This window comes from Hypanus sabinus, chromosome 12, assembly GCF_030144855.1.
Source record: "Hypanus sabinus isolate sHypSab1 chromosome 12, sHypSab1.hap1, whole genome shotgun sequence".
Taxonomy (NCBI): domain Eukaryota; kingdom Metazoa; phylum Chordata; class Chondrichthyes; order Myliobatiformes; family Dasyatidae; genus Hypanus; species Hypanus sabinus.
The window spans coordinates 69,163,545-69,451,902 of NC_082717.1; the positions used below are offsets into that span (position 1 = coordinate 69,163,545).

Consider the following 288,358-nt stretch of genomic DNA (forward strand, 5'->3'; position numbering starts at 1 on the left):
AGGGTCATAAAAGATAGCATATTGGATTCACTGGGACAGCGACCTCAAGTTGTTCACTCCAGTCTACTATTTTAAAGCACAGCTCTTTCTAGAGAACATTTTTAAAAGATTTTCATATCAAATGGAGGTTGCAAGTAGCAACAGGGATTTAAAACACTCAAAGTGATGTAAAATATGAAAAACACCAACAAACCCAGTAGAAATGGCAGCTTCAGTCTCATAAAATGGTTAAGTATTCTTTCCAAACACTTGCAATCCCTTTGATTCCATGCACTCTGATTTGAGAAGAAGGAGAAGGTCGGGGAAGTGGCAAAGATGTCTGAGGAACCTGATATGGTTCCAACCAGATTGAGTCCAATCAAAGAATCACAAGCTGAGTGACTTTGGTCATTTAACATATACAATTCCTGAAGCCTGCTCTTTCCAAGCTCAGAAAATAGTGCTGGTTTGACTCTGATGGCCTCAGAATGTTCTTTTTATACTCTTGCCTGTTTTCCTAGTCTGTTAGCTTTATGTAACCCTCACAGTCATTACTTTGTACAGCCCCTTTCAGAAGGAATCACAGTCTGTATTATGCTGTATTTACTGCTTCCTTGTTCCTCCCTTGACATAGCAATGAACATTGGACTTCAACTGACCTCACTTTCATTGCACTGCAAGGTCTGTTAATGGCATTGACTTGTCTTTCTTCACAAGATCTAAACGAGTAATTTGGTTTCTTGGCATCTTCAGATTCACATATCTTAAAAACCAGATGTGGAAATGCGGATGCCCTTTTCATTACATTACGTTGAGTTGGTTTGATAATGTACCTGACACAACAGACAAGTGACAAAAATTGTGCAGGATGTCAACTCCTGTTTGTAATTGTAAAATGCTTTCTTCAAAGACAGATACTTTGCTGCCATAAAATATCACGATCTGTTGACCAGGCTTTGTGAACATTTTGTGTTACTGTAGCCAGGTATAATTTCCCTGCAAATCAAATTATTTAACAAGTTAACACGAGGAAATCTGCAGATGCTGGAAATTGAAGCAACACACACAAAATGCTGGTGGAACACAGCAGGCCAGGCAGCATCTATAGGGAGAAGCGCTGTCGACGTTTCCGGCCGAGATGACTGTGAGTCCTGACGAAGGGTCTCGGCCCGAAACATCGACGGTGCTTCTCCCTATAGATGCTGCCTGGTCTGCTGTGTTCCACCAGCATTTTGTGTGTGTTATTTAACAAGTTACTTCTTTTTGCCTTTGTCTCTTAGTCCTGTGCTATGGAGAAAGCATCCATTTCTTAATTTTTATCACCACATAAGTGAGAATGTAGCCACTTTTAAAGAATCTTTATACAGTATCTCCATAATATCTGTAAGGGAGCTCATACTTGTAATTAAACTTCAGAATTTGTGGCTTTGACAGTTACTTAAATAAATATGGCATTATATCAGACACCTAGTGTCTCCAAGACACAATTCATGAGGTTAATAGTCACCTTCTCAACACTTGACCTTTCTTCTTATACAACCTTTTAAACTTCCATGTACACATCATTATCCTGCAGTTCGGGAGAGTGAAATTACTTCTGTAAATTCTGACTAATTTTTCTACGGCTCAGTTTTCTTCAGAAAATGCAATTTGTGTGTATTTTAACCTGTTTAATCCTTATCATCTGTACCTTTGCCTTATTTGATGTGGTTTTATAAGGGTCGCCTTTGCATTCTCCAATACGAAAACAACATCATTTTAAGAATCGGACACATCTACAGGTTAATACTGCACAATTAGCCATTTCCCCTCCCACACTGCATCCAATCCTATTTGCATTATTAGCATCTCTTTAGATGTTTCTTTGCCATTCAACTCAAGTGTTCTCTTGGTAACCATATTCAATATTTTCTCAGTGAAAACTTATCTTCTGGAGGAACTCAACAGGTCAAACAGTATCTGTGGAGGCAAAGAGATAGTTGATGTTTGGGGCTGAGATCCTGAATTAGGACCTGACACCAGCTATCCATTTGTGTCTCCAAAACCTCACTTCTGTCTTTCTTACTGGCATTATCACTAATGATCTTACATTTACAACTTCTGGTTTTAATATCTCTCTATTTTCTCAACTCCATTTGATTCTTAGCAATATCACGCCTGAAGTACTGACTACCTTATTTAAAAAATAAAATTAATGCACTGGAAGCTGTTCAGAGAAGGATGATCTTACTTATCCCTAGAATGGGAAGGATCTTATGAAGAACAAGTGGACAGACGAGGTTTGTGCTTGCTGGGGTTTAGACAAGAGTTTCTTGACAGGATATATGTGAAGAAGATGTTTCCTGTTACTGGGAAACCTAGAACTAGGGGTCATTTTTAAAAAATAATAGCTTGCCTTTTTTCAGGGAGAAATTGGATAATTTTCTTCTCCCAAAAATTTTCAGAGATTGTTTAGATCTCTTTCTAAAAAGGCAGTGGAAGGAGAATCCTTCAGTATTTTTAAGATTGAGGGAGGTGGATATTTGTTAAGCAAGGGGATGGGTTAAAATTTATGAGGGAACACAAAAATGCTGGCCTAATGTTATGATCAGACCTACCATGATCTTATTAAATTGCAGAGTGGCTTCATGTGCTTCATTTGCATTCATTCATAGTTTGAAAGACCTTAATGATGGATATGTTTAAGCTGAAAAGGTTACAGAAAAAATTTACATGGATATATTGAGGACTGTAGAGCTTGAGTTATAAGGAGAAGGGCTCCTGAGAACAGTTGGCACTGTATTCGCTGGAGCCAAAGAGGTGACTTTATAAAGATATATAAAATTATGAGAGGCATAGATAAGGTAAATGGTCAGTCTTTGTCCAGGGATAAGGGAGTCTAAAACAAAAGAATATAAGCTTAGGGTGAGAGGGGAAAGACTTAAAGGGGACCCAAGGGGCAACATTTTTCAGAGAGGTATTAAGTATAAGGAACGATCTTCGGGAGAAAACTGTAGAGTTAGGTACAAATATGTTTAAAGGAAAGACATTTTGAAAGGTCCATGGATGGATAATATTTAGAGTGATAGGCGAAATGCATGCAAATAGGACAAGCTCATGATCGATGTGGATAATTGATGCTGAAGGAGCTGTTTCATGTGGTATGATTCTATGACACTATGCCCACTATCATGTCAAACCCATGATTCAATTTCCTAGGGCAAAATCCCTCAATTTGTTCAGATATTGCTGACCATTATGATTCTGTAATATCGATGTCCTATTAAATGGCATCTACTTTGTTCTTCAAGGGTCTTTGGATACAGCATAGGACTGCTATCCACACTGTATAGTGATGACAAGGCCACATACAACTGACATTCAGAAAATCAAAACCTTAATCCTAAACCCTTGTCTTTTGAACTAAGAGATATATAAATAAAATAACTTATTAACCCAGTCCTTATATTTCTATTAGGTCTCATCAGTGTCTTCATCGGTACTACTTTGTTATAGTATAGCTTTTTCTCAGCATTGAACATCATACATCCTATACAGGTGCCCATAGAATACCAGTCTTAATCCACTGAAGATAAAAGTGGTTGATGCCAAGGGTAATATACTGCTTGTTGGCAATTTTACACTCTGCTTTAATCTTACCTCATTCCTCTTCCTCATTAAGTAATGCAATTATTTTCTCCATTCAATTCAAGGCTTTTCTAGTAGACCAAGAGCTGACATTTCCCAATATACTTTACAGAATATCCAGCCAAAAGGTCATACCTTAATCATGTACTCCTACTCTCCTTGGTATATTTAGATCTAATTCTCTTCACTTGAATTTTTCCTCAATTTCTCCATTGCACTATTGCCAAAACTTACGTCTTAAAATGTTCTTGAATAATCGCTTCCTACTTCTATTACACTTTATAGCTGGATTAACAACTGCCTTGACAGTTAAGTGGCTAATTCATTATTTGAATTGTTTTAAACTTTATTTATAGCAGGTACATTTCTTTAGCACTGACAAAACCAAATTCTCAGCAATCGTATATTTTATTAATTTCAACAAAATATGCATTCTGTCATTTGTAGTGCGTCATGAATTCATTCAACTTACAAATATTAATTCTCCTTATTACTGAATTATTCTCAAGCCTTTATAGGCAATGTGCTATCAATAAAGTTTAAAGAATTAGATCCAACAGCTGATGTCACTACCGAGGAGCTATTAGCCTAATTTAATGGCTCCATTATAGTATTTGGCTGTTTGACTCTGACAGTAGAAATATTTTAAAGTTCATTCCATCTTTCTTTCCCCGGTGATATATATCTGGCTTTCAGTGTTAATTAGCAAAGGAAAACTTTGGTTGCTATGAGTTGTACTGCTGACTTAGTTACATCGAAATCCCTCGCATTGCATTACTGCTACGGTGAAGGCTTTTTGCGTAAAGTAAAAGTAGAATTATTACAATGCCCAAGGAAGTGCTTCAGTCAATCAAGTCTATGCCAGCTCCTTGTCCATGCCACTCGATGCCCCTTTAGTCCCATGCCCCTGCTCTATTTCTTTTCCCCATAACCCTACAAAACTTTTAACTTCAAATTCCCTTTTGATTGTGGAAGCACTCCACCGATGCTTTGTGGAAACTGGGCTTTCTAGCACTGAAAATCAGCAGTACCTCGGTCACTGAACTTACCTTTTTTTCTACCTATTCTGACCTCAGCAAACAAGGGGGCAATGTCCTTTATACTTTTCCACTCAGGAACGTATCAAAGTCATTCTAAGCTCCCTGCTAATCAAAACTACATGATCAGAATTGTCCATTTCAGCATTTATTTATTAGGCCATCAATGGGAAAATACCTATTAAAATACTTCTGTAGTTCAGTAAAAATGTAAATATGGTGGCCTAAGATTTCATATTAGCTGCATGGGAATGTATTGAATGTACAATATACACAAACCCAAAAAATATTGGAGATACAAGAACCTGAAAAAAAGCAGAAAATGCTGGAAATAATCAGCAGGTCAGGCAGCATCTACGAAGAGAGAAACATAGTTAGTTGTTCAGATGCATGACCTTTCAGCAGAACTTCCTGTCTCATTACTCATTCTATCTGTTAAATCTAACAACTGTCCCTCATAAGAAACTCCTCCCATTCCCATTCATACCTATCCTGCTTCCACTTAAACGGGTATGCTCTATTCACCCAAAGTGTCTCACATCCCAGTTTCTACATTCTCCCTGTATGGTGGGTAAAGAAAGAGCACCTGAATTCATTAATGGGTTTATTAATGATTAACTTAAGCATATTTATAGACCATACTTTCACCTGCATGTACAGATGGAAGCATCTTCTGTATAATTTTCATCACCTTTGAGGAATTGAACTGGCCAAACCCTTATAGAATTTAACATAATATAAACCAAAAGAATATGGCATGACTGAAAATATGGGCAATGATGATGAGAAGAATAGATGCTCTGGGAAGAGTGAAATAATCAGAATATGTGTCGAGAGATCTGAGTGAGCAAGGCCAAAATGGCAGCAAGTGAGGTCTGATACAGGGCAAAACTCAAAAGTAAATGGCATGATTTCCTGGAATCCAAAGCAGGATCAATTGATGAAGAAACAGACTGAAAGATTCTGAGACCCCCCTCATAGAAATATTCCATTCTATTAATTTGCTGTACACTCTTTCAAAGGTTCTGTGTAATGCTGCTGTGTGATAGAAATCAGGTTTACCTCTGTCTAACATAGCCCTCATGCATCTTGTGACTTGTTTTGATTTCTTTTGCTTCCCCTCCCCCCAAATTCAAAAGGATTGAGTGAGATTTGAGCTGTGAAGAATCCAAAGGTCTCGCACTGACCCTTGTCTCTGTTGCATATGCATGCTCAAGCATTTGATGTTCATCTCTTGCATGACGGAACTGTGAGAGAGTTAACCAAACCCTCTCTATTCTGGTATCTGCACCTGCTGGAGACGAAACCTCAGACACTGAGGACTCTCACTGTAAGGTGGGCAAGAAGCAGAGGATTGTGTAAACAACTTGTCTGCTTGAATGAAGTCCTTTGACAGGTCCCATGCAGTCAAACGGCAATTGTGATCCCTCACATTTCAAAAGTCACGGCTGAATTGTTTCATCTGAAACCCTCTGGCTAATAGTAGCTTTTTCAGATGATGATATCTCTGCATGGAATTCAATAAAGAAACTTCTTTTGAATTGAAGTATTGGAATGTTGCCAGGCATGTTACAATGCAATCAGCTCAGAGAGAAAAAAAAATTGAACATCCTGTTGCTTCTAAGCTGTTTTCAAATCAACATTTTTTCACCCTGTGTGTTTCTGATCTTAGACCTTTTAATAAAATATTGCACATACAGAAGGAGCAGGGCCAAAATATTAAAATAGTGCTCAGCGTTACTGGCTACAGTATGTACCCAGAATGCAGCAGTAGCAAATGTTATAGAGCTCTGTGGCCCTGCATTAGAAACTGGTTTAGTATTGGTTGGTTTTGATGGTTTATTATTATTGTCACACGTAACTAGAAAAAAATTGTTTTGCATGCCATCCGTGTAAATCATTTCCTCACATCAGCGCATTGAGGTCGGACAAGGGGTAAACAATGACAGAATTGTTTGATCTGGAGATCTTTTGTAAGTCAAGAATGAGGCTTAAAACTTGGTGGCAATGGCCATTTTATTAACTGTTACAAGAACAAAGAAAAGACAGGAGAAACTGCAGTTTCTCATACTCAAACCAGAGATAACAACGTTCTTATGATAACAATTAATAGCCAGATTCAGGTGCTGACACCTGCTGCAAGAAAACTGAGAAGCTTCCAGAAAAATAAATAATACTGGAAATTTTACTGAATATAGGTGATTCTATAAAAAATTATAAGCAATCATAGAAAAATTAAACTGCAAGGAAAATACTCAAAAATAACAATTCTACACCCTATTCCAAAAGAATGCAAAAAAATATGATGTAGCATCATTGAATTTAGATTTAAAAGAGCGGAACATTTATAAGTAATGAGCAAATCAGCAGAAAACAGCATGCAGCAAATCATCATGTTCTGGCACCATCTTGCAGTCAATGCTTTATGATTTCTGGGTTCCCATTTACTTTTGACAAGGTTTCATTGAGAGAAAGATCAGATTAAGTAAATTTAAGAAGCAGTTAAATATGTACTTCAATCATTAAAGCATAGAGGACCACAGACTTAACATGGTAAATGGGACTAGGAATGTACAATAGGCAGCATGTAAGTGGTGTGCCAAGGAGCATGTTTCTATGCTGCAGAACTCTATGATAAAACACAGCTGGGTGTAAAAGAAAAGCCGAGAAGAAAAAAAGTGCAGTCGTGGTCAACGTCTGTTTTTTATCATCACCTCTTCCAATTCTTATTGCTAAAAGGGATTTACATTAATAATGTGTAAAGACATGAAAACATTCCAACGCTCTTCAAAGCCTGTGATGTAGCCTGTGTGGTCAATGTTGCAAGAAATGTGAATATGACCAAATAATCTGTTTTGGTCGTGTTGATTCAGGATCACTAGTGACAACCCACCTGTTCTTTTTATACATGCAATGGGATAGTTTAGACCCACCTATGAGCTGACAGGGTTTTGACAAAGTTACACCTGAAAGACAGCATCTCTGACAGAAAGGCACTCTTTCAGGACTCCACTCAGACTGTAAGATTAATGCTCAGCCTTAGAATATCCTTTATTTTGTTTGAATCGTCCACACAGATGTGGTGACACAGATCAAGATGCAATTATTCATATTTTTTCACTTTGTGGTTATTTGTTTTTTCAATATTTGACTTATACCATAATTTCATGAGATAACACTCCTGTTAGTCGAGTATATTAAGGGTTATGAAACCAAAATACAAATATGCGGGTAAAAGACCACCAGCCATGATTGATCAGATGGCAGAGCAGCCTTAAAGGGCTGAATGGTCAGCTCTTCTTTCTATATTCCACATTGTTTTGGCCATCAGCAAAGTAAAATGGTGTAATAGCATTCAAGATTTACTTTGTTAAATTGTATAAGAAAATAAACTAATTTAAACTGACATATGTGAAAATGAATTAATGGGGTTAACAATACATGATTAGCAAGTCACTGATGTTGAAAATAAGTTTTCAGTTTCAGACTTTATATACAGCAGAATATTGCTCAGGGCTAGTGGACACTGCATTAGTTCCAAAGCCATGCATTGACGTTTGCTGGAAGCTTGGCCTGCTGTGAGTTTGCAAATGTCACTGAGTGGGAGTTGAATATACTCATTCTAGTTTAAAGATATGATTCTTGTTGACATATGCCAGTCTTGAAAAAAAACATTCTTTCATAAATCCCTTTTTTCCTTGTGGTTTACTCGCCTCTCCTTCAAAAATCCTGATGAATTATTGCTTCAGAAACACACACACACACCTCATCAAAGAGCCATCCTGTTATAAAGACAGTGAATGTTGTCTCGTTTTCACACCAAACACAATCGTGTACAGCATACTTTTTTATGGAGTAAGTGACCAGATAACCATCAAGGATTGTTTCACATTTGTCCCTTAGTTGACATTGATTAGATTAATTTGTTTTAGCATATCTCCTGTAATTCCTAGATTTGCAAACAGTCTACTGTATTGTAAGTTTTTATCATGATACCATTCTGATTCTGATTGACTCTTTGAATGCATGTCTTCATTTTATGAAAGCTTTTATTTCAATCTACATACATCATTGTCTGCCCATAGAAAGATATTGTACACAAGTATTCAATAGGAAATTGCATCAGCCTTTCTCTATTTAAAATGGTTTACTTAAAGATATTTCAAGAACGATCCAAGAACACTTGAATCAAGGGATATCTGTAACTTTGCACATGATCGAATAGGGAGACCAGTGAATTTACCAACTCAGCGTTTAATAGCTCCGCTAGGCAAATACATGCTTCCTTCAAAGAATTTTGCTTGCTTAGCACCTATATAGAGAAATGTTCAATACACAAATCAACAGGTCCTGCAGTAACTGCCATCCATTAAGAATTCCATGAAACTTCCCTGAAGATGTCCAGGCTTTTTCATCTGTCCTGTGATAACATGCACTTTCTGGGATGTGCAGAGGCAACAGAGTTGGGAGAGGAAAATACGTGCTTTGACCAAGACTCTGCTGCTGAAAATTCTATTGTGCACGCGGCCAAGGCAATCACGTGCAAAAGAACAAGCCTTGTGCTGGGAACAAGGTGGAAGGTGCAGCAAGCAGAGGAAAACAGGTAAAACAGGTGACCGCAGGCAGTGGCTTGACGTTGCTGTGGAGAAGATTGTAAGATGTTGGCAAGTAGAGCTTTTGCAATGTGGGAGCAGGGCAAAGATTCATTCAAGACATTGATGAATGGTGTAGGTGTGACAGGACATCACAATTGGTTGTTGGGTGGGTAGGGTAGTGTTGCAGGGTCACCAATGCAAATTCAAGACTGAAATGAGGGGATGGATGTGTGCAAGGTAGCTTTACCTTTGAAATAAAAGAAGCATATCTGATTTCTAGTGTGGTATTCTATGCTTAGGAACCTGCATGCTTTGATCCCCTTTAATTCTCACTATAACAGACCTTATATTTGCCATGAAAGCACCAGCATAGAGTATGTCCTAGAGTGGATATATGCTACACTGTGCATAACTGAATGAAGAGACTGCGTGAAATTGGAAATAACTAAGTTCTCAGTTTTCCAATTATATTTTATAATTTTTAGACCCTGCATTGTGATTCACATAGTGTCACCATTGGTCTCTCTTTCCCACAAGCCTATAAACAGATTCACAGTTTAGCTCCATGTAGTCTGTAGCTTTCAATAATTTTCCAACCTGCATTTTCCTTGCTTGCTAAGTTTCTCTATGTTGACAGCTTGATTTGAATTTTTGGATGGTGGCCCAGTTTCTTATCCAGACTGATGAAAGGGAGCTGGACCTGAAGTAGGAGTTTCTAAAATGAAAAGTTTCAGAACTCAATTGGAAAAGTTGGCTGAACGGAAAGAATAATTTGTCAGGTTAAAGGCTAAGAGCTCAGGAAGCAGGATTGATTGGAATTGCCTTTTCAACAATAAAGATTAGCATAATGGACCAAATAAGCTCTTTCAGAATTGTATCATGTACAATTGTATGAGAGGGAGTTTAATCACAACAATGCTCGTTTCAGGATGCGGAGAGGTTTAATTGATAACTAACTCCTACTTTCCTGTTAGCAGGGATGGTTCAAGGAGTAGGATGCCAACTGACCCTCAAATGGCAGCTCAGGCGGCAAGAGCAGTTAAAAAACATTCATGCCTTCATTTTAATTGGAGTTTGATTTCTCACATGAATGAAAACTAGCCTTCTCCAGGCTACATTTTCCCTAGGAGTACAGAGCAAGCATAGAGGCCTAAGTACGTAGTGTATATACATAAGCTAAGCATACTTGCAGGACAATTTTCAGGATAGAAAAATATTTTCTTCCAGTACAAGCAGCTTACCTTCTTCTAAGTCAAAACCCACATTTATATAGAGCCCAGTAATCTTAACTTCCCCAATCCATCTACATCTTCATGCTCAGTTTCTGACTCTATCCCCTCCCACACACTGCTGCCGTCCCAATCACCCAAACCCTGCTTCTCTGACTATCCATTCTCATTTCTCAGCTCTCTCAAAATAGCTGCATTGGAGAGTGTTTCTGTGTCTGGTTTCACCTAGCATTGTAGAAAATGGGTAAAACTGGCAATTCAAGATAAAGACAGGGGTATAGGAGACTAGAGGTGTACACTCAACGTTTTAGGAATAGCTACTTCCCCTCTGCTGTCAGATTTATGAGCAGTCCTTGACCAATGAAAAGTCCCTCACTATTTTGTTCTCTTTTTGCACTATTTATCTTTAATATATTTCTCATTGTCGCCTACAGTAACTTTTTATGACTTGCACTGTTCTACTGACACAAAGCAACAAATTTCACAACATATACCAGTGAAAATAAACCTGATTCTGATTCTGTTTTTGATTCTGGTTAGTTAGTATTATAAAGCCTTGTTAAATATCCGCTGTAAGTACATGGTTATATTGAATTCAGTGCAGAAATAGGCCACTTCAATTGGTTCACACTTTGTTTATTCTCCACATAAGTTTCTGCTCATCTCCAACCCAACTTTTTTGATTTATCTTTCCAGCATAGTCTTCTGATTGCACAAAACACACACAGAATGCTGGAGGAACTCAGCATGTCAGGCAGCACCTACAGAAATGAATATTCAGTTGATGTTTCAGCCAAAAGCATCGACTGTTTATTTATTTCCGTAGATACTGCCTGACATGTCGAGTTGCTCCAACATTTTGTGTGTGCTGCTCTGGGTTTTCACCATCTGCAGGATCTCATTGTGATTGTGTTCCTTCTTGTATAATTTTGGATAACTTAAGTTTAATGCGTTTTTCCTGTAAATGTTGTGTTTCTGATGTTGCTGCAAATTAAGTATTTCATTCCACTTGTGCATACAACAATAAATTTGACTTTTGACTTCCTATTCCTTTCTCATCTCATGTGTTTGCCCAGATTCTCTACCTGTTGTCATTGTTTCCTGTGTTGGAGCATATTCTGGAATTAGGGTATATAGCAACCAATCTTTAGACCTGATTGTGGATTAAATTTGAAATGTTGTCATGTTTCCTGGAGCTGTGGACAGCAGTTAGTTGAAAAACCAGACAATGCTGATTAATTCATGCTGATGAATGCTGATATTCATTTTGGGTGTCTGGAGTGTGGGTGAGATGTGAATTTTTTATATAATTCAAAGGCAGCATTGCAGATGCATTGTAAATACAGAAATGTCCTTTGAACTTTACCATATAAAATGTCACGTAATATTGGGTCAAGCAGGCCTTGTCCTCCAGAGAGTGTCTCATTTTGTTGAATAAACCAGTTCTGTATCCACTATCTTCAGTCTCCCCAGTGATTTTGTTCACATTATAACACCTGCGCCATGGTGAGATTGTCAATTCAATCAGCTTTTCCTGCAACTTCCACACCGCCCTCAATTTACTTGACCCATCTCATACACCTCTCTCCCCTTCCTCGATTTCTATCTCCATCTCTGGAGTCAGACTGTCTACTAATATCTTTTATAAAGCTACAGACTATCATAGTTATCTTGACTATCCCTCTTTCCACCCTGGCACTTGTAAAAATGCTATTCCTTTCTCTCAATTCCTCTGCCTCTACTGCATTTGTTCTCAGAATGAGGCTTTCCATTCCAGAACATCTGAGGTGTCCTCCTTCTTTGAAGAATGGGGGTTTGCCTTCCTCTGCCATCACCCTCATCACTTCCATTTCTTTAACCCCATAACAGAGACAGAGTTCCCATTTCCCTACCTACCACCCCATGACATTTGCATCTGGCACATACATTCTTTGTAACTTCCAAAATCTTCATCAAGATCCTACCACTAAACAAAACTTTTCCAACCATGCCCTTGCCCTGTTTTCCACAGGGATCGCTCTCGACATGATCCCTTGTCCACTCATCCCTTCCACTGATGTCCCTCCTAGCTGCTCTTACTCCTGAAAGTAGCAGAAGTGCTGCACCCCGTCCTCCCTCACCTCCATTCCAGGCACCAAACAGTCCTTCCAGATGAAGTGATAATTAACCTACGATACTGTAGACATCACCTATTCTATCTGGTTCTCCTAGTGTGGCCTCCTCTACATCAGTAAGACTCAGCGTAATTTGGGTGACCATTTCTTTGAGCACCTGTGCTCTGTCCACCACAAATGGTGACCACCCATTTTAATTCTACTTCCCATTTTCATTCCATCATGTTATTCCTTTGCCTCTCTACTGTCATGAAGAGGCAACTTTCAGACCAGAGGAGCAACACTTCATACTCCGTCTGGATAGCCTCCAACCTGATGCATGAACGCTGATTTCTCCAACTTCCAGTGACTTCTACTCCCTCTCCCTTTTTCCATCCCATTTTCTGGCTCCCCTCTCACCTCTTCTCTTCTCCTCACCTCCCTCTGTTGCCCCTCTTCCTTCGCTTTTTTCTACCTATTCCACAAGGATCGCTGTCGACATGATCCCTTCTCCACTCATCCCTTCCCACTAATCTCCCTCCTGGCTCTTCTATTGTTTCTTCCACCTATCACCTCCCACCTTCTCACTTCATCACCACTCCTCCATACACTCATCTTCCCCTCACCTGGCTTCACTTACCACCTGCCATATCCCTCTCCTTTTCCTCCCTCCATCTTCTTATTCTGGCATCTTTCATCTTTCTTTATGGTCCTGATGAAGGGTCTTAGCCCAAAACCATCAACTGTTTATTCCTCTCCCTACAGGCAGCCTGACCCATTGAGTTCCTCCAGCATTTTGTGTGTATTTCTTTATCAACTTTCCATCAATGCCAGGGAATTTGGTACTGAGCCAGGTGGTGCTCGGGTCTGCATTGATATGACTGGAGTATTCGTATAACTAGTTTAGGCATTCCCAGAGACTCCAGTAACTTCTGATAAGAAGCACACATATAAAGAGAAGCAAAATATAAAGATGAAAATTTTCTAAAACTATCTCCAAATGGTGAATTGGGGTTGATCTTGGAATGGAAAATATTCCTATTGATGTTTTTTTCAGTTGAATAGATTTGGGAATTTAACCTGTATTTGAAATCTGATTATTAAGTAGTTCTATTATAACCATCAATGAGGAGGTACAGGAGTGACCATTTGAGGAACAGCTACTTCAAAGTTCAAAGTAAATTTATTATCAAAGTACATACATTATATATCGCCAAATACAACCCCGAGAATCATTTTCTGGCAGGCAAACTCAGTAAATCCAAGAATCATGATAGAATCAATGAAACACTGCATCCAACAGGACCAGAAAAAAAACAATTTGCAAAAACAACAAACTGTGGAAATATAAAAAAGAATTAATTAATTAATTGATTGATTGATTAATGAGTAGGCAAATAAATAAATAAATAGATAAATGGATAGATAGATAGATAGACAGACAGACAAATAGGTAGATAGATAGATAGATAGATAGATAGATAGATAGATAGATAGATAGATAGATAGATAGATAGATAGATAGATAGATAGATAGATAGATAGATAGATAGATAGATAGATAGATAGATAGATAGATAGATAGATAAATAAATAAATGGATGGATGAATGAATGAATGAATAAATGGGTGGGTGGGCAGATGAATAAATAGATAGATAGATAAATAAATAAATACATAAGCAAAAGGTAATAATTTTGAGAACGTGAGATGAAGAGTCCTTGGAAGTGAGTCCATAGGCTGTGGAAACAGTTCAGTAATGGAGTAAGTGAAGTTGAATGAAGCTATCCCCACCGGTTTAAAAGCCTGAAGTTTGAGGGGTAATAACTTTTCCTGAACCTGGTGGTGTGAGTCCTGAGGCTCCTGTACCACCTTCCTGGTGTCAGCAGCGAGAAGAGAGTATGACTGGGTGGTCATGGTCTCCGATAACAGCTGCTGCTTTCTTGCAACAACACTCTGTGTAGATGTGCTCATGGAGGGGAGGGCTTTACCTGTGATGGACTGGGTCATATCCACTACCTTTGGTAGGATTCTCCATTCATGGAGATGGGCGTTTCCATACCAGGCTGTAATGTAACCAGTCAATGTACTCTCCACCATACATCTATAGAAGTTTGCAAAGTTTTAGATGACATGCCAAACCTTCAAAAGTTTCTAAGGAAATAGAGGCGCTGCCCTGCTTTTTTCATAATTGCGCTTACATGCTGGGCCCAGAACAGGTCCTCTGAAATGATAACACTGAGGAATTTAAAGTTCTCCACCTCTGATTCCCCCAATGAGATCTGGCTCACGAAGTCCGATTTCCTCCTCCTGTAGTCAATAATCAGCTCCTTGGTTGAGCTGACATTGAGTGAGAGGTTGTTGTGGGTAATTCCTCTGTCATTTCTTTACGCATGTCTCTGTCTGTAAGGGGCCTCACAGGTCTTTTCCTTTTTACATGCCAATAAAATCTCTTACAGTTTTTTATAGCTCTCACCAGTCCACTCCTTTATTCTGTCATGCGTATCTTTATTAATATCTTTTCCTTCCTCTCTGAGTTCTAAAATGCATCCAATTCTCAAGTCTATTTTTATTTCTACTAACATTATAATCCACTTTCTTGGGTTTAATACTATTTTTAAAAATTTATTTAGCCCCTAATAATTTTCCATAATTTTTTATGAATTAGATAATAACTTTATACAGTAGAGATAATCTTCCTAAGATCTACCTCTGATAAGAAAATATGGGAAAAAAGTTAAATGGAGCATAAATGCTTGCAAGGGTCGATTGGGACAAATGGTCGATTTCAGTGTTGTGCACTCCACACAGTATTATGCAGTCTTGGGACTTCAGCTTATGATCAAGGCTGGGATTACTGTGCAGCACTGAGGCATCATAACACAGTTAAATAAAATGCTGATCTCAGGCCCCCTTTGCCCTCTTAAAAAAGTTCCCAAAGTACTAATCAAGAAGCGCAGGGCATTTCCCATGAGGTCAAGGCTAACATTTATCTCTCAAATAATATCCTTGCTGTTGTACGGGGATTGACTAGCTTTAAGCACAACAAGCAAGATCTTGGAATTTCACTCAACTAATATATTTCTTTAATTCTGACCTTAGTCCAGGAGTATCGATAGATGACCAAATCATCAACAACGTTATACCCAACCCTCCTCTGCCCTCACTTGTGCTTAATTTCCCAGCAGGCCTCACTGAAAATCAGTTGAGGAGCAGTGACCTTGGCTAATTTTTTTTCCATTCATTAGCCTGTAGGAATCTGGTTAATTGGGTGCTCTGCCGTCATCCAGTTGAGATCAGGCAGCTCAGCACAACTACGGACAGTAACGGAACTGTGGGGTGCATTCACCAAACAACCTATTATAAAAAGCAGTCTTTGCCAATCAAGCACTCACCAGCACATTTTGACAATAGGGATACTTGTGAAAGATAAACAGAAATTAAATTTGAAACATCTTAAGAACATGAAAGATTGCTCTAGTACAAACAAGTCGCAGTCCCTTTCTGGATAAGGATTGATGGGTGGTTACTTGATCTGAATTAATCCATTTACTTATTTTCAGAATCAGAATCAGGTTTATTATCACCAGCATGTAACGTGAAATTTGTTAACTTAAAGCTGCTGAAACAAACTGCATCAATTGTCAATATTTAGTCATGAAAATATTTCAGCCCTGCACTATTGTTTATGTATGATATTTTGCAGGTAGATAGAATCAAGAGCTGTGTAAAGTGGGGCCTGAGACAACATTGTTCCTTTCAATCGGATAGCCCAATTTGTTGACTGTAAGAAGAAATATATCAGTCCAAATTTAAACATAAGTGCATCAGTTTGAAAGATATGGCAGCAAACCTTTTCAGAGATGGAACTGATAAAGTCAGAAGTTTTCACTTCAAGGTAGTTAACTTGTCAAACTGGTATTGTAGTTACTACACACACCCACTCTGAACGTATTCATGGAATTCTACACAGTGCAAAGAAAGAAAGTAATTTATTAACGCATTCAATTAATTTTAAGTTGCACTTTGCCTTCGTCTGGTAAATCAGATCATTCTCACACAGATCCCAACCTCACAATAGATTTCCCATTGTTTACTGAGGATTAAAGGATAGGTTTTCGAATCAGCAAGATGTTTAAGGATAACTTCAGTTTCTCATACATTTAATTGTAACCTACTTGCAAGCCTTTACTATTAATCATAACCTGAAAGTCTTTTTTATTGCTGAACATGTTTATTATAAGAATAATATTTTAGAAAGAAAAGGCTCTTTAAGTCCTTTTGAAATATTTCATATCCACCACATGACTTTATATTCATTAAAGAAATGTTAATATTGTATGATGTGAAAGAAGCTAATACAATTCAAAATATTTTTCATGTTTATGAGCACTTGGGACACTCTGACATCATGGAATTTGCTTTTTCTCTCCATTCTCTTTCTTCTATCACACAAAAAATTTCCAAATATTTCCAGAAGTAAGTCATTTTTCACATTCATCAGTCATTTTAGAACTCAGAGAGTAGGAAAAAGAAACTAATGAAGATACACATGACAGAATAAAGAAGTGGACTGGTGAGAGCTATAAAAAACTGTAAAAACACATCTGCCTCCTCCTTGATTATCATTTTGGTATTGTCCACTGCCTTCTTATATGCTGCAGCATATACCCTACATCTACCCTCTGAAAATTCAGATCAGAAATATCCACAAATATTCAAAAAAATAATTACAAATTAATCAAGCTATTTAAAGGATAAAACACTATTTGAAAAATAGTTTAAAATAAATACCTAAAATATACAAAGTAACTAATGCAATTCAAAAAATCTCAAAGTATTAAGACTTCCCCTTCATCCCATTCCTCTTTCAGAGGGATCAATGAAAGAAGACACTCCGCTCCCAATCTAACCTGGTGCAGGTTGTTTGAGCAGAATCCTTCTAATCGTGCTGGGGAATTTTCGCAACTTGATCTATGTTTGAGGAGTACAGGGGCAGAGTATTCAAATCAAAGGCACCAGATACAGACAGCACTCACACACTTTTGAATCAAATAATCTAATCTTCCTGCCCCTCTCATGGGGAAATTGCAAGCAGTTAAGTGTCAAACTGTGAATATCTCTTCATAAAATCCAGACCATAGTAAGACAATAAATGGAGGACCAGTGAACTTGTTGTTACTTCCCTGCTCCCCTTGCTACAGGGAAATAAAGGTGTAAAATTACTGCTAATGCTATACATGTGGTTGTACGGATCAGACAAAATTAGCAAAGCATGGTCGGCATATTCAAAAAGAGTTTGTTTTTCTTAAAGGGACACACTACATGAATGATCAATCAATTGATAACAACCTCAGTTTTTGACTGAGTTGGGAATTTATATATATTAGCATTTGTTCTTTGTATCGCCAAAGATCTCACATGCTCATCATTCTCACTTAATAACATATTAACGTTGCACAGGACAAGTCGTGTCTTAATAACTTGACTGAGTTTTTTGAGGAGGTGATAAAGGTGATTGATTGAGGTAGAGTTGTCTACATGAATTAGTGAAGGTCCCTCTTGGAAGGCTCATCCAGAGAAGAAACATGGTCATTTGCAGTCAGAATTGGTTTGCCCACAGAAGATAAAGGGTAAAGACAGTATATATATGACCAAGATGAAAAAAACAGATAGGCAGGTAAGTAAATTTGCAGATAATAGATGATACAGATGGGTGGTAATGTGAACAGCATAGAAGGCTGGCAAAGGATACAGAGGAATATCAATCACTTGCAGATATTGGCGGATAAATGGAAGTTGGAATTTAACCTAGCCATATGTGAAGTGTTGCATTTTGGAGGATCAACAGTGTTGATGTGCAGAGTAATCCTGAGGTCCAAGTCTATATCCCTGAAAGTGGCTACACGGGTTGATAGGGTGGTTAAGAAGACATTGGCATGCTCACCTTTATTAGTCGAGGCATTAAGTTCAAGAGTCAGGAAGTCACATTGGAGTGTTATAAAACTCTAATTAGGCCATATCTGGGTGTATTGCATTCAGTTAGGGTTACCCAATTAAAGGAAGCATCCCGAGGCTTTGGAGAGAGTGCAGAAGAGGTGCTATAAGGAGAGGTTAGGCAAACATAGGTTGTTTTCTCTGTAGCAGCAGAGATTCAGGGGAGACCTAATCAAGGTTTATAAGATTATAAGGGACATGGATGAGTAGATAGCCATTATCTTTTCCCTAGGGTTAAAATGTCTAATACCAAAGCCGTGCATTTAAGATGAGAAGGGGCAAGTTCAAAGGAGATATGCAGGGCAAGTTTTTTTACGCACAGAGTGATGGGTGTCTGGAATATACTGCCTGGGGTAGTGGTGAAGATAAATATGATAAAGACATTAAAGAGGCTCTCAGGCACATGAATATGCATGACACGGAAGGATACGCACATTCTGTAGCCAGAAAGGATTATGTTAGTTGGCCATTTGATTGCTAATTTAATTGGTTCACACAACGTTGTGGTCTGAAGGGCTTGTACTGTTCTAAGTTCTATATTTTTGTACATTAAATTTATTTATCTCTGAAGCAAAATAAAACTCGTTATCTGCAGCAGGTTGAGGGATAGATAATGCACCAAATAAGCAACTTCTGCAGATGAGTGTGAGTTTGAGTATACTGAGTTTTAAAGTATCAGAGATTACAAAATGAGTATCCAAGGGATCTAGGAGCACTGGACGCAGTGAAGACACAAGGAAACATTTCTTCGCCTTGTGAATCATGATCAGGTATGCACTCCCGAAAAGAGAGTGGAAGCAGATTTAACAGGGTTGCTTAAATGATTTTTGTTCTAATTCACCTGTGGCATGTGCATCAGCAAACATTTATGATGCTATGCAGGAATGAAATCAATGAAGGAGCACCTTTGAGAAACCAGCTCAAGCATGATGGGCCAAATGGCCTTCTACTGTGCTGTAGCAGCCAGTAATTATTCTGTGCTGATACTTGTGATTTGGCTCCAGTCTGTAACATACTGAGGGATTACAAACCACACTACAAAAACTGAGAGAACGGTCAGCACTTTTCTTTGGCGTCACTTGAGCTTCATGGTGCAGCTTTGAAAATTGACACAGAGGCACACAAAGATAGAATGGAGAAGATGAGTAAAAGCTTGGCAAAGAGAAAATATTAAAAAGTGTCCTAAGGACAGAAAGAGAAGGAGCAAGAAAAGTTTAGGGAGGAAATTACAGGATCTTGGCATCATTGGTGGAATGATTAAAACCAGGAAAACTCAGGAAGCCAGAATTGGAGGAATAACCATTTATTAGTAGTTGTCAAAAACCTTATGTCATTAATCAAGGAAGAGCAGGATCATTCTCTGAACATCTTGGCTGATACTCATGCCTCAAGAATCACATCCAAAAAGCAATTGGCCCACAAAATAAAGGTGACTTTTGAATGTCCTTCAGGCTGGGGGCAAATCAACTACAATGAGCTCCCAGAAGGTTTCCATTCAATCTGCTTTTCCAAGCAGTAAGCTGGCCCTACTCACCACTTCCCAATGTGAACGTAGCTGTGGCCAATATTTAGCCTCGGCAACCAGCTTCTGATCAGTCAGCGCAGCATCAAGCCTTCCCACTAACCTCATCACCAGTGTGCATTGACTACTGACTATGCTATACTCCCATACTGGTTGTCAATGACTTTGACTATCCATCATTGTCTCTGACATTCAAAAGCATTCAAAAAACAATAAAAATCTACTAAAATAGAATAGTTTTCACACTGTTAAATAACTTAAAGGTATTACTTTTTAAGCTAAAGAGTAATTCTCTAGAAAACACTTGAAGTAGTCACATCTATATGAAAACATTTATTAACTAATAGATATACACTCAGTGGCCAGGAGTTATTAGGTATAGGAGTGGAACCCAGTGTGGTCTTCCGTTACTGTAGCCCATCCATTTCAACATTCAATATGTTGTGCATTCAGAGATACTCTTCTGCACACCACCGTTATAATGCATGGTTATTTAAGTTACAGTCATCTTCCTGATAGTTTGAGCCAGTCTGGCCATTCTCCTCTGACTTTTATCATTAACAAGGTGTTTTTGCGCACATAACTGCTGTTCACTGGATGTATTTTTTCCTGTTTTTCTCCACATTTTCTGTCAACTCTTCAACCTGTTGTGCATGAAAATCCCAGGAGATCAGTTTTTGAGATACTCAAACCACCTGTCTGGCACCAACAACTACTGCATAGTCAAAGACAGGTAAATAACATTTCTTTCTCCCACTCTGATGTTTGGCCTGAACAGCATCTGAACCTCTTGACTCTTGCTTTTATGCATTGAGTTGCTGCATTAACAATCAGGCATACAGGTGTACCCAACAAAGTACATTGAGTGTATTTAACCTAATTAATTAAAAATTCCAGTTATTTGTCTCCCTCAAAGTCATTCCTCTGCATTGAAATGGATTCACTCTTTTTGATTTCAATGTGGATAAAGACCTTTCAGCCTACTGCGTCCAAGCTGGTTGCCAACGAGCAATCTGCACCATCTTACTACCCCGGGTGAGTGAGGAATTGCTGAACCTTATCAACCATAACACTGGTAAACTACAGGAGATTATTGTTTTGATGATGAGCTCCATGAGGAGCCTAGTATCGAGGACAGTGGCAAGAACATCGAAGGAAGTTCAAGATTTTTATGTACTTGCACCGTTCTCAGGATTGCCTCTCTGCCTCCTCCTTGCAAAGGAAGCTGCAGACAGAGAGTTTAAGATATAAAAGTTTCTGTAGAAATTCCTCATCATAGAATTAACCAAAGCTCAGAGATGAAAACAATTCAAATACTGGATATTAGCCAGGAGATGACTAATGTATTTAAATGACATTCTTCAAACTAATGCTAAATAATATCACATCTTCACTTTCTGGTATGTGAAATAACTGTCTTAATTCTTCCTGTCTTAAAATTATTATATAATTTGTTACTATAACAGGATTTATTGCATCTTGAGGAGTTTTAGCATCATGAGGGTTTTGTTATTATAGCACCTCAAGGATTTTTATTTAAACATGTTCATCTGAAGCACTTAAATTATTAATGGAGAGCATTTGCACTTTATTAGAAAATGAAACAAATTAAGTGTTCAAGGTTCACAGGAAGGGTTTATGTGGAATTGAAAGGGTTAAGTTTGAAACAGCCGGCTATGGAGTCAGGGTATCGGGGACAGGAGTCAGGTTTGCTCTGGCAATGAACTGTGGAGAGCCCTGTGCAAAATGCAGGCGTGTATGACTCATTGATAACAGCCTTTCCATAAAAAATAAGTGACCAGATGCTTCATGGCTTTGGGAGGGAGTGGGGGGGAAGGCTGTGTGCCTTTCTTCATTTATAAGGAATTCAAAGATGAGGTCATAATTTCACGATTTCTTTGGTTTATCTGTTTGATGTTTGAAATAAAGCAGACAATGTGATCACAGGTTTTTCATTAGAAAACATATGACGAAATGAATGCTATATCTGTAGGAGCTTTTGACTAATTCATGATACTACTAACATTCTAGTAAAAAAACTAAATTACCTTGGATTATGACATGTCTAATAGAAAGCGTAAATGAGAAGAAGTTTCAAGCTGGGCTAGCATTCCACTGAGCAATCTCAACTCCACAATGGCAAACTTAAAATAAACATAAGCCTATTTGTACCTCAGACACATTATGGAGAATGCTGAATTAATTAATCTGGAGAAGAGGAAAAAAATCCCTAGTATAGCCATATGAGCTTCAGTGAAGCAGCAAATTATTGAAGTTATTGGAAATAAATATCAGACTAGATATAAAATGGATTGCTGATTCTTAAAAACTACCACCATGTATTTCTTCTAGCAGAACTCATGGCACGTTGAAAGATCTGCTTCAGCATTATCTTCACCACAGCGTTCTCTGTGGTGTCCATGTTGCTGAGGCCTTTTGTCTATGTGTGTTATTCTTTTCCATCTCTTTAGTTATATATCAGTACGGGCCCTCAATGCCTATTGCTTATTCCATTCTTTAAAGCCTATCTGGCCACACCTCTGTCCACCTTTCTTTTTGTCTCACTGTCATAAAATATTTGATAATCATCCATTAAGATGTTTCATTACATTGAACGACATAAATCCTGTCTTAATCTATACGACTTTAAGATCATGAGACACAGGAGCCTATTAGGCTATTTGGCCCATCAAGTCTGCCCCACCATTCTATCATGACTCATTTTATCCCTCTCAACCCTATTCTCATGCCTTCTCCCCTAACCTTTGACTCCTTACCCATTTTTATTGTCGTTTCCGAGCCTGATTAGTTTTCGGTATTTAAATTTTTGAATGTAAATCCTTTGCACTAATGAAAAAAGGTAGGACTTCATGGCACCTTTTACAACCTGAGGACATTTTTAAGTGTTTTACCACCAATGAAGTGGTTCTGAAGTCACTTCTACAGCACAAAGCAACAAGCAGCCAATTTGCACACAGCTAGATCACATGAAGACCAGTCATGTCAGTTGAAAGTAAATGTTGGTTTGGAAACTAGGAAGAACGCACTAAATGATTGAATGTACTTACAGTAGTGATTGAATGATTGATTATATTCTTGGCAGACACTGACAAACATTTAAACAAGGGAGAAAAGGGATGTGGGGATGGAACAGGGGTTTGGTGTTGAAGCAACGATGAATCGCGTCAAGGAGTCACTCCTGCTTCTGTTCCTTATGTTTGAACTCCTAAGCATAACTTTGGGTGGTGCACAGACCTGAGAGGGTAGATAGGACCTTGGTTTAACAGTTCGTACAAACTCAGGGCCCTGACTATGAGACACTTCCCCAGTTTCATACTTGACTCAGCCACAACCTTCTGACTCAGAGTGCAACCCACTGAACCTCAACAGTAAAGATGGTAATACAAGTCTGTAAGTTCCATGGAAGCCTTCAAAATTTGTTCTGAACATAATAAAAACAAGCATTATTCATTGCAATACACCACAATCCTTGACAGTTTCTGCATTCAAAACTCACTCAATACAAGTTTGTTGTTTTAAGAGCCACCAATTAAAAAATACAGTGCATTTATAGATAATCTTTTTCTGCTTATTTATCAGAAATCCATTTGCAGAGTCATTTAGGTACATCAAGAAATGCCAAAAGACCCTTTCTCAATCATCAGCAAAGAAAAAAATAATCCCAGCCATGTTTACTTAAGATAACTTAATGCAGGCTGGTTTAATCATGTTTTTTTTCCTTTCCAGAGGTCTTGCTTTATCAAATAGGCTACAAAGAAAATTGCATGCAAGAGAATCTAAGATCTCTTCAACCTCAATGAAGTCAACAAACATTTTTTGTTTCGGGTTTAATTTTCAGCAAACTCTGCCACTGGAGTGGAACTCGCTGATTGCGGACTTGAGCTTTCCAAAATCACAAAAAGAAGCTCATTGATCTGCCGAATAAAGCCCGCAATCGTTTCCCAAACTCCTGCAAGTTATTTCTTACTTGTCCAGTTTTCTTTAGGAAGTAAGAGTAAAATTTACTTTCCACCAATGTTCCCAACAATGCATTAGAAATCATTAGAATTTACTGCATAAAAACATTTAAGCTGATGTTCCCTCCAGTTATTTTGCCCATAATCTTTAAACAATGCCGTCTGGTTATTATCTTTCTCCCCGTGGAAGTACAGAAGTTCATCATTATTTACTCTAATAGAACCCCTCAATATTTTTGAATACATATGCTGATTCAATGAGTGGCTAGAAGAAGATAGAATTTAATACTCAGAAATGTGAAGTTTTACATATTGATAGGAAAAATGGGAAAAAGCATCATTTAGAATAATATAGAAACATAGAAAACCTACAGCACAATACAGGCCCTTCGGCCCAAACTGTTGTGCCAAACATGTACTTAATTCAGAAATTACCTAGAGTTACCCATAGCCCACTATTTTTCTAAGCTTCATGTACCTATCCAGGAGTCTCTTAAAATACCCTACCACCACCATTTCTGGTAGCCCATTCCATGCACTCACCACTCTCTGTGTAAAAAACTTACCCCTGACATCTCCTCTGTTCCTACTTCCAAGCACCTTAAAACTGTGTCCTCTTATGATAGCTATTTCAGCCCTGGGAAAAAGCCTCTGACTATCCACATGATCAATGCCTCTCATCATCTTAAACACCTCTATTAGGTTACCTCTATCCTCCGTTGCTCAAAGAAGAAAAGGCGGAGTTCACTCAACCAATCCTCTTCAGACATGCTCCCCAATCCAGGCAACATCCTTGTAAATCTCCTTTGCACCTTTTCTATAGTTTCCACATCCTTCCTGTAGTGAGGTGACCAGAACTGAGCACAGTACTCCAAGTGGGGTCTGACCAGGGCCATATATAGCTGTAACATTATCTCTCGGCTCTTAAGCTCAATCCCATGGTTGATGAAGGCCAATGCACCATATGCCTTCTTAACCACAGAGTCCACAGCAGCTTTGTGTGTCCTATGGACTCAGACCCCAAGATCCTCCTGATCCTCCAAACTGCCAAGTTTCTTACCATTTATATTATATTCTGCCATCATATTTGACCTACCAAAATGAACCATCTCACACTTATCTGGGTTGAACTCCATCTGCCACTTCTCGGCCCAGTTTTGCATCCTATCGATGTCCCACTGTAACCTCTGACACTATCCACAACACCCCCAAACCTTCGTGTCATCAGCAAATTTACTAACCCATCCCTCCACTTCCTCATCCAAGTCATTTATAAAAATCACAAAAAGAAGGGGTCCCAGAACAGATCCCTGAGGCACACCATGGGTCACCAACCTGCATGCAGAATATGACCCGTCTATAACCACTCTTTGTCTTCTGTGGACAAGCCAGTTCTGGATCTACAAAGCAATGTCCCCTTGGATCCCATGCCTCCTTACTTTCTCAATAAGCCTTGCATGGGGTACCTTATCAAAAGCCTTGCTGAAATCTATATACACTACATTTACTGCTCTACCATCATCAACATGTTTAGTCACATCCTCAAAAAATTCAATTAGGCTCGTAAAGCATGACCTGCCTTTGACAAAGCCATGCTGTCTATTCCTAATCATATTATGCCTCTCCAAATGTTCATAAATCATGTCTCTCAGGATCCTTTCCACCAACTTACCAACCACTGAAGTAAGCTCACTTGTCTATAATTTCCTGGGCTATCTCTGTTCACTTTCTTGAATAAGGGAACAGTATCTGCAACCCTCCAATTCTCCAGTACCTCTCCCATCCCCAATGATGATGCAAAGATCATTGCGAGAGGCTCAGCAATCTCCTCCCTCACCTTCCACATTAGCGTGGGGTACATATCTTCCGGTCCCAGAGACTTATCCAACTTCATGCTTTCCAAAAGCTCCAGCACATCCTCTTTCATAATGTTTATATGCTCAAGCTATTCAATCACCAGTGAATACTGAAGCAAAGTATTCATTAAGTACTTCAGCTATCTCCTCTGGTTCCATACACACCTTTCCACTGTCACACTTGATTGGTCCTATTCTCTCACATCTTATCTTCTTGCTCTTCACATACTGGTAGAATGCCTTAGGGTTTCCTTTAATCCTGCTCGCCAAGGCCTTCTCATGGCCTTTTCTCGCTCTCCTAATTTCCTTCTTAAGCTCCTTCCTACTAGCCTTATAATCTTCTGGATCTCTATCATTACCCAGTTTTTTCTACCTTTCGTAAGCTCTTCTTCTTGACTAGATTTTCAACAACCTTTGTATACTATGGTTCCTGTATCCTACTATCCTTTCCCTGTCTCATTGGAACATACCTATGCAGAACACCACGCAAATATCCCCTGAACATTTGCCCCATTTCTGCCATACATTTCCCTGAGAACATCTGTTCCCAATTTATGTTTCCAAGTTCTTGCCTGATAGCCTCGTATTTCCCCTTACTCCAATTAAACGTCATCCTAACTTGTCTGTTCCTATCCCTCTCCAATGCTATGGTAAAGGAGATAGAATTGTGATCACTATCTCCAAAATGCTCTCCCACTGAGAGGTCTGACACCTGTCCAGGTTCATTTCCCAATACCAGATCAAAAACAGCCTCTCCTCTTGCAGGCTTATCTACATATTATGTCAGGAAACATTCCTGAACACACCTAACAAACTCCCGCCCATCTAAACCACTTGCTCTAGGGAGGTGCCAATCAATATTTGGGAAATTAATATCTCTCACCACAACCATGTTATTATTACTCTTTTCCAGAACCTGTCTCCTTATCTGCTCCTCGATGTCCCTGTTACTATTGGGTAGTCTATAAAACACACCCAGTAGTGTTATTGACCCTGACCTGTTCCTAACTTCCACCCACAGAGTTTCAGTAGACAATCCCACCATGACCTCCTTCTTTTCTGCAGCCGTGACCCTATCTCTGATCGGCAGTGCCACGCCCCCACCTCTTTTGCCTCCCTCCCTGTCCGTTCTGAAACATCTAAAGCCTGGCACTCTAAGTAACCATTCCTGCCCCTGAGCCACAACATCATAGCTCAAAGTACTGATCTAAGCTCATCCACTTCGTTCATGACGCTTCTTGCATTAAGATAGACATATCTCAAACCACTGGTCTGAGTGTATCCTTTCTCTGTCACCTGCCTATCCTCCCTCTTGCACAGTCTCCAAGCTTTCTCTATTTGTGAGCCAACCGCCCCTTCCTCCTTCTCTTCAGTTCAGTTCCCACCCCCCAGCAATTCTAGTTTAAACTCTCCCCAAAAGCCAGGATGTTGGCTCCCTCGGATTCAAGTGCAACCTTTCCTTTTTGTACATGTCACGCCTGCCCCAAAAGAGATTCCAATGATCCAGAAATCTGAATCCCTGTCCACTGCTCCAATCTCTCAGCCACGCATTTATCCTCCGCCTCTATTCCTACACACACTGTCGCATGACACAGGCAGTAATCCCGAGATTACTACCTTTGAGGTCCTGCTTCTCAACTTCCTTCCTAACTCCCTGTAGTCTATTTTCAGGAACCTCCTCCCTTTTCCTACCTTTGTCGTTGGGACCAACACAGACCACGACCTCTGGCTGTTCACCTTCCCACTTCAGGATCTCATGGACACAGCCAGAAACATCCCAGACCCTGGCACCATCCGTGTTTCTTTCCTGCGTCCACAGAATCGCCTGTCTGACCCCCCTAACTATAGAGTCCCCCATTACTGCTGCTATCCTCTTCCTTTCCCTACCCTTCTGAGCCACAGGGCCAGATTGTGCCAGAGGCACGGCCACTGTTGCTTCCCACAGGTAGGCCATCCCCCCCAACAGTACTCAAACAGGAGTACTTATTGTTAAGGAGGACAGCCACAGGTGTACTTTATAGTATCTGACTCCTGCCCTTCCCTCTCCTGACTGTTACCTACTTATCTGTCTCCCCGGGCCCCGATGACTACTTACCTACAGCTCCTCTCTATCACCTCCTCACTCTCCCTGACCAGACACACATCTGAGTGCACATCTCTCGAGAAAGGAGCAAAATAACAGTGAGATCTGGAAATATTTTATGCGCAGTTAGTTGAAACCAACTTGTAAAATGAAGAAAATGATAAAAATACCTTAGAGGATCCTGGGCTTTATAAATAGAGGCATAGCATATATAAGAGCAAGGAAGTTGTGTTTGTTCTTCGTAAAACAGTTGCTTTGCCACAACTGCAGTGTTATGACCAATCTGTCAGTAACATGGATAGACTAGGGAAATTGGGGTTGCTGCCCTTGGAGTGGGGGAAAATGCCAGGGGATCAAAAAGAAGTAATTAAAATGATAAGGAACATAGGCAAAGTAGATGTAGAGAAACTGTTCTGTTTGGTGGAGGGGTCAAGAATTGAGGGATATAGAATAAAGTGATTGTCAAAAGAGGTAGAAGTGAGGGATAGGTCTTTAGCAGAGTGAGTAGTTCGTGTATGGAATGTAATGGTAGGAATAGAAATGGAGAGAGATTTAGATGTAAATTTCAAAGGTACCTGGATAAGCATTTGAAGAAAAGAAATTACAGGGCAATGGGGTGAGAGTATTTACATTTTTGAGAGGATTTTTCTTTGCTTGTCAAGGCAAGAGATATCAATTCTCCAAACACAAGCTCCTGTCATTTCCATTTGCGTGACAACCATTATTACACTGTATATAATGGGTCCTACCTTTTAATAACATCAGCCAAGAGTGATGGGCATATATATTGTGTAAAACTGAAGCTGCACTGTTCATAAAAAAGTACAATCCTAGAATAGCAGTTCTAATGGGGAACACGCTCCATATTCACATTATTCATTGGTTAAGTATTTCTTCCAAGCATGAGTCCTTCTACATTAGTGAACTAGATTCAGTAACCTCATCTTTTCTTCCAATCCCAAGATTTTGCCTTGCAACACTGGCTTCAGGTAGTTTGTAGGGGCTAGGCTTTCCATTTAGTTAGAACCCCTCAGTGAAGAAATCTGGTTGGTACAAAATACATGGATCTTGTGCATTCTAGCTAAAATAGGATGGAGAGTGATTAAATCTCCCAGTGATAGGTTATTCTGATCTCAGTACGTCAGCTGTGGGTCAACGAGTTGTACACTTACTCCTGGATGAAAGTTTTAAGGGCTTGAGACCTCTTTAGGACATGAGCTTAGAACTGCCAGAGTACCACAGGGGTGGACTGCCTTTATGTGAGACAATAAACTGATACTTCTGTCTTGCGTCAGTCTCAAAGATTCCTTAGCACTACTTGAAGAACTTTCCAACAGGGATAACTTGCCTTTACTTACCATCTGAGCCAACGTCACTAAAAGTACATCAGCTAGTCCAAGTGGCTGACTGTGGGCTAGCCACACACCCAGAGTGTTGGAACTATTAAAGAACATCAATTAGAAGAAAGGGGAATGAAATAGAGAAGAAAAGACAAGAAAATGCTCTACAACTGTTGGTCAAAAATCACTGGCATGAGCCTACCTACCATCAGGGACATAAATATAGAAACATGCCAGAAAGGGGCCAGAAATATCATGAAGGATCCCACCCACCCTGGTCATGGACTGTTTGTCCCACTTCCATTAGGGAGTAGGCTACGTGACATCCATGCCAAGTCCACCAGACTGAAAAAACTATTACTTTTCCAAGCAATAAAGCTGCTCAGCACCATCAAACACCAACCTCCCCTCCACCCTCCTAACCACCACTTTGTAATTTCCTGTCAGTCACCTTATGCACAGACACCAAAGCCTAACACAATCAATCAATGTGTGTAAGCTGTCTTATGTATTTATACATATCATGTCTTTTTATTATTGTGTTCTTTATCTCATTGTGCTTTTTATGTTGCATCAGAGCCAGAGTGACAATTGTTTTGTTCTCCTTTACGCTTGAGTACTGGAAATGACATTACACAATCTTGAATCTTGAACCTTACTTAAACAGCACTACTGTGACCAGCTGTAGGTAGGGATACCACAAACACAAGAGATTCTGCAGACACTTGGAAATCCAGAGCAACAGACGCAAAATGCTGGAGGAACTCAGCAGGTAAGGTAGCATCTATAGAGGGGGATAAACAGTAGACATTTTAAGCTAGATTTAATGGATAAACTAGGTGACCAACAGTTCCAATATTTCCCTGCTCCTCTCCACTGCCCCCACCACAAGTAGCTTGTGTTAGAATCCAGCCTGCACGAGTAAGTATGGGCTCAAAGAAACAGGTCTAGAATCAGCAGCTTCATTTGAACAAGCCCAATGGGTAAAAGCAAATGCCATAGAGAAGTTTATTATCTGAGATTAGGGTAGAAGCCAAACTGGGTCAGAAAGTGCTGACTAGGAGCTAGAAAATGTGATTAATATAAGGTACTTGATGGCAAGCTCAGACATGATGGGCCAAAAGGCCTGCTTCTATACTTTATGTTTCCGCGACAATGATTCTGTGGGAAGTGTGGTCACCCAGTAAGGACAGACACATTTGTTACACTGGATCGAGCTCTTTGTGCATCCAGTAAGGAAAGTTTGCTGGTAACAACAGGAAACAATGATAGTATCCAGTTTCTTCTTTGGTAGATGTGCTGAACTACTCAAAAAAGTTTAAAAGCGCAACTAATATGGACTGGAATAATCACTTTGATATGGCTGCCAATTTGAATCATGCATTCTTCAAATATTTTCTTGTTATTTTAACCAAAAAGGTTTTCCCACCTCTCTCTCAATTTCAGGTCATTGAACAGATTGCCATCGAACACCTGGAGCATGAGAAATATGTGTCCTTGCCACTAGAAGAGTCACAATGCAAAGCTCCGAGTTTATCTTGGCCAGTATTATGTGGCATGGAACTTTCGGAGCATTCTCTGTCACTGCACTCTTCTGTGTTGGGTCATTTTTCACAGCTTCCCTACACTGATCATCGATGATGTTTACCCATAGCTCTGTTGATATAACTTAAGACTCCAAACTGAACTTGCAGACTTGACACAAGGACGGTAAACAGGCTTATCCCGAGGGCACACTGAAGCAAATTTGAGTGCAAATTTCTTCAAAACATTTAGAGTATATCCTCGCTATGGAGAATGATAAAGTGTTTGGTAATAGGTCCAGGCCAGTATTGATGCAATTCATCAGCCTTTTTCTACCTTATTTTACCCCAACAAAAGCAACCACCCTGGACTTATTCTGCCATATCTTAAGGAACATTATTAAATAAAATTTAAAGCAGAGCTGGATGAGGAGATATTAGGTCAGTTGACATAAATGTGGATTTAAAAATGTCAATTTTAGCATCTTAAAGGAGCAAAGAGAGACTGAAATTCAAACAAGTTCAGGGCCTTGGTGGACCGACGCAATGTTTCTGGAGGAATTTAAAAAGATAGAGAACAGCAAGACTAGGGAAAGGTTTGAACATGTGAACAATTGTTAAACATGGGGCAAATAATTTGAGAATGGTCAAGACACCTGAATTGGTGGAGATCAGATAGTTTGGAGCTTTTACACTTTATTCAAAGTTGTTATTGTTTCAGCTTATTCTAATCCAATGTACTTTGTAATGATATGATCTCTATGAACAATATGCAAGACGAGTTTTTCACTGTATCTTGTTACATGTGACAATAATAAACCAATACCAATGGAAACCCTGTTAACGAAGGATGTTAAAGCTTAATCATGGAAAAGGAGGAAGCACATATGAGGTATAGGAAAGTTATATTGAATAAGTTTTAAGAGACGCATTGGTTAGACTCCCAATAGAATATTTTACACATTTCTGGTCATCAATCTACAGGAAGAATATGGCAGCGAGACAGACAGTGCTGAAGAGATTCAGCAGCATTTTGCCTGGAATGAAAGACTGTAGTCATAAGGGCAGATTGGAAAAACTGCGGTTATTCTCAGTGGAACATAAAAGGCACACAAGTGCCCTTCTAGAGGTTTATAAAATTATGATAGGTTTGGGTGGGATAGATGGTCAGAATTTTTTCTCAGGTCAAGGAAGTGTGGAACATGACGGTACAGGTTTAAAGTAAGAGGGGAGAAAAATAAAATATATCTAAGGGGTAAAGTTTGCATAGAGTAAGTGGTGAATATCCAGAACATGGTACCAGAGGAGGGAATGGAGGCAGATACAACATTTAAAAGGTGTTCAGACAGGTACTTGAATACAGAATGTTGTGTACCTAATGCAGACAAATAAGTTTGGCACAGATAGTCATCACTGTCAGTATGGTCGAGGTTGACTGAGGGATCCGATTCGATGCTTCTGTTCTTTGATGTTTCACAATGAAAAGATAGACTTGTATTTACATCATATGATTCAGTATCAACCTGTTCCCTACAGCCAAAGTGGCACATATAGTCATGTGGAAAAACAGCACTCAATTTGCATACTTGGAACTCCCATATATACCTATGTGGTAATGTGAGATTATCCTCTTTTTGTGGGATAAATGTTGGTTAGGATATCAACAATAATTCTTCAGAGTTTCTTTGAAATAGTACCATGAAATATTTTACATCCGCCTGAGGGAGGGGCCTTCGATTAGCATCTCATCCAGCTGACACCACTGATGATAATACAGTATTGATTACCGAGGGGTCTAGAATAGAAATGCTGATATTTATGCCCATGTCTCAAACTTAGGATGAATACAAAGCTATCAGACATAGGTACTTCTTTCATATTACCAGTACAGACATAAGTGGCTAAGTAACCCCTGTTCTTAATAATGTGGCCGCTGAATGTATATTCATGATCTTCTGCTGCTGTAGTGTATCCACTTTAAGGTTTGACATGGTGTGCGTTCAGAGATGCACTTCCACTCACAAATGTAACTCATGATTATTTGAGTTTCTGTTGCCTTCCTGTCAGCTTGAACCAATCTGGTCATTCTCCTCTGACCTCTCTCATTAATATGGCGTTTCTTTCTCACAGACCTGCACTCAGTGGATGTTGGTGTTTTTTTTTTTGATTTTGATACCATTCTCTGAACTCTAGCAAATGTTACGTGTGAAAATCCCAGGAGATCAGCAGTTTCTAAGATACTCAAACCACCCCATCTGGCACCAACAATCATTCCAGAGTCAAAGTCATTCAGATCACATTTATTTCCCTTGCTGATGCTTTGGCTGAACAACAACTGAACCTCTTGACCATGACTGCGTGCTTTCGTGCATTGAATTGCTGCCACATGATTTGCTTAATAGATATTTGCATTAATGAACAGATGTACAGGTGTACCTAATAAAGTGGATGAATGATCAAAAGGAATGTCCTAAATAATCAGGAGGAATTGATAATATTTTAAGAGAAAGTCCTCTTCCCAACAGTAACTTTGAAGATGTATTTTCCATCTACAAAAAGATCTAGCAGGCACAGAATTGGAGACAAGTTCTGAGGCAGATCAGCCATGATCACATTGAATGACAGGCCATATTTGGAGGACCTAGTCCTCTTCCTATTTTCTTTCATTCTCATGGAATTCAACATGTGATAAATGAAATAAATACAGTATCTGAACCATTTTTGATGCAAAGATAAATGACTTAATTTACAGGTAAAGATCTTCCAAATTCTGCCCATAGATTTTGCCATCCATTAAATTCAAGAGAAGGAAATTCTAATATAGCTTCTTTTCCCCAAGTTTTATGAACCTCAGTAAAGACACTTCTTAATTTTGCTTGATTTCAATAAATAAGCAAAAATTGAAGGTGTCTTACCTCAAGTTCATAAAATTGTGAATCCCAGAGGGCTCAGTTTTCCAGTTTCCACAGAATGTGTACGTGCAGGAAAACGAGAGTACTGGCACCACTGACTGTCTGGTAAGAATGTCCTGCCATTTTAATTGGAACAGTAATTCAATTAAGATTTAAAATAATGGTAAACAGACTAATGTAGTTTGTTCATGGACCGGTGAACAATTTGAACATGTTAAGGAGACAGTGCCAGCTGATAGTGCCAGAGATCTTATAAGTAAATTATGTAAATTTCAGACAGGAAAAGGTGATTGTGAGGTATGAGAGTGGTGCATGGTATTTTTTTTTTGGACTTGGAGTTCAGCCAGATGAAATACAATGCTCTCTCTGTCCTACAAAATCTTTCTTTTTAAACAAACTGATTGCGTTGATATGATGCCTTTCATGTGGAAGTGGTTTTAACTCCCACCTTAGATTTGCATTATCAGGTCCTTTAAAGCATTAGAATGATCGTTAAGACATGTGAAACTCAAAAAGACTGTAGGCAGTAAAAAGCTAAAATAAAAGCAGATAATGGTGGAAATACTCAACAGGTCAGGCAGCATCTGCATGAAGAGAAACAGAGTTCACATTTGAAGTTGTGGACCCTTCGACACTTGTGACCTGACCTGCTCTGCTGAGTGCCTTCAGCATTTTCCGATTTCATTGTCATATTACATGATGCTATGTTGAATGTTTTATTCAGCTAATAGCTGGCAAGGGTGAGGAGGTAACATTAGCAACAGAAACAGAATGTACCTTCATTTCATAAAATAGTTCCTAATTGTACTTAGATTGTTTTCCTTTTTCAGAGAGCATTGAGAACAAAAGGTTGTATATGTAAAGCATGCCTAAATTACCAAAGCATCTCATCATAATATCATCAAGCAAAGCAAAATTAGGACAGATAACCGAAAGCTTAGTCAGAGTAGTAGATTTTGGAATCTTAAAGGAGTATGTGTTGAGAGGCAGAGAACCTTAGGAAAGGAATTACACAACTTATCTTCTTAGCAGCTGGAGGTTCAAGTGGAGGAGTCGAGCAAACCCAAGGCAATCAGAAGATATATTCAAATTCCCTTCCGTGGAAATTAATGATGACGAAATATATGGGCAGAATTTGGAAAACCTTCACTTGTCAATTAGTTCATTTATCTTTGCAACAAAAAAAAGTTCACAGAAGAATCTATTTGTTGTATTTAGCTGCTTTGTCATATTGTGCCACTGAAATGTATTTTGAAAGTCATACAAGTGGAAGAAAATAGGATTAGGTCCCCCAAAAATCACTGTTAGGAAGAGAAATTTCTCTTGAGATGTTATCAAATCCTTTCGATTATTCAGGGATAATTAAATCTGAGATGATCAAAAGTCCAGAACTGAAGGAGATGCTTAACATTTACGAGGAATAAGATGCTTAACATTTATGAGGGTAAGGCAGTGGATGTAGTCTATATGGACTTCAGCAAGGCCTTTGACAAAGTTCCACATGGAAGGATAGTTAAGAAGGTTCAGTCGTTAGGTATTAATGCTGGAGTAATAAAATAGATTCAACAGTGGCTAGATGGGAGATGCCAGAGAGTAGTGGTGGATAGTTGTTTATCAGGATGGAGGCCGGTGACTAGCGGGGTGCCTCAGGGATCTGTTTTGGGCCCAATGTTGTTTGTAATATACATAAATGATCTGGATGATGGGGTGGTAAATTGGATTAGTAAATATGCCAATGATACTAAGGTAGGAGGTGTTGTGGATAATGAGGTGGGTTTTCAAAGCTTGCAGGGAGATTTATGCCGGTGAGAAGAATGGGCTGAACGTTGGCAGATGGAGTTTAATGCTGAGAAGTGTGAGGTTCTACATTTTGGCAGGAATAATCCAAATAGAACATACAGGGTAAATGGTAGGGCATTGAGGAATGCAGTGGAACAGAGAGATCTAGGAATAACAGTGCATAGTTCCCTGAAGGTGGTCTCATGTAGATAGGGTGGTGAAGAAAGCTTTTGGAACGCTGGCCTTTATAAATCAGAGCATTGAGTATAGAAGTTGGGATGTAATGTTAAAATTGTACAAGGCATTGGTAAGGCCAAATTTGGAACATTGTGTACAGTTCTGGTCACCGAATTATAGGAAAGATATCAATAAATTAGAGAGAGTGCAGAGACGATTTACTAGGATGTTACCTGGGTTTCAGCACTTAAGTTACAGAGAAAGGTTGAATAAGTTAGGTCTCTATTCATTGGAGCGTAGAAGGTTGAGGGGGGATTTGATCGAGGTATTTAAAATTTTGAGAGGGATAGATAGAGTTGACGTGAATAGGCTGTTTCCATTGGGAGTAGGGGAGATTCAAACGAGAGGACATGATTTGAGAGTTAGCGGGGGAAAGTTTAAGGGAAACACGAGGGGGTATTTCTTTACTCAGAGAATGATAGCTGTGTGGAATGAGCTTCCTGTAGAAGTAGTAGAGGCCAGTTCAGTTGTGTCATTTAAGATAAAATAGGTATATGGACAGGAAAGGAGTGAAGGGTTATGGGCTGTGCGGGTAGGTGGGACTAGGTGAGATTAAGAGTTCGGCACGGACTAGGAGGGCCGAGATGGCCTGTTTCCGTGCTGTGATTGTTATATGGTTAACATCAGCATATCAACCTCCTCCTACGCTACAGTCTCCCTTGATCCCTATTTGGGCCTCCACTATTGCTCCACCCTGCTTTCAGCTCTAATATCCCCTCCCTAACCATAGCTGTTTCCATATCAGTTTTTTGAAGAAAACAACAAATTTAATGCTACTTTGGAGATTATTTCCTCATTCCTTCCCCCTTTCTCTTTGCAAATGTATGTCAACTGATGCCAGTTATGAAAGTCAGGTTGGAGAATGAATTGACAACTTGTACAACAATAGCAACAGTTAATAGAGTGAATACATGATTCAGTGAGTGCATAGTTAGGATTTAAAGCGGCTGAGTCACATACAATCGCATATTGTACTTATTCAATCTCCCCGTCAAGTTTAAGAAATTTTTGACCGAAGTGGAATTGGCTGCAAAAGGGTGCCACATATATTCCACCTTACATTTTTTCTCTGCAAATTAAATTCAGGATAAACTCTGAAAAGTACCTCCTTAGCATCTAATTTTAAAACAAGCAAAGCATTTTTCCTGTAATTTAATCTGATATACTTTTACTTCAAGAACTTCAGTTTTTCTTTAAAGAGAGACAATTTTAAATGTGGCTTATCTGCTAGATGTCAGAGAAACCTGAACACACGCTGATTTTTACATTTTAAATGTGTATATTTGGATGTGTCAGTGTATGTCGTGGCTGCTTGCCAAGCCCTAGGGGGGTGGTTTAATGGCAAGGTCTATCTGCAGATGTCAGCCTCAGGTGGCAGGGCTCCCAAGGTCCTATCACCTGCAGATAATGCTGGTATGCCCTACTTTGCAAAACCCATGGGAAGGTAAACTACTATTCCCCAAAGGTCACTGCTCCCATCACAATTTGACAGGCTGGTAGAAACTACAAAAGTATGCATGCATTTTGCCAAAAAAACAAAGCTGAAATTAATCTTGTAGAAATGTTCTGAATACAAGGAGTGAATAGACTTTGTGGCAATGTAGTATATTCCTTTCACAGCACCTTTGCAGAGTCTCACTGCAGGAAGAATCACTGAAGTTGACTCTGAGGCCTCCTGCAAGTACTACAGTGATCCTGAGGTCTCATTCTGTCCTCTTGTGGATCATTTTAATTCCTTTGTTCTCCAACAGCAGATGTGCTTTCAAAAGCCTGTACCCTCAAGCTCTGGAATTCCCTCCCTAAATTTTTCTCTCTGTCTCCTCTTTGTCCTCACGTATCTGTTTGTGGCCAGGTGTCAAATTTGTTTGAGGCACATTGGAATGTTCTACTTCATTTGGTTAATAGTAAAATGCAAGTCATTGATGTACATTGTGCTCTATAAGAAAGGAGTAAGTGAACATTAGTGGCTGTGAAAGAAAATGAATTACTTTGCTGGTATTTCCTTGCAAATTAATAAACACCATTGATTTTTATGAGATCCCGAAACTCCAGAAATTTAGTGAGAGCGTTATCCTTTGCTGCCATCTAGTGCCCTAGAAAGTAATTGCAATTAAATTTTGGTTTTGTCTTCCATCAGTTAGTTCTGCTTCAATGTTTCTGAATTTCCCGAAGTTAAAAATACTTAAATTTCTTTTTAAGTTAATACAAACACAACACAAATGCAACTTTCCTTATTCCTATTGTACTTCCTGACAGCTGTAAGATCCCCATGAAATGAATCCTGTGTCAGGTCTAGAGATTAGCAAGCAAAGTACTCAGCATAAATCATGGCAGTTAAATAGTTTGTGTTTCATGCTAGGTTCAGGGAAGGGAGAGAACTGGATAATCTACAAATGGATCTCAGCCAGGAAGCTTGAGGCTTCCATTTTGTGTTAAGTCCCAAACTTACCGCCACTTCTGCTGAGAAACTGCAGTAATTCTGCTCTGGAATGCCTGCATTCCTCAGCATGTTCTGGTCCACTGTTCTTCCCATATGCACAAAAAAATGTAACAACGAGAGTCATACAACTTGTGTTCCCTTTCAATTGGCTGATATTCCAAGTTAATTCTACTTTCCCATGTCATACTTGCATTTATTATGGTGTTCAAAAATTTAGAGTTGTCAGTTTTGAAACTATTCATGACTGAGCATCCAAAATACAACAGGGAGTAAAACTTTTTTAAAAAAAAGATTCACAAGTCTTTGAGCAAGAAAATTTCGTCTCATCCCAAATCATTGAGATTCATTTTTGTAATACTTTTTAAAGTTTGAAGCTCGTAGTAAATTTCATGATAAAAGTACATACATGTCACTGTATGCAATCCTGAGATTCATTTTCTTGTGGGCATACTGAGCAAATCTTTAGAATAACAACTATTACAGAATCAATGAGAGACCATCCAGCTACAGCGTTCAACCAGGGTGCAGAAGACAAACTACGCAAATGCATAAAGAAGAAACAATACTATAAATAAATAATAAATATTGTGAACATGGGATGAAGAGTCCTTGAAGGTGAGTCCTTTGGTTGTGGGAACATTTCAATGTTGGGGCAAATGAAGTTGAGTGAAATTATCCACTTTTGTTCAAGAGCCTGATGGTTGAGGGGTAATAACTGTTCCTGAACCTGGTGGTGTGAGTCCTAAGGCTCATATACCTTCATCCTGATAGCACCAGCAAGAAGAGAGCATGGACTAGGTGGTGGAGTCCCTGGAGATGGATGCTGCTTTCCTGTGACAGCATTTCAATGGTTGGGAGGGCTTTACCCGCGAAGGACTGGGCTGTATCCATTACTTTTGTAGGATTTTCTATTCAAGGGCATTAGTGTTTCTATACTGGGCTGTGATACAGCCAGTCAATATATTCTCCATTACACATTTATAGGAGTTTGTCGAAGTTTAAGATGTCATGCCGAATCTCCACAAAGTCCTAAGGAAGTGAAGTCACTGTCCTGCCTTCTTCACGATTGCACTTACACACTGTGCCCAGGACAGGACCTCTGAAATAATAACTCCAAGGAATTTAAAGTTTCTAACCCACTCTCCGATCCTCTGATGAGGACTGGCTCATGAAACTCTGGTTTCTTTCTCCTGGTCTATAATCAGTTCCTCGGTCTTGCTGACATTGAGTGAGAAGTTATGACACTACTCAGCCAGCTTTTTAATCTCCTTGATATATGCTGACTCATCACCATCTTTGATTTGGCCTGCAACAGTGGTATCATCAGCAAACTTGAATATAGCATTGGGGCTGTGCTTAGCCACAGGCCAAGGTCTTGGATTAGCTCTGAGCTGTAGTCGATGTAGTGTGTGCATCTTTACTTCCAGATGTCCCAGGTTTGAATGAAGAGTCAATGAGATGGCATCTGCTGTGGACCTGTTGCTCTGGAAGACAAATTGGAGCAGATCTAAGTTGTTTCTCATCAGGAGTTGATATGTTTCATCACCAACCTCTCAAAATACATCATCCCTGTTGATGTAAACGCTACTGGGCAATAGTCATCGAGGTAAGTTACCACATTCTTCTTAGGCACCGGTATAATTGAAGCAGGTGGATACCACTGCCAAAGTGAGAGGTTAAAGATTTCATAACCTGAACTCATCATCACGTATTTTGCAGATACTAGTCACAGTTGGAACATAGGAAATACATCAGCTAATTAATGCAGAGCAAGCTCCAACATACAATAAAGAGCAGGTCATCAGTTTAACAAACTGAAATAAAATCCATCAGTTATGTAATTGTGTAATAATGCTTTGTGTTTTAGTACATAAGTACTACAGTAGAGAGCCTTCAACTTCATTTTTGGCATCAGAGGCAAGGTCAGCATTCATTTCCCCATCTCAAAGTGGCTTTGAGAAGTTGGTTGAATTGCTAACCAATCCTTCTAGTAAAGGTACTCCCATGTGCAGATGGGGAGGAAGCTCCAGGAGTTAGACCCAGCAACACTGAAGGACAAGCGATCCGTTTCATGTGCCTTGGAAAGGAACCCAAAGATGATGCTGTTCCCAGGTACCTGCTGCTGCCCTTGTTCTTCTTACTGATAGAGGTTGCAAGTTTGGCAGATGCTGTTGGAGTTACCTAATTAAAACTTGCAAAAGTTTTTACAGGTGATTCACAATACAGCCACAGTGTGCTGCTAATGGAGGATTGAATGTTTAGAGTCAGAGATGCAAATCTCATAAACCAGGATTCTTGGTATTTGGACAGGCTGGATTTTCCTGTGAGTTGTTGGCGCCACACACACCCAGGTATGTGAAGAGCACTCCATCAAACTCTGCCTTGGGGTGTCAAATGTGAATTATTCCCACAGAATACCCATCCCCTAACCTGTTCTTACAGCTGGTGCAGTTCTGTTTCTGGTCAGTGGAACCCCAAAATATTGATGATGTGGGACTTCCTGATGGTGATGCTATTGAATATCACAATTAACATGAAGGTCAGAATGGTACTGCAAATGCCAGGAAAACTGTTTGGTATAAATACTGGTGATTTTCAGAATATTTATGTGAACCTGGAAATCATAATCTTATCAGCTTAGTTTCACTGGCCACTTGACCATAAGACATACTGTATGTGGACTTGGCCTATCGAGTCTTCTCTGCCATTCCATCATGGCTGATTTATTATCCTCTTAACTCCATTTTTCTGCCTTCTGCCCCAACCTTTGACTCCTAACCTGTTTTTGTTGCTTTGAAATCCTAACTAGTCAAGACTTGGCCTCCACAGCTACCAGTAGTAATTAATTTCACAAATTAACTGCCCTTTGGCTAAAGAAATTTCTCCTTATCTTTGTTCTAAGTGGTATCCCTCCCTTCTGAAATCGTACCCTCTGGTAATTAGACTGCCCTACTATAGGAAACATCCTCTCCACATCCATTCTATCTAGGCATATCAATGAGATCCCCTCCTCATTCTGCTAAACTCCAGCAACTACAGACTCAGAGCCATCAAACACAACTCATATGTTAACTATTTCATTACTGGAATCATTTTTGTGAACCTCTTCTGGATCCTCTCCAATGCTGTACATCTGTTCTTAGATAAGGGGACCAACACTGCTGATAATACTACAAGTGTGGCCTTACCAAAACCTCATAAAGTTTCAATATTACATCCTTGCTTTTATATGCTAGTTCTCTTGAAATGAATGCAAAAATTGCATTTACTTTCCTTACCACCAAATTAACCTAGAAGTGAACCTCACAGCCTCACATTTCTGAATTTTCTCCGTGTTTAAAAAATAGTTGACATCTTGATTCCTTCTACAAAAATGAATGACCATACACTTCCCTACACTATATTAGAGCTGAATCTTCTTTGCCCAGTCTCCCAGTCTGTCCAAGTCCTTCTGCAGACTCCCTGCTTCCTCAACACTTCCTGGCCCTTCACCTATCTTCTTATCATCCACAAATTTGGTCACAAATCCATTAATTCCATCATCCAAATCATTGACAAATAACAGGAAAAGAAGTGGTCCCAACACTGATCCCAGCAGAACACCACTAGTCACCAGTAGCCAAACAGAAAGGGATCCCTTTATTCCCACTCATGATGCCCTGCCAGTCAGCCAGTATTCTGTCCATGCTAATATCTTTACCATAATACCTTGGGATCTTCTTCTCTTCAGCTGTCCATCAATCTTTAATGATGACTGAGGCCTGGGCAAGGTTGAATGGAAGACTGGCAGTGGCCTATGCTGCAAGTCTCCCCTCTCCATACCACCAATGTTGTCCAAGGGAAGGGCATTAGGACCCATACAGCTTGGCACCAGTGTCGTCGCAGAGCAATGTGTGGTTAAGTGCCTTGCTCAAGGACACAACACACTGCCTCAGCTGAGGCTTGAACTAGCGACCTTCAGATCACTAGACCGACACTTTAACCACTTGGCCACGTGCCATGGGATCTTACCTTGTCAGTAGCCTCATACGCAAGCACCTTGTCAAAGGACTTTTGAAAATACAAGTAAACAACATCCATTGACTTTCCTTCTGTCCTGCTTGTTATTTTTCAGCTATCGATTTCAATTGGGATTGAAGGACTGTGGGACAAAAAAAAATGAAAGATATAAATATGGAAGCTGTTCTCTTTAATTATGATTGAATTAGTTTTTTAAAGTTATCAGATTTATTTTAATAATATTAATAAAGAATTTTAATATACTTCAATTTTAATAATTTTAAACCATTTTGTACATCAGACATTTTAAAATATAATAAAGCTTTGGCAGCCAGTAAATTTGGAGGCAGGTTTCTGCAATCATGACCAACTTCTTTTGGTGTACCCACAGCGCCTATCAGATTATTTGAAATTCTGCAATCTTAGGACCTTGCTATTTTATTCTGGCAACACAAACAAAACTGGTAGGGGAGTGGAGATTGCAACCAGGGTGCATCATTTTTGGATTACAGTACAATTGAAGCCTGCTTGAAGTAGGTGGGTACCTCAGACTGCCAGAGCGAGGGGTTAAAGATCTCAGTGAACAGCTCAGCCAGGTACACCACCTGGGCTGGATGCTTTGTATGGGTTCTCCCTCCTGAAGGATGCTCAGACATTGGCCTCTGAGACTGAAATCATAGAATCATCAAGGGCTGATGGATCCTCCATGATTTGACAGTCAAAGTGAACATAGAAGGTATCGAACTGATCTGGAAGCAAAGCCCTTTTGTCACCTGTTTTGCTTGATTTTACTTTGTAAGAGATGATAGCTTCCAAGCCCTGGCACAACTGTCAAGCATCCTTCATTGATTCAAGTTTAGTCTACATTTACCACTCGGCCTGTGAGATGCCTTTCCAGAGATCATACATGTACCCCTTCTAACTTACCTGGTTGCCAGACTTGAATGCCTCTGATCTGGCCTTCAGCAGATCACGAATCTCATCACTCAACTGGGGCTTCGGATTGGGGAAGACTCTGAATGATTTTCTGGGGATACACCAACATTTTCCTTCATTACATTTTTGTTTAACAAACATTGAACTCAGCTGCTACAGTGAAACCTGAATGCATATTGGAAAGGATTGCCCAGGGTCTCTGGGTTTATATGCTACTTAATTACCACACCCATTTTTCTCTGAATAAAGCAGAGAATGCTTATAAAAGTGATTTAATATTTCTTCAACTTGAAATGTTTTGCAATGTGAAATGTGTTGAATGATGTTTCATAGAAGTTTTATCAACTAAAATGTGATAATGTGTCATGTAAGAAGATATCAGGGCAGATGAGTAAGAGCACTCTAACTGTTTTTCTAAGTAACTGTATCCATTAGAAGTCCTTCAGTTTTATAGTTTGTTTGCACTTCATTAAATCACAGTATAATCTTGTCATGAAAGGCCTAGGAAAGTCACATTAATAAACTGATTACAAAAACAAGTGTTCAGTGGACCAATACCCTTGTGAGAGAAACAAGGTTAAGGTTCACATCAATGACCTTTCTAGGAACTGCAAAGAAGTTGGAAATAAACAAGTTGTAGAGGAGAGAATTAAGTAGAGAACTAAAAGGAAAGAACTGGGATTAGGTGAAACACAGAGGAGTGGTAAGCCAGGGAGGAAATTGCATGGGCCCTGTCAGAAATATTTGTATTATAGTTAGCCACATGTGAGGCACTGGAATGCTGGAGGAAATCTAATGCTGTGCCTTTATTTAAGAAGTTCTGCAACAATATGATAGGGAACTACAGGCTTTTGCCTTCCAATCTCAGCATCGAAACTGGCCCTTCAGCCCAACTTGTCCTTGCAGTCCAAGTTACCTACCTGAGCTAGCTTCATTTGCCCAAGTATGGGCAATATCCCTTTAAAGTTTTCCTATCCTTGTATAAATCTAAATGCATTTCTAAAGTTGTACTCAACTCTCCCACTTTTTTCAGGTAGTGTATCCCATATAGCCACCATCATGCCAATTATATTCTCCTTCACATTGCTAATATAGATGACAATTAACAGAAAACTCAATCCCCTGTCTCTGTGGAATACCACCAGTCACAAAGCTTTCAATCTGAAAAATATGCCAAACCACCCTCCGACTCCTTCCACAAAGCCATTTCTGTATCCTTTTGGCTAGATCGTTCTAGATCCTATGTGATCTAACCTTCTGGATCAGTCTATCATGCTGGACTATGCTCTAAAGTTCCCTTACTAAAGTTCATGTAAGCCCTTGCCTTGTCACCTCTTGGTTACCTCATCAAAGAACTCAAAATTCTGAGATATGATTTCCCCCACACAAAAATATGCTAACTATCCCTAATTAGTCCTTGCCTTTCCAAATGAAGTTTAATCCCGTCTCTCAGAACCCCTTCCAGCAACCTTCCCCATAGGTGTGTGGAAAGGAGGGCATAATGAAAAAATGGGTATTAGTAAGGGTTCATGTTTTAAGAATACCTTGCATTTATATAAAGATCTCAGGATGTAGTACAGGTAACACTACTTGTTACCAAAACACGAGGACTCGACAGGACAGATGAGAAAAAGAAGTAGGTTTTAAAGTGCATCTTCATGGAGAAATTACTTTGTCAACATTTGGGAGGATACTACTTGGGGTGCCACTTCAATGTAAGACTATTACTTACCTTTTCGTGTATTTCTCAAATGTGAATAAAAGCATGTTATAAGGTTTTAAATCAGTGTTACAAACTGAATAACAGAAATCCCACAAGTTACACATTGATTGTAAAGTTATTGGATTAGTTTTCTGTGGGCTCTTTAATCACAGTAAGGTCCCACTGAATAATGGTCACATGGGTCATATACCCTGGTGGACCAACTGGTGGTCAGTGGGTGAAAAAAAAACAGGTAGTCTGTCTAGCCCTAATATATCTACATACCAGAATTGATGATTACAGTACTCATCATTGCAATTTCTAATCACAATAACTGCTGTCCTTTGATAAGTGAGCTTGTGTATCCACAACCTTGAATAAGAGGTCATACAGTCACCAACAAGAGAAAATCTGCAGATGCTGGAAATCCAGGCAAAACACACAAAATGCTGGAGGAACTCAGCAGGGTAGGCAACATCAATGTAAAATAGTACAGTTGAAGTTTTGGGCCAATAACCTTCAGCAGGACTGGAGAAAAAAAAGATGAGTAGATTTAAAAGGTAGGGAGAGAGGAAGGAGAAACACAAGTCGGTAAGTGAAACTGGGAGGTGTGTGGAGTGTGTGAAGTAAAGAATTGGAAAGTTGATTAGTGAAAGAGATACAGGGCAGGATAAGGGCAAATCTAATAGGAAAGAACAGGTCATGGAAGAAAGAAAAGGGGGAGGGGTGGAGCACCAGAGGGAGGTAAAAACCAGGTAATGAGACAGGGTGAGGGAAAAGGGATGGGGAAATGGTGAAGGGGGGTGCATTAACAGAATTTTGAGAGATCAATGTTCACGCCATCAGGTTGGAGGCAGAATTTAAGGTGTTGTTCCTCCAACGAAAGTGTGGCCTCATCGTGGCAGTAGAGGCAGCCATGGATAGACATATTGCAATGGGAAGTGGAATTAAGATGGGTAGCCACTGGGAGATCCCACATTTTCTGGCAGTAGGTGATTGGTGAAGCGGTGTCCCAATCTACATTGGGTTTCATTTATATACAGGAGGCCACACTGGGAGTATATGACCCCAACCGACTCATAGGTGAAGTGTCACCTCACCTGGAAGGACTGCTTGGGGAACTGAATGATACTGAGGGAGAAGGTGCAGGGGCAGGTATAGCACTTGTTCCATCTGCGAAGGAAAGTGCCAGGAGGGAGATCAATGGGGAGGGACGAATGAACAAGGGAGTCACATAGGGTTCAATCCCTGTAGAAGGCAGAAAATTAGGGGGTGGGGAGGAAGATGTGAATGGTGGTGGGTTTCTGTTGGATATTGCAGAAGTTACGGAAAATTATGTGCTAGATGTGGAGGCTAGTGGGGTGATAGGTGAAGACAAGAGGAACTGTATCCCTCTTCGCACTTATTGCAACAAGTGTCACACCTCCTCCCATTCCAATATGTGCATCCATTGCCTCTAGTGTTGCAATGAAACTACACTCAGGTTGGAGGAACAACAACTGATATTCCGTCTGGATAGCCTCAAACCCGATGACATAAACATCAATTGCTCCAACCTCTGATAACGTTCCCCTTCATCCTTTCTCATTCCCTTTTCCCCCTCACCTTATCTCCTTGCCTGCCCATTGCCCCCCTCTGGTGCTCCGCCCCACCTCTTTGCTTTCTGTCCTCATCAGTACCCCCTTCTCCAAGCCTGCATCTCTTTCACCAATTACTTCCCAACTCTACTTCACCCCTACCCCCAGTTTCACCTATCACCTTGTATTTCTCCTCCCCCCCCCCAACCTTTTAAATCTACCCCCAGTCTTGCTGAAAGGTCTTGGCTGAAACGGCGATTTTACTCTTTCCCACAGATGCTGCCTAGCCTGCTGCATTCCTCCAGCATTTTGTGCATCTTAATAAGAGTGTGATATACTGAAGATGAAAAGTTGACAGGAACAGAGACAAAAACTTGCAATATGTTGTCTGTTCCATCAACTAAGATCATTCTGATCCATATCCTAACATTATCCACCTCTGTAAGGTCAAGATAAATTTGAGAACGTCTAAGTGAGTCTTAAGCAGTTCTTATGGAAAGGATATTATTTCAGAAAGGCATAATTAAAAAATGGGTGGTTTCAAGATTATGAGGGATATTGACAGAAATCTCTACCAAAGTGAGCTGTATGATCTGATAGAATCACCACAGTGTAAGAGCAGTAAGGGGACCAGAAATAATTAGGGCAAGATCTAAAGGGAAAAGGCAATTTTAATTTCAAACACAACAAGCTGTCACCATGTGGAATGCATTGCCTAAAAGGGCAATGAAAGTCAATTCAATAGCAAAACAGAACTGAATGAATACTCGATCAGGAAAAAAAAATGAAATGCAGAATCTTAGCACACAAGATTATTGGTGTATACTGATTGTGGCAGCATCAGCCAAAAAACTTACTTCAGTTGTTTGTTTCTATAATGCTCTAGTACAAAGAAACTTTTTTCAGTAATTTTTGGTCACTTATTTGCATTGATGAAGTCATTACGATATTGCAATTGATTCAGTACAATACAAATATACATTTCAAATCCCTCCAGATAATACATTTGATTTTAAGAAGAAAACAGCAGGCAAGACACCATATTTCACAGAGCCCACATTTTTCAGGTTTCTACAGTGAACAGCCCTCTCTGATAGACAATTGTCAAAATACAGAAAGTGACAGGCAATTGTAGAAGCAATAGATCTGAAAATAATTTAAGTTAGGAGTACAGAAATTGTTTGCAGCTATGCACCAGACTAGATCTCAACTATGTGATCTCATTCCTAGTTCCTCTTGTTCATTAGCCTACTACTGGGGAAGGTGCTTTACATTTTTCTTCCCTTTCCAAAGATACTGTTTCATTGTTATGGTTCTGTGGCAGTAAGCTATGCTCCTCTGGCACTCATTGTGGCCTCTGTGCATGCAGGAGGCATTGCAAACTGAATGACTCCATTCAGCACAAGCCACATCATGTCCAAATAGCCAGCCACTCTAGCGAAAAATGCTCAGTGCTAAGCATGTGATTTGTTACCTGAATTCATCTGCTTCATTTGAAGGAACACAAGCTAATCACTTTGCCTTTTGGTATCAAGACAATTCATACAATGCCCCAGGCAATGCAACCAACAAAGATTCTCTCCAAATTACAGCAAAAAAAAATTGAAAGTTCAAATTGGCTGCCAAATTTTTCTGCATCATGACTATTTAGTGCTCTAAAACACCATGAGGGAAAGGGACTACAGAAGATTCAAAATTCAAGATAATTTATTGCATTTCCAGTACACAAGTGTAAAGGAGAATGAAGTAATTGTTATTCTGAATCCAATACAGCGCAAAAAAAACACATAAGAACGCAATAATAAATACATGATAGCTTATATACGTTGATTGTATATCCATAACGTGTTGCTAGGCACGTATGATGTGCACACAAGGTGACTGTAAGGAGGAAGTTAAATGCAATTCCCCCTTGGTATATGCAAAAATAATATGGAAGTCTGTAAGGCAAATTGGCATTAACTTGTGGAGTGCGATTGTTTTGAGAAAGTACAAAACCACCAGTCCACAGTAATGTTTTGAGAAAGTTAAGGGAATTCAAGTCTACAGTCATAACAGTGGAAGATGGTGAAAAACATGTTTTTTATGGGAAGGCAAGGTCATTGTGTAGGGGTATAAAAGAGCACCTTCTTGTTACAAGAGGAGAGTGGTTTGTTCTAGGCTAGGTCACAGCTGGAGGCTAGTGCTAAGTTAGGAAACTGTACGCCAGTAAAGTCATAGTATGTCAAGAGAGACTGTGAAAGTCTGTCAGCATTCCACACATCAGCTCATTTAGATGATAAATATTACTTTGATTTCTGTACTGCCACAGTTTACAGCTGAGCTGAACTAGGAAAGAAAACATAACAAATTTTTAAATGTTTGTTTACAGTGACTGACAGAAAATGATAGAGTAATGGTGGTAGGGGAGGAGATGTGGGGGTGTGGTTTTGTGGTACTTTGGAGGTATTGATCAGCCTTACTGCTTGGGGTAAATAACTGTTTTTGGATCCAGTGGTCCTGGTGTTAATGCTACGTTGCATACTCCACAATGAGAGTGGGACAAACAGTCCATGAGCAGGATGGGTGGGATCCCTGTTGATACTAATGGCTCTCTCCACCTCCTTTCTGCATATATATCCTTGATGGTAGGTAAGCTGGTGAAGTGACGTATTGAGCAGTTTTGACTACCCATTGTAGAGACTTCCTGTTTACTGTTGTCTAATTGTGTTGTTATACCAGTAAAGCTGTAGAATGACATGAGTATAGATATACATAGTCCAGCTCTCTACAGCTTCCTGAAAATAGCTTTCCCAATTGTCTGCAATATGATCTTGGATCATGAGGTTGGGTGAGATATGCATCCGAGTCTTAACTTCTCAGCTTCCACTGCTGCGCTACTGAAGTAAAGAGGGCATGAATGGTGCAAGAAATCGATAACCCATTGTCCTGTTGACATTGAGGAAGAGGATATTTGCCTGGCACCAGGCCTCAAGCTCATCCTTCTCCTCGCAATAAACATCGTAGAGGTGCTGTGTCATCAGTGAACTTGACGTTGTGATGTTGTATTCATTACATTTTGTTAGCATCAGTATGATCTGTGTATGAATACAGATTTGACAGCTTTGGCTTCTCCAAGATCTCCCCCAACTAGCTCATCCAGTATTAATAGCAATGAGGTGGTCTGCCTGATCAGGTTTCCATTCCTTATTAGCTCACATTGTACCAAAGATCTAAAAATGGCAATATCCGTTTCAAGAATAGGCCCACTGTTACCTTTTATCTCACATTATTCTTGTTTAATTAATGTAAATAGATTTTATTCATCTGATATTGACATTTTTAAGACTAACCTTCCAGTGTGTGATCCAATTTCTTCCGATATCTATATGACAGCACGGGTAGGTGAGTTGGCTACTTTAAATTGCCTACAACTGCAGATAAGTGGCAAACAAATCAAAGGGGAGTTCACAAGCAGAACTGATTGCAGGGTTATAGGGAAGAGGAACAAACTTCTGTATCAAAATAAAGTAGGAGGGCATGGGGTAGACAGTTACATTCATTGCTAATAAAGAATATTTATAAAAGTTTTGCTTTAATAATTCAAGACTACTTAATAAGAATTCAATCATTATGACACTAAAAATTTGTGCAATTATCTTAGATTCTCAACTTCATTTTTTGCTGAGCAATTACCTACTTGTCCTGAGCTATGTGTCTTTAGTGGGGATAGTACAGATTTCAAAGACATTATCCCATAGCTTAAGGAACCAATACTAAGCTTGGAGATATTACCATGGTGATAATGGAACTTCGTGAATTTCACAAGAACAAAGGGGTTATATCTTGGATTTGGGTGCAGCATGTGTTGCCTTTTGCTTTTTAAAGGACATGTTCTTTCCACATTCTTTAAACATTGTCGTCATTCATCTTATCACAGAGTTTACTTTAGACCACAGTGTGTTTCCATCACTATCACTGAAAGCACCCCTATTGATCACACACAGGCTATAAAAGGGTCACTGAGTGCCATGTGCATTTCCAAAGTAGTCACCTTATCTGCAGAAAGGAAATGGTGTATGACAAGATATCATTAACATGCCCCAGCAAATACACTTGATTTATGTGAATTTTCTTTCTAACCACCTTTTCCTCCCCTGCTATTACTTTCTTCTCTACTCCTCAAATTATTAGTGCAAGTCTTGTATGTGAAAACCCCATGCAATACATTCCAATTGAAATTGCACACAAGTAACAGCAATGCTAAAATGCTCCACACACAATGTAATTGTACAAACCTTCACTTCACAAGGCAATTCAACTTCTCAGTACTAAATTCTGATTTGGGGTGTTTAGCATTGAACACAATGTATTGATGATAGCTGTACACTGACCACTACTGCTGGAAGTGTGGCATAATTCATGCACATAATAAGAGCGTTCAACACAAGGACATGCAAATAAGCATTGGAAAATATTCAAATATTCTCAAGTCTACAGGAATTTAGATTCCCAACTACATGCTGTAACTCATACCTACAAAGAGACCGTGTTCAGTAAAATAACAGATTCCTCTGCAATCTCCCACCAGAGATCATGGAGGAACTGACCATGGAAGGATGGTATAGCAGATGGGAAAAAAGACCAGGAGAGCAAGAAAGTGGGATTACTGTAGAGGGTTTAAGCAAATGATTGAGGGTAATATGAGAATTCAGCATAAAAGGTATCCATCTGAAGAAAGAGGGATTCAGAATTCAGAAAAGCTTACATACTTTGTGCAATTGTGCTCAAGTGACACTGAGCAACAACAAATGCAGCTTGACATCATAGCAACTATCTTGCTGACAAACGCAAGGACAGAAGTGCCAGCAATTATAGCAGCTCAATCTTCTATCTCAACATGAAAAGGCCCACCCAAGCCCAAAGACTGGACAGCCTATTTGCTGATTAAACCTGAATGAACAGTTACATTTCACTCTGTAGATTTAAGAACAAAAAGCTGGGTCCACAAGGATTAGAGTCACCCCTTCAGCCAATTTCTTCCATGCCAACCAGCTAAGCTCATCCCATTTAACTGCATTTGGGTCCTATCCCTCTTAACTTTCCTATCTATATACCCGTCCAAATATTATTTAAATGTAAACACCTCTACATTCCAAATACCCATCTGTGACTCTTCATGTCTCCTTTAAACCTTTGCTCTCTCAGCTCAACACTGTGCTCTCCAGTTTTAGACTCTGCTACATAATAAGACATCATTCACCTTATCCAGTGCCCCATGTGTTAACATGGTACTGCTCTTCTAACTTCACTCAATCCTTGAGGTACAATGCTCAGAAAAAGTAGGAATATGATGGCTGACCGCCTGTAACGCTATGATCTCTTCGCGTAAAGTCCACAATCAAAGAAATTGGTTTTGCCCACAGAACTGCCACTCATTGGATTTTTTTTGTTTGTTTTTTGCTCCATCCTCTGTAAACTCTAGAGACCGTTGTGCGTGAAAAATCTCAGGAGATAAGCAGTTTCTGATGTACTCAAACCACACTGTCATTCCAAAGTCAATCATTCCAAAGTCACCTTGAACATATTTCTTCCCCATTATGAAATCTGGTCTGAGCAATTTGACTGGTCTTTTGAATACTGTTTTGCGCGTTTTTATATTTGTGTGCATAATTGCCTACATCTCATTAGAGAAATTACTCATCTTATAACCTGGTTAATCTAATTTGTACATCAGGTCATGGCAAATCACATTTTCATCTCTTTCCTTCTTAGACACATCTAGGACTGTATTGCAAGTTTACACTAAATCTTATCCTTGATAGGGAGCTGCACGTAATTACTTCTATATTTAAAGGACTATGAGGACCATAATTTTACAAAAAAAAACACTTGAAACTCTTGAGACTCTATACAGCAGCATCTCTTGGTTATTTAAAAAATGTCTGTTCTTTTTCCACACTCCTCTCCAAATGAAATATCAACTGAAGTGAATAAGAAAGCATTGGGTAAAATGATGCTAGAATGTACATTTATATAAAGAAAATATTCCCCCCAATAAAAAGCTTAGAATGAGGAACAAATGTCTGTACAATTGCTTTTATATCTACAAAAAGGAGCCAGTTAATGAATGTTACACTATTCGTTCATGCAATTTTTCTTCTTGTGAGATTAGCAAGATATGTGAACCATGTGCAGATTTTTCTCCATCCAGTGACATGTCAAAGAAAGTTCTTGTCAAAGTCACTGCAGTTTCCTCTTGGAACTCAGATCTGGCATTTCAATGCGAAGATTGCGATTTTGTTTTCGACTTTCCTTCAGATTTTGCTTCCCACAATGCATTTCGGACAATTCGGGATGCCACACCTTTATCCAGCCTTGCTGCCTTCTTACGGTCAGTTATTTCTTTCACTTTATTCATATAAGTTCTTATCCGCTCCTGCAACACAAAAAAGGCACCTTCATCAATTGAAGACACTTTCTCCAAATAGTTCAAAGCAGCAAAAAGTGACAGTAATCTCAGAACATGCTTTCTACACAAAATATACTAAGATCTATGCTCTTCTTTCATCCATATGCAGATACAAATTAAACATCAATAATCTAATACTCTTAATTTTTTAAATTTCAGAATCCATCTTTGTATATAAACCACTTATGCCTTATTCACATGTACAATCAATTTTTAAATTAAATTAACTTCAATAATGCGAGGATCCAGAAAACCTGATCCAGCAGTTTTAGAAGCACACTACTCAAAATACAATGATGGAGAATGAAATAACTGGAGAACATTTTGCATGTTTTGAGGTTTGAATTTTTTGGGTCAACATTCACATAAAAAAATAAGGCTTAACAAAAACATATGGGCCAGACTAATTTTAAGAAACAAGTCAAACAAACTTGAGCTTTAGTTTTTCTATACTAGTCTTCCTAACCCTCATTTAGATTGCTGTGTAATCATTCCCTTCTGTCCATTACACTTCATACAATAAGTACAAGCAACCTTCATGAAGAATTTTAGGCATAGCAAAAACACATGGGCTACAATGATTTCTGAAAATTTTAAGATTCAAATAATAAATCAAGCTTCATTTCCACTGCTGTATTCCAAGTGTATGTTACAAAGATTATGTAATCATTCCCATTACTAAGCATATAACAAAATAAACTTTTAGCAGGAAGAAATTCAGTAAAAATAAAAGGATTTCAGATATTTTCTTCAATTTAGAATTGCTGTTGCATACCAAGTTTTTTTTTAAAAATCTGTACCATTCATTATCCACTACCAGCAGGCAAACTTAAATTCCAATAATAATAGCAAAGAAGCTCATGATTATATAGGTTCCTGTTCCAAGACTGAAAAGACACTGAAGCCAATAAACACCAGCAACCAATGAGACATTCTTCTGAATTACGTCCTAGTGATCAGTAAAACTCAAATGTTTGCAAAAAACCCTCACTATCTAAACCATTCTGAAATCTCTCCAAAGGAAAAGCATTACAATTTTGATCAGCTAATGCAACTTGCAAAACTTTCTTCCATTTTCAGCCCAGCACCTCAAATATCACAACTTATGCAAACCACACTACCAACGCCAACCAGTTCCAAAACATTCTAGTCCAGAAAAGGACATTCACTATGAAAATGACTATTGAATATAAAGCAATATGTGATAAAATTAAAACCTTATCAGTCATTTGGAAGGAAACTGATGGCTTAGGTGCACCTCTGATTTCTTCCAGATTTGTTGTTTATTGTTGACTAGATTTAAAGATTAAGTTTTGAGTGGGTAGCTGCCAATGGACTTAAACAGCTGAACAATCTACAAGTAATTTATCATTGTTGTAACTAGTTATACTCAACCCACTCCAACAAGAATGACCGACTCAATCCCACTGCAGAGAAATTTAACCATAGTAAAAGTACTTTTCCAACAGCAAAGGTTTGTTGAAACCCAAGCAGACTGTATGCAGTTGGATTTCACCCCCCCCCCCCCCCAAAAGTGCATTTTGAAATATTCATCAAGAGACATGTTGACTTGAAGTGATGAAAACCAGATGAAAATGTCATTTGGACAGGTCAGGACAGGCATAATGAATGCCAAAAAAGCTTTCAGCTTAAGTGCTGAACTAGATATTTTGCAGCAAAGGAAATAAATATACGAGGGAGTGAGAAAGTCGCATCTGGAATAAGTAGTGGTAATTATAGTTCTGTTATACTAGTAAATCATTCACAACATGGTTTTCATCTTACGAAAAGCAAAAAAGAACAAGTTAACTTGGGATGAACAAACTATTCTAAAGTTTCACTTCAAAATTAAATGACTGCATAGTTAGAACTTCGGCATTTTGTCCACTTCATAAGCTTTTATAATTTTCTTATCTCCTTTAGCCCCAGGGAGTACTTTCACAATGAAAAACCAGCTGGAACTCTGAAACACCTGGCCAGCTTAAATTGCACAGTCATTATCAAAATGAAAAAGAATGCAAGTCAATATCCTAATTTATGAGGTCAAACAACCCATAAGAGTTGATTTTCCACTATTAAACCAAAAGAAAACAATATTTCTAATCAGCCCCTGTGCATTCTATCATAAACTAAGTAAATTTTTTTGTAATTTCATCGTCATTTATAAATCAGTGTGATGTTAATTAAGTGATAATTAAAGTAATGGTCAAATTCTGCCATTACCACAAAAGTGTATGTGATAATTTCCTTTCAGAGCTCCAGGGCTATGTCAGTTCTGAATCTTTCAACGATTGTCCACAACCTTCCAAAGAAAATTTCTTACCATCCAACTCAAGAATTATGACTCTATCAGAAAATGTTGATCTGTGGTTTATGTTAAAGGTATCATTTATCTGAACTATTAAATGCAGCAAATTAAATTTCCTATCAGAATATTTGCATGAATTAGAGGATATGCCAACTACTTTTAACAAAAGCAATTAACACAAATCTATCTACAGGTATGTAGCTATGTACATTAGCAATCAAAGAACTGATTAATGGTCTCAACTCAAAATATTGAGACTTCTTCAACTCTCCACCTCCAGCAAGCTGCTCAACAGGTTGAGTTAATCAAGCAGTTTTTTTGCTCCAGATTCTAGCATCCACTGTCTTGTCTCCATTTTTTTCCAAAAAAAAAGCTTGATTACAGTATCACTGCATTGTCTGTACATGTGCAATTCCCCTGTTCAAATTTCCACTTCTAATAATGCCAATGAGTATCATCTGTTTTGATAAGGGTAAAAGTTATTTCACTGTGAACAATCTCACTTATCAAAATAACTTTCATAGATTGTTACCCATCACCCAGGACATGCCCTCTTCGCATTACTACCATCAAGGCAGTGGTACAGGAGCCTGAAGTCACACACTCAACATTTTAGAAACAGCTTCTCCCACTCTGCCAACAGTTTTCTGAATGGACAATGAACCCATGTATATTTCCTCATTTTTTGTTTTATTTTGTTGCTCAATTTCTTATTGCAATTTATATTTTTATTATGTATTACAATGTACTGGTGTTGTCACAATATATGCCAATGATATTAAAACTGATTCTGAAATTCATCCATTCCAAAACCACTAAAATTTCTTTATTACATCTTCCAGTTTTTGCCGTGCCATTTGCACCCTTAATCTGAGATCTCTTCGCAATATTTGCAATAAACATTACAATCTCACTGAACCTTATTCCTTTGTCATACACTTAGCCATTGGTTCTAAGTTAACTCATTCCCTACTGCTCATCTTTTATGAAAGATCACCTCAGGAAAGCCCTTCAAGTCCAAAATCTAATGAGACTTCTCACATATTAGTCAAAAGTGGAATAAGACCCATGACCCTTCTCTGCACCATCTCAAATGTTTAAATACCAAGCGCTTCAACCATTTCAATGCTCATAATATTCAAGGTAGACAATAAAATTGCTCATGACTTTTTTTTTTACTCCCCCTTTTCTGAAATCCAGTGGTAAACTGTTTGCTTTGTTAGAGTGTCAAGCCAATATTCCCTGTCTCCTAGTGTCGAGGAAGCAATGCAATTGCAGTAGGACAAATTGGAAGAATGGTCAAAAAGTGGCAGATGGAATACAGTGTAGGGGAATGTATGATAAAGCATTTTGGTAAAAGGAACAATAGTGCAGACTATTACCTAAATGGGGAGATGGTTCAAGAGTCCTCGTTCAAGAATCCCAGAAGGTTAGTTTGTGGTAAAGGCGGCAAATGCAGGGTTGCCATTTATTTCAAGGGGAATAGAATAGAAAAACAAGGTGTTAGTGCTGAGCCTTTATAAAACACTAGTCAAGCTGCATTTAGAATACTGTCAACAGTTTTGGACTCTATATCTCAGAAAGGATGTTTTGTCATTGGAGAGAGTCCAGAGAATATTCATGAGGATGATTCTGGGAATGAAGGGGTTAACACGAGGAACGTTTGGCAGCTTTGGGCCTGTACTCATTGGAACTTAGAAGAATGCGGGGGATCTCAATGTACCGAATGTTGAAAGGACTAGATAGGGAGGATGAGGAGATGTTTCCCATGGTGGAGGTATCCAAAACCAGAGGGCACAGCCTCAAAATTGACGGCCGACCTTTTAAAACAGATGTGAGGAATTTTTTTTTAGCTAGAGAATAAATTTAGCTAAGATCCGTGGAATGCTCTGTCATTGACTACAGTGGAGGCCAAGTCAGTGGGTATATTTAAAGTGGAAGTTGATAGTTTCCTGACTGATCATGGCAAAGGATATGGCAAGAAAGCAGGTATATGGGGTTGAGCAGGATTTGGGATCAGCCATGATGGAATGGCAGAGCAGACTCAATAGGCTGAATGTCTTACATCTAATGAGAAAATCATCAGAAATGAGAGGGAGATAAGAGAAGAATTTCTCCTCTTGCAGGATAATGTCCCTTTGGAATTCATTACCACAAAGTTAGAAGCAAAAACCATTAAACATATGCGGAGGTGGAGAACAAAAAAGTGAAAAGTAGTGCAATACTTAAGACTGGATCAGCCATGATCACTGAGTGGCAGAATAAGCTTATTACTTGTGTTGTATACCATCCTGTTTACCTTACTAAACAAAGACATCAAAAAACTATATTAAATTAATAAAATGTTAAATTCAAAACTGATCAGATCATCTGATATGGGTGCGGCTATAATAAACGTCCCTGAAAAAAAAAGTTCTTTCAAATTTTACTGCAACCTTTTTAAAAAGATTTAACAGTTCAGCATTAGCCAACTGCACGAGTTCTCATCATGGTTGTATTAAAAATTTTAAACAGCATCTTCATCTGATATAATATAAAAAGCACAGATTTATTATGAACTTTTAAAATACAAAGATAAAGACTGATAACCTTAATAATGTCATACCATGTTGAATGACCACTCTGGATTTTATTAAAGGCTTGAGATTTTGTAGGTAATACCTCTCGAATACATTTTATTTAGAGATAAAGTACTGAGAACGCCCTTCCAGCCAAACAAGCCACGCCACCCAGCAACTCACTTCACCTACTTAACCCTGGCTTAATCACAGGACAATATACAATGACTAATTAAACTTCAAACTGATACGCCTTTGGAATGTGAGAGGAAACCTCAGAGGAAGCTCATACATTAACAGAGAGGAATGAATAAACTCCTTACAGATGGTGTCAGAATTGAATTGCTATACCTTCAGCTGTAATAGTACAGCGCTAACCACTACAATACTGTGACACTCCTCTCATATCATTCTAATTATAAATGTTTAACACTGGTTTAAAAAAGTAAAAACCAAAGACCAAAATATCAGGCAACCATGTATGTCTATTCAGAGCCTTTTGTACACATACAGAATCTGAAACAATCCGATTCTCTATCTATCAAATTTGATCCAATTAGTAATATTAAATGCTTAATAAAAACAAATTTAAAATATTCCCAATAAATTAAGTGTTTCTGAACACTTTAAAATAAAAACAACAGAAGTCATATCTTCTAATAGAGAAGACATTTGTTGGTAGTATTCAAAATTTAGACCTGGATCAAGTGTTCCTGGCACTTCACTCAAGTACAATTGTTGTTAAATTAGGTGTGACCTCCCTTCCTAAGCCCACTTACTTCAACTTGAAAATAGTTTTTCATAATTTCTAGCTTGAACATTTAAATTCCCCTACAACCCCCAATCCCTGCCTTCCATGTAAACTGCCCTACTTTCTAATTAGGTGCAACATAGATTTAAGTCTACAATATCTACACACATTCAGATCACTCCTACAATAACATTTGTCATATGTAAATAAAAGGCCACAAATTATAAAATTATTCCTGCCTTCAGATTTGTATTCATGGATCTTGCATTGTAGCAATTGTACAAAATTACAAGACAACACCTAGATCATTCTGAACAATTTACTTTTTCTACAACCTTTAGAATACGGAAAAAGACATCACTGTATATTAATAGTATTTGGTGGGCATGGTTAAACATATTTTATTAACTAAAACCCAGCCACGTTAAAACCACTATCATGCATAATTTGCAGACTTCTTACCAATTCTTGTTTGACAGCATGTTCTTTGGGATTGATTCCTTGTGTGACAAGGTATACTAAAAGAAAATGATATTGTTTCTATTAATGAAAGCAAAATGCAGTAGATAATGTAATTTCATACAGCAATGTACAAAAGGTAACTAAACACTTACTCCAAAACAAAGAATTCAAGGCATAAGCAGAGGCTAAATCCAGCTTGGCTTGCTCAAGAGGATCCAACTGAAAGAGAATTTAAAAAAAAATCATGCAATCTTATCTCAGATTGGAACACAATATTTAAATGTTTAAAGGCTAGTCATGGCACACATAACTCCAGCCTCCTAATCAACCTTGACAATGCAATTTATCTACCACCAATACAATCTTATAACAGAAGGCATCTCCCTGGCCCCACACTGACTCTGCAACATCTGGACAGTAAAAACATTTATATTGGATTGTTGTTTATTGACTACAGTTCTATCTTCAGTGCTGTTAATTCCATGCACTCTAATCTCCAATCTCCTATACCTAGGACTCAAAATCTCCCTTTGCAACTCAACTTCTTGACAACCAGACCACAATCAGTAAGGGCAGGCAACTGCATCTCTGTCATGATTATTTTCAATGCTGGAGCCACAAGGCTGCATTCTCAACCTAATACTCTACTCTCCGTATACTCACGACTGCATAGCCAGATTCTGCTCTAACTCCACTCTCTAAAAGCTTGCAGGAGACACCAGTGTTGTGGGCAATAAGCAGCAGTACATTGACACCATTTCAATAGGCTCTCCATCTCCCTTCTATATTAAAACAGCATTATTTGAGAAATGTTGTTGTCAAGAGTACAGAACTTCTCCAGAAGATTGAAGAGAGCTTAGTGATTTGGCGTCAATGTACTGCTTAATGAATTAAATTCCCTCAATAATCAGCAAAGGAGCTAGTCATTGACTTTAGGAAGGGCTGTTGAGTTCTGTTCATTAGGAACATGCAAATATTTGTATGCATGCGCACTCTTCACTGTTACGCAACTACACACAGGAGGAGAAAGGGGAAATCGAGAGCTGTAAAGGTGGCAGGACCCAGGTATTGAAGGGAGGCATTGAAAGTAAAGTTGTTTAAACAAAAGAAAAATGCATCCATGTTGTTTGGACAATAACAGTGGTAGCAGAGGATGGCTATGATCCATCGACCTCTGGGTTATGGGCCTAGCATGCTTCCGCTGCGCCAAGTAAGAATGAACCAAGATAATGGTTTTGCATCACTGGAATATGCAGAGGAGGCTAAAAAGTAACAGAAAGACATGGAGTTCTCAATTCAGCACTTAGAAGAGAAAGCATCAGCCCATGGTTCTTGGTCTTTTCCAATTTATCGTCTGCAACAGGAGTTGGATGATGTAGTTAGGGGCCTGGACAACCAACGGCAGATTGTTTCCAATCTTGAAAAGAAACAGAAGAAATTTGATCAGTTGCTGGCTGAGGGAAAGAACATTTCCTTAAGGAATGCAGGATCATGTACAGGCTGAAGCATGTGAGAGAGAGACTTAAGACCCTGTCACTGACCCATGCCTTAGAGGAGGCAATGGAGCACAACAGATGGAGAAAATGAATAAGCTGCTGCATGCAGAGATGGAAGACCTTGTTAATTCCCTGAATGATGAAGGAAAGAGTGCACATGAGGTGGAAAAGTCAGAATATGCTCTGGAGCAACAGGTGGAAGAGAAGACTCAGTTGGAAGAGCTGGAGGATGAGCTCCAGGACACTGAAGATGCTAAGCTACACCTGGAAGTCAGTCCCCAAGCCATGAAAGCTCAGTTTAATAGGGACCTACTGTGCAAAGATAAACAAAGTGAGGAAAACACACATCTGATTAAGTGGGCTCATGAAATGGAGGCAGAGCTGGAAGATGAGTGAAAGCAACAGTCTTTGGCTGTTAGTGCCAGGAAAAAGTTGGAGACAGATTTCAAGGATTTTGAGTGACAAATTGAAGCTTCAAACAAGGCCTTGATGAAGCCGTAAAGCAGTTTCGCAAGTTGTAGACTCAACCAAAAAATTACCTCCATGATGAAGTGCTCTGAGACGTTCATAATTAACTCCTGCCTCAGCAAGGATCTGGTCCAACTGCAATTTGTCTATCACCTTAATGGGGGGGGGTTTCTGCACAGGATCAAAATAAGCTACAGGGACCTATAAACCCAGTCACCACCATTATGAGCACAAGTCTACTTGGTATCCAGGTCATCTTCAAGGTGTGATGCATCAAAATGCAGCATCCATCACTAAGGATTACCCATCCATTACCCAGGTCATGCCTTATTCTCATTGTTACCATCAGGAAGGAGGTGCAGAGGTGTGAAGGCACACACACTCAATGATTCATGAACCGCTTCTTCCCCTCCGCCATCCAATTTCTGAATGGACATTGAACCCATGAACACTACCTCAATACTCTTTTTTAAAATTTCTATTAACTACTTAATATATACGTACTGTAATTCACAATTTCTTCTATCATTATATATTTCACTATCACAAAGACAACAAATTTCATGGCATATGCCAGAGATGTTAAACCGGATTCAGGTATAATCTCTTGACTCATTGAAGCACCTTGGGTTGATTTAGCACCAGTCAGGTGTATACACTCACCAAGCAAGGCAGAAGATTATGGGGAGATAGAAGAAAAATTATGAAAGCAGATTTTTAAAGTTTGAGTATTTTTTTATAGGAAGTGGGAGGTTAGAGGGAAGACTGGACATGGTAAGACTAATGATTGAGGTAAGGGTTAAGCAGATGATTGGTGCAAGTGAGCATGGTTGAGCCAGAGAACGATGGAAATAATAAACTATTAAATAAAATGTACTGGTAGGGGAACAACAAGCAAATAGTAAATGTGGAAGAATGTGCTATGAAATCTGTTTTATTACGTTAAGGGGCTTTCGTAAATACATGCTGATGTTACAGGAAGATTTTAGATGTTACATGGTTTTCTATAGAGCAGAAGATGGAAGCAAACTTGAGAGACATCAATAAATAAAGTAAACAGTCTTTTCCCAGGGTGGAAATGTGAGAGAAAATAGGGTTAAGTGAAGGTGGGGGGGGGGGAGAGAGAGAAGAAGTTTAAAGATGCATCAAGCAGGCTCTAGTCAACATTCAAGCAGCTGTAAGTTGAAACTGGTATCATTGTCAACACTGACATTGTGAGCTAAATGGCATGTTCTGTTGTTGTACTGTTCAACATTCTTTTTTCTAAAGTTTCAATTTCTAGCACTGTCAAGTGCTTTAACATGATTCTACCAGTTCAGGCAGCAATTCATCATTATTTCTCTTGGTTAATTACAGATGCACAATAAACATTTCCCAGGAAACCCCTCCACAACCCATGCCCCCCCAACACCACTACTTTATCATTTCCCGATGAAGGGTCTCAGCCTGAAACATCAACACCACTACTTTATCATTTCCCGATGAAGGGTCTCAGCCTGAAACATCAACTCTATATTACTCTTCTCTATAGATATTGTCTGGCCTGCTGAGTTCCTCTAGCATTTTGCATGTGTTGCTCGGATTTCCAACATCTGCAGGTTTTCTCGCCTTTATCATTTCTTCTCAGTTTCATCTTGTGTCTAGACACTCCTGTGCTTAGCTTATTTCCATAAAGTGACACTATGCTACAGTTGGAAGTTCCCACCTGCTTCACAAGGGAAACAATTACACCAATGCCCAAGAGGAGCAATGTGAGCTGCCTTGATGACTATCATCCAGTAGCACTCACATCTACGGTGATGAAATGCTTTGACAGGTTGGTCATGGCTAGAATTAACTTCAACCTAAGCAAGGACCTGGACCCACAGCAATTTACCCATCACCAGAATAGGTCCACAGCAATTGTAATCTCATTGGCTCTTCGTACGGTGTTGGATCACCTGGACAGTACTAATTCTGACATCAGGCTGCTGTTTATTGACTACAGGTCAACATTTAACACAATCATTTCTAAAATTCTGATCAAGAAGCTACAAACCCTGGGCCTCTGCAAGTGGATCCTCAACTCCGTCACCAGAAGAATTCAGTCTATGCAGATCAGAAGCAGCATATCCACCCCACTGATAATCAACACTGGCACATCTCAAGGATATGTACTTGGGCGATTACTCGACTCTCTAAACCCATGACTGTATGGCTAGGCACAGCTCAAATGCAATCAGTAAATTTGTTGACATCACAACTATTTATGACAAAAGTTCAGATGGTGACAAGAAGGCGTATGAGTGAGATAGATCAGCTGATTAAGTGGTGTTGCAGAAACAACGTTATTGTCAGCAAGGCCAAAGAATTGATTGTGTACTTCAGAAAAGGTAAGATAAGGGAACACAAATTAGTCCTCATCGAGGGATCAGAAGTGGAAAGGTGAGCAATTTCAAGTTTCCGAGTATCAACATCTCTGAGAATCTATCCTGGGCCCAATATATCGATGCAGTTACAAAGAATGCACAGCAGCAGCTACATTTCATTAGGAGTTTGAGGAGATTTGATATGTCACCAAAGACACTTTCTAGTCTTTACAGATGTACCATAGAGTACAGTAACTGGCTACATCACTGTCTGGTATTTGGCGGGGGGGTGCAGGGGGTACTGCAAAGAATTGAAATAAGCTGCAGAAAGTTACGAACTCAGTCAGCCCAATCATGGCCACTATCCTCCTGCAATATCCACAACATCTTCAAGGAGCAATGCCACAAAAAGGCAGCAACCATCATTAAGGACTCCTAATCACCCAGAACATACCCTTTTCTCATTGCTACATCAGAAAGGAGGTACACACTCAACGATTCTAGGACAGCTTCTTTCCCTCTGCCATTAATTTCTGAATGGATACTGAACCAATGAACACTACCTCACTACTTACTTTTCTCTTTTTGCACTACTAATTTAATCTATGTAAATATATGATGTATACTTACAGCAATTTACAATTATGTATTATAATGTACTGCTACTGTGTAAAAAAATCAATGAAATATGCCAGATATTAAACCTGACTCTAATGTTTTATATTTGTTATTTTTATTATTGTGTTCTTTATCTTAGCTGCATCAGATTTGCAGCAACACTTATTTCATTCTCTTTTACACTTATGTACGGGAAATAACAATAAACAATCTTGAATAGCAGGATCTCTCAAAAGAAACAAAGTATTCCAGAATTGTGCACACTCTGATTTACTCTCAAACTGCAAGAAATATTTAAAACACACAAAGGCCATTTTTGTTTCTGCATTACTAACAAGGCAATCAGATTAGACAAATTCTTCCACAGCCGTACTGCTATTATACACCGGAATCTTACTTTCCAATCATCATTTGCAGATGGCAAAAAGTTAAACTCCCAGATTTATTTACATGTGCCCATTTTACCTGTGTTAATGTAAGGAATATGCTGGCAACTTCCTTGTGATAACACTAATAGCCTAATGTACAAGTGATAAGGTTCCCTCTCCAGACAATTTCCTGGTGTGGGAAACTTCTACAGCAAAAGACAAAAAAACTGCAGATGCTAAAAATCTGAAATGACAAATATTCAGTAGGTCAGCAATGAGAAACAGAATCATGTTTTCAGATCATAAGAGTCAATAAGCTGAAGCATTCACTTTCTATGTCTCTCTCAGACCTGTACACTTCAAGTATTTTGTTCAAGGCAAAAGAGAAAATCTGCAAATGCTGGAAATCCAAGCAGCAAACACAACATGTTGGAGGAACTCAGCAGGCCAGGTAGTATATATGGAGAAAAAGTACAGTCAATGTCTCAACCCGAAACATCGACTGTTTTCCCCCCATAGGTGCTGCCTGGCCTGCTGAGTTCCTCCAGCATTTTGTGTGCATTGATTATGTTCAAGGCTTCTGGTTTTATTTCTCCCCACAAATAGAAATCAATTCCATTATATCATAACCTTTCAAAATTCAACATAACAAAAACTTAATTTAAAAAAAAACTACAAATTCTTAAATCATAAAAAACAACAGCAATATTCAGCTAATCAGGCAACATTTGCAGAAAGAAAGAATTAACATTTCAGCTCAACATTAACGTTTAACATTCAGTAAAGGAATGATCAACTGAAGTACACAATTCCCCATAACTGCTGACTTAAATAAATAAGGCTCTGAAGGTGTTTGACATACTTGTATTCAACAAACAGGGCAATAAATACAAGAGCTGTAATACTTTGTTACAGCCATTCAAGATAGTCACAAGCCCATACCTGCAATATCATTGCAGTTCTAGTTGCACTACTATAGGAAAAACAGAATTTAAGTTAGATATTTCAGAAAAGATGCACAACTTTGTTACTGGAACTAGATTGTTTGAGACATAAGGAGCCTGGATAGTCTGGGGCTGCTTTTGCTGGAGCAAAGGAAGCCAGGGGTAACTTTAAAGAGGTTTATAAAATCTTGAGGGGTTCAATATGATGGATGGTTATAGTCTTTTTCCTAAGCAGAGGAGTCTCAAACTAGGAGGGCATAAGTTTAAACTAAGAGGGGAAAAGTTTAACAGTGACTCTAGGGGCAAATTTTTCTGGAGGGTGGTGGATATATAAAATGAGCTGCCATAGAAAGAGGTAGGTAAAGGTACAACATTTAAATGACATTGGACAGCTTCATGGAAACAAAACGTTTAAAGATATATGGCCCAAATTCCAGCAAATGGGACAAGCTTAGGAAAGGCCTGTTTTTGTGCTATATGATTCTGATTCTCTTTCCATAAATGCTGTCAGACATAGTAAGCCTTCCCGGTTTTCTCTATTTTCATAGCACAGAACTGTAATATCATTTAAATCATAATTTGTCATAATCACATCCTTGTTTTTCAAGATAGCTTCACAGAATTTATCACATTCATCTCTGTCCGCAAAGTGCAATTATTTTCTCATGCCAATACAGTTACCAATAATAGTGGAATATATTCCCAGCAGACAATCACCCAGATTTCTGTTTAAATCTCTAGACCGATTATGAGTTCACACGGTCATTTAGATTTACTTTTGTCCCTTCTTCGTAGTCACTGTCCGGCTTGAGAAATTCCTCAACCACCACATCTTACTCAACCCTCCACATCTTCATTCGCAACATCAGGAATAAACACTCTGAGATCAGCAACTGGGATCTTGGCGACAACGTGGTCGTCCGTTACCTTTTGGAGCTGCTCACTCCTGGGAGTGGACATCAGGCTTTTCAACATCCCATCAGCACATTTCACAGATTCTTCAAAGGCCACTAAATACTCATGAATTTCAGTCGGATATTCCTCACCAAAAAGTTCTGAAGCTGCCATCTTAAAAATTATAACCTCGTGAGAGCGACTCCCAGCAACGCGCACGTACAAGTGGCGCAATGGCCGACGGTACTTGTAGTCATTGTTAAATAACAACCCATTGGGCACAATGCATACGTAAGAATAATTCAAATTGTACGCCTTTTTGCTAAACAATTAAACAAAAGCGATTTGAAATTCTCATATTATTAACATGCCATAGATTATTCTGGTATTTGTAGTCAATTACGAAGTTCATAAATAACAAAAACTTTAAGATGGCAGCATGCCAGTAGAAAAAAAGGTCAACTCAAAAAAAAAGTTCAACTTAACATTTTACTGTTGTTACTCAATGATTAAATGCTTGGTATGTCGAGATCCCCCAACGCACATACGTCGAGGCCGTGAAGCCCGCCGGGAGCTGTAGTCCTATCGTAGTCAAGTTGTTGAGGGAAATTGTTCCAAACGAGTCGGTGGCGCGCGGTGGGATCGGTTTTCGGTTGGACGGTGGAGCAGTCGGCAGCTATCTGCTTCTAGGCTTTTAATAATCACCTGGAAAGCCTCTCACGGGCCCAGTAGGAGTTGGTTAAAGCCTGTTGCCATGGTAGCGGGCGGCGTCGTGTTGAGTTTGGACAGTGAGGTGTGGAGGAGCGGCCCGGCCGGGAGAGCGGACTAGGACAGTTGGATCTTCTCTAAGGGCGATGGATGACTGTGATTTAAGGAGACTCGCGGTTACTCCTGGGACCTTGGATCCTCCCTTTAATCCCAAAGTGACTTCGTATAAAGTAGTGGTCGGCAGTGAAGCTGTCAAAATCACTGTTTACGCGGTGACGAGCGACAGCGGGGCCTCTTATCAAGTCATCGTAAGTGTTGCCCTGTCTAATACCAATAACCTGAAGGAGGAGATGTCATTCGGCCAATTAGTATCCAGATGTAGATAATCGGAATGGGGGGGGGGGGCGGTGAGTTACAAACATTATCATAGACTTCTTAGAGGGGATCCTTCAAGGTCTTTGGGACGTGGTGTCAATGTGAACCTGTAGGATTTGCTAAAGATGAGCAGGGAGGTGCTGGATGGGTGAGTAGGGATGTTGGGAGAGGTGCGTTTCACCGATTGTACTTCACAATCTGACAATGGACTTAAAAGTTATGAATGTCCTTCCGAATGCACCATCTACATTTTCCACCGTCATGAGCCAAGTGACTTATTTGGGATGTTACTTTTATTCGAGATTCTGAGAACATCTTAGAATCTTTTCCTCAGTCTATTGGTAGCTCTTTGCCACGTCAAATGCTTTCTGCCAATGTCTTATTTCAAAATTCAAAGTTCAAAGTTATCATTATCGAAGTACATATAGGTTACTATATACTACCTATAATCAGTTCAGAATAGTGGTTAAGTGTGCTTAAGGCTCAGTGCTCGTTCACTCTCTGCTGTCCATTTGCTTATGCGACCTGTCAATGGGGAAAAATAGATGTGCATACTTGCACTCTTGAGATTGAACCAGTGTGAGCCAGGTGCATCACTAGGGCCAGGGTCGGAGATATTTGTGTGTTTCAGCTTATATTGAAAGGAGAAAGACTTGGAAGTAATCTGCACTTAAACCAGTTTTTCTTTCCCAGAATGTTAGTTGTGTTTCATAAAATTTCAGTGTGTTCAGCATTTGACATAATGTCTAGTGCAAACAAGTACTATGGTGTTGAGCCATGTAAGATATCTTTCCATTAAACTGGCAATTCTCTCTTTGAGCAAAGGGAAGCACAATTAAATGCGTCAGGAGGCATTAGTGGAGAAAGCCCACACTTCCTAAACATTCAGAAATAAATCAGGATTTTTAAAGTATTTATTACATATCACTCCACATAGATACTCTTGTTATAATATTTTAAAGCCCTTAGCTTTTGAATTGAGGTCACTTTTGTAAGATAGGAAATGTGTGGTGAACAGTGTTAATATAGATTTGATACCATGCTGTATCAAACCTTGCAATATACAATTACCAGTTTCCTGAATTTCATGCCTCTTCTTCTTAGAACTGACATGAACAATATGAACAGAAAGTGCTTTGCAGTGACAAAGATGAAGAATACAGTACTATGCAAAAGTCTTAGATATATTTTGCACAGTATTCTATTTGTCAACATGGATCAGGGAGCAAGTTTATAAATCTGGCAGGAGCAAAAAGTGTTCGGAATAGCGAGGGTGGAGCACCAACGGAGGGTGTGGGAGAGGTAGCAAGGGCTGGGAGTGGTGCAGCCCTAAGACACCAGGCAAGGTCATTTGATTCCAAACCAGTGGTTTATTGATCGTTACAGACTTTCTCTCAGCAATCATGAGGAAATCTGCAGATGCTGGAAATTCAAACAACAACACACACAAAATGCTGGTAGAACACAGCAGGCCAGGCAGCATCTATAGGGAGAAGCACTGTCGACGTTTCGGGCCAAAAGGAAAGATAATAAGAGATTTGAAAGTAGTGGGGGGAGGGGGAACTGTGAAATGATAGGAGAAGACCGGAGGGGGTGGGATGAAGCTAAGAGCTGGAAAGGTGATTGGCAAAAGTGATACATAGCTGGAGAAGGAAAAGGATCATGGGACAGGAGGCCTCAGGAGAAAGAAGAGGGGGGGTGTGGGAAACACCAGAGGGAGATGGAGAACAGGCAAACAACTAAATATGTCAGGGATAGGGTAAGAAGGGGAGGAGGGGCATTAACGGAAGTTAGAGAAGTCAATGTTCATGCCATCAGGTTGGAGGCTATCCAGCCGGTATATAAGGTGTTGTTCTTCCAACCTGAGTTTGGATTCATTTTGACAATAGAGGAGGCCATGGATAGACATATCAGAATGGGAATGGGACGTGGAATTAAAATGTGTGGCCACTGGGAGATCCTGCTTTTTCTGGCAGACCGAGTGTAGGTGTTCAGCGAAACGGTCTCCCAGTCTGCATTGGGTCTCACCAATATATAAAAGGCCACACCGGGAGCACCGGACGCAGTATACTACTCTCGGTCCGCCAGAAAAAGCAGGATCTCCCAGTGGCCACACATTTTAATTCCACGTCCCATTCCCATTCTGATATGTCTATCCATGGCATCCTCTATTGTCAAAATGAATCCAAACTCAGGTTGGAGGAACAACACCTTATATACCGGCTGGGTAGCCTCCAACCTGATGGCATGAGCATTGACTTCTCTAACTTCCGTTAATGCCCCTCCTCTCCTTCTTACCCTATCCTTGACATATTTAGTTGTTTGCCTGTTCTCCATCTCCCTCTGGTATTTCCCACCCCACCCCCCTCCTTTCTTTCTTCTGAGGCCTCCTGGCCCATGATCCTTTCCCTTCTCCAGCCCTGTATCACTTTTGCCAATCACCTTTCCAGCTCTTAACTTCATCCCACCCCCTCCGGTCTTCTCCTGTCATTTTCCATTTCCCCCTCCCCCCACTACTTTCAAATCTCTTACTATCTTTCCTTTCAGTTAGTCCTGATAAAGGGTCTCGTCGACAGCGCTTCTCCCTACAGACTTTCTCACTACTGCTTTCCACACATTCCCCTCTCCCTTCCTCCTTCCCAACCACAATTCCCTTCCTGCCACACCCTTCCCTCTCTCAGTCCACAATAAAGACTGGTATCAGAATCAGGTTTCTCGTCACTCACGTATGTCATGAAATTTGATTTTTGCTGCAGTAGCAGCAGTACAGTGCAATACATAAAATCGCTACAGTACTGTGCAAAAGTCTTAAGCACTTTAGCTATGTGCCTAAGACTTTTGAACAGTACTGTATGTGTATTCTGGAAATGATCAAAGGGAAGGTGAGATCATTATGTTAAATGGAGATTAACAAATACATAAGGATGGGAATAAAGTTCTTTTCATTTATTTTTGTATTAGAAGAATAATTAGTTTACAAAATGCTTTTCATTCTTTGCAGTACATCAATATCACAGATTTGAGTATGTTTTTGGCAAACAATTTCACCCATATGTGCTCATCAAGGAAATACAAAGATACAATTAAATCCAAGATTTGGTGATTCTGAGAAATGAATCACACAACCTATTTGAAGAAATTGCTGATATTCAATTAATGCTGTGATCATTTTTTACATTTATCTGGAGTTCTAGACAAACTTGCTCTGCCCTGGAAAATCAGTCTGTGTTACAGGCTTAAATCCAAGTGGGTTTTGAGTGCATAATACCTTTGTTTAAATGTAAGACTGCTACAGCTCTCAACACAACTTTAACAAACTTTTAACACAATTTTAATCAAATGTTTTTTTAAACACAGCGGTGCTTTCTTTGTCCACTTCATCTTTACATATCCTGCATTTCACTGTGTGTCATTTACACCTGCGTTACTTTGGAATGTTTTAATAGAGGAGGAGCATCATGTTTGGCTGTAACATGTTATCTAATTTTTAACTTATTTGTGTATGTGAAGATAACTATTCACATCACATATGTAATTTTGTGTACCTGTTGCTATGTTTTTCCTTCCAGGGTGCAGATGGTAGTAAATCTGTTGTCCTTAAAGATGGTGTAAATAAAATTCACATTGAGGTTGCTGCAGAAGATGGAACTCTGAAGCGATATACAGTTGAGGCAATCAAGCTCACTTCAAGCACTCCATTGTTAAGTGGACTGAAAGTAGCCGAAAAGTTAGAGCTTGATCCCACGTTTTCAATGTCTGTGTATGAATATACATGTATGTGGCTAATTTATTTGAATGCAAAATGTTTATTAAGTTGCTCCAGTGTTATAGGTCAGTAGTTGTAGATGGCAGGTTAAGTAAAAACGTAACTATTTTGAAAACTTTGAATAAGGACCCCATTAGAAGTGAAAGTACAACCAAGTCAGAAAGTCTATCATTCAAGTGCTGTAATAATTTTGTTCAGTATTGTTTAGCTTTTCATTGATTGAATACTGATCATTATAAGTTAATTTTGTTCACAAAGAAAGCAAGTATACGTTTTATGTGTGGTACCTTCAGTGGTCACATCTCCAGATTAATATTGACCATTGGCTACATTGATCTGAACATCTCCAAGGCCAGGGTAGTTTAATGAAAGTTAAAGTTAAATACAGTTTTCATTTACTACTATTAGTAGCTTTTAAGCAGATGGTAATATTAACAGTCATGCAACGTAGCAATAGCATTAGGATATCCAACCTTATTTTATGACTACTCCACCAGCAGCAACTTTCTGAGGCTTAAATGTTTTTACACAACATTCCCACTGTACTGTATTTTAACTTCCTATATGCTATCTCAGTGTTGGCATTGAGTATCAAAGGAATAATATTATTACATATGGTACTGTTTTAGACACATACTGTATATATAGCTAAGTACTGTATATATTTGCACAATACTGTAGCTTTTCTACAATTACTTCAAAATTAAATTATTGACATCTTGAAGTAATTGTAGAAAAGCTATGTTAATAACATTATTCCTTTGACACTCGAGTTTGCTAAACATAAACAAAACAAAGAATGCTGACAAGAAATTTTCCCATAAACACAATAGATTCTGCAGACACTGGTAATCCAGAGCAGCACATACAATGTATTGGAGGAAATACAAGAAAATCTGCAGATGTTGGAAATCAAAAGCAACACACACAAAATGCTGGAGGAACTGAGCAGGCCAGGCAGCACCCACAGAAAAGAGTAAACAGTTAACGTTTCAAGCCGAGACTCTTCATCAGGACTGGAAAGGAACAGGGAATAAGTCAGAATAAGAAGGTGGAGGAGAGGAGGAAGAAGTACAGGGATACAGGTGATAAGTGAAAAGGGAAAGTGAAGTAAAAAGCTGGGAAGTTAATAGATGAAAGATAAAGGACTGGAGAAGGGGAAATCTGATAGTAGACAGAAGACCATAGAAGAAAGGGAAGTGGTAGGAGCACCAGAGGGAAGTGGTGGACAGGTAAGGAGACAAGGTATAAGAGCAAAACAAGAATGGGGAATGGTGGAGGGGAAGGGGGGGTGGGGTTGCAATTACCGGAAGTTCGAGAAATCAATTTTCATGCATCAGGTTGGAGGTTACCCAGTCGTAGTATAAAGTGTTGCTCCTCCTACCCAAGTGAGGCCTCATCGTGGCAGTAGGGGGGCCATGGACTGACACAATGGAATGGGAAGTAGAAGTGAAATGAGTGGCCACTGGGAGTTCCCACTTTCTGTGACATAGAGTGAAAGTGCTCAATGAAGCAGTTTCCCAATCTTTGTCAGGTCTCACTGATATGCAGGAGGCCACATTGGGAGCACTGGATACAGGTGAAGTGAGTATTAGTAGCTTTCTCACTCTCACTAGCTTCTCTGGTTCCAGATATCACTCACTCTATATATAAAACTTTCCCCTCAAATCATCTTAAAAACTCCCTTTTCTCATCTTAAACTGGGCTCTCCTGTTTTCCTAGTAAGTCAGGTCATCTCTCAGTCTCTCTTGCTCAGCTCAATAGAAAATAAATCCAGCTTATCCAATCTGTAAGGTCTTCCAATCCAGGCAACATCTTGGTGAATCTCCTCTAAGCTTTTTGTAGAACAACCTCATCCATCCTAAAATACAGTCTCCATAATCTCGTTTTTTTCCAAAATCTCTTAACATGACTGTTTTAACATCTTGATGTGAATTGGATATAATTTATCAAACATTTTAACTTTGAGCTAAAAACTACCTGGAATTAAAATCTGAAAGTTATACAAATGTTATAATGCCAGCATCATCTGCCAAAGCCATCTTTACATACATATCTGATTTTATAAATCTTACAGCCAAGATCAAGTCTCACATCAATATTCTCAACATTACTGTCAATAATATTCAATTATTGTCATCAACTATTCTAACACAAATTCAACACAATTGTGCTAACAATTTCATTCAAGTTGAAACTATACATTCAAAAGAAAAGGGAAGTAAAATACTTCTTGCATGAAGAAAGCTTTTTAATATCCTAGTAATTGTCAGCTGTAAATTCCACTATGATAATCAAATAGAGAAGAAAAGAATATCATTTTGGGTTAGAAAACTTTTTTTAAAAACATGCACGCAATTTATGATAAATACATAAAAGCGTGATTACTAATCTGTCAAATTTCCAAGTTTTCAAATATGTCATGGCATTGAAATACCATGTTTTAGCCTGCCCAATATAGCCAAGGTCTTTGAAGAGTCAAAATTCAATTGCTTTTGGTTTGGATCCAAAGGAAGAAGCTTATCATTTCCCTATGTACGTTCTGATGTAATCTATCCACCATTTTGCAGTATTAGTAAAAACTGTCTACTTGATTGCAGGCATCATAGGACTTTTAAATGTGGGGTTTCTGAGTTGAGAAGTTTGTTATTGTATTTTAATTACACAAGTGTATAATCTGTAGAATGGTTAAAGAAATTTGGAGCTATTCAGTGCATTGCCAAAGTTAATTCCGACTACTACATTTCTTTTGTATTTATGTACCAGGTACAGCACCACTCAATATGACCACTGTAAATATTCAACCAACAGTTCCAGACAATAAAATGCAAGTTACTATTAATGGGTCAAAAGACGGTAATCCAATAGAGCTATCTGTAGGAAATACCAAAGTGGATGTGAATGTTACATCAGCAAATGGCACTCAGTCCCAGGTATAATGAAATTGATTTACTTCATATAATTTGTTATTTCTAACTATTCAAAGGCATTTAAAATAAGTTGTGAAATAAACCATAAATGATATGTTTATTCTATTACTTAATATTTACAACATAAAACAACCTTTTGGCCCAACAGGTCAATGTTGATGTTTAACCTTCATATAATTCCTTTCCTATCCTTTATCCAATTGCAATATTGTGTCTGTCTATTTCTTTCTCATTGATAGTTTCTCTAACTTCAGCTTAATTAAATGCATCAAATGCCTCAAATGCTTATCAATGTGGAATATAACTATTCACTGCGCAAAGAAACACCTCTTTAGTTTTATTTTTGATGTATTAGTAACTAGTTTACAATTACGCTGCTCAATGAATGTTTTCTCCACAAGGGACCACACATCTTTAAGTCTCTCCTCAGTTTTGTTTGTTTCTCAAGACCCTGTTCATTCTTCTCTGACAGGTGTAACCACTTAGTTCTGATACCAGTATTCTAAACATTAACTGCATCATATCGAATGGTTCTCTATCCTTAGCATTCCAGCATTTTCTTACAGAATCTTGTTCTGTGATCAAGATCCATTTTGTAAATTGGAAATCAGAATTCTATATTTACAAAATAATACATTAATTATTATTTTAATTAGTTCAGTATTCTATGTGGAATAACCAAGACCCTAACCAGTTTTTCATAATCTCTATGCTTTTCAACCTTGAGATATCAATTGCTATTTCTTTCCTTATTAACCCACATTGTTGCTTAAAGTATCAAAATTAAAGAAAAAATAGAAATATTCAATAGATGAAATCGCCGTTGTAGAAAAAGTAATACAGAAACATTTATCTCAGTTAAGGAAGTTCTTTGGCCTGCCATATACAGACAGTTTTGAAATAAACTATTCTTTGAGACCATTCACACTTTTTTTTGGTCCACGTTCTCATTGATTACAGAAACTCAGGTGTTAACCCTAATATTTTCAAATCTGACGAAGGTTTCTTCTTCTACAACTTTGTTGACAGTAATATCCAAACAAGTCCCTCTCATTTGTTTAGGAGACAATCGTAAAATTAAACAGAAGGAATAGGTGGGGTTGGGGTTGGAGAATTATTGTCAAGTAGAGGATTTGGTCACGTGAGGGCAGGGAGAGAGTAGATTAGGATGAAAGTAATTGCTACAAAGAAGACCCTACATTGAAGATTGTGGGAACATCAAAACTCAGCATTTCAGTGAAGTTTGAGATCTACAGTCACCTGTAACCACCAAGCATGTGCACCAGGAAGCAAAAGGCAATATTCATTGGTTGTTGTAATTCCACCATGGGCGGCCCCAAGCCCGGTTGTGAAAGGATGTTTGGGTATGGGGCTAGCAAGCCATCCCATAAAAACCCAGAGCTACAGAAATGCCAACAGAAGCTGCAAAGACCTCATCCCTGGAAGGAAATTCACCTAGAAGATGTGAGGTGAAAGCTGAAGCCACAGGGCCAATCACCCTCAGCCAAGGACAGAGGACTCTGGCGACTGCTGTTGGCAGCCAATGTAATGGGCTTAAGAAGAAGAAGAATTGGTTGTCGTGGTGACTGAAAGGTTATTTACAGTTACAGTATGTTTCATAGGATTTACACATTGTAGTTAATCATGTACTGTGATGTCAAGTACATGATGCAAGAATGTTTGTAAGGTTGATATTGACATTAAAAGCTGTAGACTGGAGAAAGATTTGAACAGTCTGCTCAGATGAGACAAAAAAGTGGCAAATACTATTCCATCCAAAGAATGCAAATGGAACAAGAGAATACATAGTTTGTGTCAAGAAACAGAAGAATCCTGAATTGTGCCCCACATATCAATGAAGGTAGTAGATGGAGAGGTAAGGTGATTAAGAAGGTATATTTGATGTTCAGTATAAACATGTTGTACCTTTAGATGCAGAATCCTTCAAGCAGAGAATTTCAGATATTTATCCAGTATCTGGAATTTATTTTTGTTTTACTTAACAATTTCAAATAGCTTACCTACTTAGTTTGTAACAGTTTTATTCAGAATCCGAATCAGGTTTATTATCACTGGCATGTAATGTGATATTTGTTAACTTAGCAGCAGCAGTCCAATGCAATACATAATCTAGCAGAGAGAGAAGAAATAACAATAAAGTAAAACTATAATAAATAAACAAATACCATAAATCCATCACGTGTATTGAATAGATTTTTTAGAATGTGCAAGCAAACAGAAATACTGTATATTAAAAAAAGTGAGGTAGTGTCCAAAGCTTCAATGTCCATTTAGGAATCAGATGGCAGAGGGGAAGAGACTGTTCCTGAATTGCTGAGAGTGTGCCTTCAGGCTTCTGTATCTCCTACCTGATGGTAACAGTCAGAAAAAGGCATGCCCTGGGTGCTGGATGTCCTTAATAATGAACGCTGCCTTTCTGAGACACTGCTCCCTCAAGATGTCCTGGGTACTTTGTAGTTTAGTGCCCAAGATGGGGCTGACTAGATTTACAACCTTCTGCAACTTCTTTCGGTCCTGTGCAGTAGCCCCCTCCATACCAGTCAGTGATGCAGCCTGTCAGAATACTCTCCACGGTCAGAATACTCAACTATAGAAATTTTTGAGTGTATTTGTTGACATGCCAAATCTCTTCAACTATAGAAATTTTTGAGTGTATTTGTTGACATGCCAAATCTCTTCAAACTCCTAATAAAGTATAGCCTTCTTTATGACTACCTCAATATGTTGGGACCAGGTTAGATCCTCAGAGATCTTGACACCGAGGAACTTGAAGCTGCTCGCTTGATTGTTGCTGTGACACTAATCAACCAGGTATCCTATCTCATGCCAGTAAGCTCATTCATTGCCACCTGTGTTTCCTTCAACAACAACAGTGTTGTTAACAAATTTGAGGATGACATTGGAGCTGCACTTAGCCACACAATCCTGCGTAAAATATAGAGTGGGGGCTAAATATACAGCCCTGACCCATTAAGTTATGAAGCACTTGGTGAGATTCTGAGGTTGTGAAATTTTTAACAGTAATGGAACATTTTTTTTCTTGTAATTAATAATAATCTAAGTCACAATTAACTTCCATCTGCTACCCAATCCAATTGAGCAAAATTTTGATCACCTTTCCTTCTCTTGCTTCAAGCTCTTTTGATTGTGCTTCTGTGAACTACTTAGATTAAAACTCTACAGTATTTAAAAACAAATGTAAGTTGTGCAAAATATTTTGTAAAGTGAAGAGAGCATTGCCATCAGAGTCTAATACATCCTTCAAATGTGGAATTTGAACAGAGCCTATTAGGTCAGGACTGGTATTTTAGGGAACTGCCAGAACCTTTCACCGCATTAACCAATAGTTATTCCTATCGTTGTCTAATGACCTCCTACAATTTTGGTAAATGTATATTAGCAACACATTATTATAATGCCAGATGGGGTCAGCTTTGAAAGAAGCATGTTTTTTAAAAAAGGATAATCTTTTAAAACTTCTTTTCATAGATCTATCGGGTCATTGTTGTGCATGCATACATTCCATGGTCTATCAATTTTGTAAATGAAAGTGATGCCATTGATTTTGAGTGTCCTGTAACCCTTAAGGCTTTCCACCGGCCAGTCTCTATAAAAAGAAGGTGAGAATGTTTTTGTGAACTTACTGACTCAAATTATTGATGTTCTTTCCTTCACCACACATATTAAGTACACAATTCTATATGAAGAAAAAATGGGATGTTGGAGCTAAATAATAATAGCTATTTTGTTTTCATACAATTGTTAATTTGGCTTTAACAAAGTGTTAATAATTTTTAGAACTAGATAAATACAAACCCAAGTCTGCATATTTAATTTCTGCTTCTTTAATTTAGTACAAGCAGATTCAAGAATTATTCACTTTCAATAAATTGCATTGTGGACAGTGCATAGAATGTCTCCTTTGAACTTGAAATACAGGACTTATCAGAATAATTGAATATTTGGTACTTGGTTAATCCTAATCAAATATATTCACAATTAGAATTAATTCACAGAATAGAAAAGGAATACAAGAAGATATGTTGAATATTGCAATACAGTACCTGTGTAAATGAAGTAGAAATTCTTATCGAAAGCCATTCTTTAGAGCTTGGAGGTTTTTTAAAATGAAATCACTTTTATTCTTTTTATAGTCTTGCTCTTTGGTAAATGTGCAGAGAATACATGTATTTATGTTCAGAGGCTGAGTTTCAAGCCATTGTTGATGATTTCACTAAAGTCAGTGACAGTGGATCTTGCACTCAATATCAATAAGTCAACTGATATCAGAGGACAGGCTAACTTGACCCTGATGCACCACATTGTCTTCTGACAATAAAGAATCGCTCATGTTTTTTTGTGAGCCATCCCTCACAAAGGTAGACTTCATTGATGATATTCACCACTATCTTCATTTCATCACCATAGCTTTTAGTTAACTAAGGGAAATCAAACTAGGCGTAAAGTTGATGGTCTATAAAGTAATTGTGATTCCTGCTCTCCTATTTGCTTTGGAGACATGGTCTGCCTTCAGAGATGCATCTTAATCCCTATCAATCTCTCTGCAGAATCTTCCAAATTCAGTGGAAGTGTAAGTAAACCAATGTCAAAATTCTATCCCTAGCCAGCCTGCACAGCACTGAGACACAAGTCACACAGCCGCAAACCTGCAAAATTACATGTCTCACACCCTAGGGACTATCTAAGAAGGAGATCAAAGTTTAGACCCAGTGAATAAACACAGTTCCAAGTCAAAACATGTGACTTTGGAGGGGAATCAGAAGGTAGTGGTGTTCCAATGTGCCAGTTATTTTTGTCCTTAGTGAAAGCATTTACAGGTTGGGAAGGTGCTTTTGGAGTAGTCTAGCTGGAGAACTGCAGATAATTTTGTAATGGCATCCATTGGAGTCACTATGTTCCATTGCTGGAGAGAAAAAATCCTAAGGATGTTGAAATCACAGTCAATCAAGCAGGCTGCTTTGTTCTGGATGACATAATGCTTCTTAAGTGTTTTTGGAACTATATTCATCTAGAAAAGAAGAACGTAATCCATCATTCTCCTGACTTTTGTCTTGTAAATGGCTGTGAACAGTTTGGGGTGTTAGGAGGTGAATCCATTGATCAAGACAAGATAATAACCACTGGACAACTATTATACTACATTTTTGCATGTGTGCATCTAGATGGTCCATTTGAATTTCTAGTCAATGACTACTGTGTTAATGATGGAGTTCTGGTGACGGTGCTGCCGTTGCATTTTAAAAGTAGGGAGTCATGCAGGATTTCAACCTAGGATTCACAGAACCTTTGCTTAATGGTATTGGTCCATGCATAAAAAAGGTTGGGAACCCTGGGCAGGTTACCTTTTGTGGAAGTGGCACTTTTATTTTACCACTATCATTTTTCATGTATTGGATTGGACCACACCTGGAGGAAATCTAAGTCTTGCTTCATGCAGGTGTAACCTGCTTCATTTTACAAGGAATTGAAAATTGAGTTAAATGTTATTCAATCATCAGTGAACATTCCCATTTCTGAAGCTATAGATGATTGGACTTGGGCAGTGTTATAGCAATTAATCGTGGTTGTACATTAATAGTTGTATTACAAATAACTTTTACTTTAATTTTATATTACTGAATTGATATCACAGCCAAAAATATAATTATGAATGAGATCATTAATTGGTTAGTCAATTCACCATTAAGTTCCATAAAGTGCTTGCAAATTAAAAGCATGGGATTCTGATTTACATGTATTGATGCATTGTGAGATGTGATCAGACTCAATTAAGATACTACACCCATACATGGTATGATTTCAGATGAAATACATAAATGCACTTTGTAACTCTAGAGCTAAAATAAATTAAGGAACGTGAACCTTCGAAATGCAGCAAGTAGGCTTGAAAAGCTTTTTTGAAAGAACTAATGACATCAATTTCCTTAAAGGTTCCTCTAAGCTTTGTTGTAACCATTGTGATAAGCTAGTATACTAAAAATAGTAAAGAATCAGAGGCATCAGATATCTGTCAGTCCATGGATTTTTCTAAGATTGAAACCTCTGCTCATCTTTCAAGGAATAAGAACATAAAAACATAAAAGATAGGAGCAGGAGTAGACCAATCGGCCCCTCAAGCCTGCTCCGCCATTCAACAAGATCATGGCTGATCCAATCTTAATAGGTCATGGTTGGAGACCGGTTGAGAATCCCAAATGGAGAATTTCTATTTCACTGACTTAGTCAAAACATTGAATTATTTTAGAGGTTCTTAAGGGCAATAAGAATCAACATATCATTCGCTTTATGAGTATAGTTTACAAAAATAGCAGCAACAACTTAAAATACAAATATTTTTATGTTGCCATCTGGACCAAAAGAAAATTGAAGTTTTGTCTAGGTTATGGTATCATAATTAGCTACATTGCTCCTCTCACAATGCTACTCTGATGTCTATACAATAATCATGATTGTTCAGTATTTTAATTCATGATATTCTTTCTTATTGCAAAGTGATCCCAAACACATTTTCTCAGAATCAAGTGTTAAATTCCTCACTCAAAAGACAATGTGTGATCCCATCGATGAAACTCCTTTTGATCAAGATTGGTGTGTTCCAGAATACGAATTGGACAAAAGAATGTCAGCTGCTACTGTTTATTGTTGCTTCAAATATCGAGGTACACATAGCCTTCTGGCAATATTTTCCAAATATTTTCAAGATTTAAGGAAACAAAAGTAAAAATTTAATCGAATCATCCACTTAATAGCTAAATATATAATGCCAAGGACATTGCTCAACTTTTTACTTGTGTTTCTAATTCATTTGTGATAAATTTAAAATTATCTCTGTAATGATTTGTCTGAACTCATATCAGAAACTGTAGACTTCCTGGCTTCCAGAGGCCATATTTTTACTGCTACAACATTCTCAGCAGGTCAGCACCAGCTCTAGGGAGAGAAACATAGTTAACATCTAAGGTTTCGGGCTGCTCTTTTCTCTACAGATGCTGCCTGGCCTACTTAATATGTCCATCATTTTCTACTTTATTCCAGATTTTCAACATATATTTTGCTTCTGTAACATTTTATGTTGATGATGTTCATTGGCAGTGAAGAAACCTAAAGTAATTAATTTTAAGCAAGTTTAGATTTGAGGGAATTTGGCAAGTAGAGGAGAGAATAAAACAGAAGGCCTGTTGTAGGATGGAAGGCAAGGGATATTAAATATAAAGGCTTGAAGGTGCAAGAGAATTGCAATGTGCCAGAACATTTTAAAAAATACTGCAGCAAAATTATTATGGTCCAAAAAACAAAATTGGGTAGTAGAGGTTAAATTCTCTAGTCTGGTTTTCTTGGAACTTAACTGGTGCTGATCCACAGAAAATCTGGACTACAGAAATTGCCCCCAAGGTTCTTCTTTTGTGCAAGAAATCTATTCTCTCTCAATATGGAGGCCGCCCAGATCACCAAAGGATTCTGATAACCGTCCGCAGTCCAAAGCTCTCATAAGTCAGAAATGCTCTCGGCTAAGATCACTGTTGAGTAAGGTTTGAACTAGAAGTTGGATTAGTTACAGTTTAATACAGATCCTAATTTTAGATCTTGGTTTGATCATAATTGGAATTAGTTAAATAGCATGGAACTGTACTACAGATTAAAAACATGAAATGCCAGTCTAGAGAATTTCAACCTATAGTTATTGTCTGAAAGCTATATGTAGATCCCACTGTTCCCTGTGACAAAAAAACTGTGTATCTTTCTGTGTGCCCATATAATACAATACTTCCTTGTCTACAATTTGATTAATGGGAAGGCAGCTTTCAGCAGCTACCTAGAAATTTCTAAACTTTTCTTTTCTGCAATAATTGTGAAGTTAATCAATATTGCTTCAATGTGGCAGAAGCAGGTTTCTGACGGGATGCCAAAGAAATAGTAATATGTTATCATCAATGTTCCTCTGAATGTGCTTCCTATTCCTATGGAGTAGTAAATAATTGCTCTCATTAATAAAAATCAATTAGGTTTGAACCTTGTTTCAATCATGTAAGGTTTGGAGATATGTTGAAAGAAAGCCAAAGATTTTGAAGAGGAGGTACATTTAAACACACTGATCGAAGAGGGTGTTCCATAACAAGTTTCACGAGAATCACACCTGAGTGTGTGCCATATACAGAATAAGATAGATGAATTTGTAGCACGGTTACAGATTGGCATGTGTGACATTGTGGGCATCACTGAATCGTGGCTGAAAGCGGTGAAGTACAATGCAATACACAATAATATAAAAATTGTGAATTACATTATGTATATATATATATATATATATATATATATATATATATATATATATATATATGTATGTATATGTCAAATTAAATAATTAATGCAAACAAAAAGAAATAAAAAAGTAGAGTAGTGTTCATGGGTTCAATGTCCATTCAGAAATTGGAAGGCAGAGGGAAAGAAACTGTTCTTGAATCATTGAGTATGTCCCTTCAGGCTTCCATACCTCCTTCCTGAAGGTAGCAATGAGAAGAGGGCATGCCCTGGGTGAGGGGGGTCCTTAATGATAGAGGCCACCCCTTTGAGGTACCGCTCTTTGAATATGTCCTGGATATTCTGGAGGCTCATGCCCAAGATGGAGCTGAATAATTTTACAACTCCCTGCAGCTTATTTCAATCCCATGCAGTAGTTCCCAACCCCCACTCCATCCTACTTTCATACCAGATGGTGATGCAGCCAGTTAGAATGTTTCCATGGTACATCTGTAGAAATTTGAGTGTTTTTGGTGACATATCAAATTTCCTCAAACTCCTAATGAAATATAGGCAGAAGGGGTAGTGTGGCACTGTTGGCAAAAAATGAAATTAAATCATTAGAAAGAGGTGACATAGGGTTGGAAGGTGTTGAGTCATTGTGGATAGAACTAAAGAAATGCATATATAAGAAGACCCTGATGGGAGTTGTAAACTGACCTCCAAACAGTAATAAAAACATGGTCTATAAATTATAGCAGGAGATAGAATATGCATGTCTGAAAGCCAATATTACGATAGTCAATACTACAAGTTCAATATGCAGGTAGATTGGGAAAATCAGGTTGGTACTGGATCCTAAGAGGGGGAATTTCTGGAATGCCAATGAGATGGCTTTTTAGAGCACACTACGGGATCAGCTATTCTACACTGACTATTGTGTAATGAACCAGAATTGATTAGAGAGCTTAAGGTAAAGGAAACCTTAGGAGTACAGTGATCATAATATGATATCATTCACCCTGTAATTTGAGGAGGAGAAGCTAAAGTTAGATGTATCAGTATTACAGTGGAGTAAAGAATTACAGAGGCATGAGAGAAGAGCTGACCAAAATTGATTGGAAAAGAACACTATCAGGGATCATGGCAGATCAGCAATGGCTGGAATTTCTGGGAGCAATTCAGAAGGCACAGGATATATACATCCCAAAGAGGAAGAAGTATTCTGAAGGTAGGCTGACACAACCATGGCTGACAAGAGAAGTAAAAGCCAACATAAAAGCCAAAGAGGGGTATGTAATAGAGCAAAAATTAGTGGGAAGCTGAAGGACTGGGAAAATTTTAAAAACCACCAGAAGGTAACTAAAAATATCATAAAGAATGAAAAGATGGAATACAAAGGTAAGCTTACCAATAATATTCAAGAGGATACCAAAGGTTTCTTCAGATATATAATGAGTAAAAGAGAGGTGAGAGTAGATATGAAACCACTGGAAAATAATGCTGAACAAGGAAGTGATGGACAAACTGAATAAGAATTGTGCATCAGTTTTCACTGTGGAAGGCATTAGCAGTATGCCAGGCGTTTGAGAGTCGTGGCAGAAATATGTGAAATTGCCATCACTAGGAAGAAAGTTCTCGGGAACCTGAAAGGTCTGAAGGTAGATAACTCACCTGGATGAGATGACATACAATCCAGTGTTCTGAAAGAGGTAGCTGAAGAGATTATGGAGGCATTAGTAATGATCTTTCAAGAATAAATTGATTCTGTCATGGATCTGGAGGAATGGTAAATTGCAAATAACACTCCAATCTTCAAGAAGGGAGAGAGGCAGATGAAAGGAAATTATAAGCCAGTTAGTCTGACCTCAGAGGTTGAGAAGGTGTTGGAGTTAAAGATATGGTCTTGTGTACTAGGAGACACATGAGAAAATAGGGCATTGTCAGCATGTTTCCTTAAGGGAAAATTTTGCCTGAAAAATCTGTTGGAATTCTTTGAAGAAATAACAAACAGGACGGACAAAGGAGAATCCAAGAATGTTGTGTACTTGGATTTTAAAAAGGCCTTTGACAAGGTGCCACACATGAAGCTGCTTGACAAGTTATGAGCCCAGGGTATTACAGGAAATATACTAATATGGATAGAGCTTTGGTTGATTGGCAGGAGGCCAAGAGTGGGAATAAAGAGAGCCTTTTCTGGTGGGTTCCTAGTGACTAGTGGTGTTCCACAGGGGTCTGTTTTGCAGCTGCTTCTTTTTAGGTTATATATCAATAATTTAAATGATCAGATTGATAGCTTTGTGGCTGTTTATGGGTGGAGGGAGAGGTAGTTTTGAGGTTCTGGGATTGAAAGACTTGTCATATGAGAAGCCTTTGGTGTCTCTGGACCTCCACTCACTGGAATTCAGAAGAATGAGGGGTGACCTCATTGAAATCTATCAAATGTTGAAAGCCCTTGCTAGAGTGGATGTGAAGAGAATATTTCTTATGATGGGGGAGTCTAAGACTAGAGGACGCAGCCTCAGAATAGAGGGACATTCTTTTAGAATAGAGATGGTGAATCAGTGGATTTTGTTGCTACAGGCTGCTGTGGAGCCCATGTCATTGGGTACATTTAAGGCAAAAGCTGATAGATTCTTAATTAGTCAGGGCATGTAAAGTCACAGGAGGAAGGCAAAAGATTGGGACTGAGTGGGAAAATAGATCAGCCATGATGAAATGGTGACACAGACTTGATGGGTCAAATTGCCTAATACTCTTCCTATATCTTATGATCTTAAGGAAATGTTGAGGAGCATATGGAAGATAAAGTTTATTGTGAAAGTAAAAGTCAACCCATCTGCCATGAGCCATGACTTGTGCTCTGTGAGTTGAAGGAAGCTGTTGAAAGTGAAATAAGTAGCCTGGAGGGATGCTGGCATCACAACTTTCATAGAGTGCAGCGATGGGGCAACTTCTATTGTTGACATAACTGTACAAAAGCACAAAGTAAAGTGGCAGCTACAAGGTCACGGTTAATTTCTGTATGAAAGATAAAAGCTATCTATTATCCTGACGAAGGGTCTCGGCCCGAAACGTCAACAGTGCTTCTCCTTTTAGATGCTGCCTGGCCTGCTGTGTTCCACCAGCATTTTGTGTGTGTTGTATCCATTATCCAAATGGATTTATTTGTAAATATGCAGATAATAGGTTTCTCGATAAACTGGTTTTCTCTTGTATTCCAACATATAGTGTTGGATCCAGAATTGGATTCATATCACACTTTTAGTACTCACAAAGGGCTGTAAATATATCATCACCTTGCACATGGAGTTTCAAAGGCACGGTGATTTTTCAGCATACAATGGACCAGGTTTTTCAAGAGCTGGGCCATGTCATCTGCTTCACAGGTAACATTCTGGTTTCAGCATCTACAATATCGGACGACCCTACAGAGGACATGTCCAGGTAGCAGTGATATAGAACTATAGTTAAGGTGGCAACATTTCTGCAAATATTAGTAAAACACTTGGACTGATGAATTATTGCACAAGGTTTACATCTGACACAGAGCAAAGTTAATTCTATCACCACTGTAGCATAGCAGTTAATGCGCATTATTATTACTCAGTGTATCAAAGATCTGAGTTCAGTTCTGACTCAGTGTGTAAGAAATTTGTACATCCTTGCTGTAAGCATGTTAGTTTCCTTCGGGTGCTCTGGTTTCCTTCCACATTCCGAAGGCATTCCGGTTAGTAGGATAATTGACCATTGTAAATTGTCCCATGATTAGGCTAGGGTTAAATAGGTAGATTGCTGGCCAGTCCAGTGCTTAGACCAGAAGGGCTTGTTCCACACTGTATTTCTGAATTAATTAATGCACAAGCGGCAAACAACATAGCTGAGCTTAGGGGATTTGTAATTTTGTTGAACATATTAAAGCTATTTCATTACCAACCTTTCAACCTAGCAGTATGAGCTATGGTAAGCAGTGACCATATATAACTGGTCTCCACAAAGTGAAGAGGCAGTTTAGCAATACAAGCATTGACTTTTGAAATACAAATAGCTAATGCACTACAATTTGGAGAAGTTCTGAGACTTAATTGTGATGTATTCATCTATAGAGTTAGTACAGTCATTTCACATCCATTATCTTTGGGTGTAGAACACCCAATCAATTTTTGCTTCTGGAATCATAACCTTAAATGGGTTCAATCATATTCAAATTTAGAAAGAAGAAATGAGCATATATCCTGGAGGTCAAAAATTCCACAATTGCTGGTATGGTCAAAAATTCAGATTTCAAAAATCCTGAGTTTAAACATGCCCAATATCTTGTGTGATAAAATACTGTCTCATTTCTTTGATAAATAACACCAACTATCTCCAGCTAAAGCTTGTGTTTTGTGGAGTTCTGGAGACATAATACTTAAAATTTCAAGAAATACTTTATTTGCCGATCTACATGAGTGTCAGTCTGGCATTCCCTGCATTAAGATCTTTACATACAGTCACCATCCAAGGCCAACATAGAATCAAGACATGAAAATTGTATGTACCAGTGTGCATCAAATAAAGCTATTTGAAACCAATCAGTCCCCATAGTTCTGAGCTACTATACGAAGAGTGACACTGAATTTTTTAAAAATTCAACCATAAGTCTAATTGATTAATTGTGATGAGGATCATAATACTCAGCAAATAAACTTGCAAATAAAATACAGATAGGGATATTCCACACTGTTGAAACAAAAATGCATGAAATCCTCAGTGTAAAGAAAGAGTTAAATCCGATTTCTCCTTGATATATGCAGAAACGTGACACAAAATGGAAGCTTGTAAGGCAATGTGGTATTAGTCTAAAATGTGAGAATGTTTTGAAAACTTAATGTGAGTATTTATTTACAGCTTCAGAAACTAGATAAAGGTGCAAAACATGTTTGCCTGGGTAAGCGATAATGATTCTGCAGATACAGCCTAGTACTGCTCCATGGGAAAGTATTAGAGTAAGCAGACTTGAAGGGGACATTGCTTTCATGCAAATGGAAATCTTCTTTTAATCTGGGTCATGACTAGTGCTAAGAGTTGTGGGGGGGGGGGGGTGCGGAGGAGAGGGAGAGAATATAAAAGCTATTGGACATTTATGGTTCCCACTGGCAGTGTTCTATGTAGCATGGCTAAATGATTGGTTGATAAATATTATTTGTTTCATTTACTACTTCATTAACAAATTTACTTTCTTTATTTATTCTTTATATTACTTTAATAAAGTAATTTCTCCTAACCTTGAATATGTGCACAGTGTCTCCCTTCTTTGCAATCGCTGTTGCTGAATCCGAAAAGAACAAGGGGTGGCTTTAAAAATATTTTTGTTAAAGTGGAATCCAAAAAAAAGGGAAGGAGGAAAAATGGAAGACAACCGCAGTTACCAGGAATCAAATAATCTCATTTATTATTATTTTAAAAGAATCTAAGCCTGGTAATTCATTGTATTTTCTCCCTTTGTTTTTCTCTTTTTAATGAAAACATTGGAAATGAGAAGTGAAGAAATAAGTCACTGAAAGCATGCTGCTGATAAGATAAAAGCAATATGAATGCTACCTCTGAGCTGTATGGAAAATAAATTGGAAGCAAATTTGTAAAAGACAGAAAATCTATTTTAATTATTTTTAAACAAAGTGATTAGAAGAAGACCATTTTCCTTCTAATCAGTCAATAAGTAAGTGCCTCCTCAGAATCAGGTTTATTATCACTAACATATGTCATGAAATTTATTGTTTGCAACAGCAGAACATTGCAAGACATAAAAAATTACTATAAGTTACAATGAATAGACTGATAGAATGAGTAAAAGTGAAATAGTGAGGTAGTGTTCATGGACCATTTGGATGTATGACAGCAGAGGGAAAGATGCTGTTCTTAAAATATTGAGTGCTCCTGCACCTCCTCCCTGCATTGCCCTGGTATGATTATCAAGGTAATTTGAAAATATAAAAAAATTAAAAATTGGATTTGTAAAAGTATTCTAAGAATGTCAGATATTTTGATTGCACCTTGATGACCTTATTGAAATTTATTTGAAAGTTTATTATGTTCATCTTAGCTTTAAGTCATGTTTTATATGAGCAGCTTCAAGTTCCTGGGCCTCAACATCTCAGAGGACCTATCCTTGGCCCAACTAATTGATGTAGTCCCAAAGAAGGCACACCAGTGGCTATATGTCATTAGGAGTTTGAAGAGGTTTTCCCAGAAGTACAGTGGAGAACATTCTGACTGGTTGAATAACAACCTGGTATGGAGACTCCAATGCACAAGTACACGAGGCTGCAGAAGGTTGTAGACTGAGTCAGCTCCATCACTGATACAGCCCTCCCTACTACCAAGGACATCTTCAAGATGTGCTACCTCATGAAAGCATCATCTATCATCAATCATGCTTACCATTCGGTATATGCCCTGTTTGCATTACTACCATGAGGGAGGAGGTACAGGAGCCTGAAGTCCTACACTTAACATTTTAAGAACAGCTTCTTTCCATCTACCATTTGATATGTGAATGGTCCAGGAACCCATTAATACCACCTCATTTGTCGTCTTTTGCACTATTTATTTTGTAACTTACAGTATCGTTTTATGCCTTACACTGTACTGCTGCCGCAAATTTCACAACATATTTCAATGACAATCAATCTGATTCTGATTCACTTTAGAAGTTTTGTTTATGACATTTAAATTTGCAGTTGTGTCTATATGAGTACTTCAATACTTTATGCATACAATGCTTTCCCCAGCAGCAGGTCAAAATTAGAGAACTGAACATGTTTGGAATCACTGAATGAAATTGCCTTTTACCACAGTACATGGAACAAATGTGCATAGGAAAATATTTATATACTTTAGTTTCTAACGAATCTCACTGCCCAAGTCCTTGCCTGTTTTTTGAACATTAAAATTGCAATTGCTTTTAGGCTATTGGGCTTATATAGACCCTTGTCTAAACCTATGATTATAATTTTACTGCTGATTTTAAGGTTGTCCAAATACAATGCAACTGAAGGAGCTTGGACCCCATATAAAGCAGTGTCCTAACCGACCACCAGCTGAACTGGATTCTAAGGTTAGTACTTGTGGAAATTAAACCTTAATTTCTTGATGCTTCATCATTTTGACCTAAGTTTTACAAAACAATAATTGTATTACCTGCATAGATAGATTTCAATATAGCAAGTAATTTATGTAAGCATTCAAATTAGGAGCAGTAGTAGACTGCTAAAGCTGCCCTGCCATTTAATAAGATCCTAGTTTAACTGACTGTAACCAGAAATTATCATTCCCATCAAATCATGGCTATCTTTCACCCTTGATTATTGTCTTTATCACTGCCTTAAAATATTTAAAAATTGTCTTTCCTCTGGTCTCTGAAGGTCAAAACAGCAAAGAGTCACAACCCTCTGTGGGAAATAATTATGCTTCAATTCTTTTAAAGAAAATCCCTTATTTTTAAATAGGTATTTCCAGTTTAAGATTCTTCCTTAATACAAAGTATCACATGCACTCAGTCAGGACCCCTTCTTATATGTTCAGTCAAGTTCTTTCTTACTCTTCGAAACTCCAGAAGCTACAAAGTAGCCTTTTAAAGTAATAGTTACTTAGACAACTTTGGTCTACATTCTGTTTCAGACATTCCATGTGTACTCTATATGATTTTTTAATTATTCTTTCATTATTATTATTATTTTATTATTATTCTATCTTTAATTTATTAAGTTAATGACAAATGGTGGTTTCACCCTTGGAATTTGTTAGTTTCACTGGAATCTCTGAATTTTCTGAATTCAGAAAGATCCCTTATAAATGTTTGCCATTGGATCCCAAGAGTGTTCTTTAACCTAATGTAATCCAGGTTAATTAAACCCAAAGATATAATGTCAGAAAGTTCCACCTGTGGAGGGATGAAAACAAGGTTTACTGATTTTTTTTTAAAGAACTTGAGAAAAAAGCTATGCAAGAATGAGGCATGGCTGACGCAGTGCAGGAAAGGGAGATAAACACAGCTAATTATTAGAGACTAAGAAAAAACTGTTAAAAGTGATATTTGTAGTGAGTATCTCTATCCAACTTAGTTGAAAACCTCAGGGTGAAACCCCTGGAGGAGAGACGATAGTTGTAAAAGATATATTAAAGCTACAGCTATAACAAGTAGCAGCTTTAATAAAACAATATTGCCAGAGACAAGTGTCCAACATCTCTACCCTGTAACCGGGAATTAGTTCTGTTAAATCACACCAACAGATTTGATCAAGATTTTTTTGTGTAACTGTTACAAATCAACTTTCCATGGATAATCAACTATTTCGTCCAAGGAAACAGGAAACAAAAAGATTAATCACCCAAGATAAAGAACCAGGTCAGGAATGAAATATTTTATGACATAGAGGATTTAATACAGTTGGATGTATGAATTTATTTCCACCCACAGCTCCAGTCTGCTAATTAAATTTGTTGACGATACAACATTGATTGGGCTAATTTCAAATAATAACAAGGCAGCCTACAGTGAAGAAGTCATCATCCTGACACAGAGGTGTCAAGAAAACAACCTCTCCCTTAATGTTGCAAAAACAAAGGAGCTGGTTGTGGACTACAGGAGGAATGGAGACAGGCTAACCCCTATGACGTCAATGGATCTGGGGGGTGGGGAGGGCGTTGAAAGGGTAAACAGCTTTAAGTTCTTTGGCATACACATCACCAAGTATCTCACATGGTCTGTACATACCAGCTGTGTGGTGAAAAAGGCACAACAGTGCCTCTTTCACCTCAGACAGTTGAAGTATGGCATAGACCCCCAAATCCTAAGAACTTTCTACAGGGGCACAATTGAGAGCATCCTGACAGGCTGCATCACTGCCTGGTATGGGAGCTGTACTTCCCTCAATCGCAGGACTCTGCAGAGACTGGTGTGGACAGCCCAGCACATCTGTAGATGTGAAATTCCTACTATTCAGGACACTTACAAACACAGGTGTGTAACAAGGATCCGAAGGATCACTGGGGTCCTGAGTCACCCCAACCACAAACTGTTCCAGCTGCTACCATCTGGGAAACGATACCCAGCATAAAAGCCAGGAGCAACAGGGTCAGGGACAGCTTCTTCCACCCGGACATCAGACTGATTAACTCATCTGACACAATTGTATTTCTATGTTATATTGACTGTTCTGTTGTACATACTATTTATTACAAATTACAATAAATTGCACATTTAGATGGAGAGGTAACGTAAAGATTTGTTCTCCTCGTGTATCTGAAGGATATAGGTAATAAAGTCAATTCAATTCAATTGGAAGGATCTGAATTGGATTTTCTGCAAGAACTGATTATTTTTGCAAAGACTTTGGTAAATTACTGAATGAGATTTACTTTGCTTAAAGTTGTGATGTTGGAGAATTGTTATGAAAGGAATTAAGCATAGATATATAATTTTTGAATTTGAAATTGTAGACATACTGACTTGAACTGCAGTTGAAGTTAACCATAATACTTAAGAATAGGTATTCAATTAGTTTTCGAACTAGGGATAAAAAAGGGAAATATTAGTCTGTCAACCTTTAAATAGGGAATAACACTAGATGTAATTAGTTAGAGAAATTGGAGTAACAAAGGTTATTCTAATGAATATCACTGATTCTAATGAAACAGAAATTTGGTTTTTGTTGATATCTGAGATTTAGAACCTAAACAAAATGTTGGAAATTTGAATTGTTCTTACTCATGTAAATATTTTGTATATCTTGTTTTTTTAAGCAACAAAACTTACCTCCAGAACTGTGGGTGTTCTGTTCACTGCCTCCTGATATCTAGAGCTTATGATGTCCTACTAGCACCTAGTGTAGTACTATGTCATTTGATTTTTCTCGTAAAGAGTGCGGTGACCCGTCACATGGGACAAAACAAGCACTACTCGGGTGTTACACTAACTTTCCATATCACTTAAGTTTTCCCTGCTTTTAGACTTCTTAATTACCCTTAGTTAGGTTTAAAATGCTGATCTTGGACTAATTTTTCTCCTCCTTAAACTGAATGTAAAATTGAATCTCAATTTGATTACTGTCACATATGGCCCCTTTATTATAGGATTCTTTGTTAATCTTATCTTATTGCACAATAAAAGGCCAGGTGTAGCCTTCTCTCTGGTTTGTTCTACAATACATTTTTTTTAAAAACCTATCCTGAAAACAGTATATGAACTCTTTATATAGGTAACTATACCCATCTAACTTTTCCAGTCCTTATACAGATTAAAATCTCAGATGATTATCCTTGTTGACGATATCTCATCATTTCTTTTTTATGCTCTGAAAAAATCTGTTGGTTGTTATGGGGCTTATATACCACTCCCATAAGTGACTTCTTGCCTTTATCATTTCTTATTATATTTATGCATCTTGTTTTTAGGAGCTTAGCTCACCCCTCTTTATGACACTAAGACAATCAACACATAACAGTATCACTCCTCTGCCTTTTCCAAGCTTTTTCCATCCTTTGTAACCATAAAATACAATTTTTATAAAGGGAAATACAGAAGGCCACTTAAGTTTTATAGCCCTGAGATAACAGAAAGTTAAATATAGTAGACAAATTAAACTCATGTCAATTTTACAAATATGACATTTTTAACTATATTTTTGAATCTCTGTAAAACACTTTAGCTTAGGTCAGCCGATTTCTTCATACATGGCTGAATAGTTAACAGAATTTTGACAGATAACTCACTTTTAAAGTTAATGCTATATAAATGCTGCAGAAGCAAGTGGTCCATACTAATGATGCTAATCTTTATTGAAGACAGGAAATGATTAGAAATTAGTGCATTGAAAGGTGCAAGAAATATGCAGAAATGGGATATTATAAGCGTGTACTGAAACATTGAATTAAGTACAACAGAATGTGTAATGCCATAGCAATATTTTTAGTCTAAATGTATGAGGGCCATAAATCTTGCCAGTCGTATTCTGCTGTATAAACACAGTCAGAAATGAATGGGGATTATTTATTTTAGTTTATTGAAATATCACTGTAGATTTTGTCCTAATAATTGATTCACTTTAAAGAACTGGATATTCATAGCTATTAATTCATAATATCTTTGATTTGCTATAGGACGTTACAGGGACTTCATGGTATCAAACAGACTTTGGTCTTACATCAAAGCCAAAACCTCAACCCAACCATACTATACAGGTAAAAAGCAAGCACTTTTCTTGCAATAACGTCTGTGAAAATTTTGCATGAATTTGCCAACATGCTTCATTATCTCTGATATTTAATATGAATTCCAACTTCCTGATGGACATGGTTTATTGACATACTGCAATACTTCAGCATTCTGTAATTTTGTCGTGAAAATACACTGCAACAATATGAATTTAATGTAAAATTCATTTCCATTGTGCCATTTCTACCTGTGCCACCAATTTACTGGGTATAAATGGTATAAATTGTAAATATATAGGTGTCAATTACCTCAATGATATAAATGGAATACACAAATAAAGCACATTTGGAAAATCAATATCACTGTGGTTCAATGAGCATTTTTGTTTTAATATGTATAAAGAAATGATGATAATACTCTGTGAACATTTGCATTGTTCAGTAGACCACAATAATTTTCTTTTTTCTGTGCTGTGCAAAAGGTGCGTTCCTGGGAGAAGAATCTTCACGACCCATCTAATAATGATGGGAATGTTGAGAAACTCTGCAGCAATGCTTCAAATGAAATAGAAATGTACAGAGAACTTCTTTCCAAATCAGGCATGTTTAATGACAGTGGATTGTATGTTGCATGTACTTTACCTTTCTTTTATAGGATTATTTAATTCTTTTGCACAAATTGGCAATGTAAGTTTTATTTTGGGTTAAGAACTATGCATTGTTACCAAGTAATGGTCTTACTATATTCCCTCTTTTTTAATGGTATTATGGCTGTGTCTTCAATCCTGCTAGCAAGAGGACTAGTTTCCTAAATCTATTGTGACATAGTAATTCTGGAACAGACTACAAAAATGAAGGAAACGGCTTAATCAGGAGAGAGCAATCTAAGCATTTTTCAACCGACTGAATTCTAAAAAAACTAAATATTTAGAAAAAAAAGAGTGGAAGATACTTGTTTAAAGAAAACAATAATAGTTGTAAAAGCTGTATTCAATATTGTAATGTGGTCAATATATGAAATAGATTTATTAACCATCCCAAACCTGTAAAGAGCTTAAGAATCAGCCACAAAGTTTGAGAATGAAGTTCTGTGAGCCAGGTCGGATAGGATTTCCTTCTCTGAAGAATTTTCCTGATTTTTTAACTCAACATCAATCACAAATTTCCAACTTTGTTGAATTTAACTTCACACAATGGAGTTTTATTAGTATGGAAGTGTGTTGACCCCCCCTCATTGTTATACACTTTATTATGTACCTCCTGTACCTAATAAAGTGCCTACTGAATGCATGTTTGTGGTCTTCTGCAGCTGTAGCTCATTCTCTTCAACATTCGACATATTGTGCATTCAGAGATACTCTTCTGCACACTACTGTTGTAGTGCTTGGCTAGTTGAGTTGCTGTCACCTCTCTGTCAGGTTGGACCAATCTGGCCATTCTCTTCTGACCTCTCTCATTAACAAGGCATTTTTCCACCATTCTCTACAAACCCTAGATATTATTTTGTGCAAAAATCCTAAGAGATCAGCAGTTTCTGAGATACTCAAACCACACCATCTGGCACCAACAATCATTGCACAATCAAAGTCACTTAGATCATATTTCTTCCTCATTCTGATGTTTGGTCTGAACAACCGAACCCCAGGACCATGTCTGCATGCTTTTATGCATTGAGCATTTGCTGCCACCTGTTTGGCTGATTCTATATTTGCATTTACAAGCAGGTGTACGGGTGTACCTAATAAAGTGGTCACTGAGTGTATTTCTATGCTAGCATCCCATTGCATAAAATCAAAATCAATCCCATGATAAAGAAATGAAGTCGATCCTCTTTCCTCAGGTTTTAGGCAACAAGTGCCAGAAAGGGATAATATTTGGGAGAAGTGTTTTTGGATTAATCTACTGAAAACAGTAGGTTTCTTCTGTATGCTTCTTCTATGTGTAGATTCACAGCATCTGCAGCTTCTTGCTTTTCAGTGTCAAAACAGACCACTTTAGCTCACCGCCAAAAAGCTGTGCATATTTTTAAACTATGCAAACATAGAATAGGGGAAGCTAGTGCTCTTTTTGACCCCACTATGGACAACTAATGGATCACATTTAAAGATGAAAGATGAGCTTTATTTGTCACATGTACATTGAAACACTGAAAAATACAGTGACATTTTTGTTTTGCAAAGGCTGTTGGGGAGAGTTTAAATTAGAATAGCTGGGGGGGGTGAGAACTGAACTGAAGCGACAGAGGAAGAGGCGGTTGTCTCACAAATAGAGAAGACTTGTAGACAGTGCGAGAAGGAGGGCGGGCAGAGAAGGGACAAGCTCAGACTGATGGTTTGAGATGTGTCTATTTTAATGCAAGGAGTATTATGAATAAAGTCGATGAGCTTAGAGTGTAGATCAGTACTTGGAATTATGATGTTGTGGCCATTACAGAGACTTGGATGGCTCAGGAGCAAGAATGGTTACTTCAATTGCCAGGCTTTAAATGTTTCAGAAAGGACAGGGAGGGAGGCAAAAGAAGTGGGGGTGTGGCACTGTGCTACTGCAATTCTTTTCACCACTTTTCTGAATATATGTACCTGATGTCCATTACCTTTATATCCAGGTGCTTCTGGATCTCCCTCTTCTCCTCAAACTACCAATTCACTATTTTTCCTTGATCACTCCAGTCTAACAAACTATTGGGTCCTGCTCAGATTAATTCTTCAAAATTCCTTCAACATTCTGCAGGAATTCATTTTACCCAATTTATAGACTTCATCCGTAAATAGTTTACTTCATGACAAAATTATTTGCACCTATAGTAATCCTCTTTCAAAAACTCACTGGACTATGATCTCTGGTACATTCCCCTTCTTTCATTGCATGACAGTCCTTTTATAACTCTAAGCTTCATACTCAGCAATTCCTTTCTAAAACTCCACCATTTTTCAGTTATGTCCCTTATCAACCCCTTTAAAACTCATCTCCTTAGAAAAAGCTTTTATTTATCATTCTGAATATGTGCCTCTTTGGCTCAGCATCTATTTTTTTTACTTTTGTTTCTGCCTTTGATATTCTTGGAATTCCCCTCATGTAAACGATAACCATATAGTGCAGCTAGGCAATTCAATGAGTCACATGCTAATCTCCATAATATAATTTTTGATGCAGTTTGGCCTTAATTGGGCCCGAGTGAAGTCTACCAGAAAAGTAAGAAACATATCGATGTTTTGACATATGACATATGAGCAGTAGTGAAAGATCATATATTTTACAGGGTGGTTCACATCCCTAAGTACCTTTGGAAAATGCATGCCATCATATTGCTTTCCATGTTTTAATAAAACTCTTAAATTTTCAACACAATTTCATGGTCTGTCATAACAAGCAAGGGATGCCAGATGCCAATATTGAGATTGGATGACAATTGTCCCAATCAATGCAATTGAAATTCCGCTCAGTATTTCTTAGGAAAGTATTTCAGCCCAATGGGTGACAAAGGCTTGTGCCTCCTCCTTTGGCTAATGGCTTCATTAAAACTGGTCCAAACAACAGTTGAGAAGCATAACAATAAGGCACATTCCTTTTACTTGAAAGGCACAAGGATAAAAGTCTTCACTTATTTGGGGAGAATCGAGAGGCTGGGTTTGTTCTCCCTAGAGCATAGAAGATCAGAAGGAAGTTTGATAATGGTATTAAAATCATGAATGGTTTTGAAAAAGTAAATAATAAAAAAGATTCCAATTGAATTAAACAATATGAAGAAACCTTTTGAATGCACTTAATTACTCTGTAGCACACACTCAAAGAATGGTGAAATCTGATTTGGTTTAAGGTTGGATAAATATTTGAAGGGGAATAAAAATGACACAGCTATTGGGAAGGTGAGTATTATTTGAATATCTCTACCAAAGAGCCTGGGCCTGCATGATAAACTAAGTGATGACTTCCTGTGTTGTATCGTTTTATGAGCCTGAGATTTATCCATAAGAATGGTCATTGTGAAAATCAGTGGGGTTTAAAAAGGGCCTACTTCCTTTCCAGAAGGATGGAACTCTACATAGTGTTGTATTTTGGCTGATAGTACAAATCACGTTCAAAGTGCAGATTTTTCAATTAGCTGTGTTTGTTTCAAAACTGTAGTTAGCTTGTACTTATGTACTTTGACTGTTTTTAATATGTCACAGTGTCTTACTACGAAGATGGGAAATCCCCTGTGGATTTATTACATAGAGCGGCAGTGAACTATGCTTTGGCTATAAAATTGAAACCAAAGGACCCTGAATTGCACTTCCAGCTGGGTGTGGTGTTGGAGGAACATTACTATGTGAAGGTGATATATGGAGTTGTGAAGATGGTAAGGCAGCTATATTGTTTAATTCCATACAATCCAAATTGACCCAAAACAAAATACAATAGATGCTTGAAACTTAAAGTAATGACTGAAAATCACAAGAACTATCAACACTGAAAAAGACTAACATCCTAGATTCACTTTTTATTAGAAATGGAGAAAATTAGAAAAGTTCTAGATTTAAGAAAAATGATGAAAGAACAAGTGGGGCCAATGTTTGGATAGAATTTCAGAAGAGTTAAATTACAAACGTTTGTACAAGAGGGATAATGACACAGAATAGACCAAATAAAGAAACACAAGAACAAAAAGAATAGGAATTGGAGTAGACCATCATGTGCCTCAATCCTGCACTGCCTAACAATGTGATCTTTGGCTGGCCTATGCTGGTCTTTACTCCTATGCCAGTTTGCCAAAATGTTCAGTTTTGAATCATCTACATATTTTGCTTTCTCCTCCTTAAATATATCTGAATGGTCGAGCCTCCATCAGTCTTAGTGGCAGAGTATTTTAGAGACTCATTACCTTTGGAGGAAATAAATTACTTTGCACCTCAGTTTTAAATAGCAGGCCCCTTATTCTTAGTTATGTTCCCTTGTTTGTGACTCTCCCACTAGCGAAAATTTTTTAACATCGACACTGTCACACTTTCTCAGGATCTTATATGTTTGAAGAAGGTTACTTCTTCAAAACTCCAAAGAAGACTGGCCTATCTTCTCTTGAAAGAAGAAGAGGTTGCTCTGAAATGTAAATGAGGGAACAGAGTTACGTAACTTTGTTGAACTTGTAGTTGAATCAGGAAATAAATAATATGTTCAGTTGAAGATGAGGCACTGTCCTTCTGGTCTACATTTGAGTTTCTTTAGAATAGTTTACGAGGTCAAGGACAAAAAAAGAAGAGAGTGGGTGCAAGATAGAAACCTGGAAGAGCTGGTACCTGGAAACCCAGTCCCAGTTGTTACATGTTTGAAAAAGAAGTGATTCCATTTTTTTAAGTTCCATAATCTACAACAATATATCCATTTCTTCAAGATGTTATTCTTATGACTATATAAAATATTAAGGGAAAAATTTGAAATAAAGGTGGAAATTTATGGAAGTACTCAACAGGTCAGGCAGCATATGTGGAGACAAACAGAGTCAATACTTTCATCAGAAGTAGGAAGAGCTAGAAATCAGATATGCTTTAGATTGCAGAGGTGAGCAAGGATGGAGTAAGTAAGGAAATGTCTGTGATAGGTGGAGAATATGGTGATAGCTCTGGCAGGGTGAACTCAGTCAAAGCTTGTTAGTTACAGCTGATCTACTTGGAGCAAGAACTGAATGAAGAAAGAAAGGAAACAAAGTACAAGGGGTGATTGATAAGTTCATGGCCTAAGGTAGAAGGAGTCAATTTTAGAAACCTAGCACATCTATTTTTCAACATGGTCCCCTCCTACATTTACACTTAGTCCAGCAGTCGTGGAGCATACGGATCTTGGACTTCCAGAAAGTGTCCACAGCATGGGGTGATTGATAAGTTTGTGGCTTAAGGTAGAAGGAGATTAGTTATTAACTTCAAGCTTTCTGCATAATCACCAAGGCCACGAACTTATCAATCACCCATGCTGTGGACACTTTCTGGAGGTCCAAGATCCATAAGTTGCATTCTTTGATTCCTTCTACCTTAGGCCACAAACTTATCAGTCAACCCTCATATGTGTAAAACTGGAGTTGCTGGAAATCTGAAATAAAGGAGAATTTTGGAAATGCTCTCCATCTCAGGGTGTTGATGAAGATAGAAGTGTGAAGCAGTGAGTCATAGAGAGATTAGCCCTTCCAGGGAAGAAGAAATGCCTGGTGGTAGCATATTGTTAAAAGTTGCTTTTAAAATAAAAAATGAGTGTTCTGTTATCTAAAATATAAAGAGTTGCTCTTCAATAGCTTAAAAACTATGGAATTTCACTTGAGAGAATTAATTGTTGATAGCATTCCTCTGGTAAAAAGGGTGGACTAATTTTTGATTGCTTTTGTTTCAGCTGCTAGCCACCATGATAAGAAGCTCTGGTAGTTGTAAGCCAATTATTTTCCTTGGAAACCTTTGTGTGATCAATGCCCAATGCCTGTCTGATAAGTTTCAAATGATTTAACTGGAGTTCACATCTAAAATAGATAAGTAGTAATAAGATTAATTAAATTATGTCCTAAGCTAGTTATGAGGCCCCAACACAACTTCTGGTGTAATTGATGGAGAGCACCTTCGTACATAAGATCCTAGAAATACATTCCAAGAAAATTGGCTTAATATGAAGAGCAATCTTGTGCATTTTTTAGAAGCTTATTGCTTATTAATTCCAGTTAATTAGGCCATCGGCTAATCGGGGCAGCCACTTATTCGGGACAACTCTCAAAGAACAGAGATTAACTGAGAAAAAGGCCAGGATTTATTTGGGACACTCTACTGCTTAAATTGGACAGAAGACTATTGCTGAATAGTTTCTAACTAGCACCAGTCACATGCACTTGCAGGACTGTTACACACTACACTGTGCTAAAAAGTGAACAGTTTTTAAGTAGCATCAGTTGTGTATATTTGTGTTCAAAAATCTGTGATTTTTGTCACTGATAGTTGGTGAGAAATAAACAGGTAGACAATTCAGAACTGTTTTTCTCACTGTGGTTTCAAGTAATCATGGTTGAAGATGCCAAAAAATGGCATGGGTGAAAATGAAATGATTTCATTACTTCAACAAGTTAGGAATGATGAAGAATTTGAAGGGATCAACAGTCATCTTATGTTACAATCAAAATGAAGATTTGCAACATGCAATTGTCGAGTGTATTGTATGAAGGCAGTGCATCATCTGCACTAAGTGTCTGCGCTGATTTTGTTCATTTACAGTCAACCAGAAGAACACAGCAGTGTACACTGAATTAATTTCTCTGTTGATAACTATTAGGATCTAATAAACAGTTTTATTGTACTGTAATAGCATTTTTAGTGTTCTAATTTGTTCTGTATTTTATTTAAATACAGAATTTGTTACTCAGTTAAATGGTAGTTTGTGTTCTTTATACCTTTTTAACTATTTTCATGAAACTTCGGCTAATTGGGACAGCCACTTAATTGGGCCAAAATGTACTGGTCCCGATGTGTCTCAATTAAACAGAATCCACCATATACATATATCTTGTTATGGCATTTTCATTTGCCTCTGCACTCCAGTTAAGTTCCGGGTAAAATTCCCCAAGTGATTTAATTAGTAGAGTAAAAGATAAAATACATTGGTCTGAAAAAAAAGTTCTCATTTATTAACTAATTTAGTTAAACAACTAAGTTTTAATAACCCTGCTTCCCATGAAAACATTATATTTGAAGGACTGATATCCTTGTTGCATTTTTTGCCCTGAAATCTATCACCACCTGCAACCTTAAATACTGCCTTATGTGTGCTTAGTCTGTATTTTTTTCCCATGGAAAGCAAGTTTATTTTCACTCTCAGTTTCTTAGCCTCAGGATTCTTTTAGGCTAACACTGCTGGTTTCTACAACATCTCACACTTTGCAGCTCACTATTGTATGAGTAAGATCAGCCAAGCTCAAGCAATCAAAACTTCATCTACTTTTCATTCAGCCCACAAAAGAAGACAGAAAACGCACAGACACTTTCCTATTCAGGCTGTTCATTTCAGTTTCAGCCCCCACCCACCCCCAACTTCTCCACCCATTATCATAGCATATATAATTCTAGAGCAAACCTGTCCTGTATCTGGAAGTCTATTGCTTGTGATTTGACGCGTCTCTTTAGGACTAGTTGCATAGAATGCATCCTCTGAGCTACATACTGATAGCTGTGAGAACTTGTAATACATATTAAATTAGTACACTGCACTGAGACCAACAATGTTTTTGCATAGCATGGCATTAAGCAGTTAAATAGCACTATGTTGTCAGTAAATCTTGCTACAGAAGTTCTCAGTTTTCATTTCTTTTTTCACAGTATTAAAAGTGACTCACAAAGCTGTCTAATATCATTCCCAGAGGCATTTTCTAGCCAGGAAATCACAGTACCATATCCTGATTTGGGCTGCTAACAGCCATTCAAAAAATAGCGATATTCCTATTGTTCAAGAGCCTTACTATTTTGTTAACAGCATGCATATTATATATTTCAGCATGACAGTGATTTGTAACTATCCCTAGGATAAAGAAGACGATGCAGAAAAGCTTAGTGCTGCTGAGATCGTTGGGAGAAATGATGAAATCTTGGCAATATGTAAACTTCATGGCAAGAAGGGAACAACCACAATAGAACAACTGAAGGCATTGGACATGGAATTTAATTACTTAAAGGAACAAGGACAATCTGCAAGAGCTGACTACATTCAAACACTTTACAATTGGAAATCCCAGCAGTCTGTAAAGGTATGAATCTATAACATTATATTTTCAAAGAATAAAATAATCAGATCAACACAAACAGAGATTTATTTAGAACACTTTCTCCTAATGAATGACACTAAAAGTTATTGTATGACTGTGATAATCTAACTTGCCTTAACTTTCTCTACCAATCCACATTTTTTGGCATGATTAACAATAGCTTTGTCAAAAAGGATCTAGTGCTTTCCTAGTGTGTATGATAAATAAACATTCATTTGTTTATTCATGATATCTTTGTCCTCCATCATCTCTGTACCATTGCCCAACCTAGTGGAACTAAACCCATCTGGGTCCAATCCTATCTGTCCAGTCATACCTAGAGAACTACCTCCAATGATTTATCTACCCTTTCTGATCCCTTAATCCTTAGCTCCTTCTATTTTTCTCCAACATGCTCTCCCACACCAGTCCTCATTGAGAGGTTCAGTCACAGAAAGGGTGGACAGCTTAAAGTTCCAGGGTGTCAGCATTTCAGAGTGCCTGTCCTAGGCCCTACAAATTGATGCAGTCATGAATATGAAATGCCACTAGCTATACTTCATTGGGAAATTTGGTGTGTCACCAAAACTCTTGCAAATTTCTACAGATGTACAGTGGAGAGCATTGTGACTGGTTGCACTGCAGCCTGATAAAGAGGCTCCAATTCACAGAATTGAAGATGTTGGGGAGGATTGTAGACCTAGTCAGATCCAGGACTGATACAATCCTCCCCACCATCAAGAACCTCTTCAAGAGACAATGCCTAAGAAGGCAGCATTCATCACCATCTGCAAGCCCTCTTCTCATTATTTCCATCAGGGAAGAGATGCACACCCAATGATTCAGGTACACTTTTTTAAGTTTGCACTGCTTATTTTTTAATGAATAGTAATTTTATATCTTTGCACTGTACTGCTGCTGTAAAACAACAAATTTTACATCATGTAAGACAGTGATAATAAACCTGATTCTGATTCTGTTAATGATTTGAAAAGTTGAGGTATCAAAAAAAAAGATTCGACATAGGTTTAAGATGAGAGAGAAAAGATGAACAGGATTCCAGGAGAAAGTGAAGGGCCTGTTCTTGTGCTGTGTGGCACTATAACTTTAGGTTTCACATCAATTCCATAATTTAGGTTCCATCAGCTCTACTACATTACAACTTTCTCAAATGCTGTGCTGTTTTATATTATCATATTTTTGTCCAACGCAGATTTGACCTAAATATTGAAAATATCAAACCTATTGCATTTGGTATTCAAAACTGATCCTGTTCCCCAGTCACTGACTGTAAGAGCCGGAACCAGACTTTTAACTGGTTTTTGTGTCATATCAAATCCTGATTTATTATTTGAACTATTCATTAGGCTTACCTATTTCCACTTATGTACCCCATCAGTTGACTCTATATCAACATCAACTTACCTGCTGTTAAAAGCCTCATCCATGTTTTAGTTATCTCAATATATTATTATTCAAAGTCATTCCTGGCTGGTCTCCTATATTCAGTAAGTATAAACGCTGTCCGAAAGTTTATATAAACAGCAGCATTTACAATGCAAATGTTAATATTTTGAATGCTAAATCTCCATAAATACACCATCATCTGCTAATAGACCTAATGAATCATATAATATCACTTTTTGAAGATTTTTATTCACCATTTTTCTGTCAATGTATGCCACTGTCTTGCCTTCTTTGTGACTATATCAATGTGTTGGGACCAGGTTAGATCCTCAGAGATCTTGACACCGAGGAACTTGAAGCTGCTCACTCTCTCCATTTCTGATCCCTCAATGAGGATTGGTATGTGTTCCTTCGTCTTATCCTTCCTGAAGTCCACAATCAGCTCTTTCGTCTTACTGACATTGAGTGCCAGGTTGTTGCTGCGGCATCATTCCACTAGTTGGCATATCTCACTCCTGTACACCCTCTCGTCACCACCTGAGATTCTACCAACAATGGTTGTATCGTCAGCAAATTTGTAGATGGTATTTGAGCTACCCCTAGCCACACTTTCATGTGTATACAGAGAGTAGTGCAGTGGGCTAAGCACACACTCCTGAGGTGTGCTAGTGTTGATCATCAGTGAGGAGGATATTTTATCACCAATCCGCACAGACTGTGGTGTTCCGGTTAGGAAGTCAAGGATCCAATTACAGAGGGAGCTGCAACTTCTCAATCAGGATTGTGGGAACGATGGTAATAAATGCTGAGCTATAGTCGATGAACAGCATACTGATGTAGGTGTTTGTGTTGTCTAGGTGGTCTAAAGCTGTGTGAAGAGCAATGGAGATTGTGTCTGCCATTGACCTACTGTGACAACAGGCAAATTGCAGTGGGTCCAGGTCCTTGCTGAGGCAGGAGTTCAGTCTAGTCATAACCAACCTCTCAAAGCATTTAACCACTGTCGATGTGAGCGCTACTGAGTGATTGTCATTGAGCAGCCCACATTATTCTTCTTTGGCACTGGTATAACTGTTGCCTTTTTGAAGCAAGTGGGATCTTCTGCCCATAGCAGTGAGAGGTTGTAAATGTCCTTGAATACTCCCGCTAGATGGTTGGCACAGGTTTTCAGAGCCTTTCCAGGTACCTGGTAGTGAAGGATTGCTGCCATTTATACTATTGGGTTTCGCTTTGTAGAAGGTAATATTTTGCAGTCCCTGCCAGAGTTGCCGTATATTTGATATCACCTCCAACCTCGTTTGAAATTGTCCCTTCACCCTTGAAATAGCCCTCCGCAAATCACGCCTAGTTTTCTGGTACAGGCCTGGGTTGCCAGACTTGAATGCCACAGATCTAGCCTTCAGCAGTGTGGTAAACTATGTATACCTGTCTGGACATGCCCCTCTGCTGACTGCTGCTGACTACTCCTGTGGCTCCTCCCACAAACCCCTGTATAAAGGCAATTGGGGCACTGCTCCTCCCTCAGTCTTCGAGATGTCATGCTCCCTTTTGCTGTTAATAAAAGCCTATCATTCACTTCCAGTCTCCGAGAGTTATTGATGGTGCATCAAGCAGATGACGTACCTCCTGGTTCATAGATGGCTTTTGACTTTGGAATATACAGTATTCATCAGTGCCTCCAAATGTAACAAGATATTTTATATTGCAGTGTTGTGAACAAAGCATCAGCCATGAATTTAGACTCTGGCCATTTGGATAAGTCCATCAAATCAGTCCAGGCACTTAAGCATAAAATTGAACTATATGTATAGCAGAAACACCTATTTGGTCCATCCAATCTATGTCAGAGCTAGTAGTCCACTTGATCCTCCTTTCATCCTTTCTTACCTAAATTTGATATAATAATCTTGCTGTTCCCTTGATTATCTTCGAACTCAGGAGCACATGCTGTTGATTCAGATCTAATCACATTTCATTTCTCCCCCCCCCCCCCACCAATCTATCCACCATAGCATGTACTCCTGAGTTCAAAGATAATCAAGGGAACAGCAAGATTATTATATCAAGTTTTGAACAAGTATACAAGGGCTGATAGGTCTGAAAATGTTGATACATTCAAGGCCACCAATGCTGCTTTGAACATTTTAAGAAGCAGACAAGCCTGCATAATATTCACTTTGCAGGGAAAACAGCAAGTGTAGATACAGTGGCAGCAGGAAATTTTCCAAAGGAGCTGAAACAAGATCATTGATAAAGATAGCTATTCTCCAAAACAAGTGGAAATGTGAATCTTTTGGAAGAGGATGCTGTCATGCACAGTCATCTAGAGAGATGAAAAATTGCTCCAGACTTCAAAGCAAACAAACATTATGATGCACTATCAATAACTCCCTCTGAGACGTAAAGGCGAGATATCGGCTTTTATTGACTGGAAGAAGGAACAAGCAGTGGTTGACCACCATACTACATCCTGGAGACTGAGAGGCCGGGCTCAGGCCTCAATCGCCTTTATACAGGGGCCTGTGGGAGGAGCCACAGGAGCAGTCAGCAGGGGGCGTGTCCAGACAGGTATGTGTAGTTCATCACACATTACCATAGTCTTTGTGGAGGCATTGCCAAGTGTAACTATAGACTGAGGCTATTTTAATAAACCAGTCACAGAGCACAACTAAAAATGACACAATTTGACTCAAGTAGAGTTCCTCTGAAATCCTGAAACTCAGCAGTGAAAAACTAGTCACAAAAAACCATGATGGCCGAGTGGTTAATGTGTTGGACTTAAATGGATATTAATCCAAGTGTGCTCGAATCCCACTCCTGGTATTAGGATTTTTGGGGTGCCTTGGTAGTGTAGTAGTTAGCATAGCACTGTTACAGCACCAGCAACCCGGGTTCAATTCTGCTGCTGTCTGTAAAGAGTCTTGTATGTTCTCCCCATGACTGTGTGGGTTTCCTCCTGCGTTCTAAAGATGTATGAGTTAATAGGTTAATTGATCACATGAATGTAACTGGGTGGCACAGGCTTATTGGGCAGGAAGGGCTCATAACTATGCTGTATCTGTTAAGTAAAATTTTTTTTAAAAACTGCTGCTTCATCATACACATCAGGAAGGAAGGGAATATTCCAAGGGACTTCAGAGATGCAGTAACCATGATCAAATTCAAGAAAGTGTGGTAAAAGGAGGGGCTTCCAGCTGCCTGGTAATGGAAAAGTTATCACCAGGATCTCTTCTACCACTCCTTAATGGCTGAAGATGTTGTTTGCAAATGACAGTGTGGGTTCTATTAATCCAGAAGCTCGGTGGACAAGATTTTCGCCATTTGACGAGTACATAAAAATGCCGCAAACAGCATATATAATCTCTGTTTACCTCACCAAAGACTTTGTCTCCATCATTGCAAAGGGCTTTGGAAGAACCTCCTCAAATTCACCTTCCCCCATAAATTTGTCTCTGTCTCCACAACAGCATATAAGTTGTGACATTCATCAATAGGTCTACAACAGAAACTGGTGTCAAACAAGGCTGCACCATTGTCCCAATCCTTTTCTCAGTCTTTCTTATAGTTGTTTGACCTCCAACAGATCTCGCACAGAAGTGAAGCTAACTTCAGAACTAGAGCTAACTTCAGAACTATTAGGAAGCTTTTCACCCATAGGAGTTCTACTCCAGAACCAAGATTGCACAGGTGCCAGTGATCAAGCTGCAGTATGCAGAGGGTACTCATATCTGTCTGCTCTCTGATACCAAGATTCAATATCATCCAACACTTCCAATAAGGTATTCAAGAGAACGGATCTTACATTCAACACTAATAAAATAAATGTTCTTTACCTACCTGCCACCACAGCACCACACAGGCTATAATAGTTCACAGTAGAAAATGTCAACTACTTACCATATCTCAAGAGCCACCATTAAAGGACATTAATGATGGAATTTACCATTATCTTCAATGTACCAGCACAGACTTGGTCTATCTACTGCAAGCTTTTCAAAACATTGGCTAACTGCACAAAATCCTCTAAAATTACTGGAAAGACAATAGAAGCAAGGTCAAAGTTCTGTCCCAGGCAAGCATTCTCTTCAGTAAGACCCTTTACACTCGGTTGGCCTCATTGGTTATGTCCAACCCCAGACTCCCAAAACACTATTCTAATCTCTGTTCTGGTAGAGAAAACCAACGGAACAATGGAAACTGTTCAAGACAAATGCAATATTCCATTAACCACTGGGATCCTCTGGCCCAAGGTGTCTCACAGTGAAGAAGGAATATTCAGATGATATTGAGATATTAAAGCCAAAAATTGGGAGAAGAAAGAGAAACTTTGTAAGTGGCAGAAGGAGCAGACCATCTCAAGAACTATCCTGTGCTTAACATGTAGAAGACTCTGCAGATTCTACATTAGCTTGATCTTAGGAGACTGCCTGAGAAGACATACAGTATCTTCAACATGTTAAATATCTCTGGATTATGTTCCAGAGGTGCCTTTGAAAACTATCAAAGGAGTTACACCTTGGAAGTGGTAACCATTCTGCCTTTGCATATAGTGGCTTGCATACAGATAACCCTGAACAAGAACTGGTAAAATTCCAAGTGGATAATTCTAGTGCAGTTTCCAGCAGCAGTTTATAGGGGTCAGATTTTAAAAAGCATTATTCCAAAAATAGATGATAATTCAAAGGAGAATCCAATTCTAGATATTTAAGACTGGGGGTAAGATGTCAGCCATGGAAATTGTGCTAATGTGTTCAAAGTATATCATAAATAGGATAAATGTAAAATATCCTTTTAAATCTCATTAGCAAATGTTATATTTATATGTATAACTTGAAAGAATACAGAATATAGCTTTGCCTGTAATGTCAGAAATGCAAGCATGGCATTAAATAATACTTACTTCACCATGATTTTACCCTATATCTTCTCTTCTTTTTACTGCAAATTTATATGCTTTTGACATATGACTGATGCTCTCTATTATCTTGATGGACGTATAATTCAGGACAGTCAAAAGAAACCAACGCATTCTGATGAGCAAAATTACATTGACTGGGCTTTTCTGAAGTACATGGATGCTTTATCTCTGCAACCTCAAAAATGGCAATATAATTTCCATGTTGGACGTTTGCTGTTATTTCAAAAGAAGAATAATGAAGCATTGAAGTTTTTGCACACAGCACTAGCACAGAAACCAACAGAACCTTCTATTAGGTGAGTAGTTAAACTTGCCTTTGAAATCTAGGAAAGAAGTCCTGATTATGCTTTTTATTTATGTAACTGTTTCAATGTTTTTTTGTCTTTTATTAGCTTTAGTTTTACCCTTTTATTTAGATTTTCTTTAATTTTCCTTTGCGATCTACAATTACAATTATTTCAATCGATAACATTTTTATCTGTATATCTACATCCATTCAGTTTTTCCAACTGTGCAGTACTCCAAAATCGTAAATTGACTTACATGGAACAGATGAATTAATGGAAGAGCTGGAAAAGTACATTAGAGAGAAACAGATGGACTTTGAGGGAAAGATGCACTTGGTGGGTGGGCTCCCACAGGAGTTGGTGGAAGTTATGGAGAATTATGTGCTGCTGGGGAGGTAGATGAGGACAATATGAACCCTACCTATCCCATAGTAAGCTGACCTGGTACAACTTGTTCTTCCACCAATTGAGCACTGAGTGAAACTGGGAGAGCAGCAAATTTGATTCCAGGGCACCCACAGAAACAGCTGGTCTCTCCCACACTGCCTTGGTGTCTCCTCCACTGGACAGTTGCAACAGGATATCCCCCTTGGCAGGAGGGCCTAGTCCTTTCCACAACCACGGCAACGCAGCTCCTCCCGTCAGTCTCTCCAGCAAACCAGTGAACCGGACGTAGTATTCTGTTACCAATGTCCGAAAGGCTCTTGCAATCCCAATAACAAATATCTAAGTCAATTGCTTGCACTGTGCACTGTCCAATGGTACACAACAAGTCCAGGCGACAACACAACAATGGTACATTATAAGTGCAGCTCCGTTGCTATTGAGCAACTCTCTGATGGGATAGTCCTGCAGTATCTAAGTATCCAGCAGTAACTTGCGATTATTAAAAAAAAGATGTATAAGATGAATATACCTTTGATTGGACCTGGAGTGGCTGCTGTGTCCAAGCAAGCTGCCATCTTACCAGAAATTGTGGTCTAGATGGGTGAAATGTGTTGTAGATTTTAAGCAATTACAAAAAGCATGTAAGAATGTGATTAAGACCATCACCTGGGCATTTCTTAATTATTCATCAAGAAATACAAATAAGGTAAGTTACTCAGCAAAGTATTTCTTTAAGCAGGTTGGAAATTGTGTAGCTCAATTCATTAGGCATGTTGTTATATTTTATTTTGGGTACAGCTATGAATAAACCCATAATCTATTTGGCAGTGAATATAACCATATATAACCATATAACAATTACAGCATGGAAACAAGCCATTTCTACCCTTCTAGTCAGTGCCGACGCTTACTCTCACCTAGTCCCACTAGCCCGCACTCAGCCCATAACCCTCCATTCCTTTCCTGTCCATATACCTATCCAATTTTACTTTAAATGACAATACCAAACCTGCATTTACCACTTCTACTGGAAGCTCATTCCACACAGCTACCACTCTCTGAGTAAAGAAATTCCCCCTCGTGTTACCATTAAACTTTTGCCCCCTAACTCTCAACTCATGTCCTCTTGTTTGAATCTCCCCTACTCTCAATGGAAAAAGCCTATCCATGTCAACTCTATCTATCCCCCTCATAATTTTAAATACCTCTATCAAGTCCCCCCTCAACCTTCTACGCTCCAAAGAATAAAGGCCTAACTCCTAAGAATGTATTGACTTAAACAAAAGCTGAAATGCTCAATGATATTTAAAAGGGTTGATGTATGTTTTAAGTCTGATCATCATAAATGTAAGTCAGCTACACAAAACCATCTTTGTTGCTGGGTGTCAGTAGATGGAAATTAATGGAGATTGGTAAGGAAACTATGCCTGCCAAGTTTACCTATCAAAGGCTTTTGATGTTGTGGGAAAGTCATGGTTTTCCCTTATCTATTACAAGTAAGAATTAACTGGAGTAGGCTATCCAATAAGTGCAAAAGGACTTAGCCTTAAATTTATCAAGACGCAACTAAGAAAAGTAATTAGAAGTTATTTATGACAAGATGATTTGAAGTTGAGAGAATTAATTTTTAGTTAATTAGAATAAATACATGGTTTATGTAATGCTGTGGGTGATTGGAAATAGTTTTACATAGTTAGGCAAGATATAATAGATCTCTAGATGAAAGGAAAAAAAACAGATGCTAGATGTGGAGTGCAATAGGCTAGAGATAGACAGTGAACGAGGTGATGTATCCATATCCTCAACTTGGGAATTGCCTTTAGAAATTGATGCTTGCTAAGTTATATGGATAAAACAAACAGTAAGGGAAATGGTGAAGAGAAGTAAGTTGTCTTGCTTTGGCTCATTGTGTTAAATGGATTGTTGTACTTTTTAAGAGGAAGAAATTGAATATGTGAACACTTAGGTTGGAAAACTGCTAAGGCTTTCCCTCCAGCTAATGATATCTGGTGGAAGGGGAAGGAGCCTCTCCATGTAAATGACAATATTTTCTTGATGGAACTAGAAAAAACAAAGGAGCTCGTGCAGTATAAATTCTCTCCCCCTCTCTCTACCCTCTCTCTCCCCCCTCTCTCCCCCCCCCTCCTTCATTTACTATTTCTTGAGAATTTTGATGGGGCAAATTATTGTGAGTGAACATAAAATATTTACCAACATTTGAGGATTTTTGCAATTTTAGGCCAAGTAACTTAATCTAACATTCTGATCTGTGTACAAGTGATGTAAACTTCCTTCTTCTTCATTTATCATCAGGTTCTATGCAGGTCTGGTTGTGTTGGATCGGGATAATGGATTAGGTCCTCAGACACGATATGCTGTTCAATACCTACTGCAGGGTTTAGAACAATTACTGACCAACCTTGAATCTTTAGATCAGAACCCAGCAAGGTAAGGCTCTATATTTTGATGTAGTAACCTGATTCACATTCTACTCCACTTCTGAAATGTAGTTTCTGTCAAGTGAATGGAACTGAATTTCACAAGTAGAGTCAAATGCATGGCAGCAAACTTTTGGTGTATATAGTGCCACTTATGGAGATTTGAAACCCACTTATCACAAGAATGGGAAGTGAAAAAAAATCAGCTGAACAGTTCCCACAAAGATTTTGGAAAGTTGTAACTTTGGAACCTATTTCTATAGATTAAGAGAGACTACAAAGGAAGGTTATTGATTAACTCTATTTCCACATAGTAAGTATAAAGACAATTGTCAGAGGATTTGTTTATTGGCTCAGTATTGACAAAGGTATAGAAGACCTGACATTTCAATTATGGAAATTATGGAAACAAGACAACCTCAGCAATTCTGTATTGATTATTTTGTTAAGGAAAAGTGTGAACAGCTTCTTACAATCATTGATAACCATTTGGGAGTTGTTATAAGTATGTAGGGCTGTGAAGCACCCTAGGCTGACAATGAAAGGCATACAACCTCTTTTTGCCATAAATGTATTTCCATTAGATCAGATAACATTTTCCAGTTTTATTTTATCCATTCGAACAATTCATAAACCACAATGGAATAAGGTGCCATTTTACCTCGCCATACCTTGCTTTAGGTGGAGAAGCAGAAAGATCAGTTTCCATGGTAAAAAAGATATTGAAGAAACTAATTACAGAAGATCTATTGACCATTATCATGAAAGAATGACACAATATTTCTCCTAAGAAACAGATGAATCCTACATTCCACAACAAGATATATTTATGGCTGAAATGATAATGAATACCAGACTCAGGGCACCATTCAATTTTGTCCAATCACAAATGAGAAAAAATCTGCACATGCTGGAAATCTTCATTTAACTGATTAAGTGACTTCTAAAACCAACTGGCTGCACCAGTGATGACTTAGTGTGCAATCAATTATTTATGTTTTATACTTGTAATTAATTTAGATCACTTTGTAGAGATATGTTTTCATTTTGACACAAAAGAATCTTTTTCTGTTGATCAGACAGAATAGCCAAATTAAATCCACTGTGATTCAATGTGGTAAAACAATAAAATATGAAAACTTAAAAGGGGGTGAATACTTTTTATAGGCACTGAATTGTCTGGTGTATTTTACCAATCATGTTATATCAGTGCTTTCTTGTTATAGCATTTCAGCCAATGAAAATGTCTATCTATCTATCTACACAGTTAATCATTTTAACCTGCTCCATCAAAACTCTTCTTCACTTTCTCTGCCAACTTCTGTCTATTCAGTCACCATAATTCTCATCCATGGGTCCACAAATTATATGTGACTGCATCCTCTTCAAACCCTTCATATCCCCAATGTAAGGCAGTTGCAATTGGACAGAATGTTATAACATATACAAATTAGATGTTTTCACTTTGTGAAGTCCCAAAAAGCACCATACATATATGATTCTGATTACTTTCTATATCTAATTATTACCAACATCATTCACAGTTTCTGGAATTTGATATTCATACCTTTAAGAACTTCAACATGCCAACAGGATAATTAATGTCCCCATGTAAATAGGAAACAAAGAAATGTAGATTTAAAATTAAGAGTTGCATCACCTCTAAAAGTGCTTCAACACTTTTGCATAATGCAAAAACCTATTTAAGCACTAGAGGAAGAGTCCATTTAGTGCTGCCTTTAGTGCTCAGCTGAGTAAGTAAATACTAAGAGTTTGCATTTCTGCAAGTTGTTTCACAGCAACAGGATGTTGACAAATACTTTATAACCAAATGGTAAGTTTTTCAATGGAGGTAAATGTCAAATCCAATTGCACACCTGTCAAGGCTCCACAAGTGGCAATGTGACATGCTCAGAACAGATTTGTCAATACAAGAAATCAAGTAGAAAAGGCAACATAAAGCTAGTGTCAGATATTTTAGAAAGTTATTTAACTGCTTGTTCTTCTTCAGTGCTCTACAAAAGTGATTTCTGAATCTTGTGTGAGCCAGTCAAATTGATCACCCATCATCAGGGTTTGATAATCTCCACCCTGTGTTCTATGGTTGGTCAATTGTTAGTTCATTCAAAACAGCAGTAAATAAATATCTGTGCATTAAGGGATTTAAGGAAAATATCTCTAAGGTAGAAAGTCAGCCATGATCTTGATGAATGGTGGGACAACTCCTACTATTTCTTTTATTCTTATGTATAACCTTCTGTGATTCTGAAACGCAATGGTGAATATTATGAAAATTGGGAGTTCTGGCAAAAAGTTCAGTCATCTTTCATGTGCATACATGAAAGAGGAAAGCAGTGGTGATAGGGGATTAGATGGTTAGGGGGACAGATAAGAGGTTCTGTGGAAGAGATCAAGAATCCCCGATGGTCTTTTGCCTCCCTGGTGCCAGGGTCCACGATATCTCAGATCGAGTTCCCAGTATTCTCAAGAGGGAGGGTGAGCAGCTGGATGTCATGGTCCATGTAGGGACCAATGACGTGGGTAGGAAGAGTGAGGAGGTCCTGAAAGGTGAGTTTAGGGAGTTAGGCACCAAGTTAAAGGACAGGACCTCCTGGATAGCAATCTTAGGATTGCTACCAGTGCCACTTGCAGGCGGATTTAGAAATAATAAGGTAGCATAGATCAACTCGTGGCTAAAGACATGGTGCAGGAGGGAGGGCTTCAGATTTATAGATAATTGGGCAGTTTTCCAGGGAAGGTGGGACCTGTTCCAGTGGGACGGTTTACATCTGAACTGGAGGGGGACAAATATTCTTGCAGGTAGGTTTACTAGAGAATCTCCAATGGATTTAAACTAGACACAAGGAGGAGGGGAACCAGAGTATAGGAACAGATGTATGGGAGAAGGAAGAAAAAGAAGATAGTAAAGGTGTTTGCACTGTTAGAGATAAACAGAGAGCAAGAGGTGGAGAATTTCTTAAATGCATTTATTTTAATGTTAGGAGTATTGTAAGAAAGGTGGATGAGCTTAGAGCATGGATTGATACCTGGAAATACGAAGTTGTAGCTATTAGTGAAACATGGTTGTAGGAGGGGTGTGATTAGCAACTAAATATTCCTGGATTTTGTTGCTTCAGGTGTGATAAAACCGGAGAGACAAGAGGGGGAGGTGTTGCATTGTTTGTCAGAGAAAATATTACAGCAGTGCTCTGACAGGATAGATTATAAGGCTCGTCTAGGGAGGCTGTTCGGGTGGAATTGAGGAATGGGAAAGGTGTAGTAACACTTATAGGGGTGTATTATAGACAACCTAATGGGGAGTGAGAATTGGGGGAGCAAATTTGTAAGGAGATAGCAGATATTTGTAGTAAGCACAGGGTTGTGATTGTGGGAGATTTTAATTTTCCACACATAAACTGGAAACCCCATACTGTAAAAGGGCTGATTGGTTTGGAGTTTGTAAAATATGTGCAGGGTAGTTTTTTGCAGCAATACGTAGAGGTACCAACTAGAGAAGGGGCAGTGTTGGATCTCCTGTTAAGGAATGAGATAAGTTAGGTGACGGAGGTGTGTGTTGGGGAGCTCTTCAGGTCCAGTGATCACAATGCCATTAGTTTCAATATAATTATGGAGAAGGGTAGGACTGGACCCAGGGTTGAGATTTTTGATTGGAGAAAGGCTAACTTTGAGGAGAAGTGAAAGGATTTAGGAGGAGTGGATTTGGACAACTTGTTTTATGGGAAGGATGTAATAGAGAAATGGAGGTCATTTAAACGTGAAATTTTGAGGGTACAGAATCTTTATGTTCCTGTTAGGTTGAAAGGAAAGGTTAAAAGTTTGAGAGAGCCATGGTTTTCAAGGGATATTGGAAACTTGGTTCGGAAAAAGAGAGATATCCACAATAAATATAGGCATAGTAAATGAGGTGCTCAAGGAATATAAAGAATGCAAAAAGAATCTTCAGAAAGAAATTAGAACAGCTAAAAGAATATATGAGGTTGATTTGTCAAGTAAGGTGAAAATAAATCCAAAGGGTTTCTACAGTTATATTAATAGCAAAAGGATAGTGAGGGATAAAATTGGTCCCTTAGAGAATTAGAGTGGACAGCTATGTGTGGAGCAAAAAAAGATGGGGGAGATTTTGAACAATTTCTTTTCAACGGTATTCGCTAAGGAGAAGGATATTGAATTGTGTAAGATAATGGAAACAGGTAGGGAAGTTATGGGAACTATGATGATTAAAGAGGAGGAAGTACTGGTGATTTTAAGGAATATAAAAGTGGATAAATCTCTGCATCCTGACAGGATATTCCCTAGGACCTTGAGGGAAGTTAGTGTAGAAATAGCAGGGGCTCTTATCAGAAATGTTTCAAATGTCTTTAGAAACAGGGATGGTGCCAGAGGATTGGCATATTGCTCATGTTGTTCCATTGTTTAAAAAGGGTTCTAAAAGTAAACCTAGCAATTATAGGCCTATAAGTTTGACATCAGTGGTGGGTAAATTAATGGAAAGTATTCTTAGAGATGGTCTGATTAGGAACAGTCAACATGGATTTGTGCGTGGAAGGTCATGTTTGACAAATCTTATTGAATTTTTTGAAGATATTACTAGGAAAGTTGATGAGGGTAAAGCAGTGGATGTTGTCTATATGGACTTCAGTAAGGCAATATTGAAGTAGTAAAATGGATTCAACAGTGGCTGGATGGGAGATGCCAGAGAGTAGTGGTGGATAACTGTTGGTCAGGTTAGAGGCCAGTGTCAAGTGGTGTGCCTCAGGGATCTGTACTAGGTCCAATGTTGTTTGTCATATACATTAATGATCTGGATGATGGGGTGGTAAATTGGTTTAGTAAGTATGCAGAATATACTAAGATAGGTGGTGTTGTGGATAATGAAGTAGGTTTTCAAAGCTTGCAGAGAGATTTAGGCCAGTTAGAAGAGTGGGCTGAAAGATGGCAAATGGAGTTTAATGCTGATAAGTGTGAAGTGCTACATTTTGGTAGGACTAATCAAAATAGGACATACATGGTAAATGGTAGGGCATTGAAGAATGCAGTAGAACAGAGTGATCTAGGGATAATGGTGCATAGTTCCCTGAAGGTGGAATCTCATGTGGATAAGGTGGTGAAGAAACCTTTTGGTATGCTGGCCTTTATAAATCAGAGCATTGAGTATAGGAGTTGGCATGCAATGTTAAAATTGTACAAGGCATTGGTGAGGCCAAATTTGGAGTATTGTGTTCAGTTCTGGTCACCGAATTATAGGAAAGATGTCAACAAAATAGAGAGAGTACAAAGGAGATTTACTAAAATGTTACCTGGGTTTCAGCACCTAAGTTACAGAGAAAGGTTGAATAAGTTAGGTCTTTTTTCTTTGGAGCGTAGAAGGTTGAGGAGGGACTTGATCGAGGTATTTAAAATTATGAGGGGGATAGATAGAGTTGACATTGATATGCTTTTTCCATTGAGAGTAGAGGAGATTCATACAAGAGGACATGAGTTGAGAGTTAAGGGGCAAAAGTTTAGGGGTAACATGAAGGGGAACTTCTTTACTCAGAGAATGGTAGCTGTGGGAAACGAGCTTCTAGAAGTGGTAGAGGCAGGTTCGATATTGTCATTTAAAGTAAAATTGGATAGGTATATAGACAGGAAAGGAATAGAGGGTTATGGGCTGAGTGCAGGTCGGTGGGACTAGGTGAGAGTAAGTGTTCAGCATGGACTAGAAGGGTCGAGATGGCCTGTTTCTGTGCTGTAGTTGTTATATGATTATATACATGAACAGGAATCTAAATGACACTACAGGAGTATCTAGCATTACTCAGGACCCATTCCAGACTACACATCTATGGACAGTGGTGTCTGGAATGCAATGATGAGGATGTAAGAGATGTTTTCCAGCGACACCAAATTCTGTTAAGCAATTTTTCTTCATGTTGTTCCCAGGGAGCAAACTGATTTATTTTATATAACCTCACTTACTAAATGTTAGTGTCAAAAATGAGGTAGCTGATTAATTATAACCATTTTTTGATATATTGTATATAAAATATCAATTATTTTCCTTCCAGTGAAGAAGCACCATTTCTTCAAGCTTTAAATACATTTTCTCTTCTGAATATTCGGTTACTCAGAGGAATATTCAGGCTAGGAATATTTCTCTTCAATCCACCTGCTGGACTACCAGAAAAGACAATGGCACCTGAGCAAGTGCTTCACTTGTAAGTGGTAATATATCATTAGTTGTGCAACTGTATCAAATAACAACTTGTACATATTTCTAATGATGTATAATCCAGTAACACCCCAAAGTATGTCATTGGATCATTTATTGACAATAGTAACAATACTAAATCAAAGCTAAAAGTATGGTAAGACAGTCAAACAAGATTTAAGCATCAAGGAATTGTGTAATATATTGCTGAAGTATTTCATAAAGCTGAATTAGTGGAAGAAAATACATCTGATTGCAATATTCATGTTAAAGATGTTAGGGATAGGAAAGATTATCTGAGGTTTTGAACTGCACATATTCCATTTAAGAAGCATGGCTAAATAAGAAAGGTGGATGCTGGGGGAATTGATGTTTGATTACAAAACAATGTTTTATTAGAGTAAAGAAGGCAGAGGACCTACCATAATTATTTTCACTGCTATTGATGCTATAAGAAAAATATTAGGGATCCTTTAGATTAGTTAATGCAATTTTAGAAGTTACTTCATAAGACATGGAAAATAAATAAAAAATTATAGTAATTTATAATAAGATATTAATAAGTATCTATAATAAGGTATTAGTATAATTAGAGGGATAGGAAGAGACTCCTGTTGATTGTAAACTGTGGTATGGACTAAATGGCTTGAATTGCCTATTACAGTTGGCCCTCCTTATCCATGAGTTCAGCATGCGTGGATTCAACCAACCGGGAAATAAGATTTTCTCTCTCCAGCGCTTGTTGTTTGAGCATGTACAGACTTTGTTTCTTGTCATTATTCCCTAAACGATACAGTATAACAACTAATTACATAGCATTTACATTGTATTAGGTATTATAAGTATTCTAAGTTCTCTAAGTCGCAACAGTTACATCCAGTATTATTTAGCATCAATTAGTCAAATGTTTGTCTTAGTCTATAGTATATATCTTACCTTCCTATGCATATAAAACACTTAAGAAACATGTGTATTTCAATAATTAAACCACTGCATTGCTTAATAACAGTTGTAGCTTCATTGGGGCAGGGCCTTTCACATGGCCCCACATAGCCTTTCAAGTGAGGGTATTCTCACTTTATCCTTTAAAATTGTACCGATTGTAGCCTAACGTTTTTCCAATAACCGATGGTGTTTCACCTCTTTCCAATGGCTTTACTATTTCCACTTTATTTTCAATTGTGATAATTTTCCGTCAACGGAACAGAAACAGCAGCAGCCACGGGCGGCGGGTCCCAAGCTCCACTGGGTCTTAAAGTCCACCGCACTGAGACAGGTTAAATAAGCTCCGGAGCTCTGCTGGGTCCTAAATTCCACCACACTGAGACAGGTTAAATAAGGGACTTGAGCATTCGCATTTTTTGGTATCCGCGGGGGGTCCCGGAACCAATCCCCCGCGGATAAGGAGAGACGATTGTACTTTGCACTTCCTATGTAAATGTTGGTAAATAAGCTATGGCATTTCATTAGATTCTATTTGTTTTCCATGCATCAGTTTAACACACATATTCTACTGAAAATATATAGTTTAATTATCATACTATTGGTTCAGTTGTTTACATTTTTAATTAAATTCATTTATGTGGTTAATAGAAAAATCGATGTGATCCTTTATCAGTTCAGAGGACCAGGAGATCTTGTGGAGAAAGCCTAAATTCTAAAATTATTAAGTGTTTACTGTTCACTGTTTACATGTAACCAAACATGTGTTAGGTTGTCAAGCATATAGGCCATTTGCCCACAAGAGTTATCTGAGATCTGAACTACAACCTAGTTAAGTGCTAAAAGGATAGAAAAGAATCCAAAATGGTTGAATATACCATAAGTATACCAATGGTATACTTACTTATTTATTTTATATTTATTTATTTATATATATTTATTTCTAAAAATACATTTTTAGAGATGTATTTAATGGGGAGCTGAAAGCATATTAAGGATATGTTTAAATTTTAAAATTTAATTTACTTACAAATACAACATTCCATAAAAGGAAATAAATAATGCTATTTTTATTGCTTTATTCCTTCTTCACCTTAAAGCAATAGGTCACATCTAAATTGTTATCCAATAAGTTACTTGAGCTGCAATCTTCCATCACTATCTCATCTAAGATTCATGAATAAAAGTCTTCTATGATTCAATATTTATTTAAATACAGAAAATATGAATGCTAAGTCAACATCAGAGGTACCACTTATCCAATGTGTTGTTAAATTGTTTATTATCTCAGCTGAAAGTGAAGTTGTGCAGAATAGCATTCAAGTTTGACCAACTTTACCCCTTAACTGTTTTACCTATATTAAAATAAGGTTATTTAATTATTTTATTTTAAGTGGTTGGAGCATGGCATATGCAAATCAGCTACACTTTCTACATTCCAGTGGTGACTATGCCTCAGCATAATTGATTGGTATTAATGTGCTTTGAACCATCCTGAGACTCTGAATATATTGAATTCTCTTTGATGACTTTGTACTTCATTGTAGTCAGTTAATGACACTCACCTCATGCAAGAAAGGCTAATGAAATATTATTTAACTTTTTAAAATTTTATTTGACTTGAACTCTTAATTAATTTCCTGTGTTGTTATCAGTTCTGTAGATTTAGCTTCCTGGGCTTTGTGTAAATATCCATATCGTGGATCTCTAAGTCAAAAATTGGAATGGCTGCTTCTTGAATCCCATCTTACCCTTTTAGAACTGCATTCCAAAAAATCAAATCCGAACGAAGAGATGATCAGTAAAAGATGTCAGAACTTATCTTCACTATTAAAAAATACCAATATTCCAATCTGCAGTGAACTACTAGAGATGCAGCAAATGGTATGGACTTGATCAGGAATTACTGAAATTCAGTACAATATATTTATAATATAACACTGTTCATATGACCCATAATAATTTTACAATGTAAGATAAATTGTCTATGGTAATTATATTAATGTTTATAAATATTAAACCAATATTAATATTATTAATTTACCATACCTTAATCATCTATTTCCATAATTAAGTTTGTTGATTTTGATATATTCTGCATTGTTATATTAAGAGTATGGTAATGTTTTAGTGGTTAGGTTGCCAGATGATTCACCCAGTGGGCCTAGGACCAATAACACAAAGATGTGACTTCAAATCTCACCATGACAAAAGTGGAACGTAAATAAAATTAATAATAAATAATGAATAAGTAATACATTGAAAGAAAATAGTGGCTTGGTCGGTCGACCACTGCTGGTTGAATTGTGTGATAAATAACTGCCAGGCTGTTCAGCGGCAGATAAAGCAACATCCAGACGGATAAACCTATTCCATAACATCCTCACCGGTCTACCTGTTACACTTACATTTTTTTGCATGACAGCATATGTGTGAATGACTTCCAAAGACTTCTTGTGGTATTGTTCTATCAAAGGCACTTTCAAAATGCCAAATGGCATTAGCTCAAAACCAATCTGACAGATCCTTTAGGATGCACTGTAGATCAGTAGCAGCAGAAATATATATCCTTAGAATCTGTATCCTTGTGGCCCAGCTTGTTCCTCACTCAACCGTTCAGTCAAGCCAGAGGATCAGCTCAGATGACTATGCCAGAATTAGCAACAAGCATGTCTTAAAAATAAGCTGTCGAAGTTGCAAAATGGGAGTACTTACCAGGTAAGCAACGTAACCAGAGGAAGTAATCCATAACCAAAATGTTCTATCAAACCTCTGCAATTTTGCCATGATTACTCATGAACAGTGGACAATTAAAGAGCTAAACAGGAGAAGGAATTTTCAAGAACATTTTAGGTTTAATAATTCCTCTGTGTAAAAATTTGTTCCTAAATTCTGGTTAGCAAAAGGTTTTAACTTATGGTGCTGCATAACCACATGAAACAATAAAATTTGATCCAAATTAATATACTTAGTGCCTGTGGCCATTAATTAGTGTCTGAGCAAACATTTGCAATACATATATAAAATACCCATCAGTAGGGTACCAATAAATAAATCTGCTTGTAATATTTGATATCCATGTGATGATCTATGAAACATTAAGATCAACATTACCATTCAGTTGTTTGAAGTTTGGTAGAAGGCTGGCAGATCTCTACAATAACAAAATCCTCTTTTTATAGGTGTGTCAATTAAGAGTAGAAACAACTCCCCGTGACAGTAATGCTCTGTACACGCTTGGCTTGGCACAGATAGTTGAATATGACAATGAGTCTTCTCCAGCAAAAGCCAAACAACTGATTGAAGATGCTTGCTTAAGCTTCAAAGCCAGTATTAGCATGGAGAACAAACCATTATCTGGGAAACCACCAGAAGAACTAACTAGTAAGTCAATAGTTCTACATTTCTAATCATTATGTGATATGATGAGAATACAATATATTATAAAGCTTGGAGGAATGGCAAAAAAAGGAATTTGGGATTATGCACCTTGATTTCCCAAGCAGTCAACTTTAGAAATCTTTTGTGGCATTGTTATTAATATATAACATTTATTTGCATGATGTAAAATCTCACAAAAGGACATATAATAAAGGATTAATATGCTTTTTCTATTATCATGCACTTCCCCTCATACACTTGTGTATCATTGGCAGAGTTCTGGTCTGACTATGCAGACTGCTATGTAGACAAAGAGAGGAGTGAAGACAGAAGAGACCAGATCCTGTGATTCTGTGTCTGTCAGTGTCTCAGCACCAGGTTTAGAGTTTGATACAATTGTTACGAAAATTCCCGTATCTGGATCACTTACCAGCAAAGATAGAGAGGTCCTTTGAAGTCTGATGGTACTATTTTTAAAAGTCTTTATTTATAAAGTGGCACAAAAATAAGATTAATACAGACATTCAGATAAAATGCGTCGTCAATACTCAATCTAAAAACGCAGGTATAATAATAATCATCAATTAAGCAATAGCTCTATCGTTTGTCTAGGGGATATTGTATTGTCCGATGGAAAGATAAAAGTCACTGTCCTTTCAAGCTGCAGCTCTTTGGGTTTAAGAGAGATGGTTTTAAACTTGCCTGGGTCTTTTATGAGGCCAATCCATTGAGTCGGGGGAGTTGGTTCCCCATTGTTAGTTCCAAGTCATTTTCCATGGTACCAGCCACCAGCCCCCAGGCAAGGGAACTGAACACATGTGGCTTCCTTCAAATGGCTTCCCGCTATTACGGGATCGCTAGCGTTTCTTTTGGTGCGTCTGAGGGGCTGTCCCTACAGCCCTCCTTTTATCTTAACTTACCGGGTAGTAGATGTCAATCAGGTTGGGGTGATGCAATCTCTCTCTCAACCAGCCCACTTTGCCCGAGGGCTTGCAGGTAGCATAGTCCCCAATCCACAAACGTTGTCTCCAGGAGACAATGGCCATGTCTCTTTCTCTCATTTCCTGGGTCCTCTGACCCAACCCAATAATGCTCTTGCGATTCTCACAAAGGAGGGGGCTACCCCGCACCCTTCGGCCCCTCAGAGCTGTGGTACATTCATAACACCCCCTTTCTTCAAAGCGTTTTCACCAGCGGTGAAACGAAGTAGTATAGAGTCTTACAGGGTTTTAGAATCTAACACAATACAAAAGTTTTTTTCTCTACAGAGTAATACAGTGATACATTCAATTCAGCATCCAAACGGTTAACGATTACAGTGGCATTTCCTTTAATATTTTAACATCTTGTACCTTACTAAAGTCTTGTAGCATCAGACTTCAACTTAATAACCACCTTTTTTTTCTTTTCAGCAACAAAACTAAGGAGTTGTGATCTTAGCTTATGTGCATCTACAAAAGTTTATGTGAATACTAATCTTTTCGGTCGTTTTCAACTTAACAGGCAGGTTTCCAAGGGAGTTGTCTTTATTATTCACAGGCTTGGCGAAATCCCATACAACCTGCTTTACTATTTAAAATGGCATCCCCATTAATCATCGTCTCTTTTCCGGTGAGTTCCCACGTGAGGAACTTGAGTAATCTGGCGAGGTAAACTCCCGCCCGCCTTTTTCATAGGGGTTATTTTATCAACACTGTCCCAAACTTAGACCATTCCCACCCAATTCTTTAATTTTACACAGGTGGCTAGCCCTCTCGTCAGGACCCTTCAGGCTATTGGTTTTTAATTCGAACTCTTTGTTTAAGCAGCATTTCGAATTCGGCCTCTTCACACCACATCCTGGTTTAACAATAGCATGGGGGGCCCCGCTATCTCCCGGCTTACTCTGTAAGCGATCTGCCGGGTTTAAAATTTCTTCATTTGACTTGGGAACTACAGACTTTCCGTTTCCTTCAATAGTAATATTTATCTCCCCATTCCTGAGCTCCGCATTAAGTTTGAACACACCTTCGAGCACAAACACCTGGGAACTCTCACTTCCCACTGTTACCAAGGTTAACCGTTTTTTCACTGAACCAAGTCTATCTGACCCACAAGAACGGCCGTCCTGTTCTACTGAATCAAATACCTCAGACTTTTCCTGAGCTCCATTACTAGGTTCAGTACCACGTGCATCCCCATCTTGGACACACTCAAATGGGACATTGGCCTCTTCCAAGCTTTCAATACCCGTACCCTTTTCAAATTCTAAGTTCCCCCGATCCTCCCAGTTACTCTCTGGGCAATTCCCTTCCGGAGTAAACTCAACCCCGCGGGCTGAAACAACCTCATCTGCCAACCCAGCAGACTTCTTCGAGGTAAGGGCACCCTTTTTATCTAGGGCTGCCCTCATTTCATTATCGGGAACACCCTTGGAATTTTCAACTTCTTCAAACAGTTCTGCCAAACCAGACAGATCTTCCCTGTCCAACTCTGGACCTCTTAACCGCTCTATCGGTTCCTCATCTTTATTTTCTGCCTCTAGGACCTTTCTCCTCGCTAAGGGCAGATCTACCTCCGCTCCCTTACCCTCTTACACTTTACTACTCTTCGTTTTACGACCCTCTAAACCCTTGTGGTACAGGGTCGGTAGAAACATCTCAGCCAAAGCAAAACTGGCCAGGTTTAAACTGCTCTCGTTCTCAGCTGCCTTTCTTGACATGCTGCGAGTGACTGCGCATGCAGGATAGATCTGGGACTCTAGGGGCGGAGCCTCAACACTCACCGGCCAGCCGGTCCTCGTCATGGCTGCCCAAACCTTACCACCTGCTAAATCGTTACCGAGAAGGACGTCCGCGTCAGTTCTCGGGAATTCTGATGGCACCCCTTTTTCAACGGGTCCAGACACCAGCTCACAATCCATAATGACCTCATGTAAGGCCACCATTTCTATCCTTTTACTTATTCCCCTCACCGCTACCATTCCCGTTTTCCGACCAAATTCTAGTACCTTACTGCTGATCAGCAACAGCTCAGCCCCCGTGTCTCTCCAGATTCGTACTGGAATTGGTGGGTCCCCCTTCCTCAAAGACACGGTTCTGTGTGACAGACAAGTCTCAGACCCTTCTCGTACTCTGTCTACCCGGGGCTCTCTTGTCGATTTACTGATTACCATTGCACATCCGAGAGGGACTGCTGCTTTCCCTTTTCCCGTCTCCCTCCTCGGAGCAAAACATCGAGACGCAACATGCCCGCTCTTCCCACAACTAAAACAGGTCAAGCCCTGAAATCTCTGTCCATCTGGCCTTTCCCCCTCAACCTTACCACTAGCTCCCGGCGGGACCTCTGCCTCAGCCAGCGGGCTTTCTCGATCGTTCCCACGGTCTCTCGGGGAATGTTTATTCGAGGAAAACTTTGTCTTGTGGGTTAGGGCATATTCATCCGCGAACCTAGCAAATTCTGAGATGGACTTATTCGGCTTCTCATTCAAATACATCCGGATCTCCTCCGGAACACAACCTTTAAATTCCTCAATCAAAATTAACTCCCGGAGATGCCCATAATCCTCGTCCACTATTTCTGCGGTGCACCAACAGTCCAAGAGCACACCCTTCTCATGGGCAAACTTGGTATACGTCTGATTCCACCCTTTCCGTAAATTTTGGAACTTTTGTCTATATGCTTCAGGTACTAGCTCGTAACCCCAGAGAATGGCCGCCTTTACTTTGTCATAACTCTCCTCCTCCATGGACAATGCCGCATATGCCCTCTGTGCCTTCTCTTTTAACACACTTTGTAACAACGCCACCCACTGTGCTCTGGGCCACTCCTGATTCACTGCCACCTTTTCAAAAAGCAAGAAATAACTATCAACATCCGTCTCCTCGAATGGGGGTACTAACCTCAATGCCCGACTAACATCAAACCACTCCTCTCGGTCTGACCATTGACCGCGTTGCTCTTGCTTTAACTTCTCCATCTCCAAGTCATGTTTCCTCTGTCTTGATGCCTCCCTCTCCTTCTCAGCCCTTTCCTTCTCCTTCTCAGCTGCTTCCAGCTTTTTTAACTGAAGTTCATGCTCTCTTTGCTTCTCAGCTCTTTCCTGCTCCCTTTTCACCTCTAACGCCCTTAGCTGGAGCTCCTGATCCTGTTTCACCTCTAATTCCTTTAGCTGGCGCGCATGCTCCCTTTGTTTGTCAGCCCTTTCTCTCTCTTTCTCAGCTGCTTTCAGCTGCTTTAACTTAATTTCATGTTCCAACCTTAATTTCTCCAACTCTAACTGAGCCATCCCACTAGCTGGTACCTTTTCAGGGATATTTTCCAATACCTCAGCTGCAAACACATTCTTCTCAATGTAATACTGACTTACAGCCCTTCACACCTCCCGCTTTTTCATTGACGACCTCACCTCTGCGAGGTTTAACCCCTTCGCCAAATTTACCAAGTCCGATTTGGTGGCCGCCTCTAGCACCTCCAGAGTCGGGTTTTCTATAAATTCATCTTCGTCCATCTTTGCTGGTTTCCCGTCTGGCTACCCGCATACCAGATCCAAGTTTGGACTTACAAGCCCGATTCACTGGCTCGCCAATTTGGTTTCAAATCTCGAGACGAGAACCCCAATTGTTACGAAAATTCCCGTAACTGGATCACTTACCAGCAAAGATAGAGAGGTCCATTGAAGTCTGATGGTACTATTTTTAAAAGACTTTATTTATAAAGGGGCACAAAAATAAGATTAATACAGACATTCAGATAAAATACGTCGTCAATACTCAATCTAAAAACGCGGGTATAATAATAATCATCAATTAAGCAATAGCTCTATCGTTTGTCTAGGGGATAATGTATTGTCTGATGGAAAGATAAAAGTCACTGTCCTTTCAAGCTGCAGCTCTTTGGGTTTAAGAGAGATGGTTTTAAACTTGCCTGGGTCTTTTATGAGGCCAATGCATTGAGTCGGGGGAGTTGGTTCCCCGTTACTAGTTCCAAGTCATTTTCCGTGGTACCAGCCACCAGCTCCCAGGCAAGGGAACTGAATGTGCATGGCTTCCTTCAAATGGCTTCCCGCTATTACAGGATTGCTAGCGTTTCTTCTGGTGCATCTGAGGGGCTGTCCCTACAGCCCCCCTTTTATCTTAACTTACCGGGTAGTAGATGTCAATCAGGTTGGGGTGATGCAATCTCTCTCTCAACCAGCCCACTTTGCCCAAGGGCTTGCAGGTAGCATAGTCCCCAATCCACAAACGTTGTCTCCAGGAGACAATGGCCATGTCTCTTTCTGTCATTTCCTGGATCCTCTGACCCAACCCAATAATGCTCTTGCGATTCTCACAAAGGAGGGGGCTACCCCGCACCCTTCGGCCCCTCAGAGCTGTGGTACATTCATAACACAATGAATCTGAATACCACCCAGATATTGCTCTGTCTCTGTCTCTGGACCTGAAAGAACCTCTTGTGTGCTATTTCTGTTTTCCTGTTGAAAAGGGTTCTGTTCACATAATGTACTCTCTGTTAACACAGTAGATGTACAGAACTTATGTTCCTGCAAAACAGGGAGTTACTAATGCACATAAACCAAATCAAAGGGTAGAGGACATCAATATGAAAGATTGGTTGCAAACCTGGAAAAATTTATAATTCTCCTGCAGTAGCACTCGTATCTACAGTGATGAAGTGCTTTGAGAAGTTGATTATGGCTAGAATTAAATCCTGCCTCAGCAAGGACCTGGATCCATTGCAGTTTGCCCATTGCAATAATAGGCAACAGTAGACGTGATCACACTGGCTCTCCAGGCGCCCTTGTTTCACCTGGACAACACAAATACATATGTCAGGATGCTGTTCATTGACTATAGCTCAGCATTTAACACTATTATTTCTACAGTTCTGATCAAAAAGCTCCAGAGCATGGGCCTCTGTACCTCTCTCTGCAACTGGACCCTTGACTTCCTAACTGGAAGACCACAGTCTGTGAAGATTGGAAATAACATCTCCACCTCGCTGACAATCAACACTGCTGAACCTCAGGGATGTGGACTTAGCCCACTGACCTACTCTCTCTACACTGAAGTCGATGGGGCATGGCACAGCTCAAATGCCATCTATAATTTTGGTGATGATAAAACGATTGTTCGCAATATCTCAGTTTGTGCCGAGAGTTTATACATCTTCCAGTAAGATGGCGGTGTGTTTGATCACAGTGGTTTCTATGGGGTATCCAAAAAGTGCTACTGTCATATTTAAATGCATTTCTAATGATCGCAAGGTCCTACTGAATTTTAAGAATTTAAAGCACTGCAGGTCTACCCCATCAACAAGTTGCTCACTAGCAGAGAAAATGAAGGAACTGCGCAGCATGCTGCTGCCTGAGTTGAAGGAAGCTTATAGTAATGGTGACTGACCACCTTGGTCTCTCTTCTTGTGATCGCAAGACCCTTTTGAACGTTGCTAGTGTGGAATGCAGTAAGTTTGATTTACTGATTTATTGGAGGAGAGCAGGTGCAGATGGTGTTGGAGCTGCATTTGAGGCCTCAAGCCATGACCTCCATATACCTGTCTAGAGGTCTCTTAAATTTCACTAGTGTATCTGCATTCCATGCACCAACCACTCTCTGAGTAAAAAACCTTCCTTTAATATCCCCCTTGTACTTCCCACCCCTTACCTTAAACCCATGTCCCCTTGTATTGAGCAGTGATGCCCTGGGAAAGAGGTACTGGCTGTCCACTATGCTATTATTATTATTATTATTATTATTATTATTATTATTATATCTATGCCACATAATATCTTGTATACTTCTATCATGTCTCCTCTCATCCTCCTTCTCTCCAAAGAGTAAAGCCCGAGCTCCCTTAATCTCTGATCATATTGCATACTCTCTAAACCAGGCAGCATCCTGGTAAATCTCCTCTGGACCCTTTCCAATGCTTCCACACCCTTCCTATAATGAGGCAACCAGAACTGGACACAGTACTGCAAGTGTGGCCTAACCAGAGTTTTATAGAGCTGCATCATTACCTCGCAAGTCTTAAACTCCATCCATCGACTAATGAAAGATAACACCCAATAAGCTTTCTTAACTACCCTATCTACCTGTGAGGCAGCTTTCAGAGATCTGTGGATATATACCCCCTCTGCTCCTCCACACTACCAAGTATCCTGCCATTTACTTTGTGCTCTGCCTTGGAGTTTGTCCTTCCAAAGTGTATCACCTCACACTTTTCTGGGTTGAACTCCATCTGCCACTTCTCAGCCCACTTTTGCATCTTATCAATGTCTCTCTGCAATCTTCGACAATCCTCTACACTATCCACAACACCACCAAACTTTGTGTTGTCTGCAAACTTGCCAACCCACCCTTCTACCCCCACATCCAGGTCATAAATGTAGAGGTCCCAGAACCGATAAAAATCATGAAAAGTAGAGGTCCCAGAACCAATCCTTGTGGGACACCACTAGTCACAACCCTCCAATCCGAATGTGCTCCCTCCACCTTGACCCTCTGCTTTCTACAGGCAAGCCAATTCTGAATCCACCTGGCCAAACTTCCTTGGATCCCATGCCTTCTGACTTTCTGAATAAGCCTACCGTGTGGAATTTTGTCAAATGCCTTACTAAAATCCTTGTAGATCACATCCACTGCACTACCCTCATCTATATGCCTGGTCACCTCCTCAAAGAACTCCTATCAGGCTTGTTAGACATGATCTGCCCTTCACAAAGCCATGCTGACTGTCCCTGATCAGACAATGATTCTCTAAATGCCCATAGATTCTATCTGTCTGAATCTTTTCCAACAGCTTTCCCACCACAGACATAAGGCTCACTGGTCTATAATTACCTGAAGAAGGGGACAACATTTGCTTCCCTCCAATCCTCCAGTACCATTCCCATGTACAACGAGGACATAAAGATCCTAGCCAGAGGCTTAGCAATCTCTTCCCTCACCTCGTGGAACAGCCTGGTGTATATTCCGTCAAGCCCCGGAGACTTATCCGTCCTAATGTATTTTAACAACTCCAACACCTCCTCTCCCTTAATATCAACATGCTCTAGAACATCAACCTCACTCATATTGAGTTCCCTCTCATTGGTGAATACCGAAGTGGGGTCAAGGGATATGGGGAGAGGGCAGGAACAGGGTACTGATTGTGTATGATCAGCCATGATCACAGTGAATGGTGGTGCTGACTAGAAGGGCTGAATGGCCTACTCCTGCACCTACTGTCTATTGTTTAAGTATTCACTGAGGAACTCGCTCACTTCCACACCCTCCCGGCACATCTTCCCACCTTTATCTCTAATCAGTCCTACCTTCACTCCTGTCATCCTTTTCTTCTTCACATAATTGAAGAATGCCTTGGGGTTTTCCTTTACTGTACTCACCAAGGCCTTCTCATGCCCCCTTCTTGCTCTCCTCAGCCCCTTCTTAAGATCCTTTCTTGCTACCCTATATTCCTCAATAGACCCATCTGATCCATGCTTCCTAAACCTCATGTATGCTGCCCTCTTCCACCTGACTAGATTTTCCACCTCACTTGTCACCCATGGTTCCTTTACCCTACCATTCTTTATCTTCCTCACTGAGACAAATTTATCCCTAACATCCTGCAAGAGATCCCTAAACATCGACCAATGTCCATAGTACATTTCCCTGGAAAAACATCATCCCAATTCACACCCACAAGTTCTAGCCTTATAGCCTCATAATTTGCCATTCCCCGATTAAAAATTTTCCTGTCCTCTCTGATTCTATCCTTTTCCATGATAATGCTAAAGGCCAGGGAGCAGTGGTCACTATCCCCCAGATGCTCACCCCCTGACAGATCTGTGACCTTACCTGGTTTGTTACCTAATACTAGATCTAGTATGGCATTCCCCCTAGTCGGCCTGTCAGCATACTGTGACAGGACTCCATCCTGGACACACTTAATGAACTCTGCCCCATCTAAACCCTTGGAACTAATCAAGTGCCAATCAATATTAGGGAAGTTAAAGTCACCCATGATAACAACCCTGTTATTTTTGCACCTTTCCAAAATCTGCCTCCCAATCTGCTCCTCGGTATCCCTACTGCCATCAGGGACCCTATAGAATACTCTCAGTAGAGTAACTGCTCCCTTCCTGTTCCTGACTTCCACCCACAGTAACTCAAAAGAGAATCCTGCTACATTACCCACCCTTTCTGTAGCTGTAATAGTATCCCTGACCAGTAATGCCACCGCTCCTTCCCTTTCTCCCCCCTCTCTATCCCTTTTCAAACACTAAAATCCATGAATATTGAGAATCCATTCCTGCCCTGGTGCCAGCTAAGTCTCTGCAATGGCCACTACATCATAATTCCATGTTTGTATCCAAGCTCTCAGTTCATCACCCTTGTTCCTAATGCTTCTTGCATTGAAGTACACACACTTTAGTCCATCTTCCTTGCTACCTTTACACCCTTTATTCAGCTTCTCTTTCCTCAAAGCCTCTCTATATGTTAGATCTGGCATTACTCCATGCACTTCTTCCACTGCTCTATCACTCTGGGTCTCATCCCCCTTGCAAATTAGTTTATACCCTCCCAAACCATGCTACTAAACCTACCTACAAGGATATTGTTTCCCCTCGAGTTCAGGTGCAACCCATCCAATTTGTACAGGTCCCACCTTCCTCAGAAGAAATCCCAATGATCCAAAAATCTAATAATCTGCCCCCTGCACCAACTCCTCAGCCATGCGTTCAACTGCCATCTCCTCCAATTCTTACCATCACTATCACGTAGCACTGGCAGCAATCCTGAGAACGCCACCCTCAAGGTCCTGTTCTTCAGCCTTCTGCCTAGTTACCGAAACTCACACTTCAGGACCTCATCCCTCTTCCTACTTATGTCGTTGGTACCAACATGTATCATGACTCCTGGGTTGCTTTCTCTCTCGTACCAGGATGTTGTGCACCTGGTCAGAGACATCCTGGACCCTGGCACCAGGGAGGCAACAAACCATGCAGGTGTCCTTCTTACATCCACAAAATCTCCTGTCTGCTCCCCTGACTATAGAGTCCCCAATAACAACAGCTCTTCTCGTCTCTGTCCCGCCCTTCTGCACCACAGGGTCAGACTCACTGCTGGAGGCCCTACCGCTGTGGCTCATCCCCGTTGGTCGTCCCCAGCAACGGTATCCAGGACGGTATGCTTATTATACAGGGGAATGGCTACAGGGGTGCTCTGCAATACCTGTCTATTCACCTTCACTTTTCCCCTTCTGACTGTCACCCAACGAACTGCTTCCAGCAGCCTAGGTGTGACTACCTCCTTGTAGCTCTCATCTATGACTGCCTTATTCTCCCTATCAAGGAGAAAAGCTCAAATGGTTGTCAACCTACCTCCTGTAATGTGCAGTCTCTTCTAAGTCCATTGTCTCAGTCCCAGAGGAATTTCTATTGGCAACACTCTAGGCCCAACCACTTTCAGCCTCATCAATGACCTTCTTTCTAAAATAAAATCACAAGCAGGATTCTTTCTGAATATAATTTGTCATTTGCAATCACTTTGAAAACGAGCTAATTCACACCAGCTTGCAAAAGATCTAGAGGACATGTAGACATGGGATCATAAACTGAAACTGTATGCAAAGTAAAAGAAAACATGGAGAAATAACAATATTAAATAATAATGTGTCATGACATGACTGAACATTTGTTTTTCACTCTTTCAGAACAGAAATGGTGGAAGGATTTTAAACTGGAAGAAAGCCAAAAGGTTCAGCAGCAGGACCAACAGGAAAAGCAGAAGGTCGAGAAGGAGCAGGTGCAGCCAGGGGTAAAAAGTGAAAATGTTATTCCAGCTGCTGCTGCGAGAGGTGGATCTGCCAGAGGCAGAGGCACTTCCACAAGAGGATCCACCGTACCATCAAAAACAGCCCTTCCAGGCCGTGGTAGAGCAAGCGAAATGCCTAAAGGTGCCAGGTAAACAATGTGTGTGTGTACACAGTATAGTGCAAAAGTCATAGGCTGCCCAGATTTTTTTATATTAATTTTGTTTAAGATTTTTTTGTCTTTTCTGTGTTTGTAGAAAAGAGCAAATTTTAGATTTCCAAACATTCATTTTTTTCAAAGAGATTACACGTTACATTGAAATTTTTGAATTTCTTTAAAGAAAGAAACATTAAATAATAGACCACTTTTCAAATAAAAACTTGATTACTTTGTAGGTATATAGCCCAGTGCATGATTAAACAAAGATAGCAGACAGCTGCTAATGATAATGAGTTAAGTGAACTAAACTGATTAAACTGAATCAGAAATGGGTGTAGAAGGAATCAAACTGAGTGACTCAAACAGGAGGCAGTTTGTCTGTAGAACAGTTGGAAAGCGTTATGTGGATGAGTGGCTGCACCCAACAGTGGAGTGTGGTGGAGGTTCCTTGCAGGTTTGGAGCTGTATTTCTGTGAATGGAGTTGTTGATCAGGTCAGAAGTATTGAAATTCTCAATGCTGAGAAGTACAAGCAGATTCTCATCCATCATGCAGTACCATCTGGGAGGTGTCTAATTGGTCCACACTTCATTCTGCAGCAGGACAATGACCCCAAACACACAACCAAGGTTATAAAGAGCTATTTTCTGTGAAAAGAAGATCATTGAGTTCTCCAACAGATGGTACGGCCTCCATAGAGCCCCAATTAAGATGGTGCTGGTGAAGCCCATCGACTGATTACTGGCAGCAAACAAAACAAAGAATACAAATATCTTATTAGTAACACTTTTTTTTGTAGAAGTTGTAGTAAACAATCTCTGCAAACAATGGAGAAGCGAGCAAAGGCTGAGTCGAGGGCCAATGTGTGCTGGTCAAGGCAAAGTTAGGGCAAGGTCAAAGCAAAACTGGATCGAACAGAGCAGAGAAGTAACAGATTCAAAGCCAGTCCACCGAAACCAAAGGATGAGGTTTGGTCAATTTAAGTGGCAGGCTAATTTGGAAACGTCAGGTACAGGGTGAAAGGTGGTGGCAGGATCCAAGCCCAGAACATATCAATAAAACAGGGCTCGTATCCTAGTGCAAGGAACGACCCAATGTTTGGATGATTTAAACAGTGGGCCATTTGGATTGAAAAGGTAGGGTGCTGGGACAAGAAGCAAGGGTTTGGCTGGTTCTGCTCAGTGCTCTGTATTGAGCTGAGGCTGTGGCCTGCTCCAGCTCTCTGGGTTCCTCATCTGAGGGCTTTGTGTCGTTTACTCTACTCTGTGCTGAACTGAGGCTTGATCCAGCTGCTCCTGGTTTTAGGTCTATGGACTCATTTTTGTTCTAAATGCTATTTGCTTACTTTTATTGTTTGCACAAGTTGTTTTTCTCTCTCTGGACATTGGATGCTTGATGTTTTTTATGGGTTCTTTTGGGTTTCTTGCTTTTGTAGCCACCTGTAGAGAGATTAATCACAAGATTCGATAATGTGTGCATACTTCTATAATAAATATACTTTGATCTCAACATCATTGAAGCTGTCTGGGATTTCCTGCTGCCAGAAACAAGTGAGACAGCCAAAGTATGAAGAACCGTGGCAAGTTCATTTTCTTCGGCAGTTTAATGGGGGCAACATTGCTCAAGTGCATGTAAGTTGGACTGTGAGGCAGCGGGAGTATTTAAAGAGAGCAGTTAGATGGAGTGGGCGACGGAGTAGAGGGAGACAGAGTAGGAAGGCTTTGTCTAGAGAGGCTTCGGTGAGCAGAGGCTGAGGATGAGTTTCACTCCGTGAGGTAAGACCGGGTAAGTTCCCTTAAAAGGAGAATGTTTCAAAAGTTGAGGCAACGTATTGGATAGGTCATGACAGCTGAGATCGGCCCTGTGGTTTGTTCATCCTGCAGCATGTGGGAAATCAGGGATACTTCCAGTGTCCCTGACAACTATGTGTGCAGGAACTGTGTCCAACTACAGCTTCTGGCAGACCGCATTGAGCATCTGGAGCTGCGATTGGATTCATACTGGAGCATCCGCGATGCTGAGAAAGTCGTAAATAGCACGTTCAGTGAGTTGGCCACACTGCAGGTAAAGGCTACACAGGCAGAAAGGGAAGGGGTGGCCACTAGACAGCATTGCACTAGGCAGGTAGTGCAGGAGTCCCCTGGGGTCATATCTCTCCTAAACAGATATACTGTTTTGGATACCGTTGGGTGAGATGTCTCATCAGGGGAAGGCAGCAGCAGCCGAGTTCATGGCAGCATGAGTGGCTCTGTGGCACAGGAGGGAAGGAAAAGGAGTGGGAGAGCTATAGTGTTAGGGGATTTGATTGTAAGGGGAATAGATAGGCATTTCTGTGGCCACAAATGAGTCTCCAGGATGGTATGTTGCCTCCCTGGTGCAAGGGTCAAGGATGTCTCTGAGCTGCTGCAGGACATTCTGGTGTGGGAGGGTGAACAGCCAGTGGTCGTGGTGCACATAAGTACCAACGATATAGGTGAAAAAACGGGATGAGGTCCTGCAAGGTGAATTTAGGGAGTTAGAAGATAAACTAAAAAGTAGGACCACAAAGGTAATAATTTCTGGATTACTACCAGTGTCACGTGCCAGTCAGAGGAGAAATAGGAGGATATTTCAGATGAATATGTGGCTTGAAAAATGGTGCAAGTGGGAAGGATTCAAATTTCTGGGGCATTGGAACCAGTTCTGGGGGAGGTGGGACCGGTACAAGCAGGACGATCTGCACCTGGGCTGGACTGGAACCAATGTCCTGGGGGAGCGTTTGCTACTGCTGTTCAGAAGGCTTTAAACTAATGTGGCAGGGGGATGGGAACAAGTGCAGAGAGACAGAGGGGTGTAAAATGAGGGTAGAAGCAAAAAGTAGTAAGGTGAAAAGTAAAAGTGGCAAGCAGGCAAATCCAGGGCAAAAAGCAAAATGGGCCACTTTTCAACATAATTGTATAAGGGCTAAGAGTGTTGTAAAAACAAGCCTGAAGGCTTTGCGTGTCAATGCGAGGAGCATTTGTAACAAGGTGGATGAATTGAATGTGCAGATAGTTATTAATGAATATGATATAGTTGGGATCATCGAGACATGGCTCCAGGGTGACCAAGGATGGGAGCTCAACATCCGGGGATATTCAATATTCAGGAGGGATAGACAGGAAAGAAAAGGAGGTGGGGTAGCATTGCTGGTTAGAGAGGAGATTAACGCAATAGAAAGGAAGGACATTAGCCTGGCGGATATGGAATCGATATGGGTAGAGCTGCATAACACTAAGGGGCAGAAAACGCTGGTGGGAGTTGTGTACAGGCCACCTAACAGTAGTAGTGAGGTTGGGGATGGCATCAAACAGGAAATTAGAAAAGTGTGCAATAAAGGAACAGTAGTTATAATGGGTGACTTCAATCTGCATATAGATTAGGTGAACCAAATTGGTAAGGGTGCTGAGGAAGAGGATTTCTTGGAATATATGCGGGATGTTTTTCTGAACCAACGTGTCGAGGAACCAACTAGAGAGCAGGCCATTCTAGATTGGGTATTGAGCAATGAGGAAGGGTTAGTTAGCAATCTTGTTGTGCGAGGCCCCTTGGGTAAGAGTGACCATAATATGGTGGAATTCTTCATTAAGATGGAGAGTGACATAGTTAATTCAGAAACAAAGATTCTGAACTTAAAGAAGGGTAACTTTGAAGGCATGAGACGTGAATTAGCTAAGATAGACTGGCAAATGATACTTAAAGGGTTGATGGTGGATATGCAATGGCAAGCATTTAAAGATCGCATGGATGAACTACAACAATTGTTCATCCCAGTTTGGCAAAAGAATAAACCAGGGAAGGTAGTGCAACCGTGGCTGATAAGGGAAATTAGGGATAGTATCAAGTCCAAAGAAGAAACATACAAATTAGCCAGAAAAAGCGGCACACCTGAGGACTGGGAGAAATTCAGAGTCCAGCAGAGGAGGACAAAGGGCTATTAGGAAAGGGAAAAAAGATTGAGAGAAAGCTGGCAGAGAACATAAAAACTGACTGTAAAATCTTTTATAGATATGTGAAAAGAAAAAGATTGGTTAAGACAAATGTAGGTCCCTTACAGTCAGAAACAGGTGAATTGATCATGGGGAACAAGGACATGTCAGACCAATTGAATAACTACTTTGGTTCTGTCTTCACTAAGGAGGACATGAATAATCTTCCGGAAATAGTAGTGGACCGAGGGTCTAGTGAGATGGAGGAACTGAGGGAAATGGATGTTAGTATGGAAGTGGTGTTAGGTAAATTGAAGGGATTAAAGGCAGATAAATCCCCAGGGCCAGATGGTCTGCATCTCAGAGTGCTTAAGGAAGAAGCCCAAGAAATAGTGGATGCATTAGTGATAATTTTTCAAAACTTCTTAGATTCTGGATTAGTTCCTGAGGATTGGAGGGTGGCTAATGTAACCCCACTTTCTGAAAAAGGTGGGAGAGAGAAACTGGGGAATTATAGACCTGTTAGTCTGACATTGGTGGTGGGGAAAATGCTAGAGTTGGTTATTAAAGATGTGATAACAGTACATTTGGAAAGCGGTGAAATCATCGGACAAAGTCAGCATGGATTTGTGAAAGGAAAATCATGACTGACGGATCTTATAGAATTTTTTAAATGTGTAACTAGTAGTTGTGGATAGGGGAGAGCCAGTGGATGTGGTATATTTGGATTTTCAAAAGGCTTTTGACAAGGTCCCACACAGCAGATTAATGTGCAAACTTAAAGCACATGGTATTGGGGGTATGGTATTGATGTGGATAGAGAATTGGTTGGCAGACAGGAAGCAAAGAGTGGGAGTAACGGGACCTTTTCAGAATGGCAGGTAGTGACTAGTGGGGTGCCGCAAGGCTCAGTGCTGGGACCCCAGTTGTTTACAATATATATTAATGATTTAGATGAGGGAATTAAATGCAGCATCTCCAAGTTTGCAGATGACACGAAGCTGGGCGGTGGTGTTAGCTGTGAGGAGGATGCTAAGAGGATGCAGGGTGACTTGGATAGGTTAGGTGAGTGGGCAAATTCATGGCAGATGCAACTTAATGTGGATACATGTGAGGTTATCCACTTTTGTTTCAAGAACAGGAAAACGGATTATTATCTGAATGGTGGCCGATTAGGAAAAGGGGAGGTGCAATGAGACCTGGGTGTCATTGTACACCAGTCACTGAAAGTGTGCATGTAGGTACAGCAGGCGGTGAAAAAGGCAAATTGTATGTTGGCATTCATAGCAAAAGGATTTGAGTACAGGAGCAGGGAGGTTCTACTGCAGTTGTACAAGGCCTTGGTGAGACCGCACCTAGAGTATCATGTGCAGTTTTGGTCCCCTAATCTGAGGAAAGACATTCTTGCCATGGAGGGAGGTCAAAGTAGGTTCACCAGATTGATTCCTGGAATGGCAGGACTTTCATATGAAGAAAGACTGGATTGACTAGGCTTATACTCGCTGGAATTTAGAAGATTGAGGGGGGATCTTATTGAAATGTATAAAATTCTAAAGGGATTGAACAGGCTAGATGCAGGAAGATTGTTTCTGATGTGGGGAAGTCCAGAACGAAGGGTCACAGTTTAAGGATAAAGGGGAAGCCTTTTAGGACCGAGATGAGGAAAAACTTCTTCATGCAGAGAGTGGTGAATCTGTGGAATTCTCTGCCACAGGAAACAGTTGATAGTTCATTGGCTATATTTAAGAGGAAGTTAGATATGGCCCTTGTGGCTAAAGGGATCAGGGGGTATGGAGAGAAAGCAGGTACAGGGTTCTGAGTTGGATGATCAGCTGTGATCATACTGAATGGTGGTGCAGGCTCAAAGGGCTGAATGGCCTACTCCTGCGCCTATTTTGTATGTTTCTATGTTTCTAAGTTCTCCAAGATGCTTGTAACAAACTACCAGCCATTTTCTTATAAAACTACACAACAGTGTACATAGAGAATGGATACAGTTTAAAGCCAAAGGGCAGTCACACCAAGTATCGATTTGATTTAGTTTTTTACTATTTTCTTCTCTTTGCAGAAATTTGGTTTATATTCAGAAGCTTTTCATTTCATTATTTTTGAAAGCATCTTTGATTTATGGATATTTTTACATGTACCTAAGACTTCTGCATATGTATATAAAGCAAAAAGAGGCAAGAATTAATGTTAATATTATTGCATATTATAAATATTCTATACACCTTTCAGATAACTAAACATATTCTCTGACCAGAAATGTTCACATGAATTCACTTATCCTAATCTAGTTTGATTAAAATGCCATCTCTTTTAAATGCCTTTCTCATTCTTAATTGTTTTCCCCTGGCCATTTAAAAGGAAATTGAAACACATTTCTTTGTTCTCTCAAAGTTTCATGTGCTGAGTGTTTTTTTTTTATTCACAGCAGTGAGTGTGGAAAGAGGCTTGAGAATTCTTTGGTTAGGGAATTCTGAGATTGATTTATTGAAAGCAGCGGTATGGGAAATGAGTCAGAGTGCGGAAGGTGGAAGAGGTATATTTCAATAAGGACTTTCCATTTGGAAAGTATTAAAGTACCCAAGTGACATCCATGTTTGTCTTTCTAGGCAAAACAAATTAAGGGAACAAGTGTGACACAAAGGTAACCTGCTTCTTAAAATTCTGAGAGCACAAAATGGTAAGAGCTTGCTGTATTTGGGCAGGAACTGCTTCCCTGAATGTGGCCTCAGTAGAATTTTCAAGTAAATTACAGATTCATTAAGCATGCCTACAAGGCAAAATAATATACCCATTTGAAAAATAAAACCTATCTGCTATTTAGATGATACGTAATCATTTGATTCATAGTTTGTGGATAAATAGTTTAAAAGCTTAACAATGGCTTCTATCTATAACACACCTTTTACAACGAAAGGCTTATCACAGGAGTGTTCTCAGATTAAAAAACTGATGCCAGGTCAGATACACAAATATGGCAGTTGGCTACAAGCTTGATAGCTAAAGACCCAGCTGTTCACAGTGGAGTGCTTACATTTGGAGATGATCATAAGGCTGTTACAGGGCTGGATAAGATTACAGAGGTAAGCAGAGACAAGAGCATGTATAGCTTTAAAAACCACTCTTAAGTTATTGATCTAACTTGTGTAGATCCATAGGCACTGTTAAGCACCTTTTTACTACATCTTATGACAAATAGCTGTTAACTCAGAGTGATCAGTCATAGCCTGTATATTTTACCTGCTGTGATAGAAGACTAGCACTGCACAAGAGACAGTGATGGCTTCAAAATAACAGACAGCATAGTCACTCCTTTATATATAAGTGTTGGCTACCTGTGCCTCAGTTCAAGGACAGGTTTGCTTTATCAATGTACAGTATCTGGTATTCTTCCAGTAACCAAATCCATTTGTTTTTCTGCAATTTGTCATATACTCAGGATTCATTAGCATAATGTTGCATGGCAGAATACAGGCTGTGTGGCAGAATACAGATTCCATTTTGTTACAGACAAGATTGCTATTTTAGAGATCATAAGACAGAGGAGCAGAATTAGGCCATTCAGCCCATCAAGTCTGCTCCACCATTCCATCATATGGATCATTCCATCCTGGATCCCATTCAACCCCATACACCTGCCTTCTCGCAATAACGTTTGATGCCCTGAACAATCAGCAAACTATCAATTTTTGCCTTAAATATACCCACAGATTTGGCCTCCACAGCTGTCTGTGGCAGGGCATTTCACAGATTCACTACTCTCTGGCTTAAAAAAAAAATCCTCCTTATCTTTGTTCTATAGGGTCGCTCATCAATTTTGAGGATGTGCCCTCCAGTTCTGCATACACCCACCATAGGAAACATACTGTCCACATCCCCTTATCTAGTTCCTTCAACATTCTGTAGATTTCAATGAGATCGCTCCCCCCCCCCCCACCGCTTTCTTCTAAATTCCAGAGAGTTAAGGCCCAAAGCTGCCAAATGCAGCTTGGCTACTGTAGGGGTGACCAGGTGGGTGTTTCGCAAAAATAGATTTGGGCAGCTGTTAGAAGTTAAGGAGATGCCTGTCAAGTGGGAGGGGGGAGTCTTAAACGTGATAGAGAGAATTCAAGGTCATCTTCCTCTTGTTTGAGGGAGAGGTAAGGTGGGCCTGTTAGGGAACCCTGGCTGACAAAGGATATTGAGGTTCTGGTCAGGGAAAAGGAGGAGGCAGCTAAGATCCAGCCGTAGTAGGAGAGAAAGAATATATTTGCATTTGAAAAAGCAAGGATTGGTCAGGGATAGTTTGCATGGCTTTGTGCATGGGAAATCATGTCTTACAAATTTGATTGAGTTTTTTGAAGAGCATTGCCAAGATCAGGGCAGTAGACATTGTTGACATGGAATTTAGTATGGTTTTGACAAGGCCCTGTATGGTGGCTGGTCCAGAAGATTAGAACATATGGATCCATGCTATCCAATTGGATACAAAATTGGCTTAGTGGAAGGAGACACAGGGTTGTAAAGGAGGGTTGTTTTTCCAACTGGAGGCCTGCGACCAGTGGTATGTCACAGGGATCTGTCCTCAGTTGATTTCATATGTATTAACTATTTTCATGGGAACTTAAGTGCCATGATTAGTTACTTTGCAGATGACACCAAGACTAGTGGTGTGATGGACTATGCAAAATAGTCCGGGAGAGGGTTCAGAAGCATGAAGATTCGTACGGCCAGATTTGGGAACAGCTTCTTTCCAACTGTGATAAGACTGCTGAACAGATCCTGACCCGGATCTGGGCCGTACCTTCCAAATATCCAGACCTGACTTGCACTACCTTACTTTCCCTTTTCTATTTTCTAATTATGATTTATAATTTAAACTTTTATTATATTTACTTTGATTTGTTCTTCAGGGAGTGCGACGTGCTGAATCAAATATCGCTGTGATGATTGTACACTCTAGTATCAATTGTTTGGTGACAATAGAGTAAAGTACAATATTATCTAAAGTTACATCAGTATCAAGATCAACCATTGCAAAAGAATGGCAATGGTACTTAATGCAGAGAAGTACAAAGTGCTACACTTTGGGAAGTTAAACTAGGGCATGCCATACTCAGTGAATGGCAGGTTCATGGAAAATACTATTGAACCAAGTGACCTAGAGGTACAAGTGCATTATTCCCTGAAAGTGGCATCGTAGATAGACAAAGTGTGAAGGAGGTGTATAACATGCCTGCTTTCATTGGGAAGATAATTGAGTAAATGAATTATAATATCATGTTATGGCTTTACAAGATGTTGTTTAGACCATTCTTGAAGTGCATTTCTGGTTGCCAAACTATAGAATGGATGTGATTAAACTAGGCAGGATATGGGTGTGTATGTGTGAGTGTATAATAGGTTTGATTTGATGAGGGTTCAATTCTTGCTGCTGTCTGTAAGAAATTTGTATATTTCCTCAGGGTGCTCCAGTTTCTTCCCACAGTCCAAAGATGTACTAATTGGTAATTGGTCATTGTAAATTGTCCCATGATTAGGCTAAGGTTAAGTTGGGGGTTTCTGAGCAGTGCAGCTCAAAGGGCTGGAAGGGCCTACCCCGCACTGTATCGTAGCAAATAAATTAATTAATATAGTGTAGTATTCGATATGATAAATATGTTTTGAATTTTCCACCAGGGGGCGTGCTGTTACCAAACCTGCTCCTGCTCCTGCTCCTGCTCCTGCTCCTGCTCCTGCTCCTGCTCCTGCTGGCAAAACAGCTGAAAAGGCATCTACTAAAGATACAAACCAGACTGCCATGACTTGTAAGAAGCAGAATGAACTTTAAAAGAAATGCCTTGCATTTATAACTGAGTCTTTGGAATAATATAATGATTGTGTTTTACTTTATGGAGTCACTACAGACTGTAGATGCTGGAATTGTCAACATTTCAGTCCTGATGGAGGCTTTCAACCCAAAGCATCATACATCCTTCCCCACCCCCACAGATGCTGCTCAACCTGCTGAGTTCTTCCTGCAGACTATTTGGTGTTTTACTTTATTAATTGTTAATATTTGAAATAGAAACATAGAAAACCTAGAGCAAAATACAGGCCCTTCAGCCCACAAAGCTGTGCCGAACACGTCCTTACCTTAGAACTACCTAGGCTTACCCATAGCCCTCTATTTTTCTAAGCTCCATGTACCTATCTAGGAGTCTCTTAAAAGACCCTATCGTTTCCGCTGCCAGCAGCCCATTCCATGCACTCACCGCTCTCTGTGTGGAAAAAAATGTACCTCTGACATCTCCTCTGTATCTACAGTGGCATGCAAAAGTTTGGGCTTCCCTGGTAAAAATTTCTGTTACTGTGAATAGCTAAGCGAGTAAAAGATGACCTGATTTCTCAAAGGCATAAAGTTAAAGATGACACATTTCTTTAATATTTTAAGGAAGATTACTTTTTAATTTCCATCTTCTACAGTTTCAAAATTATAAAAAGGGAAAAGGGCCTGAAGCAAAAGTTTGGGCACCCTGCATGGTCAATACTTAATAACAGCCCCTTTGGCAAGTATCGCAGCTTGATAACACTTTTGTAGCCAGCTCAGAGTGTTCAGTTCTTGTTTGGGGGATTTTTGCCCATTCTTCCTTGCAAAAGGCTTCTAGTTCTGTCAGATTCTTGGCCCTTCTTGCATGCACTGCCCTTTTGAAGTCTATCCACAGATTTTGGATGATGTTTAGGTCAGGGGACTGTGAGGGCCATGGCAAAACCTTCAGCTTGCACCTCTTGAGGTAGTCCATTGTGGATTTTGAAATGTGTTTAGGATCATTATCCTGTTATAGAAGCCATCCTCTTTTCATCTTCAGCTTTTTTACACACACTGTTAATTTTGCTTCCAGAATTTGCTAGTATTTAATTGAATTCATTCTTCCCTCTACCAGTGAAATGTTCCCCGTGCCACTGGCTGCAACACAAGCCCAAAGCATGATCAATCTACCCCTGTGCTTAACAGTTGGAGAGGTGTTCTTTTCATGAAATTCTGCACCTTTTTCTTCAAACATACCTTTGCTCGTTGTGGCCAAAATTTTAACTTCATCAGTCCACAGGACTTGTTTCCAAAATGCATCAGGCTTATTTAGATGTTCCTTTGCAAGCTTCTGACGCTGAATTTTGTGGTGAGGATGCAGGAAAGGTTTTCCTCTAATGATTCTTCCATATTTGTGCAGGTGTGGCTGCACAGTAGAACAGTGCACCACCACTCCGGAGTCTGCTAAATCTTCTTGAAGGTCTTTTGCATTCAAATGGGGGTTTTGATTTGCCTTTTTAGCAATCCTACGAGCAGTTTCTCGGAAGGTTTTCTTGGTCTTTCAAACCTCAACTTGACCTCCTGTCAAGTTAACTGTTAACTGTTCCTGTTAACTGCCATTTCTTAATTACATTGCGAACTGAGGAAATGGTTACCTCAAAACTCTTTGCTATCTTCTTATAGCCTTCTCCTGCTTTGTGGGCATCATTTATTTTAATTTCCAGAGTGTGTGGCAGCTGCTCAGAGGAGCCCATGGCTGCTGATTTGGGACAAAGTTTGAGGAGTCAGGTTATTTATAAAGCTTTAAAAGTTGCATCACCTGGCCTTTCATAACAATGACTGTGAACAAGCCATGGCCCTAATAAGCTAATTAAGGTCTGAGACCTTAGTCAAAGTTATCTGAGAGCTCAAATCTCCTGGGGTGCCCAAACTTTTGCATGGTGCTCCTTTCCTTTTTTTTCACTGTAAAATTGTACAAAACAAAAATAATACACTAATCTTGCTTAAAAAGTTGAACAGAATGTTTCATCTTTAACTATGACTTTTGGAGATCAGTTCATCTTCTACTCGCTTAACTATTCACAGTAACAGAAATTTTGACCAGAGTGCCCAAACTTTTGCATGAAACTGTACTTCCAAGCACCTTAAAACTATGTCCTCTCGTGTTAGCCATTTCAGCCCTGGGGAAAAAGCCTCTGAATATACACACGATCAATGCCCCTCATTATCTTGTACACCTTTATCAGGTTACCTCTCATCTTCCATTGCTCCAAGGAGAAAAGGCTGAGTTCACTCAACCATAGTTAATATTTTAAAGAATTTGGCTATGTTCTGTCCAGACTATGTACATTCAGCCTGTGTTTGTGTTCGTGATCAATAAATGGAAATTGCATGTAATTTTCAAATTGCCATTATGTGTGAAGAAAGAGTTTCAATTTCCCTTGCACTAGTTTTGAAACTTGGCCAAAAATGCCAACTGTTTACTTCTATCCATAGGTGCTGCCTGGTTCTGCTGAGTTCCTCACAAACAAGAGAAAATCTGCAGATGCTGGAAATCCAAGCAACACACAGAAAATGCTGGAAGAACACTTCAGGCCAGGCAGCATCAATGGAAATGAGTAAACAGTCTTATGTTTCAGGCTGAGACCCTTCATCAGGACTGTTGCGACCAGTCTCTGCATGCTGATTTCTTCTTTCAAAACAGGACAAGAAATATTTCTGCCTATTATTTCATCCATATTTGATTCATAGAGAGCTTGTTCTTGGGACTCAACACATATAGTCATATTGTAGTGATGTGTTCGAAGAATTAGCTTGTTGAGAATGAAAAAATGCACTATCAACTTTGAAGTAAAAAAAACTTAATTTTACCTCAGAAAATCTCATTGATTCATTGTTGATAAACCTTCCTATGTATCTTGTCTAAAATTTCATTAATGTTTATTTTAAATGTGATCTTTTACTTAGTTTTCTTTACATTTCTATATATTTATATACAGTATGTGTGCATATTCATGTGTATGCAAGCAAAATATTCAAATTGCATTTATTAATTTTCAAGTATCCACAACTTTTCAAATTATATCATAAAACATTGCTTATCCATGATTTTGAATTTTGTTCATCTTGAATTTAAAAATCTGACTGTTTAGATTCATCATGGCATGGACAGGATAGCATTTATGCAGCCTATTTTTCTTGATTTATGAATCCAAACTTAATAACAGAGGATTGATAGTTGAGTGAGAGTAAATAATCTGTTCAGTCTACCCTCATTTAGAACCATATCTGTGGATACAGGCTACAAATTGTATGCCAGAAATATAACTATATTTGATGTATCTGATTGTATTTAAATGACAATTATTGCTGTAGCATATTACGAATTCTTTTTTTCAAAGAAAAATTCTAAATGTAGATTCAATCACTTGCTACGTTTGAGCAGACCATAAATATTACCACTATAGTTTCCTCTCTGCTAGCTTCCACTACTCCTTTCAGGTTTTCTTTACTCTTTACAGTTAGAGTCCATCAAACGTTCTATTGTGAGGTGGAATCTATGTTCTTATATAATTGCATACATTTTTATCTGATTTGTTAAAATAGAATGGCTGTTTAAATTGCTCCTTATCAGTCAATTGTTTACTTACAATCTGAATATAAAGATATTAAGACAAATGTCTTTAATGTTTAATAAAAATAATCAAACGTAACAACTTTCTTTCTCTTACTTTGCCTAGCCAGTAATTCAGCTCAGACTGCTCAGTCACGACAGATTTCCTCAGGCATAAATCGAGTATCCTTTGCAAGTCGTTTAGGATTGGCTCGCGCTTTAACACGCATTGATGAAACATCTGCTGATGCTCAACGTTATTACAATGAAGTAATTCAAATGGCACCAGAGGTAGTACAAGCTTATCCTTTCAATGTTTTCAATAAGCGAGTCTCTGGATGTCCAAAAATCATGCAGTACCACGCATTTCAAAGTATCTTCACTAATTCCAATTTAAATGGGATGCCAGATCCATAGAGAGCACAGTGACCTACATTACATTTGACTTGGTCTTGTGAGTTTCAATCCAATAAATATGTCCATTTCTCTGGACCTGGTGAGTGACAAGACATGGTTGTTTTATTGGGAGTGTTGGCTCACAATGCTATCATATCACATGGACTCCAGCATAAGAGAAATGTCATCAATGCTTGGAACATTCTTACAAATCAGCTGGCAGAATAAGGAAGACTATGCCAGTATCTTCTCTCAAAACAATGTTCACAACATCAAAGCTTCTGTCACACTCAACCAGTTCCAGTAAGCAGCAAGATCTTCCCAAATCACAGTCCCAAAACAAGCAATCAGCTCCAAGCTCTGATATTAGAAAGATTTCCAAATTGAAACAGAAAATTATTCAAGGATGGTCTGAAAGCATCCTTAAAATAAATAATTCTTTGCTAGTACATGGAATCCCTAGCTCATTACAGCCCAAAATAGGGAAGCATTTAACAAAGGCAGTCTTCCAAAACAGTAACATGAAGAGGCCATACAAAATAGTGGAAGGAGTGTAGAATATCTCAAGTTAGCCACCCATCTGCATCTCCTGCCGCACCTGTGATGGAGTCTATGGATTCTACATTTGACTGGAGTCAAGGAACCTAAGTATGTGAGTCTTCCTGAGAAACATGAGTGATTCATTTAATATTCTTGCTTCTATGTTTAAAAAGTCATAAAGTTAAATCCTACCTGGAATTTGGATTAAAAACTCAAAAGTTGATGTTCCAGTACAACGTAGGGAAGTGTCATGCTCTGGATGTGGCATTTTCTAAATGAAATCCTAAATTAAAACTTTCTTGCCTATCAGTTTTTAATGAATATAAATGATCCATGGTAACATTTTAAAGAAAGGCAGTGTATTTATCCTCAATATGCAAGGTCAGTATTTATCCCTTACCCAACATTACTAAAACAGGTTACTTAATTATTATCATTGCAACTGATGGCCTTCTTTAAAATTGTGATTACATTTCAAACATACTGTTTTGGCTCTAAGTATTTTAAGATGACCTGAAGAGGATATTAAAAGTGACAAATAAGTTCAAGTATTTTTTTCCCTATTCTGTTTCTTTTTTTCTTCCTTCTTTCTTTTCTGTAGTTCAGCCATTTTGATAAGATTCTTTGAGAGAAATGGATCCTTGGAAGCCAAACACCTAGATTCAGGGAGGCACAGTACAAGAAAACACCAGCTATCTTAAATCCTAGGACACGTTATGACTTCCTTGCTGAAAACAGTCAGAAGCTCTTTAAAGACATTGGATGAGAATAGACTGGTGTTGGGGGAGTGAGGTAGGGTGAGATATTGGGAAGTTTGTACACCTTTCACCAGGTGACATAGAATAGGGATAAAATTCTGAATTACATTTTAAGCTTCAATTTACGGATTTCAGTAGGAATCTTTGACTACTTTGGCAAGAACCTTGGCCCCTCCCAAAAATCCAATAGTCATAGCATCGCACAGTGCTCACCTGAAAGGGACATCATTTTTATCAGGCACACAGATGAGATTTTCAAGTAAGCCTCTTACAAACAATGAGAAAGATCTGGAATGTGTGCTGATGCATAAGCAGTATTAAAAAGAAGCATATCACCATGATTGTAATAAGTTTCCTGTTTTTTAAAGCTCAGAAGTCAACTTACTGCTAACCCAGAAAAATTCTGAATCTGCTTTAGCAAATGATTTCAAGAGTTTACTACCTAATAAGATTGATTTCACTTGGTGTATGAAAATATATACAAAGATTATGAGCATGTAATGCCAATCTAAATTTGTGAATAAATCAATAACATGTGATTTCAGGTGCACGATGCCTACATTGAGTTAGCAAACATTCTCCTAAAAGCTGACCCCTTGCGGGCTGTGGATATTTATTCCAAATTTCCTGTGAAACCCATCAATGAGCAAACTTATGATGACGCTTTCATTACTGGAGAAATAGTTCGTCTTTTAATGAAATTTGAAAAATATGACGACTCTCGTTTGGCCCCAAACCTGATTGCATATGGAAAAGTAATGGGAATAGGTATGTATATTAATTATCTCTCCCATATAAAATTATTAATTTGTTAAGTGCAGAAAGGTATGTGACATTAAGTAAAAATTTTGGAGAATGTCAATTTTATCTTTAAAATGTATACTACAGCACCTGTTACTCTCCAAGCAATTCAGTCAATTAGCAGTTAAATGAGCAACTTGTCAATATACTAATTTCCTCCAACCACTCATAATGGACTCACAAGCTTTGAAAAAAATGCAAAAGATAAAATATTTCATCCAATAATCTAATTCTGCCTTTTATTTTCATAATGACATGGATACAATAAAAAAAATAGCTTCTTTGGCACTGTTTAATGATTCTCTACTCTATAGGTAGATAAATGTCTCTCAGTCTCTTTTGGGTGCTAGTAGTTCCAGATAGATGGGAATCAGACATTTTGTGCACAATTTTTTTAGTGTTTGGTAATATGGTCCACTACAGTGATATGTCAACTACTGGTTCTATAATTTCATAACGCTCAGAATAACTTCGACAGGAATTTTGTAAAATGGTCTACAAGAACAGAAAATGTTAGAAACACCAGCAGGTCAGGTAGTGAAAGAGGCTGAAGACCTTTTTCCAGACCTAAGTCGGATATCACAATACATCCCAATGCACTTCACTTATGTTACATTTCAGAATATATTAATTTTTAAAGCAAATAATGAAATTAAAATAGTACAGAACACTAATGTGCAAAAGGAAGAGAATTATCAATGGTAAATATAATGAAACATTTAAAATAACTAAAATTTAACATTTACCCATTTTTAATATGTTTATTAGAAAATAGGAGGAAAACAATATTCTTCATTTTATTCCATACATATTTTTGGTACTGTTCATGTAACATATAGATTGTTTTGCAGCTTCCATAGATGGTTACATTAACATTCTTGACCAGAAAATGAAGACTGAACTTCTGATGAATGTCTATGCAGGAATCCATGAGAAACCTATTCAAGATCCAGATCTTCAAGCATTCTTCACATTCAAGCATTGGATATAGGATTCTTGCTATTAATAATAAAGTAACATGTAAGCAGAGCAGGAATATGTATCCTGCTGAAGACAAACATTTCAAAAGTTTGAAAATTGTGTTCAAGTTTCTGCAAGTCCAAACAAGCACCAATATAAGAGTTTTCCTTCGGTTTATACAAAATACTCCATACATCAGGTGATGCCTTTTCATCTTATGCCACTTAGCTACAGTACCTCTTAAAATTAATTGATAATGAATCACTTCTGTTTTATTTCCATTAACAAATAATTCATGATGTTTAATCTGCTATGGGCTTGAATTAAATACTGTAGTTAAAATATTAATCATTTTAAGAAGTCTTCAGTTTTATTAATTGGTAGTTATGAAAAATGTCATATCCCCTTAATGGCATGTCATCAACAAAATAAAAACTGGGCATTCTCAGTTCTGATGAAGAAGTTTTGACCTAAAATATTAACTGTTTCTCTTTCCTTAGGTACCACCTGACCTACTGAGCTTATCCAGCATTTCCTTTTTTTTAATTTCAGATTTTGAGCCTGTGAAGGTTTATTTTGATTGTTGTGTTTTTATAGATTTGGGTAACTGATGGTGCAATGATTTGGAGATCCTAAGATATTTATCAGCCACCCAATGCTCATACTACCTTTCAGTACAGCCATCCACATGGATCCTACACTAGGGCCTTGTGAAGGAGTAAGCTTGCAGATCTGTTAATTACTATACATTATACCTCATTTCATTTATCATCTGGGTGGCTATCTTCATTATTTACTACCTTCCATGTAGCTAATTGGAAAGCAGACCTTTTTTTGCCTAAGTGGATATTCTTATTGCAAATCTGTCTTTTCTTCATTTTTGTTCAGTAATGGTGCTCAAAATAATTTCCCTTTATGATTATTCTGAATGAAGTCCTGATACATCCTTATATCAGATCAAAGTTAGTGCTGGAAACCCTGCAAGCGGCAGAAAAAGGAAATGCATTTTCCATGTTTAACAGGCAATATCTATTTTGAGAAAAGCATTAATATTCCAAGTTGGTATGTTTTGTTTAGGAATGGTATATACTAAATTAAACAGGTTTTAAAATAATGATGGAGGTTTTAAACAGGTTTTAAAATAATCCAATGGTTGAACTGGTCAAAGCACCAACTAATAATCGTGAAATATCCAGGTTAAAATTCCATCCATGTCATTATCATTACATGAGTGACTGGCATGCATGAAACTTCATACCGATGCTGTACTTTAAAGTAGGAATTGCTAGCGTGAAAGTTTACTGATTTCAATGGACACATGTCAGAATAGATCCAGTCCCTGCAAATGCTACTTCCTATAAAGTGTTGTTTGGCAATTGGGTATTTCTCTTAAGTATACTTGTACCAAAATCTAACAATTCCTTGTCCTTTCTCAAGTATCTTTTTGGTGTCTCCAGGTCTCAATGACAAAATAAGTCAATGAATAAGCCAGCATACATACATCAGAGATCAGTAAAACAAAAGAGCTGATCATTTATTCACTACAGTAGCCTACACCATATCAATAATGATAACTACAGTATACTTTGAAAGTAATATATGTTTTTGTAATTGTTTAAAACATCACCCATGTTAAATACTCAGCTGACCAAGTAATGCAGGTAACATATGAGGTATTACTTCACCAAAAATCCAAAAGCCATTTTAATACATTTTTACATTTCACATTGTTTAGTTATGAAGTGTAACAGATAATTGAAAACTTTCAAACTGTACAAAATATGATCAAATTAAAATACCTTTAAATCAAAAATAGGAAAACAAGATATTTTTGATTTGAATTACTTACAATTGTAGATAAAATAAATTTTAAAGTCATTTATTCTATCAGAGTTTAGTGAAAAACATTGAAAAGTTTAGCTCTATCCAAGCCTTCACCAATAACAATGAAGCATCAACAGAAAACTGGCTTTACAATGTACACAAGGTAAATATGCAATGTTTTAGCAAAATTACAAATCAATTTCTTTTCTATCAGATCAAAATTCTTTCATGAAGTTTGCCAGTTTTCTAACTTCAGGAAAGGGAGAAAGAGTGGGGCTTTGTTTTATTGTGCTTAGGAGGAGGAAGCCTCATGTTTGTGTTGGTACTTTTATTTATATAATATAGAAGCTTTCACCATTGCATATTCAGATTCAATTTTAATACATTCTCCAAAGCTAAATGGTCTTGTAATGCCACACCATTTCATTGTACGTATTACACAAAAAGATTCCAAGCCTTTTAAGTTTTTTTTACTGAAAATTTAATTGAGAATATTTGCTTTCACACCATGTTTCTGGACTTTTCAGAAAAGTATTTACTTAAAAACTGTACATTATATAGTATTATTTTCCTATAATGTAACTCAAATATATTTCAAACTGGAAGCACATTCTACAAGGGACTTGTGTGATGAACTACCTACTAGAATTTAAGCTTCTAGTGAAACATTTTATTTGAGACCACTAGATGGAGTGCCATGAGAAGAAAACAGTTAATCCATAACAACATGTGGATGATTCACCTCAGTGACTCCTGTTGGCTGATGATGCAGTACAACAGCATCCTCCCTATCAAAAGGTGGTGGATTATTGGTTCAATTATCTTGTAAAGGGATGTGACTAAGTAAATAAGTTAAACTGTCTATTTTATGTTTTCCAAGACAAAAAGAACCCTCTATTATTCTCTATACAATCCTCCTCTATTTCCACAAAGGGCATATTTCACCTTTGCATGGATAATAATTTGTGCAATAGCTTAGTATAACCTTACACTTGGTTAAGCTTAGTTGCAATTAAAACTCTCACAGTTTGGTCAAATGCAGTGCAAACACATAGGCCCTGCTTATCTGGACTCCAATCAAGGCTCGATATGGGCTGGGTGGAGATGGTGACATTTTGAAGCAGTGTGACTGTGCCAGCAACTCCCATATCCACACTCTCAGAGTCCTTCTTTGAGCGTTGGGCTGGATATTCACTGGAAAACACAAGGCAAGAAACATAAGGCTTTAGAAGAATCAATAATTAAGATAACATTATTTTTCAGTTTGTGCGCACACGCACACACACACGAAGGAAATAAATTAACTTCATAAACAACTCCATGAAGCCACTCTCAGGTTAGAGGAAGAAAAGCTCATATTCAATATGGTAACTTCCAATCTGACAGCATGAACATCAATTTCTCTGACTTCCTGTAATTTCTCCCCACCTTTTTTTCCAGTCTGCCTTCTGGCTTCTTTCTTACCCCTTCCCTCCTCCTCACCTGCCTATCACCTATCTCTGGTGCAGCCCCTTTCTCCCATAGTCCACTCTCTCCTTACAGATTTTTTTCTTTAGCCCTTTATTTTTTCCACCTATCACTTTCCAGTTTCTCATTTTATCCCTCTCCCTCCCCACCCACCCACCTTAACTCGGCTTCAAGTATCAGCTGCAAGCTTGCATTCCTTCCCCTCACCCAACTTCTCATTCTGGATCCTACCCCTTTCCTTTCCAATCCCAATGAAAGGTATTGGCCTGAAACATCAACTTTTTATTCCTTTCTATAGATGCTGCCTGACCTGCTGAGTTCCTCCAGCAAATAAACTTCACCCCATTATCTCTACACATACTGTATCTTAATTACCAAGGAGTTTTCTGTAGCTGACAGTAAATGCCAATGCAAATTTTAGCTTAGCTACATTAAGTTAAATCAATATCTATCAAACACTATTATATTCCTCCATCCTTGTTAATAAAGAACAGAAAGAATCTTACAGAAATTCATCTACACAAAATAAGGCTCAGTTGCATTCCAAGACAATATGTCAGAAGCAAGGTGTTTGCTTTTGTGATTTAGACCACTACCTTCAAAAACAGAATAGCTATCTTGCATACTACTGGTTATGGATGCTATGATCTCCCACCCCCATCCAAGATGGAGAACAGAAGATAATGGGAGCAGATAAGAACTGTTTAAATGCTTTGTAACTGTTCTACCAATCAATGAGATTTACAAAAAGATGTTTCCTGCTTGGCATTGCTGCCTGCAGTGCCCACAGGTCAGCTGCAGGGTCATCAGCCAGGGACCACCATTCATTGATGTTTCACTCCCTTAGCTCTGATAAATATTCTGCTGGTAGAGCAGTGGTCTCCCTGCCACCCCCTGCAGCTTTCAATGGGGTTAGTTGGTTCCGTAATTTCTGTCCTTCCTCCTCAGCTACAGTTCCCCAAGGAAATCACCACCACATCTCTCCACCCAGCCATAGTACAAGACAGTCCTCCTCATTGAGTTGACTACCCCATGAGAGGAAGAAGTGGAGGCTGCTCATGAGCAGAAGAGGCTGATGTACTCAGACCTGGCAGCTGAGTGTAAGGAAGCTAGCTGGAGGACCAACATCTACCCTGTGGTAGGATACCAGGGCTTCGGCAGCACATTGACAAGGTTACTCCATGATACGGCAGTGACTGGAGCATGGCTCAGGAGGGTCACTAGTGACTTGGCTGAAGAAGCTGAGGTCTGGCTGAGGTAGAAGGACAAATGTGCTGAGATCTGCCCTCATGCTCCACTCCTTGCCTGTGGAGAAGAGTCCTGAAGGAGCCCTTGCGTGGGTGCATTCAGTGTTCTTACCAGCATTAACAAATGGGCTGAATTATTGTCCCACTGAGGAAAGGCTGCCTCTCGCATCCCTCCAATAGGTCTCTATGGATTTCTGCCAACTTCTTTAGGATCTGTATCACTCTTGGGACAGAACAGTCATGCATCCTGCCAGAATGTGGTAGAGGTTGATAATGGTGATATCACACAGGGGGCAGCTATCCTCACTGCCGAACCACTGGTGAAGATTTTGGGGGGGGGGGGGGCAAAGTATCATAGGTTGCCCTGATCAGGAAGTTTTGGCTTGTGGGACCTTCCACAGGCCAGATCAGCTGAATGACCTGTTGATGGTCCCTCCCATGCTGATCATGTTCCCTGGCAGCCCTGTGTCCACTGTCCACACCCTGTAGTGCTCCCGCTCTGTCCTTGTTACTTCCTCCACCACCATGACTTTCCTCTCTATCTTCGAAGCCTTGCACCAGAAACATGCTGCCTTCTCCCAGCCAAGTCCTGCATGTTCAGCCTGGACTTTGCCAACAATCAACAATCAGGTTCAATGAAGACACTAAAGCTTGTGGACATCCTAGCTCTAAACACTGGTGATCTGAAAGGACATTGCTAACAGTATTTCTAGGCACAGGTTTCAAAATCTATTAGTACCAGTGGTAACCTCAAACTTAAAGACTCAAAGTAAATTTATTATCAAAGTATATATATGTCATCATATACAACCTTAAGATTCATTTTCTTGAGGGCATTCACAGTAAAGCTAAGAGACAATAGAATCAAGGAAAGACTGCACCCAACAGGATAGACAAAGAACCAACCAACACACACTGAGAGCTGGAGGAACTCAGCAGGCCAGCAGCATCTATGTAAAAGAATACAGTCAATGTTTCGGGCCGAGACCTTTCAGCAGGACAAACAACCAGTGTGCAAAAGAGAGAGGAGGGAGACAGAGACAGATATTGAGAACATAGGATGAAGAGTCCTTGAAAGTGAATCCATAAGTTGTTGGGATGAAGTCATCCCCTTCAAGAGCCTGATGGTTGAGAGGTGATAGCTGTTCCAGAACCTGGTGGTCTGATTCTTGAGGCTCCTGTACCTTCCTCCTGATGGTAGCAGCAAGAAGAGAGCATGACCTGTGTGGTGAGGGTCCCTGATGATGGATGCTGCCTTCCTGTGACAATGCTCCATGTAGATGTGCTCAATAGAAGGGAGAGCCTTACCCTTGATAGACCAGACTATATCCACTACTTTTTATAGGCTTTTCCATTCAGGGGCATGGGTGGTGATGCAACCAGTCAGTATACTCTCCATCACACATCACACACATTTGCCAAGTTTTACACAACATGCTGAATCTTTGCAAGCTTCTCAAGAAAGTAGAGACGCTATTGTGCTCTACTATTCTGGTTCTGAAAATTAAACAGTAAAGCATTCTTTCATGGGATTTAGTCCCACCCTAACCAAAAGTAGTTTAGCCAGATTCCCTAAGCCCAGAAATTTTGCTGACTTCATTCAAAATGGACTCTCCAACTGCATGAGGGAAACCAGGTTATGAGGTAAGTACATATCAAAACTATATAAAATCAAAATATTACTAAACATATAATTCAGAATAGTTATTTCTGAAAACATACACTGGACAACAAAGATTTTGCTTCCTGAATACTTTTGGGTGTATCTTATGGATTTTGGGCTGCTGATCATTTAAATCACCATGAAATTTCCCTATCATGCACCAATTTTTTTGAAATTGCCTATATTTGTCATTTCAATTCATAATTCAAGCTAGAATAACTGACACCAAGATTAAGGAATGCATTTTCATTCTTCCACATATCAAAAAGGTTATCAAGGATAGGCAGTTCAAAGACATCTAGTGGGACTGGAGAAAGTCACATGGAAGGCCTTCAAGGATGTTGTTGCAAATTTTCTTGGCAACTACAGAGCACCATATTATGTGCAGCCTGTTGACAACATGCTTCAAAACATACAAAACCATGAGGTGCAACATGTCACTAAAGATTCATTTGGGGCGTCACGTGATGACGTAGGGTCAAGACGTTGGGAATCCAGTTCCCTCGTAAAAAGTAATGAAATAAGGTTTAAATGAAGAAGTGTTAACAAATACCTACTAGAAACTATTTATAAGCAACTCAGGATTATCTTTTGATATGGCTCCTAAACTGAAACAGAAGAAAGCTACTACTTTGAAGGCTGCGCAAATTGGCGGGGAAAAAGACCTAACCGTCTCGGCAAAGCCTCGGACTCAAATTGGATATCCTCCCGGCGAAGTGCATGGCACTTCTGATGGTGCGGGACAGGAAGTTGCAGCAATGTCGGCGGTCTCTAAGAAGAAACGACAAGAACAACGTATGCGCGAAAGTATGCATGAACGGGTATTAACAAAACTACAAATCCCAACTACGACCAGCAGTGAATCAGAAGTAGAATCAGACTCTTTGGGAAACTCAGAGGAAGAAGAAGAGGAAAAGAAAGAGGAGATTAAAGGAGACATAAAAGATATCCTGATACATATGACGAATGAATTAAAAGCTATAAGAACAGATATAAGAAGGATGCAGAATACACTCGATAATGTGGTGGAAAAACAAAAGAAGATGGATAATAAAGTTAAAGAGATGGAAGTAAAAGTTGAAGAAAACACTGAAAGACTAGTTAAGATAGAAAACAATAATCTTGCCTGGACAACAGAAAGAAAACGGATGTTGGAAAAAATAGATGCACTTGAAAACTCTAGTAGATGAAATAATATCAAAATTGTTGGTCTTATGGAAGGTACAGAGGGAGAAAATCCAATAAAATTCTTTCAAGAATGGATTCCAAAAATTTTTGAAATTAAAGAAGGAAGCCAAGAAAGTGAAATTGAAAGAGCACACAGAGCTTTAAGACCAAGACCTCAACAAGATCAAAATCCAAGATCAATTTTGATAAAATGCTTAAGGTACCAAGATAAAGAAATGATCTTGAAGGCAACTACTCAAGGTGCTAAAAAGAGAAATGGGCCATTGATAATAGAAGGGAAAAGAGTTTTTTTTTATCCAGACATAAGTTACGATCTTCTGAAGAGGCAGAAGGAATTTAACCCAGTGAAAAAATCTTTATGGGAAAAGGGCTATAAATTTTTATTGAGCTACCCAGCAAAATTGATAATTTTCCTGGATAATGAAGAAAGAAGATTTTTCATTGACTACCGGAAAGCGGAGAAATTTGTACAAGAATTACCTGATGTCCACGAAGAGGAGTAAAGAATTATAGAAATGAAATGGACTAATGATGAAGACTGAAACAAGGTTGGACTTGACGGACATTTATAAGAAAAACAAATAGTCGAGGAGTATTAATTGGGAGTAGAGACATTAATTATTTTCTTTTTTTTTCTTCACTAATTTTTTTTTTGCTTTTGCAGGGGAGCTGGAGGAGCTCCTGATCGATGGCTGCAAGTTTCGCGTGTACAATCATGGCGATTGCCATGACCCGTAAAATGGGGGGGGGGGGGGGGGTAATGTTGTGTTCTTTTCATTCGCAACATTAGTGGGAGGGTATTTTGTTTTTTTTTCTTATATATTAACCATATAACAATCAGAGCATCTTGGCCCTCCTAGTCCGTGCCGAACCCTTAATCTCACCCAGTCCCACCTACCCGCACTCAGCCCATAACCCTCCACTCCTTTCCTGTCCATATACCTATCCAATTTTACCTTAAATGACACAACTGAACTGGCCTCTACTACTTCTACAGGAAGCTCATTCCACACAGCTATCACTCTTTGAGTAAAGAAATACCCCCTTGTGTTTCCCTTACACTCCTGCCCCCTAACTCTTAAATCATGTCCAAAAATATTAGTTATCTTTCTTCTATTTTTCTTCTTTTTTGCCTGGATGGTTGGGGAGAGACTCATAGCAACATGGAGAATTTTAAAGAGTTCAAAAGGTATTATGAATGATTAATTTACTTAAGTTTTTAAAATTGTAATGTTAATGGAATTAATGGACCTGTGAAAAGAAAAAAAGAGTTTTAACATATATTAAGAAAATGAAAGGAGATATAGCTTTTTTTTTTCAAGAAACACATTTAACAGAAACAGAACACAAGAAATTAAAGAGAGGTTGGGTTGGAAATGTCATTGCAGCTTCATTTAATTCAAAATCGAGAGGAGTTGCAATTTTGGTTAATAAATCTTTACCAATTAAAATACAAAATGTAATAATTGATTCTGTGGGGAGATATGTGATTATATATTGTCAAATTTTTTCAGAATTATGGACTTTTATGAACATTTATGCACCAAATGAAAATGATGGAAAATTCATACAATAAGTTTTTTGAATTTGGCTGATGCACATGATAAAATATTAATAGGTGGAGATTTTAATTTTTGTTTAGATCCAGTTTTGGATAGATCAACTAAAGTTGCTACAAAATCAAAAGTAATAAAACTAAATTTATCATTAATAAAAGATTGAAATCTGATTGATATATGGAGAAAAATTAATCCAAGAGAAAGAGATTATTCGTTTTATTCAAATAGACATAAAACTTACTCAAGGATTGATTTTTTTTTATTATAAAAAATATTCAAGATAGAGTGAAAAGTGTGGAATATAAAGCAAGAATATTGTCAGATCATTCCCCCTTGATAGTGACAATGATAATGATGGATAAGGAGGAATCGATCTATAGATGGAGATTTAATTCAATTTTATTAAAACGTCAAGATTTTTGTGATTTTATGAAAAAACAAATTCAATTTTTTTTGGATACAAATTTACATTCAGTTGAGGATAAAATTGTATTATAGGAAGCGATGAAAGCATATTTAATGGGTCAGATTATAAGTTATACATCTAAAATTAAGGAATACACAGCAGAAATAGATCAATTGGAAAAAGATATCATAAAGTTAGAAAAAGAATCTCAAAGATATATGACAGAAGAAAAACGAAGACAACTTGTTAATAAAAAACTACAATATAATACACTCCAGACATATCGTACAGAAAAAGTAATTATGAGAACTAAACAGAAATATTATGAATTAGGTGAAATATCACATAAAATTCTTGCTTGGCAGTTGAAAACAGAACAGACTTCTAAAACAATAAATGCAATTAGAACAAGTGTAAATAAAGTTACTTATAAACCTTTAGAAATTAATGAAACTTTAAAAAAAATTTTGTACTAAACTATATCAATCAGAATCACAAAATAAGATTGCTGAGATAGATAAAGTTCTATAACAAATAACCCTTCCAAAATTAAATTTGGAAGAACAGGAAGGATTAGATATGCTCTTTACATTAAAAGAGGTTGAAGAAGCTTTAGGATCACTTCAGAGTAATAAATCCCCAGGAGAAGATGGTTTTCCTCCTGAATTTTATAAAAAAATTTAAAGATTTATTAATTCCTCCTTTTATGGAATTAATATTCCAAGTGGAAAGAATGCATAAACTCCCACAATCTTTTTTAACAGCGATCATAACTGTATTGCCAAAAAAAGATAGAGATCCTTTAAAACCAACATCATATAGGCCTATTTCTTTGTTGAATATAGATTATAAAATACTAGCAAAAATTTTATCTAATAGAATATCTAAATATTTACCAAAATTAATACCTATGGATCAAACAGGTTTTATTAAAAATGGACAATCAATGGATAATATAACCCGGTTACTTAGTATAATTCATTTGGCACAAAAAACAGAGGAAATGAGTGTGGCAGTTGCTTTGGATGCAGAAAAAGCATTTGATAGATTGGAATGGGATTTTTTATTTAAGGTATTGGAAAAATATGAGTTAGGAAAATCTTTTATACAGTGGATTAAAACTTTAAATACTAATCCTCAAGCTAAAGTAGTTACAAATGGTCAGATTTCAACACCATTTTGCTTAACGAGGTCAACTAGACAAGGCTGCCCATTATCTCCTGCTTTTGTTTGTATTGGCAATAGAACTATTAGCTGAATTAATTAGAACAGATTCAGACATTGGGGGCTTTAGAGTTAATCAAGAAGAATATAAGATTAATTTATTTGCTGATGATGTTTTGATTTATTTAACAAACCCATTGCAATCTTTGCGAAGATTATCTTTTAGATTGGAAGAATATGGGAAAGTATCAGGGTATAATGTAAATTGGGATAAAAGTGAAATTTTACCCCTTACGAAAGGAAATTATAACCAATGTTGATTAGTAATTCAATTTCGATGGTCAATAAATGGGATATAATATTTAGGTATTTGAGTTGATAATGATGTAAAAAATTTATATAAACAAAATTATTTGCCATTATTAAAAATAATAAAAGAGGATCTTGATAAATGGATGATGTTACCAATAACATTAATAGGTAGTTAATGCTGTAAAAATGAATATATTTCCTAGATTGCAATATTTATTTAACTTTACCAATACAATTACCTCAGAAGTTTTTTCAAGAACTGAATAAATATGTAAGGAAATTTCTTTGGAAAGGAAAGATATCAAGAATATCATTGGAAAAATTGACATGTAAATTTTATTTAGGAGGGTTACAACTTCCAAATTTTAAGAATTATTATAAAGCAAATCAACTTAGATTTATTGCGTCTTTTTTTGATGAAGAAAAACCGGCATGGATTAGAATAGAATTAGATAAGTTAGGAGAAAACATACCAGAAGATTTTATATATAAATGGGAATCCAAATGGATATGGGAATAAAAAGAATCTCCTATATTAAGACACTTGATTGATTTATGGAATAAGGTAAATATGGACGATGAGATAAAGAAATCTTTACTAGCAAAAAGAACTTTAATTCAAAATAGGCTTATTCCTTTTACAATGAATAATAAACTTTTACATAACTGGTTCCAAAAGGGGATTAAATATATAGGTGATTGTTTTGAAGGCGGTATATTGATGTCGTTTGATCAATTAAAGAATAAATATAAAATATCAAATAATACTCTTTTTTGTTATTTTCAATTAAAAGCTTATTTACGAGAAAAGCTGGGTCAAACAATGTTGATGCCAAAACCTAGTGAAATAGAAATATCAATTCAGAAAGGAAAAATTAAAAAAATTATATCTTGTATATATAATTTGATTCAAAATCAGACAATTAAATTAGGAATTCATAAATCAAGACAAAAATGGGAATCTGATTTGAATGTTAAAATTGATAGAAAAAAATGGTCAAGATTATGTTCTGATAGTATGAGAAATACAATAAATGTTCAACTTAGATTAATGCAATATAATTCTTACATCAATTATATATAACACCACAGAAAATAAATAGATTAAATTTAAATATGTCTGACCAATGTTTTCGATGTAATCAAGAAATTGGTACTTTTTTACATTCTACTTGGTCTTGTTTTAAAATTCAACCACTTTGGATAAATCTAAGACTTTTATTGGAACAAATTACTGGAGTACAACTTCCACATAGTCCAGTATTATTTTTATTAGGAGACATTGAAGGGATAATACTGAAACTTAAATTGAATAAGTATCAGAAAAAATGTATAAAAATTGCATTTGCAGTAGCCAAATAAGTTATCACAGTTACTTGGAAATCTGATTTATATTTAACTATGGATCATTGGAATACTGAAATACATAGTTGTATTCCACTTGAAAAAATTACATACAATCTAAGAAATGAATATGATATATTTTTGAAAATTTGGTTCCCATACTTACAAAAGATAGGATTAAATACATAGATCCTTTGAAGACAAAATTATAAAGTAATTGGGGAAAGAAAAAATAAATATTAAAATTATTTTGAACTCCATGGAGCATGTGAGGATCCTCCGATATCCTGGCAATCTTTCTCTTCTTTCTTTTTTATTCTTTAGATAAGGGTTAAGGGGGGGAGGGTTAATATTATTTTTCGTACTATTTTATCATCACATTTATTCTTGTAATTTTCTAAAATTTAATAAATAAATAATTTGAAACATTTTAAAAAACAACAACAACTAAAGATTTATTTTCTACATTCCCAATTAGACTTCCTCCCTGCAAATTCTGGCACTGTCAGTGACAAGCATGGTGAAAGGTTTTACCAGGACACTGCAGTCATGGAGTAACTGTATCAGAGCAACTGGAATTCATCAATGCTGGCTGAGTATTGTTTGACACTTAAGTGAGAAGCCTTAAGACACTGAGAACAAATGAAAATCATCAACAAAACATTTTTAGCTTAATTAACTATTGCAAAGCATCAGCGCCATTATGCAATTATATTCAATGAAAGTTAATTTCATGTTTCTCCAAATTCTTACGTGATACGTCTGAAGTAATATTTGTGTTCAGCTTTAAGCAATTATAAAAAAAAATTCTGGGTAAATAACAGTTCAAAAAAATTTGTTGCCTGGTGTTATCTTTATTCTTTTTCACCAATTTAATTTTCCAATGACATTAACCAAACACTGAAGAAAGTAGTCTTCTGTGAAGAGAGTAGCCAAGTGAAAGTATTCTCAGATATAGACAGAAAATGCTTTAGCTCTGATACAATACCACACAAATATTAATCTTTGGAAGCAATCATAAAGCATGGGCTTCACATATTTAGGCAACCTACTATGTTTACAAATTAAACGAAGTTACTCACTATTTCCAAAGATGCAGGTTGCCAGCTCCTCCTGCTGTCATGAAGATATCTCTATTTTGTGGCAAGTGACGGACCTGCCATACAGTGGATTTATACGCCTTGAGAAAAGCAGACACATAATGAGTGTTTATAGTGTTCATAAAAACGAGTGAGAAGCAACACCACCTGCTCCACTTAATAACAACTACCGAGTTGAGTCACATACCTTCCTCAAAATTATCTACTTTCAAAATACAAAAGATGCAATAAAAATAAAAGACAAGCATATAGTTTCATTCATAAAGAACTCTTTATCTCAGAATATATCAAAGAACATCTAAGCCAAGGATATTCTTGTATTAAGCTGCAAGAAACACAGGAACCAACCTGTGCACAAGTAGCCCAATAGAACTCAAATTATTAGATAATCTGTTTTTGTGCATTAGCAAAGGAATAAATATTGGCCCTGCATATCTTCAAAATTGCACCATGGGATCTTTCAGGTACAGCCAGGCAAAGGAGCAGGACTTGTGTAAACCAACTGAAATTTACCTGTGCTGGGTCCACTTAATTCTATTGCCGTGGGCATATTTATAGATTTTATTACTTTCCATATGAGCTTTGAAAGTATCCATTGCCAAATCATCTTTTCCTTATAGCCATACAGCAGTACAGTTTAGAAACAGGCCCTTTAGCCCAACTAGTCCATGCCAAAACCATTTAAACTACCTACTCTCATTGACATGAACTGGGACCATAGCCCCTCTGTACCCCTACCGTCTATGTACCTATCTAAACTTCTCTTAAACATTGGAATCGAGCTCGCATAGATCACTTGCACTGGCAGCTCATTCACAATCTCATGACCCTCTGAGTGAAGCAGTTTTCTCTCATGTTCTTAAACTTCTCACCTTTCACCCTCTGGTTGTAGTCCCACCCAACTTGTGAAAAAAGCCTGTTTGCATTTACCCTATCTATACCCCTCATGATTTTGTACACCTCTATCAAATCTCTTCTCAATCTTCTACATTCCAAGGAATAAAGTCCTAACCTATTCAATCTTTCCATACAACTTGGGTACTCCACACCCGGCAACATCCTTGTACATTTTCTCTGCATTCTTTCAACCTTGTTTACATCTTTCCTGGAGGTAGGTAACCAAAACTGCACACAATACTCCAAATTAAGCCTCACCAACGCCTTGTACAACTTCAACATAACATCCCATCTCCTGTACTCAATACATTGATTTATGAAGGCCAAAGTGCAAAAAGCTTTCTTTACAGCCCTACCTACTTGTGACACCATTTTCAACCAATTATGTTTATGTATTTCCAGATCCTTATGTTCAACCAGTCACTGTGTAAAGCCTACCCTGGTTGGTCCTACCAAAGTGCTGTCTTAAATTCCATCTGCCATTTTCAGCCCATTTTTCCAAATTATGCAGATCTTTCTGTCACTCATGATAGCCTTCCTCACTGTCCACTATACCCCCAATCTTGGTGTCATCTGTAAATTTGCTGATCCATTTAACCACTTTATTATCCAGATCATTGATACAGATGACATACAACACAGGACCCAGCACCGATCCTTGCAGCACACCACTAGTCACAGACCTCCAGTCAGAGAAGCAACCCCTTTACTACCACCCCGGTTTCTCACACAAAGTCAATGTCTAATCCAATTTACTACCTCATCCTCAATGCCAAGCGACTGTAACTTCTTGACCATCTCCCACATCTTGTCAAATGCCTTATGAAAGCACACGTAGACAATATCCACTGCCTTGCCTTCATCCACTTTCCTGGTAACTTCTTTGAAAAACTCTGCAAGGTCGTTAGACATGACCTACTATGCACAAAGCCATGCTGACTATTCTTAATCAGTCCATGTCTATCCAAATATGTATGTATCCAGTCCCTTAGAACACCTTCCAAAAAAGTTCTCACAACTGATGTCAGACTCACCAGCCTATAATTTCCTGGTTTATGTTTAGAGCCTTTCTTAAGCATCGAAACAACATCAGCTATTCTCCAATCCTCTGGTACCTCTCCTGTTGATTGTCAGGCCCCGGGGATTTATCCACCCTGAGTAACCTCAGGGTAGCAAACACCTCCTCCTCTGTAATCTGTACAGGGTTCATGAGGTTGATGTCGCTTTGCCTCACTTCTACAGACTCTGTATCATCTCCCAAGTACATGCAAGTGCAAAGAATGCACTTAAGATCACCAAAATGCTAGAGGAGCTCACCAGGCCAGGCAACATTCTATGAAAAAAAGTACAGTTGATGTTTTGGGCCAAAACTTCAAATGTCCTTTTTTCCATAGATGCTACCTGGCCTGCTGAGTTCCTCCAGCATTTTGTTGTGTGTTGCTCAGAGTTCTAGCATCTGCAGATTTTCTCTTGTTTATGATCTCCCACATCTGTTTTGGCTCCACATGGATTACTGTTCTGGTCTTCCAAGGTACCAATTTTGTCCCTAGTAATTCTTTTGCTCTTAATTTACTTGTAGAATCCCTTAGGATTCTCTTTCACCTTGTCTGCTAGAGGAAATTCATGCCTTTTTTCAGCCTTGCTGAATTTTTTTTTAAAGTATTCTCTTGCATTTCCTGTACTCCATAAGCACCTTATTTATTCCACCTTGCCTATACCTGATATGTACTCTCTTTTTTTCTTTAATCAGGGCCTCAATACCTCTTGAAAACCAAGGTTCACAACACTTATGTTTACCTTTTATTGACAGGCACATACAAGCTTTGTATTTTCAAAATTTCATTTTTGAAGGCCTCCCACTTTCCAGGTACACCTTTGCCAAAAAACAGACTGTCCCAATCCACACTTGCCAGATCATTTATGATACTTTCAAAATCGGCCTTCCTCCAATATAGAATCTCAACCCGCAGAACAGAAGTACTTCTTTGCATATTTACTTTGAAACTAATGACATTGTGATCACTGGATGCAAAATATTGCCCGACCCGAATTTCTATTTAACTCCCTAACAGCAGATCTAGTATTGCATGCAGAGTATCATTGGGACTTCTACGTACTGATGAATGAAATGTTCCTGAACGTATTTGACAAACTATCCTATCTAGTCCTTTCATAGTATGGGATTCCCAGTCAATATATGGAAAGTTAATATCACCAACTATAACAACCTCATGTAACTTGCAACAGTTTGCAATCTCTTCACAAATTAGGACTCACAACTTATAAAACCTCTTCTGCTGCATATACTGAATTTCAAACACCCCTTCAAAACAGAAAAAAATAGGAGTAGGTATAGACTACCAAGACCCTCAAGCCTGACCCACCATTCCACATGATCATAGCTGATCTACGACTGGCCTTAACTCCTCTTCTATGTGAGATTCCCATAGTCTTTAATTGCTCTGTCCTTCAAATATTTATCAATATCCAGCTTAAATATATCAAATGATGTGACCTCTGCCATCCTCATGGACAGAATTCCAGACATTAACTATTTTCTGAGAGAAGCACTTTTTAAAAAAAAAACACATCTCAAACTTTTGATATTTACCGTCATGCCCCCTTAGTATCTTGTACTTCTCATTCTTCAAAGATCCAATGAATACAGACTCTTGCTTTTTAGTTACTCTTCAAAGAGCAACCCTCTCGACCTATGTTCCCTCTAAGCTGTGCAAGTGTGCGTGTGCACACACGTTTTTTAACCAGTGCACAATGGAAATTAATGTGCACACAAGATTAGTTACCTAAAATAATGTAGTAATTAATAATTATACTTATTGAAAATAATCTTTTAGCTAAATGTTTCTGTTAACTAGTTAGTTTGTTTTTCAAATACCACAATGCGTGTCACTAATTTACATCACCTCACCTTTCCTGTCCGATTTGTACAGCTGCACCACAGCGGCAGCCATCTTTGGCGGACAGTGTTCATATCGTAAAGTTTACAGAGATCTGTTTCAAATTGTGTAGATAGCTACTAAGTTTTTAATGAAAAAATATTGATTTACTATGTCGAATTCAAAAGAAGCGAAGGCATGAGGCACAAAAGAAATGCAAATTTGTTTAAAGTTCAATGGTTTAACAAAATAGTAGAAACTGCTACACCGAAAATGTCACAGTAGATACAAGTTCGCTGTTGACTTTTATAAATAGTCTTTGTGTTCATTTAAAAGAAAGGTTTCCTGAAGATGAGGTACAAGAATGGTCAGCTTTTGATTTCTCCGCAATTGCAGATTGTGACTTCGCATTTGGTGATGAACAAGTTAATGCCTCATGTCTAAGCTATCATGATTTTCTAGCTGAAAATACTGTAGTAGTTAGACAGTTTAATGATTTCAAATTTTCCATGCAAGAAAAAATTACATCCAAACTGATTTCAAACTTTGCTCAAATGGTGGCATTTGTACTTCTACAGTTTTGCGACCTTGCAGAGTTAATGGACATTGGGGGAACCTTTCTTGCAACTAGTGTGGGCTGTGAGTGAGGTTTTAGCCTAATGAATCAACTCAAAAACAAGCCGAGAAACCGTTTAGGTGAATGTCATTTGGATATGTTAATGAGAATCAAAAGCTATCAAGTGGATGGAAGTTCTACTAGTCTCGATAGCGTTTACAAAAAAATGGGTAAATGCCAAAGACAGGAAAGAGAAAAAGTAACTGAGTGACTTAAATATGTATGTTATTTTGGTATTATTCTGTGCAATTTTATGTCAAATATTTTGTAAACCTACATAAATAGTGCCATGTGTGCATTCAGTGCACACATACTTTTGTCACAGGAAAAAAAATTGTACAACATAAGATTTTCGTGCACACTGACTACTAAAAGTTAGAGGGAACATTGCTCTCAAAGCAAGAATTAGCTAGCATGAATCACCTTTGTACTGCTTCCTATGCTTCTGTATTTTCAATTCCTGCAGCCTTTGACCATTCTTTCCAAATCTGCTCATTTAATTTGTTTTCAAATAGCAGAGTTAAAAATAATACAATCCCAAAACTGCTCTGGAAAGTAAATAAAAATTCAGATATGCTTTCATATGCTATACATGGATCTTTGCTTATTTGATAGATGCACAATGATCACTGGTTAAAATATCTTTCTCATTATCCACATCAATTTGAGTTACACCCATAACAAATATTTCTTCAGAACTTACATAATAGGCTATTTAAAGAATTTTTGTACCTTCATCAACTGAAGCTTACCCAACACCTAATTCTTGAGATTATGTATTGTTGAGCAATCATGAATTAACTGGAGAGTCGACATTTGATCCTTCTGAATAGCAATATTAACTGGACATCTGATATTCTGTTCAGACAACAGTTTAAGTGACTGTTCCATAGAGCTGACTTTTCAATATAATGCTTCTGTCTGAGAGTGGATTCCACCTTGACTGCTATCAGAGAAGCTACTCAAGCTATTTGATAAGAGGGTTCCATGGCAACCTACACCCTGGGTTATTGAGCAGTTAAATTACAACAAAATACAACCTGCCACACCAGTCTTTATAAAGTGCAGAAACAGTGAATTAAATACCTTTTCACTAACTGAAGCAAAACCCTTAGTTGGGTGTTCGGTCCGCATGTCAAACACGTGGAATTTCCCCTCTAAGGAAGTGGCCACCAGCTTATTCATAGTGATATCTTTTCGGTCAAATTCAACAGAACAAACCTGTAAAAAGAGTTAAATGTCTGTGTTGAAATAAAAGTTTATTCTAACATCACAAGAGTTACATATTAAGCTCCCAGGTTTTGATTTTGCATATTCATAAGACTTTATAACACAGGAGGACAACTGGTCCATGAAACCTATGCTGGCTCTCAGAGTTATCCCCTCAATCCCATTTCCCAGCCTTTTTCTCTGTAACCTGTATTTTCTCACATGTCCATGAAATCCATCCTGACTTTCCAATCCTACACAATGAGTAAATTACAGTGGCAGATGTTTGAAATGTACAAAGGAACTGGAGCACTTAGGAAATCCAGGCAGCTAAAAGGATAAAATGCAAACTCCACAGAGACAGAACCAAAGGTCAGAATTGAACATGACAAAAAACAGCACTAACTGCTGCATCACACCAATTTAATCATGGAATTAATGGAAAATGCATGAGAATTTTCTTCCTCAAAAATACTTAAAAATGTGTTCTAACAAATTCATTTGACACTAGCACAAAGATATGGCATAGGGATATTAGAAACAAAGCAACTAAACATGGCCTTGTCTCAAGTATTGGTTCTCAACAAATCTCAAATGGCCTTTATGGTAAGGGTCTATGCACAGAATATGAAGTTGCCCTGCTTCACTTTTCCAGCATTTACTACAATTAGAAACAGATGCTCTTGGTCAATGCATTGAATTAAAGTTCCTTTTCAGTTTCCAAAGCACTGCAAAGAATGAAGCATTAAAGACACTATTAACTTTCAGTACTCTGTTGAGTACTAAAGACACTATTAACTTTCTGTACTCTGCTGAAAACTGTTTACAAAGTCCATCAATCTGAAAAGTCACTCTGGAAATCAAATGTCTTGTCAGTTGATTTTCTTGTTGCAAATAGCAGGAAGTGTGAAGTTTCTATCCTCCCCTGGGTCCTGGAGGATGAAATGTGGTGAATAGAAGTGCTGCCAAAAAACGCGCAATTAATGTGCAGTTAGCAAAAGAAATGAGAGATGGAGATATTAAAAGGTAGGAGGAAAAAAGGGGCAGTTTGGCATAACATCAAGAGCTAAAGGACCTGTTCCTGTGTTTTACTGTTCTAAAAGTTTATTTCTAAATAAACCATGAAAATGCCTATCCTCACATATTTTTCTTCAACAACCTGCTAGTATTTGTGTAGAAAGCATGTATACAAACATGTAGCTATTATTTTCCACTCCATAAGGAAAACATTCTTGGGAGTTTACACCTATATAAAATTACATTTGTTCTTTACCCCATTCCTGATGTTCTTCTCCCACCGGAGTGACATCATTCTTAGGTCAAATAGCTTGATATCTCCATTGTCATATCCTGCACACACACACCGCTCCTGTTGATTGTATGCATGACCTGTCCAAGAAGGCACAAAAGAATTTGAGTGTACTTAAAAACATGAACTCAACTTGTACACCTTCTCAATGAGGAATTTAATTAAGACTTACAATTCTTCAAGATAGAGAAAATTCTAACTATGGGGCAACCACATATGCTGGATGGGGTATTGTACACCTGGCAAACAATATCCTGAGATGGTTCCATATCTCAAGAAACCTGTCCTTGCCAGCTGGTCAGATTCACTGGGGAGTTGTGGGTCCAGGCTAGACTGCAGTATGGAAGCCTACAACTCCTCCATCTATGTATATGAAGTCAGGGAAGTCTGAACTTGGTGCACCACCCATCCGCCAAGAACTGTATATAGACCATAAGATTTAGGAGCCAAATTAGGTCATTTGGCCCATCAAATCTGCTCCACCATTTCATCACAGCTGATCCATTTTCCTCTCAGCCCTAATCTCCTGGCTTCTCTCAGTAACTCTTCATGCCCTGGCTAATCAAGAACCTAGCAAACTCTGCTTGAAATATACCCAATGACCTGGCCTCCACAACTGCCTGTGGCAACAAATTTCACAGATTCACTATCTCTGGCTATAGAAATTCCTCTTCATCTCCATTCTAAATGGACATCCCTCTATTCTGAGGCTCTGCCCTCTGGTCCTAGACTCCTCCACCATAGGAAACATCCTCTCCACATCCACCCTATTGAGGCCTTACAACATTCAATAGGCTTCATTGGATCCTCCCTCATTCTTCTGATTTCCAGTCAGTACAGGTCCAGAGCCACCAATCAGTCCTCTTATGGTAACTCTTCATTCCGGGACTCATTCTTAACAACCACCTCTGAACCCTCTCTAACATCAGCACATCTTTTCTTAAATAAGGGGCCCAAAACTGCTCACAATACTCCGTGAGGCATTACTAGTGTCTTGTAAACCCTCAATATTATGTCTTTGCTTTTATATTCTAGTCCTCCTGAAATGAATGCTAACATTGCATTTGCCTTTCTTACCACAGATTCAGTCTGCAAATCAACCTTTAGGACTCGCAAATTGCTTTGCACCTCAGATTTTGGAATTTTCTCTCCATTTACAAAATACTCCACTCTTATTTCTCCTACCAAAATGCATGACCATAGACTTCCTGACATTGTATTCCTTCTGCCACTTCTTTGCCCATTCTCCTATCTACGTCCTTCTCCAACCTCTCAGCTTCCTCAACATTACCTACCCCTCCATCCATCTCCCTATCATCCAAAAACATGGCCACAAAGCCATCAACTTACAAAAAATGCTGAAGGAACTCAGCAGGCCAGGCAGCATCTATGGAAAAAAAGTACAGTCAATGTTTTGGGCCGAAACCCTTCTGCAGGACTGGAGAAAAAATGCTGAGGAGTAGATTTGAAAGGTGGGGGAGGGGAGAGAGAAAGTCCCATCAACTAATCATTGACATATAACATAAAAAGCAGTCCCAACAGAGACCCCTGTGGAACACTATGTCACCAGCAGCCAAGCTGAAAAAGCTCCCTTTATTCCTATTCATCACCTCCTGCCATTCAGCCAATACTCTATCCATGCTAGTATTTTTCCTGCAATACCACGGGCTCTTAACTTGTTAAACAACCTCATGTGTGGCACCTTGTCAAAGGCCTTCTGAAAATCCAGGTACACATCATCCACTGATTCTCCTTTGTCTATCCTGCTTGCTATTTCTTCAAAGAACTCCAGCAGATTTGGCAGGCAAGATTTTCCCCTACTCAGAGTATCCTGAAATTACATTCTAAGCAATCGACTCCAACATCTTCCCAACCACTGAGCTCAGATTAACTGGCCTAAAATTTTGTTTCCCCTGCCTCTCCCCCTTCTTGAATAGTGGAGTGACATTTGAAATGATCCAGTCCTCTGGAACAATGCCAGAATATATTGATTCTTGAAGGATCATTACTAATGCCTCCAGAACCTCATCAGCCACCCCTTTTTGAACACTGGTGTATAGACCATCTGTTCCAGGTAATTTACCTTCAGACTTTCAGTTTCCCAAACCCCTTCTCTTTAGTAATGGTTTTTGCCCCCAACACACTTAAATTTCCAGTATACTGCTAGTGTCTTCAACAGCAAAGACTGATGCAAAACACCTACTCAGTTTGTCTGCCATTTCCTATCTACCATTATTACCTCTCCAGCATAATTTTCCAGCAGCCCAATATCTACTCTCGTCTGTCTTTTACTCTTTATGTACCAGAAGAAACTTTTGGCATCTATTTAATATTATAGGAATATGAAGGTAAGCAAGCCAACTTTTCTCTCTTTATGACTTTTTTTTTTAAGTTTCCTTCTGTTGGCTTTTAAAATTTTCCAATCCTCTAACTTCCCATTTTTGCTCTACCATTACCCTCTCATTGATTTTTATGCTGGTTTTGATTTCCCTTGTCAGCCACAGTTGCTTCATCCTACCTTTAGAAAGCAACTTCTTCATTAGGTTGTATCTGTCCTGCGCCTTGTGAATTGCTCCAGAAATTCCAGCCATAGTTGCTCTGCTGTCATCCCTGATAGTAACCTTTTCAAATCTACTTTGGCCAGCTCCTCTCTCATGCCTCTGTAAGTCCCTTTCCTGATACATCTGACTAGCACCTCCCTCTCAAAGTGCAGGGTGAATTCTATCATATTACTATTCCTGCCCTCCTTTGCCTTAAGTTCTCTAATCAATCCCAGTTTATTGCACAACACCCAATCCAGAATAGTTGATCTTCTATTAGGCCCAACCAAGGGTTGCTCTAAAAAGCTGTCCCGTAGGCATTCTACAAATACCCCCTCTTGGGATTCAGCACCAATCCGATTATCCCAATCAACTTACATATTGAAATGCCCTATGACATTGTCCTTTTGGCAAACCCTTTCTGTCTCCCATTGTAATTTGTACCCACATCCTGACTGTAGTTCAGATGCCAATACACATCTCCCATCAGACTGTTTCTTAGCTCTTCCCACAAGGATTCTATACCCTCCGATCCTAAGTCACGTCATTCAAAGGACGTGATTTCATTTTTTACCAATGGAGCCACCCCACCCCCTCTGCCTACTTGCCAGTCCGTTCAATACAACATGTATCCTTAGAATGTTAAGCTCCCAGCGATAAACTTCCCTCAGCCACGAAATCTAAACCACTGCCCCTTGCACCAGTTCCTCAACCAGATACTTATTTACCAAATGCCCCTATTCTTACCTTCATTGGCATGTGGCACAGACAGCAATCCAGAGGTTATTACCCAAGCAGCCCTGCTTTTCAGCTTTCAACCTAGCTCCTTAAAATCTCTCTTCAGGACCTCCTCGCCTTTCCTTCCTGTCATTGATACCAATGGGTACCAAGACTTCTGGCTGCTCACCCTCTGGAATGCCATGGACCAGAACAGAGACATCCCTGACCCTGGCAACTAGGAAACAACATACCATTCATGTGTCTTCATCACGCCCACATAAATTCATCTCTATTCTCCCATCACTACTGCAGTCCTTTTCACCTCTCTTCTCTTCTGAGCCATGGCGCCACTCCTCCACTCCTCAACAGCATCCAAAACAGTGTACTTATTGAGAGGAACATCCACAGTGGTACTCTGCAATGCTTCCCATTTCCCCTTCCTTCTCCTAGCCATTACCCAGTTATGTATGCAAAATGTTGCCATTTCCACCCACAACTGGTGCTTGTAAACTGAAGCATATATTTGCTTTATTGCTGAACATTTAGGATCTTAGTACTATAAAGAATTTTAAAAAATGAAGAATTTATCTGAACTCCTAAATCTATGTATCTGTTATCTAATATATACAGTATATATACAGTACACTTGCCAGCATACAGCACCTGGTGTTCTTCAGGTTTGAAGAACTTCACTGTATTCATTTTTTTTTTTTAAAAAGGTGCATGAAAGCTCTTTGATGATGATAACAGATCCATGGTAATAAATGCATATGTGTTTCTGTTTATGGTCGAATACATGCAGTGATTATTTATAGCCAGCTATGATCTCACTTTACTGAGCAACCTACGTTCTTCCTTGGCTCCTTTCCCCACCCAATATGCTCACTCTCAATACAGCTAGTAAGATTAATACAGATTATTTTACTCAATACTCCTACATTCAAATTTAAATGTTGGAAAGGACAAAGAGAAATAAATCAACTTGACTCATGACAAAATTAATTTCTAGTGCTACTCTTTTAGGCCTGTGCACATGGCCATCTGCTATGTAATTCTTAATCCTTTTCACAAAACTGCAGAATGAAACAGGACAGGAAGGGAACATTTGATCTATTGTGTCAGTGCCTTTTCATATCTGTAATCTTACTGATTGCCATGTATTTATTTATGTGGCTTTAAAGTAAATACCTTAATGTAGAAACAATGGTAACAAACTGATCAATGGTAAACAAACAGAATGGGGAGAAAACAGTAAATAACCTGAATGCAACTTCTATGGAAAATAAGGTCAGGAAGACTTAAATCACACAGAACTGAGCCAGAAGAATGCAACAACACACCAAAACAAATGTTTTTCATCAAAATGCATAAAGCATTAAAACAAAAGCTAAGTTGAACAGAATCACAGAACTGATGGGAATAGATCATCAGATCTATTCTGAGATCAATAGATAGTCAGAGGCTTTTTCCCAGGGATGAAATGGTTGCCACAAGAGAAGAACACAGGTTTAAGGTGTTGGGGAGTAGGTACAGACGAGATGTCAGGGGTAAGTTTTTACTCAGAGGGTGATGAATGCGTGGAATGGGCTACCGGCAACAGTGGTGGAGGCGGATACGATAGGGTCTTTTAAGAGACTTTTAGATAGGTACATGGAGCTTAGTAAAATAGAGGGCAATAGTTAAGCAAGTAATTTCTATGGTAGGGACAAGTTTAGCACAACTTTGTGAGCAGAAGGGCCTGTATTGTGCTGTGGGTTTTCTACATTTCTATCAGAACACCAACTGTTCTCATTGTAAAATACTGCAAAATTTTGCACAAGGCTAAAGTAGATTTTTAATGTCCTGTGCCATAATCACTTACTAGCAAACTCTGATCTAAAATAAATTAATTTATACTCAAGCCCAGTATGCGTCAAAATGATTAATTTTAAAAGTACAATAAAAATATCATGTTTATTAAAATACATATGATAAAACAGCTTACAATCCTCAGCAGCTTACTAACTGCAAATTTTGGGCTCTTAAACATGTGCAATATTGATTTAAAAGTTTGTATTCTGCCTATGACATTCTTTAATATGATTGATTGTTTAGCTTGCTTGATTACATCCTAGTTCCTGGATATCAGCAACTCCAGTGAACAGATACCCAAATGCAAATAGCAATGCAACAGGTAAAGGTTGCCCCACAGAGAACACGAGGCCTTGCGAGAGAACTTCTTTAGACATTAACAGTAAGCATAACTATTTCATTGCAATATTTCTGCAACATTCACAGACTCAGGGTCTTGGACTATACTTTTTTTTGTGTGACAGTATTTTAATGCTATCTTATATGTGCTATATTTGACTTGTGCTGTGTGTGATTGTTGGTACTGTGTTTTGCACCTCGGCCCTGGAGTAATGCTGTTTCGTTTGGCTGTATTCGTGTATGGTTGAATGACAATTTAATTTGAACTTGCCAACTGCAACACATGTATGATTAATCCCCATTCTCCCAGAGCACACCAGAAAAAAAAAGTGAAACTTGCGGGCATTCCTTGCAGCCAGTCTGAGAAAGTGCAATAAGATTTGTCTGCTACTTTGATCAAAATGTTCACCTAATTTAATCCTAATGAGTTAAAATAAGAGCAGAGACATAAACAAACCTCAGAACCTCAATAAATAATTTCTCTCTTAAGTTTTGATCTGGAAGAGAAAAACTGGCAGAAGCATTGGCCAATAACTGCTCAGTAATGACATTTACAAGAAAAATATTATGAAACATTAACGGAGATTTATTGACATATGACATTGGGTTAAACCAAAGACTTAAAAAGCTGTATTTACAAATGAAACAGATTGATGTAGCAAGTCCAATCACAAACAAGAGAAAATCTACAGATGCTGGAAATCCAAGCAAGACACACAAAGTGCTGGAGGAAATCAGCAGGCCAGACAGCTTCTATGGAAAAGAGTAAATAGTCGTCGTGTTGCGCCAAGACCCTACATCAAGACTTACGTCATGTAACAAGTGACCCCTTCTCATAAAACCATAGAGTTATACAGCACAGAAATGGTCCTTCAATCGACTTGTACAGTTTGACAAAGGCGTCTTCCTGAGCTAGTTGCATTTGAAAATATCCCTCTAAATTTCCTAACCTATCCAAACGTCTATTCAATGTTGCAATTGTATCTGCCTCTACAATTTATTTTGGTAGCTAATTCCATATATCTGCTACCCTCTGCATGGAAAAACTTGAAACTTGCCCCTCAGAATTACTTTAAATCTTTCTTCTCTCTCTTTAACCCTGTATCCTCTGGCTTTAGACTAACGTAGCTAGGGGTGAAAGATAATCACCACCCACCTTAGCTATACCGCTCGTGATTTTATAAATTCCTCAGCCTCCTCTACACCAGGGAAAACTCAGAATCTATGGATTGTAAGTTCCCCAAATTCAGAAAACACAACACAAGCAAACAACATCTGCTTTTAAAAGTCACAGTGAAATGCAGAAAACAAAGTCAATTTGATGATGAATGAATCTTGAGGAATGAATATAAAAGCAATACAATCTTTTGTGAAGGACATCCAAAAATTCAAAATTGGGTCGACGATTTTTCATTTGATGTAAATATGGAGTACTGCATTCTCTTGGTTATTCAATCACTCGACAATCCTCTCAGTAGACTAAGAAAATATAGGCTTATATGAGTAGCTCCAATATAGTCATAAACAAAACATACCGAATGCCACAGTCCAACAATCCCGTTGGTTATCTCCATCTGCAGGCTGCATATTGGCTACAGGAGTGTCTTTTTGTCTGGGATCCCAGACTTTTACCATTCCTTTCAAAAAAAAAGCACAAAACATAATAAATGTAATTTAATATGTAACAGATACAAACAGGCAATAGTATCTACAGCCAGCATCTAGAATACAATGTGGGCTTCATGTTGTCAATAACTTTAAGGTGAGAAAATTTGACTTGTTCCTCACAGCAGCCTGCAAATATATGTGCTATCCTCACTCAAACATCAAAACCCCAAGAGCAAGACAAGACACTGATTCAAACATTGAGAACATCACACTGAATTCTAACCAATAGGATGCCAATAACTATACACACACTTTCCAGAAGGGATTAAGAGGCAAATCGAAAAAATGGGACTGTTCATTATCTATAAGCCCCAGAATACAAAGACCAGCTGTAGCACATAATTACCACCATAGTCAATAGAAACAATCCAAGACAGTGGTAAGTATAATATCTTGCACTGCCTTTATTTGCACTAATGTCTATTTCTTAATTGATAAAGGTAGAGCATGTACATCAAGTTGCTGATCTTATATTCTTAATTTTCATTTATCCAGTATTGAGAAAAAGCATCAGGTTGGCCACCTTGGAGAAAATAGTAAATATAGGGAAAATAGTTTTGATGATTAGATTGCCAAGAACTTCATATTGACAACAGTCTGCAATTGGAGGCCCTCAAAATTGTGAGAGCTTATATAATTAATGAGAAACTGTTTGAAGTGGTAGGAGGATCAGTAATCTGAAAACACATATTTAAAATAACCAGCAACAAATCTAAAGGGGAAAGGAGAGGAATTACTTTGCACAGTAAACAGCTGTAATCTGGAACACAGTGCCTGAAATAACTCTCAAAGAGGAGTTAGATAAAAACTGGAAGAAAAAGCTTTCAGGTTAAGAAAGCAAGATGTTTCTGGTGCTCTTTCAAAACTCTGGCATAAGAAATGGAGTGAATAGCTTCTTTCCATGTAATATTTTTCTATAAGAACCACATTATTTCTAAACTTTCAAATACCAATGTATAAAAGTTTCAAGATATGACACCTAAGCAAATGCATGTTAATAGATTCAATTATTACACTAGTGCAACAGACTGCAGAAAATGGATCAGGAAACACAAATAAGGAACAATTTAAATGCAGTTTACCATCCCTGCTGCCAGTAACCACTTCTGGAGCTCCTTCCCCAATTCCCAAGCCTCCTACTCCATCAATGCTGTTTATAATCTCCTTGTGAGCTTTTACTGAATAGACTGGCGATTCTGGAGCCTCTAGATTCCTGAATAAATAAAATCAGAAAACTGAGTAGAGTAAGTATATTTAAAATGAGTAGACTTGATAGTGAACAGAACAGAAACGACCCTGCAGCATTAGTAATCTAGTGAAAAAAAGTTCATACAGCTTACTGCTGTGTGGAATCTGCTCATAGACCCTTGCCTGGATAGTCCTGGTGCAGGATCCACAAGTGCAAAAAGAAAGGTCAAAATGAGGGAAGTTACATTTATGCTTAATTATAATGAATTCTATGCTTGCTGTCAGGGACATCCAGAAATATTCCAAAACCTAGACAGCTGAGTGACTGACTTTGCTCTCATGGGTTTTCTCAGATTAATTTACAGAGCTTGTTCTAGCTTGCCCATGTAACTTAATTGTATCACAAGTTCCTGGCAACATGCTGAGTAGGTAAAGAATGTTCTTAAGTATAACATCCAAACCACTTAAAGGCAAGGAATGAAAAATCCATGCAGCAAGTACAATCTCAACTCAACAAAATCAGGAACACTGTTTGTTTTGTACAAATGAATTGTTTAACCACACCATAACATATTCTACAGTTTAAATGATTACCTAGTAAAGAAATATTGATAAACTTTGAAGTACATTTAGTATCATACACAGCACCAACTACCACAGGGCACCATTCTTGGAATTTGGAACATTTGAATGGACTTATCTTGTGTGATTCTATGCCGAAATGAGCCTCAAAAGCATCAAAAACACATTTGGTAGCAAGTTATCAGAACCTGCCTACCAGGTACAGGTTGCTCATTTTATTTATAAAATGTAAAAATGAGAATTCAGGAACATAGAATAGGCCTCTGGATAACTCAAGCCTGTTTAAGCATCCAATTACATTGAAATTGGAATTATGTTATTATTGTCATGTGCAGAGTGAAGAGGATATCTTGCATACTGTTCACACTGATCAAATCACTACACTGTGCACAGAGTAGAACAAAGTAAAACAATAACAATGCAGAATAAGGTGTGATATCTATAGAGGAAGTGCAGTGCAGGTAAACAATAAAGTGCAAGATGGTAACAAAGTAGATTGTAAGGTCAAGAGTCCATTGTGCTGCAGAACCATTTAATAGTCTTAGTAAGGGTTGATGGCACATGTCAAGTTTCTTTAGCCTCTTGAAGTAGAGATGTCAGGGTGAGGTCTTGTGGCAATGGCCTCTATGTAGTTGGACCATGACAGGATAATGGTGACTTTCACTCCTAGGAACTTGAAGCTCTCAATTGCAACACCATTGATTTATGCACTGCCTCCCTTCCTGAAGTCAATGACCAGCTCTTTTGTTTTGCTGACATTGAGGTTAAAGGTTTTTGTCATGTCACCATGTTACTAAGCTCAATATCTCCATCCTGTTCTCCAACTCATCATTATTGAGATACAGCCCACTGCAAACTTGTAGATGGAGTTGGAGCAGAATTTGGCCATACAGTCATGAGTGTACATAGGGGCTGAGGACACAACCTTGTGTAGCACCAGCTTTTGGAATAATCATATTGTTGCTGCCTATTCTTACTGATTGCAGTCTATCCATTGTGAAGTCTATTGCAGAGGGAGATACTGACTATCAGGGTCTAGAATTTGCTGATGAGTTGCATGGAATTATAGTGTTAAAGGCAGAGTTTAAGGCCATAGCTACATTTTACATTTCTGCTCCAAAGTTTTTGTCTGTATATAGCTTGCATAAACTTTAGTTTATCTGGTTCTGATAAAAAGTCATTGACGTACCATGTTAATTTTATTTCTCTCCCCACAGTTGGTACCTAGCCTGCTGACTGGTTCTTACAATTTTTTTTTCAAATTACATTCAGTTATTAAGGTTTAATTAATATCAATTTTAAAAAACAGTTTTAAAAAGTCAAAGTTAATATCTATGATGTATGTATCGATGATCACTGTTGAAGCATATAATTGAATTTTTCCTCCAACTAATATGGAGAAAATTCAATCCATTGAATGATGAACAAATATTAATCAAGTTTTATCAGAGAGTTTAGAATTTAGATAAATACTGCTATGGTGGCCAGGGAAATTGCTTCAAAAATTTCAAAATAACTTTATACAATATTTCATTGATAATGTTCAGAAATGCAATAATTTCAAAAAAAATATTTCTCACTCCTCTTCCAAAATTAGAACACACACAAAAAAAGCCCTTACCAAATATTGAGGTTTCCCTCAAAGTCTCCTGTAGACAAATAACGTTGCTGCAAAGAGGCAGCTCCAAAGGTGCCACATTTTATGGGTTTTGATTTCTCAATCTGAAATTAGACATATTTCTCATGTTATAAAAATTAGCAATAATTTTCCAATTACAGAATTCAAAAGTAGGGTTTCAAAGAAACTGAGATATTAGAGACAATTATTCAAGGAATAACTTTTACTGCATTAGCAAAATCTATAACTTGGCATATTTTTAAACTGATGATAAACACGAGCAGAAGGTAGCCTTTCTGTTGGGGAGTTCCAGATACAGAAAAAGAAACTTTTGGAGGAATTCACTGGCCAAGAAGCATTGGGGGTGGGGGTGGGGAGTAGATCAATAAATAGCCATCCCTTTCCTTTCATAAATGCTGTTTGACACACTGAGTTCCTCAGATTCTGTTATATTTGTGGTACTGGGAAGCCAGGTAACTGTGAATAACACACACTAGAGACAGAGAAGTAAAGAACAAATGTGCTACACTACACACACACACAAACCAGCCAGAAAACTATTAACGTTCAATGGAGTAATCATCAAATTCAACTAAAATCTTCTGTCTAAACTCGAGAAAGAGGGTAGACAGCCTCTATTCCCAGATGTAATCTTGGAGATTATTCTGCCCCATATGCTGAGGGGCAATCACTAAACTAGAAATTCAATCTGTTTGGAGGCTGCCTGTTCCAGTGAGGGTACTAACTGTGGATGACACGAAAGTCATTTTATTTCTTGGTGGTGTATTGAAAGATCTTGGCTTGGGTGTTGCATTATCAGTAGGGGGCATCTCAGAAAGCACAGATAGTGGAACATTGGTTGTGTCATTTGATCTTAATGGGGGTTCTACAGTCATTATTTCAGAATCCTGTCCCATTTCTACAACTGGATGTGGATTGGTCAGTTGTTGTGTTGGTTTTCAGTTGCCTCAGAAGTGGGCAACAGCTGATCAACATGCCTTCTCCAGATGTTGTGGTTACTAGTTTCTAGTTACTAGTTACTAGTGTGTATGATGCAGGACCAGTTTGTAACACCACCATCGCAGGTATCTGCTTTGTTCCAGAGATGTATTTCCAGGCAAGTATCTCTCTCCTGCTGTGAAGCTTCTGTATTTTGCTGTGGCACACCTCTCTTCTTGGGTTTTCTGTTGTGTTTGGGGGTCTAAGCAGATCGAACAAGGTTCAAAGCTGTCTTTTCATCAGTGAAGTGACTGAGCCATTTCAGTGGTGGCATGAGGTGTGTTGCAGTACGTCAGCAATAAAGTGCTAAGACACTGGCTGAGCAATCCACTTCCCACTGAAGTTGAGGGCTTGTTCCATTGTTTGTACAGATCATTTATTAATATCTTCCAGATGTAGTGCTCTTCATGATGGCAGCCTGGGGCCATTTGCTGTGTGCATCCATTACGACCAAGAACATGTGACCTTCTACAGGTCCTACATAATCAATGTGAATCATCTGCCATGGTTCTTCAGGCGATTCCCATGGGCGTAAAAGAAAAAGTTGAGGAACATTTCTCACTCACTGACAATAGGGCATGCTTTTGTATTCTCTTCAATGGTTACATCCAGTCCTGGTCACCAGAAGTAGGCACATACAATTTCTTTTGCCAGTTTTCAGCTTGCAGTTCATCAAGCACTTTCAGTCTGGATAGCCTATCAGCATTTGAATGGTGCTTGGATCTCCTGTGATCTACTGTTTGTCATACTGATGTGCAGATAGTAACAGAGGCCAACATGACATTCAATTAGTAACCAAGGAAGGCATGCCCACATGTGGACCAAAATCTGACATCAAGGAGCAATGATCTGTCAGTAGTGTAAATCATCAACCAAAAAATAATTCATGGAATTTCATAACTCCAAAGACAATTGAAAGTGCTTCCTGCTAATCTGGGCATAGCGGCTTTCTGCCTTGCTTAATGCCTTTAACGTCAATGCAACTGGATGCTCTTTCCTCGATGGTATGCGTGGGATACCTGCCCCCACACCACAGGGTGATGCGTCGCTGGCCAACTATATGGGCAATGATGGCTTGAAGTGTTTGAACGCTTCAGAATGTGACAAAGCTGTTTTGGCCTTTTAAAAAGCTCCTCACAATAATCTGACCACTGTCAGTGTGTTGATTTACTTAAAAGCTCATGAAGTGGTTCAATGTGCTAGCTAGATTAGGAACAAGCTTTACATCGTATGCTGGTAGTCCTAAGAAAGATCTTAATTAACTTACTTTCTGTGGTCACGGAGTCTCCATAATTCACTTCTTCTTTAATGGTACCATGTAAAGCCCAGAGTTGTCAATCAAATGGTCAAAAATATTGAATTTAAGTTTGAAAGAACTCAAATCTTTTAGTCCAAGTTTTCTAGGTGCTCACACCACGATTGGCCCAGAACCACTGGATAACAACCTTTAAACTTGTACAGTGGATGTTTCTTACTCTGTTCATTAATCTCCACCTTAACATGTACTACTCCCCTCACTGGAACAGCCTCACCATTGAAAGTCTCTAAAGTCAACCTTGCCCCTACTGGGGTGAAATGTTGCAATTTGTCCTTGTAAATTGTGTCTGACACCAGCAATACTGCAGCACTCATGCCTATTGCATCTTCACTATGGCCCCACCCAATCGCAGGGTCACCCAACAGCCATTTTTGTGTCCTGAAACTGAAAAAAAAACATTTAACCAGACTGAGAGTCACTCAGTTCGTCCTTAGCATGCTTCATCTTGTTCACATTTCTTTTTGTTTTGCTTCCAAAAACTATTTTACTATATTAGTCTTTTTTAAGTTGACAGCGTCTTTTTACTTTTATAGGTGCATTCAATATGTCCTCATTTGCTACACCCTCATACCAGTGTTCTTTTGCCAAATGACCAGTTTTGTCCTACAAAATTACAGTACACTGCCAATTCTTAAAGTCAGTAGAAACTTTACGAACTTGGGAAAATGCATTTAACAGCTGTGTTTCTTTAGCTGCCATCTCCATAGATAAAGCACAGTGGCCTTCTGCAGGCAGATGTTTCTGGATTGTCTCACTAGGCAGACCACATACAAATAACATTTCATTCAGGGACTGCCATAAACTGAAATAACTCTTGATTCCTTTTATGAAATCTAAAGTTCTTAGCAATACCCAATGGTTTATGTGAATAGTGGTCCTTCAAGACTTTATATTCTCATAATGCTTATCGCCAGGCTTAGTAGGTTGCACCAGACTGCGCATAAATCAAATGTTTTTTTTATGTATCACAGTCAGAACAGTTGGAACACGAATATCATCTGACATTTGATTTGCCAATGCAAAATATTCACATCTTTCACACCATGAACTCCACTCCTCCATCGTTTCGTCACACGGCCCCACACTTAATTGTCGCCATTTTCAAACACAATCATGTTCCAGGAAAGTTAACCAGCCTTATCCATCTCTCTTTCTCCCCCACTTTTACTTGTTTTACTTAACCGTCTCGTTCTCTCCCCTCGGATTCTTCACTCATCACGCGTCTGCCGCCGTTTTTTTTTTGCAAAACAATAAATATCGCTTAAGGACGTCACGCCTTCGCCGACTGTTATGTTGGGGTATTGGGAAGCCTGGTGTCCGTGAATAACACACGCGAGAGATAGAGAGGTGAGAAACAAACATACACCTGTCTGTTTTGCTTGTAAAACATCTACCCAGAATGCCCACTCACATTAGGTTCAATTAGACACTGGGAAGTTTGTCAGTAACCTGTAAGCGTCAATATACAAATACTGTACATAAAAGATTCCATCATTCTGCTCCCTCTTGAGCTCCCAGGTTTTGACTCAGTCTCAAAGAAGCAATGGATACAGTCGTAGTTAAACAACACGGAAACGCATCCTACAACCCAACTGTTCCATGCCGACCAAGAGTCCCTTCTAATCTACTCCCGTTCGGCCGGGCAAATCTTTCGTCCCTGCCCCTGTCCAACTGTCTTTTAAATACGTTCTTATACCTGCCTCAACCACCATATTCCGGTGGCTGCAGCTAAGACCGAAATTTAATTCGAAATATTAGGGGTTTTTTTCAAAGAAATAACAAGATACAACTTTAAGTCGTAGATGAGAACTGTAATTAACGAGGAGCTGTCCCGTCTCCATGACAACGGCAGGCCTGGACGTCTGGTCACCAACCTCTTTCACCAGCACCAGATCCCCGTGAGACACCTCATAAATCTGCATCACGCCCGTGCCCCTGGCGAAGTTGCCCATGCATACGAACTTGGCGCTGCACGGGATCCATTTGCAGTCGAATAGGGTGTAGTTGAGCGACTTCTGGATGTGCGCTATGATTTGCGGCTTCTCCAGCGCCGAGCTCATCGTTATTACTATTCCTGCGTTCAGGGCCCCGGTCGCGATGCTGCCGGCGCGCACGCGCACTGGCCACCGTGCTTTGCGGTCCTCACGCCGTTCCGTACCGCACCGCAGTCCGCCCTCACTGACAGCCGATGTGCGATGGTAAATATCCCCGGGACCCCTTGTAGGAGACTGGAGAATAATAAAGGATAAATTACGTGAGAGAACCAAGAGGAATGGGAGTAAAGGATTGATGTAGGGAGGAATTCTAGAGCTTAAGAACCAATAGCTGAGGTCGGTGGGACGTTGGAAATTATGAAAATGCAAGAGGCACGAATTGGAGGAATTGTGGGCATCACGGAGAGTTTATAGAGATGGGTAAGTAAAGCTGTGAAGAGATTTGAAAACAAATATGAGATATTAACTGGCGGGAACACTATTTCCTTCACGTTATTTATGCCTTCACTGAGAATACCTATTTCGACTTTCATAATATTAATTTAACTCTTAATTCCTGCATTTGACCATCCTCTGCTGAAATACCTTTACTTGCCTTTATTATCGCTGCACTTGCCTCATCCAATAATAAATGCAAGAGATTCTGCAGGTGCTGGAAATACAGAGCAAAATACACATAAACGGCTGGAGGAACCCAGCAGGTCAGACAGCATCTATGGAGAAAAATAAACAGTTGACGTTTTGGCAGAGACCCATCATTCGGACTTCATTTGTGAAATAGAAGTGGAAAATTTTGGAATCATTCAGCAAATCAAACTGCATCTTTGGAAAGAGAAATGTTTATTATTTCAGGTCAAAGACTTCCTTAGAAATGCTGAGTGAAGCAGCTTACGTTACATTGTAAGAGTGGGGACCTGTCTAGGTTACAGGATAAGTCAAGTCCAGAGATAAGAAAAGCATGGAAGAGAATTTCAGTGATCAAGATTCTGAAGCAGTGGTTCAGAGTTAGTTGACGTTATGAAAGATAAAATAGGTAGTCTCAGTGAATGCATAAATATATGAAGCAGATTTCAAAATGGTGGTTTGGTTCTGATTCACACAGTTTCTAAGGAAAGGGAAGACTGGCTTGGGCCAAGAACTGAAAATTTATTTGGTCTTTCTCATCTTCAAGGAGCAGTGCCTCAAAAAGGTGGCATCTACCATTAAGAACCCCCACCACACAGGACATGCCCTTTTCTCATTGTTACTATCAGGAAGGGGGTACAGAAGCCTGAAGCCACACACCTAGCAATTCAGGAACAGCTTCTTCACCTCTGCCATCCGATTTCTGAATGGACATTGCAACCACAAACACTACCTCACTACTTTTTTATTTCTGTTTTTGCACTACTTATTTAACTATTTGATATGCAAATATATACTTTGATATCAATGATATTGATAGGTAAAAGCAATGGAATATAAAGATGTACAGGTCAGGTGGACAGATAAGTAGCAAATGGAATTCAGTCTGAAAATGAGGATAAGTGAATGTGCAATGAGTGGAAGAATAAGGAGAAGTGTGAAGGAATTGAAAATCAGAAATGAAATGTCAATACTGTAAATCTGAAATAAAAACAGAACATATTGTAAACACCCAGAAGCCATGGCAGCATCTTTGGAAAGTGAAGCAAAAATAATTTTTCAGATGTCAGATGAGTGCCAAGGGGACATACTGAATATTTTATTTATTAGCAAAGCACAGAGTGTGATAATAAAGAGATCATTCTTGAACTGGACAATACACTAATGAGGCTTCATTTAATTCTGGTTCTGGTTCTCATATTATAGGCATGACCACACAATGATACAACGATGATGCAGTGGTTAATTTACCAGCCTAGTAAAACAGAGCATTGAATAATTCTCCCGAGATATGAGTTAAAATCCTAAATTTCAGTTCCATTAATTTATCAAATACTAGTCTTAACTGAAGACAAAATTATTTGCGAAATCCTGTCTGGTTCAATAATACACTTCAGAGGAGGCAATTGACCACCTCTGTCCTATGGTTAATGTGACCCCAGAAGGCAAGCAATGTGGTAAAAATCTTATATACTCTCTGAACTGGACTAATAACCTTGTCACTTGTATTAAAACACAACAACACAGCAGGAAAGGCATGAGAGCAGGCAGGTCACCTGCATCAACATTAACACTTAATTCAAAAATTTCTCAGACTAACCATCTAACATCCTAATGAGACCATCCTCACAGAATTGTACTCCTCCATCACAATCCCTGTATCTGTTTAACTTGCAGAGACTTAGAAATAGATACCCACCAGAAATGACAGTACAGCAGGAATCAAGTGGAAAGGAGGAGCTTTACATGACCTAAACATTGAATCCAGACCTGATGATGTATCATAACATTAAGAAATCTTTGGATTGCAACTGCCACTGAACATTGTATTTTCATGTATCAATACCACATATTCATTTCTGTCTCCACATACAACTCCTACTGCCCACCAATCTGCTGAACCCCTTATCAAAGCTATAGCGAATTAAGTCTGTACTTTTCCTAGTGCCCCTTAATGACCATTTTGTGAAGCAGAGACTTGACTAGCTTTAGTTTGTAAATAGGATTATGAGTAACATAACCTTTTAGGATTGCAAATTTATATCTTTGAAATGAACTATGGCTTGACATTATCATCTTACCCTATTTAACTACTTATAGTGTTTTATGCAATTTCTCTCTCCCAGAGCCTCACATTATCCAAGTTCTTGTTAATATTTTTATTTTATACTTACAGATTTTTAAAGCCATAGATACCAGTTTCTGAATAATAATTCATATCTGTTCCCGTTGGCTTTTTCTGAATCAAATTTGTGATTTAATTTAGTGTTGGAATTCACTTTCATTTAGAATTAATTCCCCCAATGGGAAATAATCCAAGTTGCACACTGCCACAATGTTCAACCATTTGGCTTAGGAGTAGCCCATTCCCTGCCTTGGAAATAAGAACGTAATAATATAAGACATAGGAGCAGAATTAAGCCATCTGGCCTATCAAGTCTGCACTGCCATTCAATCATGGCTGATCAGTTTTTCTATCTCTTCCTCAACCCCAGTTCCTGGCCTTTTCCCCATAACCTTTGATACCATGTCCAATCAAGAGCCTGTCAATCTCTGCCTTAAATACTCCCAACAACCTGGCCTCCACAGCTGCATGTGGCAACAAATTCACCACCCTTTGAAATATAGAAACATTGAAAATAGAAAACCTACAGCACAGTACAGGCCCTTTGGCCCACAATACTGTGCCAAACACGTACTTAGTTTAGAAATTACCTAGGGTTTCCCATAACCCTCTATTTTTCTAAGCACCAATACCTATCCAAGAGTCTCTCAAATGACTCTATTGTAACCATCTCCACCACCGTCGCCGGCAGCCCATTCCATGCACTCACCACTCTCTGTGAAAAAAACTTACCCCTGATATCTCATCTGTACCTACTTCCAAGCACCTTAGAACTGTGCCCTCTCGTGCTAGCCATTTCACCCCTGGGAAAAAGCTTCTGACTATCCACACAATCAATGCTTCTCATCAACCTATGCATCTCTATCAGGTTGCCTCTCATCCTCCACTGCTCCAAGGAAAAAAGGCCAAGTTCACTCAACCTATTCTCATAAGGCATGCTCCCCAATCCAGGCAACATCCTTGTGAATCTCCTCTGCACTTGTTCTATAGTTTCCACATCCTTCCTGTAGTGAGGCGACCAGAACTGAGCACAGCACTCCAAGTGGGGTCACCATACCTCTCGGCTCCTGAACTCAATACCACGATTGATGAAGGCCAATCCAGAGTCGACCTGTGCAGCAGCTTTGAGTGGCCTATAGACTCAGACCCTAAGATCCTTCAGATCCTGCACACTGCCAAGAGTCTTACCATTAATACTATATTCTGCCATCATACTTGACCTACCAAAATGAACCACCTCGCACTTATCTGGGTTGAATTCCATCTGCCACTTCTCAGGTCAGTTTTGCATCCTATCAATGTCCCGCTGTAAACTGACAACCCTCCACACTGTCCACAACACCCCCAACCTTTATGTCATCAGCAAATTTACTAACCCATCCCTCCGCTTCCTCATCCAGGTCATTTATAAAAATCACAAAGAGAAGGGGTCCCAGAACAGATCCCTGAGGCACTCCACTGGTGACCGACCTCCATGCAGAATATGACCCATCTACAACTACATTTTGCCTTCTGTAGGCAAGCCAATTCTGGATCCACAAATCAAAGTTCCCTTGGATCCCATGCCTCATTACTTTCTCAATAAGCCTTGCATGGGGTACCTTATCAAATGCTTTGCTGAAATACATATACACTACATCTATTGCTCTACCTTCATCAATGTGTTTAGTCACATCCTCAAAAAATTCAATCAGGCTTGTAAGGCATGACCGGCCTTTAACAAAGTCATGCTGACTATTCCTAATCATGTTATGCCTCTCCAAATGTTCATAAATCCTGCTTCTCGGGATGTTTTCCATCCACTGAACCAACCACTGAAGTAAGACTCACTGTTCTATAATTTCCTGGGCTATCTCTACTCCCTTTCTTGAATAAGGGGACAACATCTGCATCCCTCCAATCTTCCGACACCTGTCCCCATTGATGATGCAAAGATCATTGCCAGAGGCTCAGCAATCTCCTCCCTCACCACCCAGAGTAGCCTGGGGTACATCTTGTCCAGTCCCAGAGACTTATCCAACTTGATGCTTTCCAGAAGCTCCAGCACATCCTCTTTCTTAATGTTTATATGCTCAAGCTTTTCAATCCGCTGTAAGTTATCTCTGCAATCGCCAAGGTCCTTTTCCGTAGTGAATACTGAAGCAAAGCATTCATGAAGTACTTCTGCCATCTCCTCCAGTTCCATACACACTTTTCCACTGTCACACTTGATTGGTCCTATTCTCTCACATCATATCCTCTTGCTCTTCAATCCTCTATCCTTCTATGGCTAAAAAAATGTCACCACATCTATTTTGAAAGGGCACCTCTCTATCCTGAGGCTGTGCCCTCATGTCCTAGACTCTCCACCATGGGAAACATCCTTTCCACATCTATTCTGTCTAGGCCTTTCAACATTCAAAAGGTTTCAATGAGATTCCCCCCCCCCCCACTCCATCCTTCTGAATTCCAGCGAGTACAGACACAGAGCCATCAAACGGTCCTCGTATAATAACCCTTTCATTTCCAGAATCACCCTCTCCAATGCCAGCACATCTTTTCTAAGATGAGGGTCAAAAACTGCTCACAATACTCAAGGTGAGGCCTTACCTCAGCCTCACATTCTTGCTCTTGTATTCTAGACCTTTTGAATTGATTGCTAACATGGCATTTGCCTTCCTCACCTCTGACTCAACCTGCAAGTTAACCTTTGGGGTGTTCTACACAAGGACTCCCAAGTTCCTCTGCATCTCAAATTCCCTGATTTTTTTTTCCCTGTTTAGAAAATAGTCTGCACATTTATTTCTACTACCAAAGTGCATGATCATGCATTTTCCAACATTGAATTTCATTTGCCACTTTCTTGCCATTCTCCTAATCTATGTCCTTCTACATCCTACCCATTTCCTCAACACTACCTGCCCCTCCATCAATCTTTGTATCATCTGCAAATTTGGCAACAAACCCATCTATTCCATCATCTAAATTCATTTATATACAGCATAAAAAGAAGTGGTCCCAACACTGATCCCTGCAGAACACCACTAGTCACTAGCAGCCAACCAGAAAAGTATCCATTTATTCCCACTCACTGCCTCCTACCAATCAGCCAATGCTGTAATCATGTTAGTAACTTTCCTGTAATACAATGGGCTCTTAACTTAGTAAGCAGCCTCATGTGTGGCACCTTGTCAAAGTCCAAATATGCAACATCCACTGCATCCCCTTTATCTATCCTACTTTAATCTCCACAAAGAATTCCAACAGGTTTGTCAGGCAGGATTTTCCCTGAAGAAAACCATGCTGACTTTGTACTATTTTGTCCATCTGGTCCATCTTCTGGTTGATCTGGGGTTCCAAAATTAGAAGACTTAAGAGCAGAATTAGGCCTTTTTGCTCATTGGGTTTGCTCTGCCATTCCATCATGATTGATTTAATGTCCCTCTCAACCCTATTCACTTGCCTTGAACAGCATTACCTTTGACATCCTGATTAATCAAGAACCTATCGACCTCTGCTTTAAATATAACCCATTACTTGATCTCCACGGCTGTCTGTGTTAATACATTTCACAGGTTCATCACTTTCTGGTGAAAAAAATTCATCCTTATCTCTGTTTCAAATCAATATCCCACTATTCTGAGGCTAAATCCTCTGGTCCTAGACTCTGCAACTCTATCTTTTCCACACTACTTTCGTGATCTTACTTCGTTTCTGACTTCCACTATCTGTAGTATTTTGCTGTTTTATTAAGAACAAAATTCATTTTGATTTTTTTTGTGTGAGGACTGCTTGATGAATTATGACATATTGAAAGTAACTTTGGGGCGGACAGATGTAAAGTTGCATGTGCTGCAGCGAAAGCTTCCAGCGCGCATGGGCGAGATGGGAATGGTGCCGACGTCACGGTGGAAGTGGCGTAGAGATTCAGGCGAGTTGCACGGCCAGCCCTGCCGGGGATCGGGTGACTGGGGTCTTTTCTTTCTCGCTGGGCCTCGTGAGCGGCTGGAATGGAGGCGGCGGCGGCGGAAGATGGTGGCCCGGCGTTCATCAGCGTTACCAAGAAAAGGGCTCAACGCAAGAGGAGGTCGGAGACGGGAGCAGCCAGCATGGACACAGATTCGCCGCGACCGAGGAAAAGGCCAGTATTTCCTCCAGTTTCCGGGCAGCACCTTGTGGTGAGTGCATTTTCTGTAGCTCCGTACCTTGCCACGGCGCCCTACGCCTTGTGCCCCACTGTCCTGCAATTACTTAGGTACGCAAGAGAGTCTTACAGTACTCAAAATCTGTACCCATTTCTCCGTTGTAAACCTGCGGGCCAGCCTCTTGTACCTAACTGCTGGTTAATAGTTAAGCAACAAAAGTACGTCGACGTGAATCTAAACAGTTAAGCTGTTGATTAACTATCAGCCCAGGACTCTGAAAATTATTCCTCTTTTATTTGTGGTGGTACTGCCATCGCTTTTGCGTCCACACTAGAGATTTCAAAGTACTGTACATGTATGTCACCGTATGCTGCTGAGATTTACTTTCTTGCAGCCACTCACAGTAGAACAAAGAAATACAACCGAATCAATGAAAAGTTACACACAAAAGACTGAACAAAAACTACAAATACAAAAATATAAACACTACCGAAAACATAAGTGTGAGTCCATAGTCCATAGTCTGTAGAATCAGTTCAGTGTTGAAGTTGCCTTCGCTGATTCAGGAGCCTGATGGTTCCTGAAACTGATGATGTGGGATCTAAGCGAACACAAGGAAATCTGCAGATGCTGGAAATTGAAGCAACACACACAAAATGCTGGTGGAATGCAGCAGGCCAGGCAGCACCTATAGGGAGAAGTACTGTTGACGTTTTGGGCCGAGATCCTTCGTCAGGACTGTCGAAGGGTCTCGGCCCAAAACGTCAACAGTGCTTCTCCCTATAGATGCTGCCTGGCCTGCTGCGTTCCACCAACATTTTGTGGATGTGGGATCTAAGGCTCCTTTACCTCCTTCCCATAGCAGCAGCAAAAAAAGGGGATGGCCTGGATGATGGTGGTCCTTGATGAATGCTGCTTTCTTCTGGCAGTACTCCTAGTGCTCCTTATGCTCAAAAGTGGTGTGGGCTTTTGGACTGCATCCGCTGCTTTTTTCAAAGGCTTTTCAGTTCTTGGGCACTGGTGCTTCCATAGCAAGCCATGATGCAACCAGTCAATATACTTTTGACCACAACTCCCTCAAAACTAATCAATAAACTCCAAAGCACACAGCCTTGTAGTGCACCTGTACTGATAGTGATTGTGGAAATCTTGTTGCAATCCAAACAGACTGGGGTCTGCAAGTGAGGAAATCAAGGATTCAATTGCATAAGGAGGTATCGAGGATGAGGTTTTGGAGTTTATTGGTTAGTTTTGACGGAGTCTTGAAGTAGAATGTTGAGTTGTAGTCAGTGAAGAGCATCCTGATATATGCTCTTTGCTCTCCTGATGTTCCAGGGCTGAGTGACAAGCCAATGAAGTGGCATCTGCTGTTGACCTGTTGTGGCAGTATGCAAACTGGAGTGGATCTAAGTCACTCTTCATACAATAATTGATAAGTTTCGTGGTCAACGCCTCAAAGCAGTTCATCACATTGATGTAGGTGCTGCTGGTTGATTGTCCTTGAAGCAAGTTACCACATTGTTCTCGGACTTCGGTATGATTGAAGCCTGCTTAAAGTGGGTGGCTACCTCAAACTGCTGAAGTGAGATGTTAAAGAGTTCAGTGATTAGCACAGGTCTTCTGTACTCAGTGGATACACCATCTAGGCCAGATGCTTTCCATGGATTCACCCATGGATTTCGTCAACCTCAGACTGAAATCACAGGGTTGTTATGGCCAGTGGAATTTTGTGATGGTGCCACTATGTTCTTTTGGTCAAAGTGAGTTCATCTGGGAGTTTACTTGGTTTTGCTTTGTAGGAGGTCATAGCATTCAAGCTCTGTTACAACTGTCAAGCATCCTTTAGTGATTTAAGTTTGGTCTATAATTGCCACTTCTCATGTAAGATGGCTTTCCAGAAGTTGTTTCTGGACCGCTTGTACTCTCCTTGGTTGCACCCTTTGTGTGAGGAATTTGCCCAAATGTCACTTCCACAGATCAGTCCTCTGATGTTAAACCTATGCCCTCTTGTTTTTATCACCCCATTTTGGAAAAGGACTGTGCTTTCATCCTGTATGTCCCTCATGATCTTGCGCATTGAGGCCACTTTATTAGGTACCTCCTGAACTGTATCAAGTGGCCAATGACTGTATGTTCCAGGTCTTCTGCTGCTGTAGTCCATCCACTTATAACCATATAATAATTACAGCACGGAAACAGGCCATCTCAGCCCTTTTAGTCCATGCCGAACGCTTGCTCTCACCTAGTCCCACTGGCCCACACTCAACCCATAACCCTCCATTCCTTTCCTGTCCACATACCTATCCAGTTTTACTTTAAGTGACAATACCAAACCTGCCTTTACCAATTCTACTGGAAGCTCGTCCCACACAGCTACTACTCTCTGAGTAAAGAAATTCCCCCTTGTGTTACCCTTAAACTTTTACCCCCTAACTCAACTCATCCTCATGTCCTCCCCTACTCTCAAAGGAAAAAGCCTATCCATGTCAACTCTATCTATCCCCCTCATAATTTTAAATACCTCTATCAAGTCCCCCTTCAACCTTCTACGCTCCAAAGAATAGAGACCTAACTTGTTCAACCTTTCCCTGTAACTTAGGTGCTGAAACCCAGGTAACATTCTAGTAAATCTTCTCTGTACTCTCTCTATTTTGTTGACATCTTTCCTATAATTCGGTGACCAGATCTGTCACTTGGCTTCTTGGCTCACCATGTTTTGTGGTGAGATATTCATCTGGACACCACTTGTAGCACATGGTTATTGGAGTTACTGTGCCTTCCTGCCAGCTTGAACCAGTCTGGCCATTCTCCTCCGACCCCACTCAATAACAAGGTGTTTCTGTCTACAGAATTGCCACTCACTGGATGTTTCTTGCACCATTCTCTGTAAACTATACTGCTGTGTGTGAAAATCCCAGAAGACTGGCAATTTCTGAAGTACTCAAACCACCCTGGCTGGTACCGACAATCACGTAAAGCTCAGAATCACTTGGATCATATTTCTTCCCCATCCTGATGTTTGGTCTGAACAACAATTGAACCTTTTGGCCATGTCGGCATGCTTTAATGATTTGAGTTGTGTGGCTGGTTAGATATTTGCATTAATGAGCATGCGTACCTGTTAAAGTACCCACTGAGTGTGGATCTCCATTAAGATGCCCCTCAATCTTGTACGTACCAAGGAACAAGCATTAGCCTTGCGCAATCTTTTCTTGTAACTCAGCCCCCACGTCCCAGTCCATTCAATGTCCTGGTTAATCTTGCGTTCTTTCTAGTTTCATGACATCTTTCTATAATACGATGACTGAAAGTGTACACAGTATTCCCCAAGTGCGGCCTCACTGACCTCTGAAATAACTGCAGCATTATTTCCCAGCTCCTATACGCAATGACCTGACTAATAAAGGTCAGTGTGGTAAATCACTTCTTCATGTGGTAGGCCCAGACTTTCTGTTTTATCACATTGCTGCATTTCTTGACTACAGCAACTTGTTTTTATAACAACGATACTACAGGGGGGTTGTGGTAGCAATAGAATACAGAAGAGATTGCCTGATAGGCTTGGTTTATTCTCAGTTGAATGTAGGAGGAAGTTTACAAATTTATGAAGGACATAGATGGAATCTTTTTCCCGGTGTGGGCAAGTGTAGAACTAAAGCACAGGAGTAAGGTAAGAGGGGAGAAATTTAAAGAAAGTGAATGTTAATTTTTTATAGGATTGAGACTATTTGAAATGAGGTATCAGTGGAGGCAATCATTTGCAAGGAAAAAAAGTAGAGCATTAAACAGACCAGAACATCAGTGTACAGGCCCTTCGGCCCATGATATGCCAACCTTTTAACCTCCTCCAAGATCATTCTAGCTGTTCCCTCCCATGTAGCCCTTCTTTTTTCTTACATCCAAATGCCTATCTGTGAGTCTCTTAATTATCCCCAATGTATCTGCCTCTACTGCCATCACTGGCACCTACAACTTTCTTTTTAAATACATGCTCTCCTAAATGTTCCGCCAACACTTTTTATGTGCCCTAGCTTTAACCATTTCTACCCTGGAAAGTAGAGGCAGATAGCCCTGATTTAAACAACTTCTGTTAACATTGCTAAACATCACTGTTGGCATGGATGAGTTGAATTGTAATAACCTATTTCTGTGCTGTTTAAATAATTGCAGGTGCTGGAAATCTGAAAAGTAGAAAATGCTAAAACCACTCAGATTAGGCAGATTTGTGAAAAGAGAAAGTTATTTTTTCACATTGAAGACTTGGGGAAGAAGAAACATGTTAGTTTTAAATTGCAGATAATATGGAGATTGGGTGAATAAGACAAAGGGAATATCAATGATAGATGAGACCAGTATTGATTTGCAGGTAAATTGTAAAGGTCATCTTGACATTGGATTGATGGGAATAACTGGAATAAAAATAACAAAAATAATACAAGCAGTGCGGATGAGACTAGAAAGGAATGTAAAAGTTGTGAAACGCGGGGTTGTGGAGCGTGCCTGCTGGACATATTGTGTTTACAGTACAAGGAAAACCTGAGTAATATCATAGATGTGTATATATTCTGCTGTGATTTAGTACAGAATTGGTACATTCTGATAGGGAGAAGTGGGATAGCTTAGTTATAGAAGTTGATATCGGGTCCAGAAGGCAGAAGTGTACCTAGGTGATGGACGTTATCCCTCAAGCTCAAGTTGAGCTTTGTTATAAGAGTGCATAAAGTTTACAGGAGAATCAACTGAAAGGATTTGTTGTGTCTCTGGATGTGGGAAGGGATAAAAGAACAGGTGTTGCATCGCCTGCAGTTGAGGTGGAAATGATTAAGGTAAGTGGTTGGCTTAGATTACAAAATGGAATGGACTCTTCAAAGTACTTAAAAGAAGGATGTGTCTGGTGTTGGAATCTTGTTGAAGCTGCTGGAACTTGTGAAAAATCATCAGTTGAATGTGGAGGATGAAGAGCAGCTCTGGCTTTCCTCTATATAAGAATGGATAAAAACAGATCCGATGTGGTCAACGGCTCAATTGATGAAGCTATCATCAAGGTGTGTTTAATACAGGTGTCCCCCATTTTTCAAACGTTTGCTTTATGACAACTTGCTATTATGAAAGACCTACATTAATACCTGTTTTCGCTAACCAAAGAGGATTTTCGCTTTTACGAAAAAAAGACGCCCGCTTTATACACATGTTTACCCCGAGAAAGACTACAATGGTCGTGAAACCTTGTGCGGGCAGTTGTTTGCGCATGTGTGTAGCTGCCAATTTTTTTTTTCTCTCCAAATTGACTTTGGCTCACTGTCTTCCCAATTTGGATAAGTGAAACTACACCGTGCATACAATATTTCTACTTTATATACTTCATGATAAATTTATCACATCATTCCTGCTTTTACTATATGTTAGTGTTATTTTAGGTTTTGTGTTAATTGGTATGGTTTGGTAGGATATTTTTTGAATCAGGGAATGCTCAAAAATTTTTCCCATATAAATTAATGGTAATTGCTTCTTTGCTTTACAACATTTTGGTTTACAAATGGTTTCAAAGGAACGCTCTACCTTCGGATTGTGGAGGAATCCTGTACCTTAAGAGGAACCTAAATGCCACATAATATCAGTAGATATGACAGGAGGAGGAACTGGGAGAGTTAAATGAAGTGATTGCAGAAGATGGGGTGGATGTACAATTGATATAGTTACAGGATTCATTTCTATGTCTGTGCCTGTGGTTTGTGAAAGCTACACAATTGGGTACACTCCAGTTTTTTTTAAATTTAAAGCTCATTATTTTGTATACATTCAGGTTGTATTAACTGCTTGGTGTCCTTTTTTTTTAGGATGGCAAAGATGAAATTCGTAGAATTCCTGTACCTGCACATAGATATACTCCCCTGAAAGAGAACTGGTTGAAAATCTTTACTCCTATTGTTGAACACTTGCAACTTCAAGTGAGGTTCAACCTGAAGACTAGAAATGTTGAAATCAAGGTAACAACTGTAAGAATGTAGCTCTTATGGATATGAATGGGAGTGTGTTGTGAAATTAGAATACTCAGTTTTTCTCAGGAATAAAGAATGGACTTTTTTTAAGTTGTAGTTTGTTTTAAACATTACCTTTATTTGTTGCATGTACATTGAGACAACATAGTGACATTTTGTTTGCACCAACGTAGCTTGTCCACAACTTGCTCATCATAACCCAGAAGACTTTGGCATGTCAGAGGAAACTGCTGTTTCCTTCAGTTGAAGGAAACCTGCAGTCATGGGGAAAATTTACAAACTTTTTACTAACAGCGATAGGAATTGAACCTGGATCAATGACACTTTAAAACATAACGCTAACCATTACACTACTATGCTGCCCTTTAACATTTTGTAACATTAACAAAATTGGCTGGCAATTTGTACTTAATGGTTGTTAGGTATTCTTCATAATAATAATGAATTATGTACAAGGTGGTCATAACACTTTTCACAGGCTTACGCATTGCCTATATGGAATATTTGGCACTGTTACTCTATTAGCTTCAATTTGTCTGAGGTTGTTACAATTTCAAGCCTGATTAAATTGGACTAGAACCATATAGTAACATTGAAACGAGATTAGATTAAACATGCTGTAACTTTTTAATGAAAAGTGCTAAAATCTAAAGTTTTTTTTGCTTTGACTATAAGATGATGAAAATGAGAACATCTGGAGCTGCAATGTATGATGTTTATGCAATTCTACTCCATAGACATGTAAAGACACACAAGATATAGGTTCACTTACGAAGGCTGCAGACTTCGTAAAGGCCTTTGTTCTTGGATTCCAGGTGGAGGTAAGTCAATATAAGAGGTTATGATTCAAAGTGTGGTTGCAGAGATAAAGCATGTAACAGTATTCTTGTAATTGCCATGATGAGCTTAATTACCACTACATGTACATTAAGTTTGGATTATATTTAGTGACAAATGTCATGTCACTTCATTTATCCATGTGACCTTTGATAGAAAATGGATGTAGCATACCTGTGCAAATGAGAAATATTATTTAATGTATTTTCTTCCAGCCCTACCACTAAATTACATTTTTTCCACTTACAATATACATCCTGGAAGTACTTCACTCTAATTATTCACAATTTTCATTTGCATGGACAAACCTTTACCAGTTGTTAACAATAAAATTTAACCAAATTTGTGGTGCTGGAACTTGTGAAAAAATAGCAGTTTTAAATGATTTCAGACACTGTGGCAATCAGATTGTAGCCATAAAGGTTGTTTTTAAATGGGAATGTTTGGGAATGTACTGCTTGTGTTTGGTTGGGGTAAGTATAACACGGTTAATTAATTTGCCTTACTACTTTATCCTGTATTTGGGTTGGTTGGGGAAATTATAATGACATTTTATGTTAATATGTTGATGAATGACCAAGAAACAAATTGCTAAAATTCATGAAAACCTTGCTATCTAAACTATATGTAGGTAAACCTACGATTCAGTGAGACTAAAATAAGAAGGGAGCAAATTGATTATTTGATGTAGAGTAGTAAAACTCCATTAATTATTTTGCAGTTTGCATTTTGCCAAAGTTTAAGCCTTATTTGCTTCATATGTAATTTATGTTTTTTAAAATACTAACTTCCCAATTGGAGAATGGTCTGTAAGTCACATGGCAGGCATGTGGTGTCAGATCCATAGGAAAGAAAATCAGTCTGTCAACACAGTGATTATTGGTAAATCCCTAATTATAGTGAACAAATCTTACTTCTTTGTATTTTTTAAAAAATCAATTATTTATCACTTTGTAACAGTTGAAAAGCCAAAATATACCATGTTAAAGCATACACTGAATTCCTTTAAATGATTTTAGGTTTTTCTTTTTTTTCCCCTTGTGAATTGCAAGATCACAGGAATAGAAACGAGGTGGATGTCCAGGCACTTGTATCATGACTGTGCTATTAGGTGTAGCCACCCTTTTTCAAGGTACCAGGGAAAATCAGAGACTGGGCCAGCTATGTATAAATGATATGTATCATTGCTACACAGGGGATGATGCCTAGCTGGAAGGAACAGCAAGCTCACAACATGCAAGCTCATTAGTCCTTGGGAGATCTGGCTAGGTCAATAAAAATTACAGGATGCTATTCCTAATTTATTTTATCCATCTAATATATAGGATGCCTTAGCATTGATTCGATTGGATGACCTGTTCCTAGAAACTTTTGATATTACAGATGGTGAGTTTACTGTTGTACTTTCCAGAATTAGGTTTGTTAGCAAGTTTAAAATGTATTTTCATATAACTTGAGTTAACAATGTTCATCTAGTACTCTTGGCATTTAAAATATAAGAGGGCAAATTAAAACCTTGGCCAGAATTTTGAAATTGGCTTTAAGGAAGATGAGAGAGGGAAGAACTTGAAAGATGGCTGATGCTTAGCCATCAACAGTGAAGTGAATGTTGCATATTACGAGGAACAGTTTTACTGTGATGGGGAAGGGCAGATAATTGCGTCTGGGGAACTTTAGAATTAATATAGAAGGGATTTGATTTTTTTTCCGTTAAGTGTATTGGGGTAGTTTGCATTAAATCAGCAGCATTCATGTTTGGTTATGTGGAAGGCAGGCCTGTGAGTTTTGAAGATAAAGGCATGCAATAATATTTCAGAAGTGCACTGCAGCAGAGATGAGGATAGACATTAAAGGATCGAAGGAATTTCAAGTATGATGCTTGTTTGGATAAAGAGTGGGCAGTTTGATTTGGTTTTAAATGCTGTCTTAACAGGTTATACTGGCATCATAAATAACTTTTTATTTGCTTGTAGTTAAACCATTAAAAGGTGATCATCTTTCAAGAGCAATAGGGCGTATAGCTGGCAAAGGTGGAAAAACAAAATTTACAATAGAAAATGTAACAAGAACGAGGATAGTTCTTGCTGACTCGTAAGTACTAAATGTTGTATTGTCAATTATATAACTTGTTCTAGTAAATGTATCCTGTGTATGATTCAGCATGACTGAAATGAAATGTACAATCATAGAACATGTACAAACAAGCTAGATGAACTCAGCAGGTTGGGCAGCATCCATTGAAATGAGCAGGCAACGTTTCAGGTTGAGACCCTTCGTCAGGGGCCCCATAAAGGTGGGGGGGGGGGGGGTGGGTGGAAGGTGCCAGGTGAAAATCCAATCGGAGGAAGGATCAAGGAGTGAGAGAGGGGATAGGCAGGAGAGGTGAAGAAGGAATCTAAGGGGAAAGCACTATGGGTAGTAGAAGGCGGCAGAATCATGAGAGGCCTATCGGCAGCTAGAAGAGGAGGCAGAGTGAAAGTGGGATGGTGGAATGGAGAGGGAGGGAATTACCGTAAGTTGGAGAATTTGATGTTCATACCAAGCGGCTGGAGACTATCAGTATGCTCTATGATTATACCGTCTGGGTAAAGTATCTCCTGATAAATTTTAAGAATGTTTGAGAGTATTGGCTCAGGTGATGCATCATCTTCTTTCTATAGAAACTAGAATTCTCAAGTGCAATTGTTCATCCATAGTGGAAAACTCTTCTAGTGCATTAAATTCCATTCTTTAAGGTACATTAGACTCAGAATTGTTATATTTTGATACTAGCTGTCAAGGAAAATCATTTTCAGCAACCGTTGAATACATGGGTACTGTCCAAAAAATAACCAACCTTTTTTCCTAAAAAAAACCATTTGGGTTGTGATCATGCATAGTCCTCAGTAAAGTGCCTGATTTTCTAAGTGTAACCACATTAGAATCCCAGTTTGTCATGAATTGACGGGGGTGGGGGAGAGAATTTAACTTTTGGATGTGATTAAGCCAGTATGAGTGCCAGCTACTTGTTTCATTGATTTCAGTGGATCTGATTTTCAGAAACTAGTACAAACTGTCACCAATTAAGCCTGGTTGGATTCCATTAATTTCAGATTTTGACTTGTTTGTTATAACAAATCATTGAGTACAGGTTTATTAGTCTTAACAACATCATAATTAAGTGCAATATTTAGATACTCAAGTCTATTCATTACATGTTTAACTTCCTCTTAAGGTTGCTTTTTAATCTTGTATGATTAACAGGCTAATCATTTACATGGTATATATTTATTGTTTCAGTCCTGTTTTGTTGATCTACCATTCACACCTGACACGCCGGCATACATCTTTGTTCTCCAGTGATGAGGACTTTTAGATGTTTTCAATATTTTGTGTTTGGTTCCTAATTTATTTGTTAGTGTCCTTTTGTTGCTCTAACTTGCTTTGAACATTATTTTTGTTAATATATCTGACTTTCAAACTTGACACTGTCTCAGCTGATCCTATTCCCATTGCCCTGATCTTCAGCCTACAAGCTTATTCCTGCTTCACATTTTTTGCGGTTAACATTGGTTCAAATGGACCATCCTGCTTTGCTTCCTGCCTTGGTACCTACTAATTGTTTTAATAATCTATTAAAACATTGAAAAAGTTCACGTGCGTAGGGCTTAAATGCTCTAATATATTAGCAACCCCTTGGACACCTGTATTTGTATACCAGAATGACTCTCACCATCTCCACTTGTGCTTTTTTTTCCTTGAAGTTCTCTTGGCAACTTGTCTTTTTTTAAAGCAGAAAATAACTTTTTTCTGTACTGTGTTCAACTCTGAACTCTGTTGAAAGCTTAACCTTTTGAACCGTAAATGGCCAATCTGAAACAGTCATTGGTGTAAGATGAATTAGTTTTCTACATTCATTTATTCAAAATGCAGCTTTATCCATTTACATTAGTTGGCTTTGAAACTAAACAATTTTTTAGTTTTTCCCCATATAATTTCTATTTGGAGACTTGCTGTCATCTAGTGTGCCAAGTAGCTTTAAATATTATACCATTCAGTACTTTGTTTACTTAGGACAGCTTCTGAGGCTAATGATGCAATTATTACTTGTATTGAATACTGTTAGTGTTTACTGACGATTCTGATACTGACCAAATGATTTAAGTGCAGAATTCAATACTCTTCCTTTACAGGAAAGTCCACATCCTTGGCTCTTTTCAGAATATTAAAATGGCTCGGACGGCAATCTGCAACCTTATTTTAGGTATGGAATTTGTTGCTCAATATTTATACAACATAAGGAATTTGTTCAAGGTTTTTTAAAACTGCTCAGTACTGATTCTTATGAAGGATGATGTACTTGTGTAGAGAGCAATTTCAACTTCAGTAGAACTGGTTGACAGGTCCCAAGTAGTTCATAAATCTGGTCATTAAAGAATTGTGGCAAGGATGGTTTTGATAGTATGAAAATTATACCTGGAACACCAAAAGTTGTGATACTGCTTTTATAAGTTTAGAAAAACATTAATGAATTTGAAGCTTGCAGGGATAAAGCTGGCTACCTTTTCTGTGTACGTGTTAATCTTAACCTTGTGTAGCATATAGTACTACAGTACTACTTGACAGATGAATTTTTAAAAAATGGTCTTGCACAATATCCTTAATGAAATTAATTTCATTATTGAGCTGATTTGTGTAGGAGCTGCAAGTAAAGCTCATCCATATTATTACTACTTTAAGCTTGCCCAGTTTTCTGCACCTGCGATTTTGGCAACTTCATCCTCTGGGTGATAGAATTCTTGCTGCTAACCTTTACTTACTGTGTATCTGGGCTTTACCTTTATTGACATTAAAATTCTTCCTCCGATTAATTCCTGCTTTTTATCCCTTTGAATGTCTAAAATGGCAGTAACATCAGTTCCATAAGTTTGAGTTTTCCTCCCACTCTTTTCAGACTCAAGAGGTAGCCATGGCCACAGCTATGTCTGCCATTTTGTTGGCTATATAGAACAGTCCATGTTCCAAGCCTATCAATTTCCCATAGCTACCTCCACTATACCCATCACCTGTTTCTATTTTTTAAAAAAAATGCTATACCCATTGTACCTGGACATCAGAAATGTCCTTCTTCCTCCCCCCCCCCCCCAAAAAAAGTTTCCTTTCTGCCACCATTGCTGTTCTTTAGTAGTACCCAATGGGCCACTGCATTTGACACATTTTCTGCAACAACTTTATCCTCTTACCCCTCCCCAAACCCCAACAAGGATCACTCTCTGTGATTTGCTTGTCCCACTAATCTCCCTCCTGGCATACACCCTTGCAGGTGGCTGAGATATTACATCTGCCAGTTTACCTCCAGTCAGGGCCCATCCTAGGTGAAGCAAGGGTCATCAACTGTATCTGGTGCTCCTGCTACAGCCTCCTAAGTTGGTGAAAATTGGGGGACAAACACCTGACTAACTGCCATGACCTCCCTGAGTTTTGTCAGCATTGTGTTGCTCTGGGTTTCCAACATCTAAAATAATTAATGCAAGTTTTATATCAAATATCAGCTTGCATTGTCACTGCATGATTGCAGAATACATTAAGGAAAATAGGTGGCTTGTTTTTATCCTTTAACTAGGATCTCTATGGGCAAAAGGAAAAGATGTTTCTGCTACCAGTTGAGTTTGATACATAATTGTTTATTCCTATTCCTTTTGTAAATGCCCATGTATTGACCTCCTAGGCCTTAATTAGGTTAACTTTAGTCATCACCTGCAACAGGGAGTAAAATGGTATGTCATAAGTTTAATTTGTTCAGTTATCAAAAGTTGACCAAATTTAAGATTTCCTTTCATTCCTCAAGCAACTTTGGCTCCAGGCTTGGTTTGCATTCTAAGCAAGCTAAACTTTACATAGTTACTTAAAATCCAGGAATCTCTCCTACAATGCTTGTTTCTGGATTGTAATTTAATTTAATGTTGCAAATAAGCTGATAACAATTTTTTAAATTTGTTTCAGGGAGCCCTCCATCTAAAGTCTATGGTAACATTCGGACAGTGGCAAGCAGAGCAGCAGAGCGCTTCTGAACATGCAGTGTATGTCACTGCTTTGAATTTGCACTTTACGTGACTCTCATCCACAGATCTAATTATGGGTAATAAACTTTTACTTTAGCCAGTGTAACCATTACGTTTCTGGTTATTTATTTCAAAACCATGATCACAAACTGTATACAACCATTAGGTTTAATAGTTTTATATACAAGATAGCCCTCAATTCTTGTTTGGATTAAAATTCACCTTATGATTAGACATATTGGAGCCATCAAATAACTGGTGAACAGCTTAGGGACTAAAAGCAAAACAGTTTCAAATATTTTATTTTCCATTTACTTGTACAGTATGAAGGTTCCAATAGTCCCACCGCATATGATGCAACATGCAGAGAAGAAAACTCAACATTCACTTGCCACCCCCCACCCACATAAAACTAAAAACATTCCCTTGTATTAAGGAAAAAGATGTACACGATTTCAGACTGCAGTCAAATTATGCACAAGCAAAAGGGAATATTTTCCCTACATGACTAACAAATATGTACAAATAAATTCACAAGACTAGATTCCCCTTGAAACAGAGCACATGGCAGTTGACACTGGAGCAGACACAACTGGCTGTAATTACAAGCCATGTACTTATCCAGAGGAAGAAAGTTAGTGGAGTTCTTTTTCAACATTTACCAACATTTGGCAACTTCTTTGAACATTGTAATTTATGTAAACAAGAGGAACATTTCAGTCAATCTACATGCAAAAAGTTTATCATGCAAGGACACCAAGCACCTGGATCTCTCACACTGAGTTAGAGCCCACCAGAGTGCAGCACTTAACTGAAGGAACAGCAATAGTACAGAGGCGCTTGAACAATCTTTGCGAAGAAAATAAACTAGTCCCCCCTTTATCCCAACAGACATCTTAGTAAATGAACAGACTAGGTTAAGTAGCTAATTGTTGCAAGTTTTGTTTACTTTACAAAAAAAAAGTAGAAACAGCTCACTCCTCACAAACATACTAAAACTCAAGATTGTAAATGGATGACGACAATAAGCAGAAATTCAATCTGAAAAAGGCATCCATCTGAAAAGCAAGATTAAGACAACTTTCAATCCATGGTACAATGAACTGCATTATTAATAAAGATGTTGGAGGTTATGCTGTTTTCTTAAGTTTCCTTGCAAACTGGACTGTTTAATCAATTTAACAGCAAAAATACCAACTTGTGGTTAAATGTCTACTTGATAATCCTCACCAAATTACCTTATCAATATAAAGATCTGCCACTTAATCATTCCTGCCATCTACATTATGCTAGAGGAATTACTGAAAGATGAACTAGCTTCAAGTCCCTAAAAAGGAACTTAAAATATGGAACATTAATATATAAATTGTGATCAGAAAAGATGTTTACAGTAATAGTCAATATACTAAAACAAAAGTAAACTCTGTTCACAAGAATTAACTATTCAAGTTTATAATCTATTATGAAATGAAATACATTATGGGGAGCCAAATAAAAACAATGATAAAGATTTTAAAATGGGTTGTGTAATCCATGCTTGGCACTTCGTAGACTACTTTATTTTAAATCAAGTCTCTGCATCGTTTATTGAAGCCCAACTTACTACTTATACATTTACAAAGCTCTAGATATACTTCCTTATAAAAGATGAGAATGAAATAAATAAAAATCCAACCCCTGCCCCTTCACCACACTGAGATGCTCCTTTTCAGCTGTCCTTCAGATTTTAAAGTGCTACACTAGGTTATTGAGAGAATTGCAGTTCAATAACACTTAGTTGGCTTCATGAGGCTCATGTTGGAAAAAGTGGCTTCACAGAGAAAATACTTCCATTAAATACACAAAGCATTGCTGGACATTTTGGGCAGATCTTCAGAAATGGAGAAGAAAGCAGAAGTGTTGGGTGGAGTCTTGAAGAGGTCACACATCAACCACCATCTTTTTGTGGATGTCTAGGCCTCCTACAACCTGAATGGAAAAGTACATGTAATGATGTCCATCAATAGTGAATACAATATAGAATACGCAACCACTTCAGCTAGAAGATAAAGCTTTTAAATGACACACACAAATAAAAAAAAAGTTTAGATGCCAGAGGATAGTAAAAAGGCAAATATTGCAGGTTTACAAGGGTGCAAAGGTAAATCTGGCAATTATAGTCCTCTCTGGAAATTGAGTGCTGCAGAAGATATTCTCCCAGTCCTCATACTGTACAGAGATTCTTATTGATCCAAAGCTTTCTGGCCTCCAACAGCACAAGAGTGGAAAGGTGCCCATTTTACAACAGGGGAGGAGGAATTTCTTTAGCCAAAGGATGGTGAAAGTCATTACCACAGACAGCTGTAGCGGCCAATTTGTTGGGTATATTTATGTACATTATGTAGAGATATAGCAGTTACAGACCCTTCTGACTCAATGAACCCATGCTGCCCTATTATATCATGTGACCAATTAATTTACTAACCCATGCATCTTTGGAATGAAAGGAAACCAGAGCACCCCAGAGGAAGCCACATATTCATGAGGAGAATGTACAAACTCCTTATAGTGAAAAGCAGAATTGAACTCAAAACTACTGGCACTGTAATAGCTTTACTCTACCATGACACCCAAAGCAGAGATTGATAGGCTCTTGATTAGTAACGGCATCAAAGATTGCAGGAAGACAGGAGAATGGAGTGGAGGGGGAAAATATATCAACTTTGATTGAACGGCAGAGCACACCTGATGGGTTAAGTTCTGCTTCCATATCTTGTGGTTTATGGTCTAATTTCCACAACCCCCAACCTTCTGGTTATAAAACAGCCAGATTTAATAACTAATACATCTCTTGCGTCAAGACATTGAAAAAGATTAAAAGTATAATAACAAAATAAGTAAAAACAAGGTTGGGCTTCTTAGAATCCAAAACTTAAAAAAGACAACATCCTAGATTGAAGATAGAGGTGTACAAAGTAGGATGAATAGGCATGATATCATAGAGGGAAATACACGCAGCTGAAGTAAAAATATAGGACTAAAGAACAGCAGGACAATAGGACAAAATCTTACAGATTTGGTGGGCCAAGTGCTATTATCTTCTGCTTCATAATATGAAACCATCAACTTGTTTCTATACAAAATTAGATCATTCAGCCCAGGGGTCGCCAACCTTTTTTGCACCGCGGACCTGTTTAATATTGACAATATTCTTGCGGACCGGCCAATGGTGGGGGGGTTGTTAATCACGACTGGAATATTGGTGATAAGTCAACTATAAGTGGCTAATACACTCAATTCTGTTTCTAAAAGGGTTTATCTAACGAATTTAATATTAAACACACAGCACATATTTTCCTTGTGTGAATATAGTGATAAGTCAATTGTAACTCACTTATAAGTCAATAGCATCATAACATTTTAAGTAACATTTGTATATTAAACACAGCGCATACTTTCCTCGTATAAACATATAAAATCACTGCAGCATACCAGTGAGAGGACAAGGTAAGGGCCGAAGGTCCCTGTACCAGGGCCGCGGCAGTCGCGGTCCGGAGAGAACGACCGACCGAGAAGTGCGACAGAGTGCGTGCCCGCCCTCTTGTAGGTAGGTAGGATCTATTGGCCGACAAAAGTTTAGCTCTAGGGACAACTTTCAGTAGATCACAGCAAAGTAGCTGCTCTGCTACTTACGAAACCCTGAGCCTGAATTAGGTCCTCTGCAAATATTTTAGCACTGGGTTCCCCACGAACATTCGGTGTGCTAAACAGGTTTAAAGGCAGCGTCCAGCTTCAGGCCGGTTGCAACTGCACTTCCCGCTGGCCGCACGAGGCAGCCAGTTACCCGAAGCCAACCGGTGATCCCTGGCACAAGGGTATCACTGTGTTTAGGTGACTGATAACTCGCGCGCATTCAAGTTCAACAGAGGGCATGACAGGGAATGAGGAAAGGTGCAGCTGACTCATTGTTTCCTCGTGGCCTGGTAGTATATGCATTGCAGCCCAGTACCGGTCCATGGGCCAGTGGTTGGGGACCGATTCAGCCCATTCAGTCTGTCCTGCTATTCAAATATGGCTGAGTATTTTTTCCAACCCCAGATTTCCACATCCACATAAACTTTAACTCCTTCAGCAATCAAGATCCTACCAATCTCATTTTTAAATACACCCGATGACTTGGCCTCCAACATCCTCTGACCGATTCACCATTCTACACCACTTTATTCTGAAGCTAAGCCCTTGGATCCTAGACTCTCCTACTAATGGAAACGTTCTCTCCGCATCCACCATATCCAGGTCTTCCAGTATAGGTTGTAATGAGATTCTCCCCCACCCTATCTCATTCTTCCAAACTCCATCCGATACAGGCCCAGAGCCAGACACACCTTAAACCAAAGATGGATCATTCTTGTGAACTGCCTTCTTTTAGATTGATGGTATCCTTGGACTTGCATCACATATTTAAGAATTATATACAAATGCAATCACAAAAAAGAATTTGTGCACTCAAAAAAAAATCAAGATTTTAATGAGCCTAGAACAAATATTCCCAAAATGCTCAATAACCTTAATTTTATTTCATGCAATCATACAATTAGCAATATTTGCAAATTGTATCAACTGGAAATAATGGTGCTTAAAGGTACAAATACATGTGTTTCCAATAAGTAGTGACATGGGAAGACAGATACAGTGTTTTAACAGCTCAATAGAGTTAATAGAAATGACTGCAAATGTCTGTCCCAGTTGCATTTTTCAGCAAAGGTGCTGAAAAAGTATGCCAAATAGAAAATGAGCTAATTAGAGGCAAATATACATAGCAAATTAAGCTAAAGTTATCTCAATGTAGTTAAACCGATTCTGAAAAGACACTTACAATTCAAAGGTCATTAATAATCATTGTTAGCAGAAACACTTCAATGTTCCTTTTATAATGATTAAAATCTAAAATTTATTTAAAATATTTTACATCACTAACAAATGGATGAAAAGCTAGACTCAATTAAGTGTTACTCTATGTTAATAGATCTTAGCAAAAATATATTCTTGTTGGAAGAATATATAGATCATATAAGAAAATAGATCAACTTACTGCACAAAACTCTTCAAAGGATATTCTTCCATCTCCATCTTTATCTGCATTAATTATGGTTTTATCTACAATCTGCTGTAGCTGAGTGTCCTTTAGATTGTTCCCAACCATCATCTTCAGCACCTGGAAAAGCTCTCCATTAGAGATGTAGCCATCCTTATCCATGTCATAGATGCGGAAAGCAACTGATGAAAAGAAAGGTATTATGAAATAGCTGTTGGATTAAAAAGTGGGAAGCTTCTGATATTCTGGCTTTTCTTTAAAATTTTTGAAAAATATTTGTCTTTGCCCCAAATACAATTCAAATAAAACTAGTACACAGATAAAGGACTAACACGGGAACCACACTATAAATATTAAAGTAATAATCTAATACTAAAAGTTCGTATCCTTCACAATTTTAAAACTAATAGGGTTTAAAGTCACTTTTCATTACATCACAAATGATTAAAGTAAAAAGCAAAAAAAAAATATTTTTAAATTCATTTGAAACAGAGGAAATTTTGTAAGTGGCAGATAAAATGGTGGAGAAGGGAACCTATATTGAAAACATTTATTCTGGACATCCATCATAAGAGATGGTTGGTTAAAATTTATGCTCAAAAAACACAACAAATTATTGAATTAGCTGGGAAAATAAATAAAAGAAAGCATTAGTGGAGGCTTTTTCAAATGCAAGAGGTTATCTGTAACCTGTAACAAGAGGTGCCTGTAAGAGACACTGTTGAATTGCAACTCTTCACTGGATTTATAAGTGACTTAGGTGGGGGAAAAAAGAAACACATAGTGGATTACTAAGTAGTAAGCAGAATAGATAAAAACATTACAGAGATGCTAATAGAGTTTTGATTGGATACAATGTTAGTAAATGGCTACCAATATTATCAAATGCATTTTGGATCAAAAAGACAGAATAAAGCTTTAATGAAAAGTAGAAAGTAACACTAGAAAAGAGGCCTCTTGATTTTTAAAAATTTCACCAGCTGAAGCAGAAAAACAATTAAAGGCCAACAATTTAATTAAGCTTTTTATCTTTGAGTCAAATAAAAACTGTGCCAGTACAAACAAATATTTATTTCTAACCCTAGTTATGAAAGTAGTACACCATGCCTTAAATCATGCCTGAAATTCCAAAGGTTTTATTACAAGGACTACACACAATTCTAGATAAAATAACAGATGATTGGACTAACAGGTTGGAGAGGAGTTATTCCAAATAGTTGGGAGTCCAGAACTGCGGAAACAAAAGTCAGAGCCTGATCTTTCAGACTGGAGCTGAGTCCAACCAATGTGAAAAATTTCTATTCATAAATAGTAGCAGAAGTTTGAAACCTTTTCCATTAACCACTCCTAATAGTAGGGCATTTATAAATTTTAAAACATAATTTTTAAAGACATTGATATGAAGGAATATGGAATGTAAACTAGCATTTAGAATGAGATTACAAATAACATATCCCTAAATGGTGCAACAAGACTGAGGACAAATATGTCCCTGTAGCAGTATGCTACATGCAGCGCTAAAATAACAACACGGAGTCGGTAAACTGCAGTTAAAGAAAGATTTTATTCGAACTTCACAGCCTTGCCTTAAAGCCTCCCTGATCCCGCCCTCCCCGAGCGCGGATGCTCTAGGGGCACGTACTCACAATACCCCGCAGGCTTTTCCCTTTGTTGGTGAAGCAGACCTAGCGCCCTTTTGGGACTGGCCTCTGTGCCGGCGCGCTGGCTATTTGTGAGTCGGTTCGAGTGCGCTAGGAAGTGGGTCGCCACATAACCCCCCCCCCCCCCCAGAACCGGCAATACACCCCCCTCAATGTTCACAGTCTGGGCTGGAAACTGTTTGGGAGGTCAGCCTCTGCGCCGCGGTGCCGGAAACTCGACCGGTTGCGCCAAGTCCACATGGGCCGGTTTGAGTCGGTCCACCGTGAAAACCTCTCTCCCCCCAACGTCCAGCACGAACGTGGACTCGTTGTTCCTGAGCACCGTAAACGGCCCCTCATAGGGCCGTTGCAGCAGTGGCCGATGCCCACCCCTTCATACAAACACAAACTTACAGTTCTGCAAGTCTTGGGGTACGCAGGTCAGGTTCTGCCCATGCTGCGAAGTCAGTATGGGGGCCAGGTGACCGAGCCTCTCGCGTAGTCTGCCCAGGACTGCTGCGGGTTCTTCCTCTTGCCCCCTTGGGGCTGGTATGAACTCCCCGGGGACAACCAGGGGTGCGCCGTACACCAACTCGGCCGACAAGGCGTGCAGATCGTCTTTGGGCGCCATGCGGATGCCGAGTTGGACCCAGGGAAGCTCGTCCACCCAGTTAGCTCCTCTCAGGCGGGCCATGACAGCCAACTTTAGGTGACGGTGGAAACGCTCCACCAGGCCGTTCGACTGTGGGTGGTAGGCAGTGGTGTGGTGCAGCTGTGTCCCCAAAAGGCTGGCCATAACTGACCACAGGCTGGAGGTGATCTGGGCGCCTCTGTCGGAGGTGATGTGGGCCGGTACACCAAAGCCGGACACCCAGGTGGCGATCAGTGCCTGGGCGCAAGATTCGGAGGTGGTGTCGGTGAGAGGGATCGCCTCTGGCCATCTTGTGAACTGGTCCACGATAGTCAGGAGGTGCCGCCCTCCGCGCGACACTGGCAGGGGGCCCACGATACCCACATGAATGTGGTCGAAATGCCGGTGGGTGGGGTGGAACTGCTGCGGCAGAGCTTTGGTGTGCCACTGCACCTTGGCTGTCTGGCAGTGCATGCACGTTCTGGCCCATTCACTGACCTGCTTGCGGAGTCCGTGCCAAACAAACCTGCTGCAGACCATCCTGACGGTTGTCCTGATGGAGGGGTGCGCTAAGTTATGAATGGAGTCGAAAATGCATCGCCGCCAAGGTGCCGGGACGACGGGACGGGGCTGGCCGGTGGCGACATCACAGAGTAGGGTCCTCTCACATGGGCCTACGGGGAGGTCCTGGAGCTGCAAACCGGAGACTGCGGTTCTGTAACTCGGGATCTCCTCGTCTGCCTGCTGCGCCTCTGCCAGCGCCTCAAAGTCTACCCCTTGGGAAAGGGCACGAATGTTAGGGCAAGAGAGCGCGTCTGCCACGACATTGTCCTTACCCAAGACGTGCTGGACATCGTCGTGTATTTAGAGATGTAGGACAGATGGCGCTGCTGGCGGGATGACCAAGGATCGGACACCTTCGTGAACGTAAAGGTAAGCAGCTTGTGGTCCGTGAACGCGGTGGAGGGCCTACCTTCTAAGAAGTACCTGAAATGCCGGATTGCCAGGTATAGTGCCAACAGTTCCCGGTCGAAAGCACTGTATTGGAGCTCTGGTGGCCACAGGTGTTTGCTGAAAAACGCCAGGGGTTGCGACCCGCGATGAATTGCTCCAGTACCCCACCGATTGCCGTGTTAGAGGCGTCCACTGTGAGGGTGATAGGGACGTCCATTCTGGGGTGCACTAGCATCGCGGCGTTTGCCAAGTCTTCTTTCGTTTTAATGAAAGTGGCGGCGGACTCCTAGTCCCAGGTAATGTCCTTGCCCGGACCCGACATCAGGGCGAACAGGGGCCCATGATTCGGGCAGCTGAAGGGAGGAAGCTGTGGTAGAAGCACAATTGTTCATTGGTCTACTCACCCCTGCCTCTGGGGTTAGCGGGCTCTGTGGCCAGGCCTGGTCGGGTTTGCTGCTGGGAGCGTGGTCTGGTGATCTATGCGACGGATGCTCCTCTCTCCTTCGTGGCATTCCACAGCAGGTCGGCCCAGGCTGCCACCTTCCGGGGGTCGCTGAAATCCGCGTCGGACAGCAGCAGGCATATGTCCTCGGGCAGCTGCTCCAGGAATGCCTGCTCAAACATGAGGCAGGGTTTGTGTCCGCTGGCCAGAGACAACATCTCATTCATCAAAGCCGATGGAGGTCTGTCTCCCAAGCCATCCAGGTGCAGTAAACGGGCAGCTCGCTCGCGCCGTGAGAGTCCGAAAGTCCTTATGAGCAGGGCTTTGAATTCTGTGTACCTGCCATCCGCTGGGGGAGACTGTACGAACTCCTCAACCTGGGCCGTTGTGTCCTGGTCGAGGGAGCTCACCACGTCGTAGTAACGTGTGTCCTCTGAGGTTATCTGCCGAACGTGGAATTGGGCTTCTGCTTGCTGGAACCATAGGTGAGGTCGCAGCGTCCAGAAGCTTGACAGTTTCAACGAAACCACATGAACAGATGCGGCGTCGTCCATCTCCGGTCCAAAAATCATTTGGACCGTGGGGGTCACCAATTGTAGTGGTGTGCTACACGCAGCACTAAAGTAACGACACGGAGTCGGTACACTGCAGTTAAAGAAAGATTTTATTCGAACTTCACAGCCTTGCTTTAAAGCCTCCCTGATCCCACCCTCCCCGGGCGCGGATCCTCTAGGGGCACGTACTCACAATACCCCGCAGGCTTTTCCCTTTGTTGGTGAAGCAGACCTGGCGCCCTTTTGGGTCCTGGCCTTTGTGCCGGCGCGCTGGCTAGTTGTGAGCCGGTTCGAGTGCGCTAGGAAGTGGGTCGCCACATCCCTATATCTTAGAGCATATTAACCTCTTCTGAAGTACTGTTACCATTCTAATGAATGAACAACAAATTCCCACAGGGGAAAATAAATAAATGAGCAGGACATCTGTTTCCTTTGTAACGTTGGCCAAGGATGAAACCTGGCCAGGTAAACACTTTTGTTTAATTAGTGCCACAGGATCCATTCATCCACTGAGACTAATTCTGAATGAAGGCATATCCAATCATTGAATACTCCACTGGTATTACTGGTGGCACAGTAGAACAGTTGTGCCTCTAAAATTGGCTTGTATCCATAACCTGATAGGGCAAAAAACTGCTTCTTAATAAACTAAGGTCAACCTCAAGTTGAGGATAAAATTAATTGTAGCAATTTTTCAAGCACTAATAAAGATAATCAAAGTGAACATCAAATAATGTTTAGCACAATCATAAGATGAATTACAAATATACTCACATCGCAATTTCTGTTCTTTGTCACCTTTAACGCTAAATTGGGAGACCCCTTCAATAAATTCTGCAAGAAATGATCACAAAACAGCTAGTTGTATCTGAGTTGGCTGATCACTTATGTTACTTAAACTGGTTAATAACCAAAGCAGTACTATACAGTAAAACAGAAAAATTTTTACTATACAGTAAAACTATACAGTACTATACCGTGATTATAGAACCCAGCATCCAAAAGAGAGGCTTCAGACCAGAACTTTGTTTAGTTATGAATTTTACACTGCCAATAGGTTCAAGAGGAAACTTACTGTAGCATAAAACAAAAAAAGCTACTTGTTTAAGAATCAATTATATTAATTCAAAACAGTGCAGAAACCACTAGAAGCCCCCAAACACTAAATTCCTCCTTTTCCTTCATTTAATTTTTCAATCTGCTGTATGTATTTAAACTTTTAATGAACATTTTCTTATTTAAAAAGAGGGAGAACTATGCTTTCTTTCATTCAACAGGGTCTCCAATGATAGTCAATCAAGAATGTATATTCAAAAACATGTCAAAATCTTTAACACTTGGGGAGATTGTAAATGATAATCCCTCTATATGTTTGAGTAATCAACTCTCGCTGGGCCAAAACTCGCTGGGAAAAACAGACAATTTCATGTTGACCTGCCTGCATGTGTCAAGCTTGTGATTCCTGTAGAAAACAAAAAGCATAAATTTGTAGAACACTTTTAGCTGATGATTCACTGAACAAGCTGTCTTTTATCTCCAAATATTGTTCAGCAGCAGAACGCAAAACTTGCTGCATTTTGCCATTTAAAGTGAAGAATCTGTTTGCTGATCCTCCAGCAAGTTACACAGAGGCATTATGGTAGCATTGCAGTTAGCATAACAGTATTACAGTACAGTGATTCATTTCAATTCCACTGCTGACTGTAAGGAATTTGCACACCTTGCCCATAGCAACGCGTTTCCTTTGGGTGCTCTGGTTTCTCCCCACAATCCAACATAATTCCATATATTTAAACATCTACATTCAGTTAAATAAAGAGGAAGAGTTGAGAGAAAACTGGGCAAGTACAAGGAAATTTATATCTTGTAATTAATTTGGTTAATTTTTTTGTAATAAAATTTCCTTCGTTCTATCAATGATTTCTAACAGCTTTGTATGTTACAAATACCACAGCCATCTTTGATGTTGGTTAATACTATTAATGGGGAAAAAACTGCACCCCCAAAGATTGTTTCTGTTCAATGGCAAGGTGTGGTCTGGCCACCACTTGGTATCATTACATCATTCAAGGTCCCGCTTCTGCAAAGGATTGAGTCAGCTTCAAATAACATCAACACCAGCAGATCCAGTTTGGTCATTTTTACCAAAAGATCAGCAGCTAGTGCAATGGTATATTACTAGCACATGCTGCAACTTATTATGACATCTATAATCCAAATACTAATGTGGACAGTCTAATTATACATAAGACTATTTTTGAGTTTAGTTAGAAAGATTTAAAAAAACACTGGAATTTCATCAAGTCCATCTCAGACCTACCTGAAGCAGGGGTTGCCAGTGTCAATGATAGAGCCCTACAGCATAGAAACAGGTCCTGTGGCACATCTAGTCCATACTGGCCTAGTTTTCTACTTAACTCTATCTACCTGCACCCAGACCCTAGCCATACATACCCCTCTTATCCATGTACCTAGACAAACTTCTTTCAAATGTTACAAATGTACTCACATCTACCTCCTCTGCTAGCAGCTCATTCCACATCCAGTACTACTGAATACCTGATCAGATTCCCGTTAAATACTTCACCTCAGATCTCTAATTCTAGTCTGACCCTATCTAATGTATTAGATGATAACTCTACATTAATGGCTGTCCTTAAACCAACAGCTTGGTCAAGGTGGGAAGTGTTCCTAACCCAGTTTTAAATTTGAACAAAGTGTCATCTTCACCTGAGCTTGCACTAGAGTACTTGCCTTGTTCCAACTTCATGACCCAATCCTCAATATGCATAATCGACAACTGTAGCACTGCCTTCCATACATGCTTTCAAATTTGTCAACTTGACTGGCCTAATATCTTCTGGTCCACAGACAAAATATGCACAAATACCAATACATTAATAGATTTATCTCCCAGGTTGTTCTTAATTATCTCAGATTTTATTCAATTCTGGAGAAATTCCCTGGCATCAAAAGATCTGGTAATCCAAATCTGAACTGGATTCTGTTGCTGGTCCAAGAGTTCTGGCTCCAAACCCTGCATTTCCAGCAGTAACAGGATTCATTAATCTACTTCAGCTTTGCTCGAAGGAAGACATCACTGATGAAATTCACTGTCTTTGGTGCTCCAGTCTAGTAGATTTTCTAGATTTGTGCATGTGACTCTAGTAAACACCCACCAATGTTTAATCACTGTTTTTAAATGTTTCACAGAATAACAGCAACTTTATATCCTGCAAACCATTAAAAAAATAAATAACTAATTTTCCAAAAGACTTAATATATTTAAAGAAAATATAAGATTATGTATATGTATAAAATTGAGAAGAAATAAAACAAAGGTAACATGCAAAGGGTTAAAAGCAATCATCTCTGGATAGAAAACTTGAACGAGCCATGCCCAAGGATAACCAATGGTTTGTGAAGGTCTCTGAAGATTTAATTGAAAGAGCATTTTCCAGTATTTGTCTACACATATAGGAGCGAGATTGAAAGTTTGATTGAATAGTGCCTCAACAATCTCTCATTCAACATCAGCAAAAGCAAAGAGCTGATTATTGACTATATGGATAAAAAAATTAGGGGTCCATGAGCCAGTGCTCATTGAGGATTGAAGGTGGAGAGGGTCAATAACTTTAAATTCCTGGTGTTATCATAACAGAAGAAGTTTCCTGGGACCAGCGTGTAAATGCCATTTCAAAGCAAGCGTGGCAGCATCTCTACTTCCTTAGTACTTTGTGCAGATTCAGCACGTCATCTAAAACTTCTGTAGATGCACAGAGGAGAGTATCCTGACTGGTTGCATCATGGCCTGGTATGGAAATACCAATGCCCAAGAATAGAAAAGCCTACATGAAGTGGTGGATACAGACCAGACTGTCACAGGAAAAGTCCTTGTCACCATTGAGCACAACTAGAGAGCGGTGCCACAAGAAAGCAGTATCAAGGCCCCCTACCATCCAGGCCATTCTCCCTTCTTGCTGCTACCGCCAGAAAGGAGGCACAGAAGCCTCAGGTCCTGTACCACCAGGTTTAAGAACAGTTATTATCCTTTAACCATTAGGCTCCTGAACCAGCATGGACATCTCACCAGAGCACTGAATTGATCATTGAACTCATTTTCAAGGACTCAACAATTCATGTTCTGTTATTTATTATTACTTTCTGTATTTGCACAATTTGTCCGTCTTTGTGTGTAGTTCTTCATTGATTCTATTATACATTTTGTTCTGTGTATACCTGCAAAAAATGAACTTTAGGGTAGTATTTGGTGACAAATATGTACTTTTATAACATTTATTTTGAGAAGACCAGAGGCAGAGTGTAAGGCCATAATCGATTCCATTTCTCACCAATCAACACATCAAGGAAGATTGAAACATCAAGGGAAGGCCACAGGTCAGCAGTCGCTCTCTAACATTCTAGTTTATATTGGTCTCTCTGTTTTCTTTCCTGTTGCCAATTGACGGGTTGGGGGTTTAGGTATTGGGGATGTCCCTGTTTCTGTTTTCCGGGTGGGCAGTATGTTAGCTTTTCTCTGAGGGAGGAGTTGGGGACTTGGGGTCTGATGTTCTTCATGTGGGCGATCTAAGTTTTTTGTATGTGAAAGAGGCAGTTGGGGATTTGATGTTATTTTTGCTCTCCCTCCATGGGTAACATTTTTTTTTGCAAGGGAGGAGGTTAGGGGTTTGGGGTTTGATGTTCTAGCTGTCATTTTCCATATGGGTGATCTGTTAGCTTTTGAGCAAGGGAGAGGTTTGGGATTTCAGAGTTTTTGTTTCTATTTCCTTTTACGTCCGGGGGGGGGAGGGTTCTGTGATTTATCTTTATTTCATGGCAATCTGGTGAAAACAAATCTCAGTTGAATTCTGAATCCATACCTTAATAATAAAACGAACCTTTGAACTTGCTTTTTGACTTTAGAATTAAGAATTTTTCTGAAAAGCTAACATGTGGCAACTTAACTGAAACAATGTTCATAGATAAAATTTAAAGAAGCTATCTCCGAGCCTTATTTTCAGAATGGACCTGGTTGAACTTTGATAGACCCCATACCTTACAGACTAAATATCCTGAAAACAATAGGACAGCATTCATCTAATGGTAGTGAGACAAGAAAGAATGGGTGCACTCTGAAACATCCACAGAATTAAAGGCTTCAATTGCAAGCAAAAGAGCTCATTACTAATAGTAACTAGATGGCTACGTTAAAATAGTGAAATACCATGTGAGAAAATTTGGTCTATGTAGTACACTTGATTTACAAGATCCATGAAGCACAGGGAGCTGGGGAGGCAAGAGAAATTTGCAATGTCCCATTGACTATTAAAATTCACCAATGCAACCATGGGCTAGCCTATGCAGTAGTGTAGAAGTTGCTATTACAAGTTAAGTTTCAATACAATAATAGATACTGGGGGTTGGGGGGGGGGGGTGTCTGCAAGTAAACCAAGCGTTAACCATAGATCAGAAGAGTCAGCTCAAGTCATGGACAAGATCATTTTACTTAAAATTATTTTTACAGATTAAAAATGTGGCCTGAAAAAAAAAAAACTAGTACTAATGTATCTTGAAAAGCAATAAGTGGCTTGTCACCTATTGGTCTAAAATTCAAAGAAATTACACAGCTTTACAAGCTAAAATGGGTAATATTTATCGATTTTAGATCTAAGATATCAAATAGGTGATATCAGGCTGCACAGACTGTTGATGTGACCAGCATGTACTTCCTCATCCTAAAATTACAAATTAGGTAAAAGAAAGCAAAAGAATGTGGCAACAAATAAAAGCAATAAAAACAGATACTACACAGTAGCATTTGGAAGCACAAATAAATGCCATGATTAGACAAGCATGGAGAAATAATCAACTTTTACATATGATAATGTACTAGTTATGAGGGAAATGTTCCATCATTTCTTTCCTACATTAATGTAAGAATTTGAGAGACTTTACAGACATCTTCAAATGGCACTTAAAAGCAAAATCAGAAAGTTAGGATCCCCAGTTTCAATTTCATCAATAATGCCAGTTTTCCTGGATTTCTTGATCAATCCAACCTTTATAAATTCACCCTGCAGTCTGCAAGTCTCCCTTATTGCAATAAGCTCCGATTATTGAGCTATTTTTATGAGAGGTGGCACTTCACATTACCTTCAACCAAATCCATTCAAGGACTCAGGGAATTACTGCTAAATACCTCATATGGCTCAATGGAAGATGAAACCAGCTTAAGACCAATGCAACCTGGTTACATTTAGTTGCCAGATCAACTACAAACAAAACTGAATTCATGGACCATAAGACATCTGGAGTTCAGTCCCATTAAAAGGTAGAAACAACATTCAATATTTCCCAAGGCAATTCGAATTAAATAAATGTCTTTCTCTTAATATCAATATTCACACTACCAACTTTTGAAGCAAAAGTGAAATCCAGCTATTAATATTCAATCAACATTTAAACAGAATACATCACACCCTTAAACCAGGGAAATCATAAAGGTACAAATTCACAGCTATTGGGGGATGTCACGTGATGATGTAGGATCGAGACGTGGAAATCCAGCTCTCCCGTAAAAAAACAGTAAAATAATGTTTAAGTGAAGAAAAGTTAGTAAATACTTTTAAAAAATTACTTATAAACTACTCAGGATTGTCTTCAGATATGTCTCCTAAACAGAAGCAGAAGAAAACTACTACTTTGAAGACAACACAAGTTAGAAAAGAATCAAGGCCGGCCGCCATGAAAGAGCCTCGGGCTCAAGTGCATCTTACCTCCAGCGATAGAGAACAGTAAACTGCGGCAACATCAACCGTTTCCAAAAAAAAAAAGAGCAACAGGAATTGCGCATGCGTGAAGGAAGGGGCATGTGCGAACACGAGCAACCCAAACTACAAATCCCAGCTATGATCGGAACTGAAAGTGAAAGTGAATATGAGGTGGAATCAGATTCTCTGGATAAATCAGACGAAGATGAAGAGATAAACAAAGAAGAGCACCAGGAAGAGGTTGGAGGTGATATTGGAGACATAAAAAAATTGATGCAAATAATGCATGAATTTAAAGCATTATAAAGCATTAATAAAGCAGAATTTAAAAAAAAGATATTAAAAATATGAAGATTGTTTAATAAAATGATGAAAAGACAGGACAAAATGGACAAGAAAATTAAAAACTTGGAAGAAACAACGGGAGACACCATTGATAGAGTGAATAAAATGGAAGATAATATTTCTGCCTGGACATCAGAAAGAAAACAGTTGTTGGATGTACGTGAAAATTTTGGCAGCCGAAATAATATTAAGATTGTTGGACTTAAAGGCGGCATAGAGGGAGAGGATCCAATAAATTTTTTTCAAAAATGGATTCTGGGAATTTTGGAAATGGAAGAAGGAACCAAGTTAATTGAAATTGAAAGAGCTCACAGAGGCTTAAGATCAAGACCTCAAGTTGATCAAAACCCACGATCAATCTTGATAAAAATGCTTAAGGTATCAAGATAAAGAAAAGATCCTGAAGGCAGCTGCCCAACGTGCCAGAAAGAGAAATGGGCCATTGATGATAGAAGGGAAAACAGTTCTTTTCTATCCTGATATAAGTTATGACCTTTTGAAGAGAAAGGAATTTAACCCAGCGAAAAGTTTTATGGGAAAAGGGTTATAAATTTATATTGCGCCACCCAGCAACCCTGATAATTTTTTTGGATGACGGAAAAAGATCTTTTACTGATTATCTGGATGCGGAAGAATTTGCACAAGAACTCCCAAATATTCGCAAACCACAGCCAAAGATTTAAAAGTGAAACGGATTAAAGATGAAGACAAGGATAATGAATGGAGTTGATGGATGTTTAAGGACAGAAGAATATTTAAATATATTCTTAATTATATGATACAGGGGGAGAAAGGTAAAAATTTGAGAAATATTAATCGAGAGTAGTGATATTATTTTTTCTTCTTATATATACTTTTTTATGTTACGGGGGAGCTGGGGGAACTTCGGATCGATTGCTACAGGATTCACATGTGTAATCATGGCGATTGCCATGACCCGTACAACGGAGGGGGATAATGTTGTGTTTTTTTAAAATTCACAACATTAGTAGGGGGGTATTTTTTTTCTTTATAATCTATTTTTCCTTAATCTTTCTTTCTTTGCCTGGACAATCGGGGTGGAGACACATAGCAACACGGAGAATTTTAGCAAGATTTCCCAAGGTACTACGAAAGTTGAAAAGTTAGGTATTACTATAGACTGGAGTAACCCTGTTAAAAATAATGACTAATTTACTGAATTTTTAAAGTTTTAATGTTAATGGGCTTAATGGACCGGTGAAAAAAAGAATTTTAACATACATTAAGAAAATGAAAATAGATATAGCTTTTAGCTGCATTCCACTGGAAAAAATTACTTATAATTTGAGATAAATATGAAATATTTCTGAAAATTTGGCACCCTTATTTACAAAAGATAGGATTAAACATATAGGTGCTCCGAAGATAAAATTATTGGTTATTTGGGGAAAGAAATAAATAAATATATATACTAAAGCTATTATGAACTCCATGGAGCATGTGGGGATCTTTCAGTATCCAGGCACTCTTTCTTTCTTTTTCTTTTTTTTCTCTCTTTCTACAGGGATATGTTGGGGGGAGGGGTTAAGGGGAGGGGAGGGAGGGTTGATAATTTAAAAATTTATTAAAAAAAATTCACAGCTATTGTGCAATTGACAAACAAGGTCAGGAAAAAAAAGTTCTTACTCTTAAGACTGCATGGAAAATTGTTTAAATGAACCACATAGAATACCAATCTGTACAAGTTTCTCTTCATACATCAAAACTCTCCTTAACTGAGCTGGTCAGCCATCCAAATTTGATGACTGGTGATAAAGCACACAAATTTCAATTTAAGGATAGTATGATTAACTTCGATTCAAGTCTGACCAAAATTTACCTATTCAGTAAGTATTAGTTTGTTTACATACCCCTTTTAAATACCATGTCTAAATACAAGTTTAATTTTTAAATAATAGCATCTTAAGTAACAACTTTGTATTTTGTTTGTCTGAAGAGGGACAAAATTTTGCTTAGCAGCCCACCAATTCCTGATTATGAAAATCTACCATTTATCTTTTAGAAAATTTGAGCTAAATCTTCCACGTAACAATCAGATTAAATAATTCTCATCTTCACTGCTATTTAATCAGATTATCCAATCATCTGAAATATGGTAGATCTTCGTTTGATATGAGAAATATTCATTTTTTTTAAAGTAAAATTTCAGTGCTATTGAGTGCTACAAGCCCAATTTCCTAGCAGCATATTGTTCAAACTAATTAAAATTCATTCTGAAAGTCCACCCAGCAGTGCAACAGGATTAGTTGATAGTATTCAAGATTTGTTCAATATCTGTTAATTCCTTGGACGAAGTTAAAAAAGATACATTAATAACCTAATCATAGATCCATTAATAACTCAATCATGTTTTAGTTTGATAACTGAGAACAGAAGATTATGTAATATACCACTGAAGGTAATTTTACATACTTGCAAAATATACAAGTGTACCAGAACAATTAACATTTTGTCTATCTACACTGTGCCCAATAAATTATCCAAAATATACTAATTGCTGAAAACCTTACCTTTAAAGTCAACTTCACCATTTCCATCTGTGTCAAATATATCTATGACTCGCTGTACTAGTGGATTCTGTTGCAACTCTGGCAGAGACATAAATTCCTCAACACTTAGTGAGCCAGAATTGTCCAAATCCAGTTTCTTAAATCGCTTTCCTAGCCGTTTAATCTCGTCAGCGTCAACTGGAAAAGTAAAATCAATAACGTTAATGAAACCAACAGAAGAATTAAGCTTAAAAACATCAAGTTGCTTTCCAAAACTGCAAGATAGATTGAAAATTCAATCTTTACAGTTTTTGTTCTTTTGTCACAGCCCAACTATCATTGAAGTGTTATAACATGGAATAAACTGCTCACCCAACTTTTTGTCTGTATGAGCTTTGGCCATTTTGATCAAATTTCTGCTAGTACAATGCTGACAGCAGACCTAGACAACACATGCGTTTCCAACATTAAGTTTTAGTGGATCATCATATGACTCAGTCACCACAGATTAATTAATCCCACTTCTATCCCAGAGTTAGGGAGTCAGGCTGTACATGTTTGAGCAGACAAATACAAAAAGCCTATTAATCCTTACACAGCATACCTTAACAAGAATGCAGGCGGAGCTTTACAGATCTTGTTTAATGTTCAAATGGACTCACTTTCAGAATAAACAGAGCAATCTAGTTACTACTGCTTGATTTTCTACATTATTGCTTTCACAAAATAAAAACAAGATTATTACGATAAGATCTACAGTCATTCATTACGCTGCAGGTGGAACTGAACTGTACTCAATTTAAAATGATCAAGGCAACTTTTAAACACTTGTGAAATTAAGAGCATGCGCTGAGCAAATGTACAATTTTAAAGTGAATTTACTGGAACAAGTTAGTATAACAGTCAAAAACTTGTAGCTAGTTGCAGTATGACAAAGAAAGGGTACCTTACTTTTTTGTGGAGGGAGGAAGTGGCATAAAAGGATGAAGAGAATTTCATAGTTCTTAAAATATTCAAAATTAAAACCAATTATACAAATTTATTGGTTCTCAACGGTTCCTTCTCACTAAAATTTATTAAAATTTCATAAATAACCTAGTCATGAGATATCAGAATTCAATTTTCTTCCAACTAAAATACACAGTATAGACTACATTCAGAATTTTTAAATGCGTCACAAAGTTTAACCAAGCATTTAGACAATCCAGAGGGTTTAGGAATTAAGTTTGGTAGTCATAAACCATGTTTCTATATATTAAGCACCTTAAGTACGTTAAGTAATTCTGGCTTTGGTTATACATATTAGAGTCTGACACCAACTTATGACAAAGTGCAGAAGATCGACATGTACAAAAAAAATCAATTCTGCAATACCTGGATACATCTGATCATCTCAATTAATATAAAAGTTTTTCATTTATCTACTGTATTAAATTTAAGGAGTAGGAATCACTCATGACAGGAAGCAGAACAAACTTTTCAGATACTCATCCAACTAAATTACACATCAGCACAGTATCTGAAAAGTTTATTTTTCCTCTACATAATAATCTTTTCTATGTGATAGCAAACAAAGTGAAAAATGGAAGATAATTGGGAATGCGATCTGGACACAGACATCAATATGCAGCTACCTAACCTGTATTAGAATGATAAAACGCAACGATTTAATGAAAATTCAACTTTAGTATGGTTTACATCAACAAGGACAATTAAAGAAAACTGTACTGCAGATGGAAATAATAACTTTGGAATTAAGATTATTTTTGTTTTTGGCCAAAGTGACATTTTGGTGCTAACAACACAATTCATTATGCTTACTTTCTGTCTCACACAAATAGAGATGGTGCTGAACTTTCTGACTCATTTAAGACAAAGCTTTCCTCTTTCTTACTGCACGTTATGCTACTCAAAACAGATTATCTACTGTTGTACCACCAAGGGCAGCATCCATCATTAAGGATCTCCATCACCCAGGACATGCCCTCCTCTCATTGCTGCCATCAAGATGTGTGGTGTAGGAGTCTAAAGACACACACTAAATGTTTCAAGAACAGCTTCTTCCTCTCCACTAGTGATTGGACAATGAACCCATGAACCTCAGGTTTTTTTGTTCTTTTTTGTCGCTACTGCCTCAAGGAATGATTCTTCTGTATTCTACAAGAAACTTAATTTTAACTTCTGACTTGCCATATTTAGTACTGCAACAGCTAGTTGGTGCAGATCAGTGGCCATATAGAAAGTGAAATAAGTTCAAAAGTTATAAATGTACATTTTCTACACAAGGTTAGATGGGATACCAACATTAAATAAGTTTACTTCAAATTCTGTCACAAGATATTCAACGTTAAATTCTCGTGGAAATTAAAAAAGGTAATCAATGATGCAAGTTACGAATAAGGTAATAGAACATTGCTTTTTAACCTGCAATCCATTCAGATCATTTGTCAGACAATTACTACAATTGAAGTAGTGAAATGGATTCTACAGTGGCTGGATGGGAGATGCCAGAGAGTAGTGGTGGATAATTGTTTGTCAGGTTGGAGGCCGGTGACTAGTGGTGTGCCTCAGGGATCTGTACTGGGTCCAATGTTGTTTGTCATATACATTAATGATCTGGATGATGGGTGGTAAATTGGATTATTAAGTATGCAGATGATAAGATAGGTGGCGTTGTGGATAATGAAGTAGCTTTTCAAAGCCTGCAGAGAGATTTAGGCCAGTTAGAAGAGTGAGCTGAAAGATGGCAGATGGAATTTAATGCTGATAAGTGTGAGGTGCTACATTTTGATAGGACTAATCAAAATAGGACATATATGGTAAATGGTAGAGCACTCAGGAAGGCAGTAGAACAGAGTGATCTAGGAACAATTGTGCATAGTTCCCTGAAGATGGAACCTCATGTGGATAGGGTGGTGAAAAAGGCTTTTGGTATGCTGGCCATTATAAATCAGAGCATTGAGTACAGGAGTTGGGATGTAATGTTAAAATTGTACAAGGCATTGGTGAGGCCAAATTTGGAGTACTGTGTACAGTTCCGGTCACCGAATTATAGGAAAGATGTCAACAAAATAAGAGTACAGAGGAGATTTACTAGAATGTTACCTGGGCTTCAGCACCGAAGTTACAGAGAAAGGTTGAACAAGTTAGGTCTTTATTCTTTGGAGCGTAGAAGATTGAGGGGGGGACTTGATAGAGGTATTTAAAATTATAAGGGGGATGGATAGAGTTGACATGGATAGGCTTTTTCCATTGAGAGTAGGGGAGGTTCAAACAAGAGGACATGAGTTGAGAGTTAAGGGGCAACTTCTTTACTCAGAATGGTAGCTGTGTGGAACGAGCTTCTTCCATTGAGAGTAGGGGAGGTTCAAACAAGAGGACATGAGTTGAGAGTTAAGGGGCAACTTCTTTACTCAGAATGGTAGCTGTGTGGAACGAGCTTCTGGTAGAAGTGAAAGGTTCGATTTTGTCATTAAAAAAAAATTAGATAGGTATATATACAGGAAAGGAATGGAGGGTTATGGGCTGAGTGCAGGTAGGTGGGACTAGGTGAGAGTAAGCGTTGTGCAAGTCCTCCCCTGGTTTGTCCTCCCAAAGTGCAACACTCACACTTGCCTGTATTAAATTCCAATTTCTGGCTCTACTTGTTCCACATCCTCTATCATAGCTGGGGTGCGTCAGATGCTGTGCTGTTCCCAGTCTCTCAGAACTGCTGATCGGTGTCTCCTGTGCTGCTCCCACTCCCAAAAGCAGAGTCCAATGGCCTCTGTAGAACTAATCTCCCACAGCAGAGATGCACTAGACCTTGTGTCATTTGTGGTTTCCAGAAGCTGGTGACTGATGACTTCTGTGAGGTTCCCAGTTTCCTGGAGCTGGGTGGTGACAGGCTTCATTTCTCTCTTGCCTATATTTGTCTGTAAGCTCCAACTCTGCTGGGGCACCTGCAATGGCAGGAAATGGGTTCAGGCAGCCCTTTTGGTCCATGGCATTGGTACAGGCATGTTGTGGTCATTTTTTGTGGAGAAGGTCTGTGGAAAGGTTCTTACTATCCAGCTTCCTTCTCCCTCAATATTAATTAACAGGCCAGTTAGGTGACAGCATCCACAAACAGCACATGTGGGTTGGACAGTTTTACACACTGCTATTGGGAGAGAAAGGCGGGGAAAAGAGCAGCTGCACCTTCAGTAACAGTGGAGCCTCATTCCCCAACTCCACAAAGTCCTGTAACACCTTCTGCCATCCCACCGCGTACTTGAAGGCAACATCGAAGTACTACCCATTACAGAGGAAGTACAGGAGGCAGTGGTTGTTCTTTGCCTCAAACTTGCAGCAATCCCGCAGCACCTTTTTTTAAAACCAAGATATCCCTGGGGACAGTTTCCCCCTCGCTCAGGTCCTTTACTGCCATCCTGTGATAGTTTGTAAAATCCCTTGCCCCCCCCCCCCCCCAAAATGCTCTTTGCTTCATCCATCCTGATGAAGATGGCTGGTTATAGAAGGTTTAGTCACTGGGAAGAGGTCTTAGATTGGATCCCCAAATCAGCATTTAGGATCCAATCCTACAACAGAAGGTTAATTTCTTATTGGGCAGCCACTTAGAAACAAAAAAATATACAGCACAATACAGGCCCTTCAGCCCACAATGCTGTGCCAAACATGTACTTACTTTAGAAATTACCTGGGGTTACCCATAGCCCTCTATTCTTCTAAGCTCCATGTACCTATCCAGGGGTCTCTTAAAAGACCCTATCGTATCCGCCTCCACCACTGTTGCTGGCAGCCTATTCCATGAACTCACCAAAATCTGTGTAAAAAACTTACCCAACATCTCCTCTGTACTTTTCAAGCACCTTAAAACTGTGCCCTCCCATGTTAGTCATTTCAGCCCTGGGAAAAAGCCTCTGACTACTCACACAATCAATGCCTCTCATTATCTCTATCAGGCCACCTCTCATCTTCCACCACTCCAAGGAGAAAAGGCCGAGTTCACTCAACCTATTCTCGTAAGGCATGCTCCCCAATCCAGGCAACATCCTTGCAAATCTTCTTTGCAATCTTTCTATAATTTCCACATCCTTTCTGTAGTGAGGCAACCAGAACTGAGCACAGTATTCCAAGTGGGGTCTGACCAGGGTCCTATATAGCCGCAACATTACCTCTCAGCTCTTAAGCTCAAATCCACAGTTTATTAAGGCCAATGCACTGTATGCCTTCTTAACCATAGAGGCAACAGTAGCTTTGAGTGTCCTATGGACTCAGAACCTAAGAACCCTCTGATCCTCCACACTGCGAAGAGTTTTACCATTAATACAATATTCTGCCATCATATTTGACCTACCAAAATTAACCACCTCATACTTAACTGGGTTGAACTCCATCTGCCACTTCTCAGCCCAGTTTTGCATCCTACCAATGTCCTGCTGTAACCTCAGACAGGCCTCGACACGATCCACAACACCTCCAACCTTTGTGTCATCAGCAAATTTACTAACCCATCCTTCCACTTCCTCATCCAGGTCATTTATAAAAATCACAAAGAGAAAGGGTCCCAGAACACATCCCTGAGGCACACCACTGGTCACAAACCTCCATGCAGAATATGACCCGTCTACAACCAATCTTTGCCTTCTGTTGGCAAGCCAATTCTGGATCCACAAAGCAAGGTCCCCATGGATCCCATACCTCCTTACATTCTCAACAAGCCTTACATGGGGTACCTTATCAAATGCCTTGCTAAAATCCATATACACTACATCTACCGCTCTACCTTCATCTATGTGTTTAGTCACATCCTCAAAAAACTCAATCAGGCTCGTAAGGCACAACCTGCCTTCGATAATGCCATGCTCACTATTCCTAATCATATTATACCTCTCGAAATTTTATAAATCCTGCCTCTCAAGATCTTTTCCATCAACTTACCAACCACTAAAGAAAGACTCAATGGTCTATAAATTTCCTGAGCTATCTCTATTCACTTTCTTCAATAAGGGAACAACATTTGCAACCCTCCAGTCTTCCGGGACCTCTCCCGTCCCCATCGATGATGCAAAGATGATTGTTAGAGGCTCAGCATTATTTTCCCTCGCCTCCCACAGGAGTCAGGGGTACATCTCAACCAGTCCCGGAGACTTATCCAACTTGATGTTTTCCAAAAGCTCTAGCCTCTTTCTTAATGTCTATATGCTCAAACTTCTCAATCCGCTGGAAGTCATCCTTACAATCGCCAAGATCCTTTTCCATAGTGAATACCGAAGCATAGTATTTATTAAGTACTTCTGCCATCTCCTCCGGTTCCATATACACTTTTCCACTGCCACACTTGGTGGTCCTATTCTCTCATGTCTTATCCTCTTGCTCTTCACTTACTTGTAGAATACCTTGGCAAGCAGGATTAAAGAAAACCCCCAAGGCCTTCTCATGGCCCCTTCTGGCTCTCCTAATTTCATTCTTAATCTCCTTCCTGCTTGCCTCATAAATCTTCTAGATCTCCATCATTACCTAGTTTTGTTGAACATTTGTAAGCTTTTCTTTTCTTCTTGACTAGAATTTCTACAGTCTTTGTACACCACAGTTCCTGTACCCTACCATCCTTTCCCTGTCTCATTGGAACGTACCTACGCTGAACACCAAATATCCCTGAACATTTGCCACATTTCTGCCATACATTTCCCTGAGAACATCTGTTCCCAATTTATGCTTCCAAGTTCCTGCCTGATAGCCTCATTGTTCCCCTTACGCCAATTAAATGTTTCCCTAACTTGTCTGTTCCTATCCCTCTCTAATGCTATGGTAAAGGAAATAATTGTGATCACCATCTCCAAAATGCTCTCCCACTGAAAGATCTGACACCTGACCAGGTTCATTTCCCAATACCAGATCAAGTACAGCCTCTCCTCTTGTACGCTTATCTACATATTGTGTCAGAAAACGTTCCTGAACACACCTAACAAACTCCACACCATCTGAACCCCTTGCCAATCAAGGGGAGATGCCAATCAATATTTAGGAAATTAAAATCTCCCATCACGACAACCCTGTTATTATAACCAATTTCCAGAATCTGTCTCCCTGTCTGCTTCTCAATGTTCCTGTTACTCTTGGATGGTCTATTTAAAAAGTCGAGTTATTGACCCTTCCTATTTCTAACTTCCACACCCACAGACTCCACAAACAATCCCTCCATGACTTCCTATTTTTCTGCAGCCGTGACACTATCTCTCATCAGCAGTGCCACACCTCTTTTGCCTCCCTCCCTGTCCATTCTAAAACATCTAAAGCCTAGCACTCTAAGTAACCATTTCAACTCCTGAGCTATCCAGGTCTCTATGACAGCCACAAGATCTAAGTTCCAAGTACTGATCCATGTTCTAAGCTCATCCGCTTTGTTCAAGATGCTTCTTGCATTAAAATAGACACAACTCAAACCATCAGTCTGAGTGCATCCTTTTCTATCACCTGCCTATCCTCCTTCTCCTACTGTCTCTAAGTTTTCTCTATTTGTAAGCCAACTGCCCCTTCCTCCGTCTCTGCAGTTTGGTTCCCATCCCCCCACCCCAAGCAATTCTAGTTTAAACTTTCCCCAATAGCCTTAGCAAACCTCCCCGCCAGGATATTGGTTCCCCTGGATTCAAGTGAAACCTGTCCTTTTTGTACAGGTTGCACCTGCCCCAAAAGAGGTCCTAATGATCCAGAAATCTGAAATCCTTGCCACCTGCTGCAATCCCTTAGCCACACATTTATCCTCCACCTCACTCTTCCTATATTCACTGTCGCATGGCACAGGCAGTAATCCCGAGATTACTACCTTTGAGGTCTTGCTTCTCAACTTCCTTTCTAACTCGCTGTGGTCCATTTTCAGGACCTCCTCCCTTTTCCTACCTTTGTCGTTGGTACCAACACAGACCACGACCTCTGGCTATTCACCTTCCCACTTCAGGATCTCATGGACGCAATCAGAAACACCCCAGACCCTGGCACCATCCGTGTTTCTTTCCTGCGTTCACAGAATCGCCTGTCTGACCTCCTAACTACAGAGTCCCCCATTACTGCTGCCTTCTTCCTTTCCCTACCCTTCTGAGCCACAGGGCCAGATTGTGCCAGAGGTGCACCACTGTTACTTGATGGTGAAGAGTCAGCATTGTCTTTTTCAAATTTAGAGTTCACCCACAAATCTGCATTATAGATCAGCCTCAGTGCCAACTTCCCCGGGAGAATTTGACCATGCTCTCTTCATTTCAGCTAAGTATCCTGGACACGATGACATCATCACTCTAAACAATTCTAAACAATTTGGACATCATCGAGCAAACACACAATTAACTCAACTTAGACCAAAATGATTTATAGCCCGAGGAACAAAGGACATTTGAATAAAATTTTAAACAGGCTGAGATCAGAAGGAAATGCTGAAGCTATTTGTACAAAGAGCAAACGCAGTTGGAATTTCACTGTAGTTTACCCTCAAACTCTCTGCACATGCAGCAGTGGCTTCCTCTGTGGTGTCCTTCCACGAACACCATTCTTGTTCAGTGTCTGGAGTTTAGAAATTAGGGGATTTGTCTGAAACACACTGTATGAATGTAAACGATGCAGCTGAGCAATGAGATGAGTTAGCCAATGCTCACCCTTCACAAAAGTCAAAGCCAGATTAATTGGTTAAATAACTTTGAGGAATCTTGCCTCAAAAAATACAGTTGGCAATAAACATAACTATACTTAAAGCAATTCACTGGAGTTGGAGGGTATAGACTGTCCCAAGCAGGTTTAAAAGTAAAAGGTATTACCAATGACCAGTGCCATTTCCTACTTTTGCCCTGCATTAGACATTCCGAAATTCCCTGCCAATTTCCTCCCCCTTCTTCATCATCTTCTGACACCTTCAACAATCCTTCTCCATCTTAGTTGGAAAGATTATTGACCAATTTCTCAATGTGCTCACCAACTCACACACTTATCCATTTGCTTCCCTTGAAGAAACCATATTCATTCTGCAAATATCTCCATCTCCACCATCTTTTTGAAAAAGCTGCTTTCCATGCCAGCGCTTAAGATGTCTTCATTTTGCATTTATTATATTTTATACATTAAAAAAATGATATTACTTTAAACCAAACTGCTAATATTCCTACCATATATCCCATGGGTTATTTTTCAGTCAAAATTAACAAATTAGCTATTCTCACAATAGTTTTCCTACTTACTAATTACGCAGCTAACTTGTGCATCATCTGCAAACTTCTTTATCAGAAATCATTTATACTGTTAAAACACGGCAGAGTCTGGTGGACTTCCAACCCACCAATAGCCTTTGCTGACTGCAAATTTTGAATCTAATTTGCCAGTCTCCATGAAGCAATCCATGCTAAATGTCCCTGATTAACCTCTGCCTTTCCAAGTATAGACTGCCCTTCAGAATTTTCCCACCCCAGAAGTTATTCTGTTATTCAACTATTCAGTTTCTTTCCTCCCTATTTGTAATGTTGTTTAATGTCCTCTCATTCTCTGCTATTACTCCTGCGGCCATAAAGGATTGAAAAATAGTCCCTTGTTTCATTGAACAGCCTGCAGTATAACTCATCTGGCCTCAGTGGTTTATTCAAAGTTGCCAAAATCCTTAATAGTCCTCTTACTACTGTGAAGAGCTACAATATACGCATCCTGTTTCTTCACAACAGTTACCTTTTTAAGCCCAAAATATCTCCTTTATTATCCTTTTGTGCTTTACTTACTAACCATATAACAATCACAGCACGGAAACAGGGCATCTCGGCCCCCCTAGTCCGTGCCGAACTCTTAATCTCACCTAGTCCCACCTACCCGCACTCAGCCTATAACCCTCCACTCCTTTCCTGTCCATATACCTACCCAATTTTACCTTAAATGACACAACTGAACTGGCCTCTACTACTTCTACAGGAAGCTCATTCCACACAGCTATCACTCTCTGAGTAAAGAAATACCTCCTCGTGTTTCCCTTAAACTTCTGCCCCCTAACTCTCAAATCATGTCCTCTCGTTTGAATTTCCCCTACTCTCAATGGAAACAGCCTATTCACGTCAACTCTATCTGTCCCTCTCAAAATTTTAAATACCTCGATCAAATCCCCCCTCAACCTTCTACACTCCAATGAATAGAGAATTAACTTGTTCAACCTTTCTCTGTAACTTAAGTGCTGAAACCCAGGTAACATCCTAGTAAATCGTCTCTGCACTCTCTCTAATTTATTGATATCTTTCCTATAATTCGGTGACCAGAACTGTACACAATATTCCAAATTTGGCCTTACCAATGCCTTGTACAATTTACTTATTGAGAATTTTCAAAATCAAGGGACTGGTTAGTTAATAGAGGTCAACAAGCACAAAACTGATGACAGAACATTGCATGTTGATGGAAGATAGGATGAGGATGGATAGTCTAAGTGTGTCAGAGTTAAATCTGATATTAACAGAAGAACAAATTAAAGTTTTAGTAGCAAGGGGAAGAGCAGGTAATACTAGTATTACAAAGTAAAAATAAACCATGTTGGTGGTCACTAGTACAAGATTCAAAACTACCTCTTAAGCAAGTTTGACCGGTCAGTCTGAAGAAAGGCGAGCTGATAGCTAGGAAAAGGATTATATGGCTTGGTCTGAAGACAATGGCTATTGGCATTCCAGTATTTTGTTGAATGAGCAGAAATTTCTTCCAAACTGGACCACTGATACAATGAAACAGTGGAATCAAAAGGAACCAAGGTAAAGTTACTGACATCATATACACTGAAACTAATACTGTGCATCTGAATGAAGAGTAGCATATATATTAAAAATAGGAAGACCCAATGTTAGACTGGTGAAGGGACACCAAAATTAATGAACGGTCAATGGAAAAGATCAGAAACAAGTTAACAAAAATTAAAATGCATCTGCAACCATGGCTCAAATGGGGCCTAGTCATTATTTTATCTGGAATGCCTTGACATTGCTACCAACAGTACTGGAAAGAGGGAAGACAGTCAGTCAATATGGTCCTGTTATAGTTAAACATTTCAGTAACATTACATATACAAAACATAACATTAGGGTTGATTATGGAGAAAGTGACAAATGAATTAACTTGTGTGTGCAAATACAAACAGTAAATTAATCAAAACATTGCTGCAGTATGCAAAACCAGCTCCCAAACTCAATATATTGTTACATAAATAAGCTTAAGTTAAAGGCCTCATTTAAATAGATTTTAATTGACTATTTCCATTCTATATAAGTACTCTATTTTCAAGCCACATTAACAGAAATGCTCAAATGCTTTAAGATATTAATTCATCAGTACTCAGTGCTTAATAAATTGATGCATTTACAAACATTTTGCATTAATGGTGTATCAAAGCTAAACAAAATTTCAAATCTAACCATTGTGGAGAATTTCAACATAAACTTGTATTCAGACCCCTCTCTACATCCTTTAGCTAATAATACCATTAACTTGAACTTCAAGTTAAGAAAGGTCATGACAAATTCAGAGAGCCAACAATATTTACTTATCTAATGAAATCATTGAGAAAGCACTATGAAAAATAGAGAGAGTGGTAATTAGTCCAATAGGTACAAAAAGACACTGGTAACAAAGGATGATAAAAGTCAAAGGAGAAAGAAATTAAAATAAATTAACAAGTTTCAAACAACAATTTGAGCACATGTAATAAGAGATAAAACGCACTTCAGTAGTTTTACAAGTATTACCTTAGCAATTACTACATTGTAACAGAGTTTACAGTACAGAAACAGGTTATTAGGACAAACATGGTTGTGTATACTCCACACACACCATCTGCACCATTTACACTCCTGGCTGAATAAATATGGCACCTTTTACATAAAAGATAATAAATTTGTCATTCACAGGGACATTTCCCAAATGTCTAATAATTTTTTGGAATGAAGTTATCTGCCCTCAAGACTCATTTGTTAACATGCTATTTTAAATAAGCTTATTAATGTGAAAATCGTCAAACTCCTTAAACTAAATTCATGAGGCCAAGGACAAAGTAGTATATAGCAAGTGAAGTAATATAAACCATCCAACAAGATTTTAAGATTCACAAGTCATGTAGTTTTCCAGTGTGTTGAGTTTGCTCCATGTCTTGTATTTTCTTGGAACAATGAATTGCAAAAATAGTATGTTGCAAACTGATGAAATAACCCAAGATCCTTTTTCAATCTATTGCAGGGATTATATTTAAAACTAAACAAGGCTAGATTATCCAACCTTGTTACTCAACATTAGTAAGACTAAGGAATTGACTGTGAACTTCAGGAATGGGAAGTCTAAGGATCAGCAGTGGAAAGGGTAAGCAGTTACAAATTCCTGAGTGTCAGCATCTCTGAAGATCTGCCCTAACCCCAACATACTGATGCAATTACAAAGGCGGCATGAAAGTGACCACATTTCATTAGGAGTTTGGGGAGATTTATCCATTTATTGAGATACAGTGTGCATTAGGACATTCCAGCCCTTCAAGCCACGCCATCTGGCAATCCCCCTTCCCCCCCCCCCCCACCCAAGCCCAATCATGGGACAATTTACAACTACCAATTAACCTAACAACCAGTACATCTTTGAACTGTGGGAGGAAACCAGAGCACCCAGAAGAAACTCATGTGGTCATAATGAGAATGTACAAACTCCTTTCAAGCAGTGTCAGGAACTGAGCCTTGGTCACCTGTACTGTAAAGTGTTGTGCTAACCACTACACTGCCATGCTGCCCCAGACTTTGGTAAGTATTCAAAGAAACAAATTTCTACAAGTGTAGCACAGAGAGCATTCTAAATGGATGCATCACATTCATAGTTATTGAACATGATTGGAAAAAGCTGCAGAAAATTCTAAACTCAGCAAGCTCCATCATGAGCACTAACCTCCCCACATCGAGGACACCCTCAAAGGCAGAATCCATCATTAAGGAACCCCTTCATCACCCAAGATATGCCCTCTTCTTATTGCTATCATCAAGCAGGTAGTGCAGAAGCCTGAAGACACACACTCAACATCTCAAAAGTAGCTTCTTCCACTCTTCCATCTGATTTCTGAATGGACAACGAATCCATGAACGCTGCTACCTTTTCTTTTTCACTACTTATTTAAATTATAGTTGCAAGATAAAGTTGGTGAACTCTTCGCAATTCTGACCTTCATCTAAGTCACATCAATAAACAAACAATCTGGCTAAACTAATAAGACACAAACAATTGTACTTTTCATGTCTTTATTGAACACATTATTTAATCATTCACAGTACAGGCAGGAAGTCTGCAAATCCTTACAACTTTAAACTGGTAGGATCTCCTTTAGCAGCAGCAACCTCTACCAAACATTTCCTGTAGCTACTATCAATGGTGAGCATGAATTTTAGACATTTCTCCATACAAAACTGTTTCAGTTCATCAATATTTCTGTGATGTCTTGCAAGAATGGTCTTCTTCAGGCCATATCACAGCATCTCAACTGGGTTCAGGTCTGGACTCTGGTTTAAAAAGCAAAAGATTTGTGTTTGGAATGGCCAAGTCATTGATCTACTCTTGTCGTTTGGATCACTGTCTGTTGCATCATCCAACTTCTATAAAGCTTCCATGACATTCTACTGTAAAATGTCTTGGTATAATTTTGAATTCATTGCTCCTGCAAGCTGCCCAGGTCCTGAGGCAGCAAAGCAGCCCCAAACCATGATGCTTCCTCCATCATGCTTCACAGTTGGGATGAGATTTTGGTGTTGGTGTGCAGTGCCCTTTTCCCTCCAAACAGTAGTATGCATTTCTTCCAAAAAGTTCAACTTTTGTCTCATCAGTCCACAGAACATTATCTGAGAAGTGCAGTGGAACATCCAGATGGTCTTTTCTAATTTGAGATATGCAGCAATGGTTTTTTTTTGGAGGACAGTGATTTCCTCCATGGTGTCCTTCCAGGAACACCATTCTTGTTCAGTGTTTTTCTTATAGTGAACACATGAACGGGGACTTTAGCTAGTTCACCTTCTTCAGCACTGCACATTGTGCTCTTGGAGTGATCATTGCAGGACGCCCACTCCTATAGGGAGTAATGAATTTCCTCCACTTGTCGAGAATTTCTCTTACGGTGGACTGATGAACACTCAAGTCTTTAAAAATGATTCTGTAGCTTTTCCCAGCTTCATATATCTCTATAATTCTTCTTCTAAGGTCCTCTGAAAGTTATTTTAATCAAAACATGATGCACATAAATAGATCTTTCTTGAGAAGAGTAGGCTGTCAGCACCCTATCTTTTTTTTATAGGGCAGATCACTTCTACAACCTTCACCTCTAATCTCATCTTTGATTGAACACCTGACGCAAAATAACTTTTGTAGAAGGCATTATCCCAGAAGTTCTCACACTTTTTTGAACCTAGACTGCAATTGTTTAGATGGTGTACTCAGTAGTAACAAGTACAACTGTTTGTGTTACTAGTTTCAGCAGATTGTGTTTATCTATTATTGTGACTTAGATGGAGATCAGACCATATTTTATGGGTAATAATGAAAACCAAGTAATTGCAAATGGTCACAATTTTTCTTGCAACAGTAAGGCATATATAATTTAGTAAGCATGGCATTTAGTAACCATGAGCCATTTGATCACTCATAATGGTAACAGTTAGTACAGGTAGTCCCCGAGTTACGAACGTCCGATTTACGAACAACTCGTACTTACGAACCAAGGAAGAAGAACGCCATCCGCCATTTTAAATCAGATCACGATGCCGTCCACCATTTTAAGTCGTTGCCATTGACACCGTGTTGAATGTATAACTTTGTATTTGGCTTAAATTTTTCTTAGCAAGATTCACCCTGAACCTCCCCCCCCCACCACCTTTTCCGGTTGGCTGGCGGCACAGTGAGATCAGCGCCGGGCTCGAGAATGGAGGTTCCCAAGTTCAATCCAGTAACAGATGCCTCCCAAGCACTCCATCCATGCTGGTTTGATGTTGAGCCCGCAACTCGACCTCGTAAAAAAACCACTGCCAGCTCCAGTTTAAATGCCCACGCAAAATATTATGGAGGATCAAATACCCAAACCCAGCACAGCTCCCACTTGTCCCATTTAACCTGTCTCAGTGCAGTGGACTTTAGGACCTGGAGAATTCAGTGCGGTGGTCCTTCGGACCCGGCAGAGCTCGGGACCCACCACTTGCAGTGTTTCTGTTCCGTTGACGGGAAGCAATCACGATTGAAAACAAAGTGGAAATGATAAAGCATTTCGAAAGAGGTGAAACGCCATCGGTCATTAGAAAAGAGTTAGGCTACAGTCAGTCAACGATCAGAACAATTTTAAAGGATAAAGTGAGAATAATGGAGCATGTGAAAGGCCCTGCCCCGATGACAGCTACAATTACTAAGCAATGCAGTGGTTTAATTACTGGAATACATATGTTTCTCAAGTGTTTTATATGCATAGAAAGGTAAAATATATACTATATACTACGACAAACATTTGATTAACTGATGCTAAATAATACCAGATGTACTTGTTCTGACCTACGTACAAATCTGACTTAAAGACAGACTCAGGAATGGAACTCGTTTGTAACCTGGGGACTGCCTGTATTTGACCATGACATACTTCAACATGCACTGTACAAAACACTGATTTGTTGCATAGTAGCAAGAACAGCAAAAAAAAATCAGATCTTAAGTTTAAATTCAATTGATTTGCATTCAAGATTATTCCTCATCTTGAAGTACACGCAAATCTATAAAACATATCAACATGCATCAGCGCTGGTAAATAAAGGGAAAACAAAATTTTAGGTAAGTGAATCAGTGATTTCAGGGGTGGGAGAGTAAATAATACCAAAAACTGTTAACCTGCAGTTAACATAATCAGTACTGTGCACAGGCCAATTCAATACAACACACATCGTCCTCCAGCCTAAACATTGGCAGTTTCATATTCCTTGTACTTTATAAAAAGATATTCACTCAGCTGCTTGCCATTTCACTGTGAACCTACTGTAAAATCACTGCCTTCCCACTGCTTCACCCAAAACATTACAAAAGCTTTTATTTCAATGGAAAATAAGAAAACTATAACATATCCATAAATCTGATAGACAATCAGGTAACACCAATTGCAAGTTCTCTTACTCTCTATACATCTTTCCACAGAAATGCAAATTCTATGATTCCAAACAACTCTGGATTAAACTGAAATGAATGGTCCTTCAAAAAATTATAGAAGGACCAAAAACTAAACTCTTTTTAATATTATGCATCAATTTCAACAAGCATCTCTCCACAAAGCAGACCATGGGGCTTCAACTTTGATAGTCTATTCTGGAAAGAAACTAGTTTCAATAAAATGGCAGAACTACATTTTTAGCTTCCATACACTTCTGTTGTGTTGACCATAAATCAATTGTGTCTTAAACAGCAAATCAAATTATGTAGTACTGTGCAAGAGTCATAGGCACATATATGTAACTAGGGTGCCAAACATTTACACAGTACTACATTTGTTAACTTGGAGCAGTGTGTAGATCTGGCAGGAGCAAAGAATGCTGGGAATAGTGAAGGTGGAGCATCACGGGAGGGGTACAGGACAGGTGGCAAAAAAGGAGAGACGGGCAGGGATTAAAGCAAGTACAGACACACCCAGCCCTGCAATACCAGACAAGGGCATTTGATAACAATTAGTTTATTGATCACTACAGAATGCCTCTCTTGTGCTTCCCAATCTCTCCCTTTTCCCAACCATGACTCTTTTTTCTTCAGTCACTTCAGTCCACAATAGAGACTCATATCAGAATCAGGTTTGTTATAAAACATGTTTATTGTAATTAAATTTTCCAAGGAACTGGTCTAGAAGATAGGAATTACAGGTATTTCATTACCCCTAGCTAAGACCTAATTAAAAAATTAGCATTACTTTGAGAACAATACAACCAATTTATTTAATGCCTTAAATTTGACTCCAGATTTGCTTTACTTGAGAATGAACATTATGTTATTCCCAAAACTCATCACTGGTGTAACTGCTAATTTTACAAACTGCTTTGATTGAGCACAAATCATCTGCTCTTGACATCAATATTACAATCTAATAAAAACTTAAAATCGCCACTGGGATATTAATTTAGAGGAGGGTAGTGGGGGAGAGCATATTTAATATTGATTTAGAAATCACGATAATTAAACAAGGATGTGGGTCAGCCATGGCTGTATCATCTGTCTCAAATAAGACCATATGATGTAGGAACAAATTAGGCCCTTCAGCTCATCAAGTCTGCTCTGCCATTCCATCATGGCTGGTCTATTATCCTCCTCAACTCCATTCTCCTGCCTTCTCCCTGTAACCTTTTACCCCTTACTGATCAAGAACCCATCAACCTCCACTTTAAATACACCCAATGACTTCCACAGACATCTGTGGCAATGAATTCCACAGATTTACACTCTCTAGCTAAAGAAATCACTTCCCATCTGTTCTAAAGGAACATCCTTATATTCTGAGGCTGTTCCCTCTAGTTCTCGACTCTCTCCCCCCCCCCCCCCCCCCCAAGGTTGAGCCCAACCAAATGAGAATGGATAGGAGTTTTAAATGACTGTTAGGAAAAACAAATCTTAATTTTCTTTGTTGGATAACACAATTTCCTTCACCATCTTTTGTTTCTGACAGTTCCAAAGATATTTTTTACATCCTGCAGGGCAATTCCCTAACCCACCCACCAAAGAGTGTCATTACATGTTTCAGTTGGTATGGGCAATTCTGAAGTAAAGAATCAGAAAAACACACTTGGTCTCTTGAGTCTGTTCTACCTTTCAATGTGACCACCTAGTTTTAATCTCAATTCTAAAATCACACTCATCCCTAATAACCTTCCACTATTTCATCAAGTCAAATCAATCAGATAGATTTCCTAAGATTCTTAAATCTCTGGGAAAAAAAAGGAACCTCACTTATATCTGAAATGGGCAGTTCATTACTGTATATTTAATCACAAACTCTAGCTCTAAGTTCTGCCTCTGGAGGAAATATCTCAAATCGTCCCTAACTTCAACACACCATCAGATATAAGCTTAGCTTTTCCAATTTTGGATAATCTGTGTCCATTTCAGGAAACTTCCTCCCATGTATCAACTTCCTTCCTTTAACAAGGCAACTGATACTGTACATTATACATTACATGTAGTTGCACCAAAGCCCTACATAACTGCAACATAACCTCCCTGTTTTTGTATTCAATTTGCTAATTTAAAAAAAATTGAATGAACTTTTGGGGAAGTAATCAGTGATAAGATTTTAATACACGTGCATACAAGTAATACTCATTATTAGCTAGTCAAAACTTGCAAGAAATGCAAGGGCAATAACTGCATTTGCATGGCATTTTTAATTTTGCTGATGTTAACTCATTGATTGGCCTAATCTCAAATAATAATGAGACGGCCTACAAAGAAGAAGTCATCACCCTGACACAGTGGTGTCAAGAAAACAACTTCCCCCTCAATGTCAAAAGAACAAAGGAACTAGTTGTGGCCTATAGGAGGAATGGAGACAACCCCTATTGACATCAATGGATTTGGGATTGAGAGGGTGAACAGCTTTAAGTTCCTCAGCATACACATCACCAAGGATCTCCTAGGGTCTGTACATACCGACTGTATGATTTTTTTTTAAAAAAAGCACAACAGTGCCTCTTTCACCTCAGACAGCTGAACAAGTTTGATAAAAACTTTCTACAGGGGCACAACTGAGAGCATTCTGACTGGCTACATCACTACCTGGTATGGGAACTGTATTTACCTCAATCGCAGGACTCTGCAGAGTGGTGCAGACAGCACAGTGCATCTGTAGATGCGAGCTTCCCACTATTCAAAACATTTACAAAGGAAGGTGTGTAATAAGGGCCTGAAGGATCATTGGGGACCTGACTCACCACAACCACAAACTGTTCCAGCTACTACCATCCTGGAAACAGTACCGCAGCATAAAAGCCAGGACCAACATGTTCCAGGACAGCTACTTCCACTAGACCATCAGACTGATTAATTCATGCCGATACAATTGCATTTCCGTTATATTGACTGTCCTGTTGTACATAGTGTTACAAATTACTATAAACTGCACATTGCATTTAGACAGAAACATAACAAAGAATTTTACTCATGGCTATGAAGGATGCAAATAACAAAGTCAATTCAATTCAACGTGATGACAACTATTTCTGACTAAGGTTATCAAAACAAAATCCAACTCAGAAATAATAAAACATTATCAAAAAGGAATACCTGTATGACTTAAAAGGAGGCACTAAGCTAGAGAGTTGAGTGGATTCCAGCCACTTGGTGCCTGAGCAGCAAAGGCCATAACCATAACTTTAAAAGACATTGTGGATGCATAAGGGGCCAAGACCTTGGACAGATTGATTCAACCTTTACGCTTTCAATCAAAATATACAAAATAAGGTAATACAGGTGGAGGAAGCTATTGGTTTGAGTAACAATATATGGCATACACCTTTCTTAAAAAAATCTTTTTTATAGACGTATTTACTGAAATTCTCAAGTTACTGTTTCTAATATCACTTGAGGGAACACACCCAATAGGGAAAGAGCATGGATAAGAGCTGGTGCAATACTTCTTTTGATAAGTGTTCTCCTCCAATATTAGGCAAGATGCTTCACCAGCATGAACCCAACAGCTTTCTCTCCCTATTCCATCAAAGGAACAGAAATAAGACCAGCAAAGAAAATACATTCTGAAAATTAGACGAAATAACAAGGTGAATAAAAGTGAAGGATCAAAGCTAGCAGAAATATGGCAGAAACGTAATTACTGCTGTATAGAGTCTGAACGAAGGATATGAATAAAAAAATTTTAAGCTAGGAAACTGCATGAGAGCTAAGAAGTTGAAGGCATGGTAGCTTAGTGATTAGCCCAATGCTTTATAGTACAGGTGATCCGTGTTCAATTCCGCTGCTGTTTGTAAGGAGTTTGCATGCTCTCCAAGTGACTGTGTGGGTTTCCTACTGCAGTCCAGACTTACTGGTTGATAGATTTATTTGTCATTGTAAATTGTCCCATGATAAGGCTCAGATTAAATCAACAGATTGCTGGGCACCGTGGCTTAAAGGGCTGGAAAGGTCTATTCTGTGCTGTATCTCAATAAGTAAATACATTTTGAAATGTTTCAGAAAGGGAAGTGCAAGTAGTGACAGTAATACGATGATAGTACACCTGAAAGTGTGCAAAACCAATTAAATAAACTATTTTCACAGGTCAGTAATTAATGCTGAAACACATGTAATGTTAGTTTTATTAAACTAGTGCTATAGAACAACTGCAAATACAGTGGAGAAAAAGATTGCACAGGGAACTGGGGGAAGTTGGCAAGTTCTTTATATGGAAAAGATCATTTGACTTTCAGTTAGCACAGAAATAAGCCTTACCATCATGATAATATGGTTAAAATTATTGGGAAAAAGGCAGAAATATATTTTTTAAATTTCTACACAGCATTCCAAGAATTTAAAGAAACACTAGTTTTCTTGGGATGAATCAAATATACAAGTTATTCCAAATAAATAAAAATATTAACTTACAGTGTGAGCACATTTCCAGGGGATAGCTCGCTTCATTTCCCTAAAATGAAAGAAAATAGTTCATAATTACATCTGGAATCTAATACTATATTACAATAGTATGTTTGCAAAGGATAAAGACGTGCACTGCCTGATGCAAAACTTGAAGCCAATTCACAAATTGTTGCTTACAATGGAAACTGTAACTGCAATAATCTTTAACACTTTTTAACATTCCTTAAGTACAAAAGCATTATACACTTAAATATATACCTCCAACCACAAAAGATAACAAACTTCATGACATTGTCAAGTATACAGTCTATAGGAACTTAAAGCAATTAGCACTTTATCCTATTCTCTTTTCCTTTGTTAATTTATCATATGGGTGCAGAGTTTGTATACAACAACCTTGGAAGTGTCATTATGAAATGCCTTTAAAATGAAACAGAAGCAGAGCAACTTAGAGAAGGAATTCCAGAGCTACACATAGGAAGTTGAAAGTACAGTTGCCAAAGATGAAACAGTTACATTTGAAGTGTACAAAGGAAGAGCTGTGAGATCATTAGAGGATTTACAATCAAAGATGAGAATTTTAAAGATTCGGGCTTCACTGGACGTGGACCTCAACAAGGGGTAATACAAGTTACAAGTTAGGAGACAGGCAGTTACAGATTAGCTTACATTTTACAGAGCACAAGATAAGACAACAGCCAGGAGCTACCAGGATAAACAAATCTAAAGGTCAGGCAGGAATATGGGCATCAGCAGCAGATAAACTGGGGGTGGAAGGAGGTAATCTTGGTGTTTCCTTTATTTGCCACTGTCCTAAAAATTATGCTTTCTTGGGAGTCAAAATAACAACATTCTGCAAGTTTCCTCAAAATCTGTTCAATTTCCAGAATCAAACACTAATTGACATCCTACAGGTAACCTTAAGGATTATGCCATGATGTTTATATGGCAGTAATTTAAAAATGCACAAAATGTACAAAGGGTAGAAGAATAGCCATTCATTCAGTATGGTAACTTCAATAGATGTTTCATATTTTATATACACATACACACACAAAGTTCTGGGAAAGGTATAACAAAGTAGCAGATTTCTGCAAACCTTTGTTGAACCCTATGATGAATCAAAATCCAATAAATATTAATTACCCATCACATTCTGTGCACAGAATTTGTGCCTTAAATAGAATAAAATCCAGTTTACATTCACTGGTGTGTGTTACAAAATTTGTTAACATAGCAGCAGCAGTACACTGCAATACAAGGTAATAAATAAAGAAAAAATAAATGAAGTAAATACATATATGCATAAAAATTAGATTAAAATAGTGTAAAACAGAGGTATTATTAAAAAAAAAAGCGAGGTAATTTTCATGGGCTCAATGTCCACTTGGGAATCGTATGGCAGAGGGGAAGAAGCTGTTCCTGAATCACTGAAAATGTGCCTTCAGGTTTCTGTACCTTCTTCCTGACTGTAACAATGAAAAGCTGGCTCTTCTTGGGTAATGGGGGTCCTCCATAATGGATGCAGCCTTTCTGTGGCACCGGTCCTTGAAGATGTCTTAGATATTATGGAAGAAAACACCCAAGATAGAACTAATTTTACAACTGGCAGCAGGTCACCCATGTTTTCAAATATTCCATAACCCATTATAAACAAAAATAAGCCTCCAACTCAAGTACAAGTCTGGGACCAAACAATGCAAAAATTCTACATTTTTTTGCTGGTTTATGTTCCACAGGAGTCCCCTCTACTGTTACCACCTACAATGAGGAAAGTATTAAGAGAAGTTTTGAAGAATGACAGGCTCAGTGTGAGATGCATATTTATGCAAGACAGTATAATGTTACTGGTAATATTATAATAAAACAAGCAGCAATATAAATATATGAAACAGCAGCAATAAAGATAAAATGTGACCATTGCAGGATGAGCGTGTCCATTGGGAAGTGGAGGGGTGCGTGTAGGGACAAGCTGGCAGAGCTTTCAGAAATGGTGGACAGTGCCGGTTGAAACAGGGTGTTAAGTCTGAAAGGCTGGAAAAAGAAGCTGTTACCCAGCCTGGCAGTTCTGGTTCTTATGCTGCTATACCTTCTGGCTTGACAGCAAAGGAGGTCAAAGAGACTGTGGGAAGGATGGGAGGGGTCTTTGATGCATGTCCTGGGTGGGGGGGGGGGGGGAGAATGAAGAGAGATCCCAATGTCTTCAATAGTCGTTACAATCTACGGTTTTCTACCAGTCTAGAATTTCATTTTTAAGTTCTCCTACTGCTTTTACTAGGGCTTTCTTTCTTCATCAAACCCAGGTTGCCTAGTCTAGCAGTAATATTAATGAAGGATTTGACAGACAAGTGTCATTATAGACTAGGGTGCTGTATGTATTTGTTGAAGCCCCTAACACCACAAAATGTCCATCTTGGATTTACCAAATCTGTTCCAGCCCTTCCCATTTAGCGCAATAACAGTGCCACACAACACAATGGAAGGATGTCAGTATGAAAGCAGGACTTTGTGCCCATAAAGAATGAAACTCTGGTCACTCCCACCAATATTATTACAGATACATGCATCTGCCACAGGTATCTTACAAAATATAGCTAGTTCAAACACTACTTGCCAAGACAGTTGGGAACTGTACCCTTTAAGAATCAGGTGGCTTGATTACTGGAGGTGCTACCAAGTTACTTAAGGGAATGAACACAAAAGGCTCAGATTACAACACACTCTTGCTATTTTCATTGATCTGTTCCAGTGTTGTTTGGCAAGGAAGAGCACCAATTCATCAGATGAGATGGGACAGTGAGTGACAATCAGGATTCCTTCTTCATGTTCAACCTGTTGCCATGAGACCTCAAAATCAATGCAGAAGACACACATGCCTACCACCTCCCTTATACATCCCAGGACCTCTTTTGCTGATAAAGACGTACAAGGATAATAAAGGTATTATCCAGTACCTTGTCTATAATGTGTGTTTTTGGGAGTATAATCACATTAGACTGCAGCTTGACTATCTGTAATTAACAATCACAAAATAATAATTATTATTAAATAATATCAAACTAAGCTAATTAATAATCATCAATATAGCTTGATTAATTAGTCCAAATCTTCAAATTTGGATACCAGTCCCCAGAAGATTGTGAATTTGCCAGGCCAGCTGAGCAGGGAGCAATTTTGCTATGTCTCAATTCAGTGGCCAGACTTAAGACATGCAGTACATTAAGGTTTTTACTTTACTGTAATTGCAGCTGTGATAGAAGTGAATTGCTTGCTCAGTCATATCTAAAGAGTTCAAACAGTAAACCAAATGCTGTTCTCTTGAAGTTCAATATAGAACACTAATAACCCAGGTGGGATTTCAGTTAAAAACTTTTTTTTAATTCCACTTGCCCACATTTGAATTCACATTTCTGGATTGTTAGCCCAAACCTCTAACCTGCTTTAATAATAAATATAGTCTTACCTTACAAAATCTAATATAAAACTTACTTATGAGGGTATTTTGGATTTTGATTGTGAAATAAAATAGTAGAGATGGCAGAATTTTATAGCAGAACATTTCAATTACACCAAAAACATGATATTCCCAGATGTCACACCATCTATTACTCTGTGTGCAAATGTTAAATTGTCAAAGCCACTGCACAACAAAATACACATTGTACTTCCGAAGGCTGCAAAATAGCACTCCTTATGAAAAGTATGATATGCCTAACAATAGTTCATTGACCTCCACACTTAATCCTACATATCTTCATCAGAATTTGGACTGATTTTTCTCCCTGCCACACCCCCCACACACACACAATTACCAATAGTAACAAAACAACTCAAAGTTCAAGGACACAAAAAGCACTTAAATGTCCTCAGTATCTTTGAAAACAAAAAGTGTAACATGTTTTCCAGTTCATTGTAATCGCTTTCCAGTAATGGCTCACCAGCATGGATGTGGTAGCTCTGCAAGCTGTCGGCAGGTTCTGGATTTGGCATTCCATGCAGGCAAAAGGAGCAAGATCTGATGATGCCATGGGTTCTCAAATTGGTGAGACTGGAGGTCCAGTCATCTGCAAGTTCAAAATTTGAGACCTCACATTCAGAGATCAGCAGGTCATGGAGTCAATCCTGAGGATCAGGGCCCAAGAGTCAAATCAGAAGTCAATGACATTGGCCATGCCCTGTATTGTGAATCTCTTGGCTTTGACTTCCCCAGATAAGCCCAAGTCTGTATCTGCCAGAGACTGAAAAATACAACCTGTCCTGGGTTTTAGGTGACTGCATGGGTGGAAGGGAAGAACGGGGATTGTTCTGTTTTATGTTCTGACAAGCATTATGAGCATGCTATGTTAGTACCAGAATGCGTTCCCAGCACATCTTTGTGTGCTGTTTGTTAATGCAAACACCATTTCACTGTAGTTTCCATGTACACGTTCTCAGGATAATCTCGAATCAAAATGAAGGAACATCCAGAAGTATTTTGCACCAAGTCTCTACAAAAGGAGCAAATGAAGATCAACTGCAAACAGATGTAGTGCAAAACATCCAGCTGCCCTGTCCACACAAACAAAGTTGGGGTAATATTTTAGAATGCAAGGTGACTTGGATATAGCAAAAACGGGAAGTTAAGGACATTTTTCAGCTTGGCAAACTTTCTAGAGTGCGCCAAACATTAATTATCTCTCAACTATTCACAATTTACATACTTACCTGAGAAGACAATGTAACATACCCAAGATTACTGGTGATAAAACACTGGATAGGAAACAGATGTGGAATGATGTGAGAGAAAATGTAAGGCAGTGCACTTTATTTTGTACAACAAATTTACTGTGGAAATCCACCTGCAGGATAAATGCAAAATTGAAATTGTCATTGCATAGTACAATTTGCCATGCACCAATACAGCGAAAATGAATTTGCAACTCTGGTACTCAATGCTATAAAACAAATAAAATAAAATCAAGTAACCAGCCAGTACAAAGCGCAACTCAGATGCATGACAGCCATAAAACCAGTATTAAAAGTAGCAATATAACAAATTCATGGATGATGTTTGATTGATTGGTTCAGAGCAATTATAGCTCTGGGGTAAAAGCTATTTTCAGTCTGGAAGTGTGGGCATAGAAAATCTTATAATGTATGCCAGATGGAAGAAGTTCAACAGATAATTGCATGGGTGTGTATTGTCCTTAGAGATGCTTGTAGCTTTTCTTAGGCAATGTAAGCTGTAGGTGTCCTCCAGGGCTCAGAGCTGAGTCCCGATGATCTTCTGTGCGCTAGAGATGACCTGCTTAAGTGCTTTCCTATTACCTGCTGTAGAACTGAGATACCACACAGAGATGGAGTTGTTACTTACTTTACTTTACCTTACTTTCCCTTTTCTATTTTCTAATTATGATTTATAATTTAAATTTTTATTATATTTACTTTGATTTGTATTTCAGGGAGTGTGAAGCGCAGAAACAAATATCACTGTGATGATTGTATGCTCTAGTATCAATTGTTTGGTGACAGTAAAGTAAAATGCTCTCTATGGTTCAGTGGTAAAAGGTCACTAGCATCTGTTCAGGTAGACTAGCTTTCTTCAGAGTCCTGAGGAAAAACAAGCATTGCTGTGCTTTCTTAACTATTGTTGTGGTGTTAGTGGACCATGTAAGGTCTTCTGACATGTGTATTCCCAGAAACCTGAAACTGGACACTCTCTCCACTATGTCTCCGTTAATGTAGCCTGGAGCGTACTCGTCATCCCGTGACTTTCCAAAGTTGATAATTAGCTCCTTAGTCTTTGCTGTATTAAGAGACAGATTGTTCTCTGAGCACCAGCTCACTAAGTTCTGTACCTCAGCTCTGTACACGGATTTGTCTCTGTTGGAGATCGATCAACCTAATCACTGTTGTGTGGTCTTAGCCATAATGCAGTGCTGCTTCAATGATCTTAGAAGACATTAAACAGACTTCCTGAAATAAATTTTGACAAGACAATTTTACTTCAGTTCCTAATGTAGTATCAATTCCTCACATTGGGGGAACCTAGAACAGGACAGTTTTGAGGACAAAACGATTATATTAGGATAATCAAGCCAGAAAAGGTAGGAGGCTTATACAGATGTAGACACTTTCAGGCATAGATACATCTTCAGAAAGAATGTATTTGTCAACGTAGCCAAAGATCCAACAGTGGCCTGGAGTAAGTTGAGACATGATCAGCAACATTGTGCTAATTTCAAGGAGGTGACCAGCACCATGGTGGAACAGTCAAATTTATAAGCAACAGAAACATCGAAATTTCAGGAGAACATCAGTTAACACGGGGGGGGGGGGGGGGGGGGGGGGGGGGGGGGGGGGGGGGGGAGTCTGGCAGTGTTAAGATTAACACTTTGAGACCAAACAGCACAACAGATTACCAACAATCTGGCACAGCTCCATACAAGTTAAACAGAAAGTGATGGAAGTGATAGCTAGGATAGATTTGAGTGCTTTACAATGATAGTTTAGTCAGGGTCTTTTAGGAGGAGGGGCAAAGAGTGATTTGTCACAATATATCCAAGATTAAGCGGTACCTGAGGAATGAGCATTAGTACAAATAGGTAACTTACAAACTGGAGGGGAACTAGCACTTGATTTTGCAATAGGTTTCAGGGATCAAGTCGTAAGTCTCACAGGCAAAGTTAACCCAGGACAACTTGATAGAAAGAGGAACTTCAGGGCTAGGAAAGCATTACAATTTTTCCCAATCATGTCTCCTTGCACAATTTGAGGAACTAAACAGCACAATAATAAATTTTAGCTTTCCAAATTGGGATCAAATCTGAAAATAGCATTTTGACCCAGATATGCACACTCGTGTTTATACTTTGAACAATGGGAGTACATTAAAGCAAAATACATGAGCAAAGAATTAGTTCACTATTAATACTACACATCTTTTCTTAAGTAAGAGACCCAAAACTACTCACAATACTCTAAGTCCAATCTCACCAAGGCCACATAAAGCCTTGGGATTACATCCTTGCTCTTATATTCTAGTCCTCGCAAGATAAATGCTGACATTATATTTCCCTTCCTAAACACCGACTCAACCTACAAGTTAACCTTTAGGGAATCCTGAACAAGGACTCCCAAATTCCTTTGCAGCTCTAATTTCAGAATGTTCTCCCCTAAATCCCTGCCTAAAAACAAGCTTTTCAGACTGAAAAGCTTGAGCATGTAGATATTAAGAAAGAAGATGTGCAGGAGCTTTTAGAAAGCACCAAGCTGGATAAGTCATCGGGACCAGACGAGATGTACCTCAGACTACTGTGGGAGACGATACTGAGGCTCTGGTGATGATTTCTGCATCATCAATGGAGACGGGAGAGGTTTCAGAGGATTGGAGGGTTGTGGATGTTGTTCCATTATTCAAGAAAGGAGTAGAGATAGCCCAGGAAATTATAGACCACCGAGTCTTACTTCAGTGGTTGGTAAATTGATGGAGCAGATCCTGAGAGGCAGGATTTATGAACATTTGGAGAAACATAATATGATTAGGAATAGTCAGCATGGCTTTGTCAAAGACAAGTCATGCCTTACGAGCCTGATTGAATTTTTTGAGAATGTGACTAAACACATTGATGATGGTAGAGCAATAGATGTAGTGCATATGGATTTCAGCAAGGCATTTGACAAGGTACCCTGTGCAAAGCTTATTGAGAAAGGAGGCATAGGATCCAAGGGGAAATTGCTTTGTGGATCAAAACTGGCTTGCCCACAGAAGACAAAGAGTAGTTGTAGACGGGTCATATATGTGCCTCAGGGATCTATTCTGGGACCCCTTACTCATTGTGATTTTTAAAAATGACCTGGATGAAGTGGAGGGATGGGTTAGTAAATTTGCTGTTGACACAAAGTTTGGAGATGTTGTAGATAGTGCGGAGGGCTGTCTGAGGTTGATAGCATTGATACATGCATATTGATAGCATGCAAAAATAGGCTGAGAAGTGGCAGATGGAGTGCAACCCAGATAAGTGTAAGGTGGTTCATTTTGGTAGGTCAAATATGACGATAGAATATAGTGTTAATGATAAGACTCTTGGCAGTATGGAGGATCAGAGAGATCCTGGGGTCCGATTCCATAGGACACTCAAGACTGCTGCACAGGTTGACTCTGTGGTTAAGAAAGCATATAGTGCATTGGCTTTCATCAATCATGGGACTGAGTTTAGGAGCCGAGAGGTAATGTTGCAACTATACAGGATCCTGGTCAGACCCCTCAGTTCTGGTCGCCTCACTATAGGAAGGATGTGAAAACCATAAAAAGGGTACAGAGATTTACCAGGATGTTGCCTGGATTGGGAAGCATATCTTATGAGTACAGGTTAAGTGAAATTGGCCGTTTTTCCTTGGAGCGACAGAGGATAAGAGGTGACCTGATAGAGGTGTACAAGATGATGAGAGGCATTGATCACGTGGATAGTCAGAGGCTTATTCCCATTGCTGAAATGGCTAGCATGAGAGGGCACAGTTTTAAGGTGCTTGAAAGTAGGTACAGAGGAGATAGCGAGGTAAGTGGTTGTCGTCGTTTTTTTTAAAAATAAACTCAGAGAGTGGTGAGAATGACTGTGGTGGCAGCGGATACAATAGGGTCTTTTAAGAGACTCCTGGCCAGGTATATGGAGCTCAGAAAAATAGAGGGCTATGGGTAACCCTAGGTAATTTCTCAGGTAAGGACATGTTCGGCACAGCTTTGTGGGGCAAAGGGCCTGTATTGTGCTGTAGGTTTTCTATGTTTTATTCCTTCTACCAAAGTGCAAGACTATAAATGCCCCTGCACTTCAGTATATTCCATCTACCACTTCTTTGCCCATTCTCCCAATCCAACTCCTTCAGTAGACTCCCTGCTTCCTCAACATGACCTACCCCTCCACCTATCTTCATTTCATCAGCAAACTTGGCCACAAAGCCATCAATTTCATCATCCAAATCATTGACGAATAACATGAAAAGAGGCAGTCCCTATAACAATCCCTGCAGAATACCAAAAGTGATCAGCAGCCAGCCTCTATTCCAGCTCTGCCTTTTGTCACACTATCTTGTATCCATGCTGGTATCTTTCCTGTAAGACCACGCAGCCTCATGTGTGGCACCTTGTCAAAACCTTCTGAAAATCCAAGTAAATAACATCCAATGACTCTCCTGCCGATTACTTTTTGTCAGGCAAGATTTCCCCTTAGAGACACCATGCTGAGTTTGGCCTATTTTATCATGTGGCTCCATACCCTGAAACCTCATCCTTAATAATGGATTCCCAACATCTTCCCAACTACTGAAGCCAAGCCAACTGGCCTAGAAATATCCTTTCTTCTGCTTCTTCCTTTCTTAAAGAGTGGAGTGACAATTGTAACTTTCCAGTTCTCCTGAACCATTCTGGAATCTCGTGATTCCTGAAAAATCATTTCCAATGCCCCCACAATCTCTTCAGCCATCTCTTTCAGTACCCTGGAGTATAGTCCTTCTGGTCCAGGTGATTTATCTACCTTCAGACTTTGCAGTTTCTCAAGCATCTTTTCCTTTAATACCTACATTCACTTCTGCCCCTAACTCTCAAATTTCTGGCATATTGCTGGTGTCTTCCACAGTGAAGACTAACACAAAATACTTCTGCTTGTCCACTATTTCTTTGTCCCCCATTACCACCTCTTCTTGTGTCTTTTCCAGTGGTCCATTATCCACTCTCGCCTCTCTTTTACTCTTTATATATCCAAAAAACTTTGGCATCCTCTTATATTATTGGCTAACTTACCTTCATATTTCATCTTTTCCTTCCTTATGGCTTCTTTTAGTTGTCTTCTGCTGTTTTTTTAAAACCTCTTAACTTCCCACTAATTTTTGCTGTATTATATGCCCTCTCTTTTTCTTTAATGCTGTCTCTCAGTTCACTTGTCAGCCACAGTTGCCTCATCCTTCCGTTAGAATACTTCTTTGGGATGCACCTATCCTCCACCTTCCAAATTGCCTCAGAAACTCCAGCTACTACTATTTTGCAGTCACCCCTGCTGGTGTCCCCTTCCAATCAACTCTGGCCAGCTCTTCTCTTGTGCCTCTAATTCTCTATATTCCACTGTAATACTAATATTATTGACTTATCTTCTCCCTTTCAAACTGCAAGTGTAATACAAATTCTGTCATACTATAATCACAGGCTCCTAGGGATTCCTTTACCTTAAGCACCCTAAAAGGTAATCGAATCTGGTTCATTACACAGCACCCAGTCCAGCATTGCTTTCCCCTGGTGAGGTCAACCACAAGCTGCTATAAAAAGCAATCTCATAGGCATCCTATAAATTCCCTCCCTTGGGATCAGGCACCAACCTGATTTTCCCAATCTATCTGCATACTGAAATCCCCCAGGGCTATCGTAATATTGTCCCTTTTACTTGTAATATTGGCCTTTATCTCCTGCTGTAATTTATATGCCACAACCTGGCTACTGTTCAGAGGCCTGCATAGAAATCCCATCAGGGTATTTTTACCCTTGCAATTTCTTAACTCTACCCACAAGAATTCTACATCTTCTAATCCTATGTCACCTCTATGGATTTGATCTATTTTTTTTTACCAACATAGGTCACCCCAACAATAAAGTGTTACAGTTACAAAGAAAATATAGCATAGGTAGACAGCAATATGCCAGGTCACGAGGTACAAAATATACCTTGGAACATGAGGGAACCATACATAATTTAACAGTAAAATATAGTAACCGATATATGAATTCGGTGGGCAAATACAGACATAATCAGAATCAAGTTTATCACCACCAGCATGTAACATGAAATTTGTTAACTTAGCAGCAGCAGATCAATGCAATACATAATATGGAAAAAATAAAATAATTTAGTATACTTTATATAGTATACATTTATTGAACAGATTAAAAATCATGCAAAAAACAGATATACTATATATTTTCTTTTTAAAGTGAGGTGGTGTCCAAGGGTTCCATGTCCAATTAGGAATCGGATGGCAGAGGGGAAGAAGCTGTTCCTGAATTGTTGAGTGTTATGTCTTCAGGTTTCTGTACCTCCTATCTGATGGTAACAGTAAGAAAAGGTAAGAACAGTAAGTAAGGGCATCCAGGCATGCCCTGGATGCTGGAGGTCCTTAATAATGGATGCCACTTTCTGAGACACTGCTCCTTGAAGATGTCCTGGGTACTTTGTAGGCTAGTACCCAAGATGGAGCTGACTAAATTTACAACCCTCTGCAGCTTCTTCCGGTCCTTTGCAGTAACTACCCTCCCCCACATACCAGATAGTGATGCAGCCTATCTGAATGCTCTCCACGGTACACCGATAGAAGTTTTTGAGTGTATTTGTTGACATACCAAATCTCTTCAAACTCCTAATGAAGTATAGCCTCTGACTTGCCTTCTTTATAACTGCATCAGTATGTTGAGATCAGCTTAAATCCTCAGAGATCTTGGCACCCAGTAACTTGAAACTGCTCACTCTCTCCACTTCTGATCCCTCTACGAGGATTGGTATGTGTTCCTTGGTCTTACCCTTCTGGAAGTCCACAACCAGCTCTTTTGTCTTACTGACGTTCAGTGCCAGGTTGTTGCTGTGACACCACTCCACTAGTTGGCATATCTCACTCCTGTATGTCCTCTTGTAACCACCTGAAATTCTACCAACAATGGTTGTATCATCAGCAAACTTATAGATGGTATTTGAGCTATGCCTAGCGACATTGTCATGGGTATATCGAGAGTAGAGCAGTGGGCTAAGCACATACCTGAGGTGCACCAGTGTTGATCTTCAGCGAGAAAAAGATACCACCAATCTACACAGATTGTGGTATTCTGATTAGGTAGTTGAGGATCCAATTGTAGAGGGAGGTACAGGGGCCCAGGTTCTGCAACTTCTCAATCAGGATTATGGGAATGATGGTATTAAATGCTGAGCTATAGTCGATGAACAGCATCCTTTCATAGGGGTGTTTGTGTTGACCAGGTGGTCTAAAGCTGCCTAGAAAGCCAGTGAGATTGCATCTGCCATCGACTTATTGTGCTAGGCAATTTGCAATGGGCTCAGGTGCTTGCGGAGGTAGGAGTTCAGTCTAGTCATGACCAACCTCTCAAAGCATTTCATCACTGTAGATGTGAGTGCTACCGGGTGATGGTCATTAAGACAGCTCACATTAATCTTCTTAGGCACTGGTATAATTGTTGCCTTTTTGAAGCAAGTGGGAACTTCCGCCTGTAGCAGTGAGAAGTTGTACATTTCCTTGAATACTCCCACCAGTTGGTTGGCACAGGTCTTCAGAGCCTTACCAGGTACTCCATCTGGACGTTCCACCTTGCAAGGGTTCACTCTCTTTAAAGACAGCCTAACATCGGCTTCTGAGACAAAGGTCACAGGGTCATCAGGTGCAGCAGGGATCTTCACAGCTGTAGTTGTTCTCAAAGCAGACATTGAAGGCATTGAGTTTATCTGGTAGTGAATCACCACTGCCATTCATGCTTTTGGGTTTTGCTTTGTTGGAAGTAATGGCTTGCAAGACCTGCCAAAATTGTCATGCATCCAATGTTGCCTCCAGCCTCGTTCAAAATTGTCTCTTTGCCCTTGAAATAGCCATCCGCAGATCATACCTGGTTTTCTGGTATAGGGCTGGGTCACCAGACTTGAATACCACAGATCTAGCCTTCAGCAGACGACATACCTCCTGGCTCATCCACAACTTTTGGTTTGGGAATGTGCAGTAAGTCTTTATGGGCACACACTCATCCACACAGGTTTTAATGAAGTCGGTAACAATTGCAGCATACTCATCCAGGTTCGAAGATGAATCCCTGAATACAGACCAGTCCACCGATTCAAAGCAGTCCTATAGGCGCTCCTGTGCTTCCCTTGTCCATACCTTCTTCGTCCTCAATACTGCTGCTGCAGTCTTCAGTCTCTGCCTATCCTCAAGGAGTATAAGTACAGCCAGGTGATTAGATTTCCTGAAGTGAGGGTGTGGAAAAGCACGGAAGGCATTCTTGGTGGTGTAGCAATGGTCCAGTGTGGTATTTATTCTGGTATTGCAAGTGATCTGTTGATGTAATTGTTTAGTGATCTTTTTCAGATTGGCCTGGTTAAAATCTCCCAAAACAATGGTGAAGGCGTTTGGATGCGCTGTTTCGTGCATGTTGATCCCATTGCTCAGGTCATCTAAAGCCTGACTGACATTGGCTGGAGGTGGAATGTACACTGCTACCAACATGACCTCAGAGAACTCCCATGGTAGGTAAAAAGGACGCCACTTAACTGCTAGATATTCTAGGTCTGGTGAGCAGAATTGGGACAGCATTGATATATTTGTGCACCGAGAAGAGTTGATCATGGGGCATACTTCTCCACCCCTACTTTTGAGAGACTCTGTAGATCTATCCTGACAGTGTATAGTAAACCCATCGATCTGAATTGCTGCAGCCAGTACAGAAGGGGTTAACCAGAATTCCATGGGTACATAACAGATAGGAAAAGTTAACTTAGCCACTTTAAATTGCTCTTTTTTGTTCCTTTCCCCATCCTTTGATTCCACCAAGATGCAAAAATCTATCAAACTCCATTTTTAAAGAAGTCATTGACTGAGACTTCCAATATACAAAATTCCAAAGTACACAAATTTATCCTCATTTCACTATGACACCTGATTTTGGCCTCCTCATCCAAGGAAACAACTTTCTTGTCAATCTTTTAAAGAATTCTGTATATATGAAATATTAAACATTACTCTAAAAATATTTGGACAGCTTTTCCAGCTATTACAAGGATATCAGATTCTGTAGTCTAGAATCATCATTTTGGATCAAACATTTATATACCTATTTAAAAAGGAGGAGAGCCATCTTGAAAATGGCTACCATTGTCCAAAACACTACTGGACATGAACAACCATGGTCCTAAAATTTACTGAATACAAGACTGTGATCTCTGTCAACCACAGGATTTGAAGTAATGAACAGAAGAGAAATTTTGTTTTGAAAACCCCAAATACAATGACATCATTATTGCCTTACATGATCTCTACACCGCAGCATGCTGCTGCACCTTCAAGGACACTGAATCATGTTCATTCTACACACACTGCTGGAAAAGCCTTCTTACACTAGGGAAAGGCACTTCCCCAGCCATACTATGGATGGGAAACCACAAACTATTCCAACGGAGCATGAGTTCCTCCAACACCACTTGCGCAATGCTCCAAAGCACAGAACCAATGAACTGAATTACCTCCTTGTACGTCATACTAACAATAACAGATTTAGCTTGCGTCTGAAGAAAAGCCAATAAAGAAAATTCACATGGCTTCTTGTTTGTAATTTGTTACTACAATTTGTAAGTGCTCATAAACAGAATAATATCCATTGCTTTTTCCTATACTGTATCATTGTAGACCAGCCTGCTGATATTTAAAAATGATTACATTGAATTCTGGCTAATTGGTCTGTCGGTTAATCGGGGCAACTGCTTATTTGGGACAACCTTTAAAAAACAAAAATGGAGAAAATAAATGGGATTCCCTTTGTTTACTACAGAGACTATGCCACTTAATTGGGACCAGAAATTGTTGCCGAACAGTTTCTAACCATCAACAGTCACATGCTCTTATGTAGCCATTGGACATTACACTGTGCTTGTGTTATGTTAGCCATTTAGGCCAATAGATGCTGATTCATAAACCAGTGAAGATTTGAGCATGGAAATGTTGAAAATATTCTATCAAAATACCAAGGCAGGAAATCTGAAGATGGAAAGTGATGAAGATGACACATCAAATCTTGGGCTAGTGACTACACAGGATGCCAGGAAATTTATTGTCAGATTATTACACTACTTCATTCAGGAAGGCAATGAAGACAGTCTTGCATTAGATGACTGCATTGATTTAGTTCATTTACATCAAAAGAACACGGCAGCATTGACTGGATGAATACCTCCATCGATAACTATTAGGAACTAATACCCAGTTTTATAGTACTGTAGTACTGTCAATGTTGTAATTTGTTTTTTATTTCATTCAGTATGTAATTTTTACTCGGTTATATAGTAGTTTGTCTCTATTTTTACATTTAGAATTATTTCCATGAAACCTCAGCCAATTCGACCCAAATGTACTGGTCCTGATAGGTCCCCATTAACCAGAATCCATTGTACTTGGATAAGACAATCAAGTGGGCTGCTAACACCGAATGAACCGTCTTTTCACCCATCTTAGCTGCACTATGCAAAACAAAATTAAGCAAATTCTGATTAAAAAAAGTTACTTTAATATCCAAATGTTGTTTCTTATATCCTGATTTCTACATGATCATGCTCAAGCTGCCAGGTAGTGTGTACATTATTCTCTGTACTTAAAGGATGTAATAGTATTGGGAGGAGAACATCTTAAGCAGTGGGCAAGACTGCACATACACATCATGGCAAGTAATATCAAGCAACCCTTACACTAACCCTACATTAGTCAGTTTTATTTTCACCATATTCCCATCAGCTCCTTACAGATTTGACCATTCATCTACATACTTGGGGAAAATTACAGGACAATTAATCTATCAACCCGCAGATCTTTGAGATGTGAAGGGAGACCACAGCATTGAAAGAAATCCATGTCACAGGGAGAATATGCAAACTTGCAATGATAGGCACCTGCTTCAAACGAGCAACAACTGTACCAGTGCCCAAGATGATAACAACTATCATTCAGTTGCACTCACATCTATGGTGATGAAGTGCTTTGAGAGTTGGTTATGGCTAGAATTAATTTGTCTCAGCAAGGACCTGGACACACTGCAATTTGCTCATCGCCACAATAGGTTTACAGCAGATGCAATCTCATTGGCCCTTCATGCAGTCTTTGATCACCTGGAGAATGTCTGGAGAAACAGGCTACAGCCCAGCATTTAACACAATCATTCCTACAGTTCTGATCAAAAAGCTCCAAAACTCGGGGCTCTGTACCTCCCTCTGCAGCTGGATCCTCAACTTCCTAACCAAAAGACCACAATCTGTGAGGATCACCTCGCTGACAATCACTGGTGCACCTCAGGGATTTGTGCTTTGCCCTCTGCTCTAATCTCTCTACACCCATGACTGCCTGGCTAAGTACAGCTCAAATGTCATCTATAAATTTGATGATGACACAACTATTGTTGGCAGAATTTCAGATGGTGATGAAAGGGCGTATGGGAGCGTGATATATCAGCTAGTTGAGTGGTGTCACGGCAACAACCTTGCACTCAACACAAACCCAAAAAATTGATCGTGGACTTCAGAAAGGTTAGTACAAGGGAACAGACTACAGTCCTCAGAGGGATCAGAAGTGGAAAGAGTGAACAATTTCAAGTTCCTGGGTGTCAACATCTCTGAGGATCTATCCTGGGCCCAATACATAAATGCAACTACAAAAAAAGGCATGACAGAAGCTGTATTTCATTAGGAGTTTAAGAAGATTTGGTATGTCACCAAAGTCACCCGTACATTTCTACAGAAGTACCATGGAATGCATTCTAGCTGGCTGTATCACCATCTTGTATGGGACGGGGGGGCTACTGCACAATACTGAAATAAGCCACAGAGGCTTGTAAAATCCTAGTCAGCTCTATCATGGGCACTAGCCATAGTATCCAAGATACCTTCAAGGAGTGAGGCCTCAAAAAGACAGCATCCATTATTAAGGACCTTAATCAGCCAGAACATGCCTTGTTCTCATTGCTACCATCAAAAAGGAAGTACAGGAGCCTGAAGGTGCAAACAATTCAAGAACAGCTTCTTCTCCTCAGCCATCCAATTTCTAATGGATATTGAACCCATGAACACTACATCACTACTTTTTAAATTTTTTATTTGTAAGTTATTTAAAATATATTATATATACACACACTTACTGTAATTCACATTTTTTCCTCTATTAGGTATTGCATTGTACTGCTGCGACAAAGACAAGTTTCATGACATGACAGATATTAAACCTGACTGTGATTCTGATGGGACTGGAGGTCAGGACTAAACTCGAGCCATGGAACTCTACCACTGTGCAATTTTTATTCTTCTATTATTCCCAGCTTTCCAAATTTCCTCAAACCTAGTATTGAGTAGGTGGCTTACGTTACAAACCTACTCCCGGCATTCAAGTTGAGAGTTCCTAATATAGGTACTCCCCAGTTTACAAATGACCAGCCTATGTACAGACTGTAAATATGAACTACCATTTCGACAAACACCAGTATGAATTTACTGGCTATTGCTGGGGTTCATGTCGAAAATGGATTTGCAGCTGTATTTGATCTGTGAAATGTTTGCAAGAACAGTAGCCTTGTGGAGGACTTGTACTAGTTGCAAAGATTTTGAAGAAAAGGCTTCAGCAATAAAAATCAGATTTCACCATATCTGCTTTCTCAAATCCCATGATATTCATGATTTAAATATTAATGCCAATGGAAATAGTCCTTTAACGACTTTACTCCTTTAACTTTAAAATAATCCTTTAACTACTGGATTGCAAATTCAACAAAGAAATGAAATGGGATTCCAATGTAAAAATTCAATCTAAAGAAATTGATTCCCTTTGATAATACTCATGGAGTTTTTTTTTGACACCCACATTTCATTTACCTATTCTCTCTTTGGATATCAACAGTGATTTCCTGCAGCACTTACTGAATTTGTGGATTTTAATTCTCCACCAAGACTTAAATCAGGGGAAAAGGCTAGATGGACTGTAATGTGATGGGATATTAAAGATCCTTGTCTTTCCCTTTAGGTCTCCACAAACCATCCCAACTATTCACATTTTCAAATGGAATGGGACCAATACTTGTCCAGTTTAATATTTAGCCTTCACCTCAGTAAAACAGATATACCATAAATTCAATTATTGCTCATGGAACCTTGCCATGTACAAAATTCCCCTGCATTAAAGTATATTATTTTTTTTAAGTGACTGCTAATCATTTTTGAACTGTGGTCAAGAAAAGAACAATAATAAAAGTCCCCTGAAGTGGATTCAGCTGCTTAACCAAATTAACCTAACAGCGACAGTGTGAAGAATTGTAGATTTTCAAAACAGATGCAGGTTATTTTTCTGTGTCAGTTTTATAAATTCAGCAATTTATCCTAGAGAGCTCAGACAATGTATATGTAAGATACAAGCATATATTATTTTTCAGAAAGTCTAGTTTTACTGTCCTTACTAAATATGGAAATTAAGTCAGTACATACCACAATCATGTCAAAATTAATAAAATTGCCTTTCATTTTTGCACTATACAAGAGTGAAGCATTTCAGTTTGATGGCCTCAACAATTTGCAGTCACTTAAAATAGAATATGATCCATATTTTTAAGAGGCATAATCAGACTAACAGAAGTTGCATGCATATTCGAAGCGATAAACAAAAACTTGATCAGAACCCTGGAAGTCAATAAGGAGCTGCAGAAAATATATTAAAGGACACTGCAAAGAAACTCAATTTATTAAAACTACAACTGACAGGAATAATGTGAATCATTTAAACTACACTTGTTTAGTTGACCAATATAGTGGAACACACTGGGACCAGTACATTTTGGCACAATAAAGCAGCTGTCCAATTAGCCAATATTTCATGGAAATAGTTTAAAAGGTATTAAAAAAGACAAGCTACTGTTTAACTGAGTAAAAATTATGTATTTAAATGAAATACATCATAAATTAAAACACTACCAAAAATAAACTGTATTAGTTCCTAACTGTTATCAGAGGAATTCAGTGTACACTGATGAGTTCTTTTGACTGATGTAAATGAACAAAATCAGCACAGATACCTACTGCAGATAGTAGAGTCTTTAAATGATGCTTTTGACGATTGCATCCTCCAATCTTCATTTTAATTGCAACATTCAAGATTGATATCTTCAAATTCTTCACTTGTTGAAACAGTGAAATGCTTTATTTTTCACTCCTTGCCATTTCTGGCATCTCCAAGCCTGGATGCTTGAAACCACAGTGAGCAAAACAGTTCTAAATTGTCTTACTGTTTATTACTCATCAATTATCAGTGACAAGAATCACTGGTTTTTGAACGCAAGTAAATATATTTAAAAACTGTTTGCTCTGAACATGGTGTAGTGTCTAACGACCACATGACATGAACACAATTAACACGAATTAGAAAGTGTTCAGCAATTGTCACTTGCCCTAATTAAGTGGCATTGTGTTCCAAATAAACTAAGGGAATCCTGACTAATATCTCAATTTGGTTTTTGTTCTTTAAGAGTTGTCCCAAATAAGCAGTGGCCCTGGTTAACCCAAATCCACCGTACTTCCAAATGAAATGACCAAAGTTCAATGTCCAATCGCAACTCAATACCAATCAAACTCCTGATTTTAACCAGCATCCGAGTGCTATAGTAAACTTCCCTGAGCATTACAGAAAACGTAACAGGGAGGCCACACGTATATAGGAAAGGGTAAAGTCAATCAGCTCATATTGTCCATCCACCCAGAAAAACTTTTCTCATTCTAATTTGAAGTAAACATTCTAAGATATGTTTAACATCATCAGGTGCACATAGAAATAACACACTCTCAGGAATGAACATCTCCTGAGATTCTCACATAATCAAAGAGTACAGAGAATTCAATTTAAATACCCACACAAATAATGTTCACCCTCCCCAAAGAAACTGATTTGACTTTCAGATATATTTTTCACACAGAATCCAGTTTACAGATAAATCATTATACTTCAAATTTCTGGAAGTATTAAATTTACAATAACTCATGGAGTTATTTAGTTCAGCAAAACAACCCTTTCAAACGTTAAGAGTAGTCTTAAGTTAGAGGCTTATCAATGAATCAAATAAAGAAAATCATTTAGACCATTTTAACTTTTTTTTAGAAGATCCATTCAAATTAGTTTAACTTATTTCACTATAAATACTATAATTAAAAATTCATATTTGAAAGACAAAATTCTAAACAGTTAAGTAAGATTATTCCTTAAAGTTCTAATCTATCACAAATTATTAAGGGATAAAATGCAAAACGTTGCATGCCCTATAATGATACATTATAAAATGTTAGAAAACACTAAAAGGTTACCTCAAATATCAACATTCTACAAATACTCCAATACTGAAAGCAAAATTTTCTGATTACAACAGCTGCAGAATTTTCACTTTATAAAAGCATCTGCAAATAAGTTATCTGATTTTAACTTTAATATTGGCCTATTTAAACAAAAACTTCAGACACCACTTCAACCACTTGTTAAATCTCTGTAGTAGAAAACATTATATATTTGTTTATTAAAATTGTAACCTATCAACGGGCCCCTCCATTTTAAACAGCTTTGGTTAATGCAGATAGGTATGCATTAATATTTAGAACTATTTCATTTAATACAAAAGCCAATCTATTATCCAAAAGAACCAGAATTGCAAATAGCAACCCCTTTGACCAATTAGGTTTATTATTAACGGAGCAAGTTTATTTGTAAAGTGGAGGAAACAAATTTGTAAAGTGGAGGATTTTGATCATCAATATCTCTGTTATGGGAAGTTCGCTGCTCCTGAATAGCCGTCAGGATGGTTTAAAAACTCTTATTCCGCAGACAAACGTGTTTTTTTTTCCAAAAGAAAAGCCGAATTCCACTAGTGGTTCGTCGAGCCCATGTAAAACCTGCTAACAGCAATCGGAAAGGGTGATCGGGACGCAGCATTCAAGGAAGTGGGGAGGGTGCTGCGTGAAGAGGCACTTAATTGTAAGGATATCCAATCTAATGATAAAAATGACAGGAGAGGGGGGAACAAGGCAGCGTAAGGCGGGAGAGGACTGCGCCTGCAGGAGGCCGAGCCCACACTGCGGCGGTGCCATCATGATGGCCGCTCGGCTTTTTAAATACACCGCAGTTTGCCAATTAACACGCCAAAACAACACACCAACACGCAGCAGTGGAGAAAAACATTACTACGAGTCATCAAGAAAGCGATCTTCATTATCTAATTTGGAAACGAAGCCTCCCAATTGCTTACCATCCTGGCTGACGAAGGTTAATCTTCCAGATATTTCGATCAACAGCCGTCTTGCGCCGCTTCTTTTTTATATTTTCCCCCGTCCGCTTCTTCTTCCTTCTCTGTCTCGGCGCTGCCTGTGATTATGATGCCCGCCCACCCCTGCCAAAACCAGAGAGTCGAGCCCGCAGTTTCTGGGTGGAAGCCCCAGCCGATGAGCCCCGCTGTCCGACTACCTCTGCTGCCAGCCCTTCTCCAATTCCGCCGTGTGAATCCGCAAGAACGGAGGAGGGGAAGAGAGGGGCGCAAAGCCGCCGCACATCCGGGCAACGACGCCTGATTTGCATGCGGAGCTCCTCCGGCGGGAGCATGACGTCAACACGCTACGCGCACCTCGCGCCGCGCGCTCCGGAGCAAATGGCCGGTGACAGTTGGGGGGAGGGGTGACGTTGCCATTCAAATCGCACTTACCGACGACAACTTCCTTGTTCACCATCTCCCTCCAGGAGTGACTCGTTAACTTTAGAGGGCCTATTAGGACAAGGTGAACACGATTTTGGCTGTGGCAAGAGGCTCTCGGAAATGTTTGCATTTGTTTTTTTTGCACCTTTCCGGTCGCTTGCGTCCCAGGACAGGTTACTGTAAGGGGAGTAGTTTTGAAGTGTGATTGCTGTTGGGAGTTAGGAAACTTTTCTTTCTTTTTCAATCTTTTTATTGAATTTCATATATAAAAAATAACATAATTTTGTATTAAATAGGTTACGAGTACATTAAACTTAAAGTTAAATTAATAACAAGATAATAATATCTTATTAAACTATCGGCAAAAAAAATCATATAATAATCAATCTAACCTATATTGATTATATATGAAAGGGATTAAGAATAGTCAACAAAAGAAAATAATATATAAAAATGCAAGAAAAAATATATATATATAAAAAATAATAAACCTAAACTAAACATGGGCAATAATAATAGTTTATATATATATATGATAGTGTCAAGAACTCCGGAACTCCATACCAGAACAAGAATAAAAAGAGAAAAGGTCTGGAAGCAGCCTAATTAATTCATATGAAAATGTCGAATAAACAGTCCCCAAGTTTCTTCAAATTTAATTGATGAATCAAAAATAGTACTTTTAATTTTTTCTAAACTCTGACAAGAAATAGTTTGAGAGAACCATTGAAATGTGGTAGGTACTTCTTTCCAATTTTGTAATATAGACCTTCTGGCCATTAATGTTGCAAAGGCAATCATTCATCTAATTGAAGGGGAAAGTCGACTATCCTCATTTAGTATACCAAAAATTGCAGTGATAAAATGAGGTTGTAAATCAATATTCCAAATTGAGGAAATGGTAGCGAATATGTCCTTCCAATAGTTATGTAAGGTAGGACATGACCAAAACATGTGGGTCAATGAAGCCACATCTAAATGACATCTGTCACATTGAGGGTTAACATGAGAGTAAAATCGAGCAAGCTTATCTTTAGACATATGAGCTCTATGTACGACCTTGAATTGTATTAAAGCATGTTTAGCACATATAGAAGAAGAATTAACCATTTGTAAAATGTTTCCCCATTTTTCCGTTGATATATTGTATTGAAGTTCTTTTTCCCATTCCTGTTTAATTTTACTCGATACCTCTGGTTGTATCTTCATAATCATATTATAAATAAGAGCCACCAATCCCTTCTGACAGGGATTTAAAGTAAAAATCATATCTGAAAAATCTATCAAAGTTGAATTAGGAAAGGATGGTAAAACTTCATATAAAAAATTTCTAATTTGTAAATATCTAAAAAAATTAGATTTAGGTAACTTAAATTTGTTGGAAAGTTGGTCGAAAGACATCAAACTACCTTCAAAAAAAAAGATCACGAAAACATATTAGGAAACTTGCACATTAGCTGCAAATTGAAATGATTTGGTAATCTGCCACAGTAACCAGCTCCTTTAACACACCCCGTACTGTAGATGGAGTGTATTATTTACAAAATGCACTGTTAACAACTGGTCAAGACTTCGTAAACCCAAAACCGTACCTCCTAATAGTGGAATGGGTATCAAGTGCATGCTTCCATTGGCAACGCCCTCTCTCAAGTGACACCCATTCCTGTCTCACCATTCCCCTCCTCATTATAATGTCCATCTCCTCCCCCAATCTCACAGGGTTTCAACTTGAAACATCAACAATTCCTTTCTTCCTAGATACTGCCAGGCCAACTGAGTTCCTCCAACAGATTGTTTCTCCATACTCCAGCATTTGCAGCCTCTTATGTCTTTGATTTGAAATGATTTTGGATTTCCTTCATCATTACTGACGTGAAATCCTGAAACTCCCTACCTCTATGGAAGTGCCTTCATCTCAGCTAACAATGTGTCTGCAAAGAGGCCGTTCCCCACTATCTTCTCATAGGAAAGATATTTAATATCTCTGATGTCTTGAAAATTAATTTTAAAATGAGTGAAATCTAGGCTAGTGTTTTTAATCTTCATTCCCACTTTGGTGTCAGTCACCCGCACTCATTAGTCATTATGGATGAGAACCTGCACAGTGGATTCAAGCTGTGATATGACCTGCTCAGACCTGCCCATCATCAATGGAGCATACCATTTTCTCATTCCCAGATATTCACCAATTCACACAGATATTTAGAATCAGCTTTGTATTTCACATGACTGTAATTTGATCATGATTTTTCACATTGTCTCTAAATCTCTCTGATGTTTCCCTTTGATTATCTTCTCATAATGTTGAATTTTGGTCCTCTGTGAACGGATCTTAAAATAATAAACTTTAAGTCACGGGAGATTGCGTGGTACCAATTCGCTTCCAATGTTATTCAGGAATTGAGTGTCTTTTCATGAACCATTGGTACTATTTTAGCATTACCAGCATACCTGGGAATCCAATGTGTATGTGCAGGCTGACAGTAATGCTGAATTAAGGCTAGCCATGTTCACAAAATCGGATGTCTATCTGCGGGAATAACCCCCTCCTACATGCTAAACATTTTATGTACACTATAGCTACAGTATACATCACCTACGAAAGATATCTGCAACGGGGTTTTTTAAGAACATTTCCCAAACCTCCAACTCCTGGATGGAAACTGACAGAGCCACAAGAATGAAGACCTCTCACTGAAGACACACCCTATCTGGACTTGGAAATAGATTGTGGTTCTGTCATCATCATTGGATCTAAATACCAGAACTCTGTATCCAAAATCTGTTTGGGAATACTTTCATTACAGGGACTGCAACCAATCATCATGACCTTCTCAAGGACAGTCAGTGATAGTTTTAAAAAACTATCTTCCTTAAGCTAAAGCACGTGTAGGTTGAAAAAGTATTGAATGCTCTTGGATTTGTATTACGTAACCATATAATGTATGGCATACACTAAAGTCTGGAGGAACTAGAGGGAGGGGAATCAACTATCAGCATTTTATGTTGACACTGTTCCTCAGGGCTCCTGATGAAGGATCTTAGTCAAAATCATTGACTGTTTATTCCCCCTCCATAGGTGCTGCCTGACTTTCTGGGTTGCTCTACCATTTTGTGTATATTGTTCAAGATTTCCACCATCTGCAGAATCTCTTGGTGTTTATGAACATATAATGTGCAAACAGCTTTACAATTACATCAAGTCTTATCTTACTGTGTTTGGTTAGATTTCAAAGTGATTAAGGAGCCAAAGTCCACAAAAGCATGAACACTGGTCACAAAACATAACCTTTTTGTATCTATAACATTAGAATTCAGACGTGCAAATTAGGTCTTAGAAAAATAATATGCTCAATCCCACATATGGAAGTAAATTTAAGGCAGTTCTGAATATCTAACATTGTTTTAACTGATCCATTAAACGTACCTTTTTTTTAGCTTTTTATTACCAGTCCAATGTTACAAGCTAACATGGAATAGGATTTCTGCCAAAGTTGATTACAAGATTACACGTCACAATGGAAAGGATGAACTAGACAACTGGAGATTCAACACCTGGTATGAGAGAGATTGATTTTATTCTGGATCAAAGTTTTGGTATTACTTATGTACTGATAAAAGGTGAAATATTGTAAACAGTGAAAATACGTATTTAGAAATAAAAACCTTTTGCTCAATTTACTTTGAAAACTGATCACAGCATTTTTTTTTCTCAATAAATTCTCTTTTAGATCAAACTTGTTTCAAAGCCATCCTCTGCTTCACAATACTGAATGCCACCTTGTACTTTATCATGGTCAAAGAAAAGAGTTATGACGGAACGTTTTAAGGGTATATAGTGGAAAAATATAGAGATTTAGAAAGCAAACTCCATCACATTTTGCCTCATTGGCACGACAGGAGAAGTGTGAACACATAAGAGGCCACAATCATATACTTTACTGCCATCTCATAAAGTGACTGACACAGTTGGAAACCTAAGAAAAAATGTATTTTGGCAAAATCTTTAAGCAATTTATTAGGTTCACAGTCCATTCTTTTTTGGCCACATTGTGTCAGGCAATATGGAAACAGGCCCTTTTGCCAACTGAATCCATACCAAACTATTTGTATTAATCCTATGTCAATATAATTTTATCCCTCTCTCAATTCTATTTCTAATTTTGAATGATAGCTATCTTACAACATGGTTGTTAACTTTCTTTGATTAATTTTCCATACTCTAAATAGGCCTCATTAGACTAGTCCTTTGAATTTACTAATTTGAAGTAATCTGGGCCATTTACTTCTTTCTTTCACTACATAAAGCAATCCTGGTTGATTACTTTGTTCTTGATCAATCTAAGCACTGTGATATTAAAAGAGTTACTTCTTTTAGCATGGTTATAGGGAATGAGTGAGATTTCTGTTCTACAAGAGCACGAAAGAAGATTTCAGACCAGACACATGTTTTACATACATAATAATTTTGTACAATTACTATTACACTATCTGTTTAGTGAGAAACCTTGACTGATCCCCTACCTATTTAGTTAAAACCAAATGCCTGATTTAAAAATTCTGGTTGGTTTGTTAGGTGTGGATCTTTACACAGCACATTATTATGCTGGCAATCAGATAAGAGAAAGAGTGGGCATTGAGACACTTAGCAGAAAACTTGGTCAAAGAGCCTGAAAACATGAAAGAGATGAATGGTGAAGAGTGAATTTTTGGTGATGGAAAGTCTTCTGATGCATCATCAGGAGTGATGCATATGCAAATTTAGTTCAGTGTGTTTTTAGGAACTTTAACTAGCTTATGTTTTAAGATTGGATTCAGACTAGATTCATGGTCAATATGAAACAGAGAAAGAAGATCTGTGAAAATGTGAGCTAATAAAGAGAATTCTAATGAAGTTGTTTTATGAGTTTCTCAATAAATTTTAAAATTAATTTTTGTCTTACTGCCAGGGCATAGAAATCTTTTCTCTAGATTCAGAAATCACACCATTGCAGAAAGGGATTGTCAATTTATAATATAATTCCCACAAAGCCAAAGTGAGGGAGGTACCAAATGTTTATAGTGTGTGTTAAATGTGTTTACTTTTTAAATACACCCCTTGCCGGTTACCTGCAGTTCCTGGAGTGATCTAAATGTACCTTTATGTAACAGTAAGTCAAAACTGGAATGCAGGGGTCTCTTCTATTGGTCATGTAACTTTGCCTAACTCTGTGCCATTCATCAATCATTGTCATGTGAATGAAGTCATCTCTACCCTAAATCCATCATCCACCCTAAAATGAGGAAATGCCACTGTTTATTCTGCTTGCACATAGGAGGAAGGTATAGTTGAAAAAAATCTTGCCGTGCACTTTATATCCTCTATATTCTTCACCCCAGAACTGTACTCCTTCCTCATTGATATCATTCCCCTAATTTTTTTGTTCCCGTTTACCAGATATCCAGAGTCAAAATAACTCCCAGGTATCTCTATCAATTAGAAGCCTCTTGCCATTCAACAATCCATGTTGCTGAAAGCTGTTGACAAAGCTCGGACCATGAAAAGAGGCTGCCTGCCAATGCGCAGGTGCAAAGATTAAACTCCTAATACATAATAAGGAATCCGTTTCTCCAGCAGGCCAAATGTTAGTGGTTTGGTGATTCAGTAGTTACTGAGGGTCCCTTCCAACCACACTTGAAAGTAAATACTGGCTGTAAGTCCTAGAAATGCCATTCTGTTGTTTCAATGATTTCTACATTAATTATCTTAAAATATCAGAAAAAGAAAGGGCAAAAATGGATGAGATAGAAAATGATGTTTATATTCACTAATGCAATGAATTTTACACAAAGCTCATAGATGCATGCAGCGTAATTTCAAGTGTGTATTTGTGGCCACTGGATGCACATGGCAACAGCAAATGGTATGCAAACACCATAGCTGATAAAAAAAATCTTTCATACTGTCAGGGTCCACAAAAAGTACACAACACTGACAAGCATTTAATAACTATTTCATTGCCATAGAATTTAAAGCATTTGTGCATTGCCAGTAGGTTATCCTTTAAATATATTCCATGCTGTTCATTCCCAGACCTTCCCACCAATTTCTTTTGGATTTATGCTTGAATGCCTTGCTACAGATCCTTTCCACTCCCTTTCCCCTGCATTCTGATTTGATACCTTGCTACTTTACCTATTCCCAACCCTTGATACCCTTTTTGTTGAGTCTGTGCCATCATACAATGTCCCAACCCTGCTCCAGGCCAGCACCATCTTGTTTCCCAGCTCACCTACGGACAACTTTATCGTCTTCATCATTCCTCCTCCTCCCACCCACAATTTACCACATATCTTCCGCCAGCTCTGCAGTAGCATATTTACTGCATAAATGACCACTGTAAACTGCAGTCTTGTAATGCATGGAAATTGAGGTCTGTGCAATAGAACCTGGCTGCTGGGTGGCTTCACACAAAATTAGCACATTTTTCCTGGCACAGAAATTCATAGGCCAATGTTAACATCAGATATAATGCATACCGTTCCAGAGTAGTTAGTGGTAGATCGCAATGAAAGGTCTTTTGCTTTCTTTTACATGCAAGTATTTGTCAGAATAAATTATTCTGTTTTATGATTCCCAATACAACAGAATAAGCTGTGTTTTGGCAAAAATATTCTTGAACAGAAAAACATTTTATTTTTTCAGGTTTTGTGGTTCTATGATGAACATCTGTGATTCAAAGAAATTCTATAAAATTTTCTCAAACTCATTGAACACCTTCTTTCAAATTTCCGTACAACATGGAAGGAGGCTATCTGATCCATCAAGTCTGTAAAGTCTCTTCCACTTTGGGCAGCAATCATATTTTAATATTTGTGTTGTTTTGTAATCTGTTTACTTTCACATGCCCAATTACTGCCATTGGTTCACTGTACCACCCAGTTACACCAGCAGTGATTTACAGCAGCCAATTAACCCATCAACCAGCATGCCCTTGAGAAGTGCAAGGAAACCAGTGTGCTTAGAGAAAACTTGTCACAGGAAAATATGCAAATACCACACAGCACCCAACTTCAGGACTGAGTCTGTGTCATTGGAGAGGTAAGAGCACAGCTCAAACCATTTCCCCGCTATTTTGCCCCCTAAAACCATTGTCCTGTCCACTGTGTTTTAAATTTTTTTTGGATCTTGATTTTTTTTTTAAAGAAGGATCTAGTGTGTTTCCAGCATATATAAAGAATAAACTCTTTTCATGATTCCAGCCGGGTTCAGGTATCGATTTTAACAGATATTTTGATGACAAACTCATAGAAACATTGGTTAAAATTGATACCTGTACCTAGCTGGAAGCCAGAGTAGAGATTATTTTTTAACTTGAAATTCTAAATAATTTGGGTTGTGCTACATTATTTTTGCTAACCGCTGTGCAAAGATTATTTATTTTCTCATTATTAATACTGTATTCCTTCCAGATACAATGGCTGACTGAAGTTGAGATAAGCTTTTCTGGTAATAATCATTAGAACATCTCAACTTTGCAATTTAGTATATTCTACATATCCAGTCACGGGAGTATTGCTGAAAATAATAAAGGGTTGTGGTTGATCTCTGCAAGTATCAAATATAATTAATCAGATAGGTCAAAAATAGCAACCTCTTTGTTCATCCACAAATATATTTCTAAATACATATTCTCAGAATAAACTTCTTGAAAAGGGCTACTTAATAAAACCCTGAACTTCATATTTTATTAAAATATGTGACCCATTGATATAAAATAGAGAAATCCTAAAAAAGAATAATTTTATTCATTTTCATTTTACCAAGTACAGAGGTCTTGAAAACAAGTGCAGAGATGTGATGCTAAGGCTTTATAAGGCACTGGTGAGGCCTTGAGTATTGCAAACAGCTTTGGGCTCCAAATCTAAGAAAGGATGTGCCGGCATTGGAGAGGATCCAGACATAGTTCACAAGGGTGATTCCAGGAATGAAAGAGGAATGTTTGATGGCTCTGGGTCTGTCCTTGCTAGAACTTGGAAGGATAAGGGAGAATCTCATTGAAACCTTTCAAATGTTGAAAAGCCTAGACAGAGTAGATGTGGAAAGGCTGCTTCCCATGGTGGGGGAGTCTAGGACAAGAGGACACAGCCTCAGGATAGAGAGATGTCCATTTAATACAGAGATGCGGAGAATTTTTTTTAGCCAGAGGGTGGTGAATTTGTGGAATTTGTTACCACATGCAGCTTTGGAGGCCATTTGTTGGGTGTATTTAAGGCAGAGATTGATAGGTTCTTGATTGGACATCAAAGGTTACAGGAAGAAGGCTGGAGAATGGGGTTGAGGAGTAGAAAAAAAGATCCTTATTCTTGTAATGTATGGATCTATTTCTTTTAGAGCAATGACCTCCCCCCTCACTTAGCACTACATTTTGTTCTGTTATCTGCACAACTTTCTCAGTACTGTGACTTTAGAAATGGACGTTCTGATGCATTAAAGGGCAGATTTGTATGTAGCATGCATGGTTAAAGCACTCAAAAGAGGCAATTATCTGAAAGAGACCTAACAGAATGAGCATTGACCATTGCAATTTCGTTAGAAACTGCGCCAAAGGATGCAGCTGAATGGTGAGGCAGACTCAATGGGCTAAATGGCCTAACTCTGCTCCTATGTCTTGTGGTCCTAAGCATATGTAAATGGACAGAGGAAACGACGATGTTTGCGTCTGAAAAAACTGATGCCTATCATTTTGAAGAGCAAACATTTCTTCACACGAAAATATTCTTTTATATGTAAATTGTAGATACAAATGAGGTTGTATGTATATATTAATTTATTTACTTAAAGATACAGTGTGGAACAGGCTCTTCCAGCCCACTGAGCTGTGCTCCCCAGCCTCCTACCTATTAAACCTTAGCCTAATCACAGGACAATTTACAATGACCAATTAAACTACTAACCTGGTACACCCAGGTAAGAGGGAACTGGTGCACCCGGAGGAAGCCCACGCTGACCAGGAAGAACATACAAGCTTTCTTACAGAAAACGCTGGAATTGAACTCCAAACTCCGATGCCTCAAGTTGCAAAAGTGTCATGCTAACCACTCCATTACTGTGGCACCCTTTAGTTTACATACAATTGAATCAATGAAAAACTCAAATAAGAGGCAGTATACTTTCTCATTTCAATTTATATGTTGCTCTGTAACTATCTATTTTGCTGGACTTGTATGAAAGAAACTCAATTATGCAGAATATTATTTTGTGACAAAGTATCAGCACTTACTGAGACAAATTTGTGAAATGGCCTCATGTGTTATTAATTCCGGATAGCGTTACATTGTGTTAGAAGTACTTATTATAATATTTACTTTATTTGTTTTCTATCAGAATGGATTGGTTCACAAATGTAACACTAGATTTCAAATACAACTTTGAAGAGGATAATATTCATCATCTGAACCCTTATTGCCGAGGTGGCACATGGGGCCTCAGGATAATATTGAATTGAAATAAATAATAAACACAACTTTATTTGTACCTCTAAGTCAATTTACCCATAAAAACTTGGACATATTATTCAAACACCATTGGACATGAAATTTTAATTGGTTAATTTCATAAGAATAGTAAATAAATAATTCCTTTTATAAATATTAATTCAAAGAAGATCTGTTCAGCTTATATGGGTCATTTTACCAGCTTTATCTTTGGTGAAGAATAGTTTCCATTTGCAAATGGATCCTGTTCATTAAGTGATAGTTGGTTCTTTCCTTTAGTGAATCAGTGTTCTTACATTTATATGCCATAAAAAATGATAGATTGATAAACAATCTGGCATAATGTTAGGCCATATTTTCCTGAACATGGTAAAGGACAAAGTAAATTTTACCATCAAGCACATTCACCTTGTCCTCTATGTTCTGGCAGATTTCATAAGCGGCAAGATATTAAGCAATGTTATTTCTTCCACAACATCAGGTAATTTGCTTTCTCCATTTACTGTATATCTGAACTAGCTAATTCTGCTTCAAGCCAACTATCCTTAGTTTTTTTTCTCTCACCAGTTGTACTGATTGACCAGCTGAGTATTTCTTATAGCACAAATTTTTGTAGCATCTGCATTCATCTGTTTCTGTTCTCCCTATCTTATTGTCTTCATTAATTTAGCAACTGGATGACTCCATAAGAGCTTATCCCATGGGCAACCCAGGATGTACCCTATCAGAGCTACTTGTCCTGTCCAACCCTATTCCACAATATCTGTAATTTTTAACTAGATTTATCTTTTTATCCCAGTGCCAATGAGGAGTCTTTAATATGCAAGGTTAACTGTCTTTCTCTCTCTCTCTCTACAGATGATGCCTGCCTGACTTGTTGAGTATTTTCAACATTTTCTGTTGTATTATTGACCCCACTGTTAACAACATGAGTGCATTGCCATGGTAATAAACCATATTGTAGCTGGTTGGTCATCATATACGAGTTAATTGAAGATAGCTTAGGAATGAGTTTTTCCATATTATTGAAAAAAAAGATGGTTCTATTTCTGAAAAAAAGCAAACAATACACAATTTAAATAGTTCAGTGCAGTGAAATTCAGGTTTTAATTTCCCTGTGTTAACCGAATCTGCAATCTGATTATTTTTCTCCTCGCTTCAAACTGAGCAAAATATTACATTCCTCTTTTCCACAACATCACCCCTCATCTTTCACCCTCCATTTTAGTTCTCTTTGTTCTGAAGCAACAACATGTTAATTTGTATAGCAATAAGTTTGTTAATTCAAAATGATTTTTTGAGCACGTGGTTAACCAAGAATCCTTATTCTTGTAATGTATGGGTCTATTTCTTTTAGAGCAATGACCTCCCACTCCCCGCCTTAGCATTAAGTATTGATCTGTTGTAGGCAAAACTTTCCCTGTACTTTGACTTTAGAAATAGACATTCTGATGCATTAAAGGGCAGGTTTGTATGTAGCATGCATGGTTAACGCACTCAAAAGTCAAGTCAAATCAAGTCAAGTCACCTTTTATTGTCATTTCGACCATAACTGCTGGTACAGTACACAGTAAAAATGAGACAACATTTTTCAGGACCATGGTGCTACATGAACAATACAGAAACTACACTGAACTATGTCAACCAACACAAAAACTGCACTAGACTACAGACCTACCCAGGACTGCATAAAGTACACAGAACAGTGCAGGCATTACAATAAATAATAAACAAGACAACAGGCACAGCAGAGGTCAGTAGGTTGGTAGTCCGATGGCTTGGGGGAAAGTCTGTTACATAAATAAACAGCTGAATGGCGGCATCCGGGATTCTGTCTGTTTCTGTACTCCCGCCGAGTATTTCATTGCCACAGATGTAGTCCGATTCCATGTCCATTGGAGAGCAGAATGGATGGAAGAGCCAGCTGGCCAGAACTTACTTTTTTCCTGGCACGGACTCCTGCCTTGCTTCCACTTCCTCGCACACCGCTTACAACGTCCCCAACTCCAGCCACCGGCATCAGGCGACTCTGAGGACTACATGCTCAGTTCCCCCAGCAAGCTGAGATTCGCGCAATCTAACCAGCAGATTTTCATGAAGGTTTGTTTTTGGCGATCTCTGTATTGTAGCAGTATCTGGAGATGGTAGATAGTCACTCTGTTATCCATTGCCCTAAACCCTAATTGTGCCTTAAAATTAAATTAAAAAAGCTAAATTAAAGTAGCACCAGATTCAAAAGGCCGCTGCTGCCGTGTGCCGCGAAGCCTACTGGACAATTATCTGAAAGAGACCTTACAGAATGGGCATTGACCATTGCAATATCGTTAGAAACTGCACCAAAGGATGCAGCTGAACTACATAAAAGGAGGTTAGAATAAGAAATGCATAAAATATCCCTGAATGGTGCAAAAAGCCAAATATGTTATTGATGTGGCAAATCCTCCCATGATGTATAAGACTGTTGGTTCAAAGAAAAAGTCTGTAGAAAGAGTCGCAGACAAGGTCACAGAGAGAGAATGTGCAAGGGAGACAAAAAGCATAACCAAGTGAAAAGTCTCAAACACAAAATTAAGCAAATGCATAAAGCTACCAAATGTAAAACAGAATCACTCAACATACAGTCTGAAAAAGGTGAGCTGTCAGGCCTAAAACTGGATAGTATAACTGAAGCAGATCACAAAATCATCTGGATCGCTATAGATGTGTCCATGTAAAACTGAAAATGGTGCTGGGTACAGGGTCAGCTTTGTCCATAATTCTAGAGGCTGGCTACAGCAGATTGGTTTCTAAGATACCATTAGAGAAGACTTCAGTGATGCTAAAGATTTAGACAGGCAAAAAAGTGTCGCCCAAAGGCAAACTGAAAATAGATGTAACATATAGAGGCCAAACATAACAGTCAGAGCTTTACCTGTTGAAAAGTGGAGGGCCAGTACTTTTCGGATGTGAATAGTTGAGAAAAATCCAACTAAACTGACACTCAATTGAAACTCTCTGAGTGACATTAACAGGAAACAGCAGCTCAAATGGTGGCACTAACCAGAGACTGTCACAGCTGCTTAATGCTAGTGAGAAGGTGTTTGAGAAGGGGATTGGTAAACACAAGGGATGAAGGACAGAATTGAACTGGATGAAACAGCAAGATTCCATAAAGGCCATCCAATGCCTTACGTACTATGCCCTGGAGTGGATGCTGAACTGCAGAACTTGGAGGCATCTGGAATTCTCTCCAAGGTTGAGTGGAACAATTGGGTCATGCCCATTGTCCTGGTGATCATGAAAGGGAAGGCTGGAGCCATTCACATTTGTGGGGATTTTAAAGTGAGCATCAACCTGGTGCTGCGTAATGTGCAGTATCCCCTGTAATGAATACAAGACAATTTTGCATCTTTGGCAGACGGGAAGAGGTTTTCAAAGATTGATTTGTCACAAGACTATCTGCAAATGGAGATTGGGGAGTCTGCACATTGTTCTTGTTTTCTCTCTTGTTCTCCCTCTTAACTATGAATACACCAGTTAAAGCCATCTCCCATGTGCATGCTTTTATTTAATTGATATGTAGTTGCGCACAGACACAACAATTCTGTTAGCTATTTATCCAAACATTGGAACCATTGCTTCAAAATCACAATTTTCCATTCCAAATTGAAATTCATAGATTTCAAAAGAAAGGAAAATGAGATGACTGGATTTATTATTATGTCTTCTGAAATAGCAGTGATAAGGTATTGTGTTATTTCTCATATTAATTGAGACATCTCATTTAATTAGATTTTACGTGTACATCTCTAGCCATAGCTGATAATTATTCAGAGTACAGAGTTTATATAATTTGGATAATGAAATTTGCATATTAATATATTATAACTGGACCAAGCTAAAAATTAGGCATTAATTGAATGCTGATGAATTTTTTCTGCCAAGAACATTGGACAAAGATGGTGCTGTTGATGAGAATTGTTGCATTGACTGTTCTTTTGTTAGTTCAAGTGATTCTTGTCTGGGGTTTTCTGTTTTTTACATTTGATTAGTTTATTTAAATGCATTCATTTCATTGTACATGTGATAGTCCTATATTACATCCTCCTGAGAAATAAGAAACTGATCTAATAACCATTGGACTTATTCCCACTACAACCTTCCTTTTGTTGATGGATCTGTAAAACAATTTTCTACTTTCCATTTACTTTTTAATGTCTTCATGAAATCTCCAGAGATCGCACATTAATTCAGGAATGTTCTTAAGTATGGATAACTCAACCCAATCCATGCTGGCTTTCTCTGATCAATTGTAAGCTTTGTTGATGATCAATTACTCCGTTAGTCTATACCTATTGGCAGTACTAATTGCCTGATTTTTTAAAAGTGGCAATATCATACACAATTTTCCAGTCCAATGGAATTGTTTCCAAAGTAAGACGCCCTGATTTATTATTAGATTGCTCAGGATATTTAGCATGCTATCCTTGAACTATATCTTAAAAAATATTCACGCAGAACACTCAACAACTACAGTTTTGTTCTTATTTACATTTTCAACATTATCCTGGTAGAGAATGGGGAAGTTGTTCAAATTTCAGCCTGAAAACCAAGGGGAACAGGTTGGACCTCTAAAGAAGGCAGAAGTGGAGGGCCAATTAGAATCAAGGAATTAGACACAGTTGATTTCTTAGAGGGCATCAGAGATGTTATGGATCTACATAAGTGGGAGGGGAAAGGATAGAGTCAAAGTAGGATGAAATGTTTGGTAGGGCAAGGTTAAAGCTGAAACAAAGGGACTCCTGAAACAAAGGAAATGGTGGCATGTGAACCTTGAAGTGAGCTTTGCAGGAGTAGGGTGCCACAAGGCAGGAAACTGTGGAGGAAACATCTATTGAGGAAATGCAGTCTGTGACTGTCAAGGAGACAAAGGCCTGATTTTTCAGAGGGGGTAATATAAGTACTTCAGTAATTTTTAATTTTATTCCAGTACTTTTTTTTTTCAGTTTTTGAGAGTCCCTCATTTCTCTTGGTAATTCTTTTATTTATAAAGAATATAAGAAATAGGTGCAGGAGGAGGCCATCTGGCCTGTTGAGCCTGCTCTGCCATTCAATAGATCATGGCTGATCTGGCCATGGACTCATCTCCATCTACCTGACTTTTCCCCATAACCTTTAATTCCTCTACTATGCAAAAATCTATCCAACCTTGTCTTAAATATATTTAGTGAAGTAGCCTCCACTGCTTCATTGAGCAGAGAATTTCACAGATTCATCACTCTGGAAAAAGCAGTTCCTCCTCATCTCAGTCCTAAATCTACTCCCCCCGAATCTTGAGGCTAAAACCCTAGTTCTACTCTCACCTACCAGTGGAAACAGCTTTCCTGCCACTATTTACATTTGATTTGTCACTCTTCATTGTTCTTTGTATCTTTTCCAGCCATTAGTATCTGCTAATTCTCTCTATTTTGCATGCTTTTCTTTTCAGTATTAAGCTATACACCTTTTAAGTCATCCATTACCCTTTTATTTCATAAAACATTAGAAACGCACAGCAGATCAGGCAATAACCTATTTTAAGAAGTTGACCTGCAGCTGATTGGTGGGTGTGGATGTGTAAAGAGAATAAAATCTAAAAAGTAAGTCTAATATTAAGAAGGGTCTCGACCCAAAATGTTGACTGTTTACTCTTTTCCATGGACGCTGTCTAACCTGCTGAATTCCTCCAGCATTTTGTGTGTGTTGCTATGGATTTCCAGCATCTGCAGACTTTCTCATTTTTGTGTTTAATATTGTCATTTTGCTTAGATAAATTTTCATACCCTGTTGGGTCTTTTACTGAATGTGGCTCATCACTCATCACCGAACCTGCTCTGTTGTTGTTGATAAGAGACAACTTATCTGGACAACTGTCTGGGTTTTGCTGATAAATATCTACTCTACCATTTGGAACTGTCAATATTTATCCATTTAAATAGTTCAGGACTTAAAATTCAGTCAAACATGGAAGTCCCAAACTCACTTATTTGATAGTTGGCACCTTATCTGTCAACATGTTCTGCAGATATCTCCATGTGGAATCTAGGAATGGAGCTGGATTCTCCATAATTTACACTGGAGAATCAGCTCTTGGATGCTGATGAAGGATATCTGAGTGTATTGATCTGAATAGTGAATGTGAGGAAAGAAAACTAAGATAGGTTTTCTTCAGTTATTTGTGGCTTGTTTAATTCTTTTACTTCCCTTATTATTTTAAGTAATTTCAATTTTCAACTTTTAAAAAAATTTTCACTTATTTATTTCAATTTTGCTAACTTTTAGTTGTTTCTCACTGTTAGGGATATTCTGATATTTGAGCAACACACACAAAATACCAGAGGAACTCAGCAAGTCAGGTAACATCTGTGAAGAGAAATAAAGAGCCGATGTTTGGGGCTGAGACCCTTCATCAGGATTGGAAAGGTAGGGGGAAGAAGCCAGAATAAGGAGATGGGAGTACATGTTAGAATGTGATAGGTGAAACCACGTGAGGGAAAAGTCACATATACATGAGAAAATCTGAAGATGCTGGAAATCCCAAGCAACACACACAGAATGCTGGGGGAACTTAGCAGGCCAGACAGCATCTATGGAAAAGAATAAACAGCCAATGTTTCAGGCTGGGACCCTTCTCTTGGCCTGAAACATTGACTGCTTACTCTTTTCCATAGATGCTGCCTGGCCTGCTGAGGGAGAAGTTGGGTGGATGAGGGAGGAGGATGAAGTGAAAAGCTGAGATGTGAAAGATGAAAAAGGTAAATGGCTGAAGAAGAAGGAATCTGATAGGAAACAAGAATGAACCATGGGAGAAAGAGGAGGATGGTCACCAGAGGGAGGTGATAGGCAGGTTAGGAGAAGAGAAAGAGTAAGAGGGAAGCCGGAATGGGGAATGGAGAAAGAGAGGAGGGGAAGGGGAGCGAAATTACCAGGTTAGAGAAATCAATGTTTATACTGTCAGTTTGGAAGCTGAAATGGAATATGAGGTTTTGCTCCTCTAACTTGACAGTTGTCGCATCGTAGCAATAGAGGATGCAATGGACTGACATATCAGAATTGGACTGAGAATTAGAATTAAAATGGGTGGTCAAAGAAAAATCATGCCTGTTTAGACTCTGAAAATTAACTAAGTCTTCGACAACTGTCAGTTCCCTTCATGATGGAATCAATGGGAAGACTAATAATAAGGGGCCATGTCTGCCAGCACAATCCTGAGGAATTACTATTAGGATCCAATGCCAAGTCTAACCTGGTGATGGATTCAAAACCCCTCAGATTTTAAGGAAGTTTGATTGCACCAATTGGGCAACAGCTACCTTTGTTAATTACTTTGTAAACATTACTTTACGTTAAAATTTTCAATTGTTTCTAATTTAGAGGCATTTAAAATTTATAAAATCAATGCCTATGACTAGCAAAATTGGACTTCTACATCCTGTGCAGGTAAGTATGGGAAATATTTGTACTATTCTTGTTGGCAGCAAGGACCAAGCCAGCTCAATACTCTCAAAGAAATTGTGCATATACTTACAGAGGTATGAGAGAAGCGTAGGATACTGAAGCTACATGGATGATTCTTTCAAAGAGCTATCACAAGCACAATAGATTCCCAATAGATTTCCAGTGAGCTTAGCCAGAAGAACCAATTGGGATTGTGCTTACTTGACAACCTGTTGCCTGTGTTTCTCACAAGGAGGCAGGTGCTACACAACATGGTCAAAATATCTATCTAATTAATGTTATGATGGATAATGACATGATTCATTGATGTCAACAAAATTATGTTAAAGCAGCCTTGTTGCTTTGAATCATTTGCACAAAGAAAATTGATATTCCAATCAAACCAAAATTGCTAGACTAGAATTTGTTGTTCGACCACATCTTTCTTCTGGCAACAGTAACTTATCTCTTCCAAGACTTTTTGTTGCCTCCAAACACCAAGATCAAATTGTAAGATTCTTTCTGATTATAATTGTCTCTGATTGCAGCATGTTGTTTTCTTAACTGGTGCACACAGAAAAACAAAATAGCCTAAGGCTGCAGCCATTATCACAAAAACAACACAGGGAAAGCTCTCTAATGAGTAAACACCTTTAGCTAAGTGTAGTTTTATAGCTGAAATTCATATTTGTATCAAATGACCTTACTCTGAACAATTAGTAAATAGTCTCAATTAATATTTTGAGGATAGAATTTGACCTTTCTTCATTCTTTGATGGTCATAGTGTTAATGGCTTTTTTGGGTAGATGATACATTTGGCAACACAAAATAACATTTTATGTCATTTGTTCCTTTTCTTCTTTCCCCAATAATGAATGAATAAGGATTTTGACATCCTCCTGGGGTAAATAGGCTCATTGCTGTATATGATACTGTAAAGATAGCTTCTTCCTTGCATCATTCCTAAGTGATGCAAGTCATAAAAATGTAGTAGTTAAAATTACAGTCCCTTTACAAATGGAAGTTAAAATAAATATATTATTTGAATATAATGGATTTGTGCTTCTTGAGGGGAAGCAATTTGTTCTTTCTGTACCCAAGTTTTTCTTGTTCACCTGTCAAAGTTTCCTCCTTGTACCAATGTTTTATCTCAAGAAAATGGAAGGGAAAAGAGGAATTCATGGCTAAAAGGGAATAAGACCAAGGAAGAACCCCTGAAATATGAAAATTTGGATAAATTCCCAAATAAATGCTTGAAAAGACTCATTATTGAATGTACAGAGTAAATTAGTTAAATCTTTACAGAAGTGAACATTGTGGGCTTTATATTAGTATATTGCTGTGGTAACAACAGTTCAGTGGTAACCATGGTTGCCTGTGCATTTGTTCACAGAAATTTACACAAATATTAAAAGCTTTCAGACCAGCAATTACCTTAAGGAACTCTATTAATTGAGATCCAGATGCACAAAGCACATTCAAATAGCATTTTTCAACAAAGTAAAAAGGTATTTGAATAATTCAATAGGCATTCCTCAGACCACAGCAGTAAAATCACCATGGAAATGGGGTCAGTAGTTGTGAATCACTGGCCAATGCAAATTGATAGTTTCTTTTCATTTGGGAGGTTGTTGCCAACGAACAGGCGATAATCACATCATCCATTTCCCAAAACAAAATATTTACTCCAAGTAATAAGGAGACAAACATTTACAGCTGTCAGTTAGCAGCATGGTTTATGCATTATGACCAAGTGACATTAACCATTGCAAGCACATCTTCTTTATTTTATTTACTGATACAGCACAAAGTAAGCCCTTCCAGCCATGCCGCCCCAGCAACCCCACAACCCCAATTAACCCTAACCTAATCATGTGACAATTTACAATGACCAATTATCCTACCTGTTATGTCTTTGGACAATAGGAGGAAACTGTCCAATGGAGTGCTAGTGTCCCACCCACCCCACCTGCCTTCACTGTTGGTGGTGAAAAGCTGTCAGTAGTGCCATCTTTCAAATATCTGGGGAACATTCTCCCTGAGGATAGCGGCATTGACAATGACATCCAGAGCCTCATTAAACAGGCATCAGCTGCCTTTAGGAGACTTCGGTGTAAAGTCTTTCAGAACAGGAGCCTTTGTCCCTCCACAAAGGTCACTGTATACCAAGCGGTCTGTGTCACCACCCTCCTTTATGGCTGTGAAGCTTGGGTAACCTTCAGCCGTCACATCAAGTCCTTGGAGCACTTCCACATAAGCTGCCTCCAGCGCATCCTGGGAATTACCTCGTGTGAGTGGGTGCCTCACACTGAAATACTTGTAAAGTCCAACTGCAGAAGTATTGAGGCCATGATCACCCAGCGTCAGTTGCAGTGGCTGGGGCACGTGATAAGGATACCCCCATGGCGGCTACCCCACAGAGAGTTGTACAGCCAGCTACATCATGGTTGACGCTCAGCTGGAGGGCCGAAAAAGTGCTATAAGGATCAGATGAAGAATGCTTTAAGGAAGTGCAAGATCAGACCTGAGGACCTGGACGATGTTGCTGCTGACGGTAACACTTGGCGACAGCTGTGTGGGGATGGGGTTCATATTCTGGAGATGGAAGGAACAACCAGAAGACAGCAGAAGAGAGCCAGGAGAAATGCAGCCATGGTTGCCACCACTACCACCACCACATATACATGTCCCACCTGCAATAGAGCTTGTGGGTCCAGGATAGTCATCAAAGATCTCACTGTTAAAGGAGTAGACATCGTCATCGGATTCCATTGGACAACCAAAGAAGAGGAGGAAATCAGAGCAGTCGGGGAAAACCCATGCATTCCACGGAGATGATGTAAAGTAGCTCCTTACAGAACGGCAACAGAACTGAACTCTGAACTCCGGAACACTCCGAGCTGTAATAGTTTCATGTTAATCTCTTGATGTAGCAATTCAGTTATGCTTAGAACTCTGTCACAAAGGAAATTGTGCATAATTATAAGCACTTACATGGGGAAACTAATCATAAATATTAAAATATATTTCCTTGAATAACTTCTGCCTAACTGTTGATGATGCTACCTTTGTTTTTCACCTAAAAATTGCAATACAGAGCAGGTTAATTTGGCCTAGCACATTATGGGTATGTGTGCTCCAAATGTGCCTCATTCTATCAATCATTGATACTTCATATTGCTATATTCCTTCCATTTCATATGTCTACTTAGTATCACTTTAATTCATCCACACTGTCAACTTCAAACCATCCTCTGACAGAAAGGTATATGAGAATTTCTTACTCTTTTTTATCAGTGACGATCTTGTGTCTCTGACCCATAGTGTTAGACTTCCTTACAAGTGGAAGTATTAATATTTGTCAGACAATGGGCAAAATGCACAGATATGGTGTGGCCACCTGTTATAATCATTGCTGGATGTGTTCAATAGAAATGAGTAAAAGGTATCATGCGAAACTCCTATCTTGTTTCACTACACAAAACTGATTTCTACCCTATCCTCTCTCATCTTCTGATCTGCTGAACCCTTCATAGTTTAGAAAGCTTAGGCAGAGAAAACTGCCTGAGCTTGGTTAGCCAGGGATAGAACATATATTAGTTGGATACTGTATTTATTTTTTGGTTGGATCTGGCAAACACTTGAGACGCATAGAACATACAATAGTATCACAGAGGAACAGCCCCCTTTGGATCATGTGTCCTACTTTGTTGCATTTTCTACAGTTTTGCCTTTTAATCTACATTTATCTGGTGTATGTGAGCTCCTGCCACAACAGTAACATAATCTGTTCAGCCAGGCTGGCTTCTGTTTAAACATTGCAATTTTGTTTATGCTCACTTTTGTTCCTGACTGTAACTAATTGCATCTCTGTCTGCAGTTTCCATTGAAACACAACACTGTGCTTAGAGCAAACAGATTTTAAAATAGCATCAGTTGTATTGGCCAAAATTGAAAATTTAAATTGCTCTGTTGTGCTTCAGTTAGGGGCCATTAAACTCATCCTTTAAATCCAATAAACAGCAAAACTGGTACTTGCTTTTCATTGGCTATTTCAAAATATTGCTCAAATTGTTCAGTGTATAAAATCCAATTATCTGCTGTGTAATCAAATAGGTCAATCTATCTGATGTATCCAGCCATTTTTGCTATTTTATGATTATTATCTCTTACACTTTATGAACCTGTGAATTCTTCTGTTTATTGTTCTGACCTTTTCAAAACTAAATTGACTTCCCTTCCAACGAAATGTGCTGGGCTGATTTTAACTCAATCATCCCTCACTGCGATTTTTTCATTTTGAATGTCATGCTGCACTTTAACAGCTTGGTAGCCACCTCGGGTTCATTTAAAAAATACTTCTTCACCAATATTATGTTTTGTAATGACAAAATATTAAAATAATTCAAAGGAAAACATGGGAGTCCGAACATGTGGGTCTAACTTCAAGTTTGTTTTAACTGAGGTGCACAAGTGTCACATGGTAGCATGATGACATATGCAATTAACGTATTTATACATATAACCCATAATGAATTATTTAAATGAACAAGAATGATTAATCAACTAAAAAAAAAATAATTACTCAAATATTATTGAAATAAACAGCAGCATTACACACATACTAATTTCTCTGACCCTCCTTTCTGGCCAATCTTATTGAACGGCACAGCAGATATGAGGGCAAATCCTGCACCTCTTTCTTTCAGTCAATACCATTCTTTTTTGCCAATACATCTGATGCTATTTTAAAATCTGTTTGCTCTAAGCACAGTGTAGTGTCTAATGGACACACAAGTGAACTTGACTGATGCTAATTTGAAACTGTTTGGCAAGTCTCTTGTCCCAGTTAAGCGCCATAATCTCCCAAATAAATGAAGGGAACCCTGGCTATTTTCTCAATAAGGTTTTGTCCTTTACGAGTTGTCCCAGATAAGCAGTAGCCCTGATTAACTGACGTTCAATGAACCGGAAGCCTCTGTGTATATCACAAACAACAAAGGTCCCCGACTGATCCTCATGGAACAACACCGATCACAGGCCTCCAGTCAGAATAACACATCAATACTCTGTGTCTTCAATGACCAAGCCAGTTTTGGATCCAATTAACCAACTCATCATGGATTCCATGTGACTTAATTTTCTGAACTGGCCTATCCTGAGGGACCTTGTCAAATGCTTCACCAAAGCATTGATTTGATCTAATTGATTAATTTTGCAGATTTTAAATAATGTAAAGTTTGTCCCAGGTGCATTCTGATCAAGCTAACATAAGAAGATAAGAAAGGTGCCGGATTTGTTCATAGCACCCCCCCCCCCCACTGGCCATATCTGTTGTAACATTGTGGCTGATCTGACCTTGGCCTTAGATCCACTGCTACAGACTGGAGGGGGTGAAGTAGAAGGGACCAGCCAAAGCTGGAGGATAAATCAAAGCTGATAAAATCCATGATTTTAAGAAGGATTTTAAACAATCTTTTCCTGATAAGATGAAATAAATGGGTTTTATATTAAATTCTGTGGACAGCCTTTTTTGTTAACTGTTCGTGCTCACAAAAAAATAATGAAGTGATCATTCTTCCTCGTTTGTTTCTTGAATATTCTGCTTATTTGCTATCTGCCACCAGATGGGGCTGTTCACTAGCGACTGCAGAGGCTGGAGCAACACAAAAAGCACTGGAGGAACTCAGCAGGACAGGCCGGAGGAAAATTAGACAGTTGACATTTTGGGTCAAGGCCCTCAATCTGCAGCTGTTTGTGACTTGCCGATCCGAATGATATATGCTGCTATGGGCCTGTTATTCTGCTAGTTATACCACATTGATTGAAGTCCGTTCAATCTTAGAAAAAGAGCTGTATTATTGAAAATTCAGT

At 38.8% G+C, this 288,358-nt stretch overlaps 5 protein-coding genes across 8 annotated transcripts; 2 read left to right on the forward strand and 3 right to left on the reverse strand.

Moving 5' to 3' along the window:
* Nucleotides 1–47,093: 47,093 nt before the first annotated feature.
* On the reverse strand, nucleotides 47,094–66,326 carry c1d (C1D nuclear receptor corepressor). The gene is made up of 4 exons (XM_059986178.1): nucleotides 66,140–66,326; nucleotides 59,123–59,189; nucleotides 58,971–59,026; nucleotides 47,094–52,858 (listed from the first exon to the last, which is right to left on the reverse strand). Exons 1-4 carry the CDS (start codon nucleotides 66,278–66,280, stop codon nucleotides 52,700–52,702), a joined length of 423 nt encoding a protein of 140 aa, XP_059842161.1. The 5' UTR covers nucleotides 66,281–66,326; the 3' UTR covers nucleotides 47,094–52,699.
* Nucleotides 66,327–66,455: 129 nt separating this feature from the next.
* LOC132402986 (uncharacterized) lies at nucleotides 66,456–152,002 on the forward strand. 4 transcript variants are annotated; one of them, XR_009515147.1, is made up of 21 exons: nucleotides 66,456–67,122; nucleotides 70,759–70,963; nucleotides 73,722–73,888; nucleotides 77,396–77,526; nucleotides 80,420–80,586; nucleotides 89,179–89,264; nucleotides 93,308–93,388; nucleotides 93,844–93,961; nucleotides 97,531–97,700; nucleotides 101,880–102,101; nucleotides 108,511–108,719; nucleotides 111,411–111,545; nucleotides 117,604–117,753; nucleotides 120,344–120,572; nucleotides 121,871–122,072; nucleotides 132,747–132,996; nucleotides 142,616–142,743; nucleotides 146,465–146,628; nucleotides 148,577–148,799; nucleotides 149,684–150,894; nucleotides 150,926–152,002. XR_009515147.1 is itself a non-coding variant. In XM_059986171.1 (20 exons), exons 1-20 carry the CDS (start codon nucleotides 66,961–66,963, stop codon nucleotides 149,821–149,823), a joined length of 3,339 nt encoding a protein of 1,112 aa, XP_059842154.1. In that variant the 5' UTR covers nucleotides 66,456–66,960; the 3' UTR covers nucleotides 149,824–152,002. The 4 variants fall into 4 exon arrangements, 3 of the variants coding, with proteins under 3 accessions (XP_059842154.1, XP_059842156.1, XP_059842155.1); XM_059986171.1 differs by having other exon boundaries at nucleotides 149,684–152,002; XM_059986172.1 differs by lacking the exon at nucleotides 70,759–70,963 and having other exon boundaries at nucleotides 66,991–67,122; nucleotides 149,684–152,002.
* On the reverse strand, nucleotides 151,302–185,228 carry dnaaf10 (dynein axonemal assembly factor 10). Its single transcript, XM_059986174.1, has 8 exons — nucleotides 184,692–185,228; nucleotides 180,504–180,604; nucleotides 178,195–178,325; nucleotides 176,980–177,081; nucleotides 169,959–170,074; nucleotides 168,563–168,697; nucleotides 163,049–163,146; nucleotides 151,302–152,810 (listed from the first exon to the last, which is right to left on the reverse strand). Exons 1-8 carry the CDS (start codon nucleotides 184,875–184,877, stop codon nucleotides 152,603–152,605), a joined length of 1,077 nt encoding a protein of 358 aa, XP_059842157.1. The 5' UTR covers nucleotides 184,878–185,228; the 3' UTR covers nucleotides 151,302–152,602.
* Nucleotides 185,229–191,378: 6,150 nt separating this feature from the next.
* Nucleotides 191,379–204,667, forward strand: pno1 (partner of NOB1 homolog). Its single transcript, XM_059986175.1, has 7 exons — nucleotides 191,379–191,717; nucleotides 197,522–197,671; nucleotides 198,421–198,504; nucleotides 199,846–199,906; nucleotides 200,494–200,611; nucleotides 202,693–202,763; nucleotides 204,503–204,667. Exons 1-7 carry the CDS (start codon nucleotides 191,550–191,552, stop codon nucleotides 204,568–204,570), a joined length of 720 nt encoding a protein of 239 aa, XP_059842158.1. The 5' UTR covers nucleotides 191,379–191,549; the 3' UTR covers nucleotides 204,571–204,667.
* A 161-nt stretch (nucleotides 204,668–204,828) lies between these two features.
* On the reverse strand, nucleotides 204,829–265,426 carry LOC132402990 (calcineurin subunit B type 1). Its single transcript, XM_059986176.1, has 6 exons — nucleotides 265,111–265,426; nucleotides 244,083–244,122; nucleotides 223,503–223,679; nucleotides 214,631–214,690; nucleotides 209,633–209,817; nucleotides 204,829–206,529 (listed from the first exon to the last, which is right to left on the reverse strand). Exons 1-6 carry the CDS (start codon nucleotides 265,111–265,113, stop codon nucleotides 206,482–206,484), a joined length of 513 nt encoding a protein of 170 aa, XP_059842159.1. The 5' UTR covers nucleotides 265,114–265,426; the 3' UTR covers nucleotides 204,829–206,481.
* Between the last annotated feature and the right edge of the window lie 22,932 nt (nucleotides 265,427–288,358).

What these genes read in the sequence shown, in the direction of transcription:
- c1d (XM_059986178.1), bottom strand. Translation starts at nt 66,280, where the DNA reads ATGGCAGCTTCAGAACTTTTTGGTGAGGAATATCCGACTGAAATTCAT. An exon ending in GGAGTGAGCAGCTCCAAAAG is followed by an intron (nt 59,190 to 66,139) that starts GTAACGGACGAC and finishes ATTCTCTTTCAG; the next exon opens with TTGGATCCTCTTGAGCAAGC. An exon ending in CTTGAATTCTTTGTTTTGGA is followed by an intron (nt 59,027 to 59,122) that starts GTAAGTGTTTAG and finishes ATTTTCTTTTAG; the next exon opens with TATACCTTGTCACACAAGGA.
- LOC132402986 (XM_059986171.1), top strand. Translation starts at nt 66,961, where the DNA reads ATGGATGACTGTGATTTAAGGAGACTCGCGGTTACTCCTGGGACCTTG. An exon ending in CCAACAGAACCTTCTATTAG is followed by an intron (nt 108,720 to 111,410) that starts GTGAGTAGTTAA and finishes ATTTATCATCAG; the next exon opens with GTTCTATGCAGGTCTGGTTG. An exon ending in GAAATGCCTAAAGGTGCCAG is followed by an intron (nt 132,997 to 142,615) that starts GTAAACAATGTG and finishes ATTTTCCACCAG; the next exon opens with GGGGCGTGCTGTTACCAAAC.
- dnaaf10 (XM_059986174.1), bottom strand. Translation starts at nt 184,877, where the DNA reads ATGAGCTCGGCGCTGGAGAAGCCGCAAATCATAGCGCACATCCAGAAG. An exon ending in GAGGGAAACCTCAATATTTG is followed by an intron (nt 178,326 to 180,503) that starts GTAAGGGCTTTT and finishes TTATTTATTCAG; the next exon opens with GAATCTAGAGGCTCCAGAAT. An exon ending in TTGCTTCAGTTAGTGAAAAG is followed by an intron (nt 163,147 to 168,562) that starts GTATTTAATTCA and finishes GCTTTTCTCAAG; the next exon opens with GCGTATAAATCCACTGTATG.
- pno1 (XM_059986175.1), top strand. Translation starts at nt 191,550, where the DNA reads ATGGAGGCGGCGGCGGCGGAAGATGGTGGCCCGGCGTTCATCAGCGTT. An exon ending in CTAGAAATGTTGAAATCAAG is followed by an intron (nt 197,672 to 198,420) that starts GTAACAACTGTA and finishes TCTACTCCATAG; the next exon opens with ACATGTAAAGACACACAAGA. An exon ending in TTCTTGGATTCCAGGTGGAG is followed by an intron (nt 198,505 to 199,845) that starts GTAAGTCAATAT and finishes TCTAATATATAG; the next exon opens with GATGCCTTAGCATTGATTCG.
- LOC132402990 (XM_059986176.1), bottom strand. An exon ending in CAAAGAACAGAAATTGCGAT is followed by an intron (nt 209,818 to 214,630) that starts GTGAGTATATTT and finishes TCTTTTCATCAG; the next exon opens with TTGCTTTCCGCATCTATGAC. An exon ending in CCTTTGAAGAGTTTTGTGCA is followed by an intron (nt 206,530 to 209,632) that starts GTAAGTTGATCT and finishes TTTTCCATTCAG; the next exon opens with GTTGTAGGAGGCCTAGACAT.